At 44.0% G+C, this 288358-nt stretch overlaps 5 protein-coding genes and 1 non-coding gene across 33 annotated transcripts in view; 3 read left to right on the top strand and 3 right to left on the bottom strand.

Moving 5' to 3' along the window:
- Positions 1–53828, bottom strand: part of POLR1A (RNA polymerase I subunit A) — an 83117-nt gene extending 29289 nt beyond the window's left edge. The window contains exons 1-16 of the mRNA XM_015112779.3: positions 53648–53828; positions 48038–48242; positions 46694–46843; positions 37905–38012; positions 36868–36953; positions 36644–36747; positions 31171–31257; positions 29682–29787; positions 28909–29071; positions 26213–26383; positions 25959–26081; positions 23155–23385; positions 18161–18415; positions 13400–13591; positions 4290–4439; positions 2951–3134 (exon numbers count right to left, since the gene is read on the bottom strand). Of these exons, the coding sequence (XP_014968265.3) occupies positions 2951–3134; positions 4290–4439; positions 13400–13591; positions 18161–18415; positions 23155–23385; positions 25959–26081; positions 26213–26383; positions 28909–29071; positions 29682–29787; positions 31171–31257; positions 36644–36747; positions 36868–36953; positions 37905–38012; positions 46694–46843; positions 48038–48242; positions 53648–53724 (2392 nt within the window). The 5' untranslated portion in view covers positions 53725–53828. The remainder of the gene's footprint in view (positions 1–2950; positions 3135–4289; positions 4440–13399; positions 13592–18160; positions 18416–23154; positions 23386–25958; positions 26082–26212; positions 26384–28908; positions 29072–29681; positions 29788–31170; positions 31258–36643; positions 36748–36867; positions 36954–37904; positions 38013–46693; positions 46844–48037; positions 48243–53647) is intronic.
- A 353-nt stretch (positions 53829–54181) lies between these two features.
- On the top strand, positions 54182–85678 carry PTCD3 (pentatricopeptide repeat domain 3). Its single transcript, XM_001091372.5, has 24 exons — positions 54182–54298; positions 56125–56177; positions 56275–56311; positions 58878–58923; positions 63581–63649; positions 64102–64206; positions 65987–66110; positions 68991–69106; positions 71219–71280; positions 72520–72607; positions 72979–73039; positions 73323–73408; positions 74665–74809; positions 75450–75500; positions 78154–78243; positions 78592–78620; positions 79839–79945; positions 80718–80796; positions 80886–80976; positions 81838–81923; positions 82372–82520; positions 84070–84111; positions 84512–84670; positions 85003–85678. The coding sequence occupies exons 1-24, from the start codon at positions 54195–54197 to the stop codon at positions 85091–85093; spliced, it is 2070 nt and encodes a 689-aa protein (XP_001091372.1). The 5' UTR covers positions 54182–54194; the 3' UTR covers positions 85094–85678.
- Positions 83424–83560, top strand: LOC114672034 (small nucleolar RNA SNORD94). Its single transcript, XR_003722233.1, has one exon. It is a non-coding gene; the product is annotated as a small nucleolar RNA SNORD94 (small nucleolar RNA).
- Positions 85679–91412: 5734 nt separating the features above from the next.
- On the bottom strand, positions 91413–144017 carry IMMT (inner membrane mitochondrial protein). Of its 22 annotated transcripts, none has more exons than XM_015112781.3 (15): positions 143891–144017; positions 129322–129395; positions 127436–127625; positions 122020–122131; positions 119519–119656; positions 119058–119153; positions 114769–114905; positions 109631–109734; positions 107504–107639; positions 106566–106695; positions 101479–101493; positions 99225–99448; positions 95949–96080; positions 94002–94131; positions 91413–92359 (listed from the first exon to the last, which is right to left on the bottom strand). In XM_015112781.3, exons 1-15 carry the CDS (start codon positions 143933–143935, stop codon positions 91746–91748), a joined length of 2277 nt encoding a protein of 758 aa, XP_014968267.3. In that variant the 5' UTR covers positions 143936–144017; the 3' UTR covers positions 91413–91745. The 22 variants fall into 22 exon arrangements, with proteins under 22 accessions (XP_014968267.3, XP_014968269.3, XP_014968271.3 ...); XM_015112783.3 differs by having other exon boundaries at positions 119058–119150; XM_015112785.3 differs by having other exon boundaries at positions 119519–119623.
- A 3818-nt stretch (positions 144018–147835) lies between these two features.
- Positions 147836–163188, top strand: MRPL35 (mitochondrial ribosomal protein L35). The gene is made up of 4 exons (XM_015112795.3): positions 147836–147908; positions 155242–155431; positions 156205–156349; positions 159527–163188. Exons 1-4 carry the CDS (start codon positions 147866–147868, stop codon positions 159713–159715), a joined length of 567 nt encoding a protein of 188 aa, XP_014968281.2. The 5' UTR covers positions 147836–147865; the 3' UTR covers positions 159716–163188.
- A 200-nt stretch (positions 163189–163388) lies between these two features.
- On the bottom strand, positions 163389–286805 carry REEP1 (receptor accessory protein 1). Of its 7 annotated transcripts, XM_077959092.1 has the most exons (10): positions 286662–286805; positions 230217–230289; positions 212264–212340; positions 203854–203974; positions 200557–200670; positions 189331–189480; positions 182266–182443; positions 176683–176718; positions 169329–169480; positions 163389–166486 (listed from the first exon to the last, which is right to left on the bottom strand). In XM_077959092.1, exons 1-10 carry the CDS (start codon positions 286691–286693, stop codon positions 166415–166417), a joined length of 1005 nt encoding a protein of 334 aa, XP_077815218.1. In that variant the 5' UTR covers positions 286694–286805; the 3' UTR covers positions 163389–166414. The 7 variants fall into 7 exon arrangements, with proteins under 7 accessions (XP_077815218.1, XP_077815219.1, XP_028688155.2 ...); XM_077959093.1 differs by lacking the exon at positions 169329–169480; XM_028832322.2 differs by lacking the exon at positions 189331–189480.
- Between the last annotated feature and the right edge of the window lie 1553 nt (positions 286806–288358).

Raw genomic sequence — 288358 nt, 5'->3', positions numbered from 1 at the left:
AGGAGTTCCTCATCTTGGGCAGCAGTAGGTCTTTCCACATCAACTCTTGATCAAACTAGTGGTTTTTTTTTTTGTTTTGTTTTTTGAGATGTGAGTCTTGCTCTGTCCCCCAGGCTGCAGTGCAGTTGGCGTGATCTCGGCTCACTTCAACCTCCGCCTCCTGGGTTCAAGTGATTCTCCTGCCTCAGCCTCTCCAGTAGCTGGGACTACAGGCACACGCTACCATGCCCAGCTAGTTTTTGTATTTTTAGTAGAGACGGGGTTTCACCATGTTGGCCAGGATGGTCTTGATCTCTTGACCTCATGATCCACCCGCCTTGGCCTCCCAAAGTGCTGGGATTACAGGCGTGAGCCACTGCACCTGGCTAAAACTAGTTCTTTTCTGTAACTGTAAGTGCTATTGGACTCAAAAGTCCCTCAGCCAAGATCTGAGTGGGAAAGAAAACAGCAGTGTACTGTTCAAAAGATGGGGCTGAAATATTTGGAATTCCCAATGCAAGGTCCTGGAGGGCTTCTAAGAACATGTGTGAACAGAAGGGGAAAGAAACAGTTCCTCTGTAAGCAGGCCACACCATGAAAGTGGGCCTTCTTATGGGGTCAGCTCCAGGCCATCTAGCTGTGCCCTTTACAGACCCTGCTAGCTGAGACGGGCTGGAGTGAAGTCAATCTCACGCCTGTTCCCTCTCGTAGCCCCACTCCCAGCTTGGCCCTGCTTCCTTTCTCAGCCCTGAGCCTCTGGATCATCTTCATTCTCAAGGGACCAACTGCTCTTTGTACCACGCACTAAGCAGAGCTAAAGCCTGGCACCTATGTTAGGTTTGCCCCTCATCATGAGCTAGGTGTGGGATCCTCCTCTATTTTCATTTCAAAAGCACTCTGATTTCTTTCTAGCTAGCAGAAATCCTTGTGCTTATTCTAGGTCAACATCTGAAATTGAAATATACTTTTCATGAGGTGTAGTCATCATGCTTTACTTTCTTTGGTTATCCTGGAAGGGACTCTACTCTGGTTCCCAACTGGAAGTGGGTGACCTTGGACACAGATGTCCCCAGCAGTGGCTCAGGTCTCTTAGTGGAATTAAGATAGGGGAAGGTGAGTTTCAGCTGCCAAACAAGACTTAACTTATAATCCTTATCCTGGTAAAATAATGGGACATACAGGCCAAGACGTTTGTTCAAGGATGCTCATCTCAGCAATAATGTGAAAATCTGGACACAGCCTAAATGTTTAATTACAGGAACTGGTTAAACTATGATATATCCATAAGAATGGAATAATCTGTAGTTACCAGACATGAGGATGTAGATTTGTATTAGCTGATCCCAAAGGACATTTATAAATACATTTGGACGTTTGGTGGGTGGCTAAGGGAAGTAGAGTATGTAGCATAGGATCCCACTTTTTCCAAATGTATTTGTACTAGAAAAGTCTAGAAAAACAAACATCAAATTACTATTAGTGGTTATCTCTGACAAACGCATGCTGGGTGATTTTAAATTATTTTCATGTATTTTTTTTTAACCTTTCCATAATTAAATATATGATAAAATGTATAATGCAGGACCCAGCGTGAGCCAACTCCAGCTGCAGCAGGCGCAGGTCCACAGGCCCTATGCTGAGACTCCCACTCTGTCTGCACACGAGTAAGTCTGTGAAGCAGAGGAGCTTTACTTCCACCATGAACCAGACAACACCTATGCACACTGCGGTGCATGTCTGACACGCAGCATCTCGCATCCCCCTAACGGGAACAGTGTGGAAGGGCTGGACCCTGCTCTGTGTACATGGAGACGCAGTGTCCTCCATAAGCCTCGCCAGAGGCTAAGCCTTTGGATAGATCTGATCTCAAGCCCACACTAAAAGGGGCCCAGTGACTGCTCTAGGGGAGCCCCAGGGCAGTAAGCCCAGCACTTACCCAAGGTGAAGCCTCTTTATCGAAGCCACTTTCCTAAAGCAGCGTGCTCTCATTTCTAGGGCGCAAACAAGGTAGTTCTCCTTCCTGTCTTAGCATCACCCCAACAGGTTTGCCCAGCATAGTGTTTCCAAGAGCGCTGATGACCCCACTGCATTGGCAAGGCGTGGGCAGTTCTTTTGCTCCATCACCCAGGCTAGAGTGCTATGGCGCAATCTCGGCTCAGTGCAACCTCTACCTCCTGGGATCAAGCAATTCTCCCGCCTCAGCCTCCCGAGTAGCTGGGATTACAGGTGCACACCATCACACCTGGCTAATTTTTGTATTTTTAGTAGAGATGGCATTTCTCCATGTTGGCCAGCCTAGTCTCGAATTCCTGGGCTCAAGTGATCTGCCCGCCTCGGCCTCCCAAAGTGCTGGGATTACAGGTGTGAGCCACACGCGCCGGGCCGGCAGTGGGCAATTCTGACAACAGGGAAGCCCCTCTGTGGAGTGCGATGGGCCCCGATAATTCTGAAAGGGCACTTGTGTGGCAGGGAATGGGGTTGTATGAGTATGAAAAATCAGTCTGAGGACAGAAACTTGTAAAGGGAGGGGTTAGGAAAGGAACAGAATGGAAAGGGGCACGAGGGTGCCATTCTGCACTGTGAAGGGGAATAAGCACTGGCTATGGAGGAGAGGGGTGGCCAAGTGAGGGTCCCTTTGTTGCAGGAGCCTGGTTGCTTCCCCGCTCCTTCCCCTGAGAGGACACGGAAAAGAATTTCTAGCTGCATAATGTAGCACCCATGAAGCATATGGTCTATAAAGGAAAATAAAACTGGCAGTTTCGGTGGTGAATGGACTGTCCGTTAAGACCCTGTGATAAAGCACTGTGCACTGGGGACCTCGAAAGGCTTCTCCACTGGGAACACGCAGAGGCCTTGGAAATCTTCAGTGTGGACGGCTCTCTCTGCCCTGGGCCCGGGAGATGGCCAGGCGGCTGCACTGACCCTAAAAGGGGCCAGGTCACTGTCCCAGGGCAGTGAGCCTGGCACTTACCCAAGGTGAAGCCTCTGTAGAGCTGCAGGTAGGCGGTGAAGAGGCGGGCCAGGCAGGTTAGAACCTTGCCGCTGGTCTCGCCTCCATAGATCTCATAGCAGCAGTGGACCAGGCCATAGGCGGAGCTCCCGTAGTGCGCCTTGTCCAGCACTCCGCAGAGCAGCTCCCCTTCCCTGATGACCACCTGTGGAGGGAAAGGGCACCAATGCCGGGTGGTGGGGGATGCCTCCTGTGGGAGCCACCCACCCTGTACTCTGTGTATGACCCTCATTGTGCAAATCCCTCTACCGTGACCTGCCTAGAATCCTTCATGGAAAAAAGTAGGGCATTTGTGAAACTAGTATTTTCTCTCTCTATATATTATTATTATTTTTTATTATAACAGAGGCAAGCATATACAGACCAGCAGGTTTTTTTTTCTTCCCTTCAGGGACTATACCACATACACACACACACACACACAGACACACGCACGCACACTCTCTCTCTCCAAGTTTTATATCCCCTACTCCCCACACCCACCCATGCTAACTTGAGGTCAAGTATCCTTGACAAAGACCTGTGACCAGACATGGGAGCTTCTAGCCACAAGGTCTTCCTGAAGTGGTGAGCTTCAACCTCATAACTGTGCCTCCGGCCTAGGTACTTTCTCCCTTGAGCCCTGGGAGTAACAACAAAATCTTCCTAACATCCTCTAAGGCCTGAATGTGTACTTTCTCAAAGCTGGGTTAAAGCATTGGAAGCTGATGAACAGAAAAGCATTTCTAGATGCGTAATGTAGCACCCATGAAGCATACGGTCTATAAAGGAAAAGAAACCTGGCAGTTTCAGGGGTGAATGGACTGTCCATTAAGACCCTGTGATAAAGCACCGTGCACTGGGGACCTGGAAAGACCTCTCCACCGGGAACACGCAGAGGCCTTGGAAATCTTCAGTGTGGACAGCTCTCTCTGCCCTGGGCCTGCCCTCTTGTGGCCTGGTTCCTAAGGCTCAGAGTTGGGGTATGGAACCTTACACCAGTCTGATTATCTCTAGCCACTGAGCAGTCTTGCGGGAAAACAGGACTCTGTGTTGCCAAGCTTTGCATAATCAATTTCAGCCTTTTTGCAGGAGAAGCCTTCCTAAACTGCTTGTGAGTTTTATACTGAGGGTCAAATGCTGGAGATCAACCCTGAACCTTTCCAAAACAAAAGCTGACACCAACTCAGGCACAACGCCTTCTCTTCTGAGGCACAGCACCTGCTTCTGTGAATATGCCTCCATTTCTGTCTCCGTTTTAAACCAATCTGTCTAACCCTGGGACTAGAAGTCTCCACTCCACACAGCTGGACAGCCATACCTGGGACTCACACATCGAGTCAGGGTTAAAGCCAGGAACAGATCGAGGAGTTTCCTTCACCCAGGCTTTCCCGGTGATTTTCGCCTTTCCAGATAAGTTCAGCGGGATGTGATCCTCTGGGATTATATTTATGAGCAGTGTTGACAAAACCTGCAAAGAAAAAGAGGACAAACTGATGGCAGAAAGAAAAGTTGAGAACTTCCCTTTTAGGACCTCCTGCCCTTGGATTGCCATTTCTGATGATCTCAGGTATGGCAAGAAAAACAGACAGGTCCACCTCCATAGGACAAGGTGATCTCAGTTTTTATTTAAACCAATGAGGAGTGAAAACAAAAATACACGAGAAAGAACTTCACTGGGATTTTTACTCCCTAAAATAGTTCTTAAAGTGAATAATACCCTAGACTTGAATTAAATTACTAAATAGACCAAAGGAAGGAGAGGGAAAAGTAAATTGTTTTCATTTTATGCCACATACTCAGATATTTCTTTACTATGACTGGAATTAATTATAGCTACTGAAAGGCCAAGGAATCTTTCCCCGGCCCCAGCTGGATCCCTCAGAGGGGTCGTCCACCCAACAAGCAGTTGCTAACAGGAAGCCAAGAGAAGCACTTTCTCAAGCAGCTGCTCTGCAGAGAGCTCAAAGGGAGGCAGCTTTATCTGCAGATAATCAGAGTTGGTTCCAGAGGGGCTGAATGCAGGTGCACACATTCCCAGAGATGGAGCAGGGCAGGGGCAAACGGGCAGGTGTGACAGGTTCTAGGGCTGGGAGACTAACTGCCATCAACAGCGCTTAGTGTGCCTGCAGCAGGCCCCACAAAGCAGTATCTTTAGATGTGTGCAACGGGGGCGTGGTGGCTCATGCCTGTAATCCCAGCACTTTGGGAGGCCGAGGTGGGTGGATTCCTTGAGGTCAGGAATCGAGACCATCGTGGCCAACATGGTGAAACCCCACCTCTACTAAAAATACAAAATTTAGCCGGGCATGGTGGCATACACCTACACTTCCAGCTACTCAGGAGGCTGAGGCATGATAATCACTTGAATCCAGAAGGCAGAGATTGTAGTTAGCCAAGATCACGTCACTGCACTCCAGCCTGGGTGAGAGAGTGGGACTCTCGTCTCAAAAAAAAAAAAAAAAAAAAAAAAAAAAAAAAAAAAGTGCAACGGGACAGGGCAGTTATGAGAGCAGCTGCCTTTTCACCCACGTGCACCAGGAGCAGGCGACAATGGACAACAGCATTATTAAAGAGAGCAGAAAATATTCCCTGTTTTCTCAGCAGAAGATGACCAGAAAGGTCATGACTCACACTCTCCATGCCTCAGCTCCATAGAAGGCCAGCACTGTGCGGTGAGTAGGGTGAGGGAGTAAAGGCAGGAGGGTGACACTTCCCTGGGGTGCCTACTTCAAGCTGCACCTCAACCAAGGTGCCACATGCATAGTGGGGACCCCCCCAGGCTAGGCATAGTCAAGACTGGAACTTAGTGTGAAACACACCCATCCAAGGGCAGGGAAATATGACCTGCCACTTCATCTATGAAATCAAGGGGGCAGAAGAGCATTTGATAAACTCCAACACCCTTTCAGGATAAAAATACTCAACAGACTAGGAACAGAAGGAGACGTCACCAACCTAATAAAGGGAGGCACCTATGAAAAACCTACTACTAACATGCTCAATGATGGAAGACTAGATGCCTTCTGCCTAAAGTCAGGACCAAGACAAGGATGTCCACGCTTGCCATTTCTATTCAACAATGTACTAAGAGGTTCTAGCCAGGGCAATTAGGCAAGAAAAGAAATAAAAGACATCCAGATTAGAGAGAAAGAAGTACAACTACATTTGCAGATGACATGATATTATATAGAGAAAACCCTTAAGTGCCAACAAAACAAATTATTAGAGCTTATAAATGACTTCTTCAAAGCTGAAGGATACAAGATCAACATATAAAAATTAATTCTCTTTCTATATATTAGCAATGAACAATCTGAAAATGGAATTAAGAAAAAGTTCCAGCCAGGTGTGGTGGCTCACTCCTGTAATCTCAGCACTTTGGGAGGCCAAGGCAGGCGGATCACCTAAGGTCAGGAGTTCGAGACCAACCTGGCCAACATGGTGAAATCCCATCTCTACTAAAAATACAAAAATTAGCTGGGCATGGTGGCGGATGCCTGTAATCCCAGCTACTCAGGAGGCTAAGACAGGAGAATTGCTTGAACTGGGGAGGCGGAGGTTGCAGTGAGCCGAGATCGCGCCACTGTACTCCAGCCTGGGCAATATAGAGGGAAGCTCCGTTTCCAAAAAAAAAGGGTTCCATTTACATTAACATTAAAAAAAAAATAAGAATAAATTTAGGCAAAGAAGTGTAAAACTTGTACATCAAAACATCTAACATACTTGAAAGAAAGAAGATCTAAACACAGGCATATCTCATTTCGTTCTCCTTTGCAGATAACATGGTTTTTTACAAATGGAAGGTTTACGGCAACCCTGTGTGGAGTAGTCCAACACCATTTTTCCAACAGAAAGTGCTCACTTTGTGTCTCTGTGTCACATTTTGGTAATTCTCACCATAATTCAAACTTTTTCATTATTACTGTATCTGTTATGATGATCTCTGATCAGTGAGTTCTGATGTTCCTGTTGTTGTTTTGGGACACCCCAGGCTGGCAGATTTAATTGTGGTTCATGGTTCTCCTGAACAGTCCCAGGGATGGTATGATACGATCTTATTCTCATTTCTTTTATTTTTTTTGAAACAAAGTCTCATTCTGTTGCCCAGGCTGGAGGGCAGAGGCCCAATCTCAGCTCAATGCAACCTCTGCCTCCCAGGTTCAAGCGATTTTCGTGCCTCAGCCTTCTGAGTAGCTGGGATTACAAATGTTCGCCACCACCCCTGGCTAATTTTTGTATTTTTAGTAGAGACAGGGTTTTGCCACATTGGGCAGGCTGGTGTCAAACTTCTAGCCTCATGTGATCCACCCACCTTGGCCTCCCAAAGTGCTGGGATTACAGGCATAAACCACCATGCCCAGCCTCATTCTTATTTATTTTCTATGAGAGTATGTGTGTATACGGAGAGTGGAGAGTGCGGCTGGGGAGGGACGGAGTTTTTCCTTTTATGTTTATCTTTATCAATAAACTTGTTTACTTTTATAGTTTAAAAGAACTTGAAGGACAGAGATCTAATAACTGAATTCATAAAGCTTGTCGAATATAAGGACAATATAAAAAATTAATTGTATTTCTAGATACCAACCATAAAAAATTAGAAAATTCAATAAACAATATCATCTACTGTAGCAATACCCAGGAGTGAATCTAATGAAAAGATGTGTAAGGTTTTTACATAATTGAAGGGCATGCTATGTTCACAATTTAGATGACTCAGTAGTGTAAATATGTTGATTCTCCCTAAAGTGACCTAAAGAGGCAATGCAATCCCAATGAAAAATCCTAGCAGGTATTTGTGTGCACAGTGTGAACGCTTACAAGCTGACTTTAAAATTTATATGGAAATACAAACACCCCAAAATATTCAACACAGTCTTTTTTTCTTTATAAAGGTATATTGAGATGTAATTAAAGCCTATCAAGATAGTCTTGAACATAGCTGGAGACTTTTACTATCAGAAGTCAAGATTTAGTATAAACTCACAGTAATTACCACAGTGTGCTGTTGGTGCAATGGAAACAAACAGGGTCCAGAAACAGACCCACTCATATATTACTACTTGGCTTGTGACACAGGAGTACTAGCAATAGAGAAGTGGACTTTTCCAACAAATGATGTCGCAATCACTGGATAGGAAATCCACATGGGAAAATGTGACTCTTGACCCCTACCTCACTTCATGCACATCCACCAAAATCATCCCTAGGCAGACAGCAGACCTAAGTGTGAAAGGTAAAACAATACAGCTACAAATGATAACAGAGGGGAATACCTACAAGACGTCAGCGCAGGCAAAGAGCTCCTATTAGGACTAGTCACAAAAAACCGAGATTAGCGAGCTATAAATTAGAAACTTCTGATCATTAGAAAACAGCATTAGGCGAAAAGGCTAGCCACCAAGTAAAAGGTATTTGCAATATATATATCTGGTAATGGACTTACACCAAATTATATTTTTAAAAACCTCTCATCTGTCAATAAGAAAATGACATAGAAAATAGGCAAAAGATTTGAACAGGCACATCACAAAAGATGATATCCAAATAGCCAATAAGCATATGAACAGGTGCTCGACCTCTCTTGTCATTAAGGAAATGACAATTAAAACAGTAAGATACCACTACATACTCACCTGAACGGCTAAAATTAAACAAGCCAGAAAGAAAACAGCAATAACAGCTGGGTGAGGTGGCTCATGCTTGTAATCCCAGCACTTTGGGAGGTTGAGGAGGGTAGATCACCTGAGGTCAGGAGTTCGAGACCACCCTGGCTAACATGGAAAAACCCTGTCTCTACTAAAAATACAAAAATTTGCTAGGGGTGGTGGAGCACGCCTGTAATCCCAGTTACTCAGAAGGCTGAGGCAAGAGAATGACTTGAACCTGGAAGGCAGACGTTGCAGTGAGCCGAGATGGCACAACTGCACTCCATCCTAGTAGAAGTGTGTATTATTACAAGCATTTTGGAAAACTTTAGGAAACTATCTATTAAAGTTGAACACATATCTTTTTTTTTTTTTTTGAGACGGAGTCTTGCTCTGTCGCCCAAACTGGAGTGCAGTAGCCGGATCTCAGCTCACTGCAAGCTCCGCCTTTCAGGTTCACGCCATTCTCCTGCCTCAGCCTCCCGAGTAGCTGGGACTACAGGCGCCCGCCACCTCGCCCGGCTAGTTTTTTGTATTTTTTAGTAGAGGCAGGGTTTCACCGGGTTAGCCAGGATGGTCTCGATCTCCTGACCTTGTGATCCGCCCGTCTCAGCCTCCCAAAGTGCTGGGATTACAGGCTAGAGCCACCACGCCCGGCCGAACACATATCTTATGACCTAGTAATTCCATGCCTCAATAGTTACCCATTGAAATGTATATATGTGCTCAACAAAAGATACACACGACAATGTTCACAGTAGCCCCATTTGTAACAGCCAAATGAAGGTAAGTGAGACAACTCAAATGTGTATCAATAGAAAAATGGATAAATATATGATGGCATAGTCACATAATAGAATATTATAAAGCAATAAAAAATAAACTGCTACTATGTACAATAATATGGGTAACACACAAAGATTTCATTTCAATAAACTTCAAGGAAAGACAAAACTTGTTTATAGTGTTGGAGGCCAAGTTAGTAATTACCTTTGACGAGGGGTACAAACTGGGGAGGGGCCATGGAGGGGTCTTCTGGGGGTGCTGGTGATTTGCTACTTTCTGATCTGGGTGAGAGTTTGCAAAGATGTATTCACTTTACGAATGTGCACTGAGCTATAAACTCGAGATTTGCAATGACAGGCAAATATCTTTCTTTGCATGCTCTTTGAACAAACAATGAGAGACCTTCGGTTTGTAAACAGAAAATCAATCAAGAGGCTGTATGAAATGTCCTGGAGAAATACTCTAAGACTTCATTTCCCAGGGCAGTAGAAATAAACTTCCTAAGCTAAGTTCCTTATCTTCTGATTCTAAGCATGGTTTTTCTCTGTAGCACCAGGCTGAACCATGAACAAATTCTTGTGTAGTGTAGTCACTCTTGCCCTTTTCACCTATTTGCAAAATAAAAAAGCCTGTACCAACCTTTAGAGATACACTGAAAAACTTCACCCATGACAGAAGCAAAACTTGGGCCTATTTCCTGATTTTATTTGGCACAAAGGATTTTAAAAGGATCCAAGGTGTGGTCTCTAGGCACAATGAAATTAAACTGGAAATCAACAAGATATTTGGAAAAGCCCTCAATATTTGTACTTCTAAATAACTAAACAACACACTTCAAAATAACTCATGGATCAAAAAAAAAAAAAAAAATCAGAAGGGAAATTAGAAAGTATTCTGAAGTAGATGAAATGAAAACATGACATATTAATTTGTGGGACGCTACTTAAGCAGAACTTAAGGGGGAAATTTATACATAAAATGTCTAGATTGAAAAGAAGAAAAGGGGGTCTCAAATTGACTTCAGCTTCAAACTTAAAGAACTAGGAAAAAAAGAGCAAATTAAACTGAAATAAACAGAAGAAAGGGAGTGATAAAGATCAAATCAACGAAATAGAAAACAGAAAACTAAAGTCAATAAAACCAAAAACTTTTTTTTTTTTTTTGAGAATAAAACTGATAAACCTCTAGGCAAACTGATCAGGAAAAAAGAGAAGACACAAATTATCAATGTCAGGAATGAGAGAAGTGACACCACGATAGGCATTACAGATAGAAAAGGTCAACAAAAGAACATTATGAACAACTTCGTGCCTATAAATTCAGTAACTTAGATGAAATGGACAAATTCCCTGAAAAACACAAACTATTAAAGCTCATTCAAGAAACAGATAACCAAAAACAGCTCTATGTCTACTAAAGAAATAGAAATTTTGATTGAAAATCTTCCCACAGGTTGGGTGCGGTGGCTCATGCCTGGAGTCCCAGCATTTTGGTAGGCCAAGATTGGTGTATCACCTGAGGTTGGGAGTTCGAGACCAGCCTGACCAACATGGAGAAACCCTGGCTCTACTAAAAATACAAAATTAGCCAGGCATGATGGCGCATGCCTGTAATCCCAGCTACTTGGGAGGCTGAGACAGGAGAATTGCTTGAATCTGGGAGGCGGAGGTTGCGGCGAGCCAGGATCGCACCATTGCACTCCAGCCTGGGCAACAAGAGCAAAATTCCGTCAAAAAAAAAAGAAAGAAAGAAAGAAAAGAAAGAAAGAAAAGAAAGAAAAGAAAGAAAGAAAAAGAAAACCTAGGCCAGGTGCAGTGGCTCACACCTGTAATCCTAGCACTCTGGGAGGCCGAGGCAGGTGGATCATGAGGTCAGGAGCTTGAGATCATCCAGGCTAACACGGTGAAACCCCATCTCTACTAAAATACAAAAAATTAGCCAGGTATGGTGGCAGGCGCCTGTAGTCCCAGCTACTTGGGAGGCTGAGGCAGGAGAATGGCATGAACCTGGGAAGCGGAGCTTGTAGTGAGCCGAGATCACATCACTGCATTCCAGCCTGGGTGACAAAGCGAGACTCCGTCTCAAAAAAAAAAAGAAAGAAAGAAAACCTTCCCACAAAGAAACTCTAGGCCCAGATGCCTTCACTGGTAAATTCTACAACACATTTAAGGAATAAATAATATAATACAGTACTATACTAACTCTTACAGAAAACCAGAGGAAATACCTCCTAACACCTCATTCTCTGAGGCCAGCATTACCCTGATACCAAAACCAAACAAACGTATTATAAGAAAATAAAACTACAGACCAATATCTATCACAAACACAGAAGTAAAAAAATTCTAAACAAAATATTAGTAAATTGAATTCAATAATATATAAAAAGGATAATACCTCATGACCAAGGAAGGTTTATCCAGGAATGCAAGGTTGGCTTAAAAAGGAAAATCAAGTTGCAAGTCCACAAACTAAGAACCGGAGAGCAGGAAGAGACCTTAGAGATCATCAACTTGAAGCTGAAAGTCATTGATTTGGGATCCTTTTTCTTCTTTTCAACCTAGGCATTTTATGTATAAATTTCCCCCTTAAGTTCTGCTTAAGTGGCATCCCACAAATTATATGTTGTGTTTTCATTTCATCTACTTCAGAATGATTTCTAATTTTCCTTTAGATTCTTTTGACCCATGAGGTATTTAAGAAGTACATTATTTAGAAGTACAAATATTGAGGGCTTTTCCAAACATCTTGTTTGCTGATTTCCAATGTAATTCCATTATGCCCAGAGGCCACACCTTGAATCCTTTTAAAATCCTTTGTACCAAATAAAATTAGGAAATAGGTCCAGGTTTTGATTCTGTCATGGGTGAGATTTTTTAGTGTGTCTCTAAAGGTTGGTACAGGCTATTTTTTTTGCAAATAGGTGAAAAGGGCAAGAGTGACTACACTACACAAGAATTTGTTTGTGGTTCAGTCTGGTTTCAAAGAGAAAAACCATGTTTAGAATCAGAACTTAGCTTAGAAAGTTAATTTCTACTGTCCCAGGAAATGATGAAGAACTGAGACCCACAGGGCTAAGATCACATAGCCAACTAGAAGTTGATCCTTAAGGCTGATCTTGGAGACTCAGGCAACAGTAGAAGAGCATATTTTACTGTTTTTCATCATTTGGTCACCACATATCACGTAATTTTGTTACTTTGAGAAGAAGTATGGTATGATGTTTCGGGGGTTGAAAAGTCCCGGGTTTGATCTGCCTCCTGTAGTCTTGGGCATGTAATTTATCATCTCCTAAAGGGAGATAATAATGGTCTCTGCATTGCAGATTAGTTGTGAGGATTAAATCAGATAATGTGTCTAAAGCACTCAGCAAACACATGGAACTTCCCAACAAATATGACTATTACTCCACCAGCACCATTGCCTGTTACCACCATATTTGTATTATGAGGATGCCAAATTTAAGTTAGAAGCAAAGGACAGAAACTATGCAGTCTACTTTTTTTTTTTTTTTTCGGAGACGGAGTCTCACTCTGTTGCCCAGGCAGGAGTGCAGTGGCGTGATCTCGGCTCACTGCAGCCTTCACCTCCTAGGTTCAAGCGATTCTCTTGCCTTGGCCTCCAGAGTAGCTGGGATTATAGGTGTGCACTTCCACGCCCAGCTAATTTTGTATTTTTAGTAGAGATGGGGTTTCACCATGTTAGCCAGGCTGGTCTCGAACTCCCGACCTCAGGTGATCCGCCCGCCTCGGCCTCCTAAAATGTTGGGATTACAGGTGTGAGCCACGGTGCCTGGCTACTATGCAGTCTACTCTTGCTAGACACTCCCTTGAAGCCACTCAGACTCAGGAACCCCAAACAAAGGGGAAAGAAAGTCAGACTATTGCTGGCTTAGCCATTTCTCTGTCTCTGGTCTCGGCTCTTCTGAGAATAAAACCTTTTACATGAGTGGCCTATTTCCTTTTGTTACATACACTGGTTGTTCTCTCCCAATTACCTGTTTTCCTGTCCACAGCGGAAAGGGCTTCAGGATGGAAGGAGGAAAGAGCTTCACGCGCCCCACTTTGTCTGTGAGTCCTCGGTACACCAGCTCCATATACTGCTCCCGGGTGAAAAAGCAACCCCGAGTAGTCATGCTTGCACCTGAAACCATGTGATCCTGGATCAGTCCCGCCAATGGGTGGCCATCCTATAAGCCAAAACAGACAACACAAGAAGAATGAAAACAAATCTTAAGTCAAACTCTAATCCCTAATCACCTGCCTGGAAGCCACTTTCTAGCAAGAGCCCTTCTTATATCCCTGTCTTGTCTGGCCCACGTCCTCACTATGTTCTTGCTTGGGGGCAAACTGCTTCACAAAGCACAAGACCAGGGTTTAGCACTGGCTTCTACGTTTGCCATTTGCCCACTATCCTGTATCAAAACTGTTTCAAACTCATCCAGTTCCCCAAGCCTTCTCTGTTTAATCCCATCTGGTTCTAGTTACTCCAGCATATTTTTGGCATTTATGCCTAAATTTGGTCTGGCTGCTGTCAGCTGTGTTCTTGTTTTTATACTTTGGTTTTATGCTTTAGTATTTTTCACACATTTCTGGCCTGGCTCTTCTGTAAATCAGTCATGCACTCAACAAATATTTGTCAGGAGCCTCCTGAATGCCTAGGCACTGGGTAGGCTTTTCCCTACTCCAGTGGACCAAACAGACATGGTCCTTTATGATGAAGAAGAATTAGACAATAAACAAATACAGTATCACAAAGTGTTTTAAATGCTAAAGAGGAAAATAACAGGGTGGGTCATAATATAGATTTGAGGTGAGGAGGATGGTCAGAAATAGCCTCTCTGAAGGGCGGTTTTACAGCCGAGGCCTGATGGGTGAGTTGGCCAGTGTTGGGAGGAAGGGGTTCCGGCAGATTCCTCAAGAGAGCTGTGAGTGGGCCTGACTGACGTACATGATTGCAGAAGGGAGAAGAGCCATTATTAGTTATCTCTTCACAACACAGCACAGGGTTCATGGTGGGCCCTTAATAAAGGCTGTTATCTACCAGATGCCAAAAACAAGGGCTTTTATGAAAAGCCTGAGATTTGGTGAGTGCATTAATTTCATCTGACACTTTCAAAGCCATTCTGATCCCCAGTCTCCTGAACCTTATCTGTTGGGTCTGTGTTCATGGCAACGTAACTCACACTAAAGTAAGAATAGCTATGCTTACTGACGTTCTTTAAAATGTAGCTTTTGTAAACTTTTCAATGTTTATAGGAATTTGAGAAAAACCTGTGCCTTGGATATAAAGATTGTTAATCATTTGATTATTTGGTAAATACTAGCCAACAGTATGGTCATGTTTTATAATTAAGGCAAAGGGAACTCACAAATGCAGCCTGGGAGAAGCACTAGAAATTTAACCACGTATACTAACTCAAAGGCTAAAAAAGGATCCTGGTCAAATGGTCTAAACACTACAGTGATAGGCTCTATGTAAATTCAAGGATAACAATTGCAGATGGGCTGGAAAGGTGGCACAGACCTAAGGCAAGATCAGATGGAGCACACAGCCCCTCTTATGAAGGCTTTGACTTAATAACGTACATAAAAAATTACACTCTACCTCTTGTTGCCGAGATGGTCTTATTTTGCTTGGGGGAAAAAGCCAAACCAGTATTACGCATTTGACTCATCTCACAGTCTTTGGCGGGCAGATACTGATTTTTCCTTTTGTTTTCTTCCTTAAAGAACATAATTACAGGTTCTGTGATCTATTCAGTGCCTTTTCCTCTCTCTGCCCAGATTTTTCCGTGACTAGACAATTACTTTGATGGCTAAATCGCTTTCAATGCAACCATCACAAATTATATGGCAGAATGCTGATTAAAGCAAATTACGAAAGGTCTACTTATAATTCTAAATTTCCTAAATCCTGCTGAGAATCAGAAAGAACATCTCTGAATCAAAATCCCAGAAAATTGTCAGCTTTACTATTCTCTTTAATAGCACAGCAAAATGACATTACAATTAATGTCTCTGGTCAGGATGCTTTGGGAATAGGGTATTCTGTAATTTGAATTTTCTAGCTGACTAGGTAGAAGTCAGGAAACATATCTCAAGCCTTGCTTAAAAACTTTCACAAAGCATGGGCCCTCAATAAATAAACAGAAGGAAAAAAAAATTAGTCCAAAAAGTAACACATAAATGAAAAGTTTAACTGTTTTCATGGAAAAGAAATACAGTTCCATTCAACTCCTACTTTAAATAAAAAGATGCCACAAAACTCTACTAAGTACATAAAACTAATGACAAAATGTACTTTAATTTGGTATTATGGTTAGTTAAGGGAAAGAACCTGGTAATACAGAAGAAATAGAATTATAAATAAAGAAATATGGAAACTAAGGGAAATAAAGACACACTAAGAAAAATGACCCCAAAATACTGGTTTTCCTAGTTTAACCAAATCAGCTCTTGTCCTTTTAGGACTCAGCCAATAAAGACATGTTGTATTTTTATAACCATTAGCAAATATAAGGATTCCACTTCTTGGCATTTACACCAAGGACTAAATAAAATTTATCAAGAATCAAAAGCTCTTTACCTCTGACAAAAGAAAGTGAATGAAAGTACACTGAATCTTCAAGCCATCTCCCACAAGCTTTTTTCAATAAATTAATGTATTGACCTTAAGCTTATTCACCTGTGTTCTCCTGCCTCCCTTAAGTGTACGCCCAACCTAAAACTCATAGGCATATGAGCATGTGATGAGGCCCACTTGGATTTACATAAGTCAGTCCACTGCAGGACACAATGTAAGCATGAAGTCTCCTACGGCTTTTGTACCTTATTCAATCAAAATCAAGCACAGCACATTCAAGGTCATTGGCTTGAGGACTTTACAGCACCTCAACTCCCCACGCAGCAAATGCCTCAGGTCACTCTGCCAGCAAAAAACCATCTGCTGCTCCCTGGTAGCATCCCCTCTGGTGAAATATGACTCGGCTGTTATAGAGTCAGAGACCTACACAGTCCTGGGAGCCACTTCCTGTCACCTGCCTTCCCTTAATCCCAGCCTCGCCTGTTGAGTGGGGCTAAGAACACGCTAAGAATACGCACAGGCAAGCACATGGATGGGGGGGCGGGGAGGGGGGGATATCGTCCAAAGCTGCTGGGTTCGAGTCTTGGCCTCATTGCTGGCTGACATTTACTCACTTGGTGTTTCCTTGTCTGAAAATCACACGAACCTCATAAGGAATGGAATGTCTGCAAACTGCTTACAGCAGTATCTAAGGCCCGTGGCCCACTTAATGGCAGCTTTTACTGCCACCACCACGAAAGCCACATTATTATTTAAATGAAAACATAAAAAGCTACTTTTCAAATTAGCAAATGTATTTTTTTTTTAAATTTCCAAGTAATCTGGGTAGGCCCTTCACCACTTCTTCCTACATCTAGTCCCTTCGTTAATCCACAGCCAACAAAGGTGGGCAGAGAAGGGAAAGGCCAACTTAAACAACCGGGATCCTTGTGAAGCCACAGTGGTGCATCTGGTGGGAAAAGGGTCTGGGATGCTGGGCTCCTGGCCACCTGCCTGATTCCCTAGTGGCAGACAGCTGATGGGAACAGAGAAGCTCCAAGGAGCAGAGGATGCCGATCGACGCTAGGCATCTCTGAGCAGCCCCTGGCACTCCCTGTGCACAGAGCTCTCCATCCCTGCGGCAGCACAAACCCCAGGAAGATCTGGGAGCGCCTTGTCCTTCCTCCTGCTTCTCAGCTGAGTGTCCCTGGACAAGTTACACAAATGCTTCAAGTGTAAAATGTGGACATGAATAGCACCTACCTCCAAGGACTGTGGGGAGAGTGAAATGAGGAGCCTCTAAAGTGCTCTCTGCACAGTGCATGGCACTGAAAAAGTACTTGGGAAATGGGAGCCTTGGTTTGACATTAAATGATTATTCTTCATACTCCACCACAATCCAAATGAATGATGTATAACTGTGAATCACTGTGGTGCAAACAGCTTATAATTTAGGAGGCCTCGGACCTTTGGGTGGGTGGTGAGGGTGAAGTAGGCACTGGAACACACTGTGTCTTCTTCCCTGCAGCCTGCCTCTTTCCCCGCTCTGTCCCTCCCATGAGCACATGCTAACTCACGCCCCTGCCACTCCTGGTCACGAGTCAGCTGCTCAGGAGATGGGGGAGGAAGTTCTATCCTTCCCACATGTCCCTCTGGATAGCTGTGACCACATGGGGTTGCCCTTGAGGACTGAACTTGGAGAAAGAAGGAAGGGATTCAAAGAGGAGAGAAGATGCCTTCACGGGCTGATGGGGGATTTCTTCTGGGCCCTTGGGGTTAGGCTGCTTCTTAAAACTCATGTTTGTCAGAACAAAGGATCAAAGTCATCTGTGGACCATGAGAACCATTACAGTGTTGGGATGCTAACGCTGGCCAGGGGCTACTAAGTTGCAGAATCCAAACTTAAGTGTTGAATACAAGATCTACTATACAGTTACTAAGGTAGGCTTTCTGGGATGGCTATTACAATTTCTGTCCTGATTTACATTTTACAACGTAGCAAGACAGAAACATTTCCCAGCCTCTAAGCAACTAGATGGGCTAAAAGCCCCGCCTGGGAGAAACCAGGACCCTCCATTCCAGGTGCCCCTGTGTCCCAGAACTGCCCAGTGACCCCAGGGGCTGGCAGGGCCCAAGTTAAAAGTGCTAAGTCATGCTGACGATGACCACGGAATGGCCTCAAGGCCAGACCTACCTTGGGAACAAGGTACTGCTGATCGGTGCAGGCCAGGACGTAGGCCTCTGCCCGGCCCAGCTCACTCTGGGGGAAATGGGCATTCATCTCATCTCCATCAAAGTCGGCATTATAGGCCTTGCAGTTGGCATAGTGGAGTCGCAGCACTTTCTCTTCAGGCAGGATGCGGGCGTGGTGGGCCTGGATGGAGGGTCTGTGCAGGGTGGGCTGTCGGTTCAGTAGCAGAATGTCCCCATTCTTCACATGCCGGCACACCTGGGAACAGAGTGGACAGGTGGGTGATCAGTGCAAACATCAGTATCACCACTGCTCTTTCCAAGTGCTCACCTCAACTTGGCCAAGGTGTGGCTTCTGTCTCATGTTGTAGTCAGCTAAATGCAAGTGGAATTTTTAATGTGGAGCAAAACCCTAGAAATCTCTGAGAAATACCTCCTAGGCCCTTCTGGTCCTGGCCCTTTACAACCCTGATCCTGGTTCTAGGCTCAGAAGTATAAGGAACAAATAAGACCACAGGTCTTTGTCTTCTTCAGAGAGGTATAGCCCTCCCAGGTTCCTGGATTCCTCTGAAAACTAATCTGAAGAAAGAAATGGATACAACTCCTGAAGACATAACCATAGCAAAATGAAGACATAACCATAAAACCACTGGGTTTGAAAGGCATTGGCAGACTCTCAAATCCCCCCATGATCACGTGTGAGTACATTATTCTAAACAGAAATTCTACATTTCACAAAAAATTTGCCCAGCTTCATACAGCAGAGCCAGAACAGGGTTCTTAGTTCAATGCCCTCAGAAAACACTTTATTGCACTTCAAAAATTAAGAACTGTACATGGTCATCATCTTTTGGGAATGGAGTTTGAAAATAGCTATTAGAACACTTAAAACACATTTCCTGTTGGCTCTTCAGGGAAAAAAAAAAGCACCCACACAGGTTAGATGAGTATGCAGCAGCATTTACAGCGGCAAAAGCTAGAAATAACCTGACTGCCCCACAGAAGGGACAATAGTGTGTCCACACTATGGAATATTATGCAGTGATGAACAAGGATAAGGTAAATACATACAAGGTCTGAAGTGATGGCAATAATGTATTACAGCAAAGGAAAAAAAAAAAAACCCAGGTGGCATGTGACGTGATGAAAAAAAAGCAATTTAAAAACCAACCCAGCTTGTGTGTGTGTGTGTGTGTGTGTGTGTGTGTGTGTGTGTGTGTGTGTGTCTATATGGGAAAGGGGTGCTTGGATCCTCACTAGGCTGTTACTATTTTTCTGAGACAGGGTCTCTCTCTGTTGCCAGGCTGGAGTATAGCGGTATAATCATGGCTCACTGCAGCTTCAACCTCCTAGCCTCAAATGATGTTCCTGGCTTGGCCTCCCAAAGTGCTGGAATTATAGGCAGGAGCCACCACACGGAGCTACTTTCCTACATCTTAGCATTGTTCTTTCTATAATGAATATGTGATGCTTCTGTAAATTTTAAAAAAGATCTTCACTTATTTTTAAAGAAAGAAAGAAATATTGAACAAGTGTTATGCTTATTGCGGGAGGGAAAACAGAAAATACAGACAATTTTAAAGATAAGAATTTAAAAATCACAAGTAATTGTACCCCTCTAAGATAGCCACTGCTCATACTTTTTCCCCCTTATAAATACCTGGCTGGTCATGTCCTTCTGACAGACATCTCTCTCACAAAGCTGACTTTCCCGTAGCGCCTATTAAGACCCTTACTACCCTTATCTTTAATTATATTAACTACGGGGCCTCCTAAACACTGAACATAAAGTGACACCTTAAAAGACAAATGCATGAAGGTAACTGCCACCCCATGCATTTTGAAGGGCTCCTGTTAGTAGTACAAAGGAATTATGGAGACTTGGTGAAATTTCTGCCACCCCAAATCTCCTCTAAATCACAACAGATAGCAGGTAGGAGAAAACAACAAATTATTGGAAGTCTAGTTTCTTCTTATGTTGCCTACATTCATGAAACTGTATGAGAAAGTTCACTAAAGAGAGAGGCTAGAAGTAATTAAGAGATGCTCCCCAAAACTCTCTCCCCAGTTCCTGTTCAGTGAGGTTAAAAGTTCTCTCTCTCTAGCTCAGGGAAGCAGGGAGCAAAATCCTCATGTGCTACAAAGCAGTCCTAAAAGTACCTAGCATGGAGTCCATCATTTTGCTTCCCAAGGAATTCAAACCTTCCCCTCCCCATTGCCAAGTCCCATGTTTCCAAGGAGACCTAAACTCTGAGGGTTCCCATGAGCATCTGCCCAGGGCACTGGCTGCCGTCTGACTGCGTCATACAAGCTGAGGTCTTCTTTCTTTAGCCTCTCAAGGGAGGAACTGCCTAGATCTGTGGCCCAAGCCCAAAGAGCCAGGCTGGGCCTAGGATTTGAGTCTTGTAAATTCGAGACATCCTCCAGCGTAAGCAAACTTACCACAGCTGGGAAGGTACACAGGCCAGTCTGGCAGGCACTGGCCAATCCAAACAGAAGCCCTGGAGCACAGGGTATTCCCCTTGCCAACCCAAACCCGAGGCCCTTCCTTTCTCTTGTCTCTAAATAAATACTGCAGTGAAAATGAACGTGCCCCAGTGCCCCAGGGTCAGAGATTTAAGAGGCAGGCTCGGAGCCAAAGGCCGGCTTCTAGCAGGCTGCTGAACAGGGCAATGAGCCTTGGATCTTTGGGCCATTTCCTCTTTTATTTACAAGGCCCAGGGGATGGGGCAGAGCTTTCATACCTCACAGGGGAAATGGGTCCTTTTGGCCTTTCCCCTCCTCACCTAGCCTGTGGTTCCTCCTCACCCAGACCTCAGTGTTTCCTTCCCAATCAGCCTCACACAGCCCTTCAGCCTTGCCCTGGCCCACATGCAACACATTAACCAAAGTCTTCAAAAATTACAGGCCAGGAGCAGTGGCTCATGTCTGTAATCCCAGAGCTTCGGGAGGCTGAGGAGGGCAGATCTCTTGAGCCCAGGAGTTGGAAACCAGCCTGGGCAACATGGTGAAACCCCACATCTACAGAAAATACACAAATTAGTCACACCTGTGGTCCCAGCTACTCGGGAGGCTGAGTCAGGAGGATCACCTAAGCCCCGGAGGTGGCGGCTGCAGCAGCTGTGATTGCGCCACTGCACTTCAGCCTGGGAGACAGAATGAGACCTTGTCTCAAGAAAAAAAAAAAAAAAAAAAAAAAAAAAAAATCACAGTTTTGGGGGTAGCAGACTACAGTCCTTAGGCTGGCCACCTGGTTCTGTAAATAAAGTTTTATTGGAACACAGCCATGCCTATTTGTGTACTATCCGTGGCTGCTTTGGCATTAAGCGGCAGAGTTGAGCAGCTACAGCAGAGCCTGCATGGCCCAGGACCACAGAAATATTTACTATCTGACCCCAGAGGAACGAGGGCTTGCTAAGGCCTGAGGGAGCAGCAAGAGTTCGCTGCCTTCAGACCCCTCTTTAGCTCTGAGGCTGGCCCCAGCACCTGGCTCACAGCTGCCTCCTGATGACCCCAAACTCTCCCTGCCCACTTGCCCTGCACATTCCCCTCAAACTTGTTTCTTCTTGGGCATTATATGCTTAAAGTCACTGTCTGTCACTGCTGTTCCCTGTGGTGTCTTCCACACCCCTCCGCAACAGCAATACATTTATATGCTCATTTCCTAGTGGTTCCCCCACCATGCTGTCAACTCCAGGGTGGCGAGGATCCGTCCACAGGGACTGCAAAGTGCTAGCATGCAGGGGGCATCAGTACTGCCTCATCCCTCACCGCTTCTCCTAGTCTCTCTCTCATCCTTTCCTATTGTGAGTCTGTTTCACATGTTTGACCTGAGTTAAATGTAAGTGAAGTGAAATACACCTTGCTTCTTTTTGCATTGCTCACAGAGTGCCTAGCCAAACACCAGGCACTTAGGAAAGGCAGACTGATTCTACGAACCTGAATACAAACCTTACTTTGTGCACTAGAGAAGAACAAAAAAGGTGACTTATCTGTGTTTGCATGTGCCCCAGTGCCAAAGGAGAAAACAGGCGGTGTATTACTGCTGTCCCTCAGGACGGCGGTGAGAACCAGAGGAAGCAAGAAGGCCTGTGGTGAGCAGTGATGAGCACCGCCGCAAGGCCAGGAGCATTTCCTTTTCCTCTCGGTTCCTCCAAAGTTTCTTCAAGGCTGATGCAACTTTGCAGAGCTGAACTCAGTGTTAAAGAAGAGCAGGTCAGCCATGGGGTATGGGTGGGCAGAGGGCAAGGAGAGGCCTGCCTTCTGTGCAGGTGGGTGAGGAAAATCCAGGCAGTCACCCATTGACTCCGGTAGTCACTTGTGGGTTACACCCAAGTCGAATCCATTTCCCTCCAACAACTGCTGCCACTGTTGCCTAGATAGGGGTCATCTGCTGCTCCCCTCCCAGCAGGAATGGCTATTACGTGACAGAGCCACAGAGCTGTCACCTGCTGATTTCATGCATTCAGCAACATTGTTAATTGATCATGTGCTCCTTCCAGTGGAACCAGATAGAGCCTCAGGATTCCCTACCACAGCACTATGGGCTGGCATTAGCAATTGCCCAAAATGGAAACATTAGTTATAACCTGCCACTTGTTGGTTATCACTGGCACAGAGCACTGCCTTCCTAAGAGTGGCTCTCAAACAACAGCATGCAGAAGAACCCTCTGGAAAGCAAGATAAAGAAAGATTCTGACCTCTATTCTCAGAGATTCAAATTCAGTAGGGGTGGGGGGATCTGCATTGCTCACAAGCTCCAGGGATGCTGCTGATGCTGGTCCGGGGACTACCCTTTGAGTAGCCCTGTTTAAGGGCAGTCATTCTTCTGCCCAGGGACTACAAGGTGAATCTTAAAAGTCACCCACGTGTGGGGGAGTTTCCTCCTAGGGATGGGCTCCTGTGTCAGCGTGCACTGGAGCCACACCTGATGGCCACCAATTACCAGGATCCGAACAGGAGCTGGATAGGTCCCTGACCAAAGCTGCTCATACTCACAATTTTTGTCCCCTGGGGCTTAGGTGCCCCCGTGGCTGGGGTCAGGAGCTGCTTGGCCACGGCCTCTCGCTGGGTCATGTCCACAGCACTCAGGGCTGTGCGGCTGCCGTCCTCATTGATGACCATGGAGGCTCCTGGGTGCACATTGGGGCCGTTGATGACCGCTTGCCTAAGTTCCTGAACATTCCACGGGGTAACTGGCTGCGGGTAGGTCAGTTTTGTGGCAAATACCTGGAAATGAGGAATGGAGGTAGCAAATCAGGGCAGGGAGAAAAAAAGGTCTCATGGACCCCAAATCTGTCTCAATAGGCTGTGTCTTTTCCCCCAAGATGAGGAGGAGCTATCTGACTTGGCCAAGAAGGCCTTCCAGTGAGCGAAGTAACATCCTGCCTGTCTTCTGCTACTCCCTTAACGGTATAGAGACTAGGCCTCCTTTTCCAGCAGTTAGTCTGAGGAGAATAATTTAAGTGCAGCAGTTTACATATTACAATTTTTTTTTTTTAATTTTTTTTTTTGAGATGGAGTTTTGCTCTTGTTGCCCAGGCTGGAGTGCAGTGGCGCGATCTCAGCTCACCACAATCTCCGCCTCCTGGGTTCAAGCAATTCTCCTCCCTCAGCCTCCCGAGTAGCTGGGATTACAGGCATGCACCACCACACCCAGCTAATTTTGTATTTTTAGTAGAGATGGGGTTTCTCCATGTTGGTCAGGCTGGTCGCGAACTCCCAACCTCAGTTGATCTGCCCACCTCGGCCTCCCAAAGTGCTGGGATTACAGGTGTGAGCCACCGTGCCCGGCTAATTTTTTTAACCCACTCTAAAACTTCATTTTCTTATCTGCCAATAAATTCAAAGTTCCCAAAGGTGGCTTGGGGCACTTGCTTGAGACAGGTGGCAAATGCCTGTCCTCAAATACCACAACATTCCTCATCCACCCCAGCAGACATCACTAACGGATCGTGGTGCTGTCCCTGTCTAGGCTCAGGGACAGCATTGGAATCTCTCAGCTCCACAGTTCTGCAGCAGCCATTACAATCAAGGTGGTACTTGAGATGAAACTGACACATTCCTCTGACACCTAAGAAAATGCAGTGTGCTGTGTTTAAAGTTAGGCCTGGGAGACACTCCAAGTAAAACAAGTTCCCTGTTTAAGTGAGTTTTTGAGCTACTGAATATTATAAATCTCTAATGTACCTTCCAAATGTATACAAACACACCAGAGACTCTGAGACATCCTACATAAAGGAACTCGTCTAGCTTTGCACAGGTCCCGTGCAGCAGCACTTTCTCAGAAGGCTCCTGGGGCTACCCCAGCCCCTGCGTTCCTCAGCCTGAGCCTGCTCTACTATTGCTGATACACTTACCACTTATCACCGTTCAACAGAGCATATCTATACTTGTTTATCTATTTACTGTCTGTCTCCACCCCTGGACACCGCTTTATATAGGAGCACACTAGTCTGTGCTTCACTGCTGGTCTCTAGCTCCTTGTTCCTGTGGCACCTGTCAACAGTACTCTATGGGAAGCGTGTGATCCAAGAGGCCAGAGGCAGTTCTATCTGCTCTGCTCTTCCCAACTATACTGTGAGGAATACCTACACCCCAGGCCACCATGGCCCTGAGACTTGCGGCAGTCTGCAGGTGGGCAGAGAAGTGACTTCGGAGTCTCTCCTCCAGGGACAAGCCACTATCAAACAAACCCAGATCCACAAACGAGAACCCAGCACCTTGGAAGACAGAAGAGGCAGCACAGAAGGTCTCTCGCAGAGCTGGGGACGCTGTAGGCACTATGAGGTCAAGGCCAAAAAGGGTGGCCCCTGCCTTCTGTCCAGAGAGGGCAACCAAAAGTTGCTACATGTCTCCTCGGGGCCTCAGATTTGGGAATGTCACCACTGGACTTCACAAAGCTGGTCCTCACCATGTGATCCAGCTTTCAGATGCAAGAACTATGGTTCCTAGGAGGCAGTGGGCACAGGACTGGGCCTTCTCAGACTCCTGTCATGCCTTTGTCCAGGAAGCCCAAGTGTGCCACAGAGAGATGAGGCCATGGGGACACAGGATGATCGGAAAGAACACTTCAGCGCTGCTCATCACCAGTCCCCAGAGAGGGGTGGAGCGGGTGGCGCGCGAGGAAATGAGGCTCTCCACGGAGGGAAATTAAACCACCTTCACATTACTGACCTCGAGGCCTATTAAGGAGGAAGCTCATTAAAGGCTGCTGCTGCTGAGCACCATGGCGTGAAGTGCTAAGCAAGTGAGAAGATGAAGCTGGCTCCCGGAGGGGGTCGCGGGAGAGCACTAACAGGTGAATAGTAAGCTGCTTACCCTGAGAAGCAAAACAGGGCGTGGGCAACATGCACACGTCTCTCTCCAGGACTCACTCCCTTTCCTCTTCCCAGTAACCTGGGGTACACATTTCTGATGCCTGGACCCCATGCCCTCTTCCTCTCCCCTGTCATGTATTCAATTTGGTGAGGAAGGTCAAAAGACTAGGCTGAGGTGGGCAGGAGGAAGCTATGTGGGCAGGGATGTGGAATACCCCGCAATCAGCTCCCTAGTGCTGACTTGTGGGTAGAAGGTGTCTGTAAGCCTGGCAAGGAGTGAGAGCAATGCCATCATGTGGCTTCCAGTCACCTCCTCATGGGCTGTCCAGGAAGAGGCAGAAGCTAGTTCTGCCCAAGCCACTATAATCTGCTGCACATCCTGTCCTCAGCCCTCTGTGGCATTCCTATCTGCCACCCACAGGGAGCAAATGAGCCCTGCACACACACACACACACACACACACACACACACACACACACCCACCATGGGAATTCCAATTTCGTTGGTGTTGATGTACATATCTGGGCAGATGACTGAGCGTGCAGCATAGTCCACTCGCTTTCCCATCATGTGTTTTCGGAACAGGCCTTCTTTCTTTTCCAGGATCTTTATGGAGAAAAAAAGGCCATAATAACATTCAACAAGAATTCCAGTAGGCTTATTAGTTTCTTGTTTCAATACACAATGTTTATTATTTATCCTCTGCAGCTAGCAGTGGGAATCCAGTTTTTGCTCACCTGCCTAATGCCTGGGTACTTGTCCACCATTAGTTTGTCCATCTCACTATCGAACACAATATTGACGTGGCTCTGAAGGCGAATCCAAATGTTGTAAAGTTTGTCTATGAAGGACTGGCCTGGAAGTGTACTCAAAAAGGATCGGTCAATAGCAATCAAAGAGTCTTTTTCCTGGAAGATAAAACCAAGAAAACAGGAATGATGGAAAAAAGCTCCAAAAGGCCTGGCTTGATTTAATTTTTCTTTCTTACCCTGGCTCTGATGACTATGCACTCTGGAGTTTATCTCCTCTGAACCTGACAGATCAGAGACAAACGTGCTGATAAATCAATCTTGTAAGTACATGTCGATAAGACATATCAGCACTATTACATATTTACCAGTCTGTCTCTTTCTAGTAGTAAGATGAATTCAAAATGAGTAAGCATGCTCCTTTCTTAAAGCATTTGCTGAAATTCTTTAATATGCAATTCCTAAAGAAAACTAAGAAGTCCTTCTCACATCAGTATGTTTCTCAGGAAGTTCTGTTATCCCACTAGATAACCGATTCTCATATGCAGTTTCAGTTTTAGTTATGGCTTTGAAAAACTTGATCCAAACCACTTACAAACATGCAGGTGGAACAATTTCTTAAGAGGAGCTAGGTTTGCCATATGATATTCTATGTCATCAATTAAGATGTGGGTCTTCAACTGAGCTATATCAAGTTACTGGCTGATTGCCAAGTCTCATTGGAATATTTAACCAATCCTTTTTTAATATTTTTGCCTCTAGCTCCGTCTCTTCCTCTCTCCCACTCCCTACCCAGGGGACAGAAACTGCCTTCAGCTGGTTTAGAGCACCACCTATTGATACTGTCTGGCCACCTACTGGCCCCATTGGCTGGGTATGACACAAGCAGACAGATGGTCCCATGTCTTCCAGTGTGGGCAGATGAGAGAAGAAAACTGTCAGTGTCTTGAGGTGGGAGGGTGACGGTGGGTGAAGATTCAGTAAATGAGAATGTCATGAAAACCCAGTAGTGATGAAGTGGGCTTGTCCTCAACCCTGAGGAACACAAGAGTCTTCTTTAGTTGGAGGGAAAATAGATGTATTCTACATAAAACACTCAGGGTCCCCTTCTGGCTGGAGTCCCAGTGGGAGAGATGGTCACCTGCATGATGACTGGGTCCTGTTAGCCCAACTCACTGCTCATGGCATTACCTGGCTCAGGACCAGTGATTGTGAAATGAGTGAGAACTTGTCTCACTGGCGTATCCCCAGTGCCTAGATGGTGCCTGGCAAGGGCTGCCATGAGGATGGAACACAGAGAGTAAGGGGGAAGAAAAAGCATGTCCTGTCAATCACAAGGAAAGAGGACACTGGGGCATAGGAATCAGAGGATGCTATTTGCCCCTCAGAGACCAAGCATTTGTTCGACAAAGGGGATGATCAATTTTTTTTTTTTTTAAATTCTTGAGATGGGGTCTAACTCTGTCACCCAAGCTGGAGTACACTTGTGCAATCATAGCTCACTGCAGCCTTGACTTCCCTGGCTCCAGCAATCCGCCCACCTCAGCCTCCTGAGTAGCTGTCACCATAGGCATGAGCCACCACACCCAGCTATTTTTTGTATTTTTGGTAGAGATGGGGTTTCGCCATGTTGCCCACCTGGTCTAAACCTCCTCGGCTCAAGTGAACCTCCTGCCTTGGTCTCCCAAAGTGCTGGGATTACAGCTGTGAGCTATCATGCCTGGCCAGGCTGTCCGATTTTTAAGGGACATCCAACTAAGATTCTCAACTCTAGTCATTGGGAGTAGTTATCCCATGGTCTTTCCTTGGAAACTGCACTAAGGCATGCAGATGGCTGATTTCTCTCACACTAAGGAGTTTTTAAAAGCACACCAATGCTGGCCGACCAGGAAACAAGCAAAACCAAAGAAAGCCCCAAGTGTAACCTGCAGCTTAAGTGTCCAGGAGACAGTGGTGCCACCTTGTGATGGGCCTGGCAGACAGCGGGACTGTCCCAGTGGCTGGAGTCTGAGAATCCTGTCTGTCTACCCAAGGCTGCCTATTTGCATCCAGAGAGTACTTTAGAGCTGGGAAGGATCTTGATGACCTCAGCAAGCTTCCTGGGTGCCCAATTCACCTTTGTACCCACTGAAGACCTACTATTTAACCTGGCACACAGAAGGGGCTCAGGAAACGTTAGTTGAAACTGTCCTGTTCTGAGAGGAATTTATACTCTGCAATACTGCTTTCCTGACCCCAATGCTGGAGACATTAATGTGTCCAAAATAGAGTTGACAATATGAACTCTAGTACTGTGACCCAGAAGGGACACTCTTAGAGCCTGAGGGAAGCAGGCTATTCTTTCTAGAGCTTCTGAGAGCTGGTAGCCCAGAACAGCCTCAGTGTGAAATCTCACCACAAATCACATGCATTTTATAGCAGACACTAGTATAAGAAAGTGACTCAACTAGGGTCACCTGGCATGGTCGTTCGGCACAGAACCCAGACCTTTCCATGCTCAGACCCATGTGCGTTCCCCTAATGTTCCTAGGTGCCCCCTAAGCCCACAGCTCACACTAAGGCTGCTGCCAGCTGCACAGAATATCCCAGGAAGCATCTCCTGGTAACCCGTGTCTGCATCCACACCACACAGAGTTAGCACCAAGCGTGTGTGCTCATCACATCAGCACCAGAGCAGCCCTGACCTCATCTGGAGGGGGTGCGGCCACTTCCTCTGGCAGCTTCTGTTCTTGGGCCATCAATGCCAGAAGTTTTCGAATCAGAACTACATCCTTCATGACAGCCTGCAAGTTCACCGTCTGGCCATTGGTAAACATCTGGTCTCCTAGGCGACTAACTGGGCGATACCTGCAGGGGGACATACAGAATAAACGAATGTTTAGTGTGAGGAAAGGGTCATGTTCTTCATCCTCTCACTCATGCCTACTGTAGGGAGCACACCCCACCATGCTCAAAACAACCAACCTTCCCAATCAACATTCCAGCTGGGTGTGGTGGCTCAAGCCTATAATCCCAGCACTTTGGGAAGCCACAGCGGGTGGATCACTGGAGGTCAGGAGTTTGAGACCAGCCTGGCCAACATGGTGAAACCCCATCTCTATGAAAAATGCAAAAATTAGCTGGGTGTGGTGATGCATGCCTGTAATCCCAGCTACTCGGGAGGCTTAGGCAGAAGAATCACTTGAGCCTGGGAGGCAGAGGTTGCAGTGAGCCAGGATCATGCCACTGCACTCTAGCCTGGGAGACAGTACAAGCAAACAAGCAAACAAAAACAACTAACATTCCTATCGCATTCACAACAAACAGGAAGGAAAGTAAGCCCTTCCACCACCCACACCTGGAGCAGAACTGCAGCTCTGTCTCAGTGCCCTTGGCCCTTTCACCTCTCCTAGAGGTCACGGTTCAGTTCCTTAGTAAGCTTTTCTTCAGGTGAAATAAGTTAATTAAAGGGTATTACCTTGAGGGTGGCACCACCAAGAAATCGAGAAAGAACACACTGGGATTGAATCTGGACTCCATACCATCATCATCCATTCCCGAAAAAAGGTAGTTCAGAAAGAATCCTGCATTGGAAAGCAACCAAGGAGACCATTTACATCTATCACTGAAGGCATGGGAGGACAACCATAAAAATATTACTGAGTGAGGAAAAACCAGAATACAAGATAATATGTAGAGTTAAGGTCACATTTTTCTTTCTCGAGACAAGGTCTCACTCCTGTCACCCAGGCTGCAGTGCAGTGGTGCGATCATGACTCACTGCAGCCTTGACCTCCCAGGCTTAGGCAATTCTGCCACCTCAGCCTTCCAAGTAGTTGGGACTACAGGTGCGTGCTATCATGCCCAGCTAATTTTTGCACTTTCTTTTTTTTTTTTTTTTAAAGAGATGAGGTTTTGCTTGGTTGTCCAGGCTGGTCTTGAACTTCTGGGCTCAACTGATCCACCTGTCTCAGCCTCCCATATTGCTGTGATTAGAGGCATGGGCCAACGTGCCTGGCTGGCCTCATTTTTCTTTATAAAAACAAAAAATAGCCTCTGTGTACATGACAGTTTGTATGCAGGGGATATGACAGCATAAAAATGGGTACTACAGGGACAATAGCTCTTAACCCAGGAACTGAGATGAGCAAGGAAGGGGAAGAAACTTTACTTGTTTTTAATCACCCTCCTGGACTATTAAAACACATACACATCACACACATAATTATTACTTTGATCTTCATAAAAAAATGTTGAATAAAAAATTTTTGCTAAGTTAGCCTCCTCCCACCCCTAACAGGTGCTGCCAAGAAAGGATCTTCTGTGGACCAAAGCTGTATTTCAGGTTTCTGGTGATGTGAGAAAAAGATTAAAATGTGCTAGGGCCTGCCGCAGAAGCAATCATACTAACTCCAGTGCTTTTTTTTTTTTCCCTGACATCTCTTTAACAACATGTTCATTTGTAAGTGCTTCTTATTACACAGAGGTTATAGTCAGCGTTCCACAACACACTCTCACAAGGGCTTGAATATACTGCATAGGTTTTGTTATACACTCAGAAGGAAAGAAGGATTTCCCTTACAGTAAAGTCTCAATTTAAATAAGACAGAGTTCATTCTCTGATTCACAGAAGGACAAAGCATTTTACTTACGGGCATTTAAAATAAGTTACACTAAACCTTCTAAAAATACGCCAACCTGTATTAAGCGAGGCCTACCTGCAGTTGTCATTTGATAACCTGGCTCAGCTGCAGTAATTGTCAAGTTTTTGGTGCTGGGTATGACCTCGCCTGCTCTATGATATCTCAATGTCGATGTGCCCTGAAGACTGCCCCAAACCTCTGGATCAGTTCCAGGACAGAGCTACAATCATCACAACTTAAAAGAAGTAATAAGGCAGGGTTAAGGAGTCCAGGAAATAAAAGCCTAGAGGAGATCAAGGCTATTTCTTTAGCCTGATACAGCACCTTCATTCTTCCACAGGGCAAAAAGGTGTTCGCGGGCACTGGTGGGTGTTAAGTATCCTCGTTTTCCCATCTGAGCTTCCTCAATTCCTGGAGCCAAGGAAGAGAATCAAAGTGCAATAAATCAGGAACAGGTACTCTTTCTGCAATGGGATGTATCCATTCTTTATCACCAAGCCTGCAACTTGACCACAAAAATCAATCTCTACGGTAGCATATTCTCAGGCCTGGATTCCCTCTGGCCGTTAATCTCATTTCTCTAGTAGTAAAAATCATATGGCTACTGTATAAACCACCCCCCCCAAAAAAAGCAAAGAAAACATTACCCATAATCGCATCACATTAACAACTATCACTTTTATATATTGTTTTCCAGCACTTTTGTCTATAGAAGTATTTTACACAACTGTAATCTTCAGTGTGGATTTATTTTGAACACTACTTTGCCCTTTTAGTATCATCTCGTCAGCATTTCTGCACATTGCTATGTAGCTTTTGCCTGATCACCATTTTTCATGGCTATGTGATATTCCATTAAGGATGATTGCTAATTCACTTAACCATATTCTCATAATTGGACATCTGGATTCATTTCCATATTTTGCTATTATAAGTAACATTATAATAAATATCTTTATCTACCTGGTTTTTACCAGAAAGGTTCACATAAGTTGAATTATGGGTAGGTAAGTATTTTTATGGGTAAATACATACTGACTTATTTTTACAAATATACTGGTGTGCGAGGAATAGATTGGGCTTGGTTTCTCACACTAAGCAAGATCACTGTGGGATGCTGTCTACTAGCGACATCCAGGTTACATTAGAAAACCAGGCTTCGGGCTGCCATTCAGGAGGTAGGGTCCAGGCATTTAGATGATTAACTAAGACAAGTAAGTAGTGTGTCTTTCAGGTTCAAAACTTTCTGGGCACTTTGGGAGGCCAAGGCAGGCGTATCACCTGAGGAGTTTAAGACCAGCCTGGCCAACACAGGAAACCCTGACTCTACGAAAAATACAAATTAGCTGGGTGTGGTGGTGCACACCTGTAATCCCAGCTACTTGGGAGGCTGAGACAGGAGAATCGCTTGAACCTGAGAAGCAGAGGTTGTAGGGAGCCGAGATCGTGTCACTGCACTCCAGCCTGGGTGACAGAGTAAGACCCTGTCTTAAAACAAAACAGAACAAAACAAAAACCCAAAACACCTTTTCTGGATACATCCACTGAAACTAAGCATTGCTCAATTTTCCCTTTTTATACACGTATCAGGACAGGAACTATGCCTTCTCTGTGTTCCCAACACTTGACAGGGTGTCTAGCTCACAGCAAATTCTAAATTAAGAGTATACGGCTCAAATATAGATGTTTAAAATAGCCTAAGATAGTCCACACTTAAAAACACCACTCTTGCCTTTTCCTCCATTTTTTTTTTTCTTTGAGACAGAGTCTTGCTCTTGTCGCCCAGGCTGGAGTGCAGTGGCAGGATCTTGGCTCACTGCAACCTCTGCCTTCCCAGGTTCATGTGATTCTCCTACCTCAGCCTCTCAAGTAGCTGGGATCACAGGCACACACCACCACGCCCTGCTAATTTATGTATTTTTAGTAGAGACAGGGTTTTGCCTGGTTGGCCAGGCTGGTCTCGAACTAACGACCCCATGATCCACCCGCCTCGGCCTCCCAAAGTGCTGGGATTACAGGCATGAGTTACCGCACCCAGCCTCCTCCATTTTTAAAAACTAGCTTCATTCCACCTCCAATTCTCCAGCTAGTTTCTTTAAAATCTGCAGAGGATATGTCATCATAGGTTTTTAGAGAAATCCCTAACTTGGAGAACAATTAACAAAAGCACCATAATTTAACTAGTCTCTGTTAACAGGTATTTAAGTTATGTCCAGTTTTTTTTTGTTTTGTTTTTTTGTTTTTCTGAGATGGTGTCTCGTTCTGTCACCCAGGCTGGAGTGCAGTGGCACGATCTCCGATCACTGCAAGCTTGCCTCCCAGGTTCACGCCATTCTCCTGCCTCAGTCTCCTGAGCAGCTGGGACTACAGGTGCCGCCAGCACGCCCGGCTAATTTTTTTGTATTTTTTAATAGAGATGGGGTTTCACTGTGTTGGCCAGGATGGTCTCGATCTCCTGACCTCGTGATCCGCCCGCCTCAGCCTCCCAAAGTGCTGGGATTACAGACGTGAGCCACCGCGCCCAGCCCATGTCCAGTTTTCAACCATTCAAACAACACTGTGAGTATTCTAATTCCTTAGGATAAAGTCATCGAAGCAGAATTGCTAAGTCAAGGAGTCTGCATGTTTAAAGTTTTGATGTCGATAAAAGCAGAATATTTCAATGAGTTAATGCAGTTGAAGGAAGCATGCATATGCAATGAAGAATGACATTTAGGGACAACCACAGCATTAGAAAGCTACATATGTTCAGGGGGAGAAAACAGACTCCATTAACCTGCACTTTGTGGGCATTTCTGAAAATGAATGTCTGAACTTTCTCTTCTACTAAATACATCAGAAATGCTGAAGAAGGTCAGTCAAATCTCCTCAGCTCCTGTCCCAGCAATGTCCCCACTACAGTTTAGTCACCGTGAAGGCAGAGGCTGTTCTTCAATCACAGGATGTTAGAGTCAGAGGAGAGCTGTGGAAGCCCATCTCCCCACACGAGCTGCATCCTCTCCTAACAAGAACTTCTGCAGCTTGCAGCAATGACTTCTGCCTAGCTGGGATTTCAGAGCATCTTGAATGTGTGTTTCTTTCAGCTGTGAGAGGTGCCACAGGAAAAAGGGATAAGGAGGTCAAATAACCGGGGATCACAATGGGTGGAAGTGTCTTGGCTACAATGAATTCTTATTTTAAACGTTAATGTGCCTTGTGGGGCTCAGGGGGCACAGGAAGCGCGCGGGAGCAGCACGTGCAGCATTTCACAAGCTGACAGCGCTCCTTGTGGGATCACCAGTCCGTGGGGACTACTCAGGCACAGCCCTCACTTTTTTTTCTTTTTTTGAGACGGGGCTCCGCTCTTGTGGCCCAGGCTGGAGTGCAATGGTGCAATCACAGCTCACTGCAACCTCCGCCTCCCGAGTTCAAGCGATTCTCCCGTCTCAGCCTCCCGAGTAGCTGGGATTACAGGCGTGTGCCATCATGCTCGGCTAATTTTTTTTTTTTTTTTTTTTTTAAGTAGAGACAGGGTTTCACCATGTTGGTCAGGTTAGTCTTGAACTCCTGATCTCAGATGATCCGCCTGCCTTGGCCTCCCGAAGTGCTGGGATTACAGGTGTGAGCCACCACACCCAGCCCAGCCCTCACTTTTTGAGTCCCTCTGATACCAGGAAGATGGTCAGACCCACGCTGAGGGTGCTCGCCTTCCTCCACATCACCTGCTCCCCAGGGTTACTGACCTATGTTGCTTGCAGCCCCTTCAGAGGCAGAGACCACATGGTCTGGTCTGTATCTTGGCATCGTGCTCATCACAAACATTGTCCTTGGCATAACGCTGAGTGCCCAACAAATAAATGTGTGCTAAATACTGAATACCCAAGCCTGGAGCTGTAGAAGACTACGGTCTACTTGTTTCTAATGCACAGACTTGTGGTTGCACCATCATATTCGCGTGGCTGCAATGGAAGATGACTTTAGAAGAATCGGTTTGCGGAAGGCATTGAAAGGCTACTTACCTGCTGGACATTTGCCCCATGAAAACTATCTTCTAGAATTCTGACCATCTTTGTTCTCAATCTATGAACATTTTATAAGGCATCCTAAGGGCTACAGAAGCAATTCCCAACTGGTATTACAAGAAAATTGTTTTGAGGGCTATTTAATGGTTAAGTGTAGGAAAATCCACTCTTATGGTATTAACTGCCAACCATGAAACAAAAGTAAAAAGGCTTTCTAAATGCAATGTGGTATCCTGGGTTGGATCCAGGAGCATAAAAAGGAAATTACTGGAAAACCAGCAAAATTTTAAAAGTCTGTAGTTTAGCCAGTAGTGTTGCACCAATGTTAAACTCAGTTTTGACAAATGCACCATGGTAATCTACTATGTTACATTAGGGCAAATTAAGTAAAGAGTATAAAGGAATTCTCTGTACTATGTTCACTACTGTTCTATTAAGTCGAAAAATTATCCTAAAATATAACACTTAAAAAATAATAATAAACAGGTTTTTCATTTACTCCGGGTCATGCCAGAGTGTTCAATGTAAAAGATACATCATGCATCTTCAGGAGGGGATCTTATTTCCATGTTTATTCCATATTCTCAAGCCCTGGTGAAAGGTTTAGTAACAGTATCTGCTATGGACTTCTATGCATGTAATTTCTTCAATTCTAGGCAAGAGGCTTTATGAATGCCATTATATAGAGTTGGAAATGGAAGCTCCTCAAAATAGCCTTCTATTAGCCACTCAGAAAAAGTGGCAGAGCCAAGTGACAATTGTAGGTTGTGCTTTTTCTTTCTTTTTTTGAGATGGAGTCTTGCTCTGTCACTCAGGCTGGAGTGTGGTGGCACGATCTCAGCTCACTGAAGACAGCGCCTCCTGGGGTTCAAGTGATTCTCCTGTCCCAGCCTCCTGAGTAGCTGGGATTACAGGTGCCTGCCACCACGTCTGGCTAATTTTTGTATTTTTAGTAGAGATGGGGTTTTACCACGTTGGCCAGGCTGGTCTTGAACTCCAGACCTCAAGTGATCTGCCTGCCTCAGCCTCCCGAAGTACTGGGATTACAGGTGTGAGTCACTGTGCCCGGCCAGGTTATGCATTTTCTATCCTGGCAAGCTGATGACTTAATAAAAAATGAGCAGTTAACATCTACATAGCACATATTACACAGCAGGTACTGCTCTCAGTGCTTCTCTTGGAATACTCTATTTAATCTTCTGACCACTTCAGAATAAAAACCAAAAAACATTCTTAAATAAGCCTACTACTATAAAAATTAAAAAGTGGGAGTATTAAGTTATCTCAAAATTTGTCCGAAGCAGAGCTTGGGTGGGACAGAGCTGAGGAAAGAACTCTACCCAGGGGGGATGTGGGTGGACAGACAGAAGCAGCCTGGCAGGAGGCGCTAACGTTTTGCTGAATTCTTGTAGTTTTTCTTAAAAATTATTCGCCTACATTTTATTCCAAAATAGATCCACACTTGTTTTACAGTAAAATATTTCAAAATATTTGCCAGGTAAATTTCTTAATTTCTTCCTGAAAAACCTTTCAGAAAAACGACCAGTTAAGGCAAGAGGCGCTTGTGGGGCACTGCCTCATAAAGTAGCCCCTGCCATCAGCTCTCCCGTGTGAGAGGCCTGAGCTGGGCGCTCGCTGGGGTCCCCTTAGGCCTGAGAGGCCTGCACACTGTGCCTCTGCCGGCCCCTCCCAGACGTGGCGGAGAAACACGTGGTGAGGAGAACCAGGTATTCCCAGGGTTTAGGACACATCTGCTGGCCTCACATGGAGCTCCTCTCCAGACCCAGTCTGCTCACCCAGGGGCTCGGAGTCCTTCTGGCCAGCTGTCCTGTGCACCATGGCTGGAAACGTGATCGTCAACTTGCTGTTGTGTTCCTTTCGGACAACAGATCGCCCAGTCCTGCGCAGGAGGACAGTTGTGATTGAGGAGATTAAAAACCCGTAAGATATTTAATAATAGCCATGAGTGACTGCCCAGACCCAGAGACATCTCACCTGGGGAAAGGGCCCTGATACTTACTTGCAGTGGGGACAGCGCTTAGCATTCATATGTGCCTTCCAGAAAACAGCAGTGAGCTTGCTCTTGCTCTCACACACATTCTTTACCTGTTTTTTAAAAAAAAGTCAGAGAACCTTGGAGTGCCATTTTGAAGAGAATCCAATATATTTACTTTATTGTTTTCACCTTTTATTTTTAACCAGAGGAAACACTCCCACCACCACTTTCTTAAACAAAATCTTCCATAGAACCCTAATATAGTTGAGCTCTGACAATTACTGAGCATCCTCTTTAAACCTTTAGTTTCCTCAATTATAATATGGGAATAAGAATAGTAACCACCGCAGCAAGCTCTTACTAAGATAAATAATCACGAATGCAGTGGGGGCTTGAAATACAGCCAGTACTCACTAAGTGCTAGTTACTTTCACTTGTAAAAGGAAGCCCTCTGGATGCAGCTGGTCTGCCTCAGAAGGACCTCAGGGTTCTGAGGAAGGCACATCCACAGTCCAGCCCCATGAGTGGCTCTGCACCTGGCAGCAGATGGGAACCATCTGGGAGCTTTTGTAACTCCATTTGGACCCTACCCCAGACCAATTAAATCAGCATCTCTGGTGTGAAACCCAAGCAGGAAGTGAAGCAGATTTCAAGACTAGTATCACAGGTGAATTATCTACCCATTCATTCATTGAACAAATTAATACTTAGGCAGTGTATGGAGGGAAGAATAAGGTAGTGGTCGGTTAGAGACAAGTGTTGGAGAAGGGAAAAAAGACCTGATGCCATTTTTTAAGAATTGGCTTGCTGGATGCTATACCAAAACCAACTAATGTCACATAATCCTCTCATTGGTCCCACAGGCAGGCATTAGAGATTAGGTAGTGGACACTCAGGCACAATTGTGCAACTTGTGAGGTTGCAGGTCTCATGAGAGACAGAGTTCAGATTCAAACCCTGGTCTACTGTGGGAAGCCAGAAGTATACGCAAAGGACAACACAAAGGGAAAGTGATAAAATAATGCCAAAAACAGCATGGGAGAAAGACAGTGTTAACTCACATGTGCGCCCTGGGACCCCAGGAGGTTGTTCTGCACAATTTCAGCTGTGTATTGTTCTAATTCCTCCTGAATTTCAGAAGCAGAGGGATCAGCATTTTCTTCCAGAAACTGGAAAACAAAGAGGAAAACCACATTATCATGGTAATGTACACCTCTGATGAGCAGCACAGCTGGGACCAGCCTCTCCAAGGGTGGAAAAGATTCATTTGAAGGGAGAAAAAGAAACCATGGCTACTGTGTTGCACTTTCAAAAGAGTGAGACAACATATAGCTGTTAAAAAAAAAATCAAACGAGGTCAGGCATGGTGGTTCACACCTGTAATCCCAGCACTTTGGGAGGCAGAGGCAGGTGGATCACTAGAGCTCAGGAGTTTGAGACCAGCCCGAGCAACATGGTAAAACCCCATCTCTACCAAAAATATAAAAAGTTAGCCAGATGTGGTGGCATCTACTTGTGGTCCCAACTAGTTGGTAGGCTGATGTGGGAAGATCGCTGGGAGGGGGATGTTGCAGTGAGCCAAGATCGTACCACTGCACTCTAGCCTAGGTGACAGAGCCAGACACCATCTCAAAAAAAAAAAAAAAAAAAAAATCCAATGAGAACATCCTACTTCCAATAATGGTGGGCTAGATTCCCCAGACCAAACCTAAGACTGCAAAGAACCAAGATAGGTTAAAATATTTTAAAAATCTTAACGCTCTGAAGAGCTGACAGGACAGTGAGGAATAAATAACCAGAGCAGACTAAAGGGGAACAAAGAATCTAGTGAGATGAAAGAGCATGCAGCCATGTGCACTTTGTGGGGCCCAATGTGGGGCTTTGGTGCTATGCTGAGGCAGGACATCACTTGGTGTACTCATGTGCCCCAGGGAATAAGCCCATGATGCTCCCCAGGAGCCCTGGCCTTGAGTGCATTTTCCAATGCAGCAATTTTGAACTTTTTATTCACAAACCCTCAAATCATGTAGGAAACAGAAATGAAAGTCTTAACCTAAGCCGGGTACAGTGGTGCCTCTGCAGTCCTAGCTACTCCAGATGCTGAGATAGGGGCTCGCTTGAGCCCAGGTGTTTGAGGTTGCAGTGCGCTATGATTGTACCTGTGAATTGCCGCTGCACTCCAGTGCTTGCCTAAGCAACACAGTGAGATCCTGCCTTTAAAAAGAACAAATTTAAAAACCTAAAGCTTTTTTAGTATAAGGTTAGAAATCTAACAGGAAGCCATCGTTCTTCACCCCCCGACACATAAACACAGTAAGCTGGAACACAAAGGGCTGTACCCTCAGGAACTACCAGCCCTTGTACAATCACTCGGGCCATCCAGGGAGCTTGAAGCGTTGAACCTGGATAATGACAGTCCCAAGTTGGCAGTGGTGCCATGCACACAGCAGAAGCAATGAGAATCTTCTCTGGAGAAGGCAGCATCATCCTAGCCCTCAAATTATTCCCATAAATAATTTTTATTTTTACATTTATTTTTTATAATTATTAGAAAACTAAAGGTAGCATCTTGTTATGTTGCCCAGGCTGCTCTTTAACTCCTGGGCTTGAGCAATCCTCCCACCTCAGCCTCCCAAAGTGCTAGGATTACAGGCATTAACCACTATGTCCAGCCCCAACAAAGAATTTTTAAAGGACAATGACAGACAAACTGTCAAAAATAAATACACAAGGGGACAGGGAAAGGAGGGAGGGTTTTTGGGGACATAAACAATATGCTGACATTGAACTAGACTGTAAGGGTGATGGTTACTTTGTATTGGACTGTACATACAATTAATGCATTTTTGTGTATATTTTACCAAAAAAAAAAAAAAGATTAAGGTATAATAGTAGGCACCATGAATAATTTTATGCCAATAAATCTGAAACTTTAAATGAAATGAGGGAATTCCTAGAAACATATAACTTACTGTAAGCACTGGTTTAAGAAAATCCTTTCTTTCTCTTTCTCAATCTCTCTTTTGGACAAATGTGACCATGAGTTAACTTTTTAGCTCTGTTCCCTCGGAAACATAATAAAAGTAGAAACAGGCCAGGTATGGTGGCTCACGCCTGTAATCCCAGCACTTTGGGAGGCCAAGATAGGCAGATCACCTGAGGTCAGGAGTTCAAGACCAGCCTGGCCAACATGGTGAAACCCCATCTCTACTAAAAATACAAAAAATTAGCTGAGCATGATGGCACTTCCTGTAGTCCCAGCTACTCAAGGAGGCTGAAGCAGGAGAATCGCTAGAGCCTGGGAGGCGGAGGTTGCAGTGAGCCAAGATTGCACCACTGCACTCCAGCCTGGGCAACAGAGCAAGACTCCGTCTCAAAAAATAAATAAATAAGGGTAGAAATGTCAGTTGTGTTATTAGGCAACACTACTGATGGTAAAAATGACCCCAATTGGTTAGGCTATATCTGGACTGGAAAGATCACAGCTCTGAGCTTCGCTGGGTCCTAGTTGAGCATATCCTAGGGTCCCTGGAGGCACAGCCCACGGAACTGTTAGAAACAATATTGATTCCTTTCTGGGAGATGGGGCTTCTACGCCAGGGTGGCTCCCCTAGCCGCTGAAATGATCTCGTTCCTTTGCTTCTGAGTAGTCGTCAGTCATGTGGGGAGCCAAAGACAACTAGTCCCTGTGAGGACACCTGCTGAAGAGAAATGTGTGGCACTGCCCTGCTGGCGTACTATGTCTCCTATCTCCTCCAGGGCATTTTAAAGAGAGAGAGAATTATCTACCTCGGCTGGGCACAGTGGCTCATGCCTGTAATCCCAGCACTTTGGGAGGCCAAGGTAGGTGGATCACTTGAGGCCAGGAGATCAAGACCAGCCTGGCCAACGTGGTGAAACCCTGTCTCTACTAAAAATACAAAAATTAGCTGGGCGTGGTAGCATACGCCTATAATCCCAGCTATTTGGGAAGCTGAGGCACCAGAATCACTTGATGCTGGGAGGCAGAGGCTGCAGTGAGCTACGACTGCGTGGCTGCACTCCAGCTTGGGCAACAGTGAGACTCTGTCTCGGAAAAAAAAAAAGAATTATCTTACTTATTTTATGAGGCTGACATAATCTAGATACCCAAACCCAAAAAGACAATAGGAGAAAGGAAATGTAAACCGATCTCACTCATGATTACAGAGGCAAAAATCCCAAGTATAATATGAAGAAATCAAATCCAACGACATATTAAAAAGGTAATATATCATAAACAATTTGGGTTTATCCCAGGAATCCCAGGTTAGTTTAACATTAGGAAAGGAAGGGAGTCATTCACCATGTTAGCTGGTTTAAAAGGACCCAAATTATCTGAAAATTTCAGTATACATTGAAAAGGTATTTGATAAAATTTAATATTTAGCCACGACAGCAAAATAGGAATACAAAGGAGCTTCCTTAATCCGATTAAAAACTCAGTAAACACCATGCTTAATAGTGAAATGTTGAAAGGTTCCCTATTTTAAGGGTATAATTTATTTATATTTTGAAACAATCTCAAATTTATAGAAAAACCGCAAGTATTTCCAGAAATCCATCTTTCTTGAGCCATTGGACAGTACACTGCTGATCTGATATACCATCAACCCCAAATACTTTGGTGAACATTTTCTATAAACATGGACACTCACAAATATGACCATGATACAATCATCAAAAAATGGTAAATTAGCACTGATAAATTATTACCTTCTAATCCTCAAACACCATTCAAATTTTGCCAACTCTTTTAATAATACCCTTTACAGGCTGGGAGTGATTGCTCATGCCTGTAATCCCAGCACTCTGAGAGGCCGAGCCAGGTGGATCCCTTGAGGTCAGGAGTTCAAGACCAGCCTGGTCAATATGGCAAAACTCATCTTGACTAAAAAAATACAAAAATTAGCCAGGTGTGGTGGTACATGCCTGTAGTTCCAGCTACTCATGAGGCTGAGATGGGAGATCGCTTGAACCCTGGAGGCAGAGGTTACAGAGAACCGAGATCGTGCCACTGTACTCTAGCCTGGATGAGAGGGCCAGACTCTGTCTCAAAATAATAATACTAATGTCCTTTATAGCAAAGGACTAAAAGACTAGAGACTAAAAGACTAAAACACTTTTTAGTCTCTTTTGTTTAGAATAGTTCCTTAGTGTTCAACTTTAGTCATTAACAGCTTTGAAGATTAAAGGCAAATTTTATAGAATATCCCTCAATTGTGGCATGTCTGAAGTTTCATCATGATCAGATTTGGCTTAACGTCTTTGGCAGGAATATCCAGAAGCAATGTTGTGTTCTTCTCACTGCATCCTATAAGGGAGTGCATGATTTCAATCAGTACCATCAGGTATGTTTCACTTTGATCACCCAAGTAAGGGGGTGACTGCCAGGCTTCTTCTCCATTGTAAAGTTATCCTCCCTCTGACCTTTGTAATTAATAAAGACTATGTGTGTGTATACGGGGGAGGGTACTTTGTGAGTAAGTAGCCTGTTACTTAAACCTTCAGTCACTCAATTCATTTTTTCATTTATATCAACATAAAAGTAGGTTCATGGATTCCTACTTCATTCGATGGGTTATAATCATTCAGTATCATCGTTTATTATATGCTCGAACTGTCCTAGATTTGGCCAGAGTGGGCCCTTCACACAGTCTTCTGTGTTCTTTGGACATGTCCCATTGTTCTTTGGGCACATACTTCCTTTCTGGCATGTGATATTCCAGACTGGTCTTGTACTTTCGCTGTCCCAGCTCTAGATCAGCTATTTCTCCAAGAAGCTTTTTTAGTGGAGAATGGTATTTAGAAAACAAGAAGGGGGTGCTAGGTGTGCCCATTACTATCACTCCCCCCAGCCCTTCCAGGGACAGGGCCAGGGGAAAATACATGTGTACACACACACTTTACACCAGAACTTTTAATTCCATTTTAACAATACAGGATTAATTCTGTCTTCTCTCTTTCATATATTTGTAATTCTCTTTTCTGATAGTTAAAACCTGGCCCCCATTATCCTTAAGTACATATTCAATCAATTAAGAACTTATTCATCAACGTCTCTCTCTCCCTATATGTAACCACTCTCCCACCACTGCCGCCGTCATCCCCTCCTCTGTATGGAGCCCTCACCCAACTTGAGCTCAAGTTCCACATGAGTCCACCCTCCTTGTGGACCCCCCCTCCTTATCATATTTGGGCTCACACACCCCACGCTGGGCCACCCCGCATGGGTACCCTCTCACTTGATTTGGGCTCTCACACTCTAAGCTGTGTCTTTATCTCCAAATGAACACCCTCCTTACCCTACTCGAGCTCTGGTATTCCACACAGGGCTGCCCGCAGGTGCAGGGATCCCCTCTCACTCTGCTCTGGCTGAGTCTCCCCTGTGCAGGGACACCTTTCCCACGAAGCTTTGCTCACTCTCCTGGGGCTCAGACACCATGTATTAGGCTGGGTCTCTTTGTGAAATCCCAGCTTGCTCCGCCCACCTTATGTCTTCAGCACTGAAGTATCCAAGAAGAGGGAGGAGAAGAGGAAAGGGGAACAACTTTTCTTTGTGACAAGAAATAAGACAAAGATACCAACTACCACTTCAACACAGTAATGTAGATCCTAGCCACCAAAAGAAAACATATAAGGATTGGAAAGGAACAAAAAAGCCAGTATTTGCAGATATGATTGTATTGAAAATCTAAAAATATCTACAGACAAACTGTCACAATTGATGAGACAATTTTGCCAGGTTGCTTCATATATAATCAATAACATTTTTATATGTCAACAAACAAAATGAAAATTCAAATAAGGTATTTTTAATAGCACCAGAAATTCTGATGTAAATATCAACTATGAAAAAATATCTCTTTACAATAGAGATCTGGTCAACGTCACCTTATCCGAAAGTAACCAGTCAGAGAAATTAGGCAAGAGAAAGAAAAGGCATCCAAACTGAAAAGAAGGATGTAAAATGTCTCTGTTTACAGATAACATAATCTTATATATAGAAAAACCTAGACTCTACCAAAAACCTCTTAGAACTCATAAACAAATTCAGTCAAGTTGCAGGATTAAAAAAAAATCAGTAGCATTTCTATACACAAACAATGAATTAGCTGAAAAAGAAATTAAGAAGCCAATCCCATTTATAATAGCTACCAAAAAAATACCTAGGAATAAATTTAACCAAGGATGTGAAAGACTCTTTTGGAAAACTGCAAAACAGTGATGAAGGAAACTGGAGAGGGTACAAATGGAAAAACATCCCGTACTTATAGATTAGAATAATTAATACTGTTAAAATTACTACACTACCCAAAGCAATTTGTAGATTCAGTGCAATCCCTATCAAAATACCAATGACATTCTTTGCAGAAACAGAAAAACAAAAAATTGTAACATTTGTATGGAACCACAAAAGACCCTGAACAGCCAAAGCAATCTTGAGCAAAAAGAACAAAGCTAGAGGCATCACACTACCAGAATTCAAAATATACTACAAAGCTGTAGTAACCAAAACAGTAGGGTACTGGCATGAAAACAGAAACATAGGCCAATGAAAACAGAGAACCCAAAAATTAATCTACATATCTACAGCCAACTGATTTTTGCAAAAAGTGCCAAGAATATACATTGGGGAAAAGGACAGTGCCTTTAATAAATGATGCTGGGAAAATTGGATATCCATATGCAGAAGAATGAAACTAGATCTCCACCCCTCCCCTCTACAAAAATCAACTCAAAAATTGATCAATGACCTAAATATAAGGTCTGGAAAAATATCTTATGAATCAGACCTCGAAGCACAGGCAACAAAAGCCAAAATAAACAAATGGCATTATATCAAACTAAAAAGCTTCCGCACAGCAAAGTAGTCAGTCAATAAAAAGACAAGCTATGGAATAGGAGAAAATATTTGCAAACTATTCATCTTAGGGGCAGAGGCTTAATATTCAGAATATATAAGGAACTCAAACATCTCAACAGCAAAAAATCCCAAACAATTCAATTAAAAAATGGGCAAATCATCTCAACAAACATTTCTCAAAACACACACAAATGGCTAACAAATATATGAAAAAATGTTCAATGTTACTAGTCACTGGGAAAACACAAATCAAAACCACAGTGAGGTTTCATCTCATCCCAGTTAGGATGGCTATCCCCAAAAGACAAAAAAATAACAAATGCTGGTGAGGATGTGGAGAAAAGGGAACTCCTATACACTGTTGGTGGGAATGTAAACTAGTATAGCCACTACAGGAAACATATGAGGGTTCCTCAATAAACTACAAATAGAACTACCATATGATCCAGCATCCCACTATTGGGCAATTATCCAAAAGAAAAGAAATTAGAATATCAAAGAGGCAGCACTATTCACAATAGCCAAGATATGGAACCAACCTATATGTCCAATAATAGATAAAGGGATAAAGCAAATGTGGTAATATATACACAATGGAATACTATTTAGCCATAATAAAGCATGAAATCCTGTCATTTGCAACAACATAGATGGAACCAGAGGACATCATGTGAAATAAGCCAGGAACAGAAAGTTAAACACTACATGTTCTTACTCATATGTGGAAGCCAAAAATAGTTGATCTCATAGAAGTACAAGTAGAATAGAGAATACTAGAAGCTGAGAAGGGTAGGGAAAAGAGGGGAACAGGAAGAGATTTGTTAAAGGAGATAAAATTACAATTAGACAAGAGGAATAAATTCTAGTGTTCTACCCCATTATAGGATGACCATAGCTAACAATAACATAGTTTCAAACAGCTAGAAGGAGAATATTGCATGTTCGCAACACAAAGAAATGATGAATGTTTGAGGTGATAGATATGCTAATTATCCTGATCTGATCACTATACATTGTCTGTATCACACCACCATTATGTACCCCATAAAATATGTATAAATATTATGTGTTAATAGAAAAAAAGACTGGCTGGGCACAGTGGCTCAAGCCTGTAATCCCAGCACTTTGGGAGGCCGAGACGGGAGGATCACGAGGTCAGGAGATCGAGACCATCCTGGCTAACACGGTGAAACCCCGTCTCTACTAAAAAAATACAAAAAACTAGCCGGGCGAGGTGGCAGGCGCCTGTAGTCCCAGCTACTCGGGAAGCTGAGGCAGGAGAATGGCGTAAACCCGGGAGGCGGAGCTTGCAGTGAGCTGAGATCCAGCCACTGCACTCCAGCCTGGGCAACAGAGCGACTCCGTCTCAAAAAAAAAAAAAAAAAAAAAGACCAAAAAACCAAACACAAAAAGTAAACAAAGTAAGCATTACCAATAGGTGAACAACCTGATATCATAGGCGTCCTAAAATGATGCAATACAAAGTACCGTGTATCATGTAGGTTGTATTCTTGCCAAAAAGTGAATCTAATTACAGGAAATAATCAGACAATGTAAAATGTAAGAAATCCTATCAGACAACTGGCCTTGAGCCTCCAAAAAAGTCAGTATCATGAAAAAGAATTCTCTACATTACAATGTTCTACTTTAAGACCAATCAAAGAAATGTAACCATCAAAAGCAATGTCTTTTGATTGAATAAACCTTGACTGAATCCTCGGTCCAGAAAATCAGAAAAAGCTCATAAATGGATTAAATGGTATTTCACTATTGTTTCTATTAACATTCCTTTTATTATTCTTATAGCTTCCTGTTTTCACACTCAGCTATTGATATCCAGTTATAAGATATAAAGATCAAACGTTCTGGTGACTATCGGCATGGTAACTAGGACAATATACAAGCATCTCTAGTTCTCCACCACTTTGTGTTTCCTGATTTCTGGGACCATAACTACCCACCTACCCTGTTCAGAATTCTCTCAAGCTCGTAGACTGCTTGTAGGGCCCCGACTTCCAGAACCCTTAGCTGGCAGAGTAAGAGGTGAATCACGGCCCGGGGACAAGTCAGCATGTGGCAGTTTAAACAAGAGCCCCGAAGCAGCAGGTACAGCTTCTGAAGAGGGAATAAAAACGAACAGGATATTAGAAAGAGACACAGTAGTCATGGTGATTTTCAGTATACTCACAAGTTTCTTCGTGTAGTCAGTCTTTAAAAACTCTACTTCAGCCTACATGCTTAGAAAGGTCTTTGTTATCTTAAGAACCAGATAAATATTCCCTTCTATTTTCTTTTAAGGTTTTATTTTAATCCATTTAGATTTGAAATTTACTTTGGGCGTATGACCTGAGGTAGAGAAATATCTTTATTTTATTCCAAGATTTAATTAAGACCCTTCTTGGCCAGGTGCGGTGGCTCACGCCCGTAATCCCAGCATTTTGGGAGGCCAAGGCGGGCGGATCGATCACTTGAGGCCAGGAGTTTGAGACCAGCCTGGCCAACATGGTGAACCTGTCTCTTGTAATTTTTGTAAAAATACAAAAATTAGCTGGGCATGGTGGCACGTGCCTGTAATCCCAGCTACTTGGGAGGCTGAGGCACAAGAATCACTTGAATCCAGGAGGCAGGGGTTACAATGAGCCAAGACCGTGCCACTGCACTCCAGCCTGGGAGACAGAATGAAACACTGTCTTAAAAACAAAAACAAAAAAAGACACTTCTCTTTAACATGATTAACAGACAAAAATCATGTCCATGTATACCAACATATGTGTAGCTTAAAAAAAAAAAAGTCCTGCAAGTGAGGTTCGCTGAAATAAAAAGCTGAAAATGTACAAGCATGACTCTACACAGAAGCTTAATTCTGACCTCACTGTTGGGCTTTCTGGGGCTTTGCTTCTCCTGCCACCACCCAAGAGCCTATAGAGACACCTGAAAGGCTCAGGGAGGCCTTGAGAACACTGAAGCTCGCTCTATTACCAGGCAGGTGCCACTGAGATTTCTGAAGAGCACAAAGCCCCTGAAACAAAAGGTGTAGGGAATGAATCTGAACCCTCCCTGGCCCTCCACGTGAATGGAATCAGGCTGTGGCTCTACTCAACTGGAAGCAAACTGATATTCATTTATTTAGGGCCACAGGGTAAGTTGAAGTTATTGTATTTGGCTCAAAGCTTCAAAATCTCATTCTACAGAATGCTTTCATTGGAGTGTCTGGGGCTTAACGTCCTTAGACCACTCTTGTGGGAGAGAGGCAGAACTCATAAATCCCACCAGCAGCCCTGAGACTCACACAACTGAGGCAGCACTTACATCGAAGAGGAGAGGGTTATACACCGTGAGTGGGAGCTCAATGTGGCCCAGGTGCCCGGAGCAGTTGTTGAAGTCCTGCACGCAGGTGGAGCACACCTCTTTGGAATCTGCAGGACCCAAAGCTAAATCGTACAGGCCATTTGCCGATGGGTTCCCCAGGCTGTCCAGGTACCGAGGGTTTGTAATGGATTTAACACTTAATTTCCTAAGGGGATAAAAAAAGACCAAGAGGAAAGCTAAGGTTACCAACCTCTCTGATATTTCCTTTCCAGCACAAAAGTATAGTTAAGTGATGATTTAATGCCTGCTTGATCGCTCTGGAGGGCACAATCTCTGTCTGCCTTGCTCACCAGTGGACCCCAACACTAAGTGCAGAGTTGGTACCCAACAGTTAATAAACACATATGTGCTAAATGAATGAGTGGTAACATCTTAAAAACAGATTTAGAACAAAACTTGCACTAAGTATATTGATAAACTGTTTATAAAAACGAGTTAAGCATCTACTATACACTGACTGCTTCACAGGCAGCATTATTTCGTCTTTTTTTTTTTTTAAACAAGGTCTCACTCTTGTTGCCCAGGCTGGAGTGCACTGGTGCAACCTTGACTCACTGCAGCCTCGAACTCCTGGGCTCCAGTGATCCTCCCACCTCAGCCTCCCGAGTAGCTGGGACCACAGACAAGTGCCACTATGCCCAACTAATTTTTCGATTAATATTTTTTTTGTAGAGACAGGATTTCGCCATGTTACCCGGGCTGGTCTTCAATTCCTGAGCTCTACAGATCCGCCTGCCTCAGCCTCCCAAAGTGCTGGGATTACAGCAGTGAGCCACCATGCCTGGCTGCATTATTTAGTTTGATCTTAATCCTCTGAAATGGTCATCACTACATGTACTTTTCAGGGGACGAAACCAAGGCTCAGGGAATTTAGGTGATCGAATCCAGGTGACACAAACAGAATGTGGGGGAGGCAGGATATGGAATAGACTTAACTCCAAAGCCTACGTAGTTCAGTGAAGGGAATGTGATGCAACAATCCCTGTATGCAGAAATAGTAAATTTGACAACATTAAACACATATAAGCAAACCTTAAAAAAGGTTTCATCACATTTTATGTTTGGTTTGAAAGGTGCTCCCATAGGACACAACTATGTTTAGTAAGCTAACTTTGCTTTTACAACTTTCTCCTTTCTGATTTAGAAAATAAAGACAAAGAAACCATCCCAATCTCACAGGCTAGAGGAAATCTGAAGGTTGAAAGGAGAGTCCCCTAATGATGTAAACACTCCCTTTAATAAAGCACAAAAATAGTGTCAAGTTTTCATGAGCGGTGACATGTTCTGAGTGTAAAACGATGTTAGTCTATCAGGAATTAAGCTGCTCAGATCTAGAAGATTCTATGTGGCATGGCCAGTGTCACTCTAAGGGTCAAGGCGACATGGAGGCAGATCTGCTGTTGTGGCTGTTGTCTATATGGTCACCTTGCTGCCAGTAAGCTAATTTCATGAGAAACTTGATCTAACTCAAAAGTTGTGTGTGTGGTCTCTACCCACAAACCTAGAGTCTACCTGCAACCTTGAACTGGGTAACATTGAACAAATTACTTACCTTTTGTTCTTTAATCTTAACTTTTGAAACTGTAATAAAATATATATATGTATTCATCATCTTAACTGTTTCAATTAGTACAGTTCAGTGGTATTAAGTACATTTGCATTATGCTACCATTACCATTCTCCAGCTGCAGAACCCTTTTTCATCTTGTAAAACTGAAACCCTGTACCCGTTATACAATAATTCTTCATCTCCTCTGCTACCATCATTTTACTTTCTGTTTTGATTAATCTGACTGCTCTAAGTACCTTATATTAAGTGGAATCACACTGTACTTGTCCTTTTGTGACTGGCTTATTTCACCTAGCACAATGCCCTCAAGGTTCATCCATGTTATAGGATGTGTCAGAACTTTTTTCCTTTTTTTATGGCTGAACAATATCCCATTGCATGTACATACCACATTTTGTCTATCAACCCATCCATTGATAAGACACTAGGGTAGTATCCACTTTTTCACTATTGTGAATAACGCTGCTATGAACATAGGTATACAAATATCTCTGAGACCCTACTTTCAATTCTTTGGATATGTATCCAGAGGTAGAACTGCTGGATCACATGGTAATTTTGTCTTTAATATTTTGAGAATCCACCCTACTGTTTTCCATAGTGGTTGCACCATTTTACATTCCCACTAATGGTGTACAAAAAGGTTCCACTTTCTCCACACCCTTGTCAACACACACTACTTTGTTTTTTTGATAGTAGCACCCTACTGGATTGGAGGAGCTTTTTATTTGCGTTTCCCTAATAATTGGTGATGTTCAACATCTTTTCACATGCTCACTGGCCATCTGTATGTTTTCTTTGGAAAAATGTCTATTTAAGTCCTTTGTCCATTTTAAAATTGAATTTGTTATTGTTGTTGTTGAGTGGTAGGAGTTCCTTTTATGTTCTAGATAACAATCTCTCATCAGGTACATAATTTACAAGTATTTTCTCCCATTCCATGGGTTGCCCTTTCACTCTGTTGACTGTGTCCTTTGATAACTACCTAATTTTTTTCTCACCTGAAGTCTGGGCATCGCAGCAGCTCTATGAGGACGATTAGAAGATAACATATAGAAAATACAGTGTCTGGAACAAAGTTCCTCTCTCTTTGTTGGGTAGAGGAGAAAGTCCCTCCCACCACTACAGGAGTGGGATGAAGAGTAGGGGCAACCAGCAAGGATTCCACCGGAGAGAGCAGAGTTTGAGATCAATAGACTTAGGTTTGAAGAAGACTTTTGCCACTTCCTAGAGAGACATTTTGTTCTCTGGGCCTGAATTTTTTACTGGAGGTGCCACCACAAATGGGTGTTGTTAAGAACTGAGAATGGGTGTCGTTAAGGACTGAAAGTGCCAAGCACTGAGCAGCTAGCTCCTCCATCCATCTATTCATACACTCAACAAATACCCACTGAGTGCTTACTATGTGCCAGATAGCATAAAGTGCCAAGGACACAGACAAGAACCGCTATGCTTAAGGGCCTTACATTCTATTGGAGGAAGAGGAACAGACACAAAATAAATGTATAGTCTGTTACATGGCAGGAAATGCTATGACGAAAAATAATACAGGGAAAGGGAAGAGCGGAGTAGTCAAGTGGTCCTAGAAGCCCACTAAGGAGGTACTTGGGCAAAGGCTGAAGGAGTTGAGGGAGCAGGCCATACAGTCACCTGGGCAGAGGGTTTTAAAGGAGGAAGAAGCAGGGAGTGCAACGGTCCTGAGGTGGATGTGTGCCCGTGGTGCTCTGGATGCAACAAGGAGGTCAAGGTAGCCGGAAGAGGTGAGATCAGAGAGGTAACAGGAGACTGAAATGGCCCCTGCAGGCCATTTTTAACTCAACCCTAAACCAGTTTGAAAACTCCACAGTTATCTTTTTAAAAATTCAGGAAACTTAAAACACTTTTGCTTTTGGATGAAATCGTATCCACTTATGGCGGTGATGATATAACTGGAATTTCTGGGCTAGCACACTGTTACCACTGACACCAGAGCTCAGGAGTTTATTCATCCATTTATTCAGACTTGAGGATAAAAGACAAGAGTGGCATATATAAGAAGCTCAAGAGTACTGGAGGAAGACAAATATACATAAGCACAAAAAGTGACTAAAGCACCATGACAGACACACTGTAACATGTGCAAAATGACCTCAGAAAATGAGGGAGGTGAACTGAGCTTTCAGGTGTGTGTGTGTTGGGTAGGGGACAGAGGGAAATACCTCCTTTTGGCTAAAAGGACACTGCAGGCAGAGGGAATAGCTTAAAAAAAGACCCAGATGTTGAAATATGAATGGCAGTTTCTGGAATATGCAAGTAGTTTAATAGGGCTGGAGAAGGGATGATGTTATAGCTAAAATCAGCATTGGACTGATCATGGGAGACTTTGCAGGCTATGCTAAGAAAATGTCCTTTATCTGAGGGAAATGGAGAACGTTTGGAGGGTTTTAAGGGTGACAGTAGCATGACTACATTTGCACTTTGCAAGAATAATTTTGACAGCAGTGTGGAGTATGCACTTGAGAGGTGTTAAGGGGAAGGTGGAAGGAAAAGACAATTCAAACATGAGATAAGGACCAGAGGGAACACAGTAGCAATTGGGAGAAAAAGGAGAGTAAAGAACAAATAGACATGTAGGTGACACAAAGTAAGAGCCCAATAAATAAGTTAGATGTCAAGAGAGATCTAGAATTATTTTCCAATTTCTAGTGACCGTCTTGCACTAGGTACACCATTTTGGAGGGGTAAGTTACCCCTCCCTTTGAAGAGGGGTGCATGTTGAGTTTTTTTTTGTTTTGTTTTGCTTTTTGTTTTTGTTTTTTGAGACAGTCTTGCTCTGTCGCCAGGCTGGAGTGCAGTGGCGCAATCTCGGCTCACTGCAACCTCCACCTCCTGGGTTCAAGCGATTCTCCTGCCTCAGCCTCTCAAGTAGCTGGGACTACAGGTGCCCGCCACCGCGCCCAGCTAATTTTTGTATTTTTAGTCGAGACGAGGTTTCACCATGTTGGCCAGGATGGTCTCGATCTCCCGATCTCGTGATCCGCCGGCTTCAGCCTCCCAAAGTGCTGGGATTACAGGCGTGAGCCACCGCGCCCGGCCATGTTGAGTTTTTGATACGCATTTAAGATCTCTGTGTGAAATTTAAGTAAAGATGTCCAGACAGCTGAACAAATGGGTCTGAAAATCAGGGAAAGAAATTTGCGTTGGGGATTTAAATTTGAGACTACAAATCATGAAAGTGGTGAGATTGTCAAGGGGCAATATTTACCATGAGGAAAACAACATTACCAGAACAGAATCTTGAAGAACATCAACATTTAAGGAGTAAAACGAAGTACAGACTTTGCTCACCAATGTGTCATTAACGCCTAGCTTGGTGCCTGGAAACAACTGGATGCTTAATAAATGTTTGTGGGGTTATAAGACTGATAGAGGAAGAGAGGGAGGTAGAAGTATTTGTCATAAAAATAGGAGAACTTGAAGACAAATAAAGTTCTGGAAGAAAGGAAAGTTTCAATAGAGTGCATTGGAGAATGTCAAATGCTACCGTGATCAAAATGAAGACTAAAGAGAGTTCCCTTGATTTAACCACCAGACAGAGAATATAACGGGGTCCTAGCAAAGAGAAGTTAACTTGAAGGACAAACATTTTATAAACAAGAGGAAACTTACTACGTGCCTAATTAACCATGTCAGGTACATTATGGTTAATTCTACAAACGCTTGTTAACGAGAAGACTGGCAGACGATAACGCTGCAGACCCGGAACCTCCCCACCCTTACACTCCCCCACTCCCAGCGCAAACTCTTTCCCCCAGCCCCACCGGACTCTAGGCAGTCCACGCCGGCCCAGGAACGTTCCCAGAACTACGACTCCCAGCAGGACAAGCGCCAGACAAGCCAGGACTCAGAGGATTGACTGGGCGCAAGGGCTTCTGGGAATCGTAGTTTAGGGCGCCGACCTCAAGAGCCAGGCTGAGCAAGCTACCCGACCAACTCCTTACTTGAGCTCTTCAGCCGAATACATCCCGAAGGAAATGCCCTGCAGCCGCCGCCAGGGCATGTTCTTGGAGATCAACATCCTCCAGGTCCGTTTTGAATTCCAACACCCAGAGAGACGTTCCACTCACCACCTGACTATTCTTAATTCAGCCTCAAGCTCGGAGGCACCACGTGATTCAAAGTGCGCTTGCGCGCGGAAGAGGTCGCAGGAACGACATTTACTTGGATGAGATCACTTCTACATGGGGGGGAACAAATAGTTGTACGACTCTCTGCTCGCTCATTTATTTTGAAAACAATAAAAGATATATAAGACATCAAAATAATTATTTAAGAAAATTCCTCCGAGGCAAATGAGGTGTATAGAGCTTTTAGCTTCCGTGACAAAGTCTTTCAAACCATGAGCTTGCAACCTCCCATTTTATGTTTGCTTTCGTCTTCTTCCGCTTCAGCCAATAGCGGAGCTGTTCCCTGCTCCCCGCCCACTTCGCCCCACCTTCCTGAAGGTCGAGGCGGGCTTTCCCAACCTGCTCTGCAGAGAAGTTAAAGATGGCGGCTGTAGCTGCTGTTCGCTGGCTGGGCCTCCGCAGCAGGCTTGGCCAGCCGCTGACAGGTCGGCGGGCGGGTCTGTGTGAACAGGCACGCAGCTGCAGGTAAGAGACGCTTAGGGGTATCCGCGAAGACGACTGCAGAGTCACCTTAGTCCTATGTTTCCCAGCTTGCTGTGGGCGTAGGCACGATGAAGTGGTTTGCTCATGCGCGCCCTTGGGGCCGCGTGCCCTTAAGGCTAGGTACGCGGAGATGGCCCATTGAAATAGGGTTCGCAACGCATTTTTTCATTAGAGAAATACTTATTGTTTGCTTGCAGTATTCTGTAGTTACCACCCGCAAAGCTGGGTCCCTGCCCTCATGAAGCTTACGTTCCAGTGAGCGTGGCTATTAGCAACACTACCCCAAATTAAAAATTATCCGCCATTACTTATTTTAACCCAATCAGGAGGAGCGAGGAGAGAGTACAAAATCTTCCCACATAAAAGGCGATCTCTGGTCGCCACGGTGGGGTCTTTGGCTAAAGAAGTTATCAGGTTTTCATAAAAGCAGAAAAGTCTAAAAGATCTCACCATGCCCTTTTGATCTGTGATTAGCTATAGCTTGGAACCTGTATGACCTATTTATGTAATATTGTTTTCACTCAGTACACACAGTGGCATTGTGGGAATATGAGAGGCAGTAATTTGTAGTGAAAACTTGCTGAAAGCCTAATTTTAGATTTAGTGTTTGCCATTCACTTAATTGGATGATAGACAGATTTCCTCATCTGCAGACTGGAGTTGGTAATAACCATCCGAAAAGTTTGTGAGGTATAAGTGAGATATGTAATTTACAATTTTTTTTTTATATGTACTCTCCCTTAGTTCCCCTCAAGAAAGAGAAACCACTCCATCTGATACTGCAGAAGCCTTTGTGCTGCCATTCAGTGTCAGTCCTTCTTTTCCTGGTAGCCCTCGTTAGCATTTTTCTACTCGTTTTCTTTGCTTGAAGCACAATCTCTCCCTCAGCATCCGTTCTCAAAATAACCATGATCTCTGTTTTAAGGTCATGAGAAACAAATAGCGTGACTTGAAAGAGTTGATCTCTTTCTGAAATGTCCTTAGCTTAGAGGGGTATTCTTGTTTTAAAATGATACCTGAAACCAGATACTTACTGGAGGAAGTATCTTTCTATGCAATCACATCTTGACAACTTTCCGAATGTTACCGGTGCCAAAAATTTCATATTGAACCTCTGAAAATAGAAAATATTAGCAATTCCAAGTCTGAATCAGGCTTTATGTATTTGATACGTTCTTGATTGTTGAAGGAAGTGGAATGAAAAGCCATGGGTGATCTTCCCTATGTTGTAATTGCTTTAAGTGAGGTAGTCCTTTCTGATGAGGGCAGTAACTATATAGAAGCAAGAGCTCACTAAATTGTTCTTTTTAATGTCATAGTGTTTTGGTTCCTGAAGTTGAAATTCTTGCATTTCAAACCAGATTGTTCAAGGGCCATTAAAAACTTTCCTCCCCCTCTGCCATGTATGTAATGAGATTGCTTGCTTCCAAAAATTTTGACTAGATGGGCATGGTGGCATATGCCTGTAGTCCTAGTTACTCAGGAGGCTGAAGCAGGAGGGTCACTTGAGCCCAGGAGTTTAAGGGTTCAGTGAGCTATAATTGCACCACTGCACTAAAGGCTGGGCAATGGAACAAGACCCTGTCTCTAAAAAAAAAACCGGTTTTGACAGTCTTGTCTATATCTTATATCCATTCGTTAATGATACTGAACATGCTGTACAGACTGTCTTCTCAGCATTCATTGACATGAGTTATCCAGTTTAATCCGTGATAATTGGAGAATTTGGGCACAAAGTACACACAGGTGGAGGTGAGCTGGGTACTTCATTAAGGACTATTAGCTTTAAGGCTTTTGTTTTTTTGCAGATTTTATTCTGGCAGTGCAACCCTCTCAAAGGTTGAAGGAACTGATATAACAGGTATATTTTAAAATATGTTGAATTCTATTTTTATATCAACACGTTGGATTCCATTGTAGTACTAGGAAACTGAATCATGTTTTATTTTTTACATTAGGGATTGAAGAAGTAGTAATTCCAAAAAAGAAAACTTGGTAAGTATTCTATCAGTGTTCATTCAGCAAATGGTTGAGTGCTTACTATGAGAGAAACATAAGGGTTAAGTAAGGAGACAGTGACGGGAAGAGCAATAGGAGAGCATTCTTGAAGAGAGAGTAGCTGAGTGGGGAGAAGCTAGGAGTTTAAAGGACAAAAAATAGAAAGGTGGAGAATAGTGAGTGAATGAGCAATGAGATTTACTTAAAAGAACAATTGAAAGATATTTTGAATTAGTGTGGGTTAGTATTTACGTGGTTAATAATACATGGTTATACATGAACATCATTATAATTTTTTTAAAGGAAGTTCTCTCACTTGGTTGGAAGAGCAGACAAAATTACTGTCTTTATTATCTCTAATGTGGTAAAATAAAGTAAATGGTGTGGACAGCAAAATTTGGCTTTTTTATTCAGTGGATGTATCCTTGAACAAATTGCCTCATCTCATTTATTCAATTTGTTGAATATGTAGGAACTAAAACTTCACAAAAGTGCTTGTTACAGTGTAGTACTATTGAACACATTTAATGGCCCCTTAAAAAGCTAGGTCTTAAAATTATGTGACCTAAAGACTCGGGTTCATTAAAAAGCCTTTTTAAAAAGCTTCATTAATCTGAATTGTGTGATTATTTCAGGGAGCCAGGGAGCCCAGCTATGTCAATGCATAGGTAACTGGGATCATAAAAGAAGTGCAAATTAAAACTTACCAGATTGGCAGAGAGAGGATTTGGAGAAATACGTTTGTTTGTGGGACAGTAAATTGGAACAGCTCTTTGGCAGGAAATTTGGCAGAATCAGAATTGGAAATGTGCATACCTTACTGGTTAGCCACTTTGGAGGAACATTTGCATATATACATGGACAAGACTGTTTATTACTTGGGAATAGTAACAGGTTGAAACAGCCTGAATGCCCATTGAAAAGTGAATGGATAATTTTAAAAGGTTATCATACAATAACTTTTTACATTGAAAGGAATTAGTTAGCTCTATATTTAATAACATGGATAATGCAGTCAAACTTACGTAGACACATGCAGAATGACAGTGTGTATACATTTTTTAGGGAGATGTATGTGTAAAAATACTTTAAAAGTTCTGGAAATACAAATACCAAATTCATCGTGGAGAGGGGTCACAAGATGACACCAGACAGTTTAGGTTAACCTGTAATGTTCTAGTTTATTTTTTTTAAATAATATATGATAACTTTTTTAAGTAACCCTTTTAAGAAAGCGAATTAGTGAGTAATCTGCCATCATTTTTTCACTGCCATTTGTTCAATGTGTTAGGAAAGTATGCTAACTTGCTAAGACTTAAATAGGCTAATGAAAGATCTGACGGAATGCTGAGAGATGAGAGAATGTGTCGTCATCACACTTGCTGAAGTGACATAAATGTGACTTCTAAATGTGGAAAGAAAACCTTGTGGATATTATATACATCAGGGAATTAGTTTTGATGAAATATAAAATTTCCTGTACTTTTGTTTTTCTCAGATGACTTATAGTCTTAAGAATGTTATGTTAGGCCGGGCGCGGTGGCTCAAGCCTGTAATCCCAGTACTTTGGGAGGCCGAGGCGGGTGGATCACGAAGTCAGGAGATCGAGACCATCCTGGCTAACATGGTGAAACCCCGTCTCTACTAAAAATACAAAAAACTAGCCGGGCGTGGTGGCGGGCGCCTGTAGTCCCAGCTACTCGGAGGCTGAGGCAGGAGAAAGGCGTAAACCCGGGAGGCGGAGCTTGCAGTGAGCCGAGATCGCGCCACTGCACTCCAGCCTGGGTGACACAGCGAGACTCCGTCTCAAAAAAAAAAAAAAGAATGTTATGTTAAACTTTATTTAGAAAAATACTCTTGGTATAATTCCCTTTTGGAAAGGAAACACATAAAATCTAACATAGGAGCAAAAATACATTTGAGATCGAATTATCTTGTCTGTCATTTATTCCAGTGAAGCCTTTTCTAATAGTTCAGTGAAGGTCTCTATTCAGAGGTGCAGTGGACAGCTGGCCTGCAATTCTTACCATAAGGTTATATGTGGTTGAGAGGTTCTAAACCAGGAGGGTGCATCAGAATTATCTGGGAATTCAGTAAGAATGTGTGTGACAGTCCTCCGTGGATCTTGGGAGGCTTTGATGCAATAGGTCCAGAATGAAGCCTATGGTTTATTCTTGTATAACTGAATCAAGAGCTACCAGTTAAGTTAGTAAAGGCAACAGTAGTCCTGAAAGCCGCAATAAGAATCCATAGGAAAGTTGATAGAGGAAGTAGGCCAGATAGTTTTATGAGGGGAGGATGGAAATCACTAGCCCTGGGTTATGGCATTATCCTCCAGGCCAGAGAGGACAGGCATAGCAAAGAGAGAACATGTACCAACTAGGGAAAAGAACTGGCAGTTTTCTTCATTTCTAATTTATTCTAGTGACCTTGTGACATACGAACCAGCTTCAGATGAGATGTGCACTTTGTTACTGGCCAATACACTGAGAGTAGAATCACTTGTTCAGTTTGTGGCTGTGAAGAGCCCTGATGAGGATTAACTTGTGGTTCTTATTCTTAGGGATAAAGTAGCTGTTCTTCAGGCACTTGCATCCACAGTAAACAGGGTAAGTAGGATTTTAGTTTTTTTTAACCTAAAACTTGGCTAATAACATACTTTTTAACTTGGCTAATAACACATTTAATACTCATACCTGTTCATTATTCAGAATTAAACTGTTGTGGATCTAGAAAGTTTCTTTAAAATTATCTAATCCAGCTGAGCCAGGTGGCTCATGAATGTAATCCCAACACTTTTGGAGGCGAAAACAGGAAGATCACTTGACATCAGGAGTTCAAAACCAGTTTGGGCAGCATAGCAAGACCCCCATCTGTTTTTTGTTCGTGTGTTTGTTTGTTTTGAGACAGTTTCACTCTTGTTGCCCATGCTGGAGTGCAATGGCATGATCTCAGCTCACCGCATCCTCCACCTCCCGGGTTCAAGCGATTCTTCTGTCTCAGCCTCCTGAGTAGCTGGGATTACAGGCATGTGCCACCACGCCCAGCTAATTTTGTATTTTTAGTAGAGACGGGGTTTCTCCATGTTGGTCAGACTGGTCTCGAACTCCAGACCTCAGGTGATCCACCTGCTTTCGCCTCCCAAAGTGCTGGGATTACAGGTGTGAGCCACCGTGCCCAATTTTTTCTTTTTCTTTTTTTTTAAGAGTGAAATTATTGGCTGGGTGCTGTGGCTCACACCTGTAATCCCATCACTAATCCCATCACTTTGGGAGACTAAGGCAGGTGGATTGCTTGAGGTCAGGAGTTGGAGACCAGCTCAGTGAACATGGTGAAACTCTGTCTCTACCAAAACAACAAAAACAAAAATTATGAGGCATGGTGGCGCCTGTAGTCCTACCTTCTCAGGAGGCTGAGGCAAGAGAATCTCTTGAACCCCAGAGGCAGAGGTTGCAGTGAGCCAAGGTCGTATCACTACAGTCCAGCCTGGGTGAGTTAGTGAGACTCTGTCTCAAAAAAAAAAAAGAAAAATTAAAATGATCAAATCCCTTCATTTGGCAAATGAGGAAGCTAAGGTTTTGAAAGTGGCCAGTGACTGGTTACCATGTTAAAGCCTTAATTAAAGGCTTAATTCCACATCTTTTACCTTGAAATGCAGTGTTTTTCTACCATACCAGTGATCTTTAATCCCTGGAAGGGCTTGTTGAAATATATGTTCTTGGGAGATGATTTGGCTGTAGTATACCAACTTGGAGAAATAATGTACCTGTCATGCTGACAATCATGCAGTGATTAATAATCTGTGTCCTGGAGCCTACTGGTTTAATAGCCAAGCAACTAGCTTTATGATCTTAGGCAAGTTACTTTACCTCTTGATAACTTCTGTTTCCTAACTTATAAAATGGGGGTTTATTATAACACCAAACCTCAAGGTTGCAATGGGAATTATTAACAAATGAATTAATAAATAGAAGAAGATTTAGGACAGAGTCTGGGACAAAGGAAATGCTTGGTACATGGTATTTTGTTACTGCTACTATATTGTTGATTTCACTGACATGAAGTTTGTTCTGTTGGCAACTCAAGAATAGAGTTTGTAGTCTGGTAGATACACTGAAACTTTGGTAAATGCATCAGAAATGGAACGTTCTGCTTGGTTGTAGTTTTTATTAACCGAAAACTTTTAATTTCATCTGTGGGGAAAAGTCTAAAATAACTAAGTCTTTTTTTCTGCCACAGTATCTGTATGGATATTGATCCTCCTTAGGTTGATTATTACAAGCACACAGAATTGTTCTTCTATTGTAGATGTTAAACTCCATCTAAAAATGGAACTACTAGTCAGGGCATAGTAGCTCATGCCTGTAATCCCAGCAGTTTGGGAGGTCAAAGCGGGTGGATCCTGTGAGCTTGGGCAACGTGGTTAAACCCTGTCTCTACAAAAAACACAAAAATTAGCTGAGCATGGTAGTATGGGCCTGTAGTCCCAGCTACTTGGGAGGCTGAGGTGAGGCTTACTTGATCCTGGGAGGTGGAGGTGGAAGTTGCGGTGAGCCGGGATCGCACCACTGTACTCCACAAAGTGAGACCCTGTCTTGCCCCCACAAAAAATAAATTAAATATAAAATAAAGATGGAGCTAGTAAATATAGTGTCGGGGCTAATGTGCATTAGTATACTCTACCAGTTTCTGAAAAAGTACTACATCTCCCTACTTGCAAAGCATTGAGGTTTTCAGTAGCTCACTTATCCATAAATAGGCACCTGAAATGTAAACATAGAAATGGACCTCTGAGATATTCTCAACATTTTAATGAGGATGGTCCAGGGCCACCTTCAAGTCAAAGAAGTTATAGAAATTACGTGTAGAATTGTGACTTACCTGGCCCTTGAAATCCAAGAGTTATTTGTTTATCCATTCATTCAGCAACCATATATTGTGCCCTTATGATGCTTATCAAGCACTGTGCTGGATATAGAATTAGACACAGTTATTGTGTAGTTCTAGAGGGGAAGACTGAGGTAGCACTGAGAAGGGGTTACTTCGCTGAGACTGGGAATGGAATTCTTTTTTTTTTTTTTTTTTTTTTTAAGAGATGGAGTCTCCCTCTGTCACCGAGGCTGGAGTGCAGTGGCGCGTTCTTGGCTCACTGCAAGCTCTGCCTCCGAGGTTCACGTCATTCTCCTGCCTCAGCCTCCTGAGTAGCTGGGACTACAGGCGCCCACCATCAACGCCCGGCTAATTTTTGTATTTTTAGTAGAGACGGAGTTTCACTGTGTTAGCCAGGATGGGGGGAAAGGAATTCTAAGCAGACATTTTAGAAAAGACAGCAATGTGGAGAATGGGAAACCTTTCCACTTGAAAGTGTGATAAAGATCTTAACATATCCAAAACCAAACCCCTTTCCCTCCAAACATTCCTCATACATTTCTTTGCCATCTCATTAATGGCAACTCCATTCTTAATAGCTGCTCAGGCCAAAATCCTGGGAATCATGTTAGCAAAGCCTTTGTTTATCCCTTCAAAAGATGTGTGAGGTCTCCGTGACCACTCCCAACTAAGAGTTAAGACAGCAAGAAGATACAAAGCAAAGTCAGCAAAGAGAAAAGGCTCATGGGATAAAGACCAAAAGAAATCAGTGACAAGCTTCCAAAAGACGTCTCCAGAAGATTCAACACAGGACATGCTTAATTCCTCCATCAATGACTTGTGACAACACATGCGAAGTGTCTACCAAAGCTCATTGGAGACCCAGTGCCAGAGTTTTTAGGGGAGGCTGGCCATGTAGACCAGGAAAGCAGATATTTGGCACAAAACACATTGTACAAACAGGTTAGGCACAGTGAACCATTGTTAGCAGTTTGGGAATGGTGGGAACCCTTCCAATATCCAGGTTCCCAGATGGCAGCCAAGGGCCAGCCTTGGAAGCAGACCTTTCTAAGGATAGTGGTTTCAGGCCTGTTAACTCTTTTCTGCACAATATCAAAATTTTAGATGCTTGATATCACCACCGATCACCTTGGTGATTGTTGTCTTACAAGTCTGGATTAATTGCAACAGTCTCTATCGTCTCCCACTTCAACTCCGTACAACTGGTCTCAGTTCAGCAGCTGTAGTGACTCTGGATCATATCACTCTTAAGAATTCAACATTGGCTTTCCGTTAGTATAATTAAAAACTGAAGTTCACCACAGGGCTGCTAAGGTGAGGCTCAAGGGAAAGGGGTTTTTGAAAGGGGTAGCAGAAAGCTAGGTCCAAAATAACATACTCCCTCCAGGCTCCAGGTATGAGCAGCTTTCCCTTGAGAGCTGCAGGGAAGCTTCCGTGCCCCCTCCCCAAGGAGTCCAGGTCAGTAAGACAGGGTTAAGGATATAGGATAAGTTTTTGTTTGTAATAAAGGCCCAAGTAAGGCACTCAGACACAGAAGAGAAGAATAGAGAAAGCAATTCTGGGGCATTTCTCAGTGGGGCCCCTGGTGGTATTGGAGAGTTGATTATGCTCAGGTTTAGGGAGCAATTTTAATGGGCAACAGGACGTGGGAGAAGCTGCCGCTGTTCACTCCTGAGGGGGTGCGGTGGTATCTTCCATTTGGAGGAGGGACTCTTGGTAAAGATGAGCGTGGGTAGATAGTGACCTTGCTTTGGAGGAAATCCTATTCTGGGATTCTGCTGTTAGGACTAGTTAATTCAGATGATTCTTACCTAGAGTTTAAAACAGAAATAGTCCCCAGTGATAGCAAACTTAAATATTAAAATCAGCCATGGTGGGGGGGGAGTACAGCTTAAGCCATTGTTTGCTTTGCGTAATTAAAGGCAAGTCTTGTAGAGCTGGGAGTACAGTGCAGGTGTTTGTCTTTTTTCTCTATATACACATGTATATATGCCCTCATACATTTGCGCATGTAGGTTACATACATAATTAAAACTTACAGAATTTTTGTTACTCAAAACTCACAAGATCCTCTTAAAAGTGTAGCTGAAAAGACTTGTGGGCTGGATGCAGTGGCTCACATCTATAATCCGAGCCATTTGTAAGGCAGAGGTGAGAGAACTGCTTGAGACCAGGAGTTTGAGACCAGCTTGGGTGACACAGCAAGACACCCTCTCTACAAAAAAATTTTTAAAATAGCCAGCTGTGGTGGCACACACCTGTAGCCCAGGCTACTTGGGAGGCTGAGGCAGGAGAATCCCTTGAGCCCAGGAGCTAAAAGTTACAGTGAGCTGTCTTCAAAATAAATACAGAAATTGTATTATGTCTTTTCCACAGGATACCACAGCTATGCCTTATGCATTTCAAGATGATCCTTACCTTATACCAACATCCGCTTTGGAATCTGTGAGTATTTTCATATAATTTTCTAGTCTTTTATCTCTCTGGTTTGCACACAACAGTACATAAATAATTTAGTTGTAAGAACCTGGGAAAGGTTTACAAATGCTGAGAAATTGATAGACTTTGTGAATCCTTTACTACTTTTTTCAAAAAGATGTACGTATCGTCAATGGGGAGAGGATTTTTGGTTTTGGTTTCTAATACCTAGGGCTTTTTCACACTGGAGTGACCCACTCAGTTTAAATGACTTGCTTTTTATATATTTCAATCTGTGTGTAAGATGCTAACTGAAATTGTATCACAGTAGAAAAGGTGGGATATTCTATAATTTCTAATTGGGATTCTGTTTGTCGTTGCATTTTTTTTTGTAAGGGGGGAGAAATTATTGCTGAAAGTGTAACTGTAATCTTGCTTGAGTCTAAATTACATGTATTTAAATCTTTTTCTTTATGTAGCATTCATTTTTACTGGCAAAGAAATCTGGGGAGAATGCAGCCAAGTTTATTGTTAATTCATACCCCAAATATTTTCAGAAGGACATAGCTGAACCTCATATACCGGTAAGGACAGGTAGTTACATTATTTACATAATACTATTTTAAATGTAAATTAAACCAGGCTTTCATAGCTAATATTTAAGTAGCCATTTGAATACCCTCCATATTTGGATGATAAGCCTTTTAAAGTGTGGAGTTAGCTTTGATCACAACACTAACCTTTTAAAATTCTTTCTGTATTTATTTGCTCTTCATCTTAATATTTTCCCCATTTGATTTTTTGTGACACCATGCTCTTAGATCTTTACTTCTGTGACTAAAGTTTCCTTCACTACCTCTCTATTCACATCTTTCTCTTCCATTTTTTTGAAACAGCGCATCATGCTGTCACCCAGGCTGGAGTGCAATGGTGCAGTCATAGCTCACTGCAGCCTGGAACCCTTGTGCTCAAGTGATCCTCTTGCCTCAGCCTGAGAAGTAGCTTGGACTACAGGAGTGTGCCACCATGCCTGGCCAATGTTTTTTAATTTTTAGTTTTTGCAGAGAACTGGGTCTTGTCTCACTGCATTGCCCAGGCTGGTCTCCAGTTTCTGGGCTCAAGCAAACATCCTCCGCGGCCTCTGAAATCTCTGGGATTGCAGGTGTAGGCCACTGCTGCTTGCCCTTGATCCGCTTCTTTTTTTGTTTTTGTTTGAGATGGAGTCTCACTCTGTTGTCCAGGCTGGAGTGCAGTGGTGCAATCTTGGCTCACTGCAACCTCTGCTGCCCGGGTTCAAGCAAGTCTGCCTCAGCCTCCTGAGTAGCTGGGATTACAGGTGCCTGCCACTGCACCTGGCTACTTTTTGTAGTTTTAGTAGAGATGGGGTTTTACCATCTTGGCCGGGCTGGTCTTGAACTCCTGACCTCGTGATCCACCTGCCTTGGCCTTCCAAAGTCCTGGGATTACAGGTGTGAGCTACCGTGTCCGGCCTTGATCCACTTCTTAAGTACGGGTGTCTTTCTTAGATTTTTATGCTCATTTTCTTTTTTTATTGTGTACACTCTTCTGTTTCAGTGACTGTTATAATCCATTTGGCACTCTTGTATATCTAGCCTAGATCCCTTTACTTTGAACTCCACGTTGTATTTCCAGCTCCCTCTTTGTTCTGTAGTTTGGAGCGAGGATTTATGGAGTGTGGTGGGTATTGTGCTTAGTGCTTGTCCATACAGTGGTGAGCAAAACGGATGTGACTCTGCCCTCCTGAGTTTGTTGGTGGAAGTACTAATCTCAGACTCATCATATCTAAACTACTCCCGTCCCCCCACATCTCTTTGCTTCCCGAAGCTCACAGGGAAATACACACTTCTTGTTTTCATAGTATAACTTGTCGGTAGATGAGGAAGCCAGTGTGATTGTGTAAGTCAAAATACTAAAATCCTGAACTAAGACAGTGGCAGTGGTGGAATAATCATTTGTTGGTTATCTGCTTTCTCCATTAGATTGAGCACCCTGAAGGTAGAGAATGCCTTTCGTCTCTGTATCCCCTGTGCCGAGCTTAGCGTCTGGGATCAAGTAGTAGGCATTCAGAAAGTATTTGAATAAGTTAGTGAATGAGGTAAAATCAGCATACCTTGAGTAGTATTAAATGTTTAGAGGATACACAGCATTAGAGATGAAAGGTTTAGTTCAATTCCCTGTGAAGACAATCATGTTAAAGTGATAAACGGTGTCTGGTGCAGGAAACATGAATTGGAGCAGTGAAGTTTTACTTTGGTATGTTGGTGATAAAAATTTTGTCCTACTCAGTTATCCTTTCCTCACCTTTACCTGTTTGTAGTAACTTTAGTCATCTTGTTTTCCTAGTGTTTAATGCCTGAGTACTTAGAACCTCAGATCGAAGACATAAGTGAAGCCGCCCTGAAGGAACGAATCAAGCTCAGAAAAGTCAAAACCTCTGTGGACATGTTTGATCAGCTTTTGCAAGCAGGTGACCTGAGTTCGATTAAAGCCCCTCTAATAACATGGGCTTTGAAGTGGGCCCCAGTTACATGATTCAGATATTTTGAGTAAAAGTTACAGGGCCTGCTATACTTACTTTGCTTTTATGGCTGCGTGCTTTATATTTTTAATAGTTTATTTCATTTTTAGCTTTAGTGTTATTTAAGAACTATAGTTGAAGTAGAATTGCAGCTTTGTTGCTTTATTGTAGCACTGGTAGAGAAATTGTATCACCCTTCTACCTTAGCTTCTGTTTTTAACGTTAGGTAGGTACGCAGTGCTCCCAGATTTCCTGTACTCTTTTTTCTTTTATTTTTTTTTTTCTTTTGAGACGGAGTCCCGCTCTGTCGCCCAGGCTGGAGTGCAGTGGCGCAATCTCGGCTTACTGCAAGCTCCGCCTCCCAGGTTCACGCCATTCTGCTGCCTTAGCCTCCCAAGTAGCTGGGACTACAGGCACCTACCACCACGTCCAGCTAGTTTTTTTGTATTTGTAGTAGAGACGGGGTTTCACCGTGTTAGCCAGGATGGTCTCGATCTCCTGACCTTGTGATCCACCCGCCTTGGCCTCCGAAAGTGCTGGGATTACAGGTGTGAGCCACCATGCCTGGCCGAGACGGAGTTTCACCATGTTAGCTAGGATGGTCTTGATCTCCTGACCTGGTGATCCACCCACCTCGGCCTCCCTAAGTGCTGGGATTGCAGGTGTGAGCCACTGTGACCAGGTTTCCTGTACTTTTTAAGGATGTTTGGAAGATTGGGCCACAACACACAAGAAGGAAATACATAAAAAGGAAAGCACACTCAGTAGGATCGGGGCTTTGATGCTGGTGCCATCTGTGTCACTAGTTGTTCTTAGCATTCAAAAAGTTACTTAATTTCTCAGAGCTTCTAGCTCTAAAATCGTGTGGTTCTCTGAATTGGAGCTGGATGTAAACTTTCGGAGCTACACATGTAAATAGCACAGCTGGTAAGTCACCATGAAAATGTACATATAGCAACATCAGAAGCAGCTGGCATTATGTGTTTAGAATCTAGAGTGCTATTTGGTGATTTAGAATAAACATGGAATTGGTGGAAACTGGACTGAATCATTATACACTTGAACCCAGGAAACATTTGCAGAAAGCTGTGTTTGAGAATTTTGGTGTGTGGCTTGGTACAGCATCAGATGTATGGATAAGTGATGGCAGTAGATTATAATTTAGTGAGGCGCTTCCCTCTGCTTGTTAATATGATCGGCAACTGATGTGAGTCTGCATTAAAGTTCTTAGTGCTAAGGCTTGTCTTTTTTTAGTTTTACCCCCTTTATTGGGTAGGTGTGTGCAGTCCTTCAGTAAAGACAGGTGTCAGACCCATAGCTCAGTAACTAAGTATACCAGGGAAAGGATCCTAGAACATTTCATTATCAGGCCCCTAATAAGTGCAAAACACTGTGCTAGTCATTTCACATACTTAATTCTACAATACCTTATTCATTGGTGTGTTTTTTATTTTTTTGTTTTGTCTTTTTTGAGACGAGTTTTGCTCTTGTTGCCCGGGCTGGAGTGCAGTGGCGCGATCTGGGTTCACTGCAACCTCTGCCTCCTGGGTTCAAGCAATTCTCCTGCCTTAGTCTCCCAAGTAGCTGGGATTACAGGCATGCACCACCATGCCTGGCTAATTTTTTGTATTTTTAGTAGAGATGGGGTTTCCCCACATTGATCAGGCTGGTCTCAAACTCCCGACCTCAGGTGATCCACCCGCCTCAGCCTCCCAAAGTGCTGGGATTACAGGTGTGAGCCACCACGCCTGGCCCTCATTGGTGTGTTTTATAGTAATCTTATGAAGGTAATTATTAGGTAATTTTTCCAGGGTCTCATAGCTTTGAGATGGTGTGAACCAGTTGCTTCTCCATAGCCTGTACCCTCTTCGCTCTGCCCTGCTTTCTCTTCTGGACTTTTACATTTCCTAATACTCATTTTAAATTTATCAATGTATTTTGTTTAGAAAGAAAATTTATTGGCTGGGCATGGTGACTCGCACCTGTAATCCCAGAACTTTGGGAGGCCAAAACAGGAGGATTGCTTGAGCCCAGGAGTTCAAGACCAGCCTGGGCAACATAGTGAGACCTCATCTCTGCAAAAAATTTAAAAATTAGCCAGGCGCAGTGGCACATACCTGTAGTCACAGCTGCTTGGGACGCTGAGGTGGGAAGATCACTTGAGCCCAGGAGTTCAAGGTTGTAGTAAGCTGTGATGTCCTTGCACTCCGGCCTGGGCGACAGAATGAGACCCTATCTCAAAACAAACAAAAAGATACATTTGCTTTTCTTGTAAAATAGCAGATTATATCTCATACTTCTCTTCCTCCTGTTCCCTTTTTAGCGCTTTTAATGAGTGTCAAGATGGGGACATAATGTTTTGAACAATTTTTAAGAGACTACTATAGTTAGACAATTCAGCTAGTGTTTCTAAGCAAGTTTTTAGTGAGTATCTGGATCCAAATGGAGTAATGCTACTTGCATTTGTTCAAATGGACCTGGGCTGGGGGAAGTAAGTGGGGATAGTTTGCAGTGTGTTCAGTTTGGAGATGATAATTAAAACCATGAACTAGCTTGAGAAATATGAGTACATAAAATAAGTGAGCACAGGCCCAAACTTCATCTTGTGTTCCAATCTTTTACATCAAATTACATGGTTAACAGGGGTTATGTCCCTGTCTATGTCACTCCAGGTGTTTAAGTTGACGTTGAGTGCATAAAGTAGTGGACAACATTAAGTATGTAGCCGTGAAGACCACAGCCAATATTAAAAAATGAAGCATTTTCACCTAACAGGCTTTAGTTCTTCATTGTTTCAAGGTTTCTTTCCCTTTCTGTTTCTACCCACAGGAACCACTGTGTCTCTTGAAACAACAAATAGTCTCTTGGATTTATTGTGTTACTATGGTGACCAGGAGCCCTCAACTGATTATCATTTTCAACAAACTGAGCAGTCAGAAGAATTGGTAACAACTGTTGGTCTTGATTTTTTTTTTTTTCTTAAGCTTCTTTTTGAAGAAATCACTTTTAAAAATAAGATGGGTTCTTTTGCCATGTGTCAGGGTAGTAGTAAGAGATTTGTACTGAGATGTGTGGTACGATAGCCTTGATTAAAAAGTGGTACAGGAAGAAGAGAGATTTTAAACAGTTACTTCTGTCCTAGTTTACTTTTTAACAATATGTTGTCCTCTCCTACCTCATATTAAGGCAAAGCGTTGATCTGAAATGTTTGGGCTGGCCTGTGTCACTTAGAGTAATAACATGATGTATTCTGGCCAGGTAAAGACTCCATGGCCTGGGCCCCCTCAAAAATTCATACATGGACTTAGAGGCGAGAACACACTAGGCTGGAGACAGAACAGTAGTGTGCGGGGGGCTGCCTGTAAGTTGAGTCATAGCCTCTCTCTCAACTCGTGAATTTTACTTCTAGAACTAGGTCTCAAGAAATCCTTTGGATCAGTCAAATAGAGATGCTCATGTGACATTTTTCATAAGGAGGTGTTTATACTTGTAAAAATGTTGAAAACAATCTAGATGTCCAACAGTTGATGATCAAATTATGATAAAAGTTGTGTGGCCATTGAGCACATTAGAGTAGATGTGTTTGGGTATGGAAAGATTCATCCAATAAGTGGGAAACAGGCTATCAGCAGTATATATTCCATTTTTGTAAAAATGTTTTTACAAATGCATAAGAAAAAAATCATTTAAAAAGTGTTTCTGGGTGATGGGATTATTGGTGTTTTTCTTCTTTTCTATCTTTCCTACTCTTTGCCCAACTAAATGTGGATTTCTTTTTTCCCCCAGAGACAGGGTCTCACTCTTGTCACCTAGGGTGGAGTGCAGTGATGCTGTCATAGCTTACTGCAGCCTTTAACTCCTAGGCTCAAGTGTTCCTCCTTATTCTCCCAAGTAACTGGGACCACAAGTGTGGGCCACCACGCCTGGTTAGTTTTTTTTTAGGTGGGGAGGGCGGGTAGACATAGGGTCTTGCTGTATTGCCCGGGATGGTGTCTTCAACGCTGGGACTCAAGCAGTCCTTCAAGCCTCCCAAAGTTTTGGGATTACTGACCACTGCACCTGGCCAAATGTGGATTGTTTATGTAGAGAACCTTACATTTTAAAAAGTGCATAGGCAGTGGGTTGCAGTTACACTTCACTTTCCAGAGCATCACTTCCTGAAGCCCTGCTCTGGTTGGCCCTCTACCTTTCCAGCCCCACCTCTTGAGGCAGCAGGCTACAGAGCCAGCACTGACCTCTGCAATGCCAACCAAGCCTGTATTGCTCTATGTCAGCCTCATCCCAGACCTTGGTTTATAAATAAAGACAAGATTTAGTCTTGTAAGAAGTCTTGCTGGGTGCAGTGGCTCACACTTGTAATCCCAACAGTTTGGGACGCCAAGGTGGGTGGATCATGAGGTCAGGAGATCAAGACCATCCTGGCTAACATGGTGAAACCCCGTCTTTACTTAAAAAAAAATACAAAAAATTATCTAGGCATGGTGGTAGGCGCCTGTAGTCACAGCTACTCAGGAGGCTGAGGCAGGAGAATTGCTTGAACCCAGGAGGTGGAAGTTGCAGTGAGCCGAGACCATGCCACTGCACTGCATCCTGGGTGACAGAGCGAGACTGTTTCAGGAAAAAAACAAAAACAAAAATAGAAGTCTTAGTTTGCTTGGGTGAGTGTTAGACATTAAGTATATGTTGTTTATCTTGGTTTCACCCTAATTATGACAGTTTATCTGTATGGATCGAGCCAGATGTAGTCCCTGAGCAAATAGGATGTGTTGGTTGGTTTTCCTCTTTCTATCTGAGGACCAGGCCATACAGGGAAATGGCTTCATCTTGTCTCCACGCTGTCACTTGTTGCTTTGAGGGTCAGCTTGGCTTTTCATCTGATTTGCACTTAAGAAATTAAATGTATAGGTGTAAGCGTTATTGGACTTCCTCTTTGCCATCTGCTGGATCTGTGTTTTCTTTATTTTTCTGAGTTCCCTTTGCCTTTCTGATTTTGAGTAGTCTGGGAAATGCATTCCATCACCTTAACTTTTATTTCTCTTGATGATTATTCATTTCAGGAAGAGGAAAATAACAATAAATCTAGGAGGCAAGCTGGTCATCAGTTTGGAGTTACATGGCGGTATGTCACACGTAATTAGAACCTTGAATTACAGTGTCTTACAGTACATGGAATATGCCCCATCACCACGTGAAGATGTTTTCTTGTGATGTTCTTAAATAATTGATTTTTATTGTGCAATATAAATTTCACTATTTGTATTCCTATACATTTAGACCATTTTTCAGTAGGGTCTTTATCTCCATTCAGCAACACAAGAATCTGTTGAGAGGTTGACCCTTTTTTTTCCCCCTCATCTGTTTAACTCTGCATAACTTTCATATGGTATGGTTCCTTTGGTAGTTTCATTAACAGTGCTACCTTGGAATATATACCTCTAATTCTGAAAGATTTAATACTTTTGTTTACTAAAAGTATCATGGACACTAGAGTGTACTGCTAAATTAAGACCACTGACCAACATGTAGACGTACACAGCAGTTTAAATGAAAGATAATAATTATGCTGGAGAATTTAAGTTAGCTGGGTGTCTAAAAGGAGGATATTTCATGTGAATGTCTGGAAAGGGAAAGCTACCATGATTGTCTAAAATCGTTATTGAAGTGATGAATTTGATAGGATGAAAGGTTAAATTCCTTGGGGTAGGCTGGACGCGATGCCTCACGCCTGTAATCCTGGCACCGTGGGAGGCCGAGGTGAGTGGATCACTTGAGGTCAGGAGTTTTGAGACCAGCCTGACTAACATGGTGAAACCCCATCTCTACTAAAAATACAACAATTAGTTAGGGGTGGTGGCATGTGCCTGTAATTCCAGCTACTCCGGAGGTAGAGGCGGGAGAATCACTTAAACCCAGGAGGCCGAGGTTATGGAATGGGAGAAGAGATGAAAGTACATATGCTAGAATATGACCAGAAGGATCCTCCAAAAGAAACCATTTTGCCTCTGGGAAGTAGCAGCTGAAGATTGAAGAAGGATGAGGAATCTTTACTAGGGACCTTGTCATACAGTTGCTTCTTGTTTTTAATGCATAGATATTTATATACTTGTTTATAAACTTTTCATTTTCAATTCTAATTCTGCCACTTAACCTGCAAAGCCCCGACAACACATTAAGATTGTTAAGTCTTGATTTTCCCCATTTTCAAAATGATGATAACCATAACGCCCTGTAAGAATTGAGATAATGCATGTAAAGTACTTGGCACATTGCCTGGAACATAATAAACCGTCAGTAAATGGTGGTAGCTCTGATTGGTATTTCCTGTTGCCTGGGTTCACATTTACTCTTTTGTGTCTAGAGCAAAAAACAATGCTGAGAGAATCTTTTCTCTAATGCCAGAGAAAAATGCATATTCCTATTGCACAATGATCCGAGGAATGGTGAAGGTACATTTGTTTTATTTATTTTTATCTTTAATTTCCACCAATCAGGGTGTTTCAGCCTCAGAACCACTAACATTTTGGGTCAGATAATTTGTTGTGGGGTCTGTCCTGTGTAGGATGTTAGTAGCTCTCTGGGTTCTACCCACTGGATGCGAGTAGTACACTCCTCCCCCACTTTCAGTTGTGACAAATAAAAATATGTTCAGACATTACCAGTAGATAGAAAACCACTGCACTAGAGTATGAGCTTCATGAGAACAGGAGCCTGATCTATTGAGCCTGAGCTATGTTACCAAACTCTAAGACAGAAATGTGCAAGGACTTCTTAAGTAAATGAATTTGATGATGCTTAATTTTTCCTTTTCCTTTTCCAGCACCGAGCTTATGAGCAGGCGTTAAACTTGTACACTGAGTTACTAAACAACAGACTCCATGGTGAGTTTGAGAACTCCCCTCCATCCCTTTCTCCGTTTCCTTCTTTCTCTTAATTGTCTGTGTGAAGGCTTTGGATCTTGCCTCAGTCATTGGCCTATACTTTGTCTTTTCCTGAGGCATAGGTGATTGAAGCAAGAGTAGAGATCCAGAAAGGAGAGTGGTTTTCCAGTTTTGTGGGCATGTGATTAGCCAAGGGACACATAGGAATGACTGCTTTGCCTTAAACTCAGCCATTTAGGGATTCATCTTCAACCCCAAATTTTATCATTTTTTTATTTTACAGCTGATGTGTACACATTTAATGCAGTGATTGAAGCAACAGTATTCGTGATAAATGAGAAATTTGAGGCAAAATGGAGTGATATACTGGTAAGGAGGAATCCTCAGTTTATTTTTTAATAGGGCTTAAATACTCTTTGCCAGAAATAGATGGGCTGGCCAGGTGTGGTGGCTCAAACCTGTGATACCAGCACTTTGGAAGGCCGAGGCGGGCAGATCACCTGAGGCCAGGAGTTCGAGACCAGCCTGGCCAACATGGTGAAACCCGTCTCTACTAAAAGTACAAACAAAGCCGGGCGTGGTGGTGCATGCCTGTAATCCCAGCTACTTGGGAGGCTGAGGCAAGAGAATCGATTGAACCCGGGAGGTAGAGGTTGCTGTGAGCAGAGATTGTGCCACTGCACTCCAGCTTTGGCAACAGAGCAAGACTCCTTCTCAAAAAAAAAAAAAAAAAAAAGAAAAAAGTATATGGGCTGGAGATAGCATTTATGAGCATGTGCATGGCAGTCACTGTGTAGCAGTTAACTGTTCACTACCCTTTCCGCAGCCCTGGAACTCAGCTCTGTCTGGCACATGAGAAGAAAAGGTTACTTGACCCAGAGTATACAGCTAGAATTCTGGACCATTTTATTCATTTATTTTTCATAATAGTTTTTCTGTTACAAAGTAATGCATATTTGCTGTCAAATTCCTATCAGGTGTAAGTTCAAAAAGTTGAAATCACTGGATTGATTCTTGCCTAGTAACTTAAGAACAGAAACGGCTGGGCACGGTGGCTCATGCCTATAATCCCAGCACTTTGAGGCTGAGGTGGGTGGGTTACCTGAGGTCAGGAGTTTGTGACCAGCCTGACTAACATGGTGAAACCCCGTCTCTACTAAAAATACAAAAATTAGCCAGCCCTAGTGGTGCACGCCTATAGTCCCAGCTACTCAGGAGACTGAGGCAGGAGAATCCCCTCAACTCAAGATTGCGCCCCTGCACTCCAGCCAGGGCAACAAGAGCGAAACTCCGTCTCAAAAAAAAAAAAAAAAACAACCAAAACAACTACTTTTTTATATCATACTGGTCTATTACTTTTGAGTCTTTTCTTGGAAAACTCTCCTTGGTAGAAGACTGAAGACAGTTGACCACCTTGATCAAGTGGGGTGGGTGTTTGAATTAGCAGGCTTCTTTAAAAGGCAGAATCATGGAACCTGCTAATTAATAAACAGTTCTTAAAATAGGGATATAGTTACTAACCTGCTTTAAACATAAGCAAGAACGCTGAATTCTTAATTTTGTATGAAACAGATTATTGGACAGATTACCCAGGCATGAAAGATACTTGTTTTTTATTCAACTAGGAGCTGCTAAGACACATGGTTGCACAGAACGTGAAACCAAATCTGCAGACTTTTAATACCATTCTGAAATGTCTCCGAAGATTTCATGTGATTGCAAGATTGCCAGCCTTACAGCTTTTACGTGAAATGAAAGCCATTGGAATAGGTGAGGATGCGCCCTTGATTCCTCTGAAGACAGAGCCTGTGCCAGCCAGAGGTTTCAGGTCAACATAAGCAAAGACCTTTAAATTCTTCTTCTGCTTACATAATATGCTGGAAATTTTGTTTCCATGTTTGGCACATTAAATTAAATGTACTGTACTTATGGTGGGAGTGTCTTTATCATCTTAGTGTTCATTAGTATTTTAGGTACTTTGTTTATGGTTCTGTTGAATCTGAGGAGAAGTGATTGCTTTGAGTTAGCTAGTTTTAAATTCATGACATTTTTCCAGCATAATTAGGTATTTGAACCTAAGTGTGTGCTAGTGTATTGTATATTTTTCATTAGTTACTTTATTGAAAGTTGCTTTGGGAATCAATTCACTTAAATATATTTTACTGTTCTCAGTGAAGAATGTGACTAATAAGTATTTGGACTTTCAAAAAGTGATTAAGTCTTTATGATAGTTTTTCACCTTTACATTAATGAGTTGGAAAATATCTTTGTTCAAAGGAATAGAAATGCATCTATTGCTTAAATATTAACATTAATATGTTTTAAATTCAGTGTGTCTCAGTAAACTATATTTTGGATTGCTGTGTGTTTACCTCATTGTTTATTTTTTCTATTCACCTGGTAATTCGAGAACCCTCGCTTGCAACATATCACCATATTATTCAGCTGTTTTATCAGCCTGGTATGTATGGCCTTAAACTGTGTTAATTTATATAGAAAATTGACCAGCTTTCTTGAATTTATGTGATTAATTGTTGCAGGTTATCTTCTCTGCATATGAATTAAGAAAAGATAATTTGTAAATTAACCTGTACAGCCTGAGCAGAAAGTTGTGGCTTTTTTTTTAGAGATAGGATCTTGCTCATTGCAGCCTTGAACTCCTGGGCTCAAGCAGTCCTCCCTCCTTAGCCTCCTGAGTAGTTGGGATTACAGATGCCTACCAGCATGCCCAGCTGATTTTTTTTATTGGGCAGGGTCTTACTACCTAAAATTATTCTTGAGGTTAGCAATCTTGTTTATGGTATGAAACTTGAGCTGGAGGGGAGAGGGTTATGGAATGTACTGTCAGTGATGTTGTACAAACAGGAATGGTTAGAATGTATTTTGGCTGAAGTCCCTTTTGTTCTCTGGAGCTATGCTATTTAATACCGTAGCCACTAGCCACATGTGGCCAGTTAATTAAAATTAAGTAAAATAATAAATTATTTTGTCACGTTAGTGCTCAGTAGCCATGTGTCTAGTGGCTACCATGTTCAGTGATGCAGGTTCAGAACATTTCCATCTTTGCCAAAAGTTTGTGGACGTTGCTGCTTCAGAGGAAGGTAAACTTATTGTGAAGCCTTTTGGGAGGACCTCAAGGCTCCATTCGTTGTCCACTTTTAGGTCAGTTCCAGTGGGAGCTCTGCTCTGTAGATGGACTTTGGAGAGAGACACACCTGAACTGAGATGTCGGCTCTATCGTTTATTTACCAGCTATGTCAAAGTGACTGGATGCCTACCTGAGGAATAGCAGCAGGGTGTGGTAGTTAAATGAGTTCCACACCGTGTCTGCTACTGTGTTTGGAAGGCACATATGAGACACTCAGAATCTTTTAGTTCTTATCCATTTATCCCCAGCCTAAGAAATAACCCTTGAGTTCAGAATTGACAGTTCTAGTCATTCTTTCTCGTGATAGACTATAAAAATTACAGAAGAGAACTTGATTCTCTCTGGTTTGGAGGACTAATTTTGTAAAATCCATATCATCACCTGTATAGGCAAATTTTATCTTTAGGAAAAGGAACCAAACAGTTAATTGACTGTACCTTGGAAACAGATAAAGTTTCCATAATTGTGTCCCCTAAAATTTTACTCAACCTTGGTGAGATTGTGATGGAGCTAGTATTTCTGACCCCAAAGTATATTTCTTTCCTCTGTAACTCTCATCACTGGTTCAATTGCTAATCAAAGTCAGATGTACTTACATTTCCTAAGTAACAGCCAGGACTGGGGGATGGGGAATCTGGGGGAGCTATGTTGGTTTGTCTTATGTATATAAATTGCCTGTCTGCAATAATAATTTTGGCTTACGCCTGTAATCCCAGCAATTTAGGAAGCCGAGACAGGAGGATTGCTTGAGCCCAGGAGTTTGAAAACAACCTGGACAACACAGAGAGACCTGCATGTCTACTAAACATGAAAAAAGTAGCTGGACATGGTGGCGCACCCCTGTAGTCCCAGCTACTCAGGAGTGTGAGGCGGGAGGATTGCTTGTGGCCAGGAGGTGGAAACTGTAGTAAGCTGCATTTGTCCCACTGCACTCCAGCCTAGGTGACAGAGCAAGACCCTGTCTCAATAATAATAATAATTTCTAGGAATTGACCCAAAAGAGAAAGCCTAAATTAGCCAAGAAACAATACATTGAAAAGAGAATATTATGTAACTGATAAAATTAAGAATGTTAGCAAAGGGAAACATGCTTGAGCAAATTGTGAAACTATCTGCACTGTCATTACAACTCTGCTACCACGAACACACAGAACAGGTAGGGAACAGAGTGTAGAGAAATATTTGACTGGGAATATTGCAGATGATTTTCTGACCTATTAGTGCTCAGCTCACATTATTTTTAAGCACTGCCCTGTCCATTCTAGTTTACTTTTTCTTGACCTCATTCTGATTATATTTAAAGGGAACACAAATGATTACTAGCAAAAAACATTTTTGGTTGGGCGCAGTGGCTCGTGCCTGTAGTCCCAGCATTTGGGAGGCTGAGGCGGGCAGATCATGAGATCAGGAGTTCAAGACCAGGCTGACCAACATGGGGAAACCCTGTCTCTACTAAAATTACAAAAAATTAGCCAGGCGTGGTGGCAGAGGCCTGTAGTCCCAGCTGCTCGGGAGGCTGAGGCAGGAGACTCGGTTGAACCCGGGAAGCAGAGGTTGCAGTGAGCCGAGATTGTGCCATTGCACTCCAGCCAGGGCAACAGTGCATCACTCCATCTCAAAAAAAAAAAAAAAAAAAGTTTTTCTAAGTATGCTGGTTTGGTGAGGGAGTGTGTGTTACTGTCTGCCTCCTACTCCAGTAAGTCAGGCTTCATGTGAAGATCCTAAAGAAAGGGGAAGTCTCAGTGGAGCACATGAATAGAGACCTGTGATTATTCCAGATTTTACAGAGAATTGCTCTCTGCAGGGTGTAGTGGTTCCTTTAGCAAGCATTGGCCTCCACCCAGCTCTATGCGAGGACTTAGGCTGGAGGTGAAGGAAGGAGAAATGTGTCCCTTTGTACTAGGTACTGTGAGGTTGGTGGTGGTAAAGGAAGTGGATTAAACACATTTGCTTTCTTGTTCTGCAGGAAACCCTTCAAATAGATCATCCTTCATCATTTATGATATAATGAATGAATTAATGGGAAAGAGATTTTCTGCAAAGGACCCGGATGATGGTATGTACAGAAATCACTTGTGTTTTCCTCTTCTAAAGACAGAGGGCTGGTTTCCCTGAGTGCCAGTTAGAGGCCTCGTGATCCCTATATAGCTTAGTAGTATTTTTTTTTCTATTTTTTAAATAAATTTGAGTACATAGTAGGTGTATATAGCTTAGTAATATTTGCCATGATCTTTCTGAGGAAGCCAAAATGTGTATGGCACGTTCCTGCCTCTCTTAAGTTTTTACGTTCGTAGCTTTATTTTACATGTTACCAGTTTTGTTGGCGGGATTTTTGTTAATGTTACTGACTTGAAAATATATTTTATCCATTGTAACCAAAGCTCTTGTGAACTTTGATTTTCAGATAAGTTTTTTCAGTCAGCCATGAGTGTAGTAAGTATCATTTCTTTATTAATTCACTATCCATTTCCTAAATTTATCTGTAGCTGGAGGGTTCTTCCTGGTTCCTTTGATTTTCTAACTCTTCAGTCATGTCTTTGCTTCTGTTTTTTCTTCTTTCTCTAAAATCTATAATTTTTTTTTTCTCTTAGAGATAGAGGTTCACTGTGTCACCCACGCTGGAGTGCAGTGGCTCACCACAACCTCTGCCTCCTGGGTTCAAGCGATTCTCCTGCCTCAGCCTCTTGAATAGCTGGGACTGCAGGTGTGCGCCACCACACCTGGCTAATTTTTGTATTTTTTTTTGGTAGAGATGGAGTTTCACCATGTTGACCAGGCTGGTCTTGAACTCCTGACTACTTCCCAAAGTGCTGGGGATTACAGGCGTGAACCAACACAGCTGGCCTAAAATCTGTACTTTTCAATCACATACTGTCCCTACCCTTTGTTTATTGTTTACGTTGATGTTTTTCATGCCCTCGAACAGATAAGCTTCCATAATATTTCGGATTTGCCTATTAGTAAGTTAAAATTGATAATGGTTTTTATATTAGTTTATTTAATCGTGCTTATCGTAGGAAAAATTTCAAGCAGTTTTAAGATGAACCCTGTTCCCTAAGGGTAATTTAATTGCTTTACTATTAGATTGGTGCAAAAGTAATTGTGGCTTTTGCCATTACTTTCAGTGGCAAAAACCGCAATTATAAAAGCCGCTACTTTCAATGGCAAAGACCACAATTACTTTTGCACCAACCTAATATTTAGTGTGGATCCTACCAAGGTATTTACTCTGGGTACTCAAGTGTATGTATATCCAGGCATACTTTCAGGGTGTTTTATTTATTGACAGCAATCAGTATTTCATAGTAAGAACTATAACTTAACTTTCCTGTGGGTAGATTTTGGGATTACTTCATGGAGATTTTTACTAGTCCAGACTCTGCACTGCAGGTGTCTTTTGTGCACTTGACCAGATGTTGTTATAGGATTAATTTCTAACGGTATAATTGCTAAATTAAAATAATATAGTAATAAATTTCACAGGACTTGGGATTTGTCTCCCCCCATTTCTTGTAACTTATTTGCTGTCAACCAATAATACATTTAATCAACATTAAGTATTTTCACAAGACGCTCTACTGTTTTTATTCATTTGTGAACCACGTGGCTGACAGGGTATCAGAGTGATACTTACTACTTGCAAATTTTCAGTGCTCATCTCTCAGAGATCTAGAACTTGCCTACCAAATACATGACCTTTTAAATACTGGAGACAACCGGAAATTCATTGGACTTGATCATCAGCGTAATTTCTATTAGTAAGTGTGTTGGAAATGTATCCTTTTGCATGAGTTACCATATTCTGCAAGTGGGAGGCTGTTGATGTCCCTTCATACCTCACCTCTGGTTTCAGGCAGCATGCCAGTGATCTAATAGGACATGTTAATTGAGCACTTAGGAATTAAAGCAGTGGTAAAACTGCCAGATTTGAAAGACTGTACTAGTTTGTGTCCTTTGAGTTTGGTTTGGTTTTTTTTTTTTTTTTTTTTTTTTGGCAACAGATTAAAATCTACATATCTTTTTCCTCTACCCCCTCTCATTTTACATTTTCAAATTGTCATAGCAGGGTGAGCCCTGAAGATTTCCTCTCACCTGCCTTGCTTTTGTATTCAAAGATCAAGATACTGGAACCCAGAGATACTCCCTAAATGGGTTTGCTTTTAGGCAGATAAGAACATGAATTTAAGAAGGCAGCATGTTAACAGATGTGTGAGAATCGTTTTCTGTGTATCCAAATCCTTGTTTCACATTGAATGTTTCTAAAATGAATTTGAAGTTCAGTATCTATTCACCATGACCTAAGAGTAGACAGAGGAAACAGTTAGAAATGAGCCGGTGAGGGTAAGGTGTTTAGTTGGGAAGTCAGCATATACTGGCAGCTCTTAAACCAAGTATTGGCTCGTTTAACTTGAAATTGTCAGTATTTTGAAATTCTTTGTAACATATAATATGCTGTAATTTCACTCATTATTTCCCCTGTTGTTAGACATAGGGACTTTAGACTAAACATACTTTTTGCCTTCATCACAGTTCCAAGTTCTTTGATTTGATTTGTCTAATGGAGCAAATTGATGTCACCTTGAAGTGGTATGAGGACCTGATACCTTCAGTAAGATGGTTCATTACTTGTTATTTATCATTCTAGATGAATTGGGTTTCTGTAGATTAATGCTTTAAAAATGTGTTTCTCTTAATCAGGTCTGCTTTCCCCACTCCCAAACATTGATACATCTTCTCCAAGCACTGGATGTGGCCAATCGGCTAGAAATGATTCCTCAAATTTGGAAAGGTCCGTTTTACTTTGTATGTGTCCAGGTGCATGTCACCTCAGTATCTTCTGTTTTGATAATGAATGTGTTAACATTACTGTTAGGGATGAAAACTTCCATTTTGACTGAACTGAATGTGTTAGTTGAGAGCTACTTCAAGGTCACGTGCTCATGTTGCATGTTGACTATCAGGAGAAAAATTTGTTGAAAATGACTTAAGTCAGTCCCTTGGTGACATAGGAATGAGCTGAGTTTTGTGCACCTGTTGTGTGATATGACCCAAAGAAAGTAAGTGCTGATGACGTAGCAGACCCTAAATCTGAATGAAGACCTTGGATCCGAGAGCCTGTGCAATTCCTCTGTGCCAGTGTGGCCTCACTTTGCTAACCAGTCAGTGATGATTATGATTCCAAGTAATAGCCATGAGCGTCACGCATCACGGGTGTGTGTACTGGTCTGTCTTATGTGTATAACTTGACTGCAAAATGAAATACTCTGTATCTTCCACTAGGTGACTACTGTATTATAAGTAAGTAGGCTCTAGTCCTGCCCTCCTGCTTCACAAGACTGCTGTAATGAGTAATAAAAGTATATCAAAAATTCCCAAGTGCTATAAAACAGTGTCTTACCACGTGGAGCTGGTGACCGCTCCCATGTAGTGCACGTGCTGTGATGAACAAACACTTCACTGGAACAAGGCCCAGGCATTGGCTTTTACATTTGTTCCACCTTGAATCCTGGTGGGTTTCTGGAATCCTGGGATAAGCCTAGAATAAATAACAGCAACTTATTTTTACCGAGCAAAAAATAGGTTGACAGTGAACAAGAGAGTGTTGGTTTTACATAACAATGATCACTCCTTGTTCCTTTCTTGTCTCAAGATAGTAAAGAATATGGTTTCAAGTTCCGCAACGACCTGAGAGAAGAGATCCTGATGCTCATGGCAAGGGACAAACACCCACCAGAGGTAGGCCTGAAACTCCAGCCAGTATATCCTCCCATACTGAGGTCTTAAGGCTAGCTTCCCCAGTTTCATCTGCCATTTTGGAGAGTTCTGCCACCCAAACCCATATTTGAGTGATGATACATCTAAACATATCTTGCCTTTAGCAGAAATCTGTCCTTAAAGTTACCCTCTTTCCTGTAGTCCAAAACAGGCAACATGAAATTAGCTTCTGTCTTCAGCTTGCTTTTTAAAAAATCTCCATCTATAAAGGAAATGCATAGCTGAATGTGAAAGTTTGTGGCTAATCAAAATACTTAGGACAGGGTCCTTTTTTAATTACTCGTGTGCTATACACATAATATATTCAAATGGTAAAATGCATTTCTCAGAATTTAAGGATCCTGTAATTCTGAACTGAAATTCTCACAAAATCAGTTAGGCAGTTCTGCTGACTCCTAAAGCTTCTCAGCTTCAGGTGGCATTTGCTGACTGTGCTGCTGATATCAAATCTACATATGAAAGCCAACCCATCAGACAGACTGCTCAGGATTGGCCAGTCATCCCTCTCAACTGTATAGCTGTCCTCTTTTTAAGGGCTGGGAGAACTCAGGAAGCCTGGTGAGTACAGTACCACAAGTTTACACTTTAGAAGCTTTTGTATTTGGATCTAAAACATTGACCCACGCTGGTAGAAGTTCTCTGATTTGGCCATTCTCTCATTTGGCCATGTAACAAGTATTTGATTCGGGAACTTGCAAATACCAACTAAAAAGGAAACTTTTGGAAGAAGACAATATGCATGATGTATTTGAGATAAGGCCTGGTTCTCTCAAACCATAGGCTGAGAATTAATTATCTTTCCCTTTCTACTTTCTGTGTCTATGGACAAGTAAGTCACTTAACCCCATTACTCCACTTAAATGGACTAAAGATCAAAGAAACATGATCAAGGAAACATAGTTTTGAAAATGTTTTGGTCATTTGGGTTATTGAAGTATTTTTGGATGCTTCTCCCATCCCGCTCTCCAGCTTAAAATGTGGGCTGTGTACTTAGACATCTGGAAGCTGGCATTTACGCACATTAACTAAACTTGGCCTTGACCACAACCCATCCTTGGTTGGTGCCGCTGTGTTCTGGTTATGTTTTTATCAGCATTTCATTCACATACTAATTTTTGTGTTTGTGAATGGGAACCTTAGCCATATTCATGTTTCCAAAAATGAGCAAAAGGATCTTTTGTAGGGATAGTGACAGGTGGTTTTCCTGTATTTTGTTTTGTATATAAATGTGTGTTCTAAGAGTCACGAGTGGGAGGTGCTTGTGCATGGCTCCTCGTACAAGAAAGTAACTATTTGAACATCCGATTGCCAGTCACCTATCTCCAGGAAAAGATGATGAAGGCTTGTCTTTGAGGTGCGGCTCACACATGCTCCTCTAGCAACTATGCTGCTAGTGACAGAGACGTATGACATTGGCATTTGGTTGTTAGCTCAGGCAGTTTGGCACACACTTGATACGACCAGGCTGTGATGATTGGCGCAGGGGTACGGACCTCAGCTGAGTCATGGGAGCTGAATGTATGTGTTTCTCTTTTGTCCTGCGTGTGGCAGGCTAATGGGGAGCACTTACATGAGACTGTTGCCTCAATCTGAGCCTGCTCTTCATAACAGAATTCTAAGACAGACTGAACCCCTGCCGTATTTTAAGAGAGGGAAACAGCATTGTTCTGTTTGCCTCTTTTCCAGCTGTGCACAGGATGGATTCCCTCCCTAGGACAGTGGTGATCCTCTACAAGAGGACAAATACAGTTGGAGTATCCCTTTTCCAAAATGCTTGAGACCAGAAGTGTATGGGGTTTTAGATTTTGGAGCATTTTTGGATCAGGAATATTCAACCTATACCAGCAAATCTTGACATTGGTAGCGTATCAGATTTACCTGTGAAAATTGCAGTATAGATTCATTTGGGGAGTTTAAGCACCTGTGGTGATTCTCATGTATACGCAGGGCTGGGAGCTAGTAGAGCCCACAGATGTGTGTCTTTGGGAGCTTACAGTGTAGTTAAGAAAAGGGCATTTAGTCTGTGATTACAGAGGGATGACAGCTATAGTATCTGATTGCCTTGTTTTTCTAATAGTATTCATAATTTTTTTCCTATCTTGAACAGGAAAATGTTGGGGCTTTTCAGGAAGCATAATAAGATCCCTAGGTAAGTTGAAATCAGTCAGCTCTCTTTGAGTATGGCCTAGAAGTAGCCACATTTGGAATTTCTTCACCAGCCTTAGCCACCACATTTGGGCACTCTTCTGTTAGGCAAGCATACCGTCAACTCCCTACTATCCAGGGCGTCCTGAGGCAAGCAGTTTTTTATCTGTGCTCACGGGTCACCATGAGCTACACAGAATAGATCATCATGAAGTCATATTGAAAATCCCTTTGGCCCTTTAGACTTTCCAGCCTCACTGGAAACAAAATAAATGTTAGACTTCATCTAATTTTGTCTCCAGAAGTACTGTTGGGAATCTATTACTGAACTTATACTGGATCTTGTCTATAAATGTTTTACTAAAGAGGCTGGAGAAAGTTCACACTTTGCCTTTCTTTTACAGAAATGAGTTGCTGAATGAGTTTATGGACTGTGCAAAAGCATCTAACAGCCCTTCCCAGGCCATTGAAGTAGTAAAGCTGGCAAGTGCCTTCAGCTTACCTAGTTGTGAGGGCCTCACCCAGAGAGTAATGACTGATTTTGCAATCAACCTGCAACAAAAGTAAGTGGGTCACCACGAAGGAAAGTTTGTAAAATGGTGCAGACCTTTCGTCCATCTGCCCATTCAAAATGTTCATAGCTTTCTATCCCCTGTATTTCCTTGCAGAAGGTCAGAATGTAGTAATTTAATGATGATTTCATTTGTTATGCAAGTCAGGAAGGCCTCTAGATTTGACTGTTAGAATCTTTTTGTTCCTAATATACTTTAATGCAGCTGCAGGGTCCCTTTTTCTGCTTTCAAAACTGATAGGCTATAGGTGAGTGTCAGAGACACCAAGAACCCCAGCACCTAATTGAATTGCAGTGTAATCCTCCATTTTCTTTTCTTAACAGGGAAGCCCTAGGTAACCTAACTGCACTGACCAGTGACAGTGATACTGACAGCAGCAGTGACAGCGACAGTGACACCAGTGAAGGCAAATGAAAGTGGAGATTCAGGAGCAGCAATGGCCTCACCGTAGCTGCTGGAATCACACCTGAGAACTAAGATATGCTAATATTTAACACTGTTACAAAGAAGACAAGATAAAGATTTGGTGAATTTGTTACTGTGAGGCACAGTCAGTACACAGCCCAGTTCTGTAGATTTAAGCTCCTAATTTGCTACTTAATAACCATCTATTAATGCACTGTTAAAGGTTTAGCATTTAAGTAGCAACATTGCGGTTTTCAGACACATGGTGAGGTCCATGGCTCTTGTCATCAGGATAAGTCTGCACACCTACAGTGTCGGTGAGCTGACCTCATGCTGCCGTCCTCGTGCGATTGGCGTCTCCCTGCTGCTGGACTTCTGCCTTTGTTGGCCTGATGTGCTGCTGTGATGCTGGTCCTTCATCTTAGAAAGGTGTTCATGCAGTTCTATCACAGTTGGGGTTGGGTCAGTAGTTTCCCAATTTCAGGATATTTCGATGTCAGAAATAAGCCTCTTAGGAATGACTAAAACAAGATAATGGCAGTTTAGGCTGCACAACTGGTAAAATGACTGTAAATAAATGTTGTAATTAATGTACACGTTTGCATTTTTGTTAATATAGCCATTGCCATAGTTTTCTAACTTGACCAGCCATGAATGTTTCATGTCTCCCTTTCTTTTTGTCTATAGCTGCTATAGCTGGTACCTATTTTAGTGGTTGAAATGAGAGCTAGTGGTGACAGAAGGATGTGGAATGTATTCTTGACGTCATTGTGTATTGCTGGTAATCAAGTTGGTAACGACTACTTCTAGCAGCTCTTACCACTGTGACTTAAATGGTCCTGGAAGGCAGTAAGTGGAGGTTTGCAGCATTCCTGCCTTCATGAAGGCTTCCCCCACCAGCCACTTTGCACATACCTGGCTCCTAGATTTACTTAGGTAGCCCGTGAGTTGTCCACATGAGAGCTTCATCTTTACCTTGCCAGAGTTGACAATTATGAGATGCTCTAGTCTACTAATACTTGTGTTCCCATCTGTCTGCCATCCTCTGAAGGCCAGGACCCAGTCACACATCCTTAGAAACCAAAGTATGGTTTGTGCTTTCTCTTAGGATGTCAGGTCTTAGGGCATTTAATTGAAGGAATCCCCCCCAACCCCCGCAAAAAAAAGCTGATATAGTAACTAGCTACTTAAGCATCCATGGGTATTGCTCCGTATCAAAGCAGATTTGCAGGACAGAGAAGAAATTAGCCTCCAGTCTTGGTTTACAGCTTCCAAGGAGAACCTGGCCACCTGAAAGGTTAACTCAGTCCCTTCCTGTCTCTGGTTCATCAGCACCTGCAGATGCCTGACTCTTGTTAGCCTTACTATTCAATACAGTCCTTAGATTCATGGTATGCATCTCCCTATCCAGGTGCCAATTCTGAATCACCATGTTGCTCTGCAGCTAGAGTTGATAGGAGAAAATCCATCTGGGAAGATGGCCCATGAATTTGTAGTGGACTTTTCAAAATGAGTGATTTGTTAGCTTGGTACTTTTAAATTTGTGGTACAGATACTCCAAACCCACACTCTGAGCAATTAACTGCCTTGAACTCAGAGAAAAATTAAGGCCTCACAGGATAAGTCTCCATTCTCTGTAAATGCTTATTTTATCATAGTCTTTAGCCTCTACTATCAGTAAAATGTTCTCTCTGGGTATGGTGACTCACACCTGTAATCAGCACTTTGGGAGGCAGAGGCAGGAGGATCACTTAGGTCCAGGAGTTTGAGACCAGCCTGGGCAACATAGTGAGACACCAGCTCTACAAAAAAAAAGCCAGACTGGCAGTATGCACCTGTGTCCCAGCTAATTGGGAGGGTGAGATGGGAGGATTGTTTGAGCCTAGGAGAGGGAGGTTGCAGTGAACCGTGATCGCACCACTGCACTCCAGCCTGGGCAACAGAGCAAGCCCCTGTCTTAGAGAAACCAGAATTTTGGAAGAGCAAATAGGGCCAAGTGCAGGGCTCATGCCTGTAATCCCAGCACTTCATGTGCCAATGTGGATCGCCTGAGCCCAGGAGTTTGAGACCAGCCTGGGTAACAGTGAGACCCCCCTCCCTACAAAAGATTTTAACAGTTGGGCGTAGTGGTGCATGCCTGTAATCCCAGCTCTCTGGAGACTGAGGTGGGGGGATTGTTTGAGCCTGGGAGGCTGAGGATGCAGTAGCCATGATTGCACCACTGCATTCCAGCCTGGTTGACGGAGCGACCCTTGTCTCCAAGAAAAAAAAAAAAAAAAAATGGGATTAAGGACTCTCATGGAATGGGGAGGGGAAAGGGAGTCTTAATATATGTGGAATAAACTTGCTCAGTGTTGTTGCCAGAGTTACATTACCAATGTGTAGAAGTCAGAAATTGGACTTCTAGTTTGGTTCAAACATTTGAGGATTTGAGGATTGTCTTAAAATTATAGCCATCAAAGTATTCAAGAGGTTGGATGGCACTCGAAGATTCTACATGTCTAGAATCAAACTCAAATCTAGCACCTAGGTCTTAGTAAATGCTTAATGAATGCCACCAACTCTGCAAAGTATTCATTCGTTGATTTTGAGACCTTAGTCACGTTGCTACTACAAGTAGGGCATATGACCTCTTAAGAAGCAGAACTTCGAGAAGTCCTTACATAACCACAGTAAAGCAGACCCTCCCCTTTCAGCAACCTCAAAGCAAAAAAAAAATAAAACAAGCCCCCTAGTGAGCTGCTGTATAAACATTATGCCAAGCACTAGGCATAGAGGAAAAGATGTCAGATTGTACTGTCACTGGCTACGTACCTATAGTCTCTAAGATAGGGTAGCCTTTGTCTTTCAAAGTGCATTGCAATATAGATCTGTGCATAGATATATGCATTAAGTGTAGCAAATTGTGATGTAAATTTTTTACTGCTGGTCATGGTCAAAAAGATATGCTATGAAATTGAGTCACTAGGAGCATGGGTGTGTAAGGCAGGTTTTATAGAACCGTTTAGATTCAACATTAATGGTAGAGTGGCATTTTACTAAAAAAATGGGCGTATTTGGTTTGGGTGCTGTAAGGCAATTTGCTAGGACATGGGATAATCAGATTACACAAAATGTAGGCAGTGAACAAGTCTTCATCCTGGCCCAGAAAATAGCCTATTAAAAAATGCTGTCCAGGCCAGGCACAGTGGCTCATGCCTGTAATCCCAGCACTTCGGGAGGGTGGGGCTGGAGGATCGCTTGAGTTCAAGACCAGCCTGAGCAACATAGTGAGAACCCATCTCAAAAGAAAGAAAATGTCCAGCTGTGGACTTTGATTCAGTACTGCTGGGGATCAAGCCCAAGAACGTTTTTCAGAGCTCTAAGATGCTTGAAAAGTAAGTGTCCAAGAGGAATAAAGGTCATGACAGAATTTACTCCCAGGACAATCTAAGTTCTGCACAAGTACCTGTGGTGTCTGTTCCCACAACAATGGCCCCTTCACAAGCTCTTGCCTCACAACCCCTGCAGAAGCCCTTCAACAAAACTGATAAGACTAGTGAAACCTACTCCTCACATGGGTAAGAGTTGCAGTGGGCAGGTGACCCTCCTTCCTGCCCCCATCCTTTGCTTCCTCAAGCTTCCCGCCAATCTCAGGGCCCATGGATACATCAATGGGAAGGAAGCCAGGGAAGAATAGACCTACAGTATAACGGGTGTGGTGACCACTGGACCTGATGAAGAGAATCTGCCTGACATTTAATAAGCCTTTTTATTTCCCTTCTGCGTTGAATCAAATGATCTGTTCTGCACTGAGCCAAGCAAGTTACTTTAAAACTGGTGGCACAACTCATTTGGGACTTGGAGACTGCTTTTATCCAGAATCTGTTAAGAGAGCAGGGGATTTAAATTAATACAAAGGAATATGAAGGTAGTGTGTCTTAAAGACTGTCTAAAATTAGGTGTTAGTTTGTTACATTATTAATTTTGAAATATTAAACATGAAAATGTTCAATCAGGATGCATGAGTTTTAAAATGTTGAACACTGTCCTACATCAGTGAGGAGGGAGGCAAGGTCATTTCAGACTAAAACAGATTGAGGATTAAACCAAGACAGAAGTGATGATTTGGCTTTTTATGATTTTTGCTGTGGCAGTGGCAGTCGCGTGACTTTTCACTTGCAGTATAAATGAAAGGCTGAAGTGAAGCCGACCTGCCCTAAATGGCTCAGGGCTATATCCACCTCCCAGATAACCCTGGCCCTTGGGACTCCATCTCCTTGAAGTAGCACTGAGAACCCAAGAGGCTCCGCTGCTTTTTGCACATAGTTATATCTCAGGAAGATTTTTAAGCATGAGGAAGGAAAATAAAGGCCTGGCCAAGCAGGGTCCCCTTTTCAGTATCATCTTGGTTCCTAATAAGCAATCAAGGAGGTGGGTGTGTTGGCTGGTAAAGGAACTACTAAGATTCAGAAGCCTGTAGTCTTCATTATTTTGATTTACAGGTTAAAATAAACCACTCGGCTGGGCGCGGTGGCTCACACCTGTATTCCCAGCACTTTGGGAGACTGGGGTGGGCAGATCATGAAGTTGGGAGTTCGAGACCAGCCTGGCCAACACAGTGAAACCCCATCTCTACTAAAAGCACAAAAAAATTAGCTGTGTGTGGTGGTGGGCAACTGTAATCCCAGCTGCTCAGGAGGCTGAGGCAGGAGAATTGCTTGAACCTGGGAGGCAGAGGTTGCAGTGAGCAGAGATTGTGCCACTGCACTCCAGCCCAGGTGACAGTGCGAGACTCTTGTCTCAAAAAATAATAATAAAAAATAAACCACTCAGTATTGCTGCTTCTAAGTTCAAACAGATAATCACATCTGAAGGAAGTTATTTCGGGGTTCCAAGATAAACTTAGATTTTCTTATAATCTATAATATTTTACATTATCTCATACAAGTAAAATAGAAATTATAAGCATTTCTAGTATGACAAATAGGGAAGTTTAGCTTTACAAGTAATGTATTTTGCAATTTTGTGCCATTCCAAAAGGAAAGACTGAATTTAGAACAGTCCTATTATCTCCTAATAAAAACTTAGTATCCCCCAGGTAGGTGTGCACAGAGTGCCTCTGCCTTTGAGATTAAGGGCATTAATCTCAGGAGGGAATACAAGGCATGTGTTCCAATCAGAAACTAGATGTATTTTGCTGAATTAAATAAATCCACTTAGGAGGGAATACAAGGACTATTGACAACATTAACACAAGCCAAAGGTGGACCAATATATCCCCAAAGCAAAGGACAAGGCCAGTGCCATACAGACACTAGAATGTAATTACCCAAATGCAGGGGCTGGCATACACCTACAGATGCAGAACCTGTCCCCTTTGTGATTGCAGATGTGTTGCTCAGAAAAAAGTGCCGCCTCAATTTCTTTGTGAACACACAATGCCCAACAAAAAGTTGTAACTCTGGAGAAAGTTGACAATATTTTTATGTAGAGATGGTGGTCTTCATGGAGTAAAATAATTAGTGCTTATGCAATATGACAACTGTACTAATCTTTAGAAAGGTGAACTGAGAAAGTTCTCTGGGTTTTACAGCAATCTACATCAAATACACAACAAAACCATTTAATCTCTTCATTAAGATTTCAGGCTCCCCATCCCCACTTTGAAGGGATTCAGAGCCCGGGTACTAGGAAGAACTGAGCTCCGTTACCAGTGTTTTAGAACTGGGAGCTGTGACCCATACAGGGCCGCTGAATTAACTTGTGGGCAGACCAACATTTTAATAAGTCACTAGAACGATATATCCCCAATTACAGATACACTAGCACTTTGGCTTGTATATTACTCTTAGACTGAGCAGCAGGAATCAATTCACCAAAACCTTCAAAGCCAAAAAGCAGGCTGTGGACTTCTGGTGACGCAATTCACAGCCTGGAAACTCTGTGTGCCAGAAGTTCCTACTTCTGCTGTTGTTTCTCCAGGAAATTTTCTGTACGTACAACAAACTAGAATTTTTTTTTTTTTTTTGAGGGAGAGTTTTGCTCTTGTTGCCCAGGCTGGAGTGTGATGGCGCAATCTTGACTCACTGCAACCTCCACCTCCGTTCAAGTGATTCTTCTGCCTCAGCCTCCCAAGTAGCTGGGATTACAACAGGCATGCACCACCACACCCGGCTTAATTGTGTATTTTTAGTAGAGACGGGTTTCTCCATGTTGGTCAGGCTGGTCTCGAACTCCCAACCTCAGGTGATCCACCCGCCTTAGCCTCCCAAAGTGCTGGGATTACAGGTGTGAGCCACTGCACCCGGCCAGAAATGTACATTTTGAAAACCGATAAGATACTCAGTTTTCATCTTGTTGCTTTATTCAGTTTGCTCCAAGGGCAAAATCAACAGTAGTAGAGATCACAAACATTATTTTGATTGGCCTCACAAGCCTCATCAGTAAAACCTGAAAAAACAGAAAAATGTTACACAAGTTGCAAAGAAAGCACTCCTGGAGTTCACTGACATGATAGCAAATGGAAAGAATATAAGTGCAACAGGTGTTAACATTTAGAACAGTACTTGTAAACCTGCTCATTTCTAGACAATTCTGGGACCCTTGTTGCGAACCCTTCATCTATCACTGCTGATTTCCTTTGACATGAAATACGACTTTACGAAAATCTTCCTAGACCTTACTCTGGCTGCACTTGAGTGGTTCCTATTCCTATGGCGCTGGCATACGCTGTCAGGATTTCCACTATCTGTTTCGTTTCTAGGGTCATTCGGGCTTCCTTCAGCCAGTCCTGTGCCACTCGTCTGGATTCCCCCTTCAGCTGATTGACAAACTTTGCTGCTAGCTCCAGATCACCATGCTCAATGCAATAGGAAGCATATGACAGTAATTTAAATGTGTTTATATCCTCAGGGCAGAGCTCCGGGGGCGGCTTCAGTTGCTGAGGCGGGAATAGGAGCAGGGACTGTAGGTAGGAGAGGAAGTACTGGTACAAGCTATTTCTGGTTTCATCAATCATTGCTACCCTTCGGGCCAGTTTTTGAACAGCATAGAAACGGGCTCTAAGGGTCTCTTCACTGTACACCCCACGGGTCAGGGACTCTGGAGGGATAGCTGCGGTTAAAGCTTGGGTAAATTCGTTATCAGAACAGTTGGCTTTGATGGCCTCAACTGCACTACCCAGCGGGATAGTAGGTGTTTCTGCAGATGAGGTCTTCATGCTGTACTTTAATGCCTCCACTGAAAGCCAGAGTTGGTGGGCTTTTCTAGCTTCCTCTTCGGCAACTGCATGACCTACAAAGAAAAAAAGGCAAAGCCAAACATTTTTCTCTCCATCTGATGACATACATCCACAGAACTGATGCACATTCAACAAGCTACATCTACACATGTGGAAGATGAGGCCAGAAAGAGTTTCTTACCAACCCACCCCCACCACTTATTTCTGGTGTCTTTTCCTGGCTGGCCTCTTCATATCAATCAGGCAGTAAGGCATGACATGATTTTATGGGGACTTGTTTTCACTAAAGTCATGGAGAAAACAGGGAGGATATACAGGCACAAGCACAACTAAGTCTCCCTTGCCTCTTCCTGTGACACCCAGGACAATGCTAGGTCAAAGAGTACACAGAAGTCATTCACATGTGCATGCTATCTAATTCACATATTTTTACCTTTAATAGTTGAGAAAGAAACATACTATTTAAATTAGGCTAAGACTTACGCTAAGGCCATCAGAAATCTTCTGCAAAAAAAAATGAGAGACTTCAGGGCCAGGCACAACGGCTCACGCCTGTAATCCCAGCACTTTGGGAGCCAAGGTGGGTGGATCACTTGTGGTCAGGAGTTCAGGACTAGCCTGGCCAAGATGGTGAAACCCCGTGTCTACTAAAAACACAAAGCCTGGCCGGGCGCGGTGGCTCAAGCCTGTAATCCCAACATTTTGGGAGGCCGAGACGGGCGGATCACGAGGTCAGGAGATCGAGACCATCCTGGCTAACACGGTGAAACCCCATCTCTACTAAAAATACAAAAAATTAGCTGGGCGAGGTGGCGGGCACCTGTAGTCCCAGCTACTCGGGAGGCTGAGGCAGGAGAACGGCGTAAAACCGGGAGGCGGAGCTTGCAGTGAACCGAGATCTGGCCACTGCACTCCAGCCTGGGCGACAGAGCGAGATTCCGTCTCAAAAAAAAAAAAAAAAAAAAAAAAAAAAGTACAAAACCTTGCCAGGCGTGGTGGCACGCACCTGTATCCCCAGCTACTCAGGAGGCTGAGGCAGGAGAATCGCTTGAACCCAGGAGGCAAAGGCTGCAGTGAGTCGAGATCACACCACTGCACTCTACCCTGGGCAACAGAGCAAGACTCTGTCTCAAAAAAAAAAAAAGAAATGGGAGACTTCAAATGAACTTAACAGACTACTGGATCTTGAAATTCCATGAGTATTGAATTTATTTTTATTGTTATGTGACAAAAAAAGATTCCACAACATCCTAAAAAACCTAAAAACAGTTATTAACACCCTCATTGTCAGGACATTTCTTTCAATGTGGCACATGGAGGCCTCAGCATAAATACTGTCCATTTGGTAGTTGGACTTGGCAAATCACTTCCTCCAGATAACCCACCAAGCCTGCAGAAGGCAAGCATGGGACCACACTGACCCCTAGCCCTTACCACCCAGGCACATGAGACATAGCCAAAGGGTACTGGGTAAATAGCCTTGTAAATGGTGATTTTGTGTTTGTCATACAAGGTATAAAATTTCTAGTTATATAGATTTTGTCATTACTTTTAATGGCAAAAACTGCAATTAAGTAGAGTGATTAGTATTTTTATGTCCTGATGTCAATACATGTACCCCATTTTCGCTATAAAATTATTTTAATAAATTATGCTGAGAGAAATTATCTGTAAGATAACATAGCTTATGCTTACTCTGAACAGCCTGTTCGATTCCTCTGAGTCTGGCATAGGCAGTGTTTATATCCAGAGTAAAGCTGTCAACTTGCTCTTGACTGAGACGACGAAACTGTAATTCTTGTTCAGAGAGTTTCTCAGACAGGTTCTGAAATAAAAATAGTTCCAGAAAAAAGTGATACTCAATGCATGTCATGTAACTGTGTAATCTTCCAGCAATTACTTGCTGAAGCAAAGAGGGCCTTACGGTTGTCACAAAATTCCTACATTTTGTGTAAAGAAAGTTTCAAAAATGTCTGACTCATATATATATATATATATATTTTTTTTTTTTTTTAGATGGAATCTTGCTCTATTGCCAGGCTGGAGTGCAGTGGTGCAATCTCGACTCACTGCAACCTCCGCCTCCGGGGTTCAAGTGATTCTCCTGCCTCAGCCTTCCAAGTAGCTGGGATTACAGGCACATGCCACCATGCCCAGCTAATTTTTGTATTTTTAGTAGAGATGGGTTTCACCATGTTGGCCAGGATGGTCTCGATCTCTTGACCTCGTGATCCGCCCACCTCGGCCTACCAAAAAGTTGGGATTACAGGCGTGAGCCACCGTGCCCGGCTGATGATGTATATAATTCTTTACAAATTTACTGATGGAACCTAATATTTATTTTTAATTTTTTTTTTGAGATGGAGTCTTGCTCTGTCGCCCAGGCTGGAGTGCAGTGGCTGGATCTCAGCTCACTGCAAGCTCCGCCTCCTGGGTTTATGCCCTTCTCCTGCCTCAGCCTCCTGAGTAGCTGGGACTACAGGCACCCACCACCGCGCCCGGCTAATTTTTTGTATTTTTTAGTAGAGACGGGGTTTCGCCGTGTTAGCCATGATGGTCTCGATCTCCTGACCTCGTGATCCGCCCGTCTCGGCCTCCCAAAGTGCTGGGATTACAGGCTTGAGCCACCGCGCCCGGCCGGAACCTAATATTAGAGGAAGCATACCAAGAGAAGAGAGAAGGCTGTTAAAGTAAGAAACAAACTGCCAACTGTATTTTATTTTTGAGACACAATCTTGCTCTGTCACCCAGGCTGGAGTACAGTGGCACAACCTCAGCTCACTGCAACCTCCACCTCCCAGATTCAAACGATTCTCATGCCTCAGCCTCCAGAGCAGCTGGGATTACAGGCATGCACCACCATGCCCAGCTAATTTTTGTATTTTTAATAAAGACAGGGTTTCGCCATGTTGGTCAGGCTGGTCTCGAACTCTTGGCCTCAAGTGACCCACCCACCTCAGCCTCCCAAATTGCTGGGATTATAGGTGTGAGCCACTGTGCTCAGCCACAAATTGTCAGCCTTAGAAAGTAAAGTAGCTGTACTGCAAACCTAAACGTAGTAATTAAATTCTATTCCAATAACATGTATTTAAGAGCTTATCCATTAATTTTTCTCAGAAAAATATCCATCAAATAGAATTTAAAATACCTTTTCATATTGACATACATTGCAATTCTCTGGAAGATTTTACTTAGAAAACCTCAATATCTTCTTGCAAGACAAAGTAACAAGTTAATATTACTGTAAATGATTTCTTGAACAGAAATTATAATTATGGGCATCCTGATAATTTACTGGGATTTCAAAACCTAACTTCTCTGGGAAATTACCTCAGTTACAAAAATCTAAGCACTACCACGCCATCTATAGGAGGAAGATGCACATGTCAAATATTACCGTCTGCATTCCTGAAATCCCCTTTACCACCTCTCCTTAAAGCTCTGAAGATTCCAAATGACTAGAATATATATTTTAAAAACACATCTGATCATGAACACACAGGTACACCATTATGTAAAAAGAAGCAGTTTTGTAGACATACAAGATTTCCAATTCTTCGACATCCTCAGAGTACATTAAAAGGAGAGTCTGTTAATCCTGTCAGGAAGCGGGGAGTGGCTGAAGGGAGTCCAGGTCCTCACCTGCTCAAATTCAGACTTCAGTTCCTGTTCTTGTACCCTAAGGACATCTCGCAAGTGATCAGTGTGGGCAGCTGCCTGTCGGCGAAGCTGGGTTCTCATTTCATTCTCCATGGCATCTCTGACTTCCTCTATCTGTGAAACCAAACATAATAATTATTAGTTTTCAATTCTCCACATATACTTTTAGGAAAACAGAAAGCCCACTATCAACCATGACAAGAGCGGCTTTCATATCCTGAACCCCTCTAATGTGCTGGGCATGTGTACACTTCTACTTCTTATATGAAACAGAAAGCTAAACCCTGGAAGGTGACTCAAACAAGATCACACAGCTGTGGCAAAAACCAGATTTCAAACAAAGGTCTCTATCACCCCCAAATTTGTGGTTTTTTCCACGTCACCAGGCTGCCTCTCATATAAAACACTCATTTCCTGAATCACATGCTCCTCTGAGAAATAACTAAATCCAGGATATGAAGAAAAGTAACTATACACTTGGGATCAAATGTAGCTTTACTACAATCATCTGTGTGACCTTGGGGAAACGATTTATCTTTTCAAATCTCCGCTTTCTCATCTGTGAGTAATAATACCTACTTGGAAGAATCATTAAGAAAATTAGTAAGTATCTGGGAGTTATTGAACACAGTTTCTTCTAAACAAAGAAAACTGTTTATTTTTAAAGGAATTTAAATTCAACATGGGCCAAATAAAACAAAAAATATACCTTGCCTAACAAATAGCCATAAGTCACTTTACAATTACTTAACACTGATTACCTGAAATTCAGAACTTATTTTTTCTCAGAAACAATATAATAAATCAACGAATCCATTCAGTCAGTGCGTAAGTATTTATGAAGTGCCAGCCCTGTGTTCCAGGCAGTGCCTACTATCTGTATGGAACCAATGGTGCTTAGGGCAGACGAACTTCTTGCTCTCACACAGTGTGTACCTCAATGGAGGCAGCAGACAGTAAACAAGTAAACAAAACAGACATCTCAGATTGTGACACATATTTCTACATATAACTTTGAGCAGGCAAGGACCTGTTGTGAAGCATCAACACCCCTTCAACCTCCTTTTCCCCCACCTTACATTTAAAATAAACAGGGCAACATAACAGAAAGTAATACAGAGGCTCTACTTTGGACTGAAGGGATAGGAAATCTCAGTCTTGCTAAGAAGGTGACATTTAGGCTTAAAACTTAAGCTTAGAGCTCAAGGTTTAAACAGAGGAGACAAAACAATGTACCAGGCAGAGAAAACATAAAGGTCCCAAGATGAAAGATATAGTCAAGATACAGACAAAAAATACCAGGGTGCCTGGAGCAGTGAAATGGCTCATGGCATGCAGCGTTCAAGAAGCCTTTTGGGTATTGGTTAAGAATTTGGAATTATATTAAATGAAATGGGTAGTCCATGAAGGATTTCCAGCAGTGTAGTTAGTGTCTGATTCGACTATGTTTTATTTGCCTGCGTAAACAGACACAGAAAGAAGGGTATGAAGAAAGGGGAAATTGGCTGGGCGTGGTGGCTCACACCTGTAATCCCAGCACTTTGGTGTTTAAATTCCTTGGGGTAGGCCGTGCATGGTGCCTCATGTCTGTAATCCTGGTGCCATGGGAGGCCGAGGCAGGTGGATCACTTGAGGTCAGGAGTTCGAGACCAGCCTGGCCAACATGGCAAAACCCTGTCTCTACTAAAAATACAAAAATTAGCCACGTGTGGTGGCATGCGTCTGTAAGTCTAGCTACTCAGTAGTCTGAGAGGCATGAGAATCGCTTGAACCTGAGAGGCAGAAGTCGCAATGAGCCAAGATTGCACTACTGCACTCTACCCTGGGCCACAAAGACAGACTCTGTCTCCAAAAAAAAAAAGAAAGAAAAAATAGTGGAAGCTATTAAGATGACAGTTTGGGCTAAGGTGGTAGTAATAGAGTGGACAGATTTGGGATTTATGCTGGATGCAGAACTGGTAGGATCTGTGGGGCGACTGAATATGAATTGATGGAGGAACAACGAAGCATGATTTGGGCTTGAATAACTGAGTAGTTTGTTCAACTCAGTTTATTTAGAGAAAAAAGCTGAGGGGCTGGAAGACAATTTGGAGAGAATAAAGAAATCTGTTTGGAACACGATAAGCATGAAATGACTACTGAAAATCCAACTGGAGATACCAGGTAGGCTGCTGGATAGGAACCTGAAGCCAAGGCAGAGGTCAGAGCTGGAGATAGAAATTTATCAGGTATAGATGGTATTTAAACTTCCAAGCCACGGGACTCAACAAGAACACTTAGAGACAGTTTAGATGGAGAAAAGGTTTCAGAACTAATGCCAGGCATGCCACTATTTGAGAGGCTGAGCAGAATAGGAGGTTAAGGAGTGGCCAGCAAGGTAGGAGAAAGGCCAGAAGAGTATGGTGTCAGGGAGCCTAGGGAAGAAATAGTTTCAAGAAGGAGGGAGTGGCCAATAGTACTGCTAAGAAGACACAGAGGTGGGATGAGTAGTTAGGTTCCCAAATCAGCCTGTGGACACCTATTTAATAAATGGTGTGCCCAGATAGAGGGCTAAAGAAGGTATTTCACCTGGTTTTTAACCACCAACCACTTAACAATACTCGCAGGGAAAAATATACTCAGACTCCAACAAAGATTCATTCAGCACTGCTTTAAAGGACAGAGGCCCAGCTCCACTGGAAAGATGAGCTAGATAATCCTGGATACCAGTAGCTTATTACCTTCTTACACTTCTGTATCTGCTCAACATAAAGGAACTCTGCTTGATCACTCCTTTCCTAGAAGTTCTCATGAGGAGAATGAGGACCTAAGCTCCACTCTAAAGGTCAGTTAGCATGACTTATATTCAATATCCTAAAGCCAATGACTGTCAGTATTTTTTTTCTTTCTTTTTTTTTAGAGACAATCTTGCTCCATTGACCAAGCTGGAGTCAGTGGCACAATCTCAGCTCACTGCAACCTCCACCTCCCTAGTTCAAATGGTTCTCCTGCCTCAGATTTTCGAGTTGCTGGGATTACAGGTGCGAGCCACCACACCTGGCTAATTTTTCTATTTTTAGAAGAGACAGGGGTTTCACCATATTGGCCAGGCCAGTCTCAAACTCCTGACCACAAGTGATCCACCCACCTCGGCCTCCCAAAGTGCTGGGATTATAGGCATGAACCACTGCACCCGGCTGAGCCAGTATTATTTCTAGAAGTAATCAATCAAGTTAGAGTCACTTTAAAATGTTAGGCAACAATTCTCATTTCTTTTACCTTTCTGTCCTGTTCAGCCTGTATTTCACTTCTGTGATGTTCTAATGCTTTTGCTACTGCAGAGTCAAATGCCCGCTTTTCTTCCAGCTTTTGTTTCTCCAAGGCTAACGTGATGTGCTGCTTTTCAGTGGCCTTCTGTTCTGCCAGCTCTCTGTTCAGCTGATCGATTCGACGATGTGCATGAGCAATCAGGGAGTTCAGATCATCAGTAGAGAGCTTGTCAGCTAAGCAAAAGAACACGTTAAAATTCTAATGATGTCACTGAAATTATACCTTATTACAAGGTAATCTGCATCAACTGACTGTAATTTAAGAGCAGTAAACAAACGTAAAACTTAGCTAACACGAAAAGAGATTTAGATTCCCCAGTTCAATCAGAAATTAGCTAGTGCCCAATAAGATATTTTCAGCCCCTGGCAAAATTCAGGTACCCTTCAGATAATCAGTTGTTTTCCAGGAACCCTCTTTTAATCTGAACTAATTATAAATAGACTTTCTACTTTACTGTAACTTTGTCTTTAAAGACAAAACTTACATATACAATCACTTCTATATTTTCTTTCAGGCGTAACTATGATTAGTTACAACAGGCATCCAATTGAAGATTCTTTTCTGCTAAAACTAAAAATCAAATTCAAATTCTCTCAGACTTTTCCTTAAGTTTTTTTTACTTTTCTTAAACGCATATGATATAGATTAAACCCCAACACAGCAACCAGAGCTGTCCATCAGAATCACTGCAAAGCTTTTTAAAATATGCCCAAAGATTTCTATCCAGGCTTAAACCAATGTTTGTGTTTCTTTTAAATCTCAATCCAAAAATGTACCAACACATACACAGATTAAGAATTATGGCTCCAGCCAGGCACGGTGGCTCATGCCCGTAATCCCAGCACTTTGGGAGGCTGAGGTGGGCAGATGACCTGAGGTCAGGAGTTCGAGACCAGCCAGGCCAACCTGGTGAAACCCCGTCTCTACTAAAGATGCAACACTTAGCTGGGCGTGATGGCGGGCACCTGTAATCCCAGCTACTCAGGAGGCTGAGGTAGGAGAATTGCTCGAACCTAGGAGACAGAGGTTGCAGCAAGCCAAAATCACGCCAGTGTACTCTAGCCTGGGAAACAGCAAGATTCCATCTCAAAAAAAAAAAAAAGAAAGAGAGAATTATGGCTCCACTGGCCACATGCAGTGGCTGATGCCGATAATCCCAGCACTTTAAGAGGCCGAGATGGCTGGATCACTTTAGGCCAAGAGTTTGAGACCAGCCTGGCCAACATGGTAAAACCCTGACTCTACTAAAAATACAAAAATTAGCCAGGCGTGGGTGCACATGCCTGTAATCACAGCTACTCAGGAGGCTGAGGCACAAGAATTGCTTGAACCCAGGAGGCAGAGATTGCAGTGAACTGAAATTGTGCCACTGCACTCCAGCCTGGTGACAGAGCAAGACCTTGTCTCAAAAAAAAAAAGAAAAAAAAAAGAATTATGACTCCATCTCTTCTTAGTCTTTTGGCTAAGATGAAGTGAAGAATTATGGCTCCAACAGCAAAATATAGAATGTAGGAAAATCTATATGACTAATGACTCAATTTCTTAATAAATACATTGAAAAGCAAAAAACAAAAAGGGGCAAGAGATATACTGACTAAACTCAACACGTGGAACATCTTATGGGTATCAATTCGAATAAAAAACTGTAAAAACTCATTCTATGAAACAATAGGGGATATACCAACACTGGACATTTGGTGACTAGGGAATTGTTAAGAAGTTTTAGGTGTGATAATAGTATGGTGATGTTTTTGAAACATACTCACAGTATTTACAAGTGAAAGAGTATGATATTTGAGTCTGCTTCTATATAAGCTGAGGAGGAGTGGGAATAGATGAGACAAAACTGGTCGTATGCTGATGGCTATAAAACTGAGTGATGGGTCCTGGAAGTTCTTTAGTTTTCTTCTTACTTTTTAATGTTTGAAATTCTCCAAAGTAATCAGTTACAATCCATATTACACATGCGCACGTGCACACACACACACACTTCACATCTATAAGATTCCAATCACTTGATGAAACATTTTCGTTCTTGAGAGCATTCGGATACCAAAAATATCCAATTCAGATTTATCATGTGACATAATTCTACTTTATATCTATTTAGATGGCTTTGTGTAAGAAATCATAGGCACAACAAAAAGACTTTAGTCTTTTAATATCCAAAACAAAAGACTTTAAACGTGAAATATACACTCACCTAAGTCTGAAATACCTACAAAGGAAAAAATAGAACAGTTTGAAAAAAAAAAAAAGAAAGAATGCACATACTTTAGTTATTGATCATTAAACAGAAATATCTAAAAGGAAACAAGAAGGAATCGGAGACTAGTACCAGGAAAAGCTATTTGAATACTGGAAAGTGAAATGATACAGCTATTTTCTAAAATTTAAACTGTAAAACAAGACAAAATCAAGGTAAATAACATTTTAGAAAATAAAAGAATCATTGATATTGTGGTTTTGGTTTTAAAGGACTTATCTTTGTTTCACAGTAATCAACTTAAATTGTTTGTTTTTTTGTTTTGAGACACAGTCTTCCTCTGTTGCCTAGCCTGGAGTGCAGTGGTGCAATCACAGGTCACTGAAACCTCCAAGTGCTGGGCTCAAGCAATCCTCCCACCTCAGCCTCCCAAGTAACTTGGACTAGAGGTGTGTGCCACCATACCCAGCTAATTTTTGTATTTTTTTGTAGAGATGGGGTTTTGCCATGTTGCCCAGGCTGGTCTCGAACTCCTGGGCTCAAGCGATTTGCCTGCCTCAGCCTCCCAAAGTGCTGGGATTACAGGCATGAGCCACTGTGCCCAGCAACCTAAACATTTTTTTTTTTAATTTTGTTTTGAGACAGAGTCTTGTTCTGTTACCCAGGCTGGAGTACACTGGCGCAATTTCAGCTCACTGCAAACTCCCGCCTCTTGGGCTCAAGCAATTCTCCTGCCTCAGCCTCCCGAGCAGCTGGGACTACGGGTGTGTGCCACCACGCCTGGCTAATTTTTGTATTTTTAGTAGAGACAGGGTTTCACTATGTTGGCCAGGCTAGTCTCGAACTCCTGACCTCAAATGATCTGCCCGCCTCAGCCTCCTAAAGTGCTGGGATTACAGGCATGAGCCACCATGCCCAGCCTCAACTTAAGCATTTCATAGAAACTATAATTTTCTTTTATCCCTCACATTTTTATTAGTTCATAAAGTATTTTACTAAATCACAGTTTTGACTCCCTGTTCTCAGTACCAGGCCTCTCTTAACATTTCAAATACTTAATAAATTCAGTTTTTCTTTGAAATTTTTAAAATAATGAATTCATACTAAATTTTAATTTAACCTGTGCAAATTAAACAAAGAACTACAGTGGCCTGATTTGAGAGTAAAGGAAAAATGGCATTCCGTATAGCTGGAATGATGTCCCCCACCACCATCACAGGTATCCCAAGCACCCAGTGTGAACACGTGACAGGAGAGGGGAGTGCAGCCAGTCGCAGCTACTGCCTCTCAGAATGAGCTGCTGAACATCCTGGTATGAATGTCCTGACCGTCTTTTTTTTTTTTTTTTTTTTTTTTGTCGGAGTCTCCCCTGTCGCCCAGGCTGGAGTGTAGCAGCACGATCTTGGCTCACTGTAACCGCCACCTACCGGGTTCAAGTGATTCTCCTGCCTCAGCCTCCCAAGTAGCTGGGACCACAGGCGCATGCCACCATGCTCAACTAATTTTTGTATTTTTAGTAGAGATGGGGTTTCACCATATCGGCCAGGCTGGTCTTGATCTCCTAACCTCAGGCAATCCACCCGCCTCAGCCTCCCAAAGTGCTAGGATTATAGGTATAAGCCACTGTACCTGGCCAGTCCTGACTTTCTTAATAACCTTTGTATTCAACACGTCCAAAGACTGGTATTTTTCATCCAAGGGGCTCTGAACATCAACTGATGTTCATCACTCCCTCCTACACCGTCAATCTCACAAAAATAAATTTTCCTCCTTATTATGGTTACATCATTCTTCTTCTCAAAACACTAAAAGAGAGTCCCATGCTGCTGATACAAATCATTCTGGCAGAGAATAGTGAGGCTAGTGAGGGAGAATGAAATCCCGGCTCTACCCCAACCTTGCGCAAATTACTTTTCTGTCTCAGTTTTCTCATCTATGTAATTGGGATAATAAAAAAATTTGCCTTATAAGGCTGTTATGAATTTCAAATAAGTTAATATATGTGACGCACTTAGAACTCAGTGCCTAGTACAAAATAATGCCCAATACCACTAGCTATTATTACGTTTGGAACCTTGCTCAGCTACAGATAACACAGAAAGAGTACTGGACGTAGTGAACATCATCAGGACATTTGTTGTTTAGGGAAATAATAATAAGACCAATCCCAGAACTTAAAGTATAATAAAAAAAAATGATAATAAGAGCAAAATGCCTCATAACACAAACCAGTACTAACAAATTTGGTTTAGGTCTTAGTGCATTCTGATTTCAGAGTTGAGGACATCCACTGAGGGCTAGGGTAATCATGGAATAATTACTGTCTCTAGAAATACACAGGAAATCAGTAATACCAGTTGTCCCTGAGAAGGAACACCGTGTGAGAGGGAAACTTCAAATGCCATTTGTACCTTTCAAATTTTGTATTGTGAATATATACTCCATTTAATAAATTAATAAAGATTTAAATGGAGAAACAACTCAGAGATTGCTTCACAAGGGACTTTCACTTTCTACACGGCACCCTTCTTTAGCACAGGTTTCTCAACCTTGGTGCTACTGACCTTCCGGTCCAGACAGTTCTCTGCTGTAAGGGGCTATTCTGTGTACTACAGGATGTTTAGCAGCACGTCTGGCCTCCACCCACTACATGCTAGTAGCTCCCTCCAGTTGCTCCCTCCAGTTGTGGCAAACAAAAATGTCTCCCAGTGCTGCCAAATGTCTTGTGAGGAACAAAATGCCCTCGGTTGAGAACCACTGTTTAACATTTTCATGTTTTACGATAGGCAGCCAGGCATGGTGTCTCACGCCTATAATCCCAGCACTTTGGAAGGCTGAGGTAGATGGATAATTTGAGGTCAGGAGTTTGAGACCAGCCTGACCAACATGGTGAAACCCAGTCTCTACTAAAAATACAAAAAAATTAGCTGGATGTCGTGGCGCATGCCTGTAATCCCAGCTACTCGGGAGACTGAGGCAGGAGAATCGCTTGAACCCATGAGGCGGCGGTTGCAGTGAGCCAAGATCCCACCACTGCACTCCAGCCTGGGTTGACACAGCAAGACTCCATCTTAAAAAAAAAAAAAAAAAAAAAAAAAAAAAAAGATCTGTGATAGGCACTTTCAAAAGCAGAAAAAAAGAAAAAAGTTAAAAACGTCAGAGCTGGCTTGGGAAAATTAGTAGGATTTAGTCTACTGGGAAGATCAAAGACAGAATGCAAATTCTTAGGGTTGATGCTCGTATCTAACTCTCCACGAATAAAATCTGTCCTGCCCTGTCAACCTAATTTCATTTTATTTGAGCCACTGGAGACTCCCTACTACTACCAATGTCAAGTTTATGCCAAGGAGCTTACATATATCTAATGCAAAGAGACAACAAGCAAGCCAATAAATAAGAATTTCAAGAAGATAAAATAAGGTAATACGGTACAGTGGTTTGTGGAGGAATATAATCAGGGAAGGTCTCTGAGGTGCTCGCATCTGCTTCCACTGTAACCTCAATGAAACACAGACAACCCCTTGAGAAATTCTGATGAGGGAAGCAGCGTCAATGTGGCTCAAGTTTCTCCTTCTCAAGGACAAACTGTCCACAATGCCCTCTTTGCTAGATGGTAGCTATCCAGTGTCTAAACAAGAGTCACTGGTCTCAGACTGAACTTTGTATTTCTCCACATTATTCTCTCTCATAAATCGTACTGTCACTTTTTTACTTGACAACAGTCTAACTGATATTTGCCTCCTGAGTCAACTGCATTCAAAGAGCTAAATGTCTGAGTTATCTTTTGACAGCCTTAACTCCACTTCTTGACATTTAGTCTCCCTGGATGGCCATGATGCAGAATGTTTATAAATCCTTGCACTGGTGTTCCACTTCACTCCTTAGACCAGCCATGGTTCTTTGAGGCAACCCTGATACCTTCAGCCCGGAGAGGCCTACGACATGAGAAGTCTCCTTTCTAACAAATGCTAGCATTTGAACAGTATTTTAAGCCAGGTGTGGTGGCTCACACTTGTAATCCCAGCACTTTGGGAGGCCAAGGTGAGCAGATCACTTTAGGTCAGGAGTTCAAGACCAGCCTGGCCAAAATGGCAAAACCCTGTCTATACTAAAAGCACAAAAAAACTGGTAGGGCGCAGTGGCTCACACCTGTAATCTCAGCTACTTGGGAGGCTTAGGGAGGAGAACTGCTTGAACCTGGGAGGCGGAGGTTGCAGTGAGCCAAGATCGCGCCACTGCACTGCAGCCTAGGCAACAAGAGTAAAACTCCGTCTCAAAAAAAAAAAAAAAAAAAGGTACAAAAAATTAGCCTGGTGTAGTGTCGCACGCTTGTAATCCCAGCTATTTGGGAAGCTGAGGCAGGAGGAACGCTTGAACCCGGGAGGTGGAGGACTGTACTGCAGCCTGGGCAACAACGAAAAATAAAAAAATAAAAATAAACAGTATTTTAATTTTGCTGAGATGGGTGATGTCTGTGATTCTCAGTACTATCACAGAACTTCAGGGAAATGTGACTATAGTTACACCATGAAACGACTTCAGCATCAAAGTTCTCTGTAGTCTCAGCCTGAGGAAGTGGATAGCCAGACAGCTCGTTCCTTTCTCAGTGCAGGGTCCCTAGGTACATTTTCAACAAAGTGTTGTTTTGTCACAGAGCAGACATAAAGTGTGCTTTAAATAATTCACTACAAATACTTTTAAAGTAACAAAGTTTTTAAAAATACTTATACATATACAGTAACACTTCTGTAGCATCAAGGTTATAATGTCACTTGTGTTCACTTGAATTCCAAACTTTTTTTTTTTGAGCAGCAAAGATCAGAACAGAACCAATCACGGATTATGAAATTAAACACTAGCTGAAACTCACGTTCATCACGGCTAAAACTACAAGAGTACTGTCGCGGCTGTGTCAACTGTAATGATTGTGGTTAAAATAAAATGCTGAAAGAGTGTACTTTACACAAAAAGAGATATGCATGCATGTCAGAGGGATTTGGACTAAGATGGAGATGAAGCAAGTTTAGATTCGTTGATTAGTTGTTAAAACATCGAAAAAAAAACATTACTTCAGTTGTACTTACTCATTCCTTTCCACCCAGGAAGGACTTCTGGAGTAATACTGTCCAGCTCTCGTTTAAAGTCGTCCCGAGCTTGGACCACCAGCTCATGATACTGAGATACAACCTTAGCCTCAGACTGAGCTGCTTGGACCTGAGCAAATACAAAGGGTATATGATAAATTGAACAAAAAGTACCACAAACATTCCAAGAAACAGAAGTAGTATTCCTTCTTTTGTTTACATTTTGTTGGAAATGTGTAAGGAAATCTGAAGCTCAGAAACGAAACATAAGCCTTATTGTTTCCTTCTAATTCCTATTCAAATACCATGGACAGGCCCTTTCCCATCTTATTAGGCCCCCTCCCTCCATACAGATCACATAAATGCAGCCAGAAGATCTGCTACAAAATGGACATTTTCATAAGTGACAATAATCATAACCAAAAATGTTACCTATTATAGAAAGCATCAACAATACAGAACAATCCACTTGGTTGGTGTCCAAGGCAAAATTTTTTTTTTTTTTTGACAGGGTCTCACTCTGTCACCCAGGATGGAGTGCAGTGGCACCATCTCAGCTCACTTCAGCCTCAACCTCCCAGGCCCAAGCCATCCTCTCACCTCGGTCTCCTGAGCAGCTAGGACTACAGGTGCACACCAACACGCCCACTTAATTGTTTGTATTTTTTGTAGAAACAGAGTTTCACACCATGTTGCCCAGGCTGGTCTCAAACTCCTGGGCTCAAGTGATCGGCCCACCTCAGCCTGCCAAAATGCTGGGATTACAGGTGTGAACCACCACACCCAGCCAAGGCAAATTTTTTAAAACAGTAACAACTAATATACTTTGCAGGAGAAAAGAGGGGGAGATGGTAGGAATTTACTGTTTTCCTAAATCCTTAAAATCCTTTAAGAGATTATATTTTAAAATATAAAATATTATAAGGTAGGAAACATACCTTTTTGACCACATTATCCAGATCAACTATCATGTTGTGAAGTTTACCCTCTGCAGCAGATATATGAGGCTTGGCCCCAGGAACCTCTTTTTTCTTTGCATTTTCAATCACACTTTTCATCTTCTCTAACTCTTCTCTGGAAACCAACAAAACAAAGATTGAATATAACTTCTTGTCAACTGTATTAAAGAGTTTTAATGTCAGTACAGTATACAATTGTTAAGTCTATGAAAGAGGCCAGGAGTACTGGCTGATGCCTGTAATCCCAGCACTTTGGGAGGCCAAGGCAGGAGGATCACTTGAGTCCAGGAGTTCAAGACCAGCCTGGGCAACATAGGGAAACCATGTCCCTATTTTATTTTAAAAAACGAAAAGAAAAGTCAATGAAAGAAATGTAACTGCTTTTTCTTTTTTTTAAAGACTAGTCAAGTACAATAGTAAGAAGAGAGGAAAGACTAGAGCGAGAGAGTTCCATCCATAACTGACTGTGAACAATCAACTGAGCTAACTCACTACCTTTGGACGAGCATCCGTGCTTTTTTGGAGTCAATAAACGAGAGGCTTTTCTCATCAACAACTGAAAACATTTTGGTTAGAAGCTAGATTTACTAGAGTGAACCAGAGAGGGAATATGGTATATGGAGTGACCCAGACTTTAGAATAAGATCCCCAGATTCAGCTCCCATATCAGCCTTTCATTTCCTACACGCTTTCGTGTAAGGAAGAGAATTCACGAGAAGTACTTAGTGCCTGGCCGAATCATGAGCACGCAATAAACAGCAGCTCTTGCAAGGATCAACCTGACTCACCAACCAGTGAGAGAGAGCTAAGGAAGGCAAAGGCACAGGAGAAGGCCAAAAACCTCACTGAGCAAATACTTAACTGGGACCCAGGGAGCCCTCACGACTCAGAATGTTTCGTAAGTCAGACTGACTGTGGTCTACCCACCATAAAACACAGAACTCAAAGTGATATGAGCATAATGCCTTAAATCTCCTAAAAGATATGCTAGTTTTATCAAAGACTTCTTTCTCTACTAAGAATAAATATTTTCTTAAGAAAGACAGCAAAATTTTGAGTGACAAATAACTATTCCATACTGCTGATGAGGATCTTTAGTCAAATATAGGTTTCCACCAACAGAGGTTGATCTTATATCTGGGTATGCTTGTTCAATGCTAGTTTTAGCCAACGTCCAGGAATCAAGGTCAAGGTGGCATACCTATTACATACTCACTATTTTGGTTGTTAAGGCAAACAGATTGTGACATACTTTCTACATTCTGAAAAACTGCCCAAACTGTCCCAGTAAAAACTGTCCCAGTAAAAAAAACTGTCCCCAGTAAAAACTACAGCAGAATCTCAGTACATCTGAAGAGACACATCATCTAAGCAATAATCCAAAGCAAAACTGACTTTTATATAAGATCCTCTATATGTCTGGGTATGGTGGCTCACGCCAGTCCCAGCTACTCAGGGGGCTGAGGCAGGAGGATGGCTTGAGCCCGGGAGGCTGAAGCTGCAGTGAGCCCTGATCATGCCCCTGTACTCCTGCATGGGCGACAGAGCAAGACCATGAATTAAAAAAAAAAAAAAATCCTTCATATAAGTTTCTGCCAAATTTATTCTGGCCTAATTTTATACATATACATTTTGAGACGGAGTCTCGCTCTGTCGCCTAGGCTGGAGTGCAGTGGCACAATCTTAGCTCACTGCAACCTCTGCCTCCTGGGTTCAAATGATTCTCCTACCTCAGCCTCCCGAGTAGCGGGGACTACAGGCGCACACCACCACGCCTGGCTGATATTTGCATTTTTAGTAGAGACAGGGTCTCACCATGCTGGCTAGGATGGCTCAAACTCTTGGTCTCAGGAGATCTGTCTCCTAGGCCTCCCAAAGTACTGAGATTACAGGTGTGAGCCACTGTACCCAGCCTGGACTAATTATATTTTATTCCTTCTCTCTTTGTACGAGTTCCTAATGCCAATTCAGAACAAGCACAGGTGGAAAAGGGAAGGAAGGGTTTCTCTACCTCCTCTTTATTCTATACAGACAATACCAAAAAACCCAGCCCAAAGAAAGCCACCAGGAGGCCCTAATTACTTGTTAAAGTCCATGAGTAATTACTTGGCTTTGAGAAGGGCATCGGCAGCTTCATCTACTGCCTTTCTGCGTTCCTTCAATGCACCCTCCACTGTGCGCCACTGAGCAGATTTCTTCTCACCTGCAATCTAAACAAAACATTTTAATTATATAATAAATAATTGCTAAAATAAATAAATAAATAAATAATTGCTATTATTGTCATATGATAGGCCAACAAGATTAAACACAGAAACATGTGACATTAAAGTCAAAGGTAAAAATTTATATGCAATATTTCTGCAGAGTAAGAACTCTTAATTTAAGGCTTATGTTCTTAATTTAAGGCTTATGATCTGCCCACATCAGCCTCTCAAAGTGCTGGGATTACAAGCATGAGCCACTGCCCGGCCATATAAGCATTTTCTAAGGGGAGTTTTTTTTTTTTAAGAGTCTCAAAAGGATATACAAACCAAAATCAGAGTTTAAGGATAAATAGCAGGTTTACATATTTGTATGATCCTTATTCCTCCTAAATGTTACTCTAAAGAATCACTCTTCCTAATTAGTTACATATAAGTCAACTATTGTCAAAAACCTCCCTTGTGGTGACTCTTTTGGTATATGAATTGTGTATTTAAAAAAAAAAAGACGGCTGGGCACGGTGGCTCAAGCCTGTAATCCCAGCACTTTGGGAGGCCGAGATGGGCGGATCACGAGGTCAGGAGATCGAGACCATCCTGGCTAAGGCAGTCAAACCCCGTCTCTACAAAAAATACAAAAAACTAGCCGGGCGAGGTGGCGGGCACCTGTAGTCCCAGCTACTCGGGAGGCTGAGGCAGCAGAATGGCGTAAACCTGGGAGGCGGAGCTTGCATTGAGCTGAGATCTGGCCACTGCACCCCAGCCTGGGCCACAGAGCGAGACTCCCTCTCAAAAAAAAAAATTTTGGCCAGGCGCAGTGGCTCACGCCTATAATCCTAGCACATCGGGAGGCTGAGATGGGCAGATCACGAGGTCAAGAGATCGAGACCATCCTGGCCAACATGGTGAAACCCCGCCTCTACTAAAAATACAAAAATTAGCTGGGTGTGGTGGTGGGCGCCTGTAATCCCAGCTACTCGGGAGGATGAGGCAGGAGAATCGCTTGAACCCAGGAGGCGGAGGTTGCAGTGAGCTGAGATCACGCCACTGCACTCCAGCCTGGTGACAGAGCAAGACTCCTTCTCAAAAAAAAAAGTTTTCGTTGAAAATCTTAGGCAGATCCAACACGTTTTTCTCCAGCTATGGAACTGATTGCTACTTTTTTAAGCAGAGCTGGCTCATATTTAGGGAATATATTAGGAAGAAAACCCTCTAACACTAATACCACTAAGTGCAGCAAGAGGCTCACATTATGAGGGGGTGCAAGGTACCCAGAACACTTAGGGCCTAGACGTGGTTCAGTGGCTCATGCCTGTAATCCCAGCACTCTAGCAGAATCACTTAAGCCCAGTTGTTTGAGACCAGCCTGAACAATATAGGGAGACCCCATTTCAACAAAATAAAAAAAACAGCCAGGCGTAGTGGCTCATGCCTGTGGTGCTAGCTACTTGAGGAGCTGATGTGGGAGGATCATTTGAGCCCGGGATGAGGCCACACTGAGCCGTAATCACACCACCACACTCCAGCCTGGGTGACAGAGCAAGACCCTGTCTCAAAAACAAAAAAAATGTGAAATAATAAACAAGATCTAGTGGTAGAACTAATAAATACCCTATTTAGAACTACTGATGAGCATACATAATATTCAAGAGATCTGCAAGTACTATAATGTGATCTGAAAACATCTGTGCTTTCTATTGGTGACATGGTCACAGTACTGCTAACACTACTGTGGTTTGCTGCCAGTATTCATAGTTGAAGAAAATGGTTTTAAATTTCAATTTGAGGCTCGGGAAAATAAAGATGTTTCCCTCCTTCAAGTTCAATGAGCACCTGAATTCTATCTACAGACTCAACTCTAGGTTAAGAGCCCACACATTTAGAAGAAATATTTGTATTTTTCTTCGTGTATTGCTTTTTAAATGTTCTATGTAGCCGGGTGCAGTGGCTCACAACTGTAATCCCAGCACTTTGGGAGTCTGAGGTGAGCAGATCACCTGAGGTCAGGAGTTTGAGACCAGCCTGGCCAATATGGTGAAACCCCATCTCTACTAAGATGGGTGTGGTGACGGGCGCCTGTAATCCCAGCTATTTGGGAGGCTGATGCAGGAGAATCGCTTGAACCTGGGAGGCAGAGGTTGCAGTGAGCTGAGATCATGCTACTGCACTCAGACTGGGCGACAGAGCAATACTGCATCTCAAAAAAAAAAAAAAAAAAAAAAGAATGTTCTATGTAAAATTTTGCAAAGTATATCTTATGATGTGAAAAATAAAGTTGATGTTTCAGTGAGTTCCCACTTTAGTCTTTTTTTCTTTTTTTTTGAGACGGAGTCTGGCTCTGTCACCCAGGCTGGAGTGCAGTGGCACAATCTTGGCTCACTGCAAGCTCCGCCTCCTGGGTTCACGCCATTCTCTTACCTCAGCCTCCCGAGTAGCTGGGACTGCAGGCGCCGGCCACCTCGCCCGGATAGCTTTTTGTATTTTTAGTAGAGACGGGGTTTCACCGTGTTAGCCACGATGGTCTCGATCTCCTGACCTCGTGATCCGCCCGCCTCGGCCTCCCAAAGTGCTGGGATTACAGGCGTGAGCTACCGCGCCCGGCCTTCTTTTTTTTTTTTTGAGATGGGGTTTCACTCTTGTTGCCCAGGCTAGAGTGCAATGGCTCGATCTTGGCTCACCACAACCTCTGCCTCCCAGGTTCAAGTGATTCTCTTGTGTCAGTCTCCCGAGTAGCTGGGATTACAGGCATGGGCCACTATGCCCAGCTAATTATATATTTTTAGTAGAAATGGGGTTTCTCCATGTTGGTCAGGCTGGTCTTGAATTCCTGACCTCAAATGATCTGCCTACCTCAGCCTCCCACAGTGCTGGGATTACAGGCAGGAGCCACTGTGCCTGGCCCACTTTAGTCATCTTGAAAATAAAATATATCAAGAATGGATACTGATTTGGTGCCAAGCATGGCGGCTTGTGCCTATAATTCCAGCACTTTGGGAGGGGGAGGCAGGTGGATTACTTGAGGTCAGGAGTTCGAGACCAGCCTGGCCAACATAGTGAAACCCTCTCTCTACTAAACATACAAAAATTAGCCAGGTGTGGTGGTGGGCACCTGTAATTTCAGCTACTTGGGAGGCTAAGGCAGGAGAACTGCTTGAACCTGGGAGGTGGAGGCTGCAGTGAGCAGAGATCACGCCACTGCACTCCAGCCTGGTGACAGAGCGAGACTGTCTCAAAAAAAAAAAAAAAAAAAAAAAAAGAATGGACGCTGATTTGGGCCACATGAACCAACCTAAATAGAATCACAAAGCATGTAAATGTCAATGACATATCTGGGGGCCAACATATATCACCCTTGTTGAAGGTACTCCTGCTTACAGAGGTCCAAGGAAAACCTACTCTGTAAAAGACACAGATTCCCCCACAATCAAACTAAATCCCACTATTACCAAATCCAATTCTTCATAAACACTGCTTTGTGAAAGTTAATCAGCATATACTAGAAATTACATGTGCACCTGTAGCTTCTACTAGAAAAAACGAAAGCTGGAATTCATTCTTAACATTTCAAAACGTGTTCATACATTTTTCTAATTATTTTATACATTAGCTAATACTCTAATCTGTTAACTGCTACCGTTAGGTTGTAAAATCTTGACTGCAATAGATTTTACACTGTCTAATCACCATGTGCTACACATTATGTGCACTGGGAAGACGAAATACCACCCTGTGTACCCTTATACCCAAGTAGTAACACGGCATTTAAAGCTTCTAATCTGTGTCCTTCTGAGGGATATTGGTCTACTTGGGTCTGAACCCAATACCCTGACATCATGCAACTTCTAGCCTTCCCATATCTGTAGCGAGCAAATTAAATTTCCTGAGTGGTTTCCACTTTGCTGACTGAACTCTGATATTTAAGTACTTTTCTTGGACTTTGACTAAAATGGAATTTTCCTTAAGTTTTCAAAGGTTATAGTTTCTTGCTACTAATATCAGAGGTCTAATTAAATTCTTTTGTAATATAAGTACATAGGACTGAAACAATGTAAAGCGTGTGTAAATTTTTTTAAAAAACTACAGTTATGATGGCACAGTAACTTTACTGACCATGTATGATCCTGATCCTTAAGATTAATAATTTATGTATTTTACTTTAATTTACTCCTTAAATGACCTGGAATAGAGATACATTTATACATAGTAAGTAACTTAATGTAATTATAAAATAATTTATTGGGTCCCAGTATTAAATTTTGAAAAATCAATGTTATTACTTCATTCTTTGAAGTGTTTAGCATAAATTAAATAATCATAAACATTTAAAATAGCAGGTGTTTCAGGGAACATGGGATCTCTCTGTATTATTTCTTAAAACTGCAGGTCAAGTTTGAAAAGTATCTTTAAAAGTTTATCTATGGAAATAGTAATTTTAAAGCAAACAACAAAAACATTTAAGCACTATTAAAATATGAAAGCAAATCTGAACTAATTACTGCATCAGTGTTGTAAGATAAAATAAAGCCCAATGTATAAAATTCATTCTAAAAAATTTAAAGGCTTTTTTCATTTTGTTTTTTAAAGATAATTACTCTAAGGCCAAGCACAGTGGCTCACGCCTGTAATCCCAACATTTTGGGAGGCCGAGGCAGGCAGATCACTTGAGGTCAAGAGTTCCAGTCCAGCCTGGCCAAAATGGCAAACCCTGTATCTACTAAAAGTACAAAAATTAGCCGGGTATGGTGGCGGGTGCCTGTAATCCCAGCTACTCGGGAAGCTGAGGCAGGAGAATCACTTGAACCTGGTAGGTGGAGGTTGCAGTGAGCCGAGATTGCACCACTGGACTCCAGCCCAGGCGACAGAGCAAGACTCCGTCTCGAAACAATAACAAAAAAAGGTATCTTCCCCTAGTGAGAGAAAGCCCATATCACAAGGAAGAAAGCAGTCTATTAAATATTACACTTCTCTCCACCCCCGATTTTTCTTTTTGACCCCCAAGTCATAACAGCTAAAAACCTTCTAATCATTCACTGGGCTCACCTCAGAATTGTCCATGGCGGCTTTCAATATGTTGGAGTGTGCATTGACAGCCTGGACCGCAGCATTCTGAGCTGCAATAGCCTGCAGAGTGACACTTGCAGTTTGCCTCAGAGCATCTTCTAAGCTCTTGGCTAGAGCTTAAAAAAAAAAAAAAAAAAAAAAAAAGAACAGTTAAAAAACAAATCCCTACCCCATAAATGACTAAACTTTTGCTGTTCTCCTACTTAGTCTTCCATTGCATTTCCCAAAAAATTTAAAAAGGAACAACAAAATACACGAGACTCAAATTTAGGGAATCAAAGTTTCACTTAACAGTATGGTAAAGGGTGGGTGCGGTGGCTCATGCCTATAATCCCAGCACTTTGGGAGGTCGAGCTGGGTGGATCACAAGGTCAGGAGTTTGAGACCAGCCTGACCAATGTGGTGAAACCTCATTTCTACTAAAAATACAAAAATTAGCTGGGCATGGTGGCGGGTGCCTGTAGTCCCAGTTACTCGGGAGGCTGAGGCAGGAGAACAGCTTGAACCCGGGAGGTGGAGGTTGCAGTGAGCCGAGATCGCGCCACTGCACTCCAGCCTGGGCGACAGAGCGAGACTCCATCTCAAAAAAAAAAAAGAAGTAATAAAGCTTCATAGATTTATCATCCAGACTAAATTATCAGTATTTTACCATACCTTTTTTTTCTTTGAGACGGAGTCTCGCTCTGTCGCCCAGGCTGGAGTGCAACGGCACGATCTCGGCTCACTGTGAACTCCACCTCCTGGGTTCATGTGATTCTCCTGCCTCAGCCTCCCGAGTAGCTGGGACTACAGGCGCCTGCCACCATGCCCGGCTAATTTTTTTGTATATTTTAGTAGACACGGGGTTTCACCGTGTTAGCCAGGATGGTCTTGATCTCCTGACCTCCTGATCTGCCTGCCTCGGCCTCCCAAAGTGTTGGGATTACAGGCGTGAGCCACTGTGCCTGTTTTTTGTTTTTTTTTTTTTTTTTTTTGGAGATGGAGTCTCACTCTATCGCCCAGGCTGGAGTGCAGTGGCGTGATCTCAGTTCTCTGCAACCTCTGCCTCCCGGGTTCATGTGATTCTCCTGCCTCAGCCTCCTGAGTAGCTGGGACTACAGGCGCCTGCCACCACGCTTGGCTAATTTTTTTGTATTTTTAGTAGAGACGGGGTTTAACCGTGTGAGCCAGGATGGTCTTGATCTCCTGACCTCATGATCTGCCCACCTCAGCCTCTCAAAGTGCTGGGATTACAGACATGAGCCACCGTGCCCAGCCTACTTTTTCTTTTCTGTATATCTAAACATTTTCAAAATAAAAAGTGTTTTTTTTTTTTCTCAAAATTATTTAAAGAAGGGTAATGTATTTCAAATGGGAGAAACAAGGTTTAGGACAATATAGCCCCTTTTACATATTTGTAGCTATAAACTCAACAAATCCATCAGCTTTCTTCATTTTAAACAACAATCGTACAGACCCAAAGGGAAAAAGAAGTGCCCATTTTCATCCCCTTAGCAAGAAGGAATACTCATAGCAAAACACTTATATTGACAAGACATAAGAAAACAGACAGGAGAAAGAAAAAGACAAATAAAAAAACAGGCCAAAAAAACCCAAAACAAAACCCAAAGGCAACTTGAAATGGACAGTGTTCTTCCACAAAAGGACTCAAGAAATAGCAGACACCAATGTTCAAGAGGCACCTGGTTAAGATCACATTTCTATATGCTGTCTCAGGAACACCAAAAAGTAAAGCAAACAACCATTTTAGATAATTTACTAAAATGCAAAAAAAAAAAAAAAAAAAAAAAAGTCATTTGAAGAAAGGCGGCTAGTAAGAATACTAATTTAATAATAAATGGGCCGGTACAGTGGCTCACGCCTGTAATCCCAGCACCTTGGAAGGCTGAGGCAGGCAGATCACCTGAGGTCGAGTTCGAGATCAGGCTGGCCAACACTGTGAAACCCCATCTCTACTAAAAATACAAAAATTATCCAGGCATGGTGGTGGGTGCCTATAGTCCCAGCTACTTGGGAGGCTGAGGTGGGAGAATCGCGTGAACCTGGGAGTCAGAGGTTGCAGTGAGCTGAGACTGCACCACTGCACTCCAGCCTGGGTGACAGAGTGAGACTCTGTCTCTAAATGAATGAATGAATGAATGAATGAATAAATAAATAAATAAATAAATAAATGATATCACATGGCAAAAAATAAAAAAATATATTTGACAAGTGAGAAAAAAAGATGATTTTGAGCAAAAGAAGCATAAACTAGCAATGAACAAATGGAACCTCATGAACTACAAATGGTACCTCTGCAAGATAAAAGAGGAAAACTAATAAGGAGAAAATTAAAAGAAATTGACAGAAGTGATAGAAGTAAAACAAGAGCAGTGGATACAAAGAGAGAAAGGGGCAAGGGAGAGAAACCGTGGTATCTGGATCCCATGACATGTGTGAGTGAACAGTGGACATCAAGTACAGGTAGTTGTGAACTACTTTATGGAGGCCACAGAAAGTGGGCTGCTGGGAGGCACCTGCTGCTTCCAGCCCTCTTCAGAGGTCTAGTCACTGCCCTTTGATCCTTGATAAATATTTCACATGCAAATGTATGCATGTATATTTTTAAAGTCAAGTTTGAGGGAGAATTAAGAGGTGACAGATAAAATTCTGAAAATTTTCACTTTGCCCAAAATGAAAGATGAGAGGAACCAGGCAAGGAAAAGAACAGCTGAAAACAGCAGACATCTCCATCTTACATTTATAACTTAATTTCAAGGTGCCCAAGTGATAAAGAGAGAAAAGTGAAAAGTGAAGAAAAAATAGGACTAAAAGAAAAAAGGAGTAGGAAAAAAAACATTTCACTTAGAAGCCATTTATTAAATATTCTAAAATATTTGTAACACAATCAGAAGAATACAAAAAATGAAAAACAAAAATCCAAATCCAAGTAGCAAAACTAATGCCATAGGCACAGAATGACACCTATGCTATTCTAAGAAACTTGGTTCCTCAGGGTAGGGTAGAACCAGCACATTACAAGGGAAACAGGAACAAAACAAATGATGAGGAGATCAAAAAACTATAAACAGCTGCCATGAGTACTTAAACAACTCTGTCCAGCAAAAAGCTATATCCCACGACCTCCAGAGACATCAACATATTATAGCACAGTACAAAAAATTATGTTACATGTGCTTTAAGACAGAAAAATAAATTTATAAGTATCTATTACCTTTTTTAAACCATCGAAAAATTGAAGAATCCTGACCTACCAAGGACAGCAAAAAAAAAAAATAAAAAACTTGGCCAGGCGTGACAGCTCATGCCTGTAATCCCAGCACTTTGGGAGGCCAAGGTGGGAGGACTTCGTGAGGCCAAGAGTCCAACACTACCCTGACCAACATAGCAAGAGCCCATCTCTTAAAAACAAACAAACAAAAAAACCATAAAATTGAAACTTAAAAAGGAATATGCTTGTTAGCTGGAAACCAGCAATGTGTAGAACATTTCATGCCCCACCAGTGTCAGATGACAGCACTACTAGCGAGTCCAGAGGCTAGATGATAAGGCAGTGTAAGCCATTCTGACTCCAACAAATAAATTTACAATTATTAACAAACAGTTATTTACAATTATAAATTGACAATTATTAATAAAAGACTCTTAGGGCTGGGTACAGGGGCTCACGCCTGTAATCCCAGCACTTTGGGAGTCCAAGGTGGGAGGATCACTTGAGCCCAGGAGTACGAGATCAGTCTAGGCAACATAGTGAGATGCCTGTGTCTATAAAAATTTTTTTAAAAATTAGCTGGGTATGGTGGTACGCGCACCTGTAGTCCCAGCTACAGAGGAGGCTGAGGTGGGACGATGGCTTCGGCCTGGGAGGCTGAGGCTGCAGTGAGCCATGACAGTGCCACCGCACTCCAGCCTGGGTGACAGAAAAAGAGCCTGTCTCAAAAAAATAAATAAAGGACTTTTAGGCAAGCTGTTAAAACATAAATAATCAATTTCTGTTACCCAGAGTATAAATAATCTTTAGTGCTAACATAATCTTTAGTATTATTTGGAGTTTTCACCAACTATACACTAAGAATAGCCTTTGTCACTTGGGTAAAAGAAGTTTAGATGAAATGAAGGTAGTGAATAAAGCAATGCCACTAAAAAACAACAATAGCAACAAAAGAAACCACAACTAGCTGACAGATGACAAACTTGTGCTGATAGTTTAAGAAGAGAGCAACTGGGAGATGACCCAAAATCCTTAAGAAGCTGTCTGGTTTACATACACTCAATTTTAACTTGTTCTTGTTTTTCCTGTTGTGCAAGGCGAGCTGCAACTTCTTCAGGTGGTCGCTCCCTTACAGAAGATGAAGACGCTTCTTCTTGCAGTAAAAGTAAATAAGAGGAAATCAAATTTCAGCACAGAATTTTAATAGCTAACAGGGATATAAAAACCAGCATCATTTGTACTGGCCAGTTGTATCAACACAGGGCATTTTTGTGGTAAGAATTCTAAAACCATTATCATTACTCTTAATGATTCCGAAATGAAGAAATAGGAATCAGTCTTTAATCTCCTTGTTTAAAAAGATGTATTTGGACATTTAAATTTTTAAAGTTTCCTAAGAAAGTCTGAAGACCCGAACCTAGTGTAAATGTATACATAGTGCCTACGTGTTGCCTAGGCATTAAATAGTTCTGATGGGCATATCATTCATAAAAGAACAAATAGAAATAATTAAATTACCTGAAAGCGCAGGTGTGGGTTTTCCTTCACCAATTTCAGGGTAATCAGTTTTTAAAGATTCCTCAGGCTGAACTGCAGGGGCTGGGACTGACAGGGTATCACCTGCTGCAGAAATAATTTGAGCTGCCTCTGTGGGTGCTATAAATATATGTTACTCATGGTATCTGTACTTGCCTAGGTTAACAGAGAAACAGACAGGAATTTACTACGACCACCACCCACTTCACATCTGACTCCTTAAAGACACAAATATTTGTACTGCCACATGTTTGAATAACACACAAACAGGAGCACTGTCCACTGCATATCTAAACTCACACAAAATGGACAATGGTTGGGAAAGAACAAAAGAAAAGAAGTCTTGTCTGCATCCACCCACATTTTAACCACCATTATTCCAGGCAAGCCTTCTAGTAATAATATTAAATATTAACACACAAGAAGTGGACATTTACACAACATGGAAAAAGAGTAACATAGGAAAAAGTCTGTTAATGATGAAGACAGACAAAAGAAAGCAACTAAACAAAGAATATTTTTTAATTGCTTTGAAGACTGGTGGAAGACGTGTGAGCAGGAAAAAGATTACAGTTTTAAACACAAAGATGAAAGGTCACAGTGATCAAGAACAGAACTGAGTTAAAATATACATATACATATACATATATAGATTTTTTTTTTTTTTGCACACTTTGGGAGGCCAAGGTGGAAGGACTGCTTGAGGCCAAGGCCAACCTGGCCAACATAGCAAGACCCCATCTCTATCAATCAATCAATCTTTTGTGTAGTATTTTATATATTGATTGATTTTTATTTTTGAGACAAGGTCTCACTCTGTTGCCCAGGCTGGAGTATAGTGGCACTATCATGGCTCACTGCAACCTTGACCTCCCAGGAACAAGCAATACCCCCACCTCAGCCTCTGGCACATAGCTGGGACTACAGGTGTGTACCATCACACTTCGCTAATTTTAAAATTTTTTTGTAGATAGAGGGTCTGCCTCTCTTGCCCAGGCTGGTCTCAAACTCCTAGGCTCAAGTGATCCTCCCTCCTCGGCCTCCCAAAGTGCCGGGATTACAGGTGTGAGCCACTGTGCCCAGCCTTGGTTTTAAACCAAATAGCAGTCAATTATCAATCCCCTGGCTCAGCATTCTCTTCCCATCCCACCCAGAACATGAAACATTTTCTTTTGTTTGTTTGAGACAGAGTCTTGCCCTGTCACCCAGGCTGGAGTGTAGAGGTGCAATCACAGCTCACTGCAGCCTCAACCTCCTGGGCTCAAGTGGTCCTCCCTCCCAAGTGCTGGGACTACAGGCATGCACCACCATCCCCAGCTAATTTTTAATTTTTTATAGAAACAGGATCTTGCTATGTTGCCCAGCCTGCTTTCAAACTCCTGGGCTTAGGTGATCCTCCCACCTTGGCTTCCCAAAGTGCCGGGATTACAGACATGAGCCCCTGTACCTGGCCTAAAATAAAATTATTACAATGGCTTCCAAGGACAGCCACAATAAACTTTTTGCTCCCTCTCTGACCTCATTTGCTCCTGTTCTCCCCTTACTCAATTCACTCTAGCCTCATCTGCCCTTTGCTTGAATATGTCAAGCCTTTACACCAGCTCATCCTGCTGCCTGGGATGCTTTTCTCCACCACCCTTTTACATGACTTACCCCCCTTATGTCTTTCTAATCTTTGCTCAGACAACCCCTTCCAGGTAAGGTATTCCTTAAACACTCCATTTAAAACTGCAGTATTCCCTCCCACAATGTCTGACATCCTATACATTGTACTTGTTTATTCCCTCTCCTTATCTAATCAAGAAATATTAGCTGGAATTTTTTTTTAACTGTTTTGTTCATGGCTATTTCCCCAGGGCTTACAAGAATGTCTAGCACAGAAAAGCCAGTAAATATCTGCTGAATTAAAGTCGGGTGATTTAATCAAGAACAGATGCAACAAAGGAGAAACATAAGTTCAAATGTATACTGAACAGGTTAGAGTTCAACAGGCAAGTGCTGTAAATTAGAGTGGGGTGACTGGTAGTTTCTGAAGTCAAAAAATATCTGCAGGGACGACAGCAAGACACTTTCATCACTAAGAAAGAAGAGAGAATAGAGAATTGGTGAAGAGGCTGGGCATGGTGGCTCACGCCTGTAATCGCAGCAATTTGGGAGGCCGAGGCGGGCGGATCACCTGAGGGCGGGAGTTTGAGACCAGCCTGACCAGCACGGAGAAACTCCGCCTCTAGTAAAAATAGAAAATTAGTGGAGTGTGCTGGCACATGCATGTAATCCTAGCTACTCGGGAGTCTGAGGCAGGAGAATCGCTTGAACCCAGGAGGTGGAGGCTGCGGTGAGCCGCGATCAACGCCACTGCACTCCAGCCTGGGCAACAAGAGCGAAACTCTGTCTCAAGAAAAATAATAATAATAATAATAATAATAATAATTGGTGAAGAGATTTACCTAGAATTTTAAAAAGATGGTTCAAAATATAAGTACCTGTTGATGAAGCTGGAGTATCTCCCTTTTGTTTCTGGAGTTGTGAGGCAGGCTGTTTAGATTCTTTCATTACTTCTGATACACTAGAGATTTTTAGTGGACCAGACTGAATCTTGGAAATAAAAAACATTTATTTAACATTTCAGATCTACTACTATTTTTTTAAAAGGTACAGTAATTTGCAGTATTTCAAATGTCAAGCCTTTCAGGCTTTTAACGTGAAGTTATCAACACTCTATAACATATATATTTTATTAAACATAGTTGAGAGAAACCACCATTACTAGAAAAGTACAGTCCAGAAATTTCATTCCAAATGACCAGCCCATGTTTTAATAGTAACAAAGGTTTCTATTAGGGTGACCAATAAAGTCCATGACACATGATCTTCTCATTAAACACCATTCCTTGTACTTATACAGTATTAAGAAGACTATTATAATTTCCTTTCTAAATCAAATTATGATGTCTTCTGTACACATTCAGTTAGAAGCAAATGATTATTAAAGGCTCTGAGTAAAAATATACATGAATTTTGTTTCTTTGATTGCCAGGATTCATGTAATTGCACAATAAGATATATGATATCAATTTGTAAGCAAGGCTTGCCTTCCTCTTTCCCAATTATTGCCTGCCTTAAGTTTAAGACACTGTTCACTTAAGAGGGCTGCCAGATATGTGCCAGGGAAAATTACTTTTATTTTTATTTCCACTTATGTTATTCCACTTTTTGCCCTAACTTGGCAGTAGGACTCAGATATCCCTAACATGACTACTTAAACACAACAGAGATGGTTTTGAACTTAGTCATTACCAGAAACTAGAATTATTTCCATTTTCATTAAAATATTATCTTTGAATGATGAAGAATGATTACTGTTACAAGCAAAACAATACCAAGATATACCAGTGGCTTTAACTTGCCTCTTCACTGCTCCTTTCCCTTTCCACTCTCTAATGTAGCCACTGCTAATAGCCTGGAATCTATCCTTCTACTCCTGAGCAAAAGCTCAAGTATATACACATAAACAATGTTTCACTTCCTTAAACAAACCAAAACAGGGTTATATTATACAAATTACCTTGTAACTTGCTCTTTTTTTTTTCATTTAACACTATATCATGGACATTCTCTTTCAGGTCAAGAAATTCTTTTTAGTTGCATAACATCCTCATATAACGATTTCCCATAATTTGGTCAACTTCTCCTCTATAGTCATTCAAGTTGTTCCCTGTTTTGTTTTGCTTTGCTGCTACAAACAAAGCAATGAACATCCATCCCTGTCCGTTTAACTGAAAAGCACCATAGTGTGACATCTATGGGATAGTTTTCAGAAGAGGAATTGCTGGGTCAAAGGGGTTGTATATTTTTAACAGATGTTAACAGATCACTTTCACTTAAGATTCTAGTGATTTACATTCTCACAATTAAAGTGTGTGTGTGATCTATTTCCAAATTCAGTTGCCCTATTCCTCTAATTTCTTTTCCTGTGTCACAACCTTATTTTATTAAAGTAGCAGTATAAAAAAGTCTACCTAGAAAAGCACCCCTCCTCATGCCTTTTTCAAAATGTTCTTGAGTAGTCATGTACATCATTAATTCCTCCATATGAATGTTAAAACTGTATTATCTGGTTCCTCACCATCTAGAAAAATTCATTCAAATTCTTACTAGATTTGTGTGAATAGACATACCATAAAAACATCATTTCTCTCTAATATATACATATACATTTCTCTCAAACATATATGTATGTCATATATATTTAGTACCATCTTAATGTAATTTGGTACTATCTCAATGTAATATGGTACTATCTCAATATATATTTGGTACCATCTTGGCACTATCTTTAATGACATACATATATATTTGAGAGAAATGACATTTTTATGATATGAAGTTCTATCCAGGAATGTAACAGTTGTAACCATTTAGGCAGGTGTTATTCCATGTCCATCAAAAAGATTTTATGCATGGACAGTAAATATAGAGACAATGTTACAACAAATCATGTTGCCACTAAAAAGGTTACCATGGCCGGGCGCGGTGGCTCAAGCCTGTAATCCCAGCACTTTGGGAGGCCGAGGTGGGCGGATCACAAGGTCAGGAGATCGAGACCACAGTGAAACCCCGTCTCTACTAAAAATACAAAAAAATTAGCCGGGCGCGGTGGCGGGCGCCTGTAGTCCCAGCTACTCAGTAGGCTGAGGCAGGAGAATGGCATGAACCCAGGAGGCGGAGCTTGCAGTGAGCCGAGATCGCGCCACTGCACTCCAGCCTGGGCAACAGCGTGAGACTCGTCTCAACAAAAAAAATAAAAAAAATAAAAAAAATAAAAATAAAAATAAAAAAATAAAAAGGTTACCATGAAATATAATGCACAGCAACAAATTGACACAATGTTTAACAGTAGAGAGTGCCTGAATAAATGGTAAAAAACAGAAACACTAACTGCTATTGTAATTCAGAGGAGAGAAAATTAAGTCTATGCAGTGAAGGATGCAGCCCTTGAAGAGAACATTAATGGGCAAAGGAAAGGAAGTCATTCTGGTTAGGAGACCATCCTGAAAAAAGCTGGACAAATGGAAGGGATCTTAGATGAGTTCTCTCTTTAAGCATGGCCCTTGGAACACTGCCTGCAACATAATAATCACTTGATTAACATTGGTGGAATAAAATGAGGAAAGCAAAGACATATTTGTAATGAAGGGCAACTGGTGCAGAGCTAAGGGCTTATGTGCAGGACCCAGAGATAAGGCTGCAAAGGTAAACAAGTGCCAGATTGCCAAGGGTATTGAATGTCAACTTAAAAGTTAGCAAAGACCACAAACTACAGAAATAAAGAAGCCCAATGGCCAGTTCCTAGGTTGACATTTAAGCACTACTGGCTTCATACTTATTCAGAAAGTGAGACAGACTCTAAGATTTCTCTAGTTTTTACATCCTATGGTCTTCTTTTAAACATTACATCCTGTGGTCTTCTTTTAAACAACACGAAATATCTAGAAGTACATTAAGAGGTGTTATCATGAAAATATCACAGCACTTCTTTTAGAAGATTCTCTGGTATTGATATAAGGATGACCCAGATTCTGTTAGGAGAGATCTAGGTGGGTAGAGACTGGGAGGAAGACAGGAAAGACTGTGTGCACATGGAGAGCAACAGGTCTAGTTAAGAAGATAATTTGGATATGAAGTGATAAAGGTCAGAATAGGAGTACAGATAGTGGTAATGCAAGAAGATTAAACAAGATAGGATAGCTAATGAAATATGGGCAACCTGTGAAGAATCTACGAATTCTGGCCTAGCTACACCTGACAACTTGGTATACTATCTTTAATACAAAAAAGCAAATAAGGAGTAGTATAAGTGTGGAGGTGGTGTTGTACAAACATGCTGAGTTATTAAGTAGAAATGTTCTCCAAGGTAGCTAAAGTGGAGTGAGGAGAGGCCAAGGCTATTTGGAGGGATAAAGGATTCATCTACAAAGAATGACATCTGAAGTCACGTCAACTGAGAAAAGAACACTGCTCTGAATTTTTCAACCATACTCCATGCTCCTGGAACAGCTTCCAGCTATTTCTCCTGGGTCATGAAGCTTAAAATAGATTCAAGATTTTAGAATAAATCCACAGGGTTCTGCTCCTTGACTTATGAAGCTGCCAAATTCTCTCTCTCAGTCAGTATGGTCATTTTAAAGTCCGTATAGAAGAATAAATGATGTAGAAGACTAGTCAAAAACATGTTGAAAAAGTATGGTTGGGGTGGGTTACAGGGAGGAAGTTAGATGACAGTTCTTTTTCCAAACATTACCTTTGCTATAGGATGGGTCTCTAGATCATGTTAGATACTAGAGAGTAAGTCCACCCAGTTTCTAAGAATAAACTGATCAGCCATGTCCAGCCTCATATAGCATAAAGAAATGCCCAATACCAAAGAGTCAAAAATCCATGCTCTTTTACAGAATTTTTGTTTTTTACAAGAAGCTGTATGTGAATGATGAAACATTTAAGATTAGAGTTTAAAAAAATTTTTAGGATGGGCGTGGTGGCTCACGCCTGTAATCCCAGCATTTTGGGAGGCCAAGGTGGGCAGATCACCTGAGGTCAGCAGTTTGAGACCAGCCTGGCCAACATGGTGAAACCCCATCTCTAATAAAAAAATGCAAAAATTAACTGGGCATGGTGGCACACGCCTGTAGTCCCAGCTACTTGGGAGGCTGAAGCAGGAGAATTGCTGGAACCCAGGAGGCGGAATTTGCAGTGAGCCGAGATCACACCACTGTACTCGAGCCTAGGTGACAGAGCGAGACTCTGTTTCAAAAAAAAAAAAAAATTTTTTAGGCTGGTGAGAAAAAAAGGAATACACACAAAGTTACAGAAATAGAAGATATCCTGTCAACTAATCAGCATCTAGCTGAAAATTCTGTGACTTTGTGTTATGGTCTAAAAGGAACCACTACTAACCATAATACATGGTTTTATGTCATGACAACTCTGCACTTGTTTTTATAGTGTTCTAAGTAAGAGCTTGATAGCTGCAACAGCATGGGATAACATATAGACGTCCCCCTCAGTCCACAGGGCAACCATGGTTACCTCTGCCCAAGGTATCTCCTCCATTTACCCTTGTGTGCAGCACAGTTATTTTCTATGTGGTATGTACTGAGAGCACTTATGGGACTCCAAAAGCATAATTATCCATCTGTACTAGCTACTATTAGTTCAATTTAAAGAAAACTGGCCAGGCACCATGGCTCACACCTGTAATCCCAGCACTTTGGGAGGTTGAGGCGGGTGGATCACCTGAGGTCAGGAGTTCGAGACCAGTCTGGCCAACATGGTGAACCCCATCTCTACTAAAAATACAAGCAATTAGCCGGGCATGGTGGCAGGTGCCTGTAATCCCAGCTACTCGGGAGGCTGAGGCAGGAGAATCGCTTGAACCCAGGAGGCGGAGGTTGCAGCGAGCCAAGATCATACCACTACACTCCAGCCTGGTTAACAAGAGTGAAACTCCATCTCAAAAAAAAAAAACCAAAAACAAACGAACAAACAAAAAAAACAATAAAAGAAAAAAACTGCACCTGTACTGAACATGGACACTTTTTTTTCTTGTCATCATTCCCTAAATAACAAAGTATAATGAAAATTTAGACAGCATTTACACTGTATTAGATATTACATCTAATCTAGAGATGATTTAAAGTATATGGGAGGGTGTACATAGGTTATATGCAAATACTGTAATATTTTATATCTGAGACTTGAGTATCCATGGGATTTTTGTATCCACGGGAAGTCCTGAACCACTCCTTCAAGAATATTGAAAGACAACTGTATTTTCAACATGAAAACAACTTGCTTTTAAAGTATTTCATTGGATAAATTGAAATATTGTTTAACTCTTACCGATTTCTTTGGCAATGGAACATTATAAACTGCAGGACCAAGAACCATCTCGAAGAGTTTGTCTGAGTAAGGTATGGTTTTCTCTACACTTTCCCGGAAATGGGAATCCCATTTGGCATATAGGATAGTGCCACCAATACCTCCCCCAACAAACAAAAGGCCAGCTCCAGCAATTTTGCCAGTAGTCAACCTAAGTGAAAGAAATAGGAAATACATTTATACTTATTGGCTCTCCTACACCTATTTTCCTATACCAACGTAACCATCTCAAAGACCTCTAGCCTCTACTTATCTACCACAAATTCAGATCATAGCAGCCAAGTTTACCACCACATCTGCACATCACCTTTTCCTGATTTGTTTCTAACATGTTGCCACCAAAAATAATATTTATTCATTTTAGGAGGCCTAGATTAAAGGGTTGCTTGAGCCCAGGAGTTCAAAACCACCCTAGGCACCATAGTAAGATCCCATCTCTACCCGCCGCCCCCTGCCAAAAAAATTTAGCCAAGCATAGTAGCAGGTGCCCCAGCTACTCAGGAGGCTGAGGTAGGAGGAATGCTCAAGCCTGGGAGATCAAGGCTACAGTGAACCGTGATCATGCGACTGCACTCCAGCCTGGAGTAACAGAAGAAGACCTTGTCTCAAAAAAAAAAAAAAAAAAAAAAGAAATAGAAAAAAGTATGAGTAACTAAAAATAATTACAATATCTAGGAATCCACCCTTTAACATTTAATTCAACATGTTCACAATCATGATATTCTCTCTGAATCCAAACAAGAACTATCACTAACTTTCAAGGCTCCTCTTCCTCAATCAAACATTTCTATAAACACTATAAACTTTTTTTTTTTTTTTCTTGAGACAAAGTCTTCCTCTTGTCCCTCAGGCTGGAGTGCGATGGCATGATCTTGGCTTGCTGCAACCTTCGCCTCCCGGGTTCAGGTGATTCTCCTGCCTCAGCCTCCCAAGTAGCTGGGATTACAGGCATGCGCCACCACGCCCGGCTAATTTTTGTATTTTTAGTAGAGATGGGATTTCACCATGATGGCCAGGCTGGTCTCAAACTCCTGACCTCAGGTGATCCACCCGCCTCGGCCTCCCGAAGTGCTGGGATTATAAGCGTGAGCCACTGCGCCTGGCCTAAACACAATAAACTCTTTACAAAAGATAATAAAATACCAGCCAGGCATGGTGGTTCACACCTGTAATGCCAGCACTTTGACAGGCCGAGGCGGATGGATCACCTGAGGTCAGGAGTTCGAGACCAGCCTGGCCAACATCGCAAAACCCCATCTCTACAAAAAATACAAAAATTACCTGGGCATGGTAACACGCACCTGTAGTCCCAGATACGGGGGAGGCTGAGGCAGAGGCAGAAAAATCGCTTGAACCTGGGAAGCGGAGGTTGCAGTGAGCCAAGATCGAGCCACTGCACTCCAGCCTGGGCAACAGAGCAAGACTCTGTCTTAAAAAAAAAAAGAAAAAAAAATATAATAAAATGCCAAATAAATTTAACACTTGTTTAAGTCACAACATGAAAAGATAATAAAATGCCAAATAAATTTAACACTTATTTAAGTTACAGCATGCTGAGTTCTGGATATAAATCTATTTGCCGTAGAATGGAAGACTGCACATGCAAGGAAGGCTCTGCCTCAGATGCCATCCAATTACCAAAGAGCCAAAAGGTGCATTATTAACAAATTATTACCTACAAACAGTGCTTCAGAAGGTAGCCCAACAATGTTACAGCAAAGCTTCGGTGTATGTACCCCTTAAAAAAAAAGGTTTAGACAGCTATTCCCATATTCAAGGAAAACACACACATACTCCCTTAGCAGCACACAGTGAAAAGCCTGGTTATAGGGAGACATACTACATACCCAGAGCTGCCTGAAGTTGAGTATCTGCGGCATGGTCGCAATGGACGGAGGACAAACTTCCCACAGAGACAACTCTAAAGAAGGAAAACACATCACAACCAATACAGTTAAAGGAAACTGGTAAGCTTTTTGGGTTGGTAATATAGATAAAATACTTTTATTAAAAATGTCTTCATTAAACAAAAAATTATTTTTTTTCAGAAGTCAATTTATCCCATATTTATAGATTCCTAAAAGCAGTGATGCTTCTTACACCCCAAGGCTCACATAAAATTACTTTTAATATTAAAAAGAATTATCGGACTATGATCAATTAGCACCTTTAAATAAGTCTTAAGTATGCTATTTCTTGAATACAATTGGTATTGGCTATATGTTTTCTTCATTGGCAAAAAAAAATCTATTTTTACTTTATAAGCTTAGTTTAGACATCTGAAAAATCATCACAAAGTCTAGCCAAAAACATGGCATTATAGGATACACACTCAAGGGACAGATCTAACCTCAGCTAACTGATCCAGAAAACCAGGTTTTCCATCTCTGAACTAACTATGTAGCTGGTCAACTCCTAGAGGCATTCATTTAAAAGCTGATTTTTGGTTTATCTTATCATACTGTTAGTTTAAAAGCCAACCATTTTAAGAAAAACATTTTAATTAATGTTGCAAATGCTCAAGTACACTTGTCCCCATATAACTAGTCTATTCTTACATAAAACAAATGATTAGGGCTATACGGTTTGTGATTGGTTTTAATGAGAGTAAAATATACCTTAAAATTTCTTAATAATATGTGGATCCCCTAAATCAAGCAAATGAACAAGCATCTAAATACTGTTGGGGAAGGTTTTCATAAACTTTAAACCATTCATACCTATCAATTTGAAAATTTATACTTATCGAATCCATAAAAGTATCTTCTTTTAAAATACAAAGAAAAATCAAGCTGCAACAAGGGGAAAAATGCTTTCTCTAGGTTCTTTACTGAAATTGAATTTAAGGAATATCAGAATAACATAAACTTCCTTTTAAAAGTATCTATAGTTTTAGGAAAATATATCACATGATCAGAGGACACATGAAATTACTCTACAGTTATAATTTACACTCTACCTGCCAAAGCCTAGAGATAAACAGCTAACTAATGCAGTAATACATTTTGAAAACAAAACAAAAAAAAAATCAGATGTTTTAAAATATGTAAAGCAGATACAACTGGTATTTAAAAGTATTTTATTTATTGGCATGGTGGCTCATGCCTGTAATCCCAGCACTTTGAGAGGCTGGCGGGGGTGGGCAAGGGGATTGCTTGAGCCTAGGACGTCAAACCCAGCCTTGGCAACATGGCAAAACTCCATCTCTACTAAAAATTAAAAAAAACTAGCCAGTTTGGTGGCATGCACCTATAGTCCCAGCTACTTGGGAGGCTGAGGAATGAGAATCACTTGAGCCCGGGAGGTGGAGGTTGTAGTGAGCCAAGACTGTGTCACTCCAGTCCAGTCTGGGCAATAGAATGAGACCCATCCCCTCCACTCCCCCCAAAAAATGAAAACAAAAAATAACAACAAAAAATCCCCCCCAGTATTTCAATTATTACCTATCCTGTAGAATTCCCAACATTTTTAAACCATTTTTAATAGAAAAGGGTGTTTTCCTTCTATTCTGTAAAGCAGGTGGTATGAAATTGTAAACAGAAATGCATCTATTTTTATATGTCAACAACTCCATTTTTGTGACTTAGGAAGAAAATATTAAGAGGCCACTGAAGTTGTATTATATTTAAGGTTGCATTTTTTAATCTGTCTAGGTATAAATAGGTATTCAGGTCAAAAGTTAAGGCACTGTTAACAGTGGATAAGCAGCTAACTGGAGTATCAAGCAGCAAGCATAATGGATAACCGACTCCAGGAAATCAGGGACAAATTTAACACTAGAGTTTGAGACTACCCAAAGTCACATCAGTTTTTCTTTGAATAATATTTTTGCTTGCTTGTTTGTAAAGACCGAGTCTTGCTATGTTGACCAGGCTGGTCTCAAACTCCTGGCCTCAACCTATTCTCCTGCTGCGGCCTCCCAAAGTGTTGGAATTACAGGCATGAACAATCATGCCCAGCATCAGTATTTTTAAATGTTTCTTTATCTACCTTCTATTTTCTTTTATCTTGACTCTCCATCCTCCCTTTGACAGAATGTATTTTGACTATAAGTTAAAACTTCCTAATACTAAATAAATTTAAAATCTGATTTTAAATAATAATTTTAAAAGTTTAAATATACATAGAGTGAAATCTCCCTCATACTTCTTTCCCCAGCCACCCCATGCTTGCCATAGGCAACCGACAGTCAGTTTCTTATTTATCCAGAGACATTTTATGTATATTTATTCAAATATGCATATTCTCCTGACTTTCCCCACCTTTACACAAATGATACCATAATATACATACAGCTCTCTATTAAAGTTCAAGGATATATATTTTAAATCACTATATATCAATACATGAAAAGCTTCCCACGGGATTTTATGATTTGGCATTCCATTGTTACTTAATGTTTAATTGTTAACCAGCCCCTATTGAGGGACACTGAGGTTTTTTCTAAATTACTGTTAAAATAAATAATGCTACCTGAGTAACACTGTATACACAATTTTGGGTCTATTCTTAAAAGTAAAATTTGCATGTCAATATTGCCAAATTAGCCAAACTGCCCTCTAGTAATATGCAAGTATGTTTTCCCACTTTTTCTCCAACACACTGTGTTGTATTTTTTTAATCATTGACAATCTCAGGGGTGAAAATATAGAAATAGTGTTTCAAGCATATATATATATATTTTTTAAGAGACTGAGTCTCGCTCTGTTGCCAAGGTTGGAATGCAGTGGCATTATCATAGCTCACTGTAACCTCGAACTCCTGGGCTCAAGTGATCCTCCAGCCTCAGCCCCCTGAGTAGCTGCGACTACAGGCACATGCCCACCATACCTAGCTAATATTTTTGTTCTTGTTTTTTATAGAGCCAGGTCTGCTATGTTACCCAAGCTGGTTCTGAACTCCTGGCCTCAAGCAATCCTACCTCGGCCTCTCAAAGCACTGAGTAATTTTTACTTACATAATTTATATATTAATACGTTTATTATTGTTAATATAAGATAACAATTATAATTACACTGCTGTTTAATACCATTAAGTTTAGGGTGGTCTGTTACACAGCTACAGATAACCAAACATATGTTTATACCTAGAAGAGGGGTGCTACTGCAACAAAATATAAACACGAGGTCATGACTCTGGGACTGGTGTGGGGGTGGCAGAAGCTGGAAGAACCTTGAAGAGACTGTTAGCAGAAGCCTAATGGCCTTCACAGAGCCTGTTGGTGAGCGCTTAAAGAAAAGCAAAAAAAAAAGAAAAAAAAGTTTTTGGAACCTGAAGGAAAAGATATTCTTGTTATGTACTGACAGAAGTTTATCAAAACTGTCATCTGTAATGACAGACATGGAAAACAGAAAATTAAGCATAGCTATAGCTATACCTAATGAACTGATGTATTTTGCCGAAGAGTTCCAAGTACAGTGTTCACAAGTGCTAACTGATTTCTTTTAGCTGAGTATGATAAGGACAGAGATGAGCATTAAAAAACAAAACAAAACAACCTGTTTAGCTTTCAAGCAAAATTTAAAGGAAACATAAAAGAGTCAGGATTTGGTGGGTTCAAAAATAAAACTGCTTCTTGTTTTCAAATAGATTCTCAAATAGAGAAGGGTTTCAAGCCAAAGATCAAATCCAGTGTGTGACCAAAAGATACTTTGAGATCTCAGAAAGATCTAAGGAGGTGTCCCTCATAAAGTCTTTTTACCTTGAGAAAAGGTCCTCTAAGAATCATAAGGATGTGTTTCCCAGATTCTATTAAAACAATAAGGTTACTCAGAACATTAAAGGTGTTACCTACAGCAGCCTCACAGGAAGCCCAAAATGGAGAAGGGCTTATCTTGATAAGATGTGTGAGTATCACATGTTTAATGAAGAAAATCCCATTAAGATTCACAGGAAACCCACAAACTTGTTAATTGTATTAATAAAAAACATCCTAGCTTATATTTAAAGTCAAAAAGAGGACAAAATGAAAAGAAGCTTTTGGACTCTTAAACTTCTACAGACAGAAAGTAGGCTGTGAAACAATTCAGCTGCAACAGGCTACGTATTCTGGAAACAGACGAATAATTCAAGTGTAAAACCAGGAGTCCAAAGGGTAGAACCAAGAGCTGAAGAGAATCATTCCCAAGCAGTAGGATTGAGCTTAATCAAGGAATTAGAAACAGAGCACCAGCTGAATTTTACACTTGTTATTGAATGGTGACTGCTGTGTGCCTCTTAGTTTCTGCCTTTTTGAATAGGAGTGTCTAGAGTGATTATCCTGTGCCTGTCATACTACCATATGCTGAGTGTATGGGGAGCAGATAATTTGTCTCTTTAGTTTACAGGGCTTTAGATCACCAAGAAAAGTGTTTAAGAAGCTATACCCTAGGGACCACATTCAAGATGCCTTATCCATAGTAAGATCTGATTTAGATAACAAGATCTTATTCCTAATGCTGACGCTTTGATGGCATTAGACTCTGGAGGGTCTTGGAGAAGGTTGTGAGTGTATTTGCATGTGGGAGGGATGTCAGTTGCATCCAGAAGGCTGAGGATAATATCCAGAATTGACTGCAACAATACTTCCTGTACCACATGCTGTTCCAGAAACGTGCCCCTCTCCCAACAATAAGTTTTATGTACACTTCCCATAGGGCAGGCCTTTGTTACTAATTCACTAATAAAAGGCAGTGAAAGTGATGCTCTGTAACTTCTGAGACTAACACATAAAAAGGATACAGCTTCTACCTGGCTGTCTCTTGTTACACACTTGCTCTTGGAACCCAGCCACCAAAGTGTATGGAAGTCCAGACACTTAAAGATGCCACAGATGGGTGATCCAGCCAACAGTCCCTGCTGAGGTGTCAGCTGCAGCCACTATTTACTGCCACACATGAGAGTAAAGACGACTTGCGGATGACTGTAGACCTAGTAACTATCTGACTGCAACTTCATGAGGGTCTCTGGGCAAAAATTTTCCAGAACTGAGTAAGCCAATAAATATTGTTATTTTACCCCAAGCTCAAGTTGGCTTGTTATGCAGCTATAACTGGTAAGAACAGACCTTTTTAAATTCATGGATTTAAACACTTAAGATGGATTTCAACCATTTGCAATTACTGTCTATTTGATCAAATTTTCCTATCTTGGGCCACTGGAAGCCTCTTCAAGTTTAGGGTGTGTATGTGTGTATCTAGCTCTGCCTCTATACTTCAGGCCATCTGCAAATACCCGGTGGCAGGTGTTATTTTTTTTTTCCTCTATGTGACAAAATTCCCGTAACATAAAATTCACCATTCTAACCATTTTAAAATGCACAATTCCATGGTATTTAGTACATCCACGATGTTGTACAACAACCATCACCACTATCTAATCTTAGAACATTTTCATCACCCCAAAAGGAAATCCTACATCCATTAAGCAGTCATCCCCTTTTCCTCTCTCTCTAGACCCTGGCGACCACCATATACTTTCTGTTTCTATGAATCTGCCTATTTGAGATATTTTGTATCAATGAATCACACAATGTACATCTTTTTGCCCAGCTTTTCACTTGGTATAATGTTTTCAAGATTCATCCACATTGTAACATGTATCATATATGCAGCTTGTACTTCATTCCTTTTTATGGCTGAATCTAATATTTTACCACATAAACATATCATATTTTGTTTATCCAGTCATCAGTTAATGGACATTTGGGTTGCCTCACCTTTTGGCTGTGAATTGTGAATAATGTTGCTATGAATATTCATCTAAAAGTTTTTGTTTGAACACCAGTTTTTTATTCTTTTGGCAGGGAACTTCAGGGTCATGTTTAATTCTATGTTTAAATTACTGAGACACGGCCAGGCTCGGTGGCTCATGCCTGTAATCCCAGCACTTTGGGAGGCCAGGCAGGCAGATCACCTGAGGATGGGAATTCGAGACCAGCCAGACCAACATGGAGAAATCCCATCTCTAGTAAAAATACAAAATTAGCTGGGTGCGGAGGCGCATGCATGTAATCCCGGCTACTCGGGAGGCTGAAGCAGGAGAATCCCTTGAACCTAGGACATGGAGAAACCCCGTCTCTAGTAAAAATACACAACTAGCTGGGCATGGTGGCGCATGCCTGTAATCCCAGCTACTCGGGAGGCTGAAGCAGGAGAATCCCTTGAACCCAGGACATGGAGAAACCCCATCTCTAGTAAAAATACAAAATTAGCTGGGTGTGGTGGCGCATGCCTGTAATCCCAGCTACTCAGAAGGCTGAAGCAGGAGAATCCCTTGAACCCAGGAGGCAGAGGTTGCAATGAGCCGAGATTGCGTCATTGCACTCCAGTCTGGGCAACAAGAACAAAACTCTGTCTCCAAAATACTACTACTACTACTAATAATAATTATTGAGGCACCACTAAACTACTTTTTCATAGCAGCTGTACCATTTTACATTCCCACTAGCAATGTACAAGGGTTCCAATTTCTCTATACCCTCCCCAACATTTGTTTTTGTTTTTGAGACGGAGTTTTGCTCTTGTCACCCAGGCTGCAGTACAATGGAGCAATCTCGGCTCCCTGCAACCTCCGCCTCCCAAGTTCCAGTGATTCTCCTGCCTCAGCCTCCCAAGTAGCTGGGATTACAGGCATGTACCACCACGCCCAGCTAATTTGTTATTTTCCATTTTTATTATAACCATCTTAGTGGTTGTGAACTGAGTATCTCATGGTTTTAATTTGCATTTCCGTAGTGTCAAAGGATGTTGAGCATCTTTCCATGTGCTTCTTGGCCATCTGTATATCTGCTTTGGATGAATGGCTATTCAAGTACTTTGCGCATACACATACACACACACACACACACACACACATATGTATATATTTGGAGACAGGGTCTCACTCTGTCACCCAGGCTGGAGTGCTGTGGCACCATCATGGTTCACTGCCACCTCGACCTCGCAGGCTCAAGCAATCCTCCCACTTCTCAGCCTCCTGAGTAGCTAAGACTACAGATGCATGCCACCACACCCAGCTTATGTTTGTATTTTTTGTAGAGACAGAGTTTTGCCATGTTGTCCAGGCTAGTCTTGAACTCCTGTGCTCAAGCATTCTGCCTGCCTCAGCCTCCCAAAGTGCTGGGATGACAGGCATCAGCCACAGAGCCTGGGCCCTTTGCCTATTTTTTTATTTGGCTAGTCTTTTTTGTTACTGAGTTGCAGGAGTTCCTTACCCAAAAAGGAACACCTCATCAGATATGATGAGGGTCTAGTATCCAAAATATCTAGTATCCATTAAAATACTTTCATTCTTTTCACTCTCAACTATCCCTTTGATGCACAAAAATTTAAGATTTAATGTAGTCCAATTTATCTTTAGTTTCTTTTGTTGCTTGTGCTTTTGGTGTCACAGCTAAAAACCATTGCCAAACATAAGGTCTGTCTCCAGAGCTCTCTTAAGTACTAAACTATCAATATAAACTAAATATCCTACATTAACACACAAAATATTGGCTACTTTTTTGCCCTGGAATTCCTTTTTATTAATAAGGACCTATGACATAGAAGGGACAACACTGTTTCAAAGCAATCTGTCTAGACATATAAGGTTAGCCTTGCTGCTTCTAACCTGTAGAAACGTGATATTAAAAAAAAAAAAGGCCGGGCGCGGTGGCTCAAGCCTGTAATCCCAGCACTTTGGGAGGCCGAGACGGGTGGATCACGAGGTCAGGAGATCGAGACCATCCTGGCTAACACCGTGAAACCCCGTCTCTACTAAAAATACAAAAAACTAGCCGGGCGAGGTGGTGGGCGCCTGTAGTCCCAGCTACTCCGGAGGCTGAGGCAGGAGAATGGCCTAAACCCGGGAGGCGGAGCTTGCAGTGAGCTGAGATCCGGCCACTGCACTCCAGCCCGGGCTACAGAGCAAGACTCCGTCTCAAAAAAAAAAAATAAAAAAAAAATAAAAAAATAAAAAAAAAAAAAGGAAACATACAATTCCCACGTAATTTTTTTTTTTTGAGATAGAGTCTTGCTGTGACACCCAGGTTGGAGTGCAATGGCGTGATCTCGGCTCACTGCAACCTCCACCTCCTGGGTTCAAGAGACTCTCCTGCCTCAGCCTCCCGAGCAGCTGGGATTACAGGCACCTGCCACCACACCTGGCTAATTTTTCTATTTTTAGTAGAGGTGGGGGTTTCACCACATTGGCCAGGCTGGTCTTGAACTCCTGACCTCAAGTGACCCGCCCCATGATTAATGTTGTTACACAGACCATCTGTTCCTTAGCTCTACCAAACTAAAGTGAAGACATAAAGAAACCACAATCTAGCATGACAACCTGGAGATGGAGCCTGCAGTATGAGCTGCCTTGTGTGAACTCTAATTAGAGGTTCCAGGTTTCCTCCACAGACTGCTGGTTGCTGTCAACTGATAACATTTTTGTGGATTTTGTCATAAGGACTCCTGCCACACAAATGAAAAAGGCACCCATAAGTTAATGGGCAGTTCTACATTTGAAATATAGATTGATATGTAACAAATTAACTTTTCCTGCTGTTAATTTAAAATAGTTTATATGAATCATGCATTAAGATTAAAAAGTATATCCCACAAAAAATCGAGTAAGTTTTTACACTGAAATTTTACATTACACTAAATTTCATTACATGAAATTCTACATTTTACATTACAGTTTTACAATGAAGTAGCATTACACTTCAGTATAAACATATTCTATTCTAGGAGAAAAACATGCTCTTTAATTATAGAAATGGCAGATACTTATCAATATGACAAAAGCAGGAACTTGATACTTTAGCTTTCCCTGCATATATGTGAATATATTTTATACGTTATCACTTGGGTGTAGTAAGTTAAGGCGTAAGATATATTTCAAAATGGTTTGAAGGCTACTGGTCTACAGATATGAAAAAAGGAATAATAAAGAGGATTCTAGCAAGGGTAGAAGCAAACACCTGGCCACATGATCTACTAAACTACTTTCTAGCACGTGCGGTTGGCTGCCTATCTCTATCACTGAGCAACATAATGTTTCATAATCCTAACAGAAAGAAGGAATTCTAGAAGATGATAGCTCATGTCCCCACACAAGTTCAATCCTAAACTAGCTGGGTTATCAAACTTGGTCTTAAATAAGCTGGCGTGGTTGATCCTCCAGAATAATGTTTCTTCTTCTTTCGAGTTATAAGCAGGAAAGACTACTCCATATATAAATGATCACTTTGTAGTTTGAGAGAGGGCTAGGCTAGGTGGAAAGCCCATGTCCTCCAACTCAATGACCACTTCAAAAAGGCTGGGCCTGGCAATGCAACACTGGGACTAACAGAAGAAAGATGGTGTTAGGTCTGAGAAAAAAAAAACAAAAACAGGAAGGACCAGAGTTCTAAAGCACATTTACTGAATACCCACATCTAAGGCATGCAAGGATGATAAGCCCAAACATAAAGAATAAGGTAGATACTGGGCCGGGCGCAGTGGCTTATGCCTGTAATCCCAGCACTTTGTGAGGCCAAGGCGGGCGGATCACAAGGTCAGAAGATCAAGACCATCCTGGCTAATACGGTGAAACCCTGTCTCTACTAAAAATATTAGCTGGGCACGGTGGCACGCACCTGCAGTCCCAGTCACTTGAGAGACTGAGGCAGGAGAATTGCTTGAATCCGGGAGGCGGAGGTTGCAGTGAGCCGAGATCGCACCACTGCATTCCAGCCTGGGCAACAGAGCAAGACTCCATTTCAACAACAACAACAACAAAGAATAAGGTAGATATTATCTGTGATGGTTCATTTTGTGTGTCAACTTGGATTGTGTTTTTGGATGAGATTAACATTTTAATTGGTGAACTAGTGGCCAGGCATGATGGCTCACTCCTATAATCCCAGCACTTTGGGAGGCAAAGACGGGTGGATTGCTTGAGCCCAGGAGTTTCAGACCAGCCTGGGTAATACAGCAAAACCCTGTCTCTACAGAAAAAACAAAAATACAAATTAGCTGGGTGTGGTGGTGCATGCCTGCAGTCCTAGCTACTCAGGAGGCTGAGGTGGGAGGATGGCTTGAGCCTGGTGGATGGAGGTTGCAGTCAGCTGAGATTGCACCAATGCACTCCAGCCTGGGTGACAGAGCAAGATCCTGTCTCAAAAAAAAAAAAAAAAAAAAAAAAAAAATTGCCCTATAACATGGGTGGGCTTCATTCAATCAGTTGAAGGCTCAAACACAACAAAAAGCAAGAGGCAGTTCTCTAGCAGACTGCCTCCAGACTGAAACTGCATGATCCACTCTCCTGGGTCTCCAGGCTGCTAGCCAGTGGACTGAAACTGCAATATTGGCTCTCCTAGGTCTCCAGCCTGCCAACCCACACAGCAGATTCTGGACTTGCTAGCCTCCATAACTGTGTGAGTAGAGTTCTTATGATGCATCTTCCAGTCGGGTGGTGGCTCACGCCTGTAATACCAGCATTTTGGGAGGCCGAGGTGGGTGGATCACGAGGTCAGGAGATCAAGACCATCCTGGCTAATACAGTGAAACCCCATCTCTACTAAAAATACAAAAAAAAAAAAAAAAAAAAAAAAAAATTAGCTGGGCTTGGTGGCAGGCACCTGTAGTCCCAGCTACTCAGGAGGCTAAGGCAGGAGAATGGCGTGAACCCGGGAGACGAAGCTTGCAGTAAGCCAAACCCAGCCTGGGTGACAGAGCAAGACTCCGTCTCAAAAATAAATAAATAAATAAATAAATAAATAAATCTTCCTAGGCTGAGCACTATGACTCATGCCTGTAATCCCAGCACTTTGGGGAGGACAGGGTCGGGAGATTGCTTGAGCCCAGAAGTTCAAGATGAGCTGGAACAACATTGCGAGACCCCATCTCTACTAAAAGTCCAAAACATTGGCTGGGCATGGCAGCCTAAGCCTGTAGTCCCAGCTGCTCAGGAGGTGAGGTGGGAGGATCGCTTAAGCCCAGGAGATTGAGACTGCACTGAGTTATGATCACGCTGCTGTACTCCAGCCTGGGCAACAGAATGAGACCCTATCTCAACACACGCGTGCACACACACACACCCACCACACACACACACACCCCTATTGTTTCTGTTTCTCTGGAGAACCTTAATACATAATCAGAGGTTTGAAAATATATGGGATGTTTAAAGGGAGGTCACATCCACTTACGCAGATTTAAGAAAAATTCCACTTTGGGAGGCCGAGGTGGGCATATCACTTGAGCCCAGGAGTTGAAGACCAGCCTGGGAAACACAATGAGACCCCATCTCTAAAAAATTTTTGACCGGGCGCGGTGGCTCAAGCCTGTAATCCCAGCATTTTGGGAGGCCGAGATGGGTGGATCACGAGGTCAGGAGATCGAGACCATCCTGGCTAACACGGTGAAACCCCGTCTCTACTAAAAAATACAAAAAACTAGCCAGGCGAGGTGGCGGGCGCCTGTAGTCCCAGCTACTCGGGAGGCTGAGGCAGGAGAATGGCATGAACCCGGGAGGCAGAGCTTGCAGTGAGCTGAGATACGGCCACGGCACTCCAGCCTGGGCGACAGAGCGAGACTCCGTCTCAAAAAAAAGAACAAAAAAAATTTATGAACACATTCATTCTTTCATTTATATGTCATAAACATTCACTGAGCATCTACTTGGAGCTAGGGACTATTGTCAACACTGGAAATACAGCAGTAAACAATATGGACACAGTTCCATTGTGGAGCTTACTTTTTAAAGGTGGAAACTGTGTAATAAGTACACATTATAACATCAGGTAGTGCTAGGAGCTACAAAGTATAACAAAGTAGGATGGGGTAAAGATACAGTGATGCAAGGAAGGCCAGAGTAGTGAGAATTTTATTTTGGATCAGGATGCCCTCTCTGAAGGGAAGGTGACATTTGAAAAAACACCTGAAAGGAATAAGCTAAGCAAACATGTGTGAGAAGAGTTCAGGGCAAAAGAAACAACTGATGAAAAGGCAGTGAGGCACATGCTGGAGATTACCAGGAGAATATGAGTGAGGCAGTAGAAAAACGAAATACGAGAAGAATCAGATCAAGGGCCCATGGTAAGCAGTTTAGATTTTATTATGAATGTGATGGGATGTCTCTAAAGAGCATGACCTCATGTTTGCATGTTTGCCTTTTAAAAAGCCTTTTACTATATGTCTTACTGCTTTTACTATTCCCTCCTAAAGAATGGACTCTAGGAGGCAACAGTAAAAGCAGTAAGACATTTAAGAAGATGGGGTTGGCTGGGCACAGTGGCTCACACCTATATTCCCAGCATTTTGGGAGGCAGAAGTGGGAGGATCATTTGAGCTCAGGAGATTGAGAACAGCCTGGGCAACACAGAGAGACTCTGTCTCTACAAAAATTTTTTAAAAAATTAGCCAGGGATGGCGGCACATGCCTGTGGTCCCAGCTACTCAGGAGGCTGAGGTAAGAGGACTGCTTGCGCTCGGGAGGTCAAGGCTGCAGTGAGCCATGATTGCGCCACTGCACTCCAGCCTGGGTGACAAAGTGACACTCCGTATCCAAAAAAAAAAAAAAAAAAAAAAGAAAGATGGGGTTTAATAAAGTGGAAAGGATCTTGACACGTGAGATATTCTGGATAAGTTGGCACAATCAAATACGATAAGGCTCGAGAGTCATCTGCTTGGGGATTAAAGTTCTGACAGTTGATGTAATCTCAAATTGGAGAGTCTATAGAGACAGGGAGAGATGAGAAGGTGTATATTTCGAGGTATGAAGAAGCAGCAGACTCAGTGAGGGAAAACTAGATGGGACCCAAAATATTACTTGAGAGAAGCCAAAAGTGCAGAGCCTCATAAAGCAGATGTCAAATGCTACAGAATGATTGAGGAGATGGTGAGAATAAACCAAAGAATTTTACAAGATAGCAATTTCAGGAAGTTTAGACATCTGGATTCAGAGCTATAAAAGGGTTCATTTTTTATTACAAAGTTTTAATTAGTTTTCTTATTTCCCAAATGGGATCCCAAAAACTTGACTCTGCATTAACTGAAAAGGAGGTCATCCAGGTGGGCCTGGTCTAATCACACAAGCCTTTTAAATCTGGGTCTAGAGAGGAAAGACCGAAATAAAAGAAATTTGGAAGTTAGAGAGGCAAGATCCTGGTAGCCTGCACGAAAGCAGCCATCCATGTTATGAATGGCCTCTGGAAGCCTTGAGGCAAGGAACTGTGGGTAGGCTGTAGAAGCTGGGAGCAGTGGCTGACAAGAGGCAGCAAGAAAAAAGGGACTTCAGTCGTGTAACTGCAACGGACTGAATTCTGCCCACAAACTGCATTAGCCTGGAAGAGGACCCAGATCTCCAAATGAGAACCACAGCATGGCTAATACTTTGCAGCCTTGTGTGACCTGGAGGGGAGAACACAGATCATCCATGACCAGGCTTCTATCCTACAGAACCCGTAAGGTTCTGCTAAATTTGTGGTTGTTACGTACAATAGAAAACTAACGTAGGTTCGTTCCACTTTCCTATGGAAGGGGTTGCTTCTGTTACCTAGCAGCAAATAGGAAGAGAAGCGAACTTGAAAAAACAAAGCTTGACTTTTATGATCTCTAACTCACTCTTCCTAGGGATTCTGTTCACTTACTGCTTTAGTCACAGTACTTGTTTTGCTATCTACAACATTTTGCCAAAATATCAACTTTCTGATAATCGTGAGCAATGGAAACAGGCTTTTTTATTTTCAATTTTAGAAAGTAACTTTGGCAATTACGCAAAACTAAAAGTAACTGGGTATTTAGGCTTCTTGAATGTCAAAGTAGTCCCAGCGCCTGGAGACACAGATCCCTGTCCTAATCTCAGAAATGAGCCACAAGGTCATGACTCCTGTCTTTCCTTGAAGACCAGGAGTTTCAACTCCACAAAGGAAAATCTTTCGCTTTTGTTTGGATTAAGAATAGTGCATAAGTGTTCCCAGCTGCGAAAAGAAAGGCAGTCCCTCACAGATAATTACAACCTTGACCCCTAAAATGTGGACACTCGCTAGAAGTCCAGGCACCTCCTTATTAAGGATGCAACAAGCCGCGGCTCCGCTCGTCCTGCCGGGAACTGTAGTTCTCCCCCGTCGACCTTCAGCACTAAAAACCTATCGCGCGCCCAACCGGCGACCCAGACGCCAGCAGTCAGGATTGGTCCTGGACGGGGGCAGCGCGGCGCTGATTGGACTGCACGCCCTCGAAGCCGCGCCTCCCGCTACTCTCCACACCTCACCCCGCTGCTGCAATAACCTCAAGTCATCCCAGTCTGGCGAACTCCCTGGTGGCTGCCTCGTTGCCAGCCCAGGCCTCTCCCGACGAGGGTAGCCCAGAGACTCGCCTTTGTCCTGGAGGCTAGGCAGGGCCCAAGGCTCCCCCGTTTTTCGCTGGCGGTCCTAGGTCAGCCTCCTCACGCGCCCTCGGATGCCCCAGTGCTCACCTGGGCGGCAGCGGTCACACCCGATAACTGACAGGCCCGCAGCATCTCGGTCGAGCGGACGGCACTGCTGCTGGACTCGGGAGCTGCCAAGGCGGCGCGAGTTAAGTGGAGGCGTGCTTGCGTGTGTGCGTACCCGCGTCCGCGCCCGGCGCACCGGAAGCGCAGCCGATGCCACTGCGCACGCGCGGCCCCTTCTGCCCGCAGCAACTCGGTGGCTCTTAGAGGGTGGGCTCTGTCCCGGCTGCGGAAACGCCAACGCCGGGCGATTGGTGCGCAGGAGGCGAAAAGGGCGGATTCCTTTTCCGGGTCGCGCTCGGGCTGCAGGTCCTTAGCCCGGAGCTGGGGTTACTAGGTGAACGCGGCTGGAAGGAGAGCGTTCTGAAATCCAGTCTTCAGACTCACGCGGAAAATGGACATCTGTGGCTCTTCAGAGAATTAAAGCAAAAAAGAATCTCACCTGGCTCTGTGAGCTAGATATTTCGTAGGAAGGAGCCTATTTGGCGAAAGTTACGTAAACAATGCAGTTGTCACAGGTTGCGCGTTTGTTTCGTCTGACGGCCCTTCAGGGAGTCATCCTGATTGCTGGAAACGGTGAACGAACACTGTAGGGACCCTTGTGTGGAACGTGTCAAGTGGCACAACAAGGATAGGAACACGGGTCCTTTGGACTCCACAGCTTCTGCTCTTCCAGATTAAACCACACTGCGTTCTCCAAGTTTTTACTGTAGTAATATCATTTTGGCTGCAATTTGTGGATGGGTTGGAAGATGGGAAGTCAGCGCAGAAGCACCGTTAAAAGTATTCCACTGGGCCGGGCACGGTGGCTCACCCCTGTAATACCAGCACTTTGGGAGGCCGAGGCGGGCGGGTCGCCTGAGGTCAGGAATTCGAGACCAGCCTGGCCAAAATAGTGAAACCCCGTCTTTACTAAAAAATACAGAAATTTAGCTGGGCATGCTGGCGGGTGCCTGTAATCCCAGCTACTCGGGAGGCTGAGGCAGGAGAATTGCTTGAGCCCGGGGCGGGGCGGGGCGGGGGCGGAGGTTGCAGTGAGCTGAGATCATGCCATTGCACTCCAGCCTAGGCAACAAGAGCTAAGCTCCGTATCAAAAAAAAAAAAAAAAAAGTATTCCATTGATTCGATAATCAAAATAAAACGTTAAATATTAAGCATGGTATTAATACTCCATGTATGCTCCAGAATTAATACGTTAATATTAATATTATTAACATCTTATTGCAATATCATGGAAACTAACTTTTCTATCTTGTACTGAGTTTGCAAAGTATTCCAAGTCTTAACTGGGTAATTTATTACAGTATGTATTCTCTGTAGAGGTAGGCTGCGCTATGACTTGTAACATGGAGAGAGAGACTTGAAAATTATCTAAAATCAAAGGGTTATGTTTGTATATCTTCTATGGTTTTTAGGGGACTACAGTAATTACATATACTCAGTTTCGTATCTCTTTCACTTAGCTTCCAGAGCAGTCTCCCGTTTTCTTTAGATTGAATTGCTGCCTCCCTGCCCACTGCTGTCATGCCCAATGGTGCCGGTGTGATGACTTTTCTAACACCCTTGGCTTTGAACTTCTCAATGCCAGTGAACGCTTTCATCCTGCTTCAGTCATGTACATCACAGCCACAACTTGCACCTGAACATCATTAGCAACCTCTCTAGCTTCAAGATCTCAAACTTCAAAATTAGTCTCCCAACCCCTCATAACCTATGTGGAGAGTCCTCACTCTCCACATGCAAGTTGTCAATATTTTTGCTTTAAAATGTTATCAGGGAAGCTGGGCGCTGTGGCTCACACCTGTAATCCCAGCACTTTGGGAGGCCGAGGTGGGCGGATCACCAGAGGTCGGGAATTTGAGACCAACCTGGCCAACATGGTGAAACCCCTCTCTACTAAAAATACAAAAATTAGCTGGGCTTGGTGGTGCGCGCCTGTAATCCCAGCTACTTGGGAAGCTGAAGCAGGAGAATCGCTTGAACCCAGGAAGCAGAGGTTGCAGTGAGCAGAGATCACACCACTGCACTCTAGACTGGGGCACAGAGCGAAACTCCGTCTCAGAAAAAAAAAAAAAAAGTTATCAGGGGCTGGGTGTGTTGGTTCATATCCCGGCATTTTGGCAGACTGAGGTGGCAGGATCACTTGAGCCCAGGAGTTTGATACCTGCCTGAGCAAAAGAGCGAGGCCTCTTCCAGCACTTTGGGAGGGCGAGGGGGGTGGATCACGAGGTCAGGAGGTCGAGACCATCCTGGCTAACACGGTGAAACCCCGTCGCTACTGAAAAAAAAATACAAAAAATTAGCCGGGCGTGGTGGCAGGCACCTGTAGTCCCAGCTACTCGGGAGGCTGAGGCAGGAGAATGGCATGAACCTGGGAGGCGGAGCTTGCAGTGAGCCGAGATTGTGCCACTGCACTCCAGCCTGGGCAACAGAGCGAGAGTGTCTCCAAAAAAAAAAAAAAAAAAAAAGCGAGGCCTCATCTCTACAAACAATTTTTTTTTAATTAGCAGGGGATGATTGTGCATACCTATGGTGCCAGCTACTTGGAAGGCTGTGGTGGGAGGATCCCTTGAGCCCAGGAATTACAGGCTGCAGTGATTGCACCACTGCACTCAGACCCTGTCTCTAAAAAGCAAAATTTAAATCAAATCACTCACTTGTTCAAAAATGTGCAGTGAGGCCAGGCTCAGTGGCTCACACCTGTAATCCTAGCACTTTGGGAGGCCGAGGTGGGAGAAATGTTTGATTCCAGGACCAAACAATTGAGACCACCCTGGGCTCACATAGTGAGAGCTAGGTCTCTACAAAAAAATTAAAAATTAGCCAGGTGTGGTGGTGTGTGCCTGTAGTCTCAGCTACTCAGGAGGCTTAGGTGGGAGGATTGCTTTAGCCTAGGAGGTCGAGGCTGCAGTGAGCTGTGATCGCTCAAGCCTGAGCAACAGACCAAGACCTCGTCTCAAAAAAAAAAAAAAAAAAAAAAAAAAGTGTGCAATGACTCCCATTGCCAATTCAAAGAATTTTTATGAATGTCTCAATATACTTGTCTAGCGTATGTGCCTATTTTTGGACTCAAAGTGGCCACCATAGGTGGGAGATCAAGTTGGCAACAATAGTGTTCCAAGGTAACACCCCCTATATCTCGCTCTGTACCCCAGGCTGGAGTGCGGTGTCTCGATCTCGGCTCACTGCAACATCTGCCTCCCGGGTTCAAGCGATTCTCCTGCCTCAGCCTCCCGAATAGCTGGGACTACAGGCGCGTGCCACCACGCCCGGCTAATTTTTTGTACCCCTTAGTAGAGACGGGGTTTCACCGTGTTAGCCACGATGGTCTCAATGTGCTGACCTCGTGATCTGCCCGCCTGGGCCGCCCAAAGTGCCGCGATTACAGGCGTGAGCCACCGCGCCCGGCAAGAATTTTTGTTTTTTTTTTTTCTTTCTTTCTTTTTTTTTTTTTTTTTTTGAGACGGAGTTTCGCTCTTTCGCCCAGACTGGATTTCAGTGGCGCGATCTCGACTCACTGCAACCTCCGCCTTCCGGTTTCAAGCGATTCTCCTGCCTCAGCCTCCCGAGTAGCTGAGATTACAGGCGCTTGCCACCGCGCCCGGCTGCTTTTTGTATTTTTAGTAGAGACGGGGGTTTCATCATGTTGGCCAGGCTGGTCTCGAACTTCTGACCTCGTGATCCGCCTGCCTGGGCCTCCCAAAGTGCTGGGATTACAGGCGTGAGCCACCGTGCCCGGCCCCAAGAATTTTTTTAAATAATAAATTTTGTGGAACCTTCTATAGGCACTCTTTACAGCGGCGAAGAGCGGAACCCGGCAGATCACATTGAATAAAGGTTGAGTGGACAACTCCTTTGTTATTTTCCTCTTCCTTGACTCCGCCTCCTTGCTTTCCCTTCATTCCCTTTGCGGTTGTGCTTTTAAACCCAAAGCGGCCGCCGTAGGCGAGGGTGGCAAGATGGCTTCCTTTGTCTTTGCTGGTGCAGTGAGAGCAGCTTCAGGTCAGTGGAGAGCGACATACTCCATGCATGCCTTCACAGGAAGGGGAACTGGTGCGGGATAGAATGGGCGTTTAGAGGGAGGTTAACAAGCAAAAAGGGTCATTATTTAAGATAAGAGGGTTAAGCCCAATTTTCTTTGGGGCGGTGTGACCGGCAGCCTGTACCAGGTTCCTTGACTCGGACTCACGCGGGCCTGTGTGTCCCGCATTTTCAACTTCCTTACCAGCTTTTTCTTCCCTAGAAAACAAGCCAGAGAAACTGGAACGGAGGGGGCGAGGGAGACCAAAAAGTCTCACCTAACTTTCTGATTTGGAGGCTAGGACCCGCCATTCTGGACCTTTAACCTTGAGAATTAATTTCTCCTAACTTCAGATTATATACCTTTACAATGGGGGTCATACCACCTACCTGGGGATTAAATGAGATAATGCACGTAAAGCCTCTTGGGCAGTGCCTGACACATGGTAAGTTTGAAGGCCAATTTAATTTTTAACTACAGCCCCCGGCACAAGGGCTGGCATGAGAACTTCCTGACTGAGAGACAGCAGAAGTAAAGGCGACTAAATTCAGTTGCCGTCACGTTAAGTACTTGTTGCACAAAGTTAAAAATCATCTAAATACCATAAGATGCTCAGTAAGTTACTTTCACACAAAATATATTAAGTTAGGATAACATTTTGTGGGAGAATATAAGAGATCAGTCAAGAAAAAGCAACGATGTAAATTTTCCCGTTAGAGAAAAGCTTTTTTTATGTGAAGTATTTTTTGTGTTCGCAAAATATAATACATACGAAGAAAATTTTATATAGTATGCATGAATGGTTTAACAATTCTAAAGCAAACACCTGTTTAACACTCAGGTCAAAACAGTGCACCACCTCTCTCCCCTGTATATCAAAATTCTCTACTCCCCCCCAGATATAAACACTGTTCTCATTTTTATAGTTACTATTAGATTGCCTATTTTTCCTATAGTAGGTTTTAGCATCTATATATGCATCTCTCAAGAACATAGTTTTGTCTGGTTTTGAACTTCACATGAATTAATTCATACAGTATATACTCTTTAGTGCCTTTTACATTGTGAGATTCATTCATTTTGCGTAGTTGTAATGCTTTCTCATTGATATATAATTTTTTTTTTTTTTTGGGGGGGAGGGATGGAGTTTCTCTCGTTGCCCAAACTGGAGTTCAGTGGCACGATCTTGGCTCACTGCAACCTCCGCCTCCCAGATTTAAGTTATTCCCCTGGAGTAGCTGGGATTACGGGCATGCGCAACCACGTCCAGCTAATTTTGTATTTTTAGTAGAGATGGGGTTTCTCCATGTTGGTCAGGCTGGTCTCGAACTCCTGACCTCAGGCGATCCACGCCCAGCCTGCTATATAATATTGTATGACTGTTCCACAATTCTCCATTTCCAGTTTGGGGCAATTATGTACAAAGCTGATTGATCTTGTCCTGGCGCATGAGTCTAATTGTTTCTAAGGATGTGGGTGTGTGTGAAACTCCCTGTGAAATTGCCTGGTCAGAGAATATGTATATATTCAGCATTGCCTGATATTGCCAAACTGTTGGGGCTCCACATCCTCACCAATACCTGATATTGTCAGACCTACAAATTTTTGTTAATCTGGTGGCTTTGCAGTGGTAGCTCACTGAGATACCATTGCAAAGGTACTGAGATACTTATTTAAAGCATTATTTAAAATGCTTTAAATAAGCATTTCTCTGATTAGTAACAAGCTGTAGTGTGTTTACACATGTTTATTGGCCTTTTGAATTTCCTTTATGAAATATCCACTTAAATATTTTGCCCATTTTCCTATTGGATTGTCTTATTTAGTTTTTGTTTTGTTTTTGTTTTTCGTTTGTGTGTGTCCTTTATCTTCTCCCTCTCAGGCTTGTCTTTTACATTATTTTGGAGTGCCCTTTGATGAAAAGTTATTTTTCATCTACTTGAATTTATAGTTCTTGTAATTTTTAAATAGATGATGTAGGTAGTTATCAACTTAGTATTAATTTAGATTCTACTGAAAACAATTTAAAGAGTGAAGTGACAGCTTATTTTTAAATGTCAGTATTTTAAATATGCTGGAAATTATAGGCTTTTTAACAATTTAAACTATTTGATATTTTAGATATTAAGAATTTGTGAAAGGGTAGTTTTTCAAAATTCTTTTTTGTTGTTGTTGTTGAGATGGAGTCTTGCTCTGTCACCCAGGCTGGAGTGCAGTAGTGTGATCTTGGCTCACTGCATGCTCCACCTCCCGGGTTCATGCCATTCTCCTGCCTCAGCCTCCCACTACAGGCACCTGCCACCACGCCTGGCTAATTTTGTTTTGTATTTTTAGTAGAGACACAGTTTCACCATGTTAGCCAGGATGGTCTCGATCTCCTGACCTTATGATCCGCCCGCCTCGGCCTCCCAAAGTGCTGAGATTATAGGCGTGAACCACCGCGCCCGGCCAGTTTTTCAAAATTCTTTTAGGAAACATGGGATCAAAAATCTTGAAGACTCCTGGTTTCGATACTGTCACACTCTGCTCCACTCCTATCCAGTGCAGTTCATGTCCCCCATTCATTCCTTTGATTCATGCCACATAGGGCCAATGTGATTCCCCAAATGTACATCATCACCTTTGTACATCCTATTCCCTCTGTCTCTTCTTACTCTTTCAAAGCTCTGGTTTTGTGTTACCTCTTTGGTGAAAACATCTGTGTTCTCTATACAAGAGTGTGTTTAGAGTAGATTAGTCTGTATGAAAATGCCCAGACAGGGGCAGAGGACTGAAGGAAATTAGTTATTTCCCTTGATGTACTGCACTTTTGTTTGTTTTTTGTTTTTTTTTTTTGAGACGGAGTCTCGCTGTGTCTCCCAGGCTGGAGTGCAGTGGCGTGATCTCGGCTCACTGCAAGCTACGCCTCCCGGGTTCACGCCATTCTCCCGCCTCAGCCTCCCAAGTAGCTGAGACTACAGGCGCCCGCCACCACGCCCGGCTAGTTTTTTGTATTTTTAGTAGAGACGGGGTTTCACCATGTTAGCCAGGATAGTCTCGATCTCCTGACCTCGTGATCCACCCGCCTCGGCCTCCCAAAGTGCTGGGATTACAGGCTTGAGCCACCGCGCCCGGCCTGCACTTTTGTTAACAAAGCTAGTCTGTTAGGTTTCCCTCACAGGCTTAATCACATGATTGGTCCACCAGAAGGTGCAGTAGATAGAGCCTCCCCATATACTTTCCCATGAACTGCTCTCAACCAAGTTCCCAGTTCCTGTTGTTCCCGTAACCATTTTCTCTAACTTCAGTGTATTTATTCCTGATTTCATCTTGTTGGTTTTTATCTGTTTTTCTCTCTTACTGAGATCACTTGGAGTTCTGATACTCTGTCTCTTCACAAATACGTTAACAAGCCATCGTTCCCAGCTTGTTTTTTGCGAAAATTGATAAATATGTCTTATGCAGCCTCAGGATCTTCATAGAAATTGAGAACAAAAGAATTTCTTAGTTTTTTAAAAAAATTTTTTAACTAAGAGATACCAAAATCTGATGACCTATGAAAATTGGAACATTTTCTTGTCTACAGTCCTCCAATGCACTTAATCTTCCAAAGATTACCTCCTGCCTTATTACATCTGCACATCTTTTCAGTTCTTTAACTTATTTATTTGATTTCCAAGACCCTATGTAAGGGCTGTCTCATCAGTTTTCTGCACCAATGTTTATACTACCCTTTTCAGTTGCAAATTGTCACTTTTTCTTTTTTGGAGACAGAGTCTAGTTCTGTCACCCAGGCTGGAGTGCAGTGGCATGATCTCAGCTCACTGCAACCTCTGCCTCCTAAGTTCAAGCAATTCTCCTACCTCAGCCTCCGAGTAGCTGGGACTACAGGTGCGTGCCACTCTGCCCAGCTAATATTTCTATTTTTAGTAGAAACGGGGTTTCACATGTTGGCCAAGCTGGTCTCGAGCTCCTGACCTCAGGTTATCCACCTGCCTCGGCCTCCCAAATTGTTGGGATTACAGGGGTGAGCCACCACACCTGGCCCTGTTATCACTGATGGCCACATATTAATATACAGGTTAGGCATCTCTAATCTGAAACTTTTTGAGTACCAACATGACACCACAAGTGGAAAATTATTATTACTATTATTATTATTATTTTTGAGATGGAGTCGCACTCTATTGCCCAGGCTGGAGTGCAGTGGCACAATCTCAGCTCACTGCAAGCTCCGCCTCCTGGGTTCACGCCATTCTCCTGCCTCAGCCTCCCGAGTATCTGGGACTACAGGCACCCGCCACACCACGCCCAGCTAATTTTTTTTTTGAATTTTTAGTAGAGACGGGGTTTCACTGTGTTAGCCAGGATGGTCTCGATCTCCTGACCTCGTGATCTGCCTGCCTCGGCCTCCCAAAGTGCTGGGATTACAGGCGTGAACCACCATGCCCGGCCCACAAGTGGAAAATTCTTTACCTGACCTCATGTGATGGGTGGCAGTCAAAACTTTGTTTCATGCACAAAATTATTTAAAACATTGTATAAAATTAACTTCAGGCTATATGTGTAAGATGTATATGAAACAAATGAATTTCGTGTTTGGACTTGAGTCCCATCTCCAAGATATCTCCTTTATACAAAATTTTAAAAAATCTAAATACTTCTGGTCACAGGCGTTTCAGATAATATTCAACCTGTATCATCTTTGCTAAGTATCCCTCTTCTTTATTATCTGCCATTAGCATTCGTTAAATGTTTTCTCTGTGCTACTCCTCCAGGCACTTTACATGCTTCATCTCATTCAAGTCTCATTATCTCTCTGTAATTAACTTCATTTAAATTTGAGGAAACTGGGGCACAGAGAGGTTAAGTAACTTGCCCCTGGTTACATAGCAAGGAAGTCATAGAGCTAGAATATGAGCCCAAATCATCTGATTCAAATCCTAGCACTTCTGTATGAACATGGCCCCTCATTTATTATCTGAAATCAGTGCAGTAGAAAATAGGAGAGTAGTTCTGAGTCCCAGCTGAGCATCAGACTCAGGTGGAGTATTTTTCTCTCTTTTTTTTTTTTTTTGAGATGGAGTTTCACTCTTGTTGCCCAGGCTGGAGTGCAGTGGTGCGGTCTCGGCTCACTACAACCTCTTCCTCCCAGGTTCAAGTGATCCTCCTGCCTCACCCTCCCGAGTAGCTGGAATTATAGGCGCACACTACCACGCCCGGCTAATTTTGTATTTTCAGTAGAGACGGAGTTGCTCCATTTTGGTCAGGCTGTTCTCGAACCCCTGATCTTGGGTGATCCGCCTGCCTCAGCCTCCCAAAGTGCTGGGATTACAGGCATGAGCCACCTCGCCTGGCTGGAGTATTTTTGTTAACCAACTTTTTTGAGGTAGAATTTACATGCCATAAAATTACCCATTTTATGTGTACAGTTTTATGATTTTTTTATTAATTTAGCAAGCTGTACAACCATTACCACATTCCAGCTGTAGGACTATTTTTTTTTTTTTAAGTTTTGTATTAGTGCATTTTTTTTTTTATACTTTAAGTTCTGAGGACATTTTCATCATCCTGTGGAACTTGTTTAATGAACAATTTTGAGTCCCACACTAGACTTCAGTCAGAATTTATGGGTGGAGTCAGAGCTCCACGGGTGATTCTGATTTGCAGCCATGAACTATTAGTCTGGCCATAGTTGGAAGGACTGATAAGAGGACTTCATTCACACCACACATCTAGGCTGTCTGAAATCTGCCTTCTGACCTGTTCCACCCCACTGCCCACTACTTCTCCCAAGGTGTCTCTGATAGTCAGGCGAGCAGTCTCAGCCTCTGAGGCAGGTCTGGTCCTCAACCCATACATGTTCAGTTGACCCTGGAACAACACAGCAGGTAGGGTGTCAACCCCCAAGCAGTTGAAAATCGAGTATAACTTTTGGCTCCTCCAGAACTTAATTACTAATAGCCTACTGTTGGCCAGAAGCCTTACCAGTAACATAAACCATTGATTAACATTCTGAGGCCGGGCATGGTGGCTCACACCTGTAATCCTAACACTTTGGGAGGCTGAGGCAGGTGGATCACTTGAGCCTAGGTGTTCACGATTGGACTGGGCAACATGGCAAAATTCTGTCTCTACAAAAATTAGTCAGGCATGGTGGCACGTGCTGTAGTCCCAGCTACTTGGGAAGCTGAAGTGGGAGGATGGATTGAGCCCAGGAGGTCAAAGCTGCAGTGAGCTATGATTGTGCCACTGCACTCCAGCCTGGGCCACAGAGTAAGACCCTGCCTCAAAAAAAGAATTTTAAAAACATATATCCTTCATGTTATATGTATTATATACTGTATTCTTACAATGAAACAAGCTAGAGAAAAGAAAGTCATAAGAAAGAGAAATAGGGTACTGTTCATTAAGTGAAAGTGGATCATCATAAAGGTCTTCATCATCTTTACATTGATTAGGCCGAGGAGGAGTTGGTTTTGCTGTCTCTGCGCAAAAAAAAAAAAACGATTGCAGAGAAAGAAGAGGTGGAGGAGGTAGAAGGGGAGACTGGAAAGGCAGGCACACTAGGTACAACTGTTTTTGAAGAAAATCTGTGTGTAAGTGGCTCTGTGCAGTTAAAATCCATGCTGTTCAAGGGTCACCTGTATTTGTTTCAGTCCCCATGCCTTTGCTTATGTTGTTCGTCCTGCCTGAAATGTGTTCCTCCTCTTCTAAGGTTCTGTTCATTTTCTTTTTTTTGAGACAGAGTCTCTGTTGCTCAGGCTGGAGTGCAGTGGCGCGATCTTGGCTCACTGCAACCTCCGACTCCCGGGTTCACGCCATTTTCCTGCCTCAGCCTCCCAGTAGCTGGGACTACAGGGCCTGTTGACTTTCTAGAGCACTTTCACTTTCTAGAGAACTCAAGTGCCTCTTCTCTTTCCTTTGAGAATCTTTCTCTCGCTACTCTTGTCGAGTGCATCCCTGACCTGCCATTGTACTGTGTGTGGGAGTTCTGTCTCACCAGAGTATAAGATCTGGGAGGTGGGAATAAATGTTACACACATCTTTTTCTCCTAGTACTGGACATAGAGCTAGCAAACATCTGACTGGATTGTGACGATGATTGTGCAGCTCTCTAAATTTTCCAAAAATTGTTGAATTGTATACATAAAATCGGTAATTATTTTATGGTTCTACCTTAGTAAAGTGGTAAAAGCTTCACAGATGAATCTGATGCTCAGGGCACGTTAATTGTATTTAATACTTGGTGGCATTGATACATCTCTTAATTTTTAATATCTGGATGCATATTTTGGAGTATTATATTAAGTATATACGCTCCTATCTTTACAGGAATCCTACGGCCCCTGAATATTTTGGCATCTTCAACCTATCGCAGCTGTGTCAAGAATGCCTCTCTTATTTCTGCATTGTCCACTGGACGCTTTAGTCATATTCAGACACCAGTTGTTTCTTCCACTCCCAGACTTACCACATCTGAGAGGAACCTGACATGTGGGCATACTTCAGAGATCCTTAATAGGTAGAGTATATTTCTTTGTGGGTATATATTCTCCTGCCTCAGCCTCCTGAGTAGCTGGAAAGTTCTGGGATTACAGGTGTGAGCCACTGTGCCTGATTGGTAGAGTATATTTCAATAAACATGATGCTTAGACAAACTTTCCAAGATATTCATGCCTGCAAAGGTATCCTAGAAGTAGGTGGTATTCTTTGCCTACCTGCAGTTAATTATGTAGAATTCTGCTTGATTGAGTGGGAGACCCTGACTGACATCCATGTATCTAGGCGCCCGCGGCAGGAAAATGCCAAATACAGCACGCTTCTGATGTTGTATGTGTGCTTTCCTGCGTGGAAGCTGTCATCCAAAGTGGAGGGTGCACAAGATGCTCAGCTTGTAAGGATGGGCTGCATGTGTTGGTCATTCAGTAAGCAAATATCCAGTTAAACACCCCTGGGTGCCTAGCACTGTAGTTGGCAAAAAGGACACAAAGGTAAACAAATTGAAGTCCTCAAGGAGTTTGCAATCTGATGAGAAGATGGATAAGAAATCAAGCGATGATAATAGAATGAATTATTTTACAGGAATTGAGGGGGTAGGTTTTAGAAGACTTGCAAGTTGGTGATGGTTGCTATTCTAATTTATGCTTAATGTCATGGGTCATTGGAAGTAATATTGTGTATGAAAAGTTAGTTCCATCCCATTGGAGCAGCTTTACTCATTTCTCAGTGGAGATACGAATTTTAATCCTGTAATCAGTCTGATTATATACTAAAAATTTTTAAATATATTTTTAGATTGGCCCCCGTGCTTCCAAGTGTCCTGAAGCTACCAGTCAGATCTCTAACATACTTCAGTACAAGAAAAGGCAAGAGAAAGACTGTGAAAGCTGTCATCCATAGGTTTCTTCGACTTCATTGTGGCCTATGGGTGAGGAGAAAGGTGAGTCTTCACACTGTTACCAAATTGAAAAAGGAGTGCGAGGCCGGGCGTGGTGGCTCACATCTATAATCCCAGCACTTTGGGAGGCCAAGGCAGGTGGATCACGAGGTCAGGAGTTCAAGACCAGCCTAGCCAACAAGGTGAAACCCCGTCTCTACTAAAAATACAAAAATTAGTCAGGCGTGGTGGCAGGCACTTGTAATCCCATCTACTCAGGAGGCTGAGGCAGAGAATTGCTTAAACCCAGGAGGTGGAGGTTGTTGTGAGTCGAGATCAAACCACTGCATTCCAGCCTGGGCGACAGAGCGAGACTCCATCTCGAACAAAAAAGGAGCGTGAGCAGATTAAAATGAAACAGAATTCAGCCAGGCACTGTATTCACGCCTGTAATCCCAGCACTTTGGGAGGCCAAGGCACTTGAGGTCAGGAGTTCGAGACCAGCCTGGCCAAAATGGTGAAACCCCATCTCTACTAAAAATAGAAAAATTAGCCAGGCGTTGTGGCAGGTGCCTGTAATCCCAGCTGCTTGGGAGGTTGAGGCAGGAGAATCGCTCGAACCTGGAAGGCGGAGGTTGCAGTGAGCCAAGATCACGCCCCTGCACTCCAGCCTAGGTGACAGAGTGAGACTTCGTCTCAAAAAAAAAGAAAGACCAACCAGTTTTGCAAAACCATTTTTGAGATACAGTAACTGCCCAAATCGTAATTCCCTTTTATTACTTGGAAATTAAATCTTTAAAAATCAAAATTTGGTTCCCTGTAAAAATAAAATAGTTGGTAGAACTTTCTTGATGTTTGAAAGGTTGAAAGGATTCTCCCCTGTTTTATAAACAGTCCTAAATTTGTAGATAAATGGGTTGATTGGAACTCTCAGCTCTTATCTCTGTTGAAACACTGGTGGGTAGTTTCCTACACCAGTCAGCAGAAGCTCATATAATCCATAAGCAGCTAAACTAAAGGTCTAATGTTCTGAGTTTTGTGAATTTGAGACCACTGGAAACATTCTTCCCTTTTGTGTGTGTGTGTGTGGTTTTTTTTTTTTCTTTTTTTTTGAGACAGAGTGTCACTCTGTTGCCCAGGCTGGAGTGCAGTGGCACAATCTTGGCTCACTGTGACCTCTGCCTCACGGGCTCAAGCCGTTCTCCTGCCTCAGCCTTCCGAGTAGCTGGGATTACAGGCATGCACCACCATGCCAGGCTAATTTTTGTATGTTTAGTAGAGACGGGTTTTCACCATATTGGCCAGGCTAGTCTTGAACTCCTGACCTTAAGTGATCCACGTGCCTCAGCCTCCCAAAGTGCTGGGATTACAGGCATGAGCCATGGCGCCTAGCCCCCACTTTGTTTTTATACCAATTATTTCCAGGTCCTCTTCTAGCCCTAGGTAAAATGAAATGGGTGGGTTTCCTTGCCTTCCTTTCCATATCCCTCTCACTGGGCTCTGGAGCCCTCATGTTACTGTAAAGGACCTGATCATACTCTCCAATCATAGTACCTAGCTTCAGTTCAGGGCTCCCGAAAGTATACCCGGTATAGAATGCCCTGCCTCTTCAAAATCTAATTTTTAGAGAAAAACAAAAAATCTGGGTAGATTAATTCATACTAATGTGTAAAACAAAGTATCTTCCGTGACACGGTTTCATCCAGCAGTCCTTGATATTTATTGTTTATTACCTCCTTCCATTTTTGAATCTAGAGACTGTGTAAAAAAATTCAAGCATTTTCACAGTGGTTCCATTCCGTGAATAATCTTTAAAGGATACTGGTGGTAATGGGCAGGGCAGCAAATTAAGTGTTTGTACGTCAGAGATCCATAGTAACCCAGTTTGGCCTGCAAACTATAAAATTATTACACAGATGTGGAGATTCGGCTTTGAATGTTTGCATTTAAAATTGTAAGCAGTGAGTAGCAAAAATCTAACTTCTAGCATTTTAAAACCAGAACTATTAAATAACCTTTCCTAATTTCATCACTGTCCTTATAGAAGTTGATGGTCACAGTGATGATACTAAGACATGTCAGAAACCCAAGGCACATTCTCAGCAAAGAGCCATGGTTTTGTTCAGTTGGTATTGTGCCATAAAGAACCCTTGGCTTGAAAGGACCCAAGGGCTCACTGTGTGGTTTTAGCCAGATGTTAAGCTGGGTGGCACCTAAGATCCCTTCTACTTTAAACAGACTATGATTATAGTTTTTATATTCAATCTAATTTTCCTTTCCTGTCTTTAAAAATTAATTATTCAAAATTAATAATACCTATATGGGTATGTATGAAAGTTCTGGGTTGAATATGTGGGTTAACCATTCCTTCACCACTCCTAATAATAGTCTTACCATATTCATAATTCCTTAGAAAAGTATTTCCTATAAAAATTGGTCCCTTGTGTGTGAAAAGAATAAATGAAGCAATGTATTTGAGAACTGTGCTTCTCAGCTCTTGTAATACTCAGCTTAAGAAATATTAATGTTGTTACCTAGCCAGCACTGCATCCTCCTCTACATTAGGAAAGACAGTGGTTAAGAACTCTTATTAGCCTGGGCAAGATGGCGAGACCTCATCTCTACAAAATTTAAAAAATTAGCTGGGTATGGTGGTGTACACTTGTGGTCCCAGCTATATGAGAGGCTGAAGCAGGAGGATCACTTGAACCCAGGAGGTAGAGGCTGCAGTGACTGTGATCACGCCACTGCACTCCAACCTGGATGACGGCGTGAGACCCTGTCTCAAAACAAAACAAAAAAAGAACTCTTATTGGCCCTCAGACCTCTGTCTGCTACTTCTCTAATCAATGGTTTCTTTTTTTAAAGATGTAAAATAAGAATAATAGTACGTTGTTAAAGATTGCTGAAGAGATAGTAAGATCATACCTGTTAAGTTAGTGATTATAATTCTATGTCATTATCTTGTACTTTCCCAGCCACACACATTTAGTTTTATTTTCTGTGAGTTTAAGTAACATTTTTTTCTAAAATATTATTTATTACTATTTCTTTTCAAACTACACATGCTTTCTCCATCCTGCCCCCGCCCAGTAAAGAATCGCATCTTTCCAAGAAATATTCCAGCCCCTATGGAAGTGTGGTTTTTGTTCTTATTGGGTCTATAAACCTTGAGTTGTGAAGATACCTGTTGTTTCATACATAATATGATGCTTTACATTTCTTTGTAATATCTGACAGGCTGGCTATAAGAAAAAATTATGGAAAAAGACACCTGCAAGAAAAAAGCGATTGAGGGAATTTGTGTTCTGCAATAAAACCCAGAGTAAACTCTTAGATAAGATGACGACGTCCTTCTGGAAGAGGCGAAACTGGTATGTCGATGATCCTTATCAGAAGTATCATGATCGAACAAACCTGAAAGTATAGAAGTTTCACTTGTTTCTCAGTTATTGGATATGTATCTTTGTGTACATGATATCTTTGCAAAAATGGATAAGTACAAAACTTGATGTAAATTGTACCAATGAATATGTAAACATACAGTGACAACATTAAACTTATAAAAGTGTAAAACTTAATGGATCCGACTTTGCCAGATTTGGTTAGAGAAACAGAAATTTAGAATGGTGCATTATTTTTAACAAATGGTATTGGCTTAACTAGTTGTTTCAGTTAGGCTCTTTTAGTTGCAAGGAATCTCAAGTGGGACAAACATAAGAAGACTCAAAAGCCACAAGTTAGCTCAAACAGTATGACATTATTTTAAGGATATGTGCCTGGGAATTCAGGAACCACCTCACCAAACCCATCTCCCACCCAGAAATCACCCCCCAGCCTCAGGAAGAGCAGAAATTGGGTGGTGCTCCTCAGCAGGGGCAGGTGGATGTTTAGGCTTAGGCTCTGCCATGCATGTGACTTGCTTCTTTTTACATTGTTAACTCCATTCTCTTGTGTTCACCAACTTCTCTACACAGCTTTTGCATACTTACAGTTTCTGTTCCTTTGGAATAACTTTAACTTGCACCTTTGAGGTTCTTTTCTACATCGTGACCTTCAGCTCCTGTCTCTAGTGTCCAGTTGCCAAGGAAATTTAACTGGGTCAGACTACCTTTTTATACTAGGTCTGGTTGGGTCATTGTCTAGAGTAGGGATTGGCTGTTCTTAAGTCAGGAGCCCACCCTAGCCCGCTTTGTATTAGCAAGTTTGCATGCAGCAGAAAAAGAGTTATGTGAGCAATTTCACTTGGAGGTTCACATGGGGTGGCAGCACACTTAATGTCTAACACACCAGGTTCATTGTGTTCATAACACTTCTCATTTATTTTAACAACACTTTTTCATAGAGAGGAGAGGAGCCCTTCAGCATGCTCATTCATGAAACAGAAGAGGCTGTACAAGTGAAGACAAGGGCTTCTTATGCAAGTTTTGAAAGATAGGTATTTTTTTTTTTTTTGAGACAGGAGTTTTGCTCTGTTGCCCAGGCTGGAGTGCAGTGGTGCAATCATAGCTCATTGAAGCCTCGCACTCCTGGGCTCAGGTGGTCCTCCTGCCTCAGCTTCTCAGGTAAGGATATGTATTTCTTAAAAGTTAGTTTATCCATTTCAGATTTCATGTTTTCATTTGTAAGGATAAACTTTTCCCACAAATTTTCAACAATCATTGTAGAAACTAAGGGGAGAAAGTAATCTCAGTTGTTTTAGAAATGATGAAAGAGTTAAGCATTATTTACTTGAAGTGGGCAGGGAAGCATCTCTTCAATTGAGTGGTTACAGTTTAGGGGCAGTGGTTCCCAACTCTCCCATCAGAATCATCTGGGAAGCATTTTCAAACAGCAAAGTACTTTGAAAACCATTATTAAATAGAATTATGCATGAATTACTGTTTCAGAAACTTTAATGTAGTAGTTGGTGATAATAAGATGAAATTCCTCTGTTAGTAAAATTATGAAATTGAAGTTCTGCAGCATGTCAGGCCAGGATTATTGGAGATTCCTTGAAAGTAGTGTGTGTAGGCCGGGCGCAGTGGCTCAAGCCTGTAATCCCAGCACTTTGGGAGGCCGAGATGGGCGGATCACGAGGTCAGGAGATCGAGACCATCCTGGCTAACACGGTGAAACCCCATCTCTACTAAAAAATACAAAAAACTAGCTGGGCGAGGTGGCGGGCGCCTGTAGTCCCAGCTACTCGGGAGGCTGAGGCAGGAGAATGGCGTAAACCTGGGAGGCGGAGCTTGCAGTGAGCTGAGATTCAGCCACTGCACTCCAGCCCGGTCGACAGAGCAAGACTCCGTCTCAAAAAAAAAAAAAAAAAAAAAGTAGTGTGTGTTTATTAAAAGGAGAAAGGATAACAACAGAATGTTCTACAACCAGAAGTCCAAGTGTGTGTCTATTTATGGGACCAATAAATAAAGAACAGACATTTGATTTGGGGTAAGGTAAAAGCCTGAAACATGGGATGGCATTCTGTTTTGATGGATTTTCATTTCTTCGCACTTCTGAGATGGCAAAGCCAACCACTTAGAAGGCTTCCACATCTTTGTCACCTGCCTGGCTCCTGCCCTCTGATGTACCTCTGGGTAGTAGGATGGAAATGGTGTCTGCAGAAGTTGGGGAGAAGGAGACTTTTGCACAGCCTCCATGACTTCTTTAACCCAAATATGGATGACAAGGGTCTCTGTTACAGGGGCCTCAGAGCACCTTCGTTTCTCCTCTAGACCAGGGACAGGAGGATAGAGATAAGGGCTGGCAACCAGAGCCTCAGCATCCAAAGATGGTCTGAAGTGGGACGGCTGACAGGCACATAACTTAGGGGAAAGGGAATTTCATACGTACAATTTTTGTTTTGTGGGTAGGAGGGCTTATCATCAACACTGATTTTATAATCTGACAATAAATGAAAGACAATAAATGTCTTTCATTAAAGAGTTTACCTAAATGATGTTCGATTATATGTATAATTTATAACATATGCATAGTTTGTTTATTCGGGTATATGTATAATTTATTGAACACCTACTATGTCCCAGCATATCTACAAAACTGGGTACATACATATCTATCTAACTGCTAATCCATATTTCCAGTCTTACAAAGGACATAATGATTAGTTAAGCCCTAATTTATATTTGAGGAAACTGAAGCTGAGAGAGGGTTAAATAAATTACCCAAAGTACAGCTAATAAGACCCAGAATCTCAGTCTCACTCCCTGGGATCCTGTGTATTTCCCTGAGTCTTCTAACAACATAAAATTCATATTTAAATCAACAAGTGACGGTAATCTGGTACTATAAATACTAAATAAACACTTCTTCATAACACTGTACCAGTTCGGCTTTTAAACTTTATTACTTTGCTTTCTTGTCCTTTGCCAACTCTTAACCTGGATAATCCCAGTTCTGTCAACATTGGACCAGGCTCAGTAAATAAACAAATGAATGGATTTCCAGGCTTTTTTTCCCATCTCTTCCTGCTTTTAGTCCTCTGAATCTGCTTCTTTGCTTACTGCTGCTTTATTTTACAGTGGTTTTGTCAAACCTAGAATACAGGACTAAAAATGCAAGGAAATTGGGTCTGTGTTTAATTTTGATGTTTCAAATTTTGAGCTTCCAAGTCTTTGTGGCCACCCAATGAAGTTTGAGTCTGCCTGTTCAGATGTGAAAGGTAAGGGCTGCAGCAGGTTTTAGGGTATCCATTCCACCCACAGTGGCCCTTCACCACCCTGTTGTCACCTGCACAGGCACTCCCCCATTTGCAGATGAAGAAATGTTCAGAGAAGAAAAATGATGGACCAAAGGTCTGTTTGCACAATTGAAACTCTACCAGTGGACTATTCTATTTTCACAGCTACCTAGTTTCTGCTGATGATTTTTTTAAATGTAAAATAAAAGTGATACTTTCAGGTTTGTAGTTGTGTGATGAACTGGTTTTCAAAACACTTATATCATCTGATTTTCTTGCCCTCTCAACATCCTATGCAGCAGGCATGGGGCCAAGTCACCAGGCCAGTCCATGGCTGAGCACTCAGCTTCTAATCCTTGCTACCTCCCATATTTGAAAAGAAATATTTCCTTTTTCCTTTTAAGCCCAACATTACAAAGATAGTTTTTAAAAGAAAAATGTTAAGACTTTATTCAAGATGTGTATCAGGCATTATAACAAAACAGCAGAACTTCAACCTTTGGAATACTGTAATTTTACATCCCTTTGATGCACAGTCCAGTATACTATTTTATTACAGATCGTTCTATAGGGACTACAGAAATGAACTAGAGGAAATGTGCACAGTCACAATCCAGAATATCAGCTCTGGGAGTGTACACTGTTAGAGGATGAAGCACATCCTTTGCCATTTCAAATACTGTGCCAGGTGAAAGACTAGGAAGGCTCAAAGATGGTCATGGTTGACAAGCACTCTTATCACAAACACACGGACAGCTTATCATAGAGAACACATTTCAAAGGCCAGCAAAGTGAGCAAGCTATTCACACAAAGCCAGGAGGGATTGTGAGTAAACTCTCCAGTTCATAAGCACAAGTCCACATCTCACCTCCTCAGAACAGGTGCTCAATGGCAATTAACTAAAAGTTATGACATGAACATTACAGACTTTCCAGCTAGCATTTTGTAAACAGCCTGTGTCTGTAAGTCAGCAAATTAAAAACATTCAGTTGTATCCTCTAGACAGAACACCACACCACTACATGTACACTTACAGGCTTTCACATTTTATGTCAGTTCATACACAAATGTACAGCTTGTCAGATACGTAAACACATTTTGCCAGAAATATGACAGCTGCTCTCAGTTGTACAGTGAGTGTCTTTAAGAGAGAAACCGACTCCCTAGTCAACACTTGAAGGAAAAATAGTTACATTTACATTAAGACAGCAGTTTGGATACCTTCATATTTTTCAATCTTGAATGAGAAGTAATACAGCATGTCTGAGAATAGAGCGCTTCAAACTTTTTTTGGCATAGTTAAGTGCAAACTTGATAACCTGTACTTGTCACAACTTTCCATTGTAAATTGGTGAAAATATAGCTTGTTCACAATAGGATTTTAAACTGCTGCTACAGGCAATTTATTGTTATGGCAAAAAAAAAAAATTGCTAAGAAGCTGTGTAAGCTTTTTTTTTTTTGCTCTTGTTTCTGATAATTCTGGGTACTTCCAACTAACAGGTAAATATATTTTAAAGAGTGTATTATTCTTCCGTCTGGAACTACTCAATGAGCACAAAGAAAACATTTTCTGTCTTCCTTAACAGATTTAGGTATCGGTGGGTGTGGGGCACAGAAAATGAGCAAACAGCCTCTGTTTATCCTCTCAGCCACAAATTCGCTTTTAGGTATATTTTCCTATGCTCTTGCAAATTACAAAATCACCTTCAGAGGAACTATGGGTAGACGGGATTCCAATATGCATATCTGGCAACAATCAGCTTCAAATTAAACCCTTTCTGGGGTGGCTAAGGTCCAGCTAATGTATCATCAGCAAAGGCCTCTAATGTGTTTGCGTAGTAATGGAACAGTTTATAATTGGGCCTGTTTATAGTTGATTGACAGTTCTATATGGTATATAACACTAATTATCTAGTCTTCTGGGCATATCCACGAACAAATACAATCCAAATATTATGAGTAACTGGGTTGTGACCACTGCATGCATTACACTGAAAGAAAACACCAACTCGAAGCACAAATATATTATTCTTACATTTCGGCTCAGCTCTCAGCGGGGAGAGCAGCTACCTCGGACCACAGTGCCATTTAAACCAGATTCTTTTCAAATAAAATTCTCAATCTAAGTGGAAAGCCCCCTCAGAGAGTGCCTTATTCCCCTACTAAGCAATCCAGGCTTGTATAAAACATCTGATAAGGCCTGTAGCGCCCATTGAGTGTGAGTCTGCTGTTTCTATTCTGCACAGGCCAGGAGGGGAACAGAAGGTGTGAGCCACAGGTGCTCCTGGGTCTGACCAGCAAGTGTAACCCATAAAGATCTCAAGCTTGAAAACCATTCTAGAGCCCACCATTTGATGGTTACACATGTGTTTCAGATGTTTGTTATGGCGTATCTGAAACAGCACAGTTCTCAGTTTTTTGTGTGTTTGTTTTTGCTAAGCTAAACAAGTGTCGCTAGAGTTCGCTAAAACAAGGTGCTCAGAGTGTAAGCTCCTCTGTCTGGGGAAATCAGCAGCACTGGTCACGATAAAGGAGAAATCGTCCTTTGTCAAGCACAGAATTACTCCTTCCAACAGCTCTACACGTTCCCATCCTCAAGAAATTGCGCCAAGGGTGAGCTACCTGCCTATCCCTGGAAAAGATTCAGAAGCTCCTAATTCAGAATCCAGGGAGGAGATGAGCTTCCTGTGACTTTTCTCTTATCCTAGGATGTTCCCCTGACCTCTCATCACACTTTACTGTGTTGTGAAATATTGTTTCTCTTAGTTTGTAACTTGTCTGGTCTTTTAACTAAACAACTATCTAAAGAATATAGACCACATTCCTGCAGGGAAAGGGATGTCTTACTGGAGTTGTATTTGGAAGCTTTATAAGCACATCTGAGACGTTCTCTAGAATCAAAATATTTTTCTATATTTGTTTTTTGCAGTTTTCTTACATGTCAGAACCTCTGGCAGCCCTTGCAAGTCCATTATATTAAAAGCCAAAAGCCATAAATATGTACATCATAGTTCAAAGTATTAGTACCAAGAACAAAGAAAGTTTTAAAAAATGCTTTGTTTGCATTTACAGGACTAAAAACTAAGTATGCAACAGATAAATTACAAATGTACATCTCAGCGGCATAGGGGTGATTCTCTTATCTTTCTAATTAACACACTGCTGTCTATAATGACAATCCAATTGTGGAAAATTACCAACCTCAGAAGACTTAAAGGTCACTACCCCCGCCCCTACTACCTTTCCCTTTAGCCTCTCCCCAGCAAAATAAAGAAAAGGGGGAAAAAAAGAAATCCTTAAAAGTGGAAGGGGAGAGAGAAAAGGCCATGTTTGTGAGGCTGCACACTCAAAGCACACCCAGCTTGCGGATTTCTATGTTATTAGTGAATAGCTCTTTAAGGCAGAGAAGAAACATTCTGTGGATCCGGTGCTGTTGGCTCATCTCACTCACGTGGTTTCGGTGGCTGAGGATGAGGTACTTTTCTTCCTGAAGCGAGATCGAAGGATTCTAGGCGGTGCCTGGTAGAGAAAACAGAAAGGTGTCCCTCAGTTTGGTGTAAATGTGGAATCTTGAGGTCAGCACCTGGAAGGCATTGTGTTGAGACTTCCAGCTCCTTTGGCCAATGCTGGCTAGGGCTGGGGTCTCCCTGAATCTCCGCAACAGGAAGCAATCATCAGAGTCCCATCCCACATATCGCATGAAGCTGACCCTTTGAGCGGCTGATGCCTCCCTCTTAAATTATGCTCCTCGATCTCCCAAGGGAACGGTTGTGCAGAATGACACATCTTTCTTGTTTCCGCCTGAGGAGCAAAATGATCTTAAATGATTCAGCAGAAGAAGACATCTCCCCATCGCTTCCTTTGCTTTTGTTACTTCCTTTGGGAACCAGCCTAATGTTTTTTGGCACTTGCCTCAAATTTTCATCACCAAATTTCCAGTCCCCTTTCTGGATGTGAAACCTCTTAATGTACAGCACACCACACCACAAAGGCAAGCACCAGGTTGCAGTTCAGGTTGAATATCCCTTATCCGGAAATGCTTAGGGTCAGAAGTGTTTTGGATTTTAGATTTTTCTTTCAGATTTTGGAATATTTGCATGTACATTCCAGTTGAGCACTGCAATCGGAAAATCTGAGATTCAGAATGCTCCTAAGAGCACTTCCTTGGAGCATGACCTTTGTGCATCATGTCCGCAAAGAATTTCAGATTTTTCGATTAGGGATGCTCAACTTATATAAAGGGCTCCACCTCATCTCTCCCACAAATGACTCTCAAGGGACCCCTCTTTCCATAGGATACACAGATCACAGGAGGAGTTCCTATTTCAATGAAAGTGAAGGGGACTTTTTCTGGCACAGCACTCGAAGGGGTTCGCACAACTGGCCCCGACCTACCCTCAGCCCCCATATCTGTCCACTTCTCTGTATACACATAGAACTTTCTCTACACTGTGCCCGTTCATACCTGTCTTCCTTCTGACTGGAAGCCCTTCCCTCCCTCCTCTGTCTTGCATATTTCTAGGCCTCCTGGGGACCCAGCTCAAAGGTCACTTCTGCAAAGGTTTCCCGGAGCCCCTCTTGCCACTGCCTAGCCACATACAACCAGGCATTGTCACCTCCTGTGTTCTCTCATGTTTTGTACATGTCCCACAGCAGAGGACTTTGCACCCAGTGAGAAGGGGGTGTGTGGGGGCCCTGCTCACTCCCCACCAGACTGGGGACTTCCTGAGGGCAGGCCCATGTCACATTCACCACCATTTCCTGGTGAGTGACTCAGTGCTGGGCAGGCATGTAGAAGGGAGGAAGTGAATGAGCTAGAGAACAAGACTCAGGCCCTCTCATAGAATCCTCATGCTACAGCCTTACCACTACGAGATGCTTACCAGCCACCTCTGGAAAGAGACTGAAAACAGAAACAACGGAACCCACCTTTACAGTAATCTGCCTCTTGGCAGGCTGGTGAACAGTAAACAGTAAAGCATTTTGTGCAGCTTTAATAAACAAAAGCAAAACAGCACAAACCCTTGGGCCCTAGAATTCTTTAGGCTGGGCTCCTCTCCCCATCAGGAGGCTCCCCAGGCCAGATTGCCCAGGCCGGACTCCTCCAGCAGTGTCCAAGCCCAGAACATCCTTTCCCAAACCCTTTAACTTTAAAAGGGATGCATGTGCGCCTCACCTTGGAAAGGAACCTGATTAACTGCACATAGAGGTGGTCATAATTACAGTCCTAATGAATAAGAATGCTAGGCTGCTCAGTGTCTGTGGAAGGGAATATTTCAAGGCATCTCCCCATGTAAGTCTCACAAGGGTCTGTACAGAGACTTCCTGTTTGCTTCAGATGGCCTCTTAGGTCGTGATACTCAGCAGATGGGGAATAAGAGAGGAGACCTTAGGAAGCAGAGAAAAAGACTGGGGTCCCCGCACCTGTGCTTATAACTGGTGACTCCCTACCCACGTCACAGAGCAAGGCCCAGGAGGCTCCAGGCTCAGCCCTCCTGCTGCCAGAACTCCATCCACATCCTACAACTGACAATAGCATGTATGTCAAGGGTATTGGTTCTGGTAACTCTAAAGGGCTGTACCCCTTCAGTAACATTTCATGAATAGCTACTTTGTACCAGGCACTATGCTGTCTCTTGGAGATACAGCGATGAACAAGCTTTGTTCTTACTTATGAAAACTTTTCAAATAACACATTCTGAGTTTTCTTCCCTCAAAACACTCATTTAGTTTGCTTTTCACTTGTACGTCAACTTAGAGTAGTAGTAGTTAATACCTGGAAAAAACAAAACAAAACAATAAAGACCTAGATACTTTACCACTCTCCTATTACTTTCTTTCTTTCTTTCTTTCTTTTTTTTTTTGAAAAGGAGTCTCGCTGTGTCATCCAGGCTGGAGTGCAGCAGTGCAGTCCCACTGCAACCTCCTCCTCCCAGGTTCAAGCGATTCTCCTGCCTCAGCTTACCAAGTAGATGGGATTATAAGTGGACGCCACTACGCCTGGCTAATTTTTGTATTTTCAGTAGATAAGGGGTTTTGCCACGTTGGCCAGGCTGGTCTCGAACTACTGACCTCAGGTGATCCACCTGCCTCAGCCTCCCAAAGTGTTGGGATTACAGGCGTGAGCCACTGCACCCAGCTCACACTCCTATTTCTAAATGAAATTAATAGGATTTCCTCTCCTTGGCAAGTAGCTGCATGCTATCCAGTGGCTGGTTCTGCTTGTCTGATGGAAGGTCATTCCACCCCAGGTATTGAGGAGATGTTGGTGCCCCAAGAGACGATGCTCCCAGGACCCCCAATCTCCAGGGCACAGCCTTTGGAAAACACACTCCAACCCACAGCCCCAGACACTGTGTACCTCCAGGGGCAATTCCGTCCTTCGAGGTGCTTTATACTTGTACATGAAATCCAGCAGGTCTTCCTCCTCCTCGTCAGAAAACGCCAATGGGTTTTGGACCTGGTGAGGCTCCCATGCCTTCACACCACCCTCATTCACATCTCCCTCAACCACTTAATGTCCATTTACAATCTACACAGAGGAGACAAAGTATAGCAAGGAGGCATCAGTGCAGGGAGCAGGGAAGGGCAAGGTTAGGCACACAGCACAGCAAGCCAGGCCTGTGAGGACAGCTGAGGCCCCTGGGTCTGAGGAAGCACTGATGTTTTGGGGGCCTCCTTGCAGGGGGTCTGGGATTGTGAAAATGAAGCTGTATGAATCTCCAGGCACTGTGCATAGAAACAACCACAGACTCAGAATCTACTGAAAAGCTACCAAGGCGGCACCACTTCCCTGGGTGAAGAAAGAAGCGGCCTTAACTGAGACACATCAATCCCTGCAGCTCAGTCCTGTGATCCCACACCAGGTGAATGCTTAGGGAAAGAATCTCCTCTAGAGAAGATGGCAGCAGTGATGTGGGGTGGGGTGGGGAAGCAGTTTCTATGTTATACATACAAGCCACGTTGACAGTGTATATTATACTTGCATATTCAACTCCAAGCATTCTGTAAGAGACAGGATGTAAAATGCCAGGAGGCCTTAAGGGATAACTTTAAACAAAGCTATATAGTTTTTTTTTTTTTCCCCAAAGGCCCAGTCCTAGAGAAGCAGAGAAACCTAAGAAAGGAGAATCTGACAGAAGCCTCTGACGAAAAAAAAAAAAAAAAAAATAGCAAGATTCCTGTTTTAGTCTGCCTTGAGTACATCTGTAGGAAAAGCTTCAGAATTAATTCATCTCATTGAACCCACAGTATTTTTAAAATGTTAAATGCTAATACATACTCCATGTCATCTGGCTAGGCGGTTCTTAGCTGAGATGTAAAATATCTTCTGCCCCTACCCAGCTTATCTGATATCATACACGCACATCTTTCTATGCTTCATCTATTGTTTTTACCTAGAATCACAGAATGCAGAACTAAGGAGATCTCAAGCCATCTGGTCCAATCACCATGAGGCTTCCAAATAGAAACCAGAGCTCTTCCTGGGACACCCTGCTCCTAAGAACATATTCGGCCACCGAATGTGCTCTCTCTCCATCAACAGTGGACTTGCTAGACTATTCCACCACCAGGCGTGGAGTAAAACAGACAACTGAACCCTCATCTTGGGCAGCTTTACCAGCTACCACTGCTGTGCTCCCCAACAGCCAGCAGGAGGCAGCACAGCACCGAAAGCTGAATTTTAGGCTGGGGTGTGATTGGTTCAGGCTGGGCCTTAGTAAGTAAAGTCCTGAGATCATTGATGTTCCTTTGATTTTTTTATTATTATTATTATTTTTTATTTCTACTCTGCACTTCCCTCAGCTTATTTACTCTGGGTTTAGTTTGTCCTCTGCTCCCGTCCTCTGTCCTAATCAGCTGCATCCTGTTGAGCACAAAGACCAGTGACTCCAGGGAGCCCTGGCTGAATACTCTGACCCTCCCTGGCCTCCCCACTCTGAGACCCGACAGTGCTTGGAGGCTGTGCCACACAGCTTGTGTTGGGTGCCCTGGTCCTCATGTCAGTCTCATTGCCTTAGCCAACAGAAGGCATCCTGAGGTTGGGGGACCATGGCTGATCCTCCCTCAGTCCCTCTAAGCACCTGACCCAAGGCTGGGCACACAGTGGCCACTCATCAACTAAACTAAGTAGAATCCTGAAGTCATCTCAGTAGAGCTCAGCTCTCGTCCCAAGTCAGAGCTTGATACTCCCATTAACCAAACCAGGAAATTCCTTCTGGACACAGATACCTCCTGCCTGGCAGGAGGGAAAAAGGACCAAAAACCCTCAGACCAAGGCAAAAACTGCAGAAGCAGCCTGGCCAGCTCCACCCCAGCAGCAAACTCCATGACGTGGAAGTGGGGTAGGTGCCCGTTCGAGTCTGTGCCTCTGCATATGCTGTAACCTCCACATCCAGGTCCAGGACTTTCCCTGTACTGATGGCTGTCAGAAGGTGGCCCAAAGCCACTGTGAGATCCTCAGGCATCTAACAACCCAGGCCAGTCATCCAGTCTGGATTCACTAAAAACCCAGGCCAGTCATCCAGTCTGAGGCTGAGCAATGAACTCACACATTACCAAAATCACCATCATCACTATAATCTCAGGCTTTGTGCATGTTCTCCACTGCAAGGATTGCAGGGTAGAAAAGAAATGATCCTCCAGCCCAGTAGGAGTGATGGTTCAAGGACAACCCAGATATCCAAGCAGGATTAGAAACAAGTGCTCAGCTCAGCAGAGGCTGGGAGCAAAAAAGGTCAGTGTGGGTAGTAAGGGAGCCAGAAGTAGCCTCAGGAAGAAGCTACAGAGAGAACCTCCTAAAAAGAGAAGACCTCTCCTAGGAGGTCACTGTGTCCGCTGAGCATTTCTGCCAAGAGTGTTGTCTATAATATTTGCCTTCCTCTCAGAACCAGTGAGAATAAACATTCTAAATAAGACAAGCTTCCACGCCTCTGGCTGGCTGTTGCACAGTGGACATGAATCTCTTAACTAATTGTATTTCCCTCTTTGCAGTGGTTTCAAGGAAGCCAGGTGTCTCGACAGTCTACACCTTGATGGCATGCATTTAAAATGTTCTTCTCCCCACTGATTCCATCTTACTTGCCCACTCCCTTTTCCCCATGCTTCAATTTTCTTACTTTGATTTGCTACTTTAGATATATTTCCACAAGTAGACCTAACTCTTTTTTCTATCAGGAAGGAATATACATGGAGAAATGAACCCCACAGAACACAGTCCCAAAAGAAAGGCACCAGGAGGAGCATGAGAGTGAGTAGCTGGGTAGAAAATCCCATGCTCTGCCTCCTCCGTGTTCTTGTCCCTGAAGATCTAAAGATTGGTGACCCAATAGGTCCTTACCCCTGGCAACAGGCCTGAAAGAGTATCGCTATCCATATCTTAGGACTCTAATTGGCTCCCAGAGACAACGTGTATGGAAGGAGGGTCTCCCACCCAAGTTCATGGCCATAACACCTTGCAAACCTCAGGTGATGGTGGCCACGGCCTTGAGCCTGCAGAGCTGCCACTATGATGCCCAAAGCTGGGTTGCTTCTAGGAAAGGGCAGGGTCTCTGCTGTCTTCCACAGCAGGGGAATGGGTGTGTGGCCTTGGCTGATGTTTCTGTATTAGCAAACGTGTCAGCAGGGTTACAGCAGCCAGGGCTGCAGGCTCCACCTCTTCTCTCTGTGGGGAAGGCAGGGAGGGAGAAACTGGCAGAGCCTCTCAGCCCTTTAAAGGCCTATGTAGCCTGCACTGGGCCTAGGGCCGCCCCACCCCTGCAGTGCAGTAGAACCTCCCCTAGGTTAGCAAAAACATCCCACACAGCACACATTAGCGGGAGCATTAATAGAAGGCAGCAAATGTCTGCAGAAGAGCACGCCTGTCTGGAACACTTACATCCACGTCCCCAACAGCACCGAGGAGAGAGAAAAGAACATTCTGTTAGAGAAGGGTCTTTGGCACTGAAACTCACACACGTGTGCACCATGCACGCATGCCCATCCACACACACATACACACTCACATGCACACATGCAAACACACACATGCTCACTCACTTCCCATGCTCTAAACCTCAGGCAGCTCCTCCTGCTGTAATCAGGACACTGCCCAGAGGCCACACTCAAAATGCAATTCTCTCTCTCTCTCTCTCTCTCAGAGGACAAAAAGGATGACTGCTTTTAAAAATTTTGTCCTACATGCTTGATTTTAAAAAGCGGGGAGGGGCACCTCTATGACTAACCACACAGGCAGTAATCCAGAGTTCAGCTCTATATTACATAGAGGTAGGCAGAGAAAAAAGGAGAGAGAGAGATAATAATAGACACAGAAAAAGAGAGACAAAGACATGCAGAAAACAATAGGGAATCAGTTGACAAATGGGGCAGGAACACAGCAAAGATGGGAAGAGAATGTTCTGGCATCTGAGATGTGCAGCTTAGAATAGAGGCTGCTGCCCTCTGGGGCCTCCAAGCTCTGTCACTGCCCTAAAAGGCACTTAGCAGCCTCTGAAAGGCCTCCTTTCCCCTACCCCCATCATAAATTAAGACCTGAATTTACAACTCCTAGAAAATGTTCCTGTCTGCTGAGGGATCCTGGGGCTCTGCATGGCCCCAGAAGTAATTTGAATCTTCCCAGGCTTTGGCCTGAGTGAGCGCCCCCTGTGACATTTCAGTGGACCAGGAGGAAAGTGTCCCCGACACCTGTGAAATCCTCTTACCGCTTAAGAGTCAGCCTATAGCCCCAGGTGCAAGACAGACTTCCCCCAACACCATCTGCCACCACTGCACAACCCAGTAGACTGTCAGAGCTGGGAGGACCAAGGGACACCTAATGGAGGGGGAGACCGAGGCCTGCAGAGTGCACGGGTTTTCCCAAGGCCTCAGAGGGAACGGTGTAGGCCAATCATCAAAGGGTTCCTTGCATGCAGACCTGAGAGCCAGGACACAGGTATTAAGAGGCCCTTGGAGAGACAAAGGCCAAAGAAAGGAAGGGCTGGGGCAACGGCTTCCAGGTCTTGAGGCCGCCACCAGGCCTCACCTGCTTCCCACTGTCCAGCAACCCCCATCCCAGCAGCTCCCAACTTGCTCGGGGATGAGGAACCAGAACTTGGACACTGAATCCTGGACACACTCTTATGCATGTGCAGCCTTCCAGAACTATTCAGTTCCTACAATCAACCACAGCTCTATTGAAATGCACTGGAAACGCTCTGTCTGATCATGAAACCACCAGGTGTCATGGCAGGAAAGGGCTTCTGAGAGCAGCACAGAGCAGTGCCAGGGGAAGAATGGAGGAGAGGACAGCCACTCTCCCCGACCAAGTGCCAGTCTCCCAGAATTAGAGGCTTTTGGAATTACTCACAGAATTTGCAGACTCAAAACTACAGTGTGAAAAGACAGAAATCCCTACAGTTGCCTGGAGCCACTGGCACCACAGGGTCATTTCCCATGAACTAGTGTGTCCACCAGGCCAGCGTCTCGTGCCCGGAGCTGGAAACAGCTGAACGCAGCCCCTTCATTTCCAACTTGGACCAGGAGGCCCCACAGAGACACAGGGTTAGAGTCAGAGCTGGGCTAGGACACTTGTCTCCACCTGCAGCCCTGCTCAGACTCGTCTGTCAGCTCAGTTTGGCCTTACGGCCTCCAAAATCACCAGCTTTTTTTTTTTTTTTTTTTTTTTTGATGGAGTTTCGCTCTTGTTGCCCAGGCTGGAGTGCAATGGTGCCATATCAGCTCACCGCAACCTCCGCCTCCAGGGTTCAAGCGATTGTCCTGCCTCAACCTCTCGAGTAGCTGAGATTATAGGCGTGCGCCACCTCGTCTTGCTAATTTTATATTTTTAGTAGAGACAGGGTTTCTCCATGTTGGTCAGGCTGGTCTCAAACTCCCAACCTCAGGTGATCCACCTGCCTCGGCCTCCCAAAGGGCTGGGATTACAGGCGTGAGCCACCGTGCCTGGCCTAATCTACAACTCTTCTATAAAAGACTTAAAAAGCTGAGCACTGAGAGCCTTAAAAATAAAGCAATGCAGGGAAAACAGGACACGTCACATAATGCAGTTTCCTGTCTTGCTCACTGCCAATGTGGGAAGGGCATGTCACGCCTTCGCGGCACCAGGGCTGGAGCAAAAGCTGTATTAGGCACCTTGCATGCCTGCCTTCCTCCCCTGACAGTAGCCAGCAGGCTGCAGGCCAGGCATCGCCCCTGTTGCCTTCTGAGCCTAAGGCAGCTTCTCCATGGGGAGCCAGGCAGCATGAAAGGGGCGCTGGATTAGTCCAGCACCCTCACTAGTCCCTAATGTATCTAGTTAAGGTTAGGCAACTGGAGAAGCAGGTCACAGCAACCACCAGGTGGCCATGGCTCCAACAAGCCATCACTCACACACTGGGAAGGCAGCAGCAGGAGTCCCTGTCCAGAACTGGGAGACCTCCACTCTCCCGGGGGGTCTCCTGGCTGCTCCAGGCTATCACCACCACCACCATCACCATCACCACCATCATCACCATCACCACCATCATCACCATCATCATCATCCTTCCCAGGATTATTATGGCCCTTTCACAGCCATTTTCACAACAGCACAGTGATGCCAGGAAGCAGGATCTCATCTCCGTTTTAAGAGGAGGAACTGAAGCTCACAGCGGTTAGGTGATTCATGCAGTTGTACAGCTAGTAAGTGGCAAAGCAGGACCAGGGCTCCCTTGGCTGCCCTAGGACCAGAAACCCCTGGAACTTCAGGACTTCATCATTTCAGAGGACCTTAGTCCTCTGAAGTTCCTGTGTCCTTACCTGGAGCACAAAGAAGTATGACCCTGTTGTGGCCTTTTTTTTTTTTTTTTTTTGAGACGGGGTCTTGCTGTGTCACCCAGCTTAAGTGCAATGGCACGATCATGGCTCATTGCAACCTTGACTTCCCAGGCTCAAGCAATTCTCCTGCCTCAGCCTCTCGAGTAGTTGAGACTACAGTTGCACACCACTGCGCCTGGTCTTTTTTTTTTTTTTTAATTGTAGAGATTCATTCTTGCTATGTTGCCCAGGTTGGTCTCGAACTCCTGGGCTCAAGAAATCCTCCCACTTCTGTCTCCCAAGTTCTGGGATTACAGGCATGAGCTACCGCGCCCAGTGACCCTGTGGTGGTTTTAAGATATCTCCACACATTCTTTGATGCTCCTCCCTTCAAGAGGTAGAGATTAATTCTCCTCCCCTTGAATGTGGACTGGGCTTAATGACATGCTTCCGACAAATAGAATAAGGCAGAAGTGATGAGTGTGACTTCAAAACCTAGGACAGGAAAGGTACCCTGGCTTCCTGCCTGCCCTCTCTCTCTTGAATGGTTCACTCTAGGCCAGGCCACCTGCCATGTTGTAAGGACTCTTAAGCAGCCTCGGAGAGGCCCATGAGTAAGGAGCCTCCAGTCAACAGCCATAAGAGTGACATCTTGAAAGTGGACCCTCCAGTTTTGTCAAGCCCTCTGATGGCTCAGCCCGGGCTGACATCTTGACTGCAGCCTCTTGAGAGACCCTGAGCCAGAACCACCCAGGTAAGTTGCTCCCAGTTTCTAGCCCACAGAAACTGTAAGCTACTGTGTTTGCTGTTATAAAGGGTTACCTCCTGACCCCTCCCTGTGACCATGCAGCCGAAAGGGAGCCCCAAGGTCAGGTGCCCACTCCTGGTTAGAAGCTCTTCCCAAGTGAGAGTCCAGCACGCTGCAGAGAGGCTGGCTGCTTACTCACCTTTCCAGGTCCTGCAGGTGGAGCAGCAGGTACACACTGTGGGAATGGGGTGGGGGCACCATCAGTGACATCCCCCACTGGACAGGAACCAGCCCCGGGCAAACAGGGAGGCCTCGGAGAGGTATGGGGACCCCAGTGTGTACAATACAGGGATCCCAGGAATGTGGGTCTCTGTAGAGACACCAAAGTGGGGAAAGAGTCATCTCAGATTCAGTTTCCACTCGGGTGCAGAAGATACCCTCACCTGGCACGCAAGTCAGTCCTTGCACCCTGCAGCCCTAGGCAAGGCAGGCGACAGTCAAAGTTCCCTCTGGGAAATAACTCCAAGCACCCCTGCCCAGAGCCTCCTCTCTTCGCTTTCCAGTTCAGAATGTCCTCCAGGAAACCTCCTCAGACTTACCTCTGAACCCCAAAGTGCTTCATATCTGGGCATTTGCAAAGGCCTAACTGGCTGCTGCCTGGTACACGCCTTTGGTCTTGGTGCGCATCTGGGCCTTGGCATAGAGTAGGTGCTCACTAAATACATGCTCACAGAGTGACTCCAAGTCCATGGAAGGGCAGGGTCATTCTTTCAACATTTCTTGTACACTTCCTGGTGTCCAGTGCTAGGCATTCGGCATATGGTATCTGACTACACACCTCCCAGCTCATTCTGCAGGGAGGGCCCCGTCAATCCCTGCCTGCCCTGACCCTTTAAGCAAAGAGGAAAATTCCAGGCAAGAGAGAGGGTCAGGCCAAGTACACCGCCCAGCCCCATTCTGGGTGCTGAAAGCAGCAGGAAAGAACTCTCCTTCCCCTTCTCCAACGCCTAGACCCTGTGTCCTCAGAGCACATGCGGAGGTCTCTGTGTGCCAGGCATGTGGTGGGTATGTTGGGTAGGCATTTACAGAGGGAAGCACAGAACCCTTGTCTGCCTGCCAGGAGCTTGCAAGCGCTGAGTGACCGTGCAGGGACAGTCTTTGTGCCCCTTCCTCTCTTCCTTGTTTGTGTGCATCTTCCTTCCTTTACTCAAGATGCAAGAGGTCACGTGGATATCCCTTCTCGGCTCACAGCGAATGGTCCATACTGGTTCATGGGACCCCCCTCACTTTTTTTTTTTTTTTTTTTTGAGACAGTCTCGCTCTGTCGCCCAGGCTGGCGTGCAGTGGCCGGATCTCAGCTCACTGCAAGCTCCGCCTCCCAGGTTTATGCCATTCTCCTGCCTCAGCCTCCCGAGTAGCTGGGACTACAGGCGCCCGCCACCTCGCCCGGCTAGTTTTTTGTATTTTTTAGTAGAGATGGGGTTTCACCGTGCTAGCCAGGATGGTCTCAATCTCCTGACCTTGTGATCCGCCCGTCTCGGCCTCCCAAAGTGCTGGGATTACAGGCTTGAGCTACCGCGCCCGGCCTTTTTTTTTTTTAAAATGAGACAGAGTTTCACTCTTGTTGACCAGGCTAGAGTGCAATGGCGTGATCTCAGCTCACCGCAACCTCTGCCTCCCAGGTTCAAGCGATTCTCCTGCCTCAGCCTCCTGAGTAGCTGGGATTACAGGTGCCCGCCTCCACGCCTGGCTAATTTTGTATTTTTAGCAGAGATGTGGTTTCTCTATGTTGGTCAGGCTGGTCTCAAACTCTCAACCTCAGGTGATCCGCCTGCCTTGGCTTCCCAAAGTGCTGGGATTACAGGTGTGAGCCATTGCGCCTGGCAACCCTTTTTATGTGCCTTTACATGACTTTTATTCCCACACCGAACTCACATTCTCCTTCCTCCTCAAGGAGTGTCATTTCTAATATTTTAATATGCAACTTTTTGTTTGAACATGTTCTTCATATAAACTCTGTATTGTTACTTTGCATGATAGGCGTAGCTTTTTATTTTACATAAATTGTTAGATAAAATCTCATTCTGTTCTGCACTTTTCTTCAGCTGGCATCATGCTTTCAAGTTCCATTGTGTGCACATTTAATCTGTTGCTTCCAGAGGCTGCAGAGAATTCCACGAAGCACAGCTCCCACCTCTCTCCAGGTTGTCTTCAACTCCTGCCACCTGTCCAGGGTTTGCAAATTCTCTGGTTTCCTCTCCTCACAACCCTAAGACATAGGCTGAATAGGGATTATTGGGCATTTTGTTTTACAAAGAAAAAAGCCTAAGGGAATCAGGTCTGTCCTCTGTGCCAAGGTCAAATCCTATGGTAGCTTCTGCCTGGGTTGTTCTGAGAGAAGTTCTGAGGCTGAATTGAAGCTCAGCAGGAACAAGCGTGCCTTGCTGTGCTGCCTTTGCTGTGTCTGCACAGGCCCGGCATCACCCAGCCAGGATGAAGTCTAGTGTCTTCCCCTCTTCTGGGGCCCTTTCTGCTACCTGATGTGGCCTGGCATCTGAGGCCCACACTGGGGGCTGAGTTGGGAAGGCTACACCAGCCCAGTATAAATGGGCTTCCTCTGCCAGACTTCCTCCAAGGCACGTTGACCTTACTTGAGGGTATGATAGCCCAAGAGCCTCTGATCCAGGCAATTCTGCCCCATATCCAGGCCCCAGGCCATCTTTCACCTGTCTTCCTTTTTTTTTTTTGAGACGGAGTTTTGCTCTTGTTGCCCAGACTGGAGTGCAATGGCTCAATCTCAGCTCACTGCAACCTCTGCATCCGGGGTTCAAGCAATTATCCTGCCTCAGCTACTCCATGAATAGCTGGGATTACAGGCATGTGCCACCACGCCTGGCTAATTTTGTATTTTTAGTGGAGACGGGGTTTCTACATGTTGGTAAGGCTGGTCTTGAACTCCCGACCTCTAGTGATCCACCCGCCTCAGCCTCCCAAAGTGCTGGGATTACAGGCGTGAACCACTGCGCCTGGCTCCTGTCTTCCTTTTTGAGATGGCTTTTATTTTAGGCTCCAGAACAGCTGGAAAGAGCACCACACTGTTCCTGGCCTCCCTGCTGGGTTGCACCTTTCCTTTTTGCCCCCTGTGGTCATAGGTGCTGAGGCCAAGTGGGCCAGCAGTGAGGAGGGCTGCGGCGTGATGCAGCACAGCTGGTCCTCTCAGCCCAGGACAGCCGGAACACTCCCCACTGCCTCCCTGGGGAATGGCAGGGGACGTCATCCCCTCTGGTCATGGAGAGTGGCAGAGCCAGTGCCAAAGCAGTCATCTCAAACGTTTTTCTACCTGGTGCTGGGCTGGGAAGGTGCTCCAAGCCCAGAAGACACTCCCATCTCCCTGCAGACCCTGACAGCTTCTTGCATTCCCAGTTCTGTGGCTGCCCGGAATAATTCACCAGGGGAGGTCTAGGCAGGAGGCCTGGATTCTGGGCCTGGGGGCCTCAGCCCACTGCACAACCTCTCTGAGCCTGCTTCCTCCACTGGGCTCACCTCTAAAATGGCAATACAGACTCTTAGAGGCAAAGGGATGCCAGGGCCACCTAGGCCCGCTTCCTAGCCAAATCAGGAATCCCTCCCTTGAACCTGACCATCCAGCTTTGGCTTGTGTACTTCCAATGTCAGGGATCTCACTACCTCCCAAGATGGCCCATTTTGCTCCTGGACACTCAGCATGACAATGTGCCTTCTCAGGCGAAACAAATTACAAAAAAGAACAGTGATAACAGCTACTATGCACTGGTGCCAGGCATGACCATAAACACTTTTACATGGTTTGTTTCACTTGAAGCCTCACAGTACCCCTACAAAGGGGTGTCATTTCTTGTATAGATAAGAAATCTGGGGTGCAGAGAGGGTAAACAGCTTGCCTGGGTCATGCAGCAAGCAAGTGGCTACCCCCTTGGAACTGTACCCCACTGGTTCTTGCTCTCTGCCCTCTGGGTTTCACTGAATTGAGGTCCCTTTTCCATCTAAGGGGCAGCTTTCATCTGAGGCTTGGTAGACGATGAGCTGATGCAGTGTGGAGATGAGACCTAACTCTGTTTTGTATCCCTATTTCTGGGGCAGTGTCCAGCAGACCAGAAGCTGTAGATGCTTGACAAAGCCTGGATGGTTGATGAGTGAGTGACCAAGGGCACTGGCCCCGGAGTCAGGAGGCCACACTCTACTGTAGCCCAGAGTGGGTGACCCTGCACAGTCCCCTTCCCTGGACCTCTGTCTCTTCACCGGTAAAATCATTGGATTTAACTGAAAGATCCCTGAGGTCATTTCCTGCCTGGCCTTTTGGGATTCCATTCCTGCGGCAGGGCGGGGGGGTCCCTCAGCGGGGAACCCCTCCCTGAGGTGGCCATCACCCCCACAGCCAAGACTCCACCTCCCCAACCCTGTCCTGCTTCCAGCAGTGACAGGGTTAAAACATGTCCCAACAGAAAAGCCACAGTCTTAAGACCTGCGAAGGACCAAGGGGACACTGCTGAGAGGGAGGAAATGGACAGAGCCCCGAGCTGCACTTGGCTCTGAGCATGAGTTGCCATTCCCAGGCAGCCACAGGCCTCATGCCTTCCGGTCGATGGCTATGACCCCCGAGCATCAGATGGGGTCTGTCAGGACATGGGGCTTATGGCCAAGGTGTCCCCTGCAGGCTGCACCTTATAGCACATGGTCAGTCACAGGTGGCCAGGCATCTCTATTTGTAGATTTAAGGGCCAGGCAGCCACCAGACATACGTTGTGGACATAGATTCCCACCCCTCTCACCACAGGGAGGCAGAAGAGGTGATCCAGAACCGTCCCGCATGCTCCCACCATCAGTCCTGAGCAGCTGCTGTGCTCAGCCCCTGAGAGCCGAGGCCCCTGGTATCCTCCCAAGGAGCAGCCTGGGAAACTGTGTGTCCCTAGCCTGTGCCCCTACCCTCCGTGAGCCTGAAACCCACGCTGGTGGATCCGATGCCAGGGGGTTCCCAAACGTGGCTGCATCTCAATGAAATCACACTTCTGGGTCTCACCCCAGATCTAGTGAAGCCTCTGTGGGTGGGCCCAGGACTTTGCATGTTTAACGTGGTCCCCAGGTCAGTCCCAATACCGGCAATCCCACGATGGGCGTGTGACACCAGAGTCAGACATTGGAGGCAGAGGTGTGGTTACTGTAAGGTCCCGGTCACCACAGGAACGAGAACTCAGAGCTAGCATGGCCCTTGGTATGCAGAGGCTGGGGATGGTGTGAGGTACATGAGAGGTGAGAGATGAGAAGGAGACAGCAGAATGAGAGAGAGGACAGGCAATATTCAGGCAGGGAAGAGGGCCCGTGAGAACAGTAAGCCCGGGTGAGAAGACAACATTCAGGTGTCAACAGGTACGCCTCCCCAGAGTCTGAGAAGACAACACAGAAGGCTCCTGGGGCCCGGGTCCAGTTGTGCCTGCTGCCTCCAGGCTTTGCCTAGACACTATCCCCCAACTATCCCCAGTTCCCCAGACAATCATATGGAGAAAGGGGGACCCTCTGGTGCAGGTGACCTAGCCCTGTCCCTGACCAGAGTCACCAGGCCGGTTTCCTGGCCTGGCCTGAGGGGTGCTCCGCCCCTTGGCTGACCTGGCATGATCTGATGGACACCTCTGTTGGTGGCAGGTCCACGGGGCCAGGGCCAGGCTGCATGCCACACTGTGGACTGGGCCTCTCTTAAGGAAAGCGAGGCCCAAGGAGTGGGAAAGAGGGGAAGTAAAGTAACACCTACCTGAGCTGCTAGCGCTCTCAGAAGCACTCCTGGACATCTTAGGCTGGCTGTGTTTGCCGCTGGCCCGCCCAGGCCCCGGTGGTGGGGGGCCCGAGGGAGCAGGGGCGCCGTCTCCCCTGATGGTGGTGAGGTCCTGCATGCTGAAGCTCCGCAGTCTCTCTGATAAGGCACCCTGTCCCTGGATACAACACAGGAAGGGCACACGTCAGAGGTCCTGCTCCACAGGTCAGACTCGACAAAGGCCAAGAGGGAGCTCTGATGGTCAGCAAGGCGGAAATCAAGACCTGGATCAACTCTGAGGCGCAGGTGCCCAGACACAGCTGCTGGAAACACAGAGAGGGTCAAATCCCGGAATTTTCCAGGGCCTCCTCTGGGGCTCAGCAATTGCTCCTTTGGCTCCAGGCTCCCTCCCTACCCTCAGACACTCCCACGATGATACGATGATGATCCTGATCAGGAGCCTCAGACAGACCCAGGGCCAAGCTCGTGACTACTGCCTGCAGCTCCTACTCCCTCCAGGCCACCTGCTGCTTCTCTTGCTTTGCATAAATAAAAATCCACATGTATCTACGTTTTTCTCAGTACATGAGAATCTGGTCAGGCAATCAAAACCTAATATTCAATGTGCTTAGTTCTTACTATTTTCAAAGGACACAAAATACAGACAATATTTTTCTAAATGTTTGACAACGGAAATTTCTTTTATTTGTATAGCATATCACTGTCTGCAAGGCACATTTACTTCTGCTGGTGCATTTCAGCCTCATAAAATACCCAAAAGGTAATGAATCAGGAAGGAAAAAAATGATTTAAAAAACCCCTGCTGACTGTAACCATTTCATGTTCTGAGGGAGACAGAGAATTAGTCTCGGAGGGGAATTGTTCTTTTGTTTAGAAAGCAAGATCAATGCATTTTACTTAGGAAAGAGCAGCTCCTCACTGTCTGGATGAGAGAATGTGTCAGAGTGAAAATGATCACAGTGAAGGGATGGTGGCATTGCTTTAAGTGTGCCTCAGGGGCTGCAGAGAGGCTACAGAAACCTGAAAGTGGGAGGAGTCTGGGGAAATTTGGAGCAAGAAGTGACAGGCAAGTAACTACCAGGCAAATGAATGAACTCAGACATCTTCAGAAAGAAGAAAGCCTGGAGGGTATGCAGGCTTCCCTCGGGTGCATGGCACGACAGTGGCATGGGAGAGGTATTCTATGCCACTTGGATAATGAAGGAAAGAGTGCTCCCAGAGATCCAGGGGACTTGGGGACAATACTGCACAACAGACATAACAGAACCAACAGATCAGCACAAAATCAATTCAAGCCGCTGACAAGAGGGCTGTTGGTAGGAATGATGAAACAAGCAAGGGCCAAAACAGTTGAGTAAGAGGTTTTCAGGGGTGAGAGAAGGGTTTGGAAGATTTTTTTCATTTTACTTAATGTAAAAAATAATGAAAATGAACCAACAAAGCACAGCAATTCGCTGAAGTGAAAGATCCAGATGGGATCAAGGAGCAAACGCAAAATGAGTTCATTAAAGGGGAGAGGGAAACAAAAGGGGCTTGCACGCAGGTTTAAAAGAAATGCCAGAAGAGACCAGGCCTGATGGCTCATGCCTGTAATCCCAGTACTTTGGGAGGCTGAGGCAGGAGGATTGCTTGAGTCCAGGAGTTCGAGACCAGCCTGGGCAACGTAGTGAGACCATGTATCTACAAAAAATTTAAAAAACTAGCTGGGCATGGTGGTATATGTCTGTAGTTCCAGCTACTCGGGACACTGAGGTGGGAGGACTGCCTGAGCCCAAGAGGTAGAGCCTACAGTGTGCTGGGATCATACCACTGCACTCTAGTCTGGGCAACAGAGTGAGGCCCTGTCTCAAAGAAATAAAAAGAAAGAAAGAAGTGTCAGACTAAAACCAAGATGCACTAAAATATGAACCAGATCTGTTCCCAACCTACCAAAGATATAAAAACCACGTCGCCAGGAAACCAACAACAATAGCACAAAGAAAACTATTTAAATAATCAAATAAATACAATTAGAATTGTAAATCCAGGCCAAGAAGTATTTGGAGGCTATTACATGAAAAAAGACAGACATCACCCTGGTTGCCTCAGACACTGCTCTAGAGTGATGGTGGGCAAGGGTCCAAGGCCTCACGTCCTTGGCAGGAACAGCTGGGTGGTCTTTGCCAATGTAGGCTGGACCAGCCAGACACCCATTATATAACCCCTTCAAATATAAAAGCCAATGATCCATGATTATTTTACTCAGAAACATTCTAGGCGGCATCTAGAATTTAGAAGAAATTTGATGACTAAGGAACCAAACTTGACTCTGAAATGAGTGAGAAAATATTCTGCCAATTATAAGTCAGTAACTCAGGTTAGTGTTCAAGCCAACTATTCATTGACTCACTCATTCATCCTCTCATTTCTTCATTTACTTTACTTGTTCAACAATTACCAAGAACTTTCTATGGGCAAGAACATGGTGCTAGGTGTTAACATGAAACACCAAAAGTACAGTTTGATTTCTGAGAAAGTGTAAAATGACAAATATACAGATACAACACAGAAGTGCCCTAACAGAAGCTACAGAAAGTGAAGATTGAGAACAGTAGTTCCTGAGTCAGGCCTGGATTCAAATTCCAGCCCTATCATTCAACAGCTGAGTGATCTTAACCTCTCACCGCCTCAAGACCTTCATTTGCGGAAGAGCATCCAAATGGCCAGCTGCTGGTGCGGATTCAATGAGATTACATCCTTAAGATACCCATCACATAGCCCATTGCATATTTAGTCTTCAATAATGTCAACTATGATGATAATGATGTTGATGCTGCAGCTACTGCCTAAGACACAAAGGTTGCTATTGAAAGCTAGTGAAAGCTGCCTAAGACACAAAGGTTGCTATTGAAAGCTAGTGAAAGCTGCCTAAGACACAAAGGTTGCTATTGAAAGCAGAGGTGGAAAAGGTCACTTCCTGAGCTTCGTTTATTTGGGACCCCAAGCCCAAATAAACGGCCAGGGACGAATTCCCTCAATAGTTTGCCAGTTCTCGCTCATTGTTGCTCGGCAACATATGTGAGAGAAAGCAACAGCAGGCATCGTACACCTTCATTTTAGCAAAGTGCTCCATTCCACTCCCAGAAGCCAGCCAGTCTAGCTCCAATATCACACTCGCAGTGGCAGAGGTTAGGAAAGAGAGGGAGATAATAATAGCTCAGTATCAACCTAGGCCTGTGTCAGAGGAAATTATAGTGGCATAGATACAAGACTCTTGAAAACAAATTAGTCCTTGCCCATCTAAACACTCTGAGACGGTTAAAATCAATATGACTGACCGGGTGCAGTGGCTCACGCCTGTAATCCCAGCACTTTGGGAGGCCAAGGTGGATGGATCACTTTAGGTCAGGAGTTTAAGACCAGCCTGACCAACATGGTGAAACCCTGTCTCTACTAAAAATACAAAATTAGCCAGGTGTGGTGGTGCACGCCTGTAATCCCAGCTACTCGGGAGGCTGAGGCAGGAGAATCTCTTGAACCCGGGAGGCGGAGGTCACAGTGAGCCAAGATCGCGCCATTGCACTCCAGCCTGGGCAACAAGAGCAAAATCTTCATGTCAAAAAAAAAAAAAAAAATCAATATGCCTCTCTCATTTATAAACCTTTCAGCCCTTCTCAGTCTCTACACAAAATCTCATTCCTATTCACTTTCCACAAACCCCATTCCATACTGTCAGTTCAGCTGTGCTCTGTAGAATCTTTGTTATTCTAGACCATTGTCTTCTGGGAAGAACCACAAGTTGTTCATTGGTATTCTACAAAATTGGGTTCCCTATTTTGGGGAAATAAATTTGGATTCTCTAAATTTGGAAAGCGTTAATACCATATTCCACATAATTCCATGAGCCACATTATCATACTAAAAGCTCTGAGAAGGCCCATCTGGTGGCGCATGCCTGCAGTCCCAGCACTTTGGAGGATAAGGCGGGAGAATCGCTGGAGCCCAGGAGTTCAAGACCAGCCTGGGCAACATAGGTAGACTCCGTCTCTATTTTTAAAATTTAAAAAGACATCACAAAGTCACCAGAATAATAATGATAGCACCCACCTACTCCTAGACTTCTTGAAAATGATTTTTATCAATTTCAAGACATATTTTTTGTCTCTGAAATTGGGGTCGATCTTACAATTGCTGCTGCCCTGACATCACTGTCAATGCCTACACATAGATATACTTGGTTGTTATTCTCTCTGGCATAACTGGACAACTGAAGCCCCTGAGTGTTTAACAAACCATTTAAGAACTGCTTGAGAAAGGAATATGAATCTCAGTTGTCTAACACATATCTCACTGACACTTTCTGGTATGATCAAGAAAGTGGCAGCATCAAAACTGGCATGAATGAAAATCCCAGAAACAAAAGTTCGACATCACCCAACACACTGGAAGGAACAGAGAATGATATGGCATGGTCATAAGTGGATACTGACACACTGAGTTGAAAAGTGATTCAGGAGACTCCGAAAGTGAAAAAGTGAGGTTAGAGAGATCTTAACCACTTATTGTGCTAATGTGTTCCTTTTTCTTTCTTTCTTTCTTTCTTTTCTTTCTTTCTTTCTTTCTTTCTTTCTTTCTTTCTTTCTTTCTTTCTTTCTTTTTTTTTTTTTTTTTTAGATGGAGTTTCACTCTTGTCAGCCAGGCTGGAGTGCAATGGCACCATTTCGGCTCACTGCAACCTCTGCCTCCCAGGTTCAAACGATTCTCCTGTCTCAGCCTCCCAAGTAGCTGGGATTACAGGCACCCATCACCATGCCCAGCTAATTTTTGTAATTTTAGTAGAGACGGGGTTTCACCATGTTGGCCAGGCTGGTCTCGAACTCCTGACCTCAGGTGATCCACTCACCTCGGCCTCCCAAAGTGCTGGAATTACAGGCATGAGCCACCATGCCCAGCTATGTTCCTTTTAGTGTATTTATAAAAGTGACAAAAAAAGATGTCTAAAAGTCTTTTTAATAAGATGAAATAAACATTCTGGCTGGGCACAGTGGCTCATGCCTGTAATCGCAGCACTTTGGAAGGCTGAGGCGAGTGGATCACCTGAGGTCGGGAGTTTGAGACCAACCTGACCAACACGGAGAAACTCCATCTCTACTAAAAATACAAAATTAGCCAGGCATGGTGGTGCATGCCTGTAATCCCAGCTACTCAGGAGGCTGAGGCAGGAGAATCGCTTGAACCCGGGAAGCGGAGGTTGTGGTGAGCCAAGATCATGCCATTGCACTCCAGCCTGGGCAACAAGAGCAAAACTCCATCTCAAAAATAGTAATAATAAAAAATAAATAAACAAATAAACATTCTAAGTGAAAAAACATTGTGTCCTAATTTAATTGGCAATATTCTCCTTCTTAGTGGAACATAAGATAATGATGTGTCTCAGAAACCACAGCATTTTAGATTCAATGAAACACGATTGCACTTCTCAGAGCAGCTTTCTCTACTCATCCCAGTTCCCTGTAATATGCTGTCACTGCAGCTTTTGAGCTGTACTTCTCTCTTGTATGCCACACAATGATATTTAAGTATTGCTGTTGTCTGTTTTATTCACTATTGCAGCCTTGGCACCTGCCACTCTACTTGATACACATTAGGGGTTAAGGAGTTGCATGAATGAACGTATGATCATTTATGGAGCTGCCTACCGCCTGGGTGAAGCGTGACAGTGGAAGATCCCCACCTCAGCCTGATGCGTCAGCCAGGGTCCCAGACCTGAAAGAGCCTCCTGCTGAACAAGCCTTGAGATGTGTCTGTGAGGAGTGTATAAGCAGTGTCAGAGGGCTGTGGGTGCACAGGGCAGAGGGCACACATTGGAGAAGCAAGGCGTACCAGAGGAGACTGCACTTGAACTTGGGTGGGTGGAGGACTTGGGTAGGTGAAGATGGAGACCAGGTAGAAAAAGAAGGAGTATGTGTTAGTATTTATCACCACTGACAGTGGCCACTTCAATCCACCCCCAAGTGAGGTCTTTGCAGTTTTGTGTGCTAAGGAGATGGGGGTCCACTTATACCTTGTTCATGGCCAGGGATGTTTCTGAATAGCGGAAATGCCTGCAGAAAGACTACGTGGTTTCTTTGTAAACAGCCATGCCAGTGGAAGGCAGGGGTAAGAGTAAGACTTACTCTTCACTGGACACTCTCTTTTGTCCTTTTAGAATTCTGCACCAAGAACATGCATTACCTTTAAAAAATCAGTACAATTTAATTTTCATTAACACCCACAGCACTCACTCAAGGTCACCCTGAGGACCTCATTTTGTGAATATACAGTGTGCACGATGCAGACCAATGTCATCTAGACCAAAAAAGAAAAAAAAAAAAAAAGGACATAGGAGTAATGAAAACAGCAATAACAGCAATACAGAACTAAGAAGGAGTTTACAGTATCTCCAGAAACTGAATGAGTTTTGAGCCCTTAATGAGGTCCTCTTTTCCAGAGGGACACACCAAGTCACAAGGGAAGGCTCCAGCAAAGCACAAAGTTTAGCCCATCTCACTTGACGCAATATCTAATGCCTGCTACTGAGGACAACAATAAAGACAAAGGGTTTTAGTGAGTCAGGAAATTGATAACAAAGCCACCAGCACAACCGCATTTCCCACCGGTAATTCAGAAGGAGTTAGTACTTCCTTCCAAACCCCATGGGGTGCCCGCCTCACTGATGGAGTGAGCCTCCACAGCCATACATGCACCACATCCAAGCCAAGCAGGCTCCCAATGACATGCTGCATGAGGACCAGGCCCTTGTTTGTGACATGAAACGGGATTAACAAACCAAACAGAGAAGGATAACTTCTACTGCAATAGCATCCATCATCAAATTCAATCCATTCTCCAGGCATTAAACAAAGAAAAAAAAAAAAACCCAAGTAAGTTAATCACATGTTAGATGCTACCAAATTCACACCATAAGAGTCTCTGGAAAGACGATGAAGCGGGGCCCAGCTCCGTGTGCCCCACATGGATTAACACACACGCACACGCAGGTGCTGAGGCAGCGGGGACACCTGCCTCTGATCCAGACCACGTGCTGGTGAGCAGAGCCGGCGGCCTGGCCTCGCTGCCCGACTGGATCAGTTTGGAGTTAGTCACACCTCTCAACAGGGTTACCTGCCCTTCTCTCAGGTCCAAAGAGAAGATAAAATGAAAGAGTCGAGCCACCTGATAAAGGGGAAAAGGAGAAAAAAGCCATGGGCACCAAGACAACAAAACGGGGTTGAAGGGAGCCATGTCCTCACCTCTTTCCTCCCATCACTCCCTCGCTCGCTCACCCGTTTATTCACTCACTCGCAACAGACGCTACTGGAGTGTTCACAAAGCTCTGTGTGAAGCACTGCAGAGGAACAAAGATAAGGATGGTACGGTCCCTGCTCCCATGGAGCTCACAGTCTAGCTGGGGCATCAAGACACAAAAGTGTATACAAGGGCACAAGTGACAAAGATGACCAAACGTGGAAGAGTCCAGGGCAGGGACAGCACCTTCACCGTGGCTGAGCATGCGCAGAGGCCTCATCCTGTCATACAAGGGGTGAAACCCGAGAGAGGAGTGAGGTGAGGGCTGCATCCTCTGAAGCAGGTGGGGGAAGGTGCGTGCTGGCGGGGAAGTGCTTTGGGCCAGGGCGTGAGAGTGGATGAAAACCCAAGGTACATCTGGGAAACGGTGGGTGAATTCACCGGGGGAGAAGAGGTTTTGGTGCTAGTGAGTAAAAGGAGACCAGCCTGGGAGAACTGGGCTTCAGCTGCCTACACTTGGTTTTTGACAATAAACTGGGCACTCCACTGAAGGTTTCTGAGACGTGAGCAGCGTGAAGGAGGCAGGATGTTAGAATGATGAGAACATCCTAGATATGCCATGTGGCACACACCAAGAACTTGCCCCCAGTACCTGTTCTCCCCTTTTCTCTCACTTTGCAGCAGGCACGTGGTTGTCTGGAATACAGACTGTATTTTCTAGTCTCCTCTCTGGGAAGTGCCCTTAAGGAGAGACAGTATGCAAGAACAAGCATTAAATGGTGAAGGAGGTGGGCTTGGTGCTTCTGGTTCGGAGCAGGCTGGATGGGAGGTGAGGAGCGGGAGCCCGGGAGGTGAGACAGGCCTGTGCTGACCAATGACTGTGCTCTGGTGAGTCGGGTCTCTATAGCCAGACCAAGCCCGGCCATCTGAGCCAGGCCCTTGCCCGGTGATGGGGAGTCAGGGCCACCAGGAGAGACCCTCTACACACAGCTGCTGCCCCTGGCCTTGCCCGTGGAAGTCTCAGCTGGAAGCTTTGCTTCGTCCATGCTTCCTCCTTCAGAGGCAAAGGCCCTGCTGGAAAGGGATAATGAGAAGGGAGGAAGGACTAAGCGTGGGAAGGGGGAACCCACAGGACAAATCTGCCCAGCTGCCGGTGCAAAGTGAGCTCTAATTATACTGGTGTGCAAACATGCCCATGCTATGGCACGTGATCGAACTTTACAGAAACTGTGACTTATGGTGACACGTACTTGTGATCCTCATTCTTTCAGCCTGCATTAAGTGTTCCCCAGCCTTGCCGCAAGGCCAACAGAGAGCTGATCAATCATCAGAAGAGCAGTACCTGGGGTGTGAGAGACTCTAAAATCCTCAGTGAGGGACAATCACCTCTCAGGTACTCAGCCACCAGGACCTGGTAGTGTAATCCAAGCACAAAATGGCCAGGAAGTGTCAGTTTAGGGTGTGTGTGTTGGGGTGGGGGGTGCTTGGAGTGATGCAACGGCACTGGAGGAACTAGAGACCCTGGTGCTGATCACGGCTCAACAACGAACAGCTGCATGGCCTTGGGCAAGTCACTCAACCTCCTACTTGGTTTCCTCCCTGAAGTGAGTGTTCCAGCTGCTCCAGCAGCCCACATTTGACCTTCCTCCTCTCTTGGCGGGTGACAGGTGCTCATGTGTCATAAGCTGCCCCTCAGGGGCCCACACACCTCAGGGTGGAAGAGGAGGAAGAAGCACCCCTATGAAAAGTCAGGCCCATAACAGTGGGGAACCCTGAGTTCAGGGGAGTGTGACTTGCGCAGGAAGACAGAGCACATGCGAGGTGGACCAGGATAAGGCAGGAAAGTCAGCCTCCTGTGCAGAAGAGCCTGCCTTGTAAATAACGTCCCAACGCCAGGGCCCGACGTCTTTTTTTTTATTCTGTTCAACAGTGAAGAAAGAGAAGATCATAATCAGCCTGAGATCAAATTGAGCAAATAACATATGAGCTCATATGACATATGAGCAAATAACAGGCAACCTTTATTAAACATTTATTATGAGCTCTGCATCCCGTGAAGTCTTTACACTGCCTCATAACTCCTGTGGCAGGTACTATGATCATCCCTGTTTGCAGGTGAAGAAGCGAGGTTCACAGAGGTGCAGCAGTAAGTAGGGAGCTGAGACTTTTAAACCTGGCCTGCTTATCTCCAAAGCCCAACTTTGGATATCATCAATGCTAAGTACTGCTCTGTTGGTCATGGCAGCTAAAAATATGTACAACAGTCTTTCATTCCTTTAACATTTAACGAGCACCTATGGAGATGCAGGTAAGACACAAATATAAATGACGACAGTGGTGCAGAGGACCCAGGAGTGAGAGGCCAGTTCTACCTGGGATCAGAGGAGGCTTCATGGAGGAGATGGCATTAACCTGGAAGGGTGGGGAGGATTTCAAAGAGGTAGAAACAGAGGCAGATGAAGCACCAACATGAGCAGAAGCAAGAAAGAGAAAATTCTGGAAGTAGCACTCAGAGTTGCTATTTCCAGAACAGTACAGAAGGCAGTGCTGTGAATGCAGTATCACAAGAGCCAGAGAAGTAAGGAGAGACAAGACTGGAAGGCTAGGATCAGGGTCAGACTGCACAGGCCTTAAACAGTAGGGAGAGGAGCAGTCGACCATTTGGGTAGCTACTGCAACAGTCCAAGCTAGAAGGAAGGGTGTGGAGGAAGGCCCAAAAGCAGAGAAGGGATGTCCAATGGTTAGGACTTGAAGAGTAAGTGGGGGGAAAGTGGGGCACCAAAGGTGACAGAGATTTGGAGCTTGGGTGCCTGACAGGATGGTGATTTCATTATCATCAGAATGGTGGGACACGTGGAAGGGCAGATTTGGAGTTATAGAACTGTCGACTAAAGTACGAAAGAAACAAGGGAGATGTTCAGCAGAGAACCAGGAACACTTGGATTGAGCCCTGGGCAGAGAAGCCCATCTGGGAACCAGGTGCATCAGGTGACAGTTGAAGGTGAGGGACAGGATGAGATGGTGCTGGGAGAGAGAGGAGAGAAAGGTGGGGCCCAGAGAAATTCATCTAACACTGAGGAGTGAAGAAAGGAGGGAGGAGGCAAACACGAGAGGGGAATCAGAGAGAAGAACGAGGAAGTGCCATGTCACCACAGCCAAGAGACAGCCCTTCCTGCTCACGCATGATCCTCAGTTTCCTCAGACCTCTAGGTTCCACCGGGCCCTGTGAGGTCAGGCAGGCAGGCTTCCCTCTTTCCTCTTGGACCCTTGAGGCATCAGGCTGCACAGTCTCCACAGGTAGCCACAAAACAGAGCAGGTAAGTAATGTCAGACCACCAACTCCATGTGAATTCCTGGCCCTTCCTCCTCAGCTGAGTGTGATGTGGGTGTTTCATTCATTTGAATCCACTTCACTATTCATGGAGCAGTGTGAGGTGAGGTAACATTCCAGGTAGAAACACTAGGAGAACAGGAATCCAGCACACTGATAAAAAGTCTTGCTTGGTTCTGCTTTGACACTTTTTGAAAGTGAAACTTGGGTATGAGTTGACTAATTTTTGGGAGACTGGATGGGTAGGGAATACTTCCAAACTTTTTCAGCAGTTTGTCCGTAACAGTTTAGATAATCTTGGTGTTTAAAAATGGTTGCCGTGGTGAATTCTAAATATTAATTTCATGTCACATAGTACTTGGCTAAAAAACGAAGAAAGAAGGCTAACTTGATGTGAGCTAGCACAGTGGCCAGGAAATGCTTCTCTGAGGGATGAAGAGACAAACACGGGCTTTCTGGAATCCTTACCCTCTTTGATCCAACATATGGTAGAGACTAAAGCCAGAGAGGTGAAACATATGGATCTGGGTAGGGGACAGCAGTCATCTCTTCTCCGTCCTTGGAAATATCTCCTAAGTATGAGCTGAGACAGGGAAGTTTTATAAAAAGAAAATCAATGCCTGCCCTCTGACTAATTGTAAACAGGTAATTTTTTTGCTAGAAAGCAAACAAAGGCAAGGCAACTGACTCCAGTCAGGTGAGAAACCCCAAATCACTGGGCTTATGAACTTCCTCAAATGAGCTTTTGATTCCAAAAATAAAGTTTCATGGTGATTTAAAGGCAGTGTTTTATTCAAGCTAGACATTTAGATAGAGCACTGATGGATAAAAGATAAGGATATGTGGGAGAGGGGTTTTTTTTTTCTTTTCTATTGTGCTGAACTGTTTTGTGGAGCTTCTTTTTCTTTTTAAGGAGAAAGTGAGTGGGAATTTTCTTTTTTTAAGTGGAAAAACAAAGTAATTTAACTCTCAGTGGATTGTTCCTGGCTGTTCAGATGCTAAGGCCTATAACCAAGGCTTGGCTATCCCCTGTTGGCCGCTGACTATAATTGCGGGCCAAGTGCCTGAGTTTTAGAGGGCAAGTCAGGAAAGCAGAGGTCATGGTGTGAAAGCAGGGCCAGACCAGTGAAAAGGAAGAAGAAATAAGAGCTACAGCATGGGTGCTGCTATAGGCTGTTTCCAGTTCTCTATTTTCCTGGTGAACCTTATATACAGAGGCCTCAAGGAGCTGAGTAGGTAAGGAGGGGTGGGTGTCCTGTTGAAGCCAGAGCAACTATGGGCAAAGGGGTGAAGAAGAGGCAAAGGAGAACCCTGGAGGGTTAACAGAGGGCTTGGGGCAGTGCTGTCCAAAATAACTTTCTTCAGTGATGGAAATGTGCTATCAGTCATACTGGCGAATGAGGACTTGAAATGGGGCTAGTACAGCCAGGTACGGTGGCTCATGCCTGTTATCCCAGCACTTTGGGAGGCTGAGGCCGACAGATCACCTGAGGTCAGGGGCTCAAGACAAGCCTGGCCAACATGGAGAAACCCCGTCTCTACTAAAAAATACAAAAATTAGCCAGGCATGGGGGCAGGCACCTGTAATCCCAGCCACTCTGGAGGCTGAGGCAGGGAGAACTGCTTGAACCTGGGAGGCAGAGGGTGCAGTGAGCTGAGATCATGCCACTCCACTCCAGCCTGGGCAACAGAGTGAGATGCCGTCTCAAAAAAAACAAAAACAAAAACAAAAAAAAACGGGGGGGGTGGGGGGCTAGTACGACTGAGGAATTCAATTTTAGGTATACTATTGGGAAAAGGGCTTGTGGGGTGCCTGTATAAACTGGCCATAAAAATATGGGACAATAAGTTGTGGAAAGCCACAAGAGGCCTCTGAGGAGGAAAGCCTCCTAATTGCCATTATGTTCCATGCTCAGAGCGAGACCTGCTCTCTTATCTGTAAACACTGTGTTCAAGGAAAAAGACATTCCTTTGAAACACTGGAATGTGGACAGATGTGCAGACTCCTAGTTAAGCCCGCTCCCACTAGCTACTCTCTGATAAGTTAAAGATATGCTGTTTGAGCACAAAGGAGATTCATTTAAACCGCTATTGCTATAGATTATGCCTATGATGTACTGTCTCCTTTTCACTGTTTCGCCCTGAATATCTGCTTCTTAGATCTAAGTGATTGTACTCAATAAATAGTGTGGAGATCAGAACTCTGGGCCTTTTGCAGCCTCCATTTTGCAACTGGCCCCCTGGCTCCCACCTTTATGAACTCTTAACCTGTCTCTTCTCATTCCTTTGTCGCCACCAGACTTCAGGTACCCTACGGGTGGTGTTGAGGTTGGTCCCCAACATATACTCAATGTTTTTTTTTTAGACAGAGTCTGATTCTGTCGCCCAGGCTGGAGTGCGGTGGCGCGATCTCGGCTCACTGCAAGCTCCGCCTCCCTGGTTCACGCCATTCTCCTGCCTCAGCCTCCTGAGTAGCTGGGACTATAGGCACCCGCCACCATGCCCCGCTAATTTTTTGTATTTTTAGTAGAGATGGGGTTTCACCATGTTAGCCAGGATGGTCTCGATCTCCTGACCTCGTGATCCACCTGCTTTGGCCTCCCAAAGTGCTGGGATTGCAGGCATGAGTCGTCGCGCCCAGCCGCTATACTCAATTTAATTAATTTAAATTTAAACAGCTACATGTGACAAGCGGCTCCCATATTAGACAGGGCAGGTTTGGAGGAATCAAAAAGGTACATACTTCAAATCAATCAACAAGGTTTAATGAATAGCTATGAGTGCAAAGCACTAAACAACAAAGCATTGTTCGGTTTTTGTTTATTTTCTAAGCAAGAAGCGAAGGAAAAGAAGCCAGAGCCCCTCATCTCAAGAAGCTTACAATACCAGATTTGGGGATGGTGGAGGATGGAACCGTATACACACAAACACAACTCTGAAAACAAACTGCAAGAGAAGAATCCCTAATTTGCAGAATGCTGGTTTTACTTAGAGCAGCTTTCTTCAATAGGTGGACTATAGTAATAGTATTGGTACTACTGGAAATGTTCTGGAGACGAGATTTCCAGGGGGAACTAAAACATTATTTTTCGAGTTACGAGACAAGCAAAAAACCAATGTTGTTTTACCATGTCTGAGAATTCAGCAGGCAGAAAAAACCTAGTATGTGGTTCAAACTGCAAGGGAAGTAAGGTAGCCTGGAGACCCCATGGTTTTAAAACTTTTGTTCAGTGGTTCGTCTCACTATGGTTTCTTTTTCTTTTACTTTACTATTTTTTTTTTTTTTTTGAGACAGAGTTTCACTCTTGTTGCCCAGACTGGAGTGCAGAGGCGTGATCTTGGCTCACCACAACCTCTGCCTCCTGGGTTCAAGCGATTCTCCTGCTTCAGCCTCCCGAGTAGCTGGGATTACAGGTGCCCGCCACCATGCCCGGCTAATTTTGTATTTTTAGTAGAGATGGGGTTTCATCATGTTGCCCAGGCTAGTCTTGAACTCCTGGCTTCAAGTAATCTGCCTGCCTTCACCTCTCAAAGTGCTGGGATTATAGGAATGAGCCACTGTGCCTGGCCAGGACTTCTATTTATATAATAATGTGGTTTACAAATTTTTTTTCACACTTCATGGTGATACAAAAAACACTCCTGCAAACATTAATTTTTTATTAGAGAAAGGACACAGGGCTCAACATTATTTTTGAAAGGATTAACTAAAAGTGTAGTCAAAATATTTTTCATTCTTCAGTTTAAGCTCCATAGTTTACTCCTAGGAAGTCACTGAAGTATGGAAAAAAGAAGACGGAAGGAGGAATTACTCTTTCATCCCATCATTCTATCCCAGCCTCCATTTAATCTGTCAGAACTAATCTGTTTCCTAGCCTGTAATTCCAGCCCAGTGTGCGGAGTCTCTTCCAGGAATGATCCTAAGGAAGGGTCTTCTCAACATGCAACACTCTCTCTTGCATCCCTTTCACCAAATGCAGTAGATACTGAGAGTGAGAACTGATGTGTAAGTTGAGGGTGTTTCATGGGAGGAGCAGACAGACAGGTCCAAGAAATTTTAAATGAAGCCAGGAGTCACCTGATCATAAATCCTGGTTTCCTTGGGACGGGTCTAGTTTATTTATTTATTTATTTAATTTTATGTATGTATTTATTTATTGAGACAAGGTCTTACTCTTGTCACCTAGGCTAGAGTGCAGTGGCATGATCATGGCTCACTGCAGTCTCTACCTCCTGGGCTCAAGCAATGATCCTCCTGCCTCTGCCTCCTAGGTAGCTGGGACTACAGGCATATGCCACCATGCCTGGCTAATTTTTAATTTTTTGTAGAGACAGGGTCTCACTATGTTACCCAGGCTGGTCTCTAACTCCTGAGCTCAAGCAGTCCTCCCACCTCGGCCTCCCAAAGTGCTGGGATTACAGGTGTGAGCCACCACGTCTGGCCAAACAGGCCTAGTTTAGACCTGTTGCTTCAGAGTAATTATTATAAGCATCCTTTACATTCTCAGATGTGTCCTGGTGTGAACAATATATAGTCACCCCAGCCATGGGTGACTTTGCAGGGTGTCTTTTTTTCAGGCAGTTGCTCTAATTATTCCCCTTGGGCAATCAACAAGGTTGATAAGGGCTCAGCCAGGTGCAAGGCACGGTGCTAGGCTCTTGGGAGCACTATCAAAGAGGTGGGATACCTGTAATTCCAGCACTTTGGGAGGCCAAGGCGGGTGGGTAACCTGAGGTCAGGAGTTTGAGACTAGCCTGGCCAACATGGTGAAACCCAGTTTCTACTAAAAATGCAAAAATTAGACAGTCATGGTGGCAGTTGCCTGTAATCCCAGCTACTTGGGAGGCTGAGGCAGGGAGAATTGCTTGAACCCGGGAGGCGGAGGTTGCAGTGAGTTGAGATTGCACCACTGCACTCCAGCCTAGGTGACAGAGTGAGACTACATCTCAAAAAAAGAAAAAAACAAAAAGTGGGAGAATTTGTAGTCCCATCATAGTATTTCTCAATTGGCAGTAAGTTTTGGAGAAATAAACACCAGCCTCCCCTCACCCCCGCCCCCGCCAGTTCCCACACACGCCACTGCTTTCCTCAAGGTTAAGGCTTCTAAGGAGGTGAATCTGCATTCCAGGAATGTTACAGAAGTTAACTGCTTTAACCCTAAATCACCTGTGCCCCCTACGGTTCTGCATGGGGCCTCAGGCAGTGACTTGTACAGAGCTGGTTGTTTAAAAATCATCTGGGGAACTTGTTAAAAATAGAGATTCATGGGCCCACTGCCTGAGATTCTGATTCAGCACATCTGAGAATCTATTTAAAAAAAAACAAAAAGCAAAGCTCTCCAGGTGGCTTGGGCATGCAAGCCAGATTTGGACCCACTGGTGAGTCATCATCCTTTGACTAAGGCCTGAAGTGATCCACTGTTGCTATGGAAACCACTGATGTACACCTCAGCTAGATTGGATTTTTGGATTTTACTTCTTCTTTTATTTTTTTTTTAAGTACACATCTGGTTCAAAAATAGAAGGCATTATTTTTAGAAGAGAATATGTGTTTTCTCTCTCCAGATATTTATATTTAGAGAGAAAAAGCAAAGCCCCACAAGGCAGAAAATTTTCTCATCTGAAACCAAATTCAACAGAAAGCAGATGTCCCTCACTACATTAGTCCAGCTGGAAAGAACTAATGAGCAGTTATTTCCTGAGGCAACTTTCAGACTGTCTGGCACTTCTTTTAGGTTTTAGCTGCTATAAGGTGCCTGGCTGGAGAAGACTTGGGCTTACGGGCTTCCTGGGTGGTCAGGGGACAGGCAGTGACTGGCCAGGATGACAGGAAGACTCCGGAGGCTCCATCTTGAGGCAGACCCAGAAAAGGATGGCCCGCGGAAGTTATTGTCAGAATGAAATCTACACGTACGCAGCTGTGCCGCCAGGTGACCCACACTGAACCACCCTGACAGATATAGCACGTTCATACTCCATGAACGAACGGAGGAAAGAGCAGCAGCAGCCAATTTTCCTTAGGCTTCAGAGGCAGAACAGATGGGGTGGAGAGAGGCTGAGACAGGGTTTCTGTAGCTTTATGTTGCCAGGTGGGCCTGATGAATTCAGAATTTAGCAATTCTGAGTTCTCTTTTGTTTCAACTTAAAGATTAAAGCATAAAATGGTTGCATCTCAAATAGAAGGTTCTTGGAATTTATTGCTGTTCATAAATCCTGATTGATCTTGGGAAATCAAAGCAGAATTTCCCTTCCAAAAATACTCATTGGGATCCCTCATTTTGCCAGCAGCTATTATAGTCAAGGGGGCAGGGACCCCTGGACCCTCTAGACCCCCAACCCCGAGATCTGCCATATGGAGTGGCGAGATGCCTTGCTTACAATTCTGTTATAGACGGAGCTGGTCTTGTCTGAAAGGGGAGTCATTCATTTTTGGTTCCTCTTCCCTCTTGCCCAGGCTTTGTCTGCAGAATTCCTTGGCTTTCTGAAAGGTACTTTTCAAGCAACCACCCAGCCAGTGTGCTGAGTCTCTTCCAGAAATGATCCTAATGTGCTTCTCTTTGGTTCAGGGCAAGGAAAACCCAGCTCAGTCTTTTGAAACTGGCTCTCAGCACCCTCCATCCTGCCATCTGCACAAAGCTCATAAAGCACCAAGATCTGTACTAATCATCTTCTTGCAAACCTTTTACAGCCCCTTCGCCTCCTTTCCCAAAACCCTCACATCACCACAAGGGACTAACTTCCTTATGCTAATACAACTCACCTCCCAACCACTGTGTCTTTCCAAACATCAGCATAACTGCCTTGCCTCCACCACCAGCTGAATGTAGGTCCCTACTCCACATATGGTTTTTGGGGAAGGGCTTGTCACTGGGGAACACTAGGATGATCTGCTGATTTCACACGAGAGGAAATATCTGACCAATTTAACTCTTAGGGTCTATGTAAATAATGAGAAATTGACGACAACAACAGGAGGGTGATGTGAGAAGATACTAGCAAGAAACACAGTTTTGAAAAGGGGTGGAGAGAATAGAGGAAGAAGCAATGCTCACACCGCAACGTCCCACAGACTGGTGTTTATTTTAAACCTCCTCTGCCTCAGTTGTTATGGCTTGGAATGTTACTGACCTCCATGTCTGGACCACTCAATTTATTCTGGGACCTGGGTTCCTTCCCCTGGATCTGCTGGGCCACATGAGTGTGAGTGAGTCTACCCACTTGTTCAGGTAGTCTCTCCACCTGTCCACGGCATTGAGGAGACTCTCCCAGTGCACCCTAGGAAACTGCAGAGGAGCACTCTCTCCCTCTCTCCCCTGCCCTCTTCTGTTTCTCCCAGGCCTAAATGCCAAGTAAGTTAGAAATTCTATTATTTTATTGTTTCCAGTGGGGTTGGATAAGTTAGAAATTCTTAACCTGGGACCCACAGATGAGCTTCAGGGGCTCTGGGAACCTCTTGATATTGCAAGTGTGTGGGCATGTGTGTGTGGAGGGGGGGTGAGAATTTTCTGGGGCAAGATTCAGCATTTTTTTTCCATCAGATTTTCAAAAGGACCCCCAAAAGATGAAAACCACTGATTGGTCCTTAGCCCTATTCTGTGTGGTTGCACAGGTGATGAGCAGGGCAAACTAGAGGGACTGAGACTCGTGTAGTTGTGGTACTTCCAGCACAGTACCTTGGAAGCAGCCATCACAGCCGCTGTGGCGGCCACGTTCAAGCCCCGCTTCCCGAAGTGCACAAGGGCATCGTAACTTCGGTCTTTTGCTTGGACCAGACAATCATCGATTTCCTGTCAAAGGAAAAACAGAGGCACACTGAGTTGGAAGGTTCAAATACCTCTCTGTTCTCTTTCCTTTCCTCTGAGCATTGGGCTTGGCAGCTTGCCCAATCCTTGTTCTTGCTGGGCCTGAAAAGCTGTAGGCACTTTGAGGGTGTGCGCGCAGAGGGGAGAGCAGAGATACAGGAGAGTAGAAAAGAGAACTCTGAAAACACTGCAACTTATGGATCCAGCAATGCCCTGAGATTGTTTCTAAAGCCCTCTAACCTTCCAGGGGGCTCTAGGAAGTTCTGGATGTGGACGGCCCTGCCTGCCATTCTACACACAGCCACTCACCAGACACTGAAATCACCCAGGGTGGAGAGAATGCCCAGAACTGAGCTTGTAGCCTCAGACCTGCCGCCAACTGACTGTCAGACCTTGGCAAGCACTTAGCCTCTCTCCACACAGTTTTAGTCTTCTGAAAAACAAGGAAAATGACAATACCCAATTCGCGGAGCATGGTGAGGATTAAATGAGGTAATTCCAGTAAAACATCTAACACAGTGGTTGGTTTCAATAAATGATAACCAAGTCATCTTCCTTGTCTTGACAGGGTTGAGCCCGTGCAGTTCTAAAATTCTGTTATTCTATAGTTATTTAATTCTACAATCAAATATCACCCCATTTGTATATCGATGGGAGGGATTACAAAGCTGAAAGAAATGACTATTACTGGATAAGGGAGATAGTTTTACCCGTATTCAAATAAAATCAGAAATTAGAAGTCATCCAGTGTCATGCAACAAGGTAAAGGTGAGATGGAAAACAGGATTGAGGTCTTCTTCAGGGATCAAAGCCAAGTACAATATTGGTTTAGTTCAAGTTTGTATTAACTTTGGTTTATTCTTTTTGTTTGTTTGGGGGTGTTTTGTTGTTGTCACTGTTTTAAGAAAATGGCTGTTTGTTGGCCAGGCGTGGTGGCTCACACCTGTAACCCCAGCAGTTTGGAAGGCCAAGGTGGGCGTATCACCTGTGGTCAGGAGTTTGAGACCAGCCTGGCCAACACGGTGAAACCCCATCTCTACTAAAAATACAAAATGAGCTGGGCATGGTGGTGGGCGCCTATAGTCCCAGCTACCTGGGAGGCTTAGGCAGAAGAATTGCTGGAACCCAGGAGGTGGAGGTTGCAGTGGGCCAAGATTATGCCACTGCACTCCAGCCTGGGCAACAGAGCGAGACTCTGTCTCAAAAAAAAAAAAAAAAAAAAATTCAGAGTTCAGTAAGACAATGACATTTGGCCTCAGTCAAGTTCTGTGCATTAGTGTATTTCCATTGCTTTGAGGTGTACAAGTAGGTCAGCAACCTCCTGCTGGATTCCCTGTGGAAGGCTTCCCCAGGAAGTCACAGCAGCAGGCCCTCTAACTGTGACCCCCCTGGAGACGGAGTCTTGCTGTGTCACCCAGGCTGGAGTGCAATGGCCAGATCTCGGCTCACTGCAAGCTCCGCCTCCCGGGTTCACGCCATTCTCCTGCCTCAGCCTCCCGAGTAGCTGGGACTACAGGCACCCGCCACCTCGCCCGGCTAGTTTTTTTTTGTATTTTTTAGTAGAGACGGGGTTTCACCGTGTTAGCCAGGATGGTCTCGATCTCCTGACCTCGTGATCCGCCCGTCTCGGCCTCCCAAAGTGCTGGGATTATAGGCTTGAGCCACCGCGCCCGGCCAATTCTTGGCAACTCTTAAGAGTCAGTCACCTTCACTTGAATGCAAGTTACACTGGCAGCTTCAGGGGAAGCCCAGCATTTGGGGAAAGGGAAGTAGGACGAGTAGAGATTTGATAACCAGGTCAAGACAGGGATCCATTCCTCAAAATCCACCCTTCTGAGACAGGAAGTGCTGCTGTCCTAGTTCTTAAAGAGATTTTCAGAAACTTCTACAGTAGCCTGCTCATCCAACTGACATATTTCCCAAAGCCTTCTGCTTTCTAGTCCAAAGAATTCAACTTTCAGAAACAACAGACATTAATCTAATCAAGCCACCTATGATGCTCCTATTTTAAGAAGCCCCACTACACAGTCAGTTTAGTAAGTAATATAGTTAACCAATGACACAATGTTGGAATCATTTGACTCAGTCATCCTGCTCTTGGGAATTAATTCTAAGACAATCAAAGGAATCAACTAAACACCAGGAATAGTAGTGCTCACTGCAGAACTATCTATATCAGGAAAAAGTAGAGACAATCTAAATATCTAGCAGTAAGGGAACATCACCATGGGTATTATGAAGACCAAGTAGAAATGGATTTGTGTGCAAACACATTTAAGATCTCAGGATACAGGCCGGGCGTGGTGGCTCAAGCCTGTAATCCCAGCACTTTGGGAGGCCGAGACGGGCGGATCACGGGGTCAGAAGATTGAGACCATCCTGGCTAACACGGTGAAACCCCGTCTCTACTAAAAAATACAAAAAACTAGCCGGGCGAGGTGGCGGGTGCCTGTAGTCCCAGCTACTCGGGAGGCTGAGGCAGGAGAATGGCGTAAACCCAGGAGGCGGAGCTTGCAGTGAGCTGAGATCGCGCCACTGCACTCCAGCCTGGGCAACAGAGCGAGACTCCGTCTCAAAAAAAAAAAAAAAAGATCTCAGGATACAAATATTTTATGTATTTTAAGTTTTAAAACTCATTTTAAAAATTCTACATAAAATTTTAATCTTTCTTTCTGTTTTTTTTAGAGATGAGGACTCTCTAGGTTGCCCAGGCTGGCTTTGAACTTCTGGGATCAAGTGATTCTCCCACCTTATACCCCTGAGTAGCTGGGATTACAGGCATGCACCACTGCACCTGGCTTCCAGGTAAGATTCAAAATAGACTATGTAAAAATCATATCTATAAAAGGTCAGGGGCTAAGCATGACAAAAGGAAGGAAATTCAGTTTGCGTGGTTAAATTGTGAGTGAATTTTTTTCTTTCTTTTGTTTCAATTTATGGAAATGTTTTCCAGTAAATAATGACAAATAACATCTTTTAGAGAACTTCACCACTATTTCTAAACACATCCCAGAAATACACTTAAAAAAAAAAAGATTAGGAGGAATGACTTGCTGGAGGCAAATGAGAGCCAAATGAGAAGTCTCCTGCAATAAGATCATCCCTTTTTATTTATCACTTATTTTCTCGCTTGCTAGAAAGAATGAAAGGCATGGCAGCACATATTACCTTTTCTTTTGAAGATAGAGTGGGATGTACAAACTTCCTGTAAAGGAGGCTGGAGCCTTTTGTGTAGGGAGACAGCAGCCAGGCTACAAATGCTATTTTTAGTTCATAATAGAATGGAAACCTGGAGAGACAGAGGAAAACACAAGTTCTGTTAGGTTCTCAGCAACACTGCCCTTTTGAAGGAGACCTGGTGGGCGGCAAGGACGCCTCTCCTGCTTACATACCGCTGCAAGTTTCCCAGATTCCTGTCCTCCACCCATGACGGCAAGGGTACACACTTGCACACACACACAGTACAACCCCAACGCCTCTCTTTGAAAACCAGTTCGTGTTTTCTTTTGTTACCAAAGCAAACCAGGAACACAGGTTCTCTCCAGCAATCACCCCCATGACCCTGCCTGGCACAGGCTGGAGCTTCCTGCTGGGCTGTGCTCATTTAGATTGGAGCTGGGGCTCCGGCCACAGCCTACAGGCTCAGGGGATCTCTTCCGTGCTGTACACCCAGTCACTCACTCTTCACTCACATCCAAGAAGGCAAAAACACCAGAAGGAATTACAGCAGGGAGGAGCTGACAAAAAAATCTCTAGACTGAGAATGAATTCTTGGCCCAAATAGAGGCAGGGACAAGAGCCTAGCTCTTGATAGGAAGGAGAATGCTACTCACCCTACTCAAGTCAATGGCAGGCAAACAGATTTTGATCTTCTCAGTGCCATGAAATAGAAGAGTCCACAGTGCAGATAACACATAATTTTGGAGTTTGCAGTCCTGCATACCCTCAAGCTTGTTCATTGATTTGTCCCCCCACAGGCACCCAGGCCCTGTACGTGCAAGCTTGTACTGAGCACCAGGTACAAGGAGGTACAGAGAGGCAACCGTGAGCAAAGACCTGATTCCTGCCCTCTTGGATCTTCCCGTCCAGTGGGAAACACAGACAAGATTCTGGCATCCTTGGAACTAAGGGTCCAGTCAGGGAAACATGCCCAGACCGTATTATTTTATAATTAAAAAAAAAAAAAACCTAAATGAAATGATTTATAAAATAATCACAAATAATATAGAACAGAAACCTGAGACAAGTGCCATAGTGCTAGCCCACATGGTGCCTTTGAATGTATTAGAAGAAAACTGGCCTCTTCGACTGGAAGTAGTTCTGTGGCCACATGAACCACAGAGCTTGGTCTGGATTTCAGCCCCGTTCACCTTGGTCAGATATCGTGCACTGTGAACAACCTGAGCAACCATATTTGGCAGTCCAGAGGTGTAGTAACTATGTGTTTATGGTTTATTTTTTATTTTCTGAATCCCGATGTACTTTGGGGCCTTGCTGACTCTGGAGGAACCGCCCCTCCCAAGGTGAGCCAATTGCTAGAGATAGTAAAGAACTCACCTGCAACATATCTTTCATATGCAAACCAACCAATCCATGGGCCCAGGCTCCAGCCACGGCCTCTAATGGACTCTCACATTCCAGGCCACCATCCACCTGCCCCAATCACCCCAGGGCCAGGGCTAGACAACCAGAGACAGCCCATATACCCTAGAGCCCACTGAGATTATTCAAACCAGCCAAGCCCAACCCTGCCCACCCTGCTTTGCCCTTTTCTTCCTTCAGCATGGAACTGATAACGGCCCTCACCCCGGTTCCTTCCTCTTCTCCTGACGGACCCTGAGTGGTCCCCAATGTGGCTCTGCATGGTGTGCTGTGTCTCCTGTTTCTAGCAATCTGTGAGTAAAGAAACTTCTCCCTTCGCGATAATTATTTCCATGTCTGTGTCTTACCCACACTTGCTTAAAACAAATCCCGGGTATCCTTAAAACCTGATGCTATGAGATGAGACTGTCACCTGTCCTAGTCTTAAAGATCAGAAAGTCATTTCCAGGCATCCTCCCCAGATAAGCGATCAGAAAATCAAAAAGAGCAAGTCATTCGAGGACCCTTAACTCTCACACAGACACCCCATCCCCCAGTTAGCAGCCCTACCCACGCCTCCTTTCTTCACCAAGGTCTCCTGGCCCCCTGCCTTCTGCCTCTGGTGGGTGCTTCCTGAATATTCCCTCAGCAATTAGTGGGCACTTTCGTGGCAAGATTGTTTAATGTTTCACAGCCAGAAAAGAGAGAGACTGAAGAACAGAGGTGTGATTCTCCCACATTTGAACACTCTGGTGATTAATAATGGAGGAACTTTTGTTTTGAAAACAAGTATTCACCAGCACCAAAGGGAAAGGAAATGAATCCAACAAGCTCAGACACCAACACAAGACACACACATAATCTGTCGCACTGCAGCTCTTTTATTTATTACATATAATATGTCTTTTTAAAAAATAGGTCATGCATGCATATAGTTTAAAAAAAATTCTAAAAGTCCAAAAGCATATACAACAAAGAGTCTCCTTCCCCCACCTGACCCCTAGTCCCTTTTCTAAAAGCAAAAACATTATCAGTTACTTGCATATCCTTCCAGAGATAGACTAGGGCCAGGCATACATCATGTAGGTATATATGACTCCCTGAGTTGCCCTCAACAGACAGAAGCATTCTATACACCCATTACTACATCTTGCTTCTTCCAGCACATACACACAATCAACAGTATGCCTTGGGGACTATTTCATACCCGTACAGGGAGAGCTACCTCACTCATCTTTTTTTTTTTTTTTTTTTTTTGAGACAGAGTTTCACTCTGATGCCTAGTTCAAGTGCAACGGCACGGTCTCAGCTCACTGCAACCTCCACCTTCTGGGTTCAACCAGTTCTCCTGTCTTGGCCTCCCAAGTAGCTGGGATTACAAGTGTGCATCACAATGCCCAGCTAATTTTTGTATTTTTAGTAGAGACGGGCTTTCACCATGTTGGTCAGGCTGATCTTGAACTCCTGACCTCAGGTGATCCGCCCGCCTGGGATTACAAGCATGAGCCACTGTGCCTGGCCTATCTCACTCATCTTAATGGCTGTATATGAGTGTATGAGCACTGGCTCAGGCCCCCATGAATGGATATTTACTATGGTTATGATCTTTAGCTACTACAGCCGAGCTACAAGGGAACCTCTTTGTGAACAGTGCTGAGGGGAGTAACTGGCAGTGCTTCAGTGCTAGGGTTCCTGAGGCTCTCTGGCTCCTCCCTTTCCAGAGTCTTAGTTTTTCAGCTTTTCCTTTTATTCTGTGAGTTACTTCAGCATCTACCAACAGTGTCATTGTTTTATTTTCTTTTCCTTGAGTTTGTCAGAGGGGTCTCTGTTGCTTGCTAGAATGGATCCAGGGGTCCCAATAACCCATGGCCCATGGGCCAAATCCAGCCTGTCATCTGTTTTTATAAATAAAGTTTTATTGGAACACTGTTATGCACAATGATTTATTAATTGTCTATGGTTCATTTCATGCTCATACCAGAGTTGAGCAGTTGCAATAAAGATCATATGGCCTGAAAGCTCAAAACATTTACTATCTGGCCCTTTACAAAAAAAAGTATGCTGGGCCGGGCGCGGTGGCTCACGCCTGTAATCCCAGCACTTTGGGAGGCCGAGGCGGGCGGATCACAAGGTCAGGAAATCGAGACCACGGTGAAACCCCGTCTCTACTAAAAATACAAAAAATGAGCCGGGCGCAGTGGCGGGCGCCTGTAGTCCCAGCTACTCGGGAGGCTGGGGCAGGAGAATGGCGGGAACCCAGGAGGCGGAGCTTGCAGTGAGCCAGGATCGCGCCACTGCACTCCAGCTTGGGCGACAGAGCGAGACTCCGTCTCAAAAAAAAAAAAAAAAAAAAAAAAAAAGTATGCTGACTCCGGATTTAAAGCCAGGCCCTCCCCACATAAAGCCTGAAAATCTCTGTCACTGAAGTGTGGGGGCATGGGTTGGAGGGGAACAGTCCTGCTGCCTCTGGAATCACCACATACAAAACCAGGTCCTTGACAGGCATCACAAGATAATCTAGGCTGATCCACTCAGACCTTGTGCTTCCTAGAGGCCTTGGGGTCCCTTGGCTCTACCAACACAATCACCACCAAGTCTTCTTCCAGCCTACCTTGAGAGGCAGACAAAGGCCCTACTCATTTTGTAATGAGAACTCCTTGAAGAACCCTGACCTCTGGGATGTATTTGAAAAGGCCAGATGCACCCACCACATTTCCTCCATCTTTTCCAAGGCATATACACAGCACTGGGGAGCACAGGGCAGCTGTCATCTCCCGACTCTCCCCATATAACACCCAGATACTCTAGAGGGGCAGATGTATTCTAAGAGGGTTAGACATGGGATGAAACTGTCCAAAACACATGCAATAAATGTGTAGAGAGCATTTCTGGAAGAAAAGAAAACACAAGTAACTTTTAACGGTGTTACTGGCCAGGCATGGTGGCTCACGCCTATAATCCCAGCACTTTGGGAGGCTGAGGTGGGCAGATCACGAGGTCAGGAGATAGAGACCATCCTGGCTAACATGGTGAAAATACAAAAAATTAGCGAGGCATGGTGGCACATGCCTGTAGTCCCAGCTACTCGGGAGGCTGAGGCAGGAGAATCGCTTGAACCTGGGAGGCAGAGGTTGCAGTGAGCCAAGATTGCGCCACTGCACTCCGTCTCCAACAACAACAACAACAAAAAAACAAAAAACAAACAAACCAATGGTACTTCTAGGGAGGGAGACTGTGGGTCTGGGGGAGGAGAGGGGGAGGAGAGACACTTACTCTTCAGTGTGTTGTTTCTATTTCATTTTTCCTTATGTATGTATTATTTTATTTTATTTTTATTTTTTTGAGATAGAGTTTCGCTCTGTCGCCAGGCTGGAGTGCAGTAGTGCAATCTTGGCTCACTGCAACCTCTGCCTCCCGGGTTCAAGCGATTCTCCTGCCTTAGCCTCCTGAATAGCTGGGACAACAGGTGCTGCACCACCACACCTGGCTAATTTTTGTATTTTTTAGTAGAAACGGGGTTTCACCATGTTTGCCAGGCTGGTCTCGAACTTCTGGCCTCAAGTGATCTACTTGCCTTGGCCTCCCAAAGTGCTGAGATTACAGGTGTGAGCCACCATGCCCAGACTGTATTATTTTATAATTTAAGAAAAAAAAAACTAAATGAAATCACCTCTACAACCTGTGAAACAAACCACCATCTTATCTATTCTGGGACCATAAATAATTGCTGTTTTCATCAAGATGGAAAGTTTTACAAAGTTAACCATGAAAAGGGACCTGCGCTAGGGGAGAAGTGGGAAGAAGGGAATGGGGGTGAGTGAAGAGTGAGGAAGAGAGGGTCCATACAAGGGGCTCCAATTCTGGAAGAGAACAGAAGTTAAAGGTGCTTCTAGGAAGACAGAAGACATATTTTAGGACAGAAGCTCTCCCCTTAACCTTTTTTAATAGTAAAGAATGCTCAGAGCTGCGGAGATGGTGCCCATGTCCTTGGAAGTGAAGCAAAATTCCTACATTCCCTGATGGGCCCATCCTGTGCCTGTTCTCAGCGTGAGAGGAAGGAGGGAGACAGAGGACCCTCCCAGAAGAAGACTAGGATCTATGATACCTGGAGGTTGGGAGAAAAAGAGAAAGCAGGGTGAGGGCATGATCAGGCTGTGGGATAAAGCAGGCAGAAAAGTTCCCAAGGAGCCTCTTTCCTGCAGAAGCAGAGCTCAGGCCACCAGGAGAAGAGCAAAGGACCCTCATTTCCCACCCACAAACTGCCTGGACACCCCCAGCTAAGAGACCAAATGAGGGAACAGAAGAGGCCTCCACATGGGTCAGGAAGAGAGGGGGATGCTACCCATACCTGCTCCAAATATACCAGGTATCAAAAGTCCTCCTGTGGTCAGCAGAATTTTGGCCAAGTTCTTCTTCCTTGGTATAACTCCCATGAATACGTTACTTTACATGGCAAATGGGACTTTGCAGATGTAATGAAGGTTACTGATCAGATGACTTTAAAATAGGGAGATTATATGGGACTATTGGGGTAGGTCTAATCTAATCACACGAGCCCTTAAAACAAAAGCAAAGATCCTCCCTAACTGGTGGCAGAAGCAGACAGAGATTCAAAGCATGGGCAGGACTCAACATGCCATCGCTGGCTTGAAGATGAAGGTGGTGGCATGTGTCAAGAAGATGGGGACCTCAGTCCCACAATCATAAGGAACTGAATTCTGCCAACAATCTGAATGGGCCTGGAAGGGGAATCTTCTCCAGAGCCTTCAGATAAGAGACCAGGCTGGCCCACACCTTGATTCTGGTCTTGTGAGATTATAAGCAGAGGATGATTCCACCTGTACTTCTGACTTATAGGAGCTGTGGAATCAAACATTTGTACTGTTTTAAGCTGTTAAATTTGTGGTAATTTGTTAAGGCAGCAATAGAAAACTAGTATGACTCCCAAAATCAAAATGAAATCAATTCCAGAAATAGTTTTTGAGCACTTACTAGATACGAAACTCTGAAATTCCAGGGCCACAGATAAGGGCATATTCCAGCTATCCAGGAGGAACACAGCCATCATCAGATAGGATTTCCACCCAGCAAAAAGCAGTGAGGCTGAAATGCTGATATCCCCAGGAATGAGCTTGTGAGACTAACACGGGAGGACAGAAGAGGACCCTAGCACCAGACAGAGGCCTTGTTAAGGAGGAAAGGCTGGATGGCAGGACCTGCTATTTAATTGACTACACAGTCTTGACTGGGCTGGCCTCTACTCTCATCTTTGTGAATCAGACAGGAGTCTTCCTGATGTAGCTCTGTACAAAATGGCCTGACTTCCAGTGTCAACCTTAAGGCCTCAGGGAGACAAGGGATGGCTCAGCAGAGAGCTGTGTCTCCACTTAAGGAGACTCAGCTCCATCCAGAGTCTGCTGCATTATCTGTGTGTGGTGCAGGGCACGAAGGCACAAGCACACTGATTTAGGAAATCCAGACTCCTTCACTACAGTTTGAGGCCACAATGGCTGGGACATCTATTTCTCTCAGTGGAGGTGAAAGCTATGTTATGGGGAAAAGTACATACTAAGATAATTAAGGCCATTGACTCAAAACAGGATTCAGAGAGTGCTATTCAGGTCTGTTCCTTGGCCTAGGACATCCCAGAGGGTAATTTCATACTGATCCTTTTTGGGTAAGAACCTGTTTTCTCCAAAGTGGAAATATCTTTATTACTTTCTCTGATGACACTTGACCATGGTTAAAACATTCGTACAACACAGCAAATACAAACCCAACCCCACGATCCCAAGTCGTAGAAATAACCCTCGTTAACTATATTTTCCACACTACTTTTAATACACATTCACATTCACATGTATACACACACAACTCTTTAAATACAAACAGAAATCGATATATTATTTACAGCTTCTTTTGCCTAAGAAGGCACAATACAGCAATACAAAGATATAGCTTGTTTTTAATTGCTTCATTGCTGGAAATAGCTGCATTACTTATAAGAGAAAAAAATGGGTATCAACTTAAATGGCCATCAAAAGAGGATGACTTAAATAAATTATGCTCCATCTATGCCATGAAATATTATGTCGCCATTAAAATAACAGGTAGATGTATTTATGCTCATATAAAAGTATTTCCAAAATAAATTTAATAAGCAAAGTGAGAACTCTTACGTATACTATAATATTGCTTTTTTAAAAAAAGAAGTGTGTGTAAAATGTGTGTATATACACACACACACACACATATTAGTTTTGTTTTGTTTTTTTTTCTGAGACAGAGTCTTGCTTTGTCACCCAGGCTGGAGTGCAATGATGTAATCCTGGCTCACTGCAACCTCTACCTTCTGGGTTCAAGTGATTCCCCCACCTCAGCCTCCCAAGTAGCTGAGACTACAGGCGTGCGCCACCACGCCTGGCTAATTATTTTTTTTGTATTTTTTTTAGTAGAGATGGGGTTTCACCATGTTAGCCCGGCTGGTCTCAAAATCCTGACCTCAGGTGATCCACCTGCCTTGGCCTCCCAAAGTGCTAGGATTACAGGCATGAGCCACAATGCCCAGGCCATATATTAGTTTTTTAAGAGGATGCACAACTCTGAGTAGTGATTACGTTGACAATGAATTGAGTGAGAAGGAAACTCAGTTTTTCCTGTAAATTTTTGTGTATTGTTTCTTTCGCTCCTTTTCTTTTTTTAACATACGAATGCATCTTTACCAACTCCATTAATTGAGGACGTGTATCTGTCCTGTCCATGACTATATTCCCAGGGCTTAGAACAATAACTGCTCTTTATAAGGTCATTCAATAAATATTTACTTGAAGAACAACTTTGTAGACTAATCTATTGAAAATGCTCCAGTTAACATCCCTGCACTTGTGTCTCTGGCCTGAGGTGAGGTTTGAGGCTGGGTTCAGCCCTTTCCCACCTCCCCCTGACTGACACTAAGCAAAATCATCCTTAGAAACGTCCCAACTCCTGGAGTACTTACCAACAAAGGAAGATGTCTGTGAATGTCTCTGCTGTGGTGAAAAGTGCAAATATAATCCAGTACATCATCCATTTGACCTGTTGAAACAGAAAGCAACACAGCTGGTAGAAAAGGTCTAGAAAAACGCTGCCCAATACCAGGAAGAACAGGCCCTGGTGGCAGATACGGAGGCACATCCAGGTGACGCAGCCTGCATTTGTAGCCTTCTCCTTATCCTTCCTCAGCTTATGTCCAGTTCTGCTCCAGATCTTGAAACTGGAAGCAAATGGGCTGTTCCACAGCTGACTCAGGCTGAAGGTCAAATGGCCCACAAGTGAGCCAGGGAGACCTGCAGACCAAGAGTGACCCAGGATTCAGTCAGGTCATTTTTCAGAACTAACATCAGGGGAGAAAATGCTCTAGGCCTCCACACAAACACACCCTGGAATGAAGTGTAACTGGGCCAGACTCTCTGGGATGGTGTAGTAGTAATCTAAGAATCCTGATCTTCCTTTTTATCTCTCCCATGTGACCATCCTTTTTAATTTCTACTGCCTTTCTCCCCTAACTAAGGCCTCTTCCCCCTCTCTCTTAAACTACTCCTACTTCCCTTGTTTCATGACTTCCCCTCAGCAACCCATTCTAATACCAGGCCACCCCTGTACTATTCTCCCGAAAGTATAAACTCATCAGACTATCACCCCATTTAAAATATCCCAGCCTGGAGAATCAAGTCCAGATTCCTTAGTCTACTCCTCCTGGCTTCTGGCAAAAGTAGGGTAGCTTATATTGAACTAAGGCTCCTACTAATAATGATAATAAACACCAAACAAAATATTTCAAAACAACTGTTTGAAGGCACTGGAGAGCAATATAAAAAGCAGACAGAGATTGCAAGGGATTCAAGCTTTGGAGTACGGGAAGCACACTGGGTTAGTACAGGTCAGTGTGGCTGAGGACACTGCACATCATGGGGCAGACAGAACTCGAGCACAAATCCACAGTCTTATTTGTCCAAAGAAATGGAGAGTGGAGTTTGAGACTGCCAGAGATACTGGAATTGGACAGAGAAAAATCTCAGAAATAGGGAAGCCATAAAGGAGCAGCCCCAAAAATCTACATATAAATTCCCTTCAAAAACCTGGCAGGTCCCTGAAATGCACAGAAGCAGGTAAGACTCCAAACAAAGAAGTCTGTATAATAATATAGACATAAATACATATAGATATAAATGTAGATATAAACAGCTGGAAAGTTGAAAAGCTCAGAGTTGAGCAGAGATTCAGCTTCTGACCACTGTTGGGGAAACAAAGTTTGGAATTCAAGTCATGCAAAGTTAGAGGGGTTTGGTAAACATTAGGAATTTCCAGTGAAACACCTGGAGGACCACATCTTAGCAGTAAAAATTACAGTAAAAAAAAAAAAAATGACTAAGAGCAGAATTGAAATACACCTGTCCAAACAAAACTTGTCTAGCTGCCACAGGGTCAAGGTGATCTGCCTGAATTTAACTGCCTGCTAGAACAACACTCAACATTCTTCACAAGAAGGCAAAAATAAATCTACAACTCAAGTGTCTATCAATGGATGACTGAATAAAGAAATTGGGGTATATATATATATGCACAATGGAATACTACTCAACCATTAAAAAAAATCATGTCTTTTGCAGCAATATCGATGGAACTGGAGTCCATTATCATAAGTAGAATAACTCAGAAACAGAAAGTCAAATACTGCATGTTCTCACTTATAAATAGGAGCTAAATAATGTGTACACATGGACATAGAGAGTGGCTTAATAGACTTTGGAGACTTGAAAAGGTGGGTAAGTAGGAGGGGATGAGGGATGAGAAACTACCTAATGGGTACAATTTATGCTACTTGGGCGATGGTTACACTAAAAGCCCAGACTTCATCACTATGCAATATATCCACGTAACAAACCTGCACTTGTACCCCCTAAAGCTATAAACATAAAAAAATAAGAAAAATGTATAAAATATCTGGGGTTTCCATAATGAATCACACACAAGTTTCTGTATACAATAAAATACTATATATGTGAGGGAATAGGAAAATATAATCCATGGTTAGGAGAAAAATTGGTTAAGAGAAACAGATCCACAGATGACTTCAATATTAAAATTAGCAGACGAGGGCTTTAAAAGGTATCAATATGTTTTGAGATAACTAGATATCCACATGTAAAAGAATAAAGTTGAACAACTTCACACCATATACAAAAATTAACTTCAAATGGATCAGAGACCTAAATGTAAGAGTTAAAATTACAAAACATTTACAAGAAAACATATAATTAAATTTTTCTGACCTTGGATCAGGCAATGCTTTCTTAGATATACCACCAAAAGCACACACACACACACACACACAAAAAAAAACAAACTAAAAGGCTAGGCACAGTGGCTCACACCTGTAATCCCAGCACTTTGGGAGGCTGAGGCAGGTGAATCACAAGGTCAGGAGATCAAGACCATCCTGGCTAACACTGTGAAAACCCGTCTCCACTAAAAATACAAAAAATTAGCCGGGCATGGTGGCGGGTGCCTGTAGTCCCAGTTACTTGGGAGGCTGAGGCAGGAGAATGGCATGAACCCGGGGGGGAGGAGGTTGCAGTGAGCTGAGATTGGGCCACTGCACTCCAGCCTGGGTGACAGAGCGAGACTCTGTCTCGGGAAAACAAAACAAAACAAAACAAAACAAAACAAAACAATCTATTGGGAGGCCAAGGTGAGAGAATTGCTTGAGGCCAGGAATTTGAGATCAGCCAGGGCAACATAGTGAGACCCCATGATATGGTTTGGCTGTGTGGCTGTGTCCCCACTTAAATCTCATCTCAAATTGTAATCCAATTTTAATCCCCACATGTCAGAGGACGGACCTGGTGGGAGGTAATTGGATTATGGGGGCGGTTTCCCCCATGTGGTTCTCATGATGGTGAGTGAGTTCTCACAAGATCTAATTGTTTTAAAAGACGTAGTTTCCTCTGCTCTCTCTCTCTGTCCTGCCACCTTGTAAAGAATATGCCTGCTTCCCCTTCACCTTCCACCATGATTGTAAGTTCCCTGAGGCCTCCCTCTCCATGCAGAACTGTGAGTCAATTAAATCTCATTTCTAAATTACCCAGTCTCAGGGAAGTTCTTTATAGCAGTGTGAAAACAGACTAATACACACTGTCTCCACTAAAAAACTCAAAAAGTAGCCAGGCATGGTGTCACACACCTCTAGTCCTAGCTAGCTATTTGGGAGGCTGAGGCAGGAGGATGGCTTGAGCCCAGGAGTTCAAGGCTGCAGTAAGCTATGATCATGTCACTGCCCTTCAGCCAGGGCAACAGAGCAAGATCCAACCTCAAAAAGAAGACAAATTAGACTTCTTCAAAATTAAAAACTTTTTTGCTTCAAAGGGCACCATCAAGAAAGTAAAAAGACAATCCATAAAATGGTAGAAAATATTTGCACATCATTCATCTGATAAGGTACTTATATCTAAATATATAAAAAAACTCTTACAACTCAACAATAAAAGTTAAAAATGTACAAAGGGCCCACAGTCTATTTAAGAAACTGAATCAGTAATGAAAAAAATCCAACACCCATTTGTGACTTAAAAAAACCTTAGCAAAGTAAAAATAGAAGGGATGCTCCTCAACTTGATAAAGAACATATTAAAAAAAAAAAACCCTACAGCTAACATTAGACTTACTGGTGAGAAAATAGATGATTTCCTCCTAAGATCAGAAAAAGGGCAAAGATACTCTCTTCTATCACTCCTATATCATAATGGAAGTGTCAGATAATGCAATAAGACAAGAAACAGAAAACATATACGGACTGGGAAGAAAGAGATAAAAGCATCTTTCCTCATAGATGGTGTAACTGTCTATGTAGAAAATTCCAAGGAACTCACCAAAAGATCCTCCTGGAATTAATAAATGATTATAGCAAGGTTACAGGATACAAGGTGAATACATGAAAGTCCATTGCTTTCCTACATAATAACTGGAACTTGAAATTAAAACACAAATACTACTTATGTTAGTACCACCTAAAAATGAATAACTTAGAAATGTATCTAACAGGTTATGTAAAAAGTCTATATAAAGAAAACTATAAAAATGATAGAAATCAAAGATCTAAATAAAGTGAGAAATATTTCATGTTCACATATAGGAGAACTCAATATTGTCAAGATGTCAGTTCTTCCCAACTTGAGCTATAGATTCAATGCAACCCCAATCACAATCCCAGCAAGTTTTTTATGGATATCAACAAATTGATTCTAAAGTTTATATGGAAAGGTAAAAGACCAGAACAACTAATATAATACCAAAGAAGAGCAACATTGAAAGACTAAAACTAACAGACTTCAAGACCTAATGTAAAGCTAAAATAATCAAGACCATGTGGAATTGGTGAAAAAATAAACAAATAGATCAGTGGAACAGAACACAGATCCCAGAAATCGACCCATACAAGTATAGTCATTTGATCCTTGACAAAGGAGCAAAAGCAATTCAGTAGAGAAAAGATGGTCTTTTTAACAAATAATGCTGGGAAAACTGGACATTCACATGCAATAACAACAATGAAAAATGGATCTAGGTACTCACCTTACATCTTTCACAAAAATTAACTCAAAATGGATCATAGGTCTAAATGTAAAACACAAGACTAAAAAACTTCTAGAAGACAACATATAAGAAAATCTAAAGACCTTGGGCTTGGCACTGAGTTTTTCGATACAACATCAATGGTATGATCTATGAAAGAAAAAAATCGTTAAGTTGGACTTCATTAAAATTAAAAACTTTTTTCTTCATCCCTTCTCTCTATAAAGCCAATCCCTTCAGTTCAGCTTATTAGAACACTCGTTCTATTTTATAGAATGAAGTGTTGCCCAATTCTAGGCTCACAATAAAGCCAACTGAGGTATTTAAACTAAATTTGTTGTAATTTTATCTTTTGACACTGGACTCCACTGTGGAAAATATCCTACTAGTCCCCCAAATTGTCTAAGTTAAATTTGTTGTCACAGACCATTTCATCCACAAAATTAGCTAACTCCTAGATTATAACACTTTGTGGCATTCAGTGACAAATGTCCTAAATATTTTACCTTGGTTTGACAATATTACAATTTGTCTAGTGAGGTCTGAAGTCCCTGTGAGGTGAGGAATTCTAACAAAGCCAAAGTATCAATTTTACATTGCTCTTTTGATTCTTAGGCTACCAGCAAACCACCTACATACTGGATTGTAAGCCAAAAATAAAATTTTAAGCTCCCAACTGAATGAATGGACCCTTTCTCCCAGCAAAGGACATTTAAAAATAAACCTGAAACACTAGTGCAGGACATGATGGTAATAGGTGGTCAGGAAATAAATAATAATAAAATCAAAAACTTATGCTCTGCACAGATAACATTTAGAGAACAAGGAGACTAGGAGGAAATATTTGTAAAATACATATCTGATAAAGCACTTATATTTAAAATATACAAAAAATTCTTAAAACTCAACAATAAGAAAACAACTCAATTTTCTCCCACAGATTGGGAGAAAATATTTTGCAAGATACATATCTGATTCAGGACTTGTACTCACCGTATACAAAGAACTCTTAAAACTCAACAATAAGAAAACAAACAACCCAATTAAAAAATGGGCAAAACATTTGAACAGACACTTCACAAAGAAGATAAGCAAATTTACAGCAACTTATTAACAAAGCTTTTATTATGAAAACTAACTTTTGTTTTGTCACCACATAACAAGATACTTATCCTAGGAGGAAAAGGATGTGTTCAGTATTATTTTTCTTTTGTTTCTTGTTTGTTTGTTTGTTTTTTGAGATGGATTTTCGCTCTTGTTGCCCAGGCTGGAGTGCAATGGTGCAATCTCGGCTCACTGTAACCTCTGCCTCCCAGGCTCAAGTGATTCTCCTGCCTCAGCCTCCCAAGTAGCTGGGATTATAGGCATGCACCACCACGCCTGGCTAATTTTGTATTTTTAGTTGACACAGGGTTTCTCCATGTTGGTCAGGCTGATCTCGAACTCCCGACCTCAGGTGATCTGCCCGCCTTGGCCTCCCAAAGTGCTGGGATTGCAGGTGTGACCCACCGCACCTGGCCATATTTTTCTTTAAAAAGTATAACTATGTTAAATAATCTAAAAGAAAATGTGAATATAATGAGTGGAGAGATGGGGAATTTCAAGAGAAAGAAAGAAACTCTTAAAAAAGAAACAAATGATATCCTAGAATTCAAAGCACAATATCTGAAATGAAACAGTATGACAGAATTAACAGCAGATTGGATACAACAAAAGAAAAGATCTGTGTATTTGAAGACAAATCCAGACTAAAGCCATGCAGACTAAAGCCTAGATTGGAAAACAACACTGAGAGGCTCAATATCTGTTGAACTGCATCAGGCAGTCTAACATACAGGAATTCCAGAAGGAAAGAAACATGAGAATGGAACCAAAAAAACACTTGAAGAATACTGGCTACAAAATTCTAAAATTTGATCAAAAATAAACCCTGATCAGGCATGATGGGAGCACTTTGGGAGACTGAGGTAGGTGGATTGCTTGAGGCCAGGAGTTCTAGACCAGCCTGGGCAACATGGTGAAATCCTGTCTCTACTGAAAATGTAAAAATTAGCTGGGCATGGTGGTAAGTGACTGTAGTCCCAGTACTTGGGAGGCTGAGGCACAAGAATTGCTTGAACCCAGGAGGCAAAGTTTACAGTGAGCCAAGATCATGCCATTGCACTCCAGCCTGGGCAACAGAGCAAGATTCTGTCTCAAACAAACAAACAAACAAACAAACAAACAAACCCAAAGAACCAGGAAACTCAGTGAATCCCAAGCAAGATAAATACAAAGAAAAAGAAAACCGTACCTAGGGCAGTCATAGTAAAACTGTTTTAAAAAAAAAAAGAAAGAAAAGAAGAGAAAAAAAGAATAATCCTAACCATGTAGAAAATCTTAAAAGCAGAGAGGATGGAAAGAAACATTACACACAGGAGAATGGAAATAAGAATTATAGCTGACTTTTCATTGGAAACAATGAATATCAGAGAAAATGGAACATCTTTAAAGTGCTAAAAGGAAAAAAAAAATGTCACCCAAGAATTCTATACCCAGCAAAAATATCTTTCAAAAATGAAAGCTGTTCTGGTGAATCCCTGTTGTCTTTGTGACTCTAAAACATGTTTCTCAATGGATTACTTACAGATCTTCTCTATCAGAAAAACAAGGTAGGTTTAGTCCATCAAATAACTACTGTCTGAGACAGCACTGCCAAGGCTGTCTGTAGCAGGACTGACTCCTTAGCAGGGGGCAAATGAGGTTTTGTCCAACTGTAAAGTCTATAGCCTGCTGGGGCTCAGGATCTGGGAATTCTCAACACCAGTATCCAGACACATTGTCAGGAGCCTGAATTCCTTCTCTATAGGCTTTTTATTTTTAGTAGTCAATTCATGCTTTGGGTCTTCAATTAGAGCAAAAAGACAATGATAACAATTTTAAAAATCCCTTTCCTTGGTCAGGCGTGGTAGGTCACGCCTGTAATCCTAGCACTTTCGGAGGCTGAGATGGGCGGATCACCTGAGGTCAGGAGTTTGAGACCAGCCTGATCAACATGGTGAAACCCCATCTTTACTAAAAATACAAAAAAAAAAAAAAAAAATAGCCAGGCGTGGTGGTATGCACTTGCAATCTTAGCTACTCAGGAGGCTGAGGCAGGAGAATTGCTTGAATCTGGGAAGTAGAGGTTGCAGTGAATCAAGATGAACTCCAGCCTGCGCAACAAGAGCGAAACTCCATCTCAGAAAATTTTTAAAAAATCCCCTTCCTTGATGCAACCCTTAGCTACAAACATCTCCATTGAGTCATCTACACTTGCAGGATCTACTTTCTCATTCCTCACTTGCTCACTGCAGTGCATCCATTACATCAAAATTGTTCTCACTGGGGCCTCCACTTTGTAACATACTTCAAGGAAGGGTAAGAAACCTCTTTTCAGTTTTTACTTGATTTGCTTGACTTTTCAACTGTTAGTGAAACAATCACATACTGAAAAGCTCTCCCAACACCACAATTGTCCTGGTTTTCCACTTGCTTTTCTTGCCACTTCTTCTCTGTCTCTTCATTTCCTCCCCAGGGCTCTGTTCTAGACATCTGCTTCTAACTCTAGACTAGACACTGTCCCTAGGGAAATTTGTACATTCCTCACCTAACACAGGTAACCAGTCCCCAAGTTTGGTCACTTCTACCCTCTTGTTTTTTTCTTGAACCTATCTTATTTTCTCCATTCCCCTCTGCCATTTCCTTACTTCAGACCATCACCATCTCCTGTTTAGAACAGAGTTACAACTTTATGCTGGCCTTTACACCTCTGCCCCTTCACAATCCATCCTCCAAATTCCAGCCAAAATGATTTTCCTAAGGCCAGGCATGGTGGCTCATGCCTGAACTGAGGCACTTTCAGAGGCTGAGGCAGGTGGATCACCTGAGCCCAGGAGTTTGAGACCAGCCTGGGCAACGTGGTGAAACCCTGTCTCTATAAAAAACAGAAAAATTAGCTGGGCATGGTGATACACAACTGTAGTCACAGCTATTAGGGTGGGTGAGGCAGGAGGATCACCTGAGCTTGGGCAGGTCGAGGCTGCAGTGAGCTGTGATTATATCTCTGTACTCCAGCCTTGGCAACAGAGCAAGACCCTGTCTCAAAACGACAATAACAACAACAATAACAACAACAAAACCAAATTCTTAAGCCTAAAGTGGGTGACTCTCTTTCCTAGTTTAAAGCCTTCAATAGTTCCTTACTGTTGTTAAGATAAAGCCCAAATTCCTTACATTGGCTTATGAGGCCTAGCATAAACTGGCCCCTATTTTGTTTTGTTTTGTTTTGTTTTTTGTTTTTTGAGGGGAGACAGGGTCTCACTCTGTCATTCAGGCTGAAGTGCAGTGGTGCGAACACAGCTCACTGCAGTCTCCACCTGCTGGGCTCAAGTGATTCTCCCACCTCAGCCTCTTGAGTAGCTGGGACTATAGGTGCATGCCACCAAGGCTAGCTAGTTGTTTTGTATTTTTTGTAGAGACAGGGTCTCACCATTTTGCCCAGGCTGGTCTTGAACTCTTGAGCTCAAGCAATCCACCTGCCTCAGTCTCCCAAAGTGCTGGGATTACAGGTGTGATCCACCACACCCGCAAACTGGCCCCTAATTAGTTTCATCAAAAGCTTATCCACACCCCTACCCTCTCACATTTTCCACTCCAACCATAACGAATCTTTCAATTCTCAACAGAGCATCTTTTTTTTGCCTCTGATTTCAGCCCTCTGATCTCAGCAAAAACATGACCTCCTCTAGGACATACCCAAAGTTTGGGTAAGTACCCTCTCCTTGTCTTTCTCTATAGTACCACACACATTCCCTGTCATAACATTTATCACACTGCTGTGAAAGTACCTGTTTATTCCCCTGCTTTTCCCAATACACTGTAAGCTCCCAGAGGGTGGAGACCAGTTCTTCTTATACATCATTATATCTCTAGTACCCAGAACAGTTCCTGACATATAGTAGGTACTGAATGAGTATGTTTCAAACAACCAGATTAGAATACTGGCACTGTGAATGGGACAGAAAGAATGGTTTCAAAAGGCTAAGAAGGAATATACTTTGAGAAAGACTGTCTAGATGGCTTTTTGAGAAGAAAAGACAGAATTAGTTTGTGAGGCAACAGATGCTCCCTATGAGTGCCTACTGAGTAGATTACTCCATAAACATGGGAAAAAAGGCACCTGGTGAAGTCAGGGCATCAGTGACTGATAATTATGGGGCCACTTGCACCAACAAGAAAGTAAAGAAAGAGCCAATTTAGGTAGAAGAGTTTGAGCTTTATGTGGCTCAGGACAGCCAAGAAGAATGCCCAACAGACTCCTAGACCAAACTCAGGAAGGAGGTTGAGGCTATGGACAGAGATGCTGCAGCCATGTCTGAGAGGGGATTTAATGCATTCTCCTGAAGAAGTTCCCATGATGCACTCCTTTGAAATACTTTCATGCAGAAAGAAGGAGCTGAGAATGATTCATTGAGGCTAACAAGGTCAAAGGAACACTGGTGACTCAGAGATGGAAACCATATCCATCTAAAATTACTAGGAAATGGTTTTCTCCATCATTCCTCATGGAAATCAAATGACAGTTATTTTCCCCAAGGTTTGAAACATAATTTTCCATGTTTGAAAGATTCTATGCAAACCTCCCTGCAAGATAGGGATGAGGAGCCTGGGTGAGCCTTCAGTCAGAATAGAGAGAGGGAGCTATGGCCAATTTGAAAGGTAATCTTCAGGAGTAACTCTTCTGGACAAATGGAACATTGACAGCATGACTGGGGAGTCTCTCTAAACTGGTCAGGAACAGGATATAGGAGTGAAGAGATGGGAAAGATGCTGTGACCCTCAGCCACAGCAAGAAGCTCCAGAGCTCAGGGTAGGAAGTGGCCTGGAGACCTCCCATGAGCCACAGCAGCTGGCTGAAATTCCGTGGTCCACTCTACCCCACTGCCAGAGCTTCTGGCAGCCTGCCAAAGGCCTCCCTATGGGCTGCAGAGGAGGAGGCTTAGCCACTTCTTTAGCCTCACCTCACCTTTGGACTCTCCTCTAACCAGGCACACTCAATTTCTCAAGCCTTTCACACTCCTCACGCATCTGGGCCCTGCACTTCAGCCTCACAGGGAATTCCCTGTGCCAAATGACAGAAAGAAAAAAGTCAAGCCTGCCTTACAGATGACTCTGCACCATCTGATTGTATGAGCTCACCGTGGATGGCTATATAGTCAGGGGTGACCCTGGGAGAGTGGGGAAGTGAAATTCCCCTGTGGGCAGGAATTTGAGCAGGGCACTTAGCCTGGAGGGAAGAATGTCCTGAGTTAATGTTCATGCACTGTCACCGGGTATATGAACTCCATTTTCTTGTTTTCTGTGTTCTTGATGCTTTGGCATCTGGGGCCTCACTGATTACAGAGGGACTGCCCTTCCAGGGCTAGCCTTGCCCCAGCACACCCTTCATATGCAAACTAACCAGTCCAGAGCCTATACTCTAAATTACTTCCTTTATGGTGTTCCCACAAGTTGAGCAATATTCCCCAACCATAACCACCCCAGCGTCAGGTCCCAGACAACCAGAGGCAGCGCCACACCTTGGAGCCTGCTGAAATGATTCCACCTCGCCAATGTGAAATCCGTTTACCCTGTCTTGCCTTACCTTTCTCACAGAAATCACAACGAAGGCCACTGCCCACGTTTCCCACTCTCCATCAGCCTCCTGACTGGCCTGGTGCTTCCCCATGTGACCCTACATAGCATGTGGCCCTCCCACTTCTAGACTTCTTCCTTCATGACAGTCATTTCCACATCTTGGTGTCTTTCCATCCCTAAGTAAAACAAATCCCAGGCACATTTTCAAACACCAGCTAAGGCTCTGTCTAGAGGATGAGGTTCTTGGAAGAAGTGAGGCTGAGAGACTCCTGTTGAGGAGGTCTGGAAATGAGGTGAATGGGCCCAGAGAATAAATATATTGGTGGCCCAATCCTTATGCTCACCAATAGGTCCCATGGCAGAGGAGACTCCTAGTGACCGAGTGCATGAGATGGTCAGGTCTGTGGATGTCGGCCAGCCTCTTTCCTTAGGTTTGATAGTGCATGTTCAATGGGGTCATGTACCAAGCAGCCAAGTGGAAGTGAAAGAGGTAGCACACGGGCTCAGCAATGTGACATCCCTCTCAGCAAGGCTGACCTGGCCACAACCACTGCTCAGAGACCATGTTGCCAGCAGCAGTGATCAAGCATCTCCAGGGTGATACTATATCCCAAGGCATCAGCCAGCCTTCTGGAAGCAGGTTCACTCCACCATGTCCCTTCCCTCATGGAGTGGGCGGCATAGGGTCTTTTCTGGAATATTCATTTTTTTCTGCATGTGGACTTGCTTTTCCTACTGCTCTGCTTCCGGCAGCCACACAGCAAGCTGTGGACGCAGGGATTACCCTTTTCCTTGTGATGCATCCCACACAATACTGCTTCTCATCAAGGACCCTCCTTTATAGCGAAAGAAATAAGGCAATAGGCTGATGCTTTGGGGAGTCACTGATCTTACCATGCACCCAATGCCTTGCAGTGGCTGGCCTTATACGGTGCTACCTGGCATTGGAGGCTTCTGAAAGCAAACCAGGTGGGAGTCAGCATTTTAGGAGATTGGTGTGCAGTCCTGGAGGATGCAGTTTCTCCTCTGAACCAGTGACCAACATAAGGTGGTGCTTCTTAGCCAGAATCTAAAGGTGCAGGAACCAAGGAAATGAGGTTCCTTAATCTATGATTAAGCCTAATGCCAGCTCCTTGCAATGAAAGTGAGGTCCATGGACCAGCACTGTTGGCATCATCTGGGAGTTTGTTAGAAATGAAGAATCTCAGACCCCACCCCAGACCTACTGGATATAATCTGCTTTTAAGGAGATCCCCTGTTCATTCATATGCATGTTAAAGGTTGAGAATCACTGCTCTAACCCATTCACAACATTTTTGCTTCTCATCCCCAAACCTCTGATCTCTGCTTCTTAATGATTTTAGTACTTAAGGGATAGATGCTTCCACCAGGGGATACAAAATGGTTTCAATGAAGTGGAAGCTGAGACTTGTATTGTCTCCTGGTGGCTTCACAATATTCACACCAGTAGGAAATAGATGATAAAGGGGCTTATGGGCTTTGAAGGGGTAACTGATCCTAATTATCAAGGGGAACCAGGACTGCTGCTACACAATGAGGCGAAAGAAAAGCAGATGGAAGTCAAACAGCCTTGGGGGGCCCTCCTAGGGCTGTCTTGTTCAGGGGTAAAACTCAATGGTTCGGCTGGCGTGGTGGCTCACACCTATAATCCCAGCACTTTGGGGGGCCAAGGCAGGTGGATTGCCTGAGGTCAGGAGTTCAAGACCAGCCTGGCCAACATGGTGGAACCCCCATGTCTACAAAAATGCAAAAATTAGCCAGGCATGGTGGTGCACACCTGTAATTCCTGCTACTCAGGAGGCTGAGGCAGGAGAATCACTTGAACCCGGGAGGCAGAGGTTTCAGTGAGCCGAGATTGTTCCACTGCACTCCAGCCTGGGTGACAGGGCGAGACTCTGTATCAAAAAAAAAAAAAAAAAAAAAAAAAAAAGTCAATGGGTCATTACTACAGCCCTACAGAGGCAAAACTGCCAAGGCCTCAGATTCCTCAGGAATGAAGATTTGGGCCCCATTACAGGATAAGGAACCAATCCCAGTAAAGCTCTAGCTTTAGGCAACGGGAGCATGAATTGGATGGTGGAAGAGGAAAGCCTCAGGAAAACCTGAGAAAGACTTCAGAATGGGTGTCCTGTGGAATGCTAGGTGTCCAGCATGTCCTTCTGAATTATCTTGATTCTGCAGGTGTCCTGCTTTTCAATGTCTTTGAGCTATTTTACAACTTGATAAGTTAAAACTGATGGCAATGCATATGGTTTCACCCATAGAGGTGCAAATAAATTTTGTCCAGCAGAGATACAACTGATCTCCCCATCCCATCCTCCAAGCAATCAGTTTAATATTTATTAACAAATCCATTTCGACATTTCTGATTGCCTACATATGTCTGTTATTTGGGGTTTCCTTTGAACACTTTACTGGTTGCCTCATTAGTAAGTTAAGCAAAATCTTCAACATGTGTTCATTTTATATTCATACAAGAGTCATGATTCTACCCTCTAAAAACTTTTTTCTTTTAACAAAAGTCACAAATACAGCTATGAACTCATGACCAGTTGCATGAATACGGACTGTATCTTCTATCCATATTTTCCTCCTTTCTGTGTTAAGTATAGATTTTAATATTTTAAGTAATTATATTTTAATTCTTTCTCTCCCCACTAAAATAGTATGTGAGCTGCACTGGTGACAGTTCACTTAACAATTCAGTGTTTGGAATGCTGAATATTACGGTTGGGTCTTGTCAGAACCAGATGAGGAGAGGACTTTGCCCAGGGATACTGGGCCTAGAGCTGGACTCAGCAACTTACGGAATTTGGATTTGACAAGTGAGTGAGTCGTATAGAATTCTTGTTGGAAGCTTGTTTTTAAAGCCAAAATATGGGTAAAGGAATGGACGTGGATGTGGATGTAGTTTTGGGGCAGCGTAAGAGTCAGCTGTATTGGTTATTTTTTTTTTTTCTCCATGAGTACTCAGCATCCAAAGCCTTCTAAATTGGGAGACATCTCCCAACATGAGCATCTTTGTGGGAGGCAAGTCCTGCTATTTGGGCCCCTATCCAGGACTCTGCACTGTCAGGGGATGCTTCGAAAGTACAAGCATCCAGTGTCCAAGATGTGACTTCAGCAGAGGTTTCCTAATCAGACCCTTTCCTACAGCGTGAGCTGGGCCGTCAGCATCACCCAGCCTCCTTGGATCCTCCCCGGTTCCTGGGTATCTTTCTCTTGTTACCTAGTTAATTCTACAAATTCCCGTAAATTCCCTTGTATTTAAGTTTTCATCCCAACACCTTGAATCCAGGTACAGTAAGTTTGGTTGGAAGACATAAGCAGCCATAAATGTCCTGAGCAATGTTTCTAAATTGGAGATCCTGTGGAAAAGGCCCATTTTTATTTAGGAGAGCTCCCTCTGCTTCCTGACCAGCTCTGGTGGTCCCCCTGTGTGGCCCCATGTGGCATGCCATGCCTCCTACTTCTAGGGGAATGCGAGTCAAAACTTCCTTCATGATAACCATTTCTGTGCCTTCCACAGAAAGACAAACCCGAGTCTTCAATTCAAACAAGTTCCCAGGTGATGCGGATAATGCTGGCCACTGACCACACTTTAAGTGTTGAGATTACAGCACTGAAGATGTGTAGAGAAGCGGCTGGGAAGTAGGGAGGAGCAAGATCGAGAAGGGTGTTAAATGCTGTGTAATGAAATTTGTGCTTGATCTTGCAGGTGATAAGCAGCCATTAATTGACCCAGGAGGAGTGAAATAAATAGACTTCCATTTTTAAATGGCACTGGATGTCATGTGACAACAGAGTCGGAAAGGAGGGACACGAGGCAGGAGAACCAGTTAGGAGGTGTGATAGGCACAACAGTGGCTCCCCAAAGATGTCCATGTCCTAATCCCCATATGGCAAATGGGACTTTGTAGCATTAAGGACTTTCAGATGGCAAGAGTATCCTGGATGACCCAGGTGGCCCCATGTAATCACATGAATCCTTAAAGTGGAGACCCTTTCCCAGTGAGCCTGAGGGAGATGTGGTTATGGAAGAACAGCCAGGGAGATGCAATGTTGCTGGCTCTGAAGAAGGAGGAGAAAGGGGCACAAGCCTAACAATGCAGGAATGGCCTCTAGGAACTGGAAAAGGCAAGGACACAACCTCTCCCCTGGAGTCACCAAACGGAGCACAGTCCTGCTTGATTTTAACCTAGTGGGACTTGTTGGACTTCTGACCTTCAGAATTATAAAATAATACACAGGTGTTTTAAGCCATTAAGTTCACGGTAATTTGTAATGGTGACAATAAAAAACTAATATAGGAGGCCATTGCAACCTTCTAGGGAAAAGGGTGAGAATCTCATTTCTGAGAGTGGCAGCAGAGAAGGAAGACAGACCTGGTTTGGAAGATTACTCAGGAGATAGGGATGAAGGGACATGGTCACCAACCGCGTGGGTGTGGGTGTGTGGGTGTGGGTGTGGGTGTGTGGGTGTGTGGGTGTGGCTGTGTGGGTGTGGGTGTGGGTGTGTGGGTGTGGGTGTGGGTGTGTGGGTGTGTGGGTGTGGGTGTGGGTGTGTGGGTGTGGGTGTGTTAAGGACAATCGCAGGTTTCTCTCTTGAACAAAATGGGCCCATGAGTCAAAAGGACTGCAGGAAGGAAATACAGGAGCGTGAGTGCAGAGAAAGGCAGTTCCCTCCTGACACTACCCGGCTCCTTTCTTCAGATTCCTTTTTTACCAAGAAACCTTCTAATCATAACTCTCGCACGTTCCCTACTGGGAAAAGCGTGTGCTGAGCAGCCAACACAAACAGCTGCTCTACTCATCAATTATGGTTTTCACTCTAAATTAATGAATTGCCATTCTAGTCATAAACCAGGCTTCTGTGAGTTTAGTCAGAGCAAAACAATTTACCAGGGTTCGATCTCTCTCAGAAGAGCTGACAGAGTTGTTTTTGCCCCTGCAAAGTAAAGGATTAGACCTTATACCACAGTGATCCTGGTAAGGCCTCCTTCCCTGGCACAGTTGGCAGGCGGGAAAGGGTTGGGAGAGGGAGGGCTAGAAGAGGCTGCCTAATGCTTTGCCCTGTGCCAAGTCAATTGAATCAGGAGGTTCTGTGCTTGCAATTTAGCAGCTATTTATAGCGTGCTTTCTGAGATTCCCTCACATATACCACAGGCCTGGTCTCCAGAAGAAAAACTGCCCCCTCTGGAACTCCCTGCTTACAAACAGCAAGGTGCAAGCCCAGGCAAGTTGTTCTGGGAAAGTGGGAGATTGCGGGGTGGGGGCTGAGTTCTGGTTGCAGTCGATCTGGAGATGGCTGGTTTCATCATAAAGACTTCTTGGGAAATCTGAGAAAGAAAATACTGACTTTCTAAGCCCACTTTGAATTGTTTCTTTACCTACGCCAAACCTGCCAAGAGACATCTGAGTAAAAGAGGCAAAGGCATGACTATTACCCACCCCATTGTTCAGATGAGGACACTTAGGCTCTCGGAAGTTTAAGCTACTTACCCAGCACTGCATCATTCAAATGTCAGAGCCAGGACTTGACCGACCTCGGTGTTCTGATGCCAAAATCCACACCTTTTGCACTTTGAGTTTGTGTCCTATATGGGGAAGGACACCCTTCCCTCACCACCCACCCAGCAGGTCTTTCTCAGTCAGCAGTGGCCTAATGGTTCTCCTGCCTGAAGGTGCCAGACACATTTAGGGGTGGTGACTAGAGCACCCAGATCATCCAACAGTAACTGATATTATCCTCTGACCAGTAAGTCCTCCCAGATCCCCTTCCTGTGTGCTCACCTTCTGCAATGTGCTACAGAAAACAGATATAGGGGCCAGGCACTGTTGCTCACGCCTATAATCCCAGCATTTTGGGAGGCTGAGGCAGGCAGATCACAAGGTCAGGAGTTTGAGACTAGCCTGGCCAACATGATGAAACCCTATCTCCACTAAAAACACAAAAATTATCTGGGCATGGTGGCACACACCTGTAATCCCAGCTACTCAGGAGGCTGAGGCTAGAGAATCTCTTGAACCCAGGAGGCGGAGGCTGCAGTGAGCCAAGATTGTGCCACTGCTCTCCAGCCTGAGTGACAGAGTGAGACTCCGGCTCAAAAAAAAAAAGAAAAGAAAACAGATATAGGATGATGACAATCCCCTGCCCTCAAAAGGTTACAGAGCAACAGAGCCTGAATTGTGGAGATGGAATGAAAGAAATGGAATGGGACAGAGTTGCAGAACCAGGAACCAAACCCAGGTCTGCCAGACTCTAGAACCCATGCTCCTGCCTGCAATGCTGGACTGTCTCTCCGTCATGGTGCTGTAAGGTCTACACAGTGTTTTCCAGACAAATAAATCAAGGCTGAGAGAGGTGAAGTCACTTGTGGCTTGTGGCAGAGCTGAGACACCTCCAATTCCAGACGCCACCACCTCTTGCCATACCTCCCTGCTTTTCTCACCTCCATGCTCTAGGTCTAGGCAGGGGAAGGTCTAGGCAAGGGAAGGTCTAGACAGAAAAGAGGACGCCTGAGACATCTCATGAGAACTGTGATGAAGGGACTCCTTTTCCCTACTCCCAGTGCCCATAGCAAGGAGGGCATCCCATTCCCCAACATTTCACACCCGACCTCACTCCAGCCAACCCCCTCCAAAATACACAGTGCTACTTACATATTCCTTAATGTCCTTTGATTTCACAGCCTTGTAGGAATAATACGCAGGGTAAAGGGTGCCAAATATAAGCCTGGAGGGAAGAGAGACAAAGAGAAATATAATTTTCTCATTTATCTTATTTAATGGAAAATGTCTGTCTTCAATGCCAAGAGCAGCTCTCTAAGCTACAGAAAGTGCTGCTGTGGGGCTTGATTTATTTTTATGAATGCCCTGAAGGTGTTCTGCTCGTGGCTGGGGCATCCTTGGGCACCTCTATCTTCTGTTACAGCCCACACCCACCTTCCTTCAATCTGTGGTTTGGCAACATGAAAGGGTGGTTGGGGGTCATGGCAGCCAAAAATGGGGATGGGAAGGCATGAAGACCCCTGAAATTAAAGGCTGCCTTTCCTCTCCTGCTGCTAACCCCCCTCTGAAGCTCTATTAAGCCTGCAAACACCTCAGGCTTTTTTCTCATCAAAACCTTTCCCCTCAAATTTCACTCCCCTCGGACTTGATCTCAGCATCCTGCAGCCAGAATAAGCTCTTCACATTTCAGATTGTAAATTCAATCAGGCCAAGCCCTCCTCCCACCAATATATCCCCATCTTGTATTAGCCTGTTTCTCATTGCTCTTAAGATGAAGAAGCAAAAATACCAGCCCCGTGACACTGTTTGAGCAGCAGCTCTCACTGATCTATGCTCAGGGCTGTGTTGGGTCATTAAATGATCTTGTGCTCAGCCCTGCCTCTCAGGACCTGCATGGCAGAGTTCCACCTGCCCTCATTCTCTCCACCATGCACTATCCCCCGCCCAGAAAGCTTCTGCCTGTGCTGTTCTCTCTTTCTGGAGGCTTCCTTTCCCCGTCTTTCTCTGGTTAATGCCTGTTCATCCATCATATCCCAGCTCTAGTATGACTTCTTCTTCCCTGGTCTCCCTAACTAGCTCAAACCTCCTCACTACACTCATAGCACAACGTACCTATCATCAGGGTGTTCCTTTATTGTTGTTTGTGCGATGCTTTGATTGACAGCCTTCTTTCCACAGCACCGTAAGTGCCTTGAGGACAGAGAATGGATCTGTTTTGCTCAACACTGTGTTCCCAGAACCTACCCCATAGTAATCCCTCAACAGATATTTGTAAATGAATGAATTGAGCTGGAGGTTTAATCTTTTCACCTGACAGATGAGGTCACCCGAGGGTGCCAACTCAGGGCCAAGCTGAATGGGTGCAGGAATGGGCCTGGCCCAGGCACTATGTGAGCTGACATCTCCTGTGACAACCCCACAGATGGAGCTTTCAGAGTCCCTGCAATGAGCCAGTCTACTTACAGAAGACACCACACTGAAGAAACGCAAAGCTGTGGTTCACTGGGTATTGAGAGGCTGTACAGAGAACTCCTAGTCCGGAAGCAATTTACCAAGCAGGGGTCAGCTTTACCATGAGCACTGTTGCCAGGGAACACCGTGATATTCCACAATCATCAGGTTTCCAGGGAAAACAAAGTTGACTGAACCAAGTCTGTTTCTGGCACCGAAAGGGAGAGGGCTGTTAACTCTTGACTCACACAGGCCTTGTGCGAAGTGCTTTAGAGCTTTATCCCACTTAGACTGCCTTGTCCAAGGGAACCCCTTTTACAGACAGGACTCCAATGCACGGAGCAGCCAGTCACTTACTTGTCTAAAGCCTCATGACCAGGGAAGCGTAAGGCAGGGGCTGGAGCCCAGCCAGGCCAGCCTCCTCCAAGTCTGACTTCTTGTGACCACTGTGCACTACCTTGGGGAGCCGCCCACCCTCCAGGAAGGCTGAAATGACCTGTGTGAAGAGCAGGATGAGCCAGTGGGGGTATAAGAGAATAGTGGAAGAAAGGAGAAAAAGCAGGACTGGGGGTGAGGGGGAAACACTTAAGAGAGGGTAGTACCAAAGACAGCAGGCAGGCCAAGCGGGAGGTGGTTGGGGAAACCTGCTGGGTTTGGTCATCGCTCCCTTGGTGAGGAAAGTCCCCACACCCCTCCACACTGCCTCCTTGCCTGCCCCCTCCTAAGCATTCTCAGGTATCCAGGAGCCTCACTTCCTCAGGGAGGCCTTTCCTGACCTGGTCACACCCTGAAGATTGGGCTCCTCTCCCTTTTTAGCTCCTGTACCCGCCCCTTTCTTAGCTCTTGTCCACCGTATCCACTTGGTCAGCTCAAGGTGCATCTCTCCCACAAGACTGTGTGTTCCACAAAGCCAGAGATGGTATTCCCTCATTCATAACACACCCCTGTCCCCCGCACAGCAGGAAGGGCTCAGTAAGAACGTGTTCACTGTGTGAAGTATCAGAATGGGGAAGCCAAAGCCAGCACCATTGAGGGAATGCTCGTGACCTTGTGTCTGAGGTCTCAGCAGCGAGGTGGATGCCAGACGGCACCAGGCTGATTCAGCAAAGCCTTGGGCACAACGCCATGGACTGGGGGGAAATACATACACCGTTCCTCGGGCATAGGTGCCATGGTTATTACCCATGTCTGCCAGGATGGTTTCCAGCCCCTGCCCTGAGGCAGCATGTGAGCAGCAGAGGAGAGACAGGTGGAAAGTTACAGCACTACCCAGCAGCCGATTGATGGGATCCCCGTGAACCCCAGTGTGTCATGACACCCTCTGAGTGGTCATGGAGCAAGGAAGGCAAGACAGGAAGGCCTGTGCTAGGTCAGCTGGACTCTTCTGAAGTGAGCTGGTTGCCAGCATCCTTCGCCTGGCTCCTGTGTGACAGCACAAGGTCCCTACACACATGAGTTTGCTTTTCAGTTTCTAAAAGCTCAGTAACACTTAGCATCTCACTGCCCTGGGGAAGGGGAAATGGGATGAAAATGGCCAGTTCTTCTTAACCTATTTTAGAGGTAAGAAATAATGAAGGAAGCAGGCTCAAGCCAAAGGGGGTTGGTACTTCTGCCCCTTCAGACCAAGTACCCCCACACGGCCCTTCACCACTGGCCCCACCAGCCTTGCTTCCCACCCCTCCCTCAGCCTCGGGTTCGCAGAGCCAGCAGCTAGCAGCTGTCCCCTGATTAAACCACATTTGTTTCCAATCTGTGACTTCCTGGCTGCTCTTTCTTCTGTCTGAATGTAGCACAAGATCTTCCCCGATCCCACAACTGTTGTTTTTCCTGATAAAGCACCACTAATCCTTTAAGACCTGTCTCAGAAATGCCACTTCTTCTGTGAAGGCTTTGGTTACTGCCCCCGCAGTTTTCTTGAAACTATTTAAGCCTGTGACAGGCCTTATGTAGTAGCAGCAATAATAAAACATTTAAAATAATATTATAATATTATATCATTGAGTGTTCACTAATGCCAGGCACTGTTCTACAAGCTGCACTCATTCTTTCAATTAATCCTCTCACATACATAGGGAAAACGAATTCTTACTACCCCATTTTACAGACTGGGACACTGAGGCTTAGCATCATTACTCACTCACCCAAGGAGACACAACAGCCAGGTACAGAGGTGGGATCTGAACCCAGGCAGCCTGACAACAGAACCTGCCTTCTCCCAGGGCGGCCTGTGCTGGCTGAGTCTGTCTCCCTAGTCAGATCACATAGTCCTGGGCAATCAGGAGGGTCCCTCATGCCTGGCACAGCACCTCCCCCTTTAAGTGGGTGCTTGAAATGTCTGTTGAGTAACAAGCAATTTCAACCTCTCTCCAAGGAACTCAGCCCACTTGCTAGACTCACATAACTTTCTACAAAGTCAGAAAAAATGTGGTAAAATAAGAGGGTCTAAAGCTCCTTAATGCTCGAGCTGGGCTCAAGCAGAGGGAAGGTGGAAGGCTGGAGTGCCATCCTCCAGAGAGACCAGGCTCTGCACTAACACACTCCTCTCGGTTATCTCTGAATGGAGCTCGCACCTCACAGCTCTGCACCCACCCTCCCTCCCCACCACTGTCATTAACTGTTACCCTGAAGCCCCGACCCTGTGTAAAGGCTCCATGAATCTGCCTGCAGCATTTCCCTTATCTTTGTGCTTCACTCCTCCTCTTGCTCCAAGTTAGGTGTCTTCATCCAGGTTGCCTCCCCACCCACCTCTTCCACAGCTGTGGCATCGAGAAGGGAGCATGAGTCTCATGTGAATACTACACTCTGATGCAGTGGCTCCCCACTGGGGTGATCTCATTTCCCAGGGAAATCTGGGCAATGTCTGCAGACACTCTGGTTGTCTGAGAGGGTGCTACTGGCAGCCAGTGAGTAGAGGCAGGGATGCTGCTAAACATCCTATCATGCACAGGACAGGCCCCTCTCAACAAATAATCATCCAGTCCAAAATGTCCATTGTGCCACTGCTGAGAAACCCTAGTTTCTAGACTAGTGTGCTGTTTCCTGGTCCTTGGGCCATGGACTCTTCACTACCATTAAGGGTTATTTTTTGAACCCCAAGGATCAATCTTTTGAACCCCAAGAGTTCAAAAATGTCCAGTGTCCCAAGAAAAACTGTAAATGCTCAGATAGTGGGGGATGGCCCCAAATGGTAAAGACCACATACCAAGCCTGTTGGCCAATGTCAGGGAAAATACAGCTCTGAAGTTGCTTATCAACTTCCTGGAGCTCTGGCCAGAAGAGAGATTGCTGACCTAGGGCACAGCTACAAGCTATGGCACTGCAGTTGCTGACCATAGCCAAGTCCTCTGCAAACCATGAAACAAACCAGTATTTTCCACAGTCTTCTCAGGCATCCTAGAGTGGCACCAACATGTCCCAATCCCAAATTGTGCTAAAAATTTCAAAATCAATGCTGGCAATATATTTTTCTAAGATTATTTTTTTTTAATGTAAGAGAAATAATAAGCCTATTTATACAGCTGTTTATAGCATTAAAAAACAAATCACACTGAGGAAGTTGTATGTCACCCAAGGGCTTGTGGAACACTCTGTTTCTTGACCTGAGCACTTGCTTTATAATTACAAATATATATAAAACTGTATACACCTTATTTCATAATTTTTTTTGAGACAAAGTCTCACTCTGTTGCCCAGGCTAGGGTGCAGTGGCACGATTTCTGCTCACTGCAACCTCTGCCTCCCAGGTTCAAGGGATTCTCCTGCTCAGCCTCCCGAGTAGCTGGGATTACAGGTGTGTGTCACCACACCTGGCTAATTTTTGTATTTTTAGTAGAGCTGCGGTTTCTCCACATTGCCCAGGCTGGTCTTGAACTCCTGGCCTCAAATGATTCACCTGCCTTAGCTTCTCAAAGCGCTGGAATTACAGACGTGAGCCACTGTACCCAGCCTTATTTCATAATTTTTAAAAATGATGTACAGTACCCAAGAAAATAAATTTGCACAGTCTTCCAATTCATGAAGGCACACTGTTTCATCTGAGCATTAAAATGTACTAAAATTTATACTGATTATGTTTTGTGCTTTTTGTTAATAAAAATATAATTTCAAATTATGTTCTCCGAAGATACTTTCTAAAAACATATAAATCCATTTTTATCACTTTTTATGAGAATTAATCTCCAAGACTGTTTTTGCTGTCTACTCTAACAGAAGAATGCTCCTTGGTTCTTCAGCTCCTTTTGGCATTCCAATAAATATGCTATAATTCTTAATCTGGAGAAAACGGTAACACAGAGCAGATATATTTGAAGTCCCCTATATGTATTTTCCTGATACAATCCTTTTCCTCCTCCCCAAAAGTCATCACTATCCTGAATTTGGTGTTTATCACTCTCACCATGTTTTTATTAACTACATGAGCCATGCATAAACAGAAAAAAAGTGTTTATACCTGTTTACATATTCTACAAATGGAATCACACTGTGATATGTTTTTTCATTCAAACTTATGTTTTTGAAATTCAATCCATGCCGACACTTGTCTTTCTAGATCATTTTTAAAAAGTATTTGTTTTATTTTATTTTATCTTATTTTATTTTTTGAAATGGAGTCTCGCTCCCATTGTGCAGGCTGGAGGGCAGTGGCGCAATCTCGGCTCACTGCAACCTCCACCTCACAGGTTCAAGTGATTCTCCTTCCTCAACCTCCTGAGTAGCTGGGATTACAGGCGTGAGCCACCCTGCCCAGCTAATTTTTGTATTTTTAGTAGAGATGGAGTTTCACCATGCTGGTCCGACTGGTCTTGAACTCCTGACCTTAGGTGATCCACCCACCTAGGCCTCCCAAATGTTAGGATTACAGGCATGAGCCACAGCACCCGGCCTAAAATTATTTTTTTATTTGTATTGAGACAGGGTCTCGCTATGTTGCCCAGGCTGGTCCTGAACTCCTAGGTTCACTGATTTCTCACCTCAACCTTCCAAGTAGCTGGGATTACAGGTATGTGCCACTTGCATCCAGTTTTTCTAGATTCTTTTAAACCACTGTGTACTACTTTACTATATGAACATATTATAGTTTATTCTGTTGATGCATACTTACGTTCCTTCCTATTTTTCCCCTTTACAAACAGGGCTGTGACGAACATTATTATACATGTCTCCTTGGGCACATTTGAGACCTTCTCTAGTGTATCTACGTAGTGTGGAACTGCTGGGCCAGAAGGTACAGCAGATAATGCAAAACCACTTGCCAGAATGACTATACCAATTTATACTCCTTCCTGCAAGTGTAAAAGATTTTAATACTCCCCATTCTTGCCAAACTTATATAGTCAGACTTAGATTTTTGTCAGTGTGATGGGTGTAAAATGGTATCCCATGTTTGCTTCGATTTGCGTTTCCTCAGTGGCAGGTGAAGTCAAACAACTTTTTATGCCTGTTGGCCATTTGGGCTGCTTAACTACCCTGTTTATATCCCTCCATTAGTTTATTTTGTTCTTAGTGATTTTTAGGAATTCTTCATGAATTTTGGGTATAAATCCTTTCTTGGACATATGCATTACACATGTTTTTCCTCAATATAAGTTCTCTTAACTTGGTTTGTGGTGCATTTTCTTGCAGCTTTAAATTTTATATAGACAAATACATCAGTCTTTTCTAGCTTTTTTCTATCTTGTTGAAAAAATCCTGGTCACGTATACTTTTTTACAAGAGTTTTAAACTTTTGCTTTTTCAATATTAGATTTTCATTCATTTGGAATTGATTTTTATGTATGGTGTGAGGAATTCAATTTTCTTCTTTTCTATATGGATCCCAATTGTCCCATCCCATTGATTTGCAGTGCTACCTGTCATATATAAAGTTTCCAATATGCATAGGTATTATTTTCAGCTCTGTATTTGACTGATCTACTGTCTAACCATGCACCTATACCACAATGTCTTTATAATAACCATAATATTAACAACCATGACTGTAGAATAAATCCTAATAGTCTTAAAATTTGTCTTGGCCATTATTTTTTTATTAGAAATTTCAATGTAGAATCTTGGCTATTCTTGACCCTTTGTTTTCTATGTAAATTTCACGATAGTTTGTCAAGTTCCACATAAAACCTTATTTAGATTTTGATTGGAATTTCACTGTTTTCATAAAATTTACTAGAAGAATCACCATCTTTATGGTTTCAAGTTTCCTCTTTGTGAACATGGTGGCTTCCATTTCCTCATGTCTTCTTTAGTGTCTTTTTATTATATGTTGTAAGTTTCTCCATAAAGATCTTGTACATGTTTTGTCTTACTGCTAGGCACTTTAGGTTTTCGGGGGTTTTTTGGCGGCATTATGAATTTTTAAAATTAGATTTTCTATTGGTTATTAATGGTGTATAAGAATGCTACTGACTTTCCAGGCTGCTCTCAGAACCACTAACCTTGCTGCAGTCAAAAGCATTTGGAGTCTCAAATGCATTACAGTGAGTGAAACTAGCAAACTCAAAAGGCGACATGCGTTATGACTCCATTTATATACTCTTTCTTTCTTTTCTTGTTTTTTGAGACAGAGTCTCACTCTGTCACCCAGGCTGGAGTGCAGTGGCACAATCTCAGCTCATTGCAATCTCCACCTCCTGGGTTCAAGCTATTTTCCTGCCTCAGCCTCCTGAGTAGCTGGGATTACAGGCATGCACCACCACACCCAGCTAATTTTTGTACTTTCAGTATAGACAGGGATTCACTATGTTGGCCAGGATGATATATGCTCTTCTGAAAAAGGGAAGTTTATAGGGACAAACACCAGATAAGTGGTTGCCTGGGTTAGATGGGGAGGGGGGGGGTTGACTCCAAGAATGTGAAGGAATTTTGGGGAGGGATGGAGCTGTTGCATACCTGACTGTGGTGCTGTTTACACAACTGTGTATGTTTGCCCAAACTCAGAATGAAAACTCACACTAAGAAGAGTGAATTTTACCAATTTCACCTCTATACACCTGACCTTTAAAAAAACCAAAGCATTCAGAGGAATTCACACTCAAAAGACAGGTATGTCGTGGGTCTCCAAAAATGGATCAAGTTGACCTGAGCATCAGCCTCCAAGCTCTGAAACAACCAGTACCTTCCTGATGTCAGAAGGTCCATGTGTGGCAAAACAAGCCTTCCCAAAACCATAATCCATCTCCAAGACCCACTGATCCTCTAGCCCTGAAAGGACCGTCTCAGATACGCTGTGGTCCTGGGATCTAAGTGCTTGAGAAACTCTGACCTTTACCACACTGCCCCAGGGAACATTCTTACTCACGATGGTTCTCTTTTTTTTTTTTTTTTTTTTGAGACGGAGTCTCGCTCTGTCGCCCAGGCTAGAGTGCAGCGGCCGGATCTCAGCTCACTGCAAGCTCCGCCTCCCGGGTCCACGCCATTCTCCTGCCTCAGCCTCCAGAGTAGCTGGGACTACAGACCCCAGCCACCTCGCCCGGCTAGTTTTTTTTGTATTTTTTAGTAGAGACGGGGTTTCACCGTGTTAGCCAGGACTGTCTCGATCTCCTGACCTCGTGATCCACCCGTCTCGGCCTCCCAAAGTGCTGGGATTACAGGCTTGAGCCACCGCGCCCGGCCACGATGGTTCTCTAGAAGCTTAATCTGGGAAAAGAGATCCTCCGTCTGAGCACACAGCTCAGGTTCCCATAGCACAGCAAACCACCTGGGCTTTGGTTGCCCTGGGTCCCAGCCCCTGGGCTTCTGCTTACTCCCAGTGACTTTCTAACAGGCTGGAGGGAGAAAATAGGAAAACAGCAGAACTGACCCACTATGTATTTTGGCTCCCTAGAGACTATATTATTGTGACTTATAAGCCATTTATTTTTGAGTGCTCACTTTTAACCTTCATGTGAGACAGGTATCATCATCTTCCTCATAATAATGAGAAAACTGAGGTTTAGTGAAAATAAATAATTGAGTCTCACAATTAGTCAGGGGAGGAGGCCAAAGTCAAACCCATGTCTAACTCCACTTGCCCATCTCCTCACTGCTATGATGCACTGCCTTCCTGACTCTGCAGTACCTGGCTGAGAGTCTGCAGCTGGTCTCTGAATGAATGAATGAGGAGAAGAATAGTGGGAGGAAGGCTGCTGCCTGCTTCATTGCCTAATGGAATTCTACTCTGGCCCTGAATTATAGATTTACTGACAACAGGTGACAGTATAATTACAGGGTTTCAAGCACATAAACTATTCACATAAATGAGGTTCTCTCCCGACCTGAGCTGAGCTTGGGAAAATGGAAACAAGACATGTCCTTCTTTTTCACCTTTGCATGGGATTCTGCCAGCCTCTCTGTAGTCTTTCCTTTCCCAGTTGGCTTCAGACCCTGCTCCTGTCTGCAGATCTGAGAGAGTGAACGCATACACAACTCTTCCTTGGGTAACCCACCTCACAAACATCTCATTTGCTTATTTCCTCGTCTGGTCTGCACTGTACCCCTCTGAGATAATGGGATTACTTTCCCAGTTTAGAAATTTAAAAAACTGAGCCTCAGAATAGTTGAGGGATATTCCAAAGCCCTTCTCCTATCCAACAAGAGGCAAACCCAGGCCTCCTGTCTCCAAGTCCATGGCCATTCCCCAATCCACACTGCCTCTCTTAGCATGAAGAGGAGGTTTCATTGCTTATTTAAAGCTGTCTATAATGTGTGCTGCAAAAATCCCATTTTAAGTTGGATTTTTATGCTCCCAAACCCAACTTAGGAAAGCACAAAACAGGAAAGTCTGATGTGAGCAGGAACAAACATTCTGTAAATTTCCAATTGATACTGTTCCACTCTACAATCCAATCCACACAAATCCCTCAATCACAAATGTCTGCTTGAATCTGTTGTTTTTGTTTGTTTTTAAGTCTTAATTGTAGAGATTCCTATTCTTAAGAAACCCAGCTTTAGTGTGTGTGGTAGAAAGGGGCTGGGCTTTGACTTCAGACCTGAGTTTGAATCCAGCTCCGTCCCTGACTAGCCGTGGAGTGGGAAGCATGCTTCTTAACTACTCTGAACCAGTTTCCTTGAGTATAGAGACCAAGAACACTACTTTCTACAGCCACTAAGCAGATTAAAGGAGGAGATTGTAGGTACAAACTTAACATACCAGAGACACTCTAGATGAATGACAAATATCAGTTCCCCTCCCTTCTACAGAAACAGTAACTGCAAATGTCAATTCTTTTAACCACAAAATACTTTTCATTCAATCATTAAATATGTGCTGATCACCTACTGTGTGCCCTGGGCCATCTGATAGGAAAGGCAGGCAGCAAGCAGATAATTATACAAATAACTAATTACTGTCATCACAATAATTGTGATGAGTCCTACTGAGTCTGTTTTGAAGAAGAGAGAAGATTCATTTACAATGACTGTCCTGTGGTTGCCTATATCCCAGCTTATGCTCCCCCCCCAGACCTCAGAGCCAGAGAATTACGACCTGAAGGGTTATGGTTTTCTCCTGGTGGGATTCATCTAAAGCCCCCTACATGGTATATATTTAGGCTGAGAAAAGGACTGCTGGGCCTTCCTGTGTGCACCATGAAAAAGGGGTAGGGGGAAAGAGTGAGGAGCTCTTTGAGATTGACTGGCAGGTGGTCAGTGTGTATCTGTGGGGTTTTCCGGGACTTGTCTGCTCAGCTGGTGCCCTCCTAGCTCTCACACAGCAGGTACTGATGTCCTCTGCCAGGTCCCAGGCAACTTTGAGTGCATGTGTCTGTCTGGCAGAGGGTATCGAAAGCCCTGGGGAAGACCATGGGAACAGGACAAACCTTTACTAATGCCCACTAGGCATTGTACAAGACACTGATCCCCACAGAAGTCAGGTGAGGTGACTACTATCATCCCCTCTTACACAGGAGGGACCTGGGACGTTAAGAGGTTAAATTCATTCATTCATTCATTCATTTGTTTGTTCGTGCCACAGACATTTATTCAGTCCCCACTCTGTGTCAGATTCTGAGGCCAACACAAGGTCACAGAGCTGCTAACTGAATGAGCTGGATTTGAGCACTCTACCTGGCTTAAAACTCTTTGCTCTTTCTAATCCAACTTGATACCTCAAGGGCAGAGGTTTTATCTTCAGGGAAGTCACAACATGGCTGGGGTGCCAGGTATGTCAGAACAAGAAGGGTGGCAGGCAAAGCTGTGTGTGCTAAGTATGGAAGGAAAGACAAATGATGATGGGCAAAACTACAAAGATGGAAAACATGAGCTGCCAGAGTCTGGCAGTGGGGGAGAAAAAGGTGATGACTACAAAGGGGCATGGGGGAAGTTTTGGAGGCGATGAAACTGTTCTATATTTACACTGTGGTCATGATTACATGACTGTATGCACTTGTCAAAGCTCACAGAACTATACTGTAAAAAGGGTGAATTTCACTGTGTGTAAATTATCAGGAATTTATATAGGAAATTTAATCAGGAAAATCAGGATTTGAATTCAAATTATATAGGAAAGTTCAGGTTTTTCCAGCCCTTTCACTCAGCTGTACTGAGGCTGCATCACTTCTGTTTATAATCCCATACCATGTGAACAAACACTGCCAAATGAGGCTGGTCTTCTATGTTTAGTTACTGATTTCCTCGTCTGTTAAGATCAGCCAAGTTAACCGAGTAGAATGTAGCTAATTCTTAAAGTGGTTATGTCTCAAAAAGATATTTGCACACCCATGTTCATAGCAGCATTACTCACAATAGCCAAAAGATGGAAGCAACCCAAGTGACCATCAACAGATTAATAAACACTGAATATTATTCATCCTTTCAAAGGAAGAAAATGCTGACACTTGCTAAAAGATGGATAAACTATGAGTATATTATGTAAGTTATACAGGCCAATCACAAAAAGGCAAATACTGAGTGATTACATTTATAAGTGGACTGCTCTAGAGAACTCCTTAACTAGATAAGTCAAAATCATAAAAACAGAAAGTAGAATGGTGGTTGCCACAGGCTGGGGGGATATAGAGAGTTGATAATAGATGTGGAGTTATAATTTTCAGTTTTGCAAGATGAAAAGCTTCTGGAGATTGGTTGTACAACAATGTGCAATAAATATACACTGGTGAACTGTGCACTTAAAAATGGTTAAGATGGTAAATTTTATGTTATGTGCTTTTATCACAATTAAAATAAAATAAATTTATAACATTTATGAACCAAAAAAATCTCTGCATGAATATTTGTTCAAAACCATCCATACTTAAAAATTTTATAAAAACAGAATTTACTTAGTACAGGCCATTAGTTCATTTAATCCATAAAAGATTAATTCTAACAAAGTTATAAGAAAACAGAATATATAATCTTTCAAATTATATCTATTCTGTTTCATGCGGCAATGTTATTTTGTAAAATTTACTAAAATTTTCAAACATCTCTATTCAATCCATTGTAATGATATTTAAGATGAGTGAAAATTAACAAGTAATGCAAGTAAATATATTTTTTACTGGTTCTGGTTGTAGAGGAAAAAAAACATTGCTGTATATTATGTTCTATTAATAAGCTACACTATTAAAATGTTTCTGAGATTGATATTTTAGATAGATAGATAGATAAATTTCTGATTTGTTCCAGAAAGGATCTGAGATGGCTTGATTATAAATAATTGTGTGGCACATAAGAAATTACCATGATTCCAGGCCACTGGGTTTATCTGGCAGCAGAAAGGCTCAGAACTGCTAACAAAAGCACGGTTGTCACCTCATTAGAAGAGAAGGGCGGGGCTATGTTCCACCTGCCCAGGGAAGAAAAGGATTGTGCGAAAGACAAGATGTTTGGCTCAGGTCCAGCATGCCACCCTGATTAGAACACAAACCTATTTAAAAAAAAAAAAAAAAAAAAAGCAAGCTGGAAAACAGCTCAGCTTTACTTCAATGAGCAAAATTTAAATTCTGAGAGAATTTTCAACACGTGTTTTAATTATGAGTGAGTCAGGACAGTCAGGGAACAAATGCAGTTCACAGCTGCTAAAGTGCCCTTCTGGCTGGAAGTTCTGGACCCCGCTCCTAAGTCGGCCAAGCTGAGGAAGAAGGAAGCAGAGAGACTGGGGCGGGAACCCACTGTATGTACCGCTTGCACACCATGTATAATACAGACCCTCTGTGAGAAAGGTGAGGTCCTTCTTTGGATAACAATTTTTTATGTTTGATGCTTTGAAGGGCAATCCTCGGTAATGCTCTAAAAAGTATGGTGGAATACTGCATAATAGTTAAAAAGTTAAAATATAGCAAACAGCTGCTTTGTTTTTTGGGTTTTGTTTGTTTGTTTTGAGACAGGCTGGAGTGCTTTGGCGCGATCTCCGCTCACTGCAAGCTCCGCCTCTGCAAGCTCCGCCTCTGCAAGCTCCGCCTCCCGGATTCAAGCAATTCTTCGGCTCAGCCTCCTGAGTAGCTGGGACTACAAGCGCCCGCCACTACGCCTAGCTAATTTTTCTTTTTGTATTTTTAGTAGAGATGGGAGTTTCACCGTGTTAGCCAGGATGGTCTCGATCTCCTGACCTCGAGATTCGCCCGCCTGGGCCTCCCAAAGTGCTGGGATTACAGGCGTGAGCCACCGCGCCCGGCCCACAGCTGCTTTGTTTAGAAAATAAAGATTTCTCTCAATTACCACAGAATGAGAATTCCTCTTTAACAACCGTTCCACTTGCTTTTGCAGATCTGAAGAGAATAGATAAAACTAGGTCACTAAGGAGAAAAACATTCCAATACAAAAACAGAAAGAGTTAGTTCTGAGCATGGAGATGTAATAAATTTTATTTGCTTCAGAATGAAAACAATATACATTCTTTCCATTGTGAACCTCAAATGGCCACAATCATAGGTGACCATAGGGGACAGTCCAAGTGAAGAATGTCCTGTTATCCAGGAATCAAGACTTAAAAGGAAAGCTTCACACTTTGGGGAAAAAAAAGTTACCAGTATAGTAACTTCTACCAGTATAGTTACTCCTCAGTAATTAGCACTGGTGACGATATAACACACGCTCTGTACACAGCTTTTAGCAGTTTATATCCATTTGTGCATACAAAAACTCTATGAAGTAGACATGATTATAATTTCCATTTCACAGACTGGAAATGTGGATCAGAGGAGTTAAGTAGTTGGACTAAGGTCATGCACCGAGTTTATAGCAGAGCTAGAACTAGAATGTGAGATTTCAAAGCTTAAGTACTAAACCATGGATGCCTCAACTTTTTTGATTGCACAAAATCAGTAAAATATTTTGATCACATGTATTTGTATTACCACAAGTCCTTGGCTTTACCGAGGAAATCTTTTTAAGTCATCATGAGGATTGGTTTAAAATTGGATTGTCTAAGGCCAGGTATAGTGGCTCATGCATGTAATCCCAGCACTTTGGGAGGCCAAGGCGGGCGGATCACCTGAGGTCAGGAGTTTGAGACCAGCCTGGCCAACGTGGCGAAACCCTGTCTTTACTAAAAATACAAAAATTAGCCAGGTGTGGTGGCAGGTGCCTGTAATCCCAGCTACGCGGGAGGCTGAGGCAGGAGAATCACTTGAACCAGGGAGGCGGAGGTTGCAGTGAGCTGAGATCGTGCCACTGCACTCCAGCCTGTGCAACAAGAGTGAAACTCTGTCTCAAAAAAGAAAAAGAACAGGAAAAATATTAAATTGTCTAATACATAAGTTCACTTAACAAGGCTCATGTGAATTGTAACACAACTCGGGTTCTGCTGAAAACAATCAAACAGCGAGGGACCGTGTTGCTCCCTCCGTGTCATGGATCTACCCCTTCCCTCAGCATCTCCCACCAGAGCATGTGCCACGTCATGCGCATCAGGCGTGCAGACCCAGTGCCCCTTGCTGAGGGCCTACTCCAGGCAGGCACTGTGCTACCAACCACCCACATGGTCTCCTTCCATATTCAACATCCAGAGGCTTCCCCTGCCCAGAGATCTGGCCAGCACAAGTGACGGGGGTGTGGCCTCTGTTCTGCCTGGCTGTGAAGCCACTCCAAGCTGCACCATGGAAGGAGGGACCACCCAGGATTGCTTGGAGCTTGGGGACCTTGGTGCTGCTCTGTGCTATACCACTTACTAGATATGGGTTCATGGACAGGAGCCCAGAAGCCTCACTTGCTTTATCTCCTCTGCAAAATGTGGTGTCAAATGGGATAATATGTGTTATGATATTTGAAAATGGAAATGCTTCACAGACTTGCAAAAACATTTTTCCTACAGGGGAAGCTCTGACCAGAAGACCATGGGCTAGTGTCCCACCACTGGAAGGGCTGACATAGCTAGCATGGGAGTCATCTAACCAGTCCTGGGGTGGAGCTGGTACAAGCCCTGGTACCTAGAAGATGCAGGGATGCCACCTGGCTGGAGACCAAGAACAGCCACTACCTGCAAGACAGATTCTCCCTGGGGGTTGGAGGGAGGAAGGGGACACTTACTTTTCCAAGGTGGATGTTTTCTGAAGCCATGGGGAGGAGCGTCACTGTCTCGCTGGAATCATAATAGCAACCTGCCTCCTCATTCACTGGTTCTGGGTGTGAGGGAAATGCCTCTTCCCAGAAGATTCTGGGGGATCTCAGAGGATGCCTAAGGTCCAGCCTGGGTCCCTCTCAAAATAAAAAGAGAAAACAACTGACAAGTTCACACTGTTCCCTTTCCCTAGATGTGTTTGAGCCAAGAAGGCCTTACTATAAATGGTATAGTTTGGCAAATACTTCAGCACCATATAGGGACCCCTCCCCTACCTCCTACCCCAACTGGTCCATTAAGAAATGCCTGGGCTGAGGCATCGCCAGAGACACCCTGGGGGAAGTGGATAACTATAGTAACTAACTAGCAGTCTCCAACATTTTAGTGTAGAGTAGTTTAACAGCTCCGTGGCCACTGGCAGCAGGTAGGGAAGGGCATGCTGGGCTGTTTCCCTGGGTTGATGGATTGATTGGTTTGGGGAATGGTGGAATTCAAGGAATGGGAGAGGTTTGGAGAAGAGGGTGCTGGCTAAAGGTGCCTAGCCAGGACCCAGGATGATAGCACCAGGTCTCTGGGCATAGAAGGGGAGATGTGGCACAGGGATGGGCTCCCAACTAGGGGTCAGGAATCCTGGTTCCAGGTTCAGCTCTGATCCCAGCAGGCTGGGCAATCTTAGGCCATCACACCCCCTTCCTGGATCTCAGTCTCTTCGTTCTTTCATTCAGAAAACACTCACCTAGTGCCTACCAGTATGATGGGTGTGTAACACTGTTCTATTGCTGGTGAGGCAGGAGTGAACACATGAAGAGAGCACCGTGTTGAGTTCTGGGGTGCCCTCCCCTTCTGCAGCTCAAGCATTGTTTATCCCCATGCCTGCAGTCTGACCCAGGTCCAGCCCTGGCCTCTGCTGGGCTGTTTCCACCGTGTGGACACTCTGAGCATGAACTGGGCCCTCTACACTCCACCCTGCATCCGGAGATAGTGTAAGGATGTTAGTAAACACTCAAAACAACGGTGGGCAAAGCAAAGCTGCTACGAGGCCAGCAGAACAGTCGTGGACAGTCACCCTTGCCATAGTACATTCCTGGAAATTGCAGCAGGAAGGAGAATGGTCAAAAGGGGATCACTTTTTGCTGTATCCCTTTGTCACCAGCAGATGGGAATCCTGGGTCAGCAAGGCAGAATGCTGACCAAGCTTTCCTCTGGATGGTGGAAAACAAAGAGTGGATAGGCTGGGGAGAAAAACAGGAAAACGGGTGTGTTTTCATCTTTGTGGCTGTGCAGATGAGCAATCAATGAAGCAAAGCTGGGGTGTTAAGAACTGACTCTATTCTTGATAGAGCTCAAAAGATACCCTTGTTCCCTACTGCCCAGAGAAAAATGTCCAAGCTGTTTATGTTGATATCAAGGGCCAATGCCATCTAGCTGCAGCTGTTCCACCAGCTTCTTGGGCACTCTGTTAATTCCTGTCTACTCATTTCTGCCACTGTGCTCAGTCATCATTCTCTTGGCCTGCAGTGCTCTGCCCCCAACTCTGTCTGCCAAAATCCTATGCATTCTTCTAATGCATTGGACTAGAGGCCTCAGCACTACTGACATATGGGCCAGACAATTCTTTGTTGTGAGGGGCTGTCCTCAGCATTATCCCTGGGCTCTAACTCTTAGATGATCCCACTCCAAGTGTGACAACCAAAAACATCTCCAGACACCACCGAATGTCCTCTCCGAACAAAACAGCCCCTGCTTGAGAACCACTGTTCTATACCTAGATCCAGGGCTATTCTTTTTATAAAACCTTTTGCTGATCTCTTTAGAAGGAGGGTTATATGTGCCTTCTACACACTTGGTAATGTTCTATTAGCACTTAACTAGCCTTCTTCCAGCTTGCATTATGTGGTTGTATCATACCTTCCTCATTAGGCTACAAGTTCCTTAAGAGTGAAGACAATACTGTGTTCATCTTATACAAGCCACAATACCATCTAGAGTAGCAATTAATATTGGCTACTATTTATTGGCTACTAATAAACTAGGGTTTAAGTTCTTACTGTTAACATAAGCACAACTCATCTAAACTTTAAAATACGTAAAAAAAATAAAACCAAAAATCAAAATCATCCGCAATCCAACACCCAGCAGCAGCAGTAGTTAAAATACTGGTAGACTGAATATGGCCCTCTAACACAAGTATACCAGTAAAATACCCTCCAATCTTCCTTCTGTGAGTGGAGAATCCAAGGAAAATATCTGCAGCAGAGGCAGCAGCCCAGGGCCAGACTGACATGGCCAGGGGGGACCATGAGAGCCATCTTGTCCACCCCAGCAGATGCTTGGATCTGCTTTAGAATGCTGTTCTGGACTGACTGAACCTTTGCACATATAGGAACTTGCTATCATCCCATGCAGGCTGGTCCATCTTGGGCCACCCTAAGGAGCTCTTTGTTTTACTGACTTAAAATTTGTTACCCGGGATTTCACTCCTTGGTCCAGTCCAAATTCTATCTCTTTGGCCAAATGGGTCCACTCTCTCTATTTCCCATCGACAGGTCCTGCCCTCCTTTCTCTGTGCTGAGAACTGCACCTCTCATCCACTAGGATGGGCCCCAGAAACCAGGTTCATACCGCACAACCCTTCCTGACCTTCAACAGTCAGGTTCTGTCTCCCAGGAATTGGCATTGGTACTGAGAAACTTGAGTAATTTCTGCTAGATACTTGAACTAAAGGATTATAAACTCAAGAGTGGAGACTGCAACTGTGCAGGGCCGTGCTTGGCCATATACCCATGAAAAGTAGAAGTCTAGGGAGAGAGAGAGTCAGAGAGAGTGCCAGACACACAGAGAGTCGAGCAGATGTGGCCAAAGAAGCAGACAAGTGAGACCAGGGCCCAGGGGAGGCTTCCCAACTGCCTTCCAGGTCCCAGGGCCACATGAGTCAACTGCATCTTCCTGCCTCTTTACAATAAAGAGTTGTCGTTTTGGCTCATGCTAAGCCCAGTTGGTTTTATCTGTCTTGGTTCATGTAACCAAAACCAAAAAAGCTTAAAGAGGAGTTGACTCAGATACAGCCCTTGAAACATTTAACAATGGATGCCCCAAAACTTGGGTCCCCTTAGCCTTCTCTCCATCTTGAACTCACATCCACTGGGGCTGACCGAGTCCCCTCTCTGACGGAAGATCATGCATCTCTACGTACAAAGCCCTTTACGCCTCTGGGTACCACTGACAAATCCAGGTTGTGCTGGCACCATAAGGTGAGGATCCAATTCAGAAGCTGTCAGAGCCAAGAATCCAATTAAGCTGTATCCACATGTGAAAAAGGTGACCACCAAACGTGCATGTTTGTGTAAAAAGTCACATCACACCAACTAAATACAAGCACCCACGGTGAAGACATGAGACAAGAGAAGCTGGGAGCTGTCCAACTCCTTCATCTGCATTCTCTTTGAAGCTCCTTGGAGCTGGCTCTAAGTGCTTCTCAGAGCAGATCACAGCACCAGCAGAAACCACAGCAGGCTTTTCCATGGGCATACATCCCCCACCTCCCTAGGAGCAGATAATGGCAAGCTGCTTGCAAGGTCTTCCTTCCAGTTCCTGACAGGGTCAGGGGCAGAACAACTCCCTGCATACCGGGCAGGGCATGGGCTTTGGAGTCAGACATAGATTCTCATCCCATTTCTACCACGTATTAGCTTTATGACTTTGATTAAGGTATTGAACTTCTCTAAGATTCAATCCCCTCATCTACAAAAATAAGTAACAACAATTCCTATTTTGAGGATTAAATGAAACAAGAGTTTTCAAGAGACCAGCGTGACAATACCAGAAATACCAGTTTCCTATCTCTCATCGTATTTATATTGAACTCTTCCATTCATTTTCAAAATTTACTAAATGACAATGTAATGTCAATTTTAAAATATCATTTATGAGAGAGCATCCTCACTATATATGATCAGTTGGAAAATAACAACTTGATTAGGGCTCACTTTATTTTTCAGTGTCCTCTAAGTTGCATCAATTACAAAAATGTCAAAGTCAGCAAAAATAAGCAAGAGTATACTTAACACTTCAACAGATGCACCTGTCCAAGAGGCTGCAAGTTCCCAGGCAGGTCCAGTTCCCTGTAGGCAGATGACTAACCTCTTAAAACCCACATTTGCTGCTGGGATTAACTGGCCAGGAGGCCCCATGCAGATGAATGCCCAGTCATGACCTCCCCCCACCATGACAGCAACAAATGCTTCATCCACACTCCTTTTTCCTTTAATTCCCCAGAGGCTTTATAAAGCCAGCCCAGCTTCCTGAAGCTTGACTTCCTTATTAATGGACGTGCAGCTAATGGAGTGCTGCCTGCGGCTTGTGCCCAAAGGTCACCACCCTCTAGGGTTGCAATGGGACAGGTCTTTCTCTACACCCTGGCTCCTATCCCAAGGAAAGCTGCCATTTCCTCCAAATGGAAACAACAGCCAACGAGGCCATTGGTGCTTCGGTTTTTTTGCTTCCATCTCTTTATTCACAAACCCATCCATCAAAAACTGAGGATGAGAGTAGAGACTGGCACAGTCTGGGGAGACAATTTGGCATTATTAATCAAACCTTAACAGTGTTGCTATCCTCTGACCCAGTGATTGCACTCCTGGGAATCTATCCAAAAGAAATCATCAGATGCAAACAAAGATTAATACATAAATATGTTCCATGGTGTTCTTACGTCCAAAGCTGAAAATGATATAAGCATCCAACAGTAAAGAAATAATTGGCTATAAAACACTAAAAGGTCACTAAAATCTTATCTTAGGACTCTTGTGGGCAATAAGAAAATAATATATTAATGGTAAATGGAAAAGCAAGATATGCAGTAACTTCAATCATAAACTTTTTATATTCAAAAAGTCTTAAGGACCCCTCCAAAATGTATCTCTGGGTAATGGAATTATGAGTGATTTTTATTTTCTTCTTTATCCTTTGCTTTTCTTCCCCATCCTATTGACCACAGTAGCATTTGACCCTTCATCCATGACAGATCCTTTGCACTGTCATGATACAAAGATGAGTGGGACAGTCCTGCATCTCACTGAGTGCAAGTGTAGCTGGAGTCCACTCAAGCAGATCATCACACCCATAGTGAATGCTCTGAAGGCTGAAGCTGAATTACTTTTTAAAAAATATTTTTATTTTTTAGAAATGGGTCTTGCTCTGTCACCCAGACTGCAGTGCAGTGGCACCTTCTTAGCTCACTGTAGCCTCAAACTCCTAGGCTCAGGTGATCCTCTGACCTCAGCCTCCTGAGTAGCTAGGACTACAGGAGTACACCACGATGCCTGGCTAATTTTTTTTTTTTGGACAGAGTCTCACTCTGTTTCCCAGGCTGGAGTGCAGTGGCATGATCTCGGCTCACTGCAACCTCCACCTCCGGGGTTCAAGTGATTCTCATGCCTCAGCCTCCCAAGCAGCTGAGACTACAGGCCTGCATCACCAGCCTGGCTAATTTTTTTTTATATTTTTACTAGAGACAGGGTTTCACCATGTTGGCCAAGCTGGTCTCAAACTCCTGGCTTCAAGTGATCCTCCCAGTTCAGCCTCCCAAAGTGTTGGGATTACAGACATAAGCCACCACGCCTGGCTGCCTGGCTAATTAAAAAAAAAAAAAATGCATAGAGATGGGGCCTTGCTATGCTTCCCAGGCTGGTCTCAAACTCCTGGGCTCAAGTGATCCTCCTGCCTTGGCCTCCCAAAGTGCTAGGGTTACAGGTGTGAGCCCCATATCAGGCCTAAGACTGGACTCCCAATCAGCAACTTCTATAGGCAGGAGATGCTCCAGCAGATCTTGAAAGGTGAGCAGGGATTTGGAAGATTCTGGAAGAAGGTGGGGCAGGGGAGGCATTTCAGGAGGGGAGAACAGCATGAATAAACCCCAGAAACATGAGAGAGCATGGTGGGTTTGCAGCTACAAATGGCTCAGTGCAGCTGGGTCAGGCAGAAGATAGGCTGAGGGGAGCAATCGCCCCAGAGCACATCTGACAGCATCCATCCAAAGGGTGAGAGGAGGAGGAAAAACTGAAGAGCAAGGTGGCTAGGCCAGTGACTGAAAATATGAAGTCAACCTACTAGCACCATGCTCGACACTTGGTATATATGTAGTAAATAGGAATGATTAAATGAATGAATGTACAAGTGGTGAAGGTACAGGACAGAGGTTAGAATAGCAGTTTACAACCCAGGCTGTGAAGGGAACCAGAGAGTTGAAGTTCCCCACTAAGGAGGGTGGGTAAAGAGTCATTCGCACATGTGCTTTTATGGTCTCCCAGGACTCATCAATATTCCAGCAAAATAAAGGAACAATTTCTGTAAAACCATTAGCAACCAAGCCTTCGATTTCACAGTGAAGAAAGATGAATGTATCCAAATTTGTCATGGCACTAACTAGATAAAAGACGAGTCTACTCTGGATAAGAGGAAAGACTATGGATGCCACCACAATTCCCTTCCTTCAGGTTCAGATGCCCAAACTCTGTTGTTTTATTTGCAACTGCAAAATCTCAGGGCGGGGGGAGGACTTTAAAGCTTATCTGCCTACCCTCTAAAAGAAAAAAGCAATGCTTCAATCCTCTGCACCCACAAGCTCCTCCCAACAGTAAGGGTTTCTAATTTTCATTTAGCACACACAAACCCACATTCCCCTCCAGAAGCTGATACCATTGCTGGAGTGCTTGTTAAGAAGTTAAGTTAAGCAAACAAAAACCATCTCCCTGCTCCAGCTTACATCATCAAGGATGAAAACAATGCCCCTGAAACACACCCTGTTTGGCACAGCTATGCTGCCCAATCCCTGGTTATAAAGACCACCCACCTTCACCCCCACCCCTGGGCACCCACCACAGGACTCTGTCTCCTGCTAGAGGTGATGTGACCAAAGTTGGGCCCAAAATCCTCTCAGATTTTTTTCCCCAGCAATTTAGAATCAGGGCTGAGATATCTGCAGGTTACTTACAACAAAGACTGTAAACTTAAGCAGCTGTGAGGTGGCCACATCTGGCCAAATGCTCACCAGAAGAGAGACGGATGTCTCCAGAGAGAAGATCAAAACAGACAGAAGCACAGACACTTCATGGTAAGACAGACAGGCAGACAGGCTCTATGGGCAAAGTCAAGTCTTCATTATTATTTTTTTTAAGCTCACCATTGGTACCTAGAACAGGTACCTTGTTAGAGGTTAAACAGATATACAGATAGTGGTTAAATAAATTAAAAGGGGGAAAGGAGAGACAGACAGACACAGAATTTGTGTGGGTTCTGGGCTCTCATGAGGCCGGGTTGGTCCCTCTAGTCTTAACCGTCCAGGAGCTGGGCCAGTATCCTTCCCATAAATGTCCTTGCTTCCTCAAGCTGGTATGAAGCAGGCTTCTGTTATTTGCATTCAAAGGGATCTCCCTGAGACATCCCCAAGCTTGGCCCCATCCTCTGCTTTTCTGTGTACCCGTTTCCTCCCTCAGGGCAAGCCCCTGCACTCCGGTCTGCATCAGCTGAGCAGGCCCAGCATCCACAACAGCCCAGCTGCTCTCCTGTCTCTAACAGCCTGTGGGAGATTTCCTCTTGGATCACATATCCTTGCCTTAAGCCAATTTCCCTATTCCAGGAGCTCTCAAACTTGAGAGGCATGAGAATCACCAGGTGGGTGTGTTAAAACACAGATTGCTGGGCCCACCCCCAAAATGTCTGATTCAGCAGGTTTGAGGTGGGGCCTGAATGTCTGCACTTCTACCAAGTACCCCGGGTCACCTATTGAAGACCCCTGCCCTCTGCCACTCAGATTTGCCTCCTCCTTCTTTCCATTGGCACCTGCAGCCAGCCGGCTCCAGGCTTTGGAGACTTCCTCTGAAGGAACTTTTCTCCTCAGCCCTTCCCTTAGTCCTCTCACAACTCCAGCCCTCCTCATTGCATGCCCGGAGGACTCGAGAAACTTCTAACCAGCTTTCCTTTCCTTTCGGCTCACCTTGCGCCTCACTGCCAGATTCCTCTGCCTGAGGTACAGTTCTCCTCGGGCCACTCGCCTGCTCATAACCTTTGGCTATTATGAAAAAGGCTGCTAAGAATATTGGAGTAAAGTCCTGTGTGGACATATGTTTTCATTTTGCTATGAAAGAGGATAAGTATATACCTAACCTAATTTTAAAATTGCCAAACTGTTTTTTTAAGTGGCTGTAGCATTTCATTCCCTCCCTCCCCATAACCTTTGAATGACTCCATATGGACTATTAAATTTTTTCCAGATTCTGGGGCTTGACTTTCCAACATCTTGCAATCCAGCCCATACCTGCTGATCCAGCCAAAAGCAACATACCACATAAATTCTAACCCAGTCTGCAGTATGTTCATGCTGTGTCCTCATTCTCTCTTAACCCTTCTGAAATCCCAAATCTGGTCTCTCTTCTTTGAGACCTTCTCCACCACCCTAGCCTAAAAACATAAAGGTTCCTCTTTCCAAAACACAGAATATACAAAAATATTTGAGTCAAGATCATCTAGCTCTCCATCCCACCCTTTGCTTGAAGAAGTATGATCATAATAAAATACTCCCAGTGTGCTCAAGCTGTTACCTAGTCTTTACTCATCCATCAGAAAAAACACAAAGACAATAGAAGGATTTTATGTAAAACTATTTACAGTACTGCAATAAGCAACATTTTTCCAGAGGCTGGGGACAAGCAGTTACTGTAGCCTTATCAAACGAAAGAACAAAATGCATTTCCCTGTCTTCTGATGAGTGTTATCTGATCTACAAATTGGTGTTTGGTAGTAGTTCTCCTAACAGATCTCAAAGAACACTAATAGAACACATGTATTTACTCTTACACATTACTTATTCAGAGGCCAGGGCAGAGATTCTTATAGGCCTCACACTGCTGGTCCTCATGGTAGGGGGAATAAATCAGTACTCTGTGTGAAAAGCAATACGATGGCATGTACCAAAAGTCCTTTGATAGTTTCTTGTTGGGAGCCAAAAGAAAAAAAAAAAAAAGGCTTTTGAAAAGCCACACCTGGCCGGGCACAGTGGCTCACGCCTGGAATCCCAGCACTTTGGGAGGCTGAGGCGGGCGGATCACCTGAGATCAGGAGCTCGAGACCAGCCTGGTCAACACGGTGAAACCCCATCTTTACTAAAATACAAAAATTAGCCGGGCATGGTGGTGACTGCCTGTAGTCCCAGCTACTCGGGAGCTGAGGCAGGAGAATTGCTTGAACCCGGGAGGCAGAGGTTGCAGTGAGCCAAGATCACGCCATTGTACTCCAGCCTGGGCAACACAGCAAGACTGGGTCAAAAAAAAAAAAAAAAAAAAAGCCACAACTGTTTATCCATGATTTTACTTTATGGAATCTAGCATAAGGAAAAGACCCCAAAAAACAAAGGGGTAGACCGTACCATTATCTATACTTACACACACACAAATCAGAAACAACCTAAATGTCTAACAAATAGAGGCATGGCTCTTACATTTCCTGTATTTATTTATTGTCCATTCGTGCCCAAAAGGGATTATGATACACTTCAGTAAATTGTGTTCAACTTACTAGAATGGATACGGCCATTAAGAATGATATTTAGGGCTGGGTGCAGTGGCTCATGCCTGTAATCCCAATACTTTGGGAGGCCAAGACAGGAGGATCACTTGAACTCAGAAGTTTGAGACCAGCCTGGGCGACAGAATGAGACCCTGTCTCTATAAAAAATGGAAAAATCAGCTGGGCGTGGTGGCACATGTCTGTAGTCCCAGTTTCGCAGGAGGTCGAGGCTGCTCTGAGTCATGATGGCACCACTGCACTCCAGGTCTGGGCAACAGAGCAAGACCCCGTCTCAAAAAAAAGAAAAGAAAAGAAAAGAAAAAAACGACATTTACAAAATGTTTGAAACAGAAGACTATTATGTTACCAAGAGAAGTGAAATGCAAAATTCTGAATATATATAATTACAATGATATATTTTTACAGATTAAGTTCACAAATAGAAAACTAGAAGAAAGATTCTCTACAATGTTATTGGCAGTTATGGTAGAATGATGGAAAGAGTGACATTTCCTTTCTATATAAATATTTTCCAATTAATTGGCTCATTTAAAAAATATATCTTAAAATAAATATAGAAGCTAAACAGGGGTTGTCAGGCATTCCTTATCATATAGCTCAGAGAAAATCACCTGTCCTTGAGATATAAATATGGGTTGGATCACTAGAACAAAAGGAAGACAAATGCAAAGAATGCACGAAGGCATGGGAAGATCCTGGCCATCATCCAGTGCACACTGCTAAGAATCTCTTAGAGGCAAGATCTAAAGACAATAATGCAAGTGGTAAAGGCTGAGCTACTCCATCTGACAGCATTACAGAAAAAAGGGGGCGAGGATATTTGATATGTGAATGGCACCTTTAATATGACAGAACACAGACCATGTTTTAAAAGGTTGATGCCCAGACTAGGAAACATGGTGAAACCCCATCTCTACTAAAAATACAAAAAAAATTAGCCAGGCATGATAGTACATTCCTATAATCCCAGCAGTCTCAGCTATTCAGGAGACTGAGGTGGGAGGATCTCTTGAGCATGGGAGGCGGAGGTTGCAGTGAGCTGAGGTCGCACCACTGCACTCCAGCCTGGGCAACAGAGGGAGTGGTAGAGGATTAACAACTAGGATTTCTCCTTGTGGTTTCAGAACCGCCCTAGGTCTGCTTCCCTAAGGAGTTTGCCATGACAACCGGAAGGGCACGCACAGTAGGGAACTGGTCTGAAGAGCTGGAGTGCGGCTTGGGCAGTGTCACTCACCAGTGGACCCTGGGCAGTCACTCAGCCTCTCTGCTCTTTTGTTCCTCACTTGTAAAGTGGGAAGGATCTTGGTAGAGGTTCTTTTGGTTATAAGTAATAGAAATGGACTCAAACTAGCAAAAGCAGTAAAGAGAATGTGTGGGGAGGACATGGGTACAGGGAGGGGTTAGCATACAAACCCCAAGGCGGTTGGGCCTCGTAACAGTCTAGAACTAGGGACTGGAGAGTCCTGGAAGGCCAGGCCATGTGTCTGCCACCTCAGCATTCTCCAGTGTCTCTATCACTCCTCCTTCTCCACTGACCCACCTCCCACACTGTCATGAATTTGTTTAATATAGGTGCTGCCTTGGCATCCACCTTTAGGCCTGACATGAGTTATCTGAAACACAGTAGCACCCTATCACCTTTGGCCTGGTTAAAAATTCCCCTCGCTGTGGGGGAATTACATTTCTCTCTCTCCAGCCCGCTCCTGCTACTTCCTAAGTGAGCTCCCTGCCACTTCCAGACTTCCCCTCGGCCTCCCGTCAGTACCCCTAACCTCTCTGGACCTGTAAGTAATAAATGTCTTCTCTTTCACGCATTTTGGTTTCACCTCCTCACTGTATTTCACCTGACTGGCAGACCCAAACCTAACTTCCCCCTGGTCAAGGCTATCTTGGCTTACAGCCACTCTCAGGAGACACCTGAAGACCAATTTTGAAAGAAATCACAACACACGTGCTCTTCATGTGAACTGCTCTTCGATCCACACAACCAAACACGGCCTCCACACCTCCTGACTCTCTCTTTACAGCTCCTGCCGCTTGAATTCGTCAGCTCAGGCTGCCCTAACAAAACACTACAGACTGGATGGCTTAGACAGCAGAAATCCATTTTCCCACAGCACTGGAAGCTGGAAGTCTGCGACTGGGTGTCAGCATGGTCAGATTCTGGTGAGGGCTCTTTTCCTAACTTTCGGACGGCCAGCTTCTGGCTGTGTTCTCACATGGTGGGAAAAGAGAGGCAGGAGAACTCTCTTCTCTTCCTCTAATCCCGTCATAAAAGCCCTACCCTCGTGACCCCATCTAAACTTAACTATCTCCCAAAGGCTGCATCTCCAAATACCATCACATTGGGAACCAGAACTTTAAAATATGAATTTGGGGGGCGATTGGCTGCCTCAGAATCTCACGTCTGTGTGTCCAGGAGGGGGAAAATATAATTGGCTCAGCTTGGGTCAAGTGTCCATGTGTGATCCAATCAGCCATAGCCAAGCAGAGAGGGCAGATCATGCAGCACAAACAAGGCTGCCGGGGGGCCTACCACAATCGCCAAGCCTGTCTGTACCTTGCCACCAGAATGAAAAGCCACAGGGAATCAGGTCAAGAAGTAGTTACTTCCCATTTTTCCCACGAAACTAAGCACTGGATAAGGGTCATGTCTGTCTTATTCAGCATCACCTCCCCATGGTCCATCACAGAACTGGGCACACGGAAAATGCTCAATGGCTCTGTTGTCCTTTTACAGACAAATGAGGCTGGACTTGCTCAGAGCATAATGATGTTTCCATCAACGATGGACGGCACATACGACAGTGGTCTCATAATTATAATACTGTATTTTTACTGTATACTCTCTATGTTTAGACACACAAATACCACTGTGTTACAACTGCCTACAGTATCCAGTACAGTAGCATGCTGTGCAGGTTTGCAGCCTGGGAGCAATAGGCCATACCATGTAGCCTAGATGGGTAGCAGGCGGTACCACCTAGGTTTGTGTAAGTACACTCTATGATGTTCACACAATGACAAAATCATCTAGTGACACAGTTCTCAGAACATACCCCTATTACTAAGCAATGCATAACTGTATATAGACATATCATCACCTTCTAGGGGCCAGAGCACAGTTCCACCCTAAAGATCAAGATTCCCCTTCAAGTCAACCTTCAACCTTTCTTCTTTCTAATCTTTCCCAGATGAGGAAAATTATCCTCCATCATTACTTCTCTCTCCTCCCCTTTCTCTCTCTCTGTCTCTCTCTCTTTCTCTCTCTCTCTCTCTCTCTCTGTGTGTGTGTGTGTGTGTGCGTGCGCGCGTGCAGTAATAACAATGTACAAAGTGTATAGAGGAGAAAAGGAAGCAAAAGACAGGCTGTATGCCTTCAAAGGACTGTGATACAAACTTAAGAGGCAAGACATAAACACTGGTGAAGTTAAAAAAAACAAATCTATGAGTTAAGAAATACAAAAACACACGATACCTCTGGACAGCTATGTAGGACATTGTCCAATAATTGGTGCTAGCAGTGTGTGCTTTGAGGTGGCAGAACAAAGAATCTATTTTAGTCTAGAAGGGTCTGGGGAAGAAAAAGTAGACAGATATAGCTAAGGGAGGGAGGAGAGATGGCACTCTGGAGGGGGTAGTGATGATCATGCCAATTCATGGAAATCAGGAATAGTCATAGGAACAGAACTTCCCCTAGGACTACATTATGTGGTGACTGAACACCAATGCAAACTTCTAGATGGAATTATTAAAATAATTGTGAGCACTAGAAAGGAAAGAGACAAATACCAGGAGCCTGCACCAGTCCTACCAGGTTCTGCCTGCACGGTGTCAAGCTGCCCTTATTTCCTCCTGCAATAGGGAGGCCAGCAGGGGCCCATGGGGTTTTAAAGGTAGTGGACACTACATTCGTTTCCTAGGGCGGCAGTACCACAAATTTGGTAGCTTAAAACAATAGAAATTGATTCTCTCATCATTCTGCAGTCTAGAAGTCTAAAATCAAGGAATCATCAGGGTCATGTTCCCTCTGGAGGCTCTAGGGGAGGATTTTCCTTGACTTTTCCTAGGTTCTCACAGCTGCTGCCAATCCCTGGAGTTCCCTGACCTGGACAGGCATCACTCCAATCTGGCTCAGTTGTTACACGGTGTTCTGCATGTCTCAATCTGTGTCCAGATTTTCTTTTTATAAGGATACCAGTCACTGGATTGGGACTAACCCTAATCCAGTATGAACTCATCCCAACTTGATTACATTTGCAAAGACTCTATTTCCAAATAAGGTCACATTCTGAGGTTCCAGGTGGACATGAATTTTGAGGAGACATTCAACCCAATGTAGACACTGAGTATCGTCACCCCTGTGTGATGCTACCTGCCATGTAAGATCCTGTTCTACCATCTGCACTGGCAGTGACTTGATGCACAGCTATCACAGAGGTCACCAAAGCAGGAGTCCCTGTGCTGGGACAAGATGGGACTAGACGACTTCCAAAATTCCTTCTGATTTGCACATGTGTGTTCAAGGCCTGCCGATTGCTCCCATTCTACTGATGTGCCAATTCAGCCCTCTCTTTTCATGCTCACTGCCAAGACTCGGGTTCAGCCCTTGTAGCTTCCAACTTGACACAGACACACTGCTTTCACATCACTCCCCCTGACAAACCCTCACCAGCTCACACTTGCCTGAAAGCAAAGTTCTGTATCTTGACCTCAACATCTTCCTTTACCACCTGAACTCCTAAGATGACACTAATTTTCAAGCCAGTCTGGTCCTTCAACTGGCACAATCTCACCTTCACACCTAACCTCATACTGGCTGCAGAAGAGAATCCAAACTGTGTTTGGAAGACCATTTACTCCCCTTCCATGCACCCTCCCTGGACCAGCCCGTCCAGCCCACAGCACTTCTGCATTTCAATGATTCTTCCTGCTTGCAGAAGCACTGGACCCTAATCTGTCATTGCCCTGCACTGTAAATGATCCACTCATGGAGATGGGGCTGCAGCAACACTTAGGCAAAGACAACACAAGAGCTGTAAAATCAGACAGATCTGAATTAGATTCCTGACTCTAATACATAATGTTTAAGAACTGAACAACAGGAGTTTGAGGCTGCAGTGAGTGATGATCACGCCACTGCACTCCAGCCTGGGTGACAAAGTGAGACCCTGTCTCCAAAAAAAAAAAAAAAAAAAAAGAAAAAAAAAAGAAAAGAAAAGAAAAGAAAAAAGAGCTGGGCAAATTCCTTACCCATTCTAAACCTCTGATTGCTCATCTGTAAAATGGAAATAATACTACCTACCCCACAGGGCTACTGTCAATGTTAAGTGAAATAATGTGTGCAAACTTTCAATGCAACATCTGACATAAAGCATACTTGTAAATTATGTGTCAATAAACATACTTATTTTTATTATGGTAAATGGATCTAACTTTTGCCTTTAGGTCTGGGGATCAAGGCACAGATCCTGTGTCCCTCTGGCACCTAGAAGCACACTGTCAATGACTACTCAGAGTGACAGACATCAGTTCAGATGAGAACCCCAGAGAGCATTTAGCTACCATCCTTCTTCTTCCTCTTCTTCATTTTTTTTTTCTTTTTTAGTGTGAACAGCAAATTTTGCTTAAAATTCTGGGACTCAGAGCAAGTTTATATCACAGAAAAGCAAATGGATTAAAAGAATATCAGAGATTATTTTATTTTCTTTTATTTTGAGACAGAGTCTTGCTCTGTCACGCAGGCTGGAGTGCAGTGGCACAATCACGGCTCACTGCAGCCTTGACCACCTGGACTCAAGCGATCCTCCCACCTCAGGCTCCCTACACCCTGAGTAGCTGGGACTACAGGCATGTACCACCATGCCTGGCTGGTTTTTTGTTGTTGTTGTTGTTTGGTTTTTTGGTGTGTAGAGACAAGGTCTTGCTATGTTACCCACGCTAGAGATCCTTTTAAAATGCCTTTCTGCTAGGTTGTTGGGCCATCACGTCTCCTTTGTCTCCTTCTCGTCTCCTAGCTTCTCTGGATTCTATCTGTTTCTTATGCTGAGAAGTTTGCTACCTACCTAGCCCTCAACCTCTCTGTTTTATGAATAGGAAGGCTGGGACCCAGACAGGGCAAGTGACTCACCCAGTGTCACAGAGCTATTAAGTGGCAGAGCCACGATTGATCGGGCCGTGACTATTTTCCTACATGATATATTGAAATCAGTTTGAACCTCGTTTTCTCATTGGCAAAACAGGGATACTAATGCCCACCTCCCCGTTTGCTCTGAAAATACAGAATCAAGGGCCAGGCCAGTGGTGGAAAAGACCAGGTGTGAGATGAGACATGGTAACCACCACAGCCTGCAGTAACTGGGCCCGGTGGGGCTAGGCAGATCAGGGAGCACAGGCCCTGGTGGCAGCCACCCCTTAGCTTGGCTGATGCTGCCCTGATGGAATCATCCTGTAGTGCCACATCTTCTGATTCTTCAAGAGAAGCCCAAAATTTGGATTTTGGTATCACATGTCTCTAAGTAGATTCAAATTTAAAACACCACAGGCTAAACAAGCAATATGCAGGCTGATTTCAGCCAGGAGTCACCACATTTGTGACCTTGCATCCAACAACAGATGTGAAGCCGTTTGCAAACTGCCAAGGAGCAGACGAATGGGAAGGAAAGGCTGACCTACAGTGACTGGAATGATCTATCTACCCAGGAAGCTTCTGCAAATTCTCCCGGGAGCAGTGCTCCCACCTGAGTGATTTCACCCAGCCCCACAGCTCCTTGCCTACTGCCAGGAAGGCCACAACCACAGCTGATCTCATCCTGCTGCTAGCCTAGTGGCAGCAGCTTGGATGCCTGGCTGTCAGCTGAGAAATTTGCCCATGCCTTATAGGGAAACCACCTCCCCACCCAGAGTCTCATTAAACTGGATGAGTTACCTCCAGGAACACGCTGAATCTCAGTCTCACCCTGGAAGACACTGCAGGGCTGGGCTGGCTCAGGCTGACCTCAGAATTTGGATCCCAGCCTCTCCTGAGGTAAGGCAGGCCCAGGTGGGGTGAGCAGGCTGGCTGGGGTGAGCCAACCAGGACAGGAGGCCCAGCGATAGGGCTAGATTCTTACAAAAGAAGATGGACAAGAGCCTCTCCAACCACTCCTTAAAGGTATTTTCTTAGGTCTGGGCAGGTAGAAGCCTCAGGAACTAGCCAGCCAATCCTGCACTCCTCACCTCCTCTTCTTCCCCAGTGTGCTTCTGGAGAGGCAGTTTTTTGGGGTTTTTTTGGGCGGGGACAGGGTCTTGCTCTGCTGCCCAGGCTGGAGTGCAGTGGCGCAATCTTGGCTCAGAGGCTGAGATGGGAGGATTCACTGAGCCCAGCAAGCAGATGCTCAATCAATCTTCCCACCTCAGCCTGCTGAGTAGCTGGGACTACAGGCATGTGCCACCATACTCAGCTAATTTTTCTATTTTTTTCTAGAGATGAGGTCTCACTATGTTGCCTAGCCCGGTCTCAAACTCCTGAGCTCAAGCTATCCACCCACCTCTGTCTCCCACAGTGCTAGGATTATAGGCATGAGCCACTGTGTCTGGCCTGGAGGCAGTTCTTAAGGCTCTGGCCTCTTTTCTCCTTGGTCTCCTGTCCTCACAAGCTCTTCACCATAAAAATCAAAGACCCTGCAGGGCCCTTGAGACCCTGGAGGGTCTAAGAGGGTGTATTTGCTCAGAGTAGCCGGGAATCTTAGAGATGTAGAAGATGGGATGGTGTGAACAATCAGGGAAGCTGCCTGCCAGGAGGGTAAGCCCCTCCCTGCTCCAAGGACCCTGGGAAGAACAGTCCTGTGGCCAAGGTCACTCAGCTCAGCAAGGGCTGAGTGACACCCCCAAGTCAAATCCAGTCTAGGGCCAGACAGTGTTGCTGGCACTATGGTGTCATCATGCTTGTCTGGTACCAACCACTGACTTGCTGGGTAACCTGCACAGCCTGTCTAGCCCCAGGTTACAATTTTGTCATCTGGGGAAGAGACAAGTAATGTCCACCTATATGACTGCTGCATTAATTAAATTATGAAGCCTTACATGAGAAATACTGTGAGGCAAAACTCCAGCTGTTTTCCCTCAGTGGTGACCCACATCTGGCTCACAGTGCCAGCTCACTCAAGACCAGATGATAGAGTGCACCTGCTGAATGAATAATGAATAAAGAACGGCACGGCACAAGAACTGCTGCATAGGTGGTACTCAGTAAAGTGTTTTATACCCTCATGGATACCAAAGCTCCTTGGTGGATGTTGGTGGTTTTGGATAGCCCATAGTTCCGGCTGACTTTAGTATTGGTAACAGGACCCAGATGCTCTCTGGGTCACCATCCCAGTGCCATGTGCTTGGACAACTGATCTTATCCCCAGATCCAGGGTGGGTCCTGGTTGGTTTCAGTCAAACACATCCCATGCCCCTGCCATAGGGAGTGGTTCAATGACAAGTATGTGACCAAAATCAGGAGAGCTAAAGGCTCGCTAGGGGCTTCAGGCAAAAAGCTTCCTTGTCTCCCAGAGGAGATGCTCTCTCTCTGGGAGAGATGAGTTTTTTCTGCTGGACACAAATGAGGGCTTCAAGGCCCCTAGAAGCTGCTAGCAGCCAGGGGAGCCAGACTTAATATGAAACAGGCACCAAGCAAAGAGTACAGACAAGACACCAGAAAACCTGATGCTCTGGTGACAATCTTGAGCTGCCGGATCAAGCCTCACTTGAAATCAGCACCATTCTAGACTTGTAAGATGCGTGAGCCAGCCTCAGTTGTATTACTTTTTCTAAAACCAAAAGAATTTTAAATGATGTACCTGCAAGCCCAAAAAATAATCAAAAGGGCCGGGTGCAGCGGCTTAAGCCTGTAATCCTAGCACTTTGGGAGGCTGAGGCAGGCGGATCAACTGAGGTCAGGAGTTCAAGACCAGCCTAGCCAACATGGTGAAACCCTATCTCTACTAAAAATACAAAAAAAAACCAAAAAAAACCAAAAAAACAAATTAGCTGGGTGTGGTGGCGGGTGCCTGTAATCCCAGCTACTTGGGAGGCTGAGGTAGGAGAATCACTTGAACCCAGAGGCGGAGGTTGCAGTGAACCAAGATTGCGTCATTGCACTCCAGCCTGAGCAACAAGAACGAAACTCTGTCTCAAAAAGCAAAAAAAATCAAAAGGGCCAGGCGTGGTGGCTCACGTCTGTAATTCCAGCACTTTGGGAGGCCGATGCAGGCAGATCACCTGAGGTCAGGAGTTCGAGACCAGCCTGGCCAACATGGTGAAACCCTGTCTCTACTAAAAACATAAAAATTAGCTGGGCGTGGTGGTGCTCGCTTGTAATCCCAGCTACTCAGGAGGCTGAGGCAAGAGAATCATTTGAACCCAGGAAGTGGAGGTTGCAGTGGGCCGAGATTGTGCCATCGCACTCCAGCCTGGGCGACAAGAGTGAAACTCCACCTCAAAGAAAAAAAAAAAAAAAAAAAAAAAAAAAAAAATCAAAAGGAGACCATGGTTTCCAGCAATATCAGACAAAATACCCTGACTTACCGTCCTACTGAAAACAATGAAAAATTCTGGATGCAAGGGAATTGTAAATCTTTTACCAAGTGGTCGAGTTTGGCATCACCAAATGTGAGACCGTCTGACACCCTGACCTCCTGATAGGAGGCGGTCGAGGATGCACCTCCTCATCAACGTGGTGGAGTTGCCACAATTGTCAGACCTGGGTCTAATCATTAGGACGAGTCTGACACATGCAGAACACTCTCCACACAGCCAACCTGGACTCTTCAATAAATCGGGGCAACTGTTCCAGGTTTGTCAAAAGACGTAACAGCCAAATTCAATGTGTGAACTCTAATTGCATCCAAATAGAAACAGGAAAAAAACAAAACAAAACAAAACAAATCAACAAAGGATTTTTTACAAATTCGGGTTAATCTGAGTATGGGCCTCATGTTGGATAAAGGTGTGGAATTAGAGTTGAATTTCTTAGGGTGGTAATGGTTTTTGACGGTACAGAACAGTGAGTTATTCTTAAAGTATAATCTACAGACTCCTAGGGGATTCTCAAGACCCTTTCAGGGGATCCCTAAAACCCCTTCAGAGAGTCCATGAGGTCAAAACAATTTCAACAATATTACCAAGACATTTGCGTTTTCACTATGGTGCAAATCCAATGAAAGGTAAAACTGCTGCTAGTACGTTGCATGAATCAGGGCAATAGCACCATACTCCACCTGTCATCACTGTGTTCTTCACCACAATATAACAGGGAAAAAAAATCCTGTTCCATTTAAGAATGTCATAGATGATATAGTCAAAATCATCATTTTCATTAAATCCAGACCCTTGAGTACAGATGTTCTTATCATTCTGATGAAATAAGAAGCATTCATACAGTGTTTCTGCTGCATACTAAAATATGATGATTGTCTAGAGGAAAAGCACTTGTGTCATTGAGTTGTGTGCTGAATTATCCCCTTTTTTCATGGAACACCACTGTTATTTGGATGACTGATGAACTACAGTTATTCAGACCTGGGCATCTTGCAATCCTTTTCTAGAAAAATGATTGATATCATCAGAAAAAACAAATAGTATTTGTTGCCAATTATAAGATTTGAGATTTTCATGCAAAAATTAGAATTTTGGACATTTTTATCCACTACCATTAACTTAACAGTATCCCAATATTTGAAGGCGTTTCTGATGAAATCAACAGTGATATTAACGCATATGGATTTTGGATCTAATATAACAAAATGTGCCAACATTTGAAGATCTGCATCTATTTGGTGAACCAACAGTTTCCAAATGACCAACGCATAATGCTAAAAAATCATACAGAAAAGATCCAAACTATAAGATAGACCAACCCCCACTAATAAGGTTTCAGATTCCACATTGAAATTAACCTTGATACAAAAAAGACTTATAAAAATGTATAGTACTCTCTTCTTGACTTTTTTTTTTTTTTTTTTGCCTTTTTTCTGGAAAAAGTTGTTTTCTGTTTTTGTTTTTTTTCTGAGACGGAGTCTCGCTCTGTCGCCCAGGCTGGAGCGCAGTGGCGTGATCTCGGCTTACTGCAACCTCCGCCTCCTGGGTTCAGCAATTTTCTGCCTTAGCCTCCCAAGTAGCTGGGATTACAGGTGCCCACCACCACGCCTTGCTAATTTTTGTATTTTTAGTAGAGACGGGGTTTCACCATGTTGGCCAGGCTGGTCTCAATCTCCTGACTTCAGGTGATCCAATTGCCTTGGCATTCCAAAGTGCTGGGATTACAGGCGTGAGCCACTGCACCCGGCCAAGAACTACAAGTTTGAGAACCACTGGTATAGAAGAGTAATCTTGTCCTTGAGTGACACACTTTAGTATTTGGGGTGAGGTAGCATGATGTCTGCAGCCTCCTTTCAGATGGTTAGACAAGAGGGAAACGTTTGTATTTATATAAAAAAAGATGGAGTGGATGTGCCAAGATAAGAATAATGCAAGTATTTATCATACTGTTCTTTCAACTTTTATACGGGTTTCCAAACAAAACAAAAAGTGTAATCAATATGAATAATATTTGTAAACATATTGATATTCGATATCAGTGTAAAATGCTTTAGAGGCCAAAAGCAAAGTCAAAGTGGAACCCTAGAAAGGTAAATTAAGGGCACTTGCTAACTGAAGCATTGAATTTCAAATTACAGGGCTTGACAGAGTGTCAAGTACAGGAGACATAGTCTAGGGCAACGCTTCTTAAACTTCAGCCTGCATAAGATAGCCTGGAGAGTATATTAACACACAGAGTCCTGGGCCCTAACCTCAGGTATTCTCATTCAGTAGGTCTGGAGGAGGCGAGGCTGAGAGTTTATAGTTCTATTAAACTCCTAGGTGAGGTAATGGTATGGTCCCCAGACCACATTTTGAGTAACACTGACCCAGGGCATCCTTCTATAAAGCTTGGACCATGGTATGGATTAAATTGTTGCTCAAAAAGATACGTTGAAGTCCTAACCCCCAATACCTGTGAATGTGATCTTACTTAAAAATAGGGTCTTGGCCAGGCACAGTGGCTCACGCCTGTACTCCCAGCACTTTGGGAGGCCGAGATGGACAGATCACTTGAGGCCAGGAATTCGAGACCAGCCTGGCCAACATGGCAAAACCTCATCTCTACTAAAAGTACAAAAATTAGCTGGGCATGGTGGTGGCACCTGTGGTTCCAGCTACTTGGAAGGCTGAGGTATGAGAATCACTTGAACCCAGGAGGCAATGGTTGCAGTGAGCCAAGATCGTCCACTGCACTCCAGCCTGGGCAACAAAGTTAGACTCTGCCAAAGAAGAAAAGAAAAGAAAAAGAAAAGGGTCTTTTCAGATATAACCAAGCTAAGGTGAGATCATTAGGTTAGGGTAGCCCCTACTCCAATATGACTAATGCCCTTATAAAAGAGGAAAAGAGACAGACACAGGGAGAACACCATGTGACAACCGAGGCAGAGATTAAAGTGATGCGTTTACAAGCCAAAAAAGGGCGCGGCTTGCTGACAACCTCCAGAAGCTTAGAGAAAGGCAGGGAACAGATTCTTCTCTACAGCCTTCAGAGAGAGCATGGTACACCCCGATTTAAGACTTCCAGTCTGCAGAACTGTGAGAGAATAAATTTTTGTCAGTTTAAGCCACGCATTTTTTGGCACTGTGTGCCAGCAGCACTGGGAAACTAATTCAGACCCCAAAGCACTGCGTCATCAGTAAAAGGGCGAAGAGAGAGAAGCCCGCTGCAATCGCTAAAGGTTAAAGTAAAAACACCCATTCTCTAGTCATGGCAGCAGGTGAGGAGGAAACCGTATTTCCCCTGAAAACTTGTAACCATTAACCTCACCCTCACATAAGTTTGCAGCCCAAATTTACACTACCCACGTGGTCAAAATTTTAAAATCTCAAGAAATTACTTTTCAGTAGTCCAATATTGGTAGTCTCCCTAGACACCTAACCGAAGCAAATGCAAATCTTCTCTGGAAGAATTCACCTTTGACCCAGGCCTAAAGAATTCCTACAGATAAAATCCCAAGGAATACAAGCTCACAGTGAAAAAAAAAAAAGAAAAAATTACAAAACACATAACGCACCTTGATTGGGAGCCACCAGAAAAAACAGATCTAAATTGCCCCTGAAAAATAGTTTAGATGCTAGAATTATCAGACTCCGAACATAACATAAATATGTTTAATATGTTTAAAGGAATGAAAAGGAATTTAAAAGATGTAGAAGGAACAGACATCATAAAATATGGCCAGTTTTGAAACAGAACTAAATAGAATTTCTAGAATCTAATAATTAAAAAATTGTAAATCAACGAATATGTTTAGCAGCTGATTAGACATGGCTAAAGAGTCAGATGTGCACACAATTATTCATAATGCAGCAATGACAGAAAAAGAAATCAGAAATAAGAAATGAAGAGACTTTTTTTTTTTTAGATGGTTTCACTCTTATTGCCTGGGCTGGAGTGCAGTGGCATGATCTTGGCTCACTGCAACCATTGCCTCCTGGGTTCAAGCGATTCTCCTGCCTCGGCCTCCTGAGTAGCTGGGATTACAGGTGCCTGCCACCAAGTCTGGCTAATTTTTGTATTTTGTAGAGACAGGGTTTTGCCATGTTGACCAGGCTGGTCTCAAACTCCTGAGCTCAGGTGATCTGCCCACCTCGGCCTCCCAAAGTGCTGGGATTACAGGTGTGAGCCACTGTACCAGGCCAAAGTGAAGAGACTTGAAAGACAGAGTAGGAACATCTAACACATGTCTAATGAGAGTGCTAGAAGAAGAGGGGAGAAGGAATAGGGTGCAGAAGCAATATTGTTAACTGTAAATAAATTTGAAAAATTACAGAAATGAATTAAGTCCTAAAATAATATTGATCCAAAAAGATCGAATAAACCTATAACCATTAAATAAATTGAATCAGTAGTTTAAAATCTTCCTGTTGAAAAAGCCCCTGGCTCTGAGGATTTTATGGGCAAATTCTACTAACCTTTTAAGAAAGACATCCAATATTACACACACTATCTCAGAGTGTAGAAAAAGATGAGACACCCCCAACTTAGTTTATGAGGCTAGCACAATCTTGATACCAAAACCATACAAAAATGACATAGCCAATACCACTCACAAACTTGGCTTTAAAAAAATCCTAAATATTAGCGAATCTCCTCCAGGATCATTTTAACTAGAAAAAAGCAAAAATAACTTTATGACCAAATTGGGTTTATCCAGGAAGGTAAGTTTGGTTTAATGGTAAAATTAATTAATGCAATTTACCACTTAGACTAAAGACCAAAAAGAAAACATCGTCTCAATGAAAGCATTAGATAAAATATAATATCATTAATTGGCCGGGCGCGGTGGCTCACGCCTATAATCCCAGCACTTCGGGAGGCCAAGGCGGGAGGATCATGAGGTCAGGAGATCGAGACCATCCTGGCTAACATAGTGAAACCCCGTCTCTACTAAAAATACAAAAAAATTAGCCGGGCGTGGTGGTGGGCGCCTGTAGTCCCAGCTACTCGGGAGGCTGAGGCAGGAGAATGGTGTGAAGCCAGGAGGCGGTGGAGCTTGCAGTGAGCGGAGATCACACCACTGCACTCCAGCCTGAGTGACAGAGCGAGACTCCATCTCAAAAAATAAATAAATAAATCATTCATTATTAAAACTCTTAGCAAACTATCACTTGAGAGTAACAAAGTATATTTCTGAAAACCCTACAGCAAGCATGATACTTTGTAGGAAAATGTTGAAGCATTCCTTTTTAAGTCGGGAACAAGATGAGTATCTGCCTCACGAATTTTAGTCATCATGCACTGGGAATCCAAACCAGGGCAAAATGGGGAAATAAAAAAGAATAATGACCAGAAAGGCATAATGTTGCACTATTCTCAAATGACATGACTAGTTATCTGGAAAACCAAAAAGAATCTATAGGTAAGCAAGGTTGTATTCTTCCAACAGTTGGAAGATGAAATTTTATTAAGATAATAAATACAATGGCATCAACAAATATCAAATATCTGGGAATAAATCTAACAAATGATGTGTATGACATTTATAGCAAAATTACAAAATTTTATTGAAAGTCATTAAAGAAGACCCAAATAAATAAAGGCAGACACCATATTTATGGAGTGCAACAAACATATTAAGAACATCTGCTGGGTGTGATGGCTCATGCCTGTAATCCCAGTACTTTTGGGAGGTTAAGGCAGGCAGATCATGAGGTCAGGAGATCAAGACCATCCTGGCTAACATGGTGAAACCCCGTCTCTGCTAAAAATACAAAATAATTAGCTGGGCATGGTGGCAGGTGCCTGTAGTCCCAGCTACTTGGGAGGCTGAGGCAGGAGAATGGCGTGAACCCAGGAGGCAGAGGTTGCTGTGAGCCAAGACCGTGCCATTGCACTCCAGCCTGGGCGACAGAGCGAGACTCTGTGTCAAAAAAAAAAAAAAAGAACATCAATATTAGCCAGGCATGGTGGCTAATGTCGGTAACCCCAGCACTTTGGGAGGCCGAGGTAGGAGGACTGCTTGAGGTCAGGAGTTAGAGACCAGCCTGGGCAACAGAGACAGAACCTGTCTCTAAAAATAAAAAAATGTTTTTTTGAGAGTCTTGCTCTGTCACCCAGGCTGGAATGCAGTGGCACCATCACGGCTCACTATAGCCTTGACTTCCTGAGTTTAAGCAGTCCTTCCACCTCAGCCTCCTGAGTAGCTGGGACCACAGCTACTCTTGACCTCCTGGGTGCAAGAGATTCTCCTGCCCTGGCTCAGCCTCCCAAGTAACTGGGACCACAGGTGTGCGCCACCACGCCTGGCTAATTTTTGTATTTATTTTGGTAGAGACAGGTTTTCAGCACGTTGTCCAGGCTGGTCTCGAACTTCTGGACTCAAGGAATCCACCTGCCTCAGCCTCCCAAAGTGCTAGGATTACAAGCATGAGCCACTGCACCTGGCCCCCAATTTTTTTTTAATTATCTGGGCATGGTGGTGAACACCTATAGTCATAACTACTCGAGAGGCTGAGACCAGAAGGATCCCTTAAGCTCAGGAATCTGAGGCTGCAGTGCACTCACCACTGCACTCACCACTGCACTTCAGCCTGCGCAACAGAGTGAGATGCTGTCTTAAAAAAATAAAAGGCCTCACACCTGGGAGACCAGGTGGAGGTGGGAGAATTGCTTAAGCTCAGGAGTTCCAGACTAGCATGGACAACATAGTGAGAACATAGTGAGACAATGTCTCTACAAAAAATTCAAAAATTAGCCAGGCACAGTGGCACACACCTGTGGTCCCAGCTACTTGGGAAGCTGAGCCAAGGCAGGAGAACCTCTTGCACCCAGGAGGTCAAGACTGCAGTGTGCCATGATTGTGCCACTGCACTCCAGCCTTGGCAACAGAACCAGACTCTGTCTCCAAAAATTAAAAATAAATGAAGAAAATCAATATTCTATTGTTTCATACATTCAACGCTAGTCCAATCAAAATCACAACAGATTTGTGTGCTTGTGTATGTGCAATAACACATAACTCTAAGCTAATTCTAAATATGTATTATGGGAGAGGAAAGCACTAAGGCAGGGCCCCCAACCCCTGGGCTGCAGACAGGGATGGAGACTGGAGACCGGTCTGTGGTCTGTTAGGAACCTGGCCGCACAGCAGGAGGTGAGCAGCAGCATTACCACCTGAGCTCCACCTCCTGTCAGATCAGCAGCGGCATTAGATTCTCATAGGAGCACGAATCCTATTGTGAACTGCGCATGCGAGAGACCTAGGTTGCACACCTCCTTATGAGAATCTAATTAATGCCTGATGATCTGACGTGGAACAGTTTCATCCTAAAACTGCCCCCCAATGCCCATCCATGGAAAAATTGTCTTCTATGAAACCAGTCCCTGGTGCCAAAAAGGTTGGGTACTACTGCACTAAAGCACTCTTGAAGGAGAACAAGGTGGGGAACTTGCCATGCCAGAGATCAAGATTTTTCATAAAGTTCTGGTAACTAACACAGCGTGGTACTACGGCAGGCAGACGAACTATTCAATGGTACGGAATGAAGAGTCCAGAAACAGGCCTGCACATTATAGAAACTCACTTTATGACAGGGCTGGGCATTGCAGGTCTGAAGGGAAAGCATGAACTTTTGAATATATAGAGCCAGGATAACTGGCTTTTCATGTGAAAAAAAAAAAAGAAAAAAAGAAAAAAAATTAGACTGCTGCTTCACATCATATATAAAAATCAACTCAAGATAGATTAAGAAATTAAATGTGAACAGAAAAACTAGAAAACTGCTAGGAGCAATATGGAAGAATAATTTCACAATTTTATTTTCCTAGGACACAAAAAGCACAAACTATAAGTGAAAAAAATGATGTCTATTGCATTAATATTAAGAACTTCTGGTTATCAACATAGACTATAAAAGAGATGATAAAATAAATCACACACTGGGAGAAGACATTTGTAACACATAAATGACAGAAGTTTAGCACCCAGAAGAGTTAAAGAACTCCCACTAATCAATAAGATAAGGACAAGAGAAAAACTGGCAAGACTTGAGCAGGCACTTCACAGAAGAGAGAACATGAATGGCCAATAAACATATGAAAAGATGCTCAGTCTCAGGAGTGTTCAGGAAAATGCAAATTAAATCCATAAAGAGATTCCATTTGGTACCCATCAGACTGGCAAAAATTCTAAAGTGTGAGAATATCAAGTGATGGTAAAGACGTGGTGCAAATGGAATAGCATCCACTGCTGAAAGAAAACAGTTTTGGAGAACAGTTTATGAAGAACAAATGGTGGAGCACATCAAGAATTTTTGTCAAGCTACGGTAATTACGACAGTGTGGTGTCAGTGCAGGGTCGGTCAAAGTGATCAACAGTACAGGATAAAAAGCCCCAGGATAGGCCCCTTTTTCTATGGAAACTTAATTTAGGTTATTTGGTCAAGTAGAAGATGCAATTATCTTCTGCCTCAGCCAGACTAACCCTAACAAAACCTGTGCAAAGGTACACCAGGAAACACACAAGAATGCTCACTGTAGCGCTCTTTCGGAGAGAGTGCAAAAGAAAAATCTAGAACAACCGAAACATTCACCAAGAGTTCGCTTGATAGGTTACATTATGGTATATTCATACAATGAAGGTAGTGTTCTAGTTCTTAAACTGGCGATGAGTAAATGAGTGTTCACTGTACTATTATCCATTATCCCCTAACCACCTTTTCTTTACAAATAGTCTTTTCTATTGACTCATTTATTACTTTTTGCAAATCACGGAGAGCCCAGAAACCAAGACAAAATAAGATGTTAGAAGCCAGGTGCAGTGGCTCACACCTATAATCCCAGCAACCTGGGAGGCTGAGGTAAGAGGATTGCTGGAAGACAGGAGTTCAAGGCTGAAGTGAGCTATGATGTCACCACTGTACTCCAATCTGGGCAACAGGATGAGATCCTGTCTTCTAAAACAAAATTAAAATGGCCGGGCGCAGTGGCTCACGCCTGTAATCCCAGCACTTTGGGAGGCCAAGGCGGGAGGATCACGAGGTCAGGAGATCGAGACCATCCTGGCTAACACAGTGAAACCCCGTCTCCACTAAAAAGAAAAAATAAAAAAAATTAGCCAGGCATGGTGGTGGGCACCTGTATTCCCAGCTACTTGGGAGGGTGAGGCAGGAGAATGACGTGAACCCAGGAGGCAGAGTTTGTAGTGAGCCGAGATCGTGCCACTGCACTCCAGCCTGGGCGACTGAGCAAGACTCTGTCTCAAAAAAACAGAGAAAAAAAAATACATAAAAAGTAAATAAATAAATAAAAATAAAGACATTAGAACATCAAAGTGTTCCCTTGTGTGTTTCCCCCTTTTTAGGTTTTTCTTAGATGAACTCCCCTCAGTCTGGAGGCTGTAAGAACTGTGATCTTGGGTGTGGTCAGCTGAGTAATGGCCTGCAGATATCTAGGTCCTAATTCCTAAAACCTGTGACTGTTACCTTATAAGGCAAAAGGGACTTTGCAGGTAGAATTAAATTAAGGCTTTTGAGATGGGGAGATTATCCTTGATTATTCAAGTGGGCCCTATTTGATTTGTGATTAAATGTGATTAAATGTAATCACAAGTGTCCTAAGAGGAAGATGGAAGGGCAGAACAGAAGCAGAGACTAGAGTAATGTAGCCACGAGGAATGCTGGCAGCCACCAGAAGCTGGAAGAAGCAAGGAATGGAGTGTCCCCTGGGACTTCCACAAGGAATCAGCCTTGCCAACATCTTGATTTTAGCTCCAAAAGAGTCATTTCAGACTTCTGACTTCCAGAACTGCAAGAGAACAACCTCTGTTGTTTTAAACCACTAAATTCATGGTTACCTGTTACAGCAGCAATCATAGACTAATACAGTGGGAAAGGATGTTTGACTTCACTCACCTCTTTGTCTCAGATTGTTTTCCACTTAGCACATGTCCTCTGCCTTCTCTTCTCTCCAACATTGAATGCCACAGTGTCCCCCCGGTAGGAAGACGAAGCAGTGGTTTAATTCCTTCATATGTAAGATGTACCACTTCCCCTGCTGAAAGGGTTTATCCCCACAATTTCCAACCAAAGCCAGACAAGTCATTCACACACACACCCACAAAATGTCCACCCAATGGAAACAGCACTGGGCAGGCAGAGGGACACTTGAACTCAAGTCCCAGTTTCCCAGTGACTGGCTATATGACCTCATAAACTTCTCAAAGATGGAATCAGAACTTATACATCTTTATATCCCTGGTGCCTGGCATGCATCAAATGGTCAAAAAAAATGAGCAGTACATCAATGAATAAATTGACCAAGCTATGAATCAATCAATCAATCAATCTTGAGCAAGGATAGAAGTCCTAATCACTGAAAAAGGAAATATTTTTAATGGCTCTTCTCTCTCTCTTCCTCAACCAGTATAAGGAAAAGATTAAAATCATAAAGTTTTGGTCAGGCATGGTGGCTCACGCCTGTAATCCCAGCACCTTGGGAGGCCAAGGTGGGCAGATCACCTGAGGTCAGGAGTTCAAGACCAGCCTGACCAAAATGGTGAAACCCCATCTCTATTAAAAATACAAAATTGGCCAGGCATGGTGGTGCATGCCTTTAATCCCAGCTACTCAGGAGGCTGAGGCAGGAGAATCGCTTGAACCTGGGAGGCAGAAGTAACACTGAGCCAAGATCATGCCATTACAATCCAGCCTGGGCAACAAGAGCAAAACTGCGTCTCAAAAAAAAAAAAAAAAAATCATAAAGTTTTAGGGTTGGACAGTTTTAGGGTTGAGAGCCAGGAGCTCCCTGCCTCACAAGGCAGCCCAGTGCTGTCAGTGCCAACTACTGGAAACCTTTTCCTTCCAAAAAGCCAAAAATTTGTCTTCTAGCCACCCACTAGTTCTAGTCCAATTCTCTAACCATATAAAACAAGCTTGCTCTCTTTCCCACATTAAAACATTTTCAGAACATGGACACCTGGCCTTAAGTCTTGGCCTAGCCAATTAGGCTAGTGATTTTGACAGATCACCTATCTCTGTGGGTCCCCATCTTCCTTGTCTGTCGAACAAGGGCATGACATCACCAAGACTCCTTCTAGCTCTAAGACGCAGTGTGAAAAACACCACCTTCTCGGTATTCAATCCTTCACCATTTTAACCTATTCATTGGATTTTTAATGTCAACACTTTATGTTTTACTTCCAGAAGTGCTTCTTTTCCACATGGGCCTATTTCTCTCCCCCAGGTTATGCTGTTTTCTTTTATTTTCAGTTCTTTGCTTTATTTCTTTTTTTTATTTAAAAAAACTTATTCTAGGTCTCTAACTGGTAGCTCTATTATAGAAATGATATATATTATTAATATATGTATGTGCAAAGGTTGCTGGATGGGACAAGTTTGCCACCTTCTAAGAATAGTGAGGAGGCTAGAGCCGAGTGAGAGAGGGGAGGCCACTGCCAGGTAAGGTCAGAGATAGGCAGAAGCCAGACCTTGTTGAGTGTTGTTGACAATGGTAAGGAGTTTGAGTTTTACTCTTAGTGAGATGGAGCAGTTTTTAAACAGTATGGGAAAGATGGCCTATCTTACTGTTTTTTTTTTTTTTTTTTTGGAGACGGAGTCTCCCTCTGTCACCCAGGCTGGAGTGCAATGGCACGATCTCGGCTCACCACAAGCTCTGCCTTCCAGGTTCACACCATTCTCCTGCCTCAGCCTCCCAAGTAGCTGGGACTATAGGCGCCCGCCACCTCACCCAGCTAATTTTTTGTATTTTCGTAGAGACGGGGTTTCACCGTGTTAGCCAGGATGGTCTCGATCTCCTGATCTCATGATCTGCCCGCCTGCCTCAGCCTCCCAAAGTGCTGGGATTACAGGCGTTAGCCACCGCGCCCGGCCCTATCTAACATTTTAATGAGATCACTGGAGGGACAGGAATAGAAGCAGAGAAAACAGTCAGGAGGATTTTCAATGGTCCAGGAGAGCAACAGTATTTGGTTGGTGGCAGTGGTGGAGGCGGGAGTCATGGGTAGACAGGCGAGTATTTTAAAGGCAGAGCTAGGAGAACTTGCTGAAAAAGCCTGGATTCCACAACATGCAGCCTGAAGTATGCACAGATACTGCTGGATCCTGCAACTCCCTCAGGAGGGGCACATGTGGACTCGTGGTTCTCAACCTCACGTGCTCATGAGAAAAAGTCTTCGCATGTTCTGGAAATTCAACGTGAATCTCCAGCATCAGCTGGCCGGGCTCACCAGCCTCTTTTTCAAGACGGGTTGTATTCCCTCTCCTCTGAGCAGCGTGACCCACTCAGCCCAATATTCTGTCTGACAGGCATAGCTTTGGCAGTGTAAGCCCCAGTTGTGACAAGACTAAATTTTACACTGATCACAATTAGGCAGCCCATCTGTGAAAGTAAGACAGGAGGCTGGGCCCAGTGACTCATGCCTGTAATCCCAGCACTTTGGGAGGCCGAGGTGAGGAATCATGAGGTCAGGAGATTGAGACCATCCTGGCCAACATGGTGAAACCCCGTCTCTACTAAAATACAAAAAATTAGCTAGTTGTGGTGGTGTGCACCCTTAGTCCCAGCTACTCGGGAGGCTGAGGCAGGGGAATTGCTCGAACCCGGGAGGCGGAGATTGCAGTGAGCCGAGATGGTGGCACTCCAGCCTGGCGACAGAGTAAGACTCCATCTTAAAAAAGAAGAAAAAAAAAAAAAAGGAAGTGAAACAGGAGAAACAGGAGGACTCCCTTGACCCCTCTGTGGGACTTGTGACAGGGGTGTGGCTTGCTGACTCGGCCTGCAGTGCTCAAACCCCTTGCAGGAGGGGAAGCATGCAGGTGAGAGGGTGCCAAGGCTGGGGTGAGCACTTTTGGGCTCTAGTTCCCTGGCAGCGTCTAGGGGTGTGTTACAATTAATGCTGTTTTAGCAGTTGCCATCTGCAGATGGCTGTTAACCAGCTCAGTGGAGAGTCACGGTGACAGTCTTTTACACCCTGCCCTCTTGGCACCCTGTTCTTGTCCAGTATCCAGGAAGAATCAGGTCACACAGACTTGAAGGATGGTGAATGCAGAGATTTTATTGAGTGATGGAGGTGGCTCTTAGCAAGATGGGGAGCTGGAAAGGGGATACAGCAGGAAGATAATCTTCCCCTGGAGTGCGGCCATCCCTGGCCAAACTCCTCTCAACGTTCCGATGCTTCTCTTCTCTCCTCTGCCACGCCACTCTGCTTCTCTGCCAGTGGAGTTTGGGGTTTTTGTGGGTACGGGATGCGGAGTGTGACGGGCCAGAGTGGTTTTGGAAAAAGCAACATTTGGGCAGGAAAACAGGGATAACTGTTCTCATTTAGGGCCGCAGTTTCCAGGCTTGAGGGTGGGGCCTTTGCCAGGGAACTGCCCTCTTCTACCCAGTATTTCCCTGCCTCCTGTCCATATCAAAAGGTTCTTGGTTGGGCACTGGGTTGACCGAGTCCAGGCATGCTATTTAGAACTCATCATAAAAAGTTGGGGTCAGAACCTCTCAGAACCAGAAAGCATGAACCACAGTTTAGCACAAATGGTGGCTTGCGATTGAATCTCGGGCCCCAGGTCCACAGGCAATAATGAGAACCTCAGGCAAGTCCATCTCTTTTCAATTCACAGGGGACATGATGGCACCCTGTCTCCTGACTCAGCCCTTCTCAGGTTTTATGGGGATCTTGTTAAAATGCAGATTCACTAGGCCTGGGACTCTGCATTCCTAACTACTCCAGTAATGCCAATGCTGCTGGTGCACAGACCACACTCTGAGGAGTGAGGTCCTGACTCATTCACCATCCAACACACACTCGCTGGGCACCTACTGCATATAAGAAACTGTGAGGGAAACGAAGCAGATGTGGTCTGTAAGGGGATATCAATGCACTAGACCACCACAGCACCAGGAACAAAGTGACAATGCCACTCTGGGGACCCATAGGACAGAAATCTTTCTTGGTTAGGGGACCTAAGGGAGGTTTCATGGAGAAAGGTAGAGACACATATGGAGAGTGTAGTGAAAGCCAGAGGGCACCTTCCAAGGTTTTAGCTATGGAATGGCATCAGTTCTTTGTAATTGCTAATTTCTCCTCAGACTTAAGACCTCCTTTCTTGACTCACAAACAGAATAAAGGGACTAAAAGGGAAGTGAGAGAGATATTTCCAGTGTAGAGATTGAAGGAGTTATGTCAGGATTCTCCCAGTTTCACAATACCGTATTATGCCAAGGACATATCTAGGTTTGCAAAGCTGGCTAGGAGTCATTCACTCAACATATATGGTGGTCATTAGGGCTGTTCTTTAGTGAGGAGTGTAATTCCCCACCCACTTTGAATTCAGCTTTGGCCAATGACATGTGAGCAGAAATGGCAAGTTATCATCTCCAGGGGCAGGTACTTATGAGCCAGTGTGTGACTCTCTATTTTTCTCTCCCTACCACAGTGAACTGTGGTATGTGTGTGTGCGTGTGTGTGTGTGTGTGTGTGTGTGTGTGTTTGAGACAGGGTATCACTCTGTTTCTCAGGCTCAGTGCAATGGCGTGATCTTGGCTCACTGCAACCTCTAGCTCCCGGGCTCAAGTGATCCTCCCACCTCATCCTCCAAGTAGCTGGGACCACAGGTGCACACCACCATGCCCAGCTAATTTTTGTATTTTTTTTTTTTGTAGAGATGGGGTTTTGCCATATTGCCCAGGCTGGTCTCAAACTCCTGGGCTCAAGTGATCTGTCCACCTCTGCCTCCCAAAGTGCTAGGATTACATGGTGAGCCACTGTGCCCAGCCAGAATCCTGATGTCTTATAATGATAAGACAAAGGAAACCCAGGCAGCCTGGGACTCTGAGTGAATATGATGAGCAGAGTACCCCTGCCAACCCACAGTGAACAGGCTGCAGAAAGCAAGAAATAAATCTTTATTTTCTTGAGCCACTGGGATTTAGGAGTTGTTACTGCAGCATGCTCTAGTCCATCCTAACAACAAATATTTAATTGATTATAAGCACCATTTAAAGTTTTCATTCTAGGATATGGGACAGCTCATGGCATCAAAAAAGCAGCTGTAGGAACTGGGGCCTGAGCCACCAAAACCAAGACTCTCTTGTGCCAGCCTCTTTCTCTCACCCAAGTCTCATCTCCATTTATTTTTGCTTTGCTATATTCTCCACTTTTGCTTATGGACTTTCTCCACGTATGCCAGGGGGTTTAGATGCCTCAGCCCTAACTTCATATCTTTCCAACTCTGGGCCCCATAGGCAAGGCTATTCTCCCGCAGCTCCAAATCAAGAAACCCTGGGGAAGGATCTCAGTTTGAGTCGCCTGCCCACCTCTGGACCAATGTCCGTGCCCAGGGAAATGCATATCTAGCCCTGGGTCACATGCTGACTTTTGTGGCTGAGTGGAGGGAGGCAGGATGGAGCATGTTACCAGAAGGGAATGGAAAACTAGTTTTGCAGCCCAAAGTACTATCCAGAGTCCCATACAAAGAGGAGGGAAGGATATACACACATTAGTATGCAGGAGAATGTCTAAGGCAGACTTTAACTGAGATGTGATCAGTGAAAGGAAAAAAAAAATGGGGAGGGAATGTAGTATACGCTATGCATGATAGTCCTAAGAAGAAAGAGAAGCAAGGCAAGACAGCTAGGCTGGACAGCTCCCTACAGTGGCAACAGGAGGCACCTTTGTCCTAGAACTGCCAGGTGACTGACAAGGCCACAGGGAGAGGGAGAGATGGGATGTCAGGAGGAGATGTTAACTCAAATAACAGATGCTCTCTGTTTACTAATCCAGTAAATCTGACAATGGGGCAAACCTTTTCTGATCAGGAATAAGCTAAGTCCGGAAGAGCAAATACTGAACCAACACGTGTGCCGCATCACCATCTTCCCTGCATAAAGCAGTCTTAGGACTCCTTCCCCACTGAGCCCAACTCAGCTTCTTGCTCCTCAAGACAGTGTCCTAGGCAGCCTCACATTAATCAAAAGAGATGAACCTCACTTGCCATCCCTGGTCTGGGTACCCACGCATGCTTGAAGGCCTATACCAAATTACCTTGCAAGACTCCTTCTGAAATCCCTACTGTGTGGGGGTCCTTGATCTATATTTCCTTGATCTATATTTCAAGTTGGTCCTTGATCTATATTTCCTCTTTCCCTGAATTCCCAGGGAAGCCCCGGTGTGACTTAAAAAACCCAAAGTGAAAATAATGTGCTTCCATATAAAGACAGATGAGATCTGAAAATTCAGAATAAATACTCTGAATATAATGATCCAACTTCCAGTTCCTCAAGAATCCCAATTCCCTTCCCAAGTCCTAGAATCGAGAGGAAAACATCCTTAGTGCCCAAGTGCACCCTCCCTTACTTCTTGTTGGGGGTTGGAAACACTCCCCCAGACTAAGAATTCTGGTAACCAGCTGGGCATGTGTGTGGCTCATCCCTGGCAGTGAAATTCCAAAGGTATCACGTGCCATGGCTGCTGCACTGCCGTGTCTCTCCTTTCCCTAGCCTCCCAGACTTCCCTGGAAACACACACACACACACACACACTCATTCACATACACTCACATGTACACAAAACAGCAGCCTCACTAAGTGGCCAAAGAGGGCCTGACTCCCACTTCCCTCATTCTCCCCAGGGCTCCTCCTCCCCTGACATAATACACCCTCCAAAAAAGATAGCTGGCTTCAGAAGGAAGCGGGGAGACTGACCCAGTAATAACCAGGTGAGACCCTCCCTTGTCAGCTAACCTCAAATAAGACACAGCGGGAAGAAGTGCATGAAAGCTACTTCTCAGCAGGTAGGCAGGGTTAGCAAACAAAGAAACAGGGCAGCTCCACAGCAGAGAAATCTAAGCTGGTATTCTTCACTTCCTTGAGGATACTCCTCCTGTTTATAAATAAACATGATGCATACAGGCCAGCTGGGGAAGGAAGGGACCTAGAGGAACACTGACTCCTGGAGCTCCAAGGACCTGCAGGGTGACTGTGGCCAGAAACCTGTCTCTTAGACAGGGAGCTGGCCCAGGTGGGTGGGAGTCAGCCTTAGCACTGTGGCAGTGGCTCAGGTCAGCACTGGGACTAGAACCCATGTCTGCTGCCTACTAGCCCAACATCTTTCCTTTCACAATTCAACGGAAACATTTACCCAGCTCCCACAGTGCACTACGGCACGGTGCCAGGAAATCAATCCTCAACCAACTGGAACCCGCCATTAACTGAATCAGTTTCCTGCATGCCACATTTTAAAAGCAGGCCCCAAAGAAAGGCTAGCTTATATTTAAGGATTTACGATCTTTTCTTTTTTTTTCCATTTGTTTTGCAACAGTTGGGGAACATCTTGAGGACAATCCACATTCCTCCCAGCCCCATCCATTTTCATATCCCTGACCCAGGACAGACTTCATGCTCCAAATCCCAGTCCTAGAACTTAGCCAGATCTTCAACCTATCAAACTAAGACTCTGTCTTGATCATCACACTGTATTTTCTAAAAACTAATATTTTTTAAAATGTGTTGTGTGGAAATAAAATGTTTTCTGCACAGCCGTTAGTTATTCAGAAAATTTTGTGGACTTAGAACTCTCTTTTCCCCACATAGTGAGTTGGGGTTTTAGTCTACTAATCCCATAAGGGGTGAGAAGCTCTTGATCTGTTCAGCCAACGTTCTGGGCCTTGGCCAAGACAATGAGGCAATATCTGCTCCTTAGAATAATGCTTCAAAATGGCATAGTCTTCCAAGAAGTCACACAGCAACGTTGTGTCCCCCCTCCAAAAGGGTGCACAAAAATATGCTCTCCCCAGTTTGAAATTCATTCATGCCTAGACCTTGAGTTGTGTGTAAAGATAATGAAAGGAGGTAAGCAGGCAAGTCCTAAATAAGTCCCTGTGTCCTATGAAGGTATCAACCAGGTTCTGAGTGCTATTGCACTAAGTATTTCTTCCTTAATTATTTACAGGCTGAGCCAAGGAAGTTAGGAGAAAGAGAGCTAGCAAGAAAGAAGCAACTCAAACTGGTCCTCATTCTAAGAGCCTTGCCTGTGGGCACAAGCCTATCTTGATGCCTGCTGACCTCCGCCCCCAGGGGACAGCACTAGTCAGCCACTCTGCTTGTCCCCAGGGCTTGGGATTTCCTTCAACACAACCAACCTTCACTCAGTGCATTCAGGTGCCAGGTACTTCATGAAAGACACATGGCAGGGGAAAAGAGGTTGTAAAGGGAAACAAGCCACAATCACTTTCTTCAAAATGCTCATGGCCAGTAGCAGCAGAGACATCCACAAGCACTGGTTGGCTGTCCCTGGAGGCCATCAGCTTGTCGTGATACCTCTGGTTGGATGGTTGGGACCACACAAAGACAGGAAGACACTCCCTCTCTATCCTCAGAACACAGTGATAGGTCTTCCTTACATGTTCGTTGATGTGACAGAGGCTTACAAAACCATAAAAAGACTGCTTACACAAAACGCGACTTGCAGATAAAACCATAGGATGCTCCCACGCTAGAGGTCTAGGGAGCTTGAAAGAGATCAGTTTTTCAACTGGCAGTGGGGAGTGAAGGTGGAAAAAGCACTGGACTGGACTAAAAATCCAGAGCCTGTTTTCTTTACCAGCTCATCTTGTGTCCTTGGGCAAGGCACATTTCCTCTGCAGTTTTACAGATGAGGGGGAGGACTAGATCAGTTGTTTTTATTAGCAGTAAAATACATATATTTTTCTGAACTGTATTTTATCTAGAACCCCAATATATAAGACAAACAAAAAGGCAACTGCTTGGGTTGAATCAGGGATGAGGAGCCCAGAGCCCATCTGCTCAGGCTGGGTGGCCCTCAGGGAACCCAGTTTGAAACCCACAGGAGTAAATTAAGTCTGAGAGCCCCTGATAACCTCTCACAGGGTTCCCGGGGAGGACAGAAGGAGGGACTTATCATTGATTTAGTGCTCTCCGTGGTGCTTGGCAACTTGATATCAAGTGTCATGGAAATCTTTGCAACAGCAACATGAGGTGAACTAGCTGCGGATTAGCATCTGCTGTGATCTGAGTTGTGAACTGGGATCTTCTAGCAAGAGGCAAAACTGGGATTTGAACCACGGGTATTCTGACTCCAAACACAGTATTCCTCCTCTTGATAAGAAGTTCCTCAAGGTGTGTGGAGTGTAGAATATTGGGCTGAATCAATAATATCCTTGAATTATAAATATATGTACGTATATGTATACAGGAAAATTTCTTGAAGAATATGCCCTCCATTATTATTATTAGTTATCTCTGTGTGGTGGAAATGTGGATGATTTTTCAGTTTATCTTTTCTAATTTTCCCGTAATGAACAAATATTGTCTTCACCGAACAGGGATTGCTTATTTAAAATGATGTTCATAATTCATAATCAATATGCTCATGCTGGGTTTCTACAGCGAATTAGGGACTGGGGGATAAGTGCTATCCCTGAGCTTTTGGACTTGATGGTGGAAATAACAATCTCAAATCCCATCAACTCTCCTTAGGCCACAGAATGCTGGCCACAGATAATTTAAATTCTCTGAAGTCTCGGTTCTGGGGAGTGTGGTTGTTTTAGAAAGCAACAGCACATCCCTGAGACACCTCCCAAATGTATGCCTCTCCTCTCCACCCTCATCAGTTGCCCGTTGTAAAAAAGGGGGAGGGGCTGGGTACGGTGGCTTACGCCTGTAATCCCAGCACTTTGGGAGGCCGGAGCGGGCAGATCACTAGGTCAGGAGTTCAAGACCAGCCTGGTCAACATGGTGAAACCCCATCTCTACTAAAAATACAAAAATTAGCTGGGTATGGTGGCGAGCGCCTGTAATCCCAGCTATTTGGGAGGCTGAGGCAGAAGAATCGCTTGAACCCAGGAGGCTAAGGCTGCAGTGAGCCGAGACTGTGCCACTGCACTCTCCAGCCTGGGGGACAGAGTGAGTCAAAAACAAAAACGAAAAAAAAAAAGTGGTGGGGGGATGGAGGTGCTAATAAAACTAATCATAGTCACATGACCCAGGACCCGATGCCCTCACTTCCAGCCCAGCAGGACCTATAGAGAGCCCACCAGCCAGGCCAACGCAACTCTCCAGCCCCACCCTGAGGGCTCCCCAGAAGCCACTGGCAATATCGATCCCAGAGAGGAACCACCACCCTGATGGCAAGACAGTGTTGGTCAGGCATGAGGCAGGGCAAGGCGTGTCAGCCACTTCCCTGTATTATTCACGTCAGCTCTGCCGGCAGAAATCTTCCAAATGTTTAACGTGCCACCTCAAGATGCAGTGCAAACCCCCCACAGTCAGGAACAGCTGTGGCGAGGCCTTCACGAAATGACTTGGGGGCTGAGAGACACAGACACTGGCTTTGGGAGGAAAGCCCTGAACGGTGGCAGGAGACAATGCTGAGATCCACTTCGGAAGGGAAAATCAGTAAAGAAGGGACGGGAGATGGGAGGTGTTTCAAAACGTGGGGAGTGATGGTGCAAAATCACTGGGGTCCAGAGTCCCGCGTTCTCAGACAAAGAAAAAGCCCGAGGTGCTTGCCACCCTCCTCCCTGCCTTAGAATCCCCACACCCATTTCAGCCCCTGCTAGCTAGAGCAGGTGGCAAATCTGTTCTGACTCAGGCCAGGACGGTTAGGGAAGAACAGGGACTAGAACAGCCACGTCTATCTCCAAAGGAGAATAAATCCACCGGGGAAGCTCTTCAAACGCCTACGGGTCCTGGGGCTTGAAAGGGAAAATCGGCCCCCACGCCCACCCCCAACGACTTCACACAGACCTCACCCCAGATGACTCTGCGCTCTCCTGCAAGGCCTGGGAGGTGTCATCGCCACCATCCGGGTGGCTGTCACTTGAAAATTTCCCGTGCACTCCCGGAGGTACCCGCCCCTGTCTCTCAAACCCCTGCAAAAAGAGTCGGAGCCGAGGGCTCCAGGCGTCTACTCCAAGATTCATATGCGTCTTCCCATGTCCCACCTGCCTTTACCGCTGTCGATGTAGACACCAAAAAAGGAGGATTTTTCCAACCCCACTGGGAGTCCCGCCTCTGTCTCTCCCCACTTTCCGCGCTGACCCTCCAGGCAGCGCCCCTGGCTCGTCTGCGCTGTCCTTTCCACCTAACAAAAGCTGGGCGGCGGACCGCGGCGCCGGGCGACCGCACATTTCTCCCAAAGGAGAGAGACGCGTGTCCCCGCGGCGCGCCCATTCGGGGCCTCTGCAAATCGACGGAGCTGGGGAACAAAGCGGCCGGGGCACGGCGAGACGCAGCTCCCAAGGAACCCCCGCGCGCCCCAGCCCTCGCTGTCCCGGCCCAGCCCCCCGCAAGCGGCCGCCAGCGCCTGCTGCCTCCTGGGCAGCAGCCGCGTCCTGCGCCGCCCGTCCGCCGGCAGGCGTCCTCGGCGGCTACTGTACCTGCTAAATTTAGCTGCGCCGGGTATTAATAGCCGGAGCCACTGGGGCCGGGCGCTGCAGGGGCGCGCGCAGCCTGGGGCCGGGGGCGGGGAGGGAGGGGACGGAGGGGCGCGCGGGAGAAGGCCACTTACACCACCAGCCTGGAGATGATCCATGACACCATGGCGGGAGGGCGGGCGAGGCCCGGGCGGCGCGGCTCGGCTAGGCTGCGGGCGGCGCGGGCGGCTGCGACGCTCCCGGCACGTCTGTCCGCTCACGGCAGCCGCCGGCAGACTGAGCGCGCCCGCCGCCCTGCCCGGCGTTCGCGCGTTGGCGCAGCCGCGGCACGTTCTGGCGGCTGCTGCGGCCCCAGCCCCCCGGGGCTCCGCGGGCCCGCAGCGATTGGGCGGTGAGCCGGTCAGGGCACCCGCGGGCCCGCCCCGCCCCGCTCGCCCGGGCCCCCAGCTGAAGGCGGGCGGGTCCTGCGCGCGCCCCAGGGCACCGGCCCCGCCAAGGGAGCCCTGCGGCGGCCCCGTTTGCAGGGCAGGGACCCTCAGCGTTCCAGCAGGGAAACTGAGGTCCGAACTTGGACCTCGGGAATCTGTCTGCACCTGTCTAGGTGGGATGCTGTCATCCCTCATTCAAATAGTGCGTTAGCCTCATAAAGGGTTTACTTGGATCCATACCTAACGTCTTCAGACTGTCTCCTGCTAAGCACTTTCTGCATAAAAAACAAACCTGGGCGCTTGCCTCCCTATTTAAACTACGGAGTCCCTATATCATCGTGGTACCTGCCTAGAACCGTGTTGCCAAGACCATTCCCCCAAATAGTCCTCTAGCTCTTTTCCCTCCGGGCATCTTGGACTCAAATATTTGCTGTTTCTTTTTTCCCTGTCTGTACACGCCATGCCTCATCGTCCTGCCTTGATTTGATTCAGCTCCTTCTTCAAGGCTGGGCTGAAGGGCTGCTTGTTCCTAGGGAAGGCCTTTCCTTGGGGGCTGCTCCTGGTCCTAGGAGGAGACTAGAAGCCGCGATTGCATAGCACCGGTGTCCCGCTGAGCCACATTGAAGTCTTAGGCAAAAGGGAACTTGTGCACCCTATATAAACATTTTTACGTATTTTTTAAAATACCGTATTAACTATTACCTTTTTTTTGTTTTTTGTTTTTTTATGAGACGGAGTCTCGCTCTGGGGTGCAGTGGCCTGATCTCGGCTCACTACAAGCTCCGCCTCCCGGGTTCAAGTGATTCTCCTGCCTCAGCCTCATGAGTAGCTGGGATTACAGGCGCGCGCCACCACGCCCAGCTAATTTTTGTATTTTTAGTAGAGATGGAGTTTCACTATGTTGGCCAGACTGGTCTCAAACTCCTGACCTCGTGATCTGCCCGCCTCGGCCTCCCAAAGTGCTGGGATTACAGAAGTGAGCTCCCGCGCCAGGCCCTATTATGTATCTTAATTGCTGAATTATTATTATTATTATTATTATTATTATTATTATTATTTTGAGATAGAGGCTCGCTCTGTCGCCCAGGCTGGAGTGCAGTGACCGGATCTCAGCTCACTGCAAGCTCCTCCTCCCGGGTTTACGTCATTCTCCTGCCTCAGCCTCCCTAGTAGCTGGGACTACAGGCTTCCGCCACCTCGCCCGGCTAGTTTTTTGTATTTTTTAGTAGAGACGGGGTTTCACCGTGTTAGCCAGGATGGTCTGGATCTCCTGACCTCGTGATCGGCCCGTCTCGGCCTCCCAAAGTGCTGGGATTACAGGCTTGAGCCACCGCGCCCGGCCTAATTGCTGAGTTTTATGGCACCTCTTACATGTTGCACCGTCACTGAGCACCTCACTCTGC

Source organism: Macaca mulatta, chromosome 13, assembly GCF_049350105.2.
Source record: "Macaca mulatta isolate MMU2019108-1 chromosome 13, T2T-MMU8v2.0, whole genome shotgun sequence".
Taxonomy (NCBI): Eukaryota; Metazoa; Chordata; class Mammalia; order Primates; family Cercopithecidae; genus Macaca; species Macaca mulatta.
Note: the sequence above shows the minus strand (reverse complement) of the source record. Positions and strands in the feature narration are given on the sequence as shown.

Bases quoted from the DNA above. Each gene is read 5' to 3' on its own strand.
- PTCD3 (XM_001091372.5), top strand. From the start codon at position 54,195: ATGGCGGCTGTAGCTGCTGTTCGCTGGCTGGGCCTCCGCAGCAGGCTT. The intron at 71,281-72,519 runs GTATGTCACACG...TTTTGTGTCTAG, and splicing joins CAGTTTGGAGTTACATGGCG to AGCAAAAAACAATGCTGAGA. The intron at 72,608-72,978 runs GTACATTTGTTT...TTCCTTTTCCAG, and splicing joins TGATCCGAGGAATGGTGAAG to CACCGAGCTTATGAGCAGGC.
- REEP1 (XM_077959092.1), bottom strand. From the start codon at position 286,693: ATGGTGTCATGGATCATCTCCAGGCTGGTGGT. The intron at 176,719-182,265 runs GTAGGTGTTACT...CCATTCCCACAG, and splicing joins TGAGAGCGCTAGCAGCTCAG to TGTGTACCTGCTGCTCCACC. The intron at 166,487-169,328 runs GTACACAGTGTC...TTTCTCTACCAG, and splicing joins GGACGGAATTGCCCCTGGAG to GCACCGCCTAGAATCCTTCG.
- IMMT (XM_015112781.3), bottom strand. From the start codon at position 143,935: ATGCTGCGGGCCTGTCAGTTATCGGGTGTGACCGCTGCCGCCCAG. The intron at 129,396-143,890 runs GTGAGCACTGGG...TTCCTTCTTTAG, and splicing joins GTGTGACCGCTGCCGCCCAG to AGTTGTCTCTGTGGGAAGTT. The intron at 92,360-94,001 runs GTAAGCATAAGC...TTTTCTTTGTAG, and splicing joins AATCGAACAGGCTGTTCAGA to GTCATGCAGTTGCCGAAGAG.
- MRPL35 (XM_015112795.3), top strand. From the start codon at position 147,866: ATGGCTTCCTTTGTCTTTGCTGGTGCAGTGAGAGCAGCTTCAG. The intron at 147,909-155,241 runs GTCAGTGGAGAG...CTATCTTTACAG, and splicing joins TGCAGTGAGAGCAGCTTCAG to GAATCCTACGGCCCCTGAAT. The intron at 156,350-159,526 runs GTGAGTCTTCAC...AATATCTGACAG, and splicing joins GCCTATGGGTGAGGAGAAAG to GCTGGCTATAAGAAAAAATT.